The 287,086-nt window shown below is 44.8% G+C and overlaps 7 protein-coding genes, 1 long non-coding RNA gene and 2 other non-coding genes across 25 annotated transcripts; 4 read left to right on the top strand and 6 right to left on the bottom strand.

Annotated features, from left to right (window-relative positions):
* Positions 1–16,960: 16,960 nt before the first annotated feature.
* Positions 16,961–52,844, bottom strand: TRIM66 (tripartite motif containing 66). Of its 3 annotated transcripts, none has more exons than XM_033120097.1 (20): positions 52,823–52,844; positions 45,538–45,641; positions 44,223–44,370; positions 43,214–43,346; positions 42,768–42,884; positions 41,379–41,493; positions 40,648–40,794; positions 38,115–38,232; positions 35,710–36,623; positions 34,199–34,360; positions 24,124–24,642; positions 23,771–23,963; positions 22,214–22,274; positions 21,583–21,757; positions 21,005–21,294; positions 20,410–20,539; positions 20,042–20,116; positions 19,519–19,671; positions 18,876–19,094; positions 16,961–18,144 (listed from the first exon to the last, which is right to left on the bottom strand). In XM_033120097.1, exons 2-20 carry the CDS (start codon positions 45,544–45,546, stop codon positions 18,085–18,087), a joined length of 3,738 nt encoding a protein of 1,245 aa, XP_032975988.1. In that variant the 5' UTR covers positions 45,547–45,641; positions 52,823–52,844; the 3' UTR covers positions 16,961–18,084. The 3 variants fall into 3 exon arrangements, with proteins under 3 accessions (XP_032975988.1, XP_032975987.1, XP_032975986.1); XM_033120096.1 differs by lacking the exon at positions 52,823–52,844 and adding an exon at positions 52,111–52,648; XM_033120095.1 differs by lacking the exon at positions 52,823–52,844 and adding an exon at positions 51,953–52,025.
* Positions 52,845–58,203: 5,359 nt separating this feature from the next.
* On the bottom strand, positions 58,204–77,269 carry LOC117030219 (uncharacterized). Its single transcript, XR_004424340.1, has 3 exons — positions 75,968–77,269; positions 61,347–61,655; positions 58,204–58,315 (listed from the first exon to the last, which is right to left on the bottom strand). It is a non-coding gene; the product is annotated as an uncharacterized LOC117030219 (long non-coding RNA).
* On the top strand, positions 70,522–73,445 carry RPL27A (ribosomal protein L27a). The gene is made up of 5 exons (XM_033120098.1): positions 70,522–70,614; positions 70,998–71,061; positions 71,472–71,547; positions 72,213–72,387; positions 73,271–73,445. The coding sequence occupies exons 1-5, from the start codon at positions 70,612–70,614 to the stop codon at positions 73,397–73,399; spliced, it is 447 nt and encodes a 148-aa protein (XP_032975989.1). The 5' UTR covers positions 70,522–70,611; the 3' UTR covers positions 73,400–73,445.
* Positions 71,694–71,823, top strand: LOC117031438 (small nucleolar RNA SNORA3/SNORA45 family). The gene has a single exon (XR_004424573.1). It is a non-coding gene; the product is annotated as a small nucleolar RNA SNORA3/SNORA45 family (small nucleolar RNA).
* On the top strand, positions 73,034–73,162 carry LOC117031437 (small nucleolar RNA SNORA3/SNORA45 family). Its single transcript, XR_004424572.1, has one exon. It is a non-coding gene; the product is annotated as a small nucleolar RNA SNORA3/SNORA45 family (small nucleolar RNA).
* Positions 77,270–79,303: 2,034 nt separating the features above from the next.
* On the bottom strand, positions 79,304–220,809 carry DENND2B (DENN domain containing 2B). 5 transcript variants are annotated; one of them, XM_033120018.1, is made up of 22 exons: positions 220,692–220,809; positions 220,311–220,444; positions 178,646–178,734; positions 126,371–126,475; positions 112,008–113,282; positions 108,435–108,571; positions 101,222–101,373; positions 99,459–99,674; positions 98,444–98,540; positions 97,796–97,840; positions 96,589–96,773; positions 95,548–95,657; positions 95,263–95,332; positions 92,411–92,488; positions 91,692–91,832; positions 87,989–88,137; positions 84,052–84,229; positions 83,713–83,754; positions 82,609–82,720; positions 81,669–81,908; positions 80,717–80,803; positions 79,304–80,078 (listed from the first exon to the last, which is right to left on the bottom strand). In XM_033120018.1, exons 4-22 carry the CDS (start codon positions 126,448–126,450, stop codon positions 80,044–80,046), a joined length of 3,429 nt encoding a protein of 1,142 aa, XP_032975909.1. In that variant the 5' UTR covers positions 126,451–126,475; positions 178,646–178,734; positions 220,311–220,444; positions 220,692–220,809; the 3' UTR covers positions 79,304–80,043. The 5 variants fall into 5 exon arrangements, with proteins under 5 accessions (XP_032975909.1, XP_032975910.1, XP_032975911.1 ...); XM_033120019.1 differs by lacking the exons at positions 220,311–220,444; positions 220,692–220,809 and adding an exon at positions 185,557–185,657; XM_033120020.1 differs by lacking the exons at positions 178,646–178,734; positions 220,311–220,444; positions 220,692–220,809 and adding an exon at positions 178,317–178,341.
* Positions 220,810–244,267: 23,458 nt separating this feature from the next.
* AKIP1 (A-kinase interacting protein 1) lies at positions 244,268–251,249 on the top strand. Of its 6 annotated transcripts, none has more exons than XM_033120277.1 (6): positions 244,268–244,346; positions 244,570–244,785; positions 245,246–245,326; positions 247,475–247,579; positions 248,873–248,944; positions 250,914–251,231. In XM_033120277.1, exons 2-6 carry the CDS (start codon positions 244,576–244,578, stop codon positions 251,055–251,057), a joined length of 612 nt encoding a protein of 203 aa, XP_032976168.1. In that variant the 5' UTR covers positions 244,268–244,346; positions 244,570–244,575; the 3' UTR covers positions 251,058–251,231. The 6 variants fall into 6 exon arrangements, with proteins under 6 accessions (XP_032976168.1, XP_032976169.1, XP_032976170.1 ...); XM_033120278.1 differs by having other exon boundaries at positions 244,303–244,346; positions 244,567–244,785; XM_033120279.1 differs by lacking the exon at positions 244,268–244,346 and adding an exon at positions 244,353–244,458.
* A 260-nt stretch (positions 251,250–251,509) lies between these two features.
* C11H11orf16 (chromosome 11 C11orf16 homolog) lies at positions 251,510–272,544 on the bottom strand. Of its 4 annotated transcripts, none has more exons than XM_033120271.1 (7): positions 272,418–272,544; positions 260,089–260,264; positions 258,323–258,479; positions 256,502–256,733; positions 255,229–255,855; positions 252,245–252,465; positions 251,510–251,640 (listed from the first exon to the last, which is right to left on the bottom strand). In XM_033120271.1, the coding sequence occupies exons 2-6, from the start codon at positions 260,244–260,246 to the stop codon at positions 252,266–252,268; spliced, it is 1,374 nt and encodes a 457-aa protein (XP_032976162.1). In that variant the 5' UTR covers positions 260,247–260,264; positions 272,418–272,544; the 3' UTR covers positions 251,510–251,640; positions 252,245–252,265. The 4 variants fall into 4 exon arrangements, with proteins under 4 accessions (XP_032976162.1, XP_032976163.1, XP_032976161.1 ...); XM_033120272.1 differs by lacking the exon at positions 272,418–272,544 and adding an exon at positions 263,878–263,995; XM_033120270.1 differs by lacking the exon at positions 272,418–272,544 and adding an exon at positions 260,911–260,982.
* Positions 264,021–268,173, bottom strand: ASCL3 (achaete-scute family bHLH transcription factor 3). Its single transcript, XM_033120276.1, has 2 exons — positions 268,082–268,173; positions 264,021–264,759 (listed from the first exon to the last, which is right to left on the bottom strand). The coding sequence occupies exons 1-2, from the start codon at positions 268,148–268,150 to the stop codon at positions 264,202–264,204; spliced, it is 627 nt and encodes a 208-aa protein (XP_032976167.1). The 5' UTR covers positions 268,151–268,173; the 3' UTR covers positions 264,021–264,201.
* Positions 264,627–285,722, bottom strand: TMEM9B (TMEM9 domain family member B). 2 transcript variants are annotated; one of them, XM_033120274.1, is made up of 6 exons: positions 284,855–285,475; positions 282,363–282,454; positions 278,934–279,042; positions 276,950–277,084; positions 272,418–272,591; positions 264,627–264,759 (listed from the first exon to the last, which is right to left on the bottom strand). In XM_033120274.1, the coding sequence occupies exons 1-5, from the start codon at positions 285,440–285,442 to the stop codon at positions 272,436–272,438; spliced, it is 1,080 nt and encodes a 359-aa protein (XP_032976165.1). In that variant the 5' UTR covers positions 285,443–285,475; the 3' UTR covers positions 264,627–264,759; positions 272,418–272,435. The 2 variants fall into 2 exon arrangements, with proteins under 2 accessions (XP_032976165.1, XP_032976166.1); XM_033120275.1 differs by lacking the exons at positions 264,627–264,759; positions 284,855–285,475 and adding an exon at positions 285,571–285,722 and having other exon boundaries at positions 271,420–272,591.
* Positions 285,723–287,086: the final 1,364 nt, after the last annotated feature.

Raw genomic sequence — 287,086 nt, 5'->3', positions numbered from 1 at the left:
ACATTGCTGGTGAGAATCTTAAATGCAGCCACTCTGGAAAACAATTCAGCAGTCTTCAAACAGTTAAACATAGAGCTAAACCTGACCAGCAATTCCACTCCTAGGTATGCACTCAAGAGAAATGAAAACATATGTTCACACAAAAAACTTGTACACAAATATTTACAGCAGCATTCGTCATAATAGCCAAAAAAGGAAACAACCCAAATGGCCATGTACTGATGAATGGATAAACAAAATGTGGCATATCCATACCATGGAATTTTATTATACTTGATCATAAAAAGGAATGAAGTACTGGTACATGCTAAAACAGAAATGATTCTTGAAAACATCATGCTAAGTAAACAAAGCCAAATGCAAAAGGCCCCATATTGTATGATTCTATTTCTATGAAATGTCCATAATACCATAGGCAAATCCATAGAGAGAGAAAGTAGATTAGCGCTTGCCAGAGGCTGGGGGAGGGAAGAACGGGAATCGACTGTTAATGGATGTGGGATTTCTTTTCTGGGGTGATGAAGCATTCTGGAATTTGATAGCAGTAATTGTTACAAAACCTGTGATGTGCTAAAATTTTAATTACATACTTTAAAAGTGTGAATTTTATGATATGTTAATTATGTTTCAATTTAAAAAGTGAGGTGCAACTATAAAAAGGAGCTAAGCATACACATGTACCAAACAAGATATGACAGAAAAGTAATTAAGTTAACTTGCAAATCACTACTGGACACTGGTGTTTACTTTCATAATAACAAATATGAAAATCATTGAATTTTATTGCCATAAACTGAACACCAACATAAAAAAGATTGAGAGGAAAAATTAATTTGATTTCCATGAAAAACGTTCAAGGATAAATATTTGCTTTCTTCCCACTATCTCAGCTGGTTGGAAGCTGAGCTCCTGAGAGCAGATACAAGAGCTTCTATGTTAGATGTGCTAAAGGCAAACAGACTTGAAAGAATTCAAGTAAAAAAACCTGAGCCTCCCATCCAAGTACTAATACCAGGCCCACACTTGAAACCTATGTAAATTTACTAACAAATGTCACCCCAATGAACTTTAAAAAAAAAAAAAAAAGAACCTGAGCCTCATACTCGCTGCCTTTGGTAAATGGTAAGTGGATTCTCTCCCGACAAGCTGTCACTGCGGATGAGCAATCCAGCTTGATAACAAAGTCACAGGACAGAACTTTCAATTACCAGCGTCTCAACCTTAGAGGCTGGATGAACATTTTCTATAAGGCTTTTCTCAGATTCCCTAAATGAATATGTGTGAATCCAAACGACCAGTTTTTCCAAATAAGCACAACTCACCTTAATATTGAATCACAAGCAAACTTTGTACACATACAATATAAAAGTGAAAATACAACACAATATTCTAGAACTATGCCTGGAACATTTCAAGCACCCAATAAATATTTGTTGAATGAATGTTTATGATGGTTAATTATGTTTACTAACTAATTAACATAAAAAAATAAGGCAAATGCTAACAGTATTTCCAAATCAACTTATCTTCATCAATAGAATGTTTTGGGGTTTTTTTTGCTTTATTCCTAATGTAATACCATATCCTCACTGATATTCAAACTAACAAATCAATGGTTATTAAGAAAGATATTAATAATTAGTCCATTATAAGTAGAAAGGTTATTCTGGTTAATTATAAAAGTTACTGCCCCCCCCAACTCATAAATCTTTCTGAAATAAAACAACTTCAGGTCAATAAAAATGCCAGAATTTGAGGTGATTAGTTTCTCAAGCACCCTACAATTTATTTTAGTTCATAAACTAAGAAAAGATATGTTAATATAGTTAGTTTAACAATAAGTTGTCTTCTCTCCACATTCTGGAACATTAAGACGGATGGATCCAAGCAAAACACAATTTGCCTCACTGATCCATATTGGAGCTCAGTAGGAAGGGAAATTCTTTCTGAAGCACATCTTAAAGCATACTAATTTACTATTGCCAAGAAGGTCAGCGATTAATTTTACATTTTCCTTCTCTTAAGCCTCTTTTAAAAACAGGAAAATTATTTCTCAGTATCGAGCAACTACGGGTGTTTGAAATATACTATGTAGGATCATCAGACGAATAAAAGATGTAGAAAGCATCTTCAGAGATCACATCTCCTCTTTCAGGAGACTTCTAAAAGTCTCTAACGACAAGATTCTACAAGTTCACAACGTGTGATAGACAATTGCAGAAGTCCTCCTAAATATCTCTTACAGCAGTGTAAAAACTCCTTCCTTCTATCTTCAAAAAGAGACGAAGATGACATATGAGTATCACGCTTTGTATCATCATCTTTTAGGTTTTTATATTGGAAATCACGCTACTCAGCTCTCTTTTACTTTCATTAACTCTTCCTTGATTTACTGACATCACGAAACAACATTTTTAAAGGAAATACAGTTACTTGGCCTCTGCATGGAAAGGACTTTCTAAGCATAAAAGCAATGAATCAAAAAGAAAAAGATTAATAGGCAGACAACATAAAATTATTTTAAATTCTATAAATCAAAAGCCATCATAAATTAAATGAAAAGGTAATTGTGGGGGAAATGCCCCCATACGACAAGCAAGGGTTAATATCCTCACTCTATCAAGAGTTCACACAAATGGGTGTCTGGCCAAGACAGTGCATCCCCAACATTCCCCACCCCTTCCCTACAATAAATTGCAAAGTTCCTACAGAAAAAGAGGTTACAGCTTCTTTTCTCCCAGCTTTCAGGATCCCTCTTGCCTCTTCGGCCTTGGTCCTTTGCCTCCTACCTGGATGCCCTCTTTCCTCCAAGTCCTGTTAGACTGAAGATTCAGACACACAGTCAGCCTGGTCTCGATTTCAGATTTCCCCCAAGACCCAGCTGCTGAACACTGCTTTCTACATTGCTCTGTAGCCTTCAGGCAAGTTACAACTCGACCCAGGCTCCAGGGATACTTTATTCAACTAATTCCAGCCAAAGGCCAGCATACTGGCTCCTGCCTGGGCTGGGAGGGGCAGGAATCAGACAAACAATTGATAAGAAAAATCTGAGACTCCAATATAAAAACTATCATAGACTTTACGCAGGTAATTCACAGAAAATAAATCTCTAATAGCTAACAACAAGATGTTTTAATGCTTAAACACAATAATGAAAGATGTGTTAAAGAGGAACTATTTCTAATCTGATATTAACAAATTTGTTTTTAATTAATGCTAACACAGGTGTCATAAAACTGATGGCAGAAGAGTAAATGGGTATAATCTTTCTGAAGGTGGCAATATGTTTCAAGAGCATTCACAATGAGCCTGTCGGCCCTTTGACTCTGTAACCTCATTTTTAGGAAGTGATCTTCAATCATCAAAAATCTAGTCAAAAGATTTAAGTATGAAGACGTTCATCTCTACATTTTTGTACTTGAAATATAAATATCCAACAATACATAAACTGCAAATAAATTATGGTTCATCCACAATGTAGATTATTATGGAGCCAATAAAAATAACCACAAGAGCTGACCGTTCTATAGTACTAAGGACCATACACTGTTCTAAGCCGTTAACATCTATAAATTCATTTACTCGACACAGTAACAGGAATGGAACCTGTGAGCTGGTTAGGTGCTAGTACAGTATCATCTCCATTTTACAGCTGAGGAATCTGAAGCATAGAGAAGTTAAGTGATTGGCTCAAGATTACACTGGGATGGACTCACATGCCCTTATCCGAAAATCTAAAATCCAAAAGCTCTGAAAACCTAGTGTTCTCATAAACTTGTGGCAAACTCATTTGATGGCAAAAGCTGACCTGAATTGATGTGAAACTCTGCCTTGTAGAATGAAGTCATCTTACTAAAGAAAAATTAATGTGTTGGATTAGAGGTTGCTGCCCTAGACCCCACTAGAAGTGACACATGGTATATACACCACATTATTTTTGTATAATCTGAAAAATTCTGAAATTTGAAACACAACGAGCCCCATGGATTTCAGATCAAGAACTGCGGCAGAACTGAAATTCAAATCTAAGCATCAGACTGACTCTGGTATCTGTGCTCTTAACCACTATATGATGCTTTCAAAGGCCATTTAATGACACTGAAAAATGCTTAAAATTCAAACATTCAAGTATTTTTTAACTTCATACCATGTACCAGACACAGAGAAAGAAAACTGCAATAGTGACAGGTGCTACTAAGGAAAAATATCTGGTGTCATGAGAGTGTATACCCTAAGGAGGTTTGTTCTAGACAAAGAGGTCAGAGGAAATTAATAATCTTCACTTACAGATGAGGAAACTGAGGTAGAGTGCTTAAATTACCTGTCCACACATCCAGTGCGGGCTGTCCCTATGCCGTACTATCACTGCTATGTGCATCCACTGTGGGCAAGAGACATAGTAAGTGCTGTAAGAAAGAGCTACCACTTAATGAGGCCCTACTATGTCCCAGGCTCTAGGAGATTAAAAAAGAGAGAAAGGAAGGGAAAAAACCGCAATTTCAGAACTTTCTAGGATGGGTTACTTTCTCCAAATCACACTTAACCTATAGTAAGTTCGCTTTGAATATTCAAAAAGGTTCAGGTACCAAAATGGGGTGGGTGGAGGCGTGAGGTGTAAATGAACCAGGCAGCCAGGTACCACCCCAAACATCGGCTCCAGGAGGGGACATAAGGGCTGGCCTGCTCCCTCAGCAGCTGAGGCTGCCAGCCCACCCGCAGCAGGAGGCCAGCTGCCCGTTTGCCCGAGCGTTGCTGTAGCAACGGCCACGTCCAGCTGCAGCCCGGACCCCCGCCCACTCCCGTGGAGACCGCCCTGCGCCGCGACGCCGTGGCCACCTACCCTGGCCTCCGAAGGCGCGCACACCTGGCGCTGGTGGTCGCCGAGCCCGGAATGCAGCACCTGGAGAAACTTTTAGGTCGGCGGAGCAGCCGCAGGAAGGTGGACGGGGGCCGCGCGGGGACAAAGCACGGAGGCTGGAGCGAAGCTGCCCCTCCGCAGCGCGGCTGGAGAAGGGGAGCCCTCCGCACCAAGGGGCCCACGTGCTCCGGGTGCTCTCGAAGGCGTCCCGGAGAGAAACTCCTCTTAGGGACAGACTGAGAATCCTGTCCCAGGGACAGAGAAGCAGCTATGTTACACGAAATTAAAACTTCATAACAGTGATATTAAAGGGATGTCCACACCAATATCCTCCCTCCTCGTACTACCAATTGGAGCTGGGGCTGCAAGGCTTGCACTGCAGTGGGTTTCAGACCTGGATTAAAAATCGGAAAAATGACCTGGATGTCAGCGATGGGGGCAGACCTAGGAGAGTGCTTGTTCCCATAAAGGGGCTGAGAAGGCTCCTGACAAATGAACTGACAATTCTCAGAAATATATTTTATCCACAAACCTCTGGGGAGCCACCTGAATGCATGCACCACCACAACCACCACCACCACCCACCACCACCATCACCACCACCACCCACCACCACCACCCACCATCACCACCACCACGACCACCACCACCACCACCACCACCACCACCACCACCACCACCATCACCACCACCACCCACCACCACCACCCACCATCACCACCACCACGACCACCACCACCCACCACCACCACCCACCATCACCATCACCACCACCACCACCCACCACCACCACCCACCACCACCACCATCCACCACCACCACCCACCATCATCACCACCACCACCACCACCACCCACCACCACCACCACCACCACCCACCACCACCACCCACCACCACCACCCACCATCACCACCACCACGACCACCACCACCCACCACCACCACCCACCATCACCACCACCACCACCACCACCCACCACCACCACCACCACCCACCACCACCATCCACCACCACCACCACCCACCACCACCACCCACCATCATCACCATCACCATCATCACCACCACTACCACCACCAACCACCCCCACCCCCACACCCACCACCACCACCACCACCACCACCCCCCCCCCCACCCCCCACCACCACCACCTACCATCACCACCACCACCACCACCACCGCCCACCATCACCACCACCCACCACCACCACCCACCACCACCACCCACCATCACCACCACCACCACCACCACCTTAGAGGTTGGAATAGGGACTCCAGCTGTATGCTAATGTATCTGTAGACCTGAACTGAACTAGGAATCGCTTCTGTGGACATGGGTCCTGCTCTCTAGCAGCTGTGAAGAAGAAATTTAACCATCCTAATTATTTTAGGAGGATGTCCACTAAAATTTGATTGATAACCAATAACTTGGTACAGGAGGTCGATTCATTTTATTACGTGGAGGTAGGGGTACATTTGGCAACTGGGTTCATCCTGTCAGGCTCAATGGCCATGGTGGGCAACTGGTAACTTCACATTTTTGCAAATTTTCCAAGCACAAATCATCCCCACCATGTCCTGTAGAACTTTGGGGTCTTGGTCAGATTTTGTTTTGGAGAAATACAGAACTATTGTCTAATAAGGGTCTGGAATCGCTTACAAGAATTTTCTCTGTGCCCCTCCTCCTAACACTGTCCCCATTCCAACAGGAGTGTTAGTGCCACTCTGCCCAACGAGAGGAGATAAACTCTACCATCTGCTTCATTGAACTGTGAAGTATATGGATCTGCCTTTAAGCAGCAGCTGTGAAGCCTTACATTCCAGATCCTTACCAAGAAATAACTTTGAACTGTCTACTTCCTAAGATCTACCAAAAGCCTGGTTGAGAAAAACTGCAGTTATGGAGAATTGTTTGAAAGGCATGCAGATGACCCCTCCTTTACATAGTCTCTGGGTCAGTGAGGCCCAAACCTGGCTACAAATCAGAGGCATCTGGGGAGTTCTGTTTGGTTTTGCTTTATTTTGTCTTAAAATACAGCTACACAGGTTACACTTCCAAAAATTCTAATTAAATAAATCCTATCTGAAATGAAACCGTTTTAAAAAGGTTTTCAAGTGAGTTTGATACAAAGCCACGTTGGGTCTATGTATTATCCTGAATTAAGCCAAACCATCAAAAAAGCTGTGTGTTCGTGACACTTTGTCTTCACCATTGCAAAATCGTCTGTATTGTCATGCTTTACCCTTATGCCATCCACTTATTTTAAGAGATTGTTTTTTTAAAATATACCTCTGCATTTACTAAATGGATTATTTAAAGAATTATACTTATTGCATCTGTGTAGTAGAATCCTATCACATCACCCAGCCCAGTGTTTTTCCAACTTTTAGACCATAATCCACCAAAAGAAATATGTTTTATATCATGACCCAGTACATATGTACCTATACATTTAATAACAAGTTTTATAAAATATTATCCATACCATACCCTGATACTTGTTATCTCTTTTTAACGCTGGTTTCCCCCTTTTAAATCCTTTCTTAAGCCCTACATGAGTTACAAGTTACATTTAAAAAGCAGCAGTATAGTCAGAGGTGTTTTCTGGAAACTAGTCCTGGATCCTCAGACAAGGTATCTAGGCCACCTGGCTACAGTCCATTTCTCCAGTAGTAGGTAGGTGACTCGAGCCAAGCCAATCATATCCCTTTCCCAGGAATTTGCAATTAGGACTGAGAGATTTCCGTTTTTCTCTAGGTAGCTAACATAGAACATCATAACTTAGAAAGTCAGGAGCTGTCCACAGACATGCTTTCTCACCATGTGACCTGGAGAAATGCAGAAAGCCACGCTAGGCTGTGAGAAAAATGTGAAAAGAACAGGAAGGGTGGAAAAGATTCACAAAGACGGGAGAGAAGAGACCAAAAGAGTTCTGACAGCTTTCCATTCCTTATCATAGTATTTCCTGAAATGAGCTGCATTCCTGCCTGTGAATTCCATGTAATATTTCAAATCTTTATAATAAAGTGCCCTCTTTTGCTTAAGCTAGTTCAAGTGGCTGAGTTATTGTTACTGCAACCAAAATGAATCTAATTATATTGGTTTTATATGACTGTTGTAACAAATTACCATAAATTTGGTAACTAATACAATCACTCTATGTCCCTTAGAGGAAGGTCCATGCAAGAAATGTATTTCAATTCTGAGTGCCAGAAAAAAATCGTTTTCCTTTTGAAAAATTGACACCTCTTTTCCTTAAGAAAAAAAGCAAACCATGATATTGATTACATTTCCCTACTCTCCTCGGCTTTCGGGAAGAAAGGAACCAAATTTGCAGCTAAACTTTAACAACTTTGTCGAACTCTAAGCCTTGAATACAGGCCTTACAACTTTCTCCTGTTCTCTCTCTTCCATTTTCCCTCACTTCTACTTTTTTTCTTTTTGTAGTTTTTCATTGTATTGACTATTATTTTAGCTGCTTCAAATATTTTGCATTTACAGTTTCCCCCTGCCTGTAAGGCTCTACCACCACAAGGCTGGTTCTTTTTCATCATTCATATCTCAGCTCACTTGCTACCTCCTCATAGAAGCCTTCCTGGATCATGAATCTAAAGTAGTCCCTCCCCATAGTCTATCACATTACCCTACTTTGTTGTCTCAGAGCACTTCACACCAGTTAAAACAATCTTGTTTATTTCTTCCCTCACTTGAAGTCAAACTTCAAGTTGATAAAGACCCAATCTCTTTGTTTATTGCTTGTTGCCAGTGCCTGGGACAAAGCCTAGCCCTTAGAAGCTATTTCATAAAAATTGTGGCATTGGTAAATAGAAGGAAGGAAAGGAAGGAAGGAGGGAAGAAGATTTGTACATGGTGAGAGATACTCATAGATGGATAGAAAAATAGGTAGGTAGACTGATGAATGGACAAATACTCATTTCTTAGTGTGCAAATGTCACTAACATTTGTAGAGAGGAATCAGAGAAACTACACCAAGAAATAGAACAACTCCCTAAAATATATACATAGAGCTACTGGGTTTTCTTGGGAAATCCTTGATGTATAAGCCTTAGACAAAACAATTTTTTGAAGTTTTCAAGTGGCTCAAGACAGCTACATTAAATATTATGGCTAGTTACCATAGCTGAAGCCAGCAATTCTCAGTGAGATAACGGATTACATCACCATGACCACCAACATGACAAACACTTGATATCGCCAAGGGAACTCAATCTATTGCAGGGGTCATTACCACACAACAATCTGCTTTTATCCTATTCCCGTAGTTATTAATGTCACCATTGGCAACAAGTGTTATATGTTGTTGACTTAAACACGCTATGGTAACGTCGTGGTTATAATACATTACCGAGTTGCTTGACACTTAAGAAAGAGAGATCGGAATTGAAGTTTGTCAGCTTAGCAAAATATAGATGCAGTTAGTACAGTTTGTTCCAGGGTTTGTTGACCCTGTTGATAAAAATACCAAAGTTTGGCAGGGGAACAGATGGACCTCAGTTTTTTAAGTCAAAACGCAGTTGATTTATGCATTAATTAAAATGTATCTCTGTTATTCAAAAGATTTTTAGGAGATCCTACATCACACAAAACAACTCATAATTTTTCTGTTCCATAAGATAAATTCAGAGATGTTTAGATTATGTGTTATATTAAGATTTCTTAAATGGAGACATGTTTTTGAAAAGTGTATATTGCAAAATGTAACTTTTTCACAATAGATCTGTCTTTGATTACGGGTAGGCTCTACAAATTTATGCAAGTTCTCCCACTTTTTTCTTCTCCTACCTTACTTAACAAAAGTAAAACTATACCTTATCCCCACAGCTCAAAATAAAATAAAATCTGGCAATTAATTTAGTTTGTTTGATCAACTGTGGATGTTTGACCCAGGCTCCTTGTCTGATTAAGCTAATTAGAGGGCAGGTTAGTGCATACCTAAACTAAATTATTGTTTCATGGACTCAAAGTCTTGATATTAAAATGGCAATACCCCCCTAATTGGTCTACAAATTCAATTCAATCCTTATTTAAATAAATATACCATGATAAAAGTTAATATATATATATGTATATAAGTATTTGTATATAAGTATTTGTATAAGTATAAAAGTAGTATAACCTTTTTAAACACAAAGTTTGGAGAAAAGGCAGAAAAATTACCCATACTGCTACCACTCCCAATATAGAGCCACTGGCAATATCTTAATATATATGTATTCTTTCTTTCTTCTTTTATTTTACATGTAATTCCGTGGTGTTTTTTTTATTATTTAATATCATCTCCTAAGTATTTTCCATCTTGCTATTCTAAATGCAACATTGTGTGACTCATATTTCATTTGTTAAAATTATTTGCCCCTCCCCACAAGAATAATGCAATGAACACCTATATACACTTCATCTAGATTTAACAATTGTTCACTTTTTGCCACATTTGCTTTACTTCCTTCTAGTAATATAATCCACAGTTTTTCTGAATCCTTGAGAATTAAGAGCCCTCATCCCTAAATACTTTAGTATGTATCACCTAAAAACAAGGCTATTCTCCAATTTAGTTGTTCTTTTCTATATTATACACTTAAAGTTTCTTAGAAGGGAAATTTTGTCTTACAGTTAACTGATAGAATTTCAGTGCCCAGTCTTGAAAATTTAGGCCATTCTAACTGCTAGTGAAACCAACCCAGTCTAACTACCACTGAAGATTAAACAATCTTATCCTCCTATCCAGTGTGGAGATTGCATGAAAATTTATACTAACAAAAACCAGAGCAAGATTGTGCAATGAGTCTTAGAAATGCTACTCATACAAAAGTATCTTTTAAGAGGCCTGGGCTTCAAAGAGAGTTATGTTTTATGAAATGTAATCTAATGTGCAAATCTGTTCGCTGTCTTAATAATTTATTTCTCTTTTGATAATTATTAAAACTGGCATCTCTGTTTTTTGAAATACCTGAGGGTTTTCTCAAGTCAGAAGAAGAAGTCTGGAATTTTCTTCTCCCTTTATGCATCTCATGACTCTGTTGGATTCATAGTTCAAACAAAGACTTGGAGAGTCTTTGTTTCATTTAAAGTATGCCCTATAGACTCCTTAAATATCATTTTAAATTGTATTCTATTAATTACTTCACCATCTTCTACAGGCTCTTCATTATTTCTAGTATTCTATTACAAATCTTGATCACACCTAAAAAACATAAAAATAAAAAGATAACAAAAAATAATAAATTCTTAATATCAAATATCCTGTTCAGCTTTTCCCACTTGTCTCATGATATTTTTAGTTTGTTTAAACGAGGATGGAAATAAATTCTATACTTTGCAATTGGTTTATATGCTTTCTAAGTCTTTTTAACCTGTAGGTTTTCCCCCCATCTCACTTTTGTCCCCTTGCAATATATTTGTTGAAGATACCAGGTCATTGGTCCTTTGAGTTCTCAAAAACTGGATTTTCTGATTGGATCGTTGTGAAGTCATTTAAAGTGTTCCTCTAGTCTTGGCATTTCCTGTCAATTGCAAGCTACATCTGAAAATTGGTAGTTAGGTCTAGAGACTCGATTAGATTCAGACTCTATTTTGTTTGGAAACACTTCCTAGGTGATGTGTTCTTCAGCAGAGACATAATGTCTGGATGTTTTCTATTTTAAGTTTTTCTTTAGAAGTCAGTGTCTGTACTGCGTCCCGGTCACATATGCAGGAGGAGGAGTGTGCTGCAGACCTGCCTGCCACGGCAGGGCTTGCTCTGGAGGGTGGGCTTGCTCGAGCAGCTTGCCATGGAAACTGAGGAGTGCGGAGTGGGGAGTGGTGAGGGACCTAGAGAAGGACAATACTAATAAAATTAGTAAGGACCAAACACAGCAGAGAGAGCTCAGAGAAGGCGTGGGAAGGCTTTCACGAACCTGGGCCAGTCTGGAAATGTGTGAGGGATCAGGGATGATTTCTAGGTCTCATCTTAAGCATTGAAAGTAGTGCTCATCCTTTGCTGAAACACAAACTTCTCTGAGTGCCTTCCCACATCCCTGGTTTCTGAGACAGGGAGTATGTGTGAAAGAACACATTAAGAGTGCCAGGGAATGCCTCGTGTGTCAGGTGACATTGAGACACACAAAGCTGTCCAATAGACCAAAGGACTTGTGGATCTGGAGTTCAAAGAGTGGGTCCACGCCTTTATAGATTATCTGAGATTTCTGCATCAATTAGTATGCTCAGTTGCAAGAGAAGAAACTAATCATGGCTAATTTTAACAGAAAATGAGTTTATGAATACTTGTTAGGTAGTTCACAGAATTGCTGGAAAGGCCAGAAAATTAAGCTAAGAGCTAATTGGTCTGCTGAAGAAACTAACACTGCCATCAAGCACCACGTGCTTCAACTTGTTCTGCTGCTCCTGCTGCCATGGAAACCCCACCTCAGTGCAAACAACATCGTCACCACAGAAGTCTCTGTGGTCCCTGCTTTTTTTGTTTTAATTACCACCACTAGACCTGTACCCTGGCTGCAAGGGATGCTGGGAAGTCAAGATTTTAATATATCCAGCTTCTGTAGTGAGAAGTGAGCTCTGCCTCTCAAGACTCCTGAGGTAAGGCATTTCCCCCAAATAGGAAAGAGTTCAGATTCTACGTAGTCAAAATGAACGACAAATATCCTTTACATACGATGCCCTTGACTCTGAGAAACCACTGATGTAGAGTGGGCAGAGAGGACAGGTAAGGCCAGGCAACTGGGGAATATCACTATATAAAGAACATTCTGGAAATGCTTAGCACCTAGAAGTGGTAGGCATTCATAAGATGCTTTTCCCCTAACCCCACCTCAGTCTAGCTGCTGTGTTTGGAAGAACAGGCTGTGTTTGTGCAATGAGAGGCAGAGAGCTGAGTTCTTCCCTAGAAAGAAGGCTCCCCGGTCTATTCTTCCCTACCTTGTGTCCTCGATGATGCTGGGAGTCCGGGGGCAAGAAGACCATTAAGCAGGTTCGACCGTTGTCACTGAAAAAACACTCCAGGACACAATTATTGGTAAAGAAAAGTGCTATTTTTTAATTTGTTCTTGAATGTATAGGTCCTGTTCAGATCAGTGACACTTCCCCTTACAATATTCCTTCCTCATGCCCCCAACCCAAACTTTGGATTCCAATGGCAACTTCTAGAAGAGGCCTAGGAGGAACTCACCCTAGATATCCAAGAAAGGGGTGCAGCTTGAGGAATGGGCATATGGCTCAAGAAACAGCACCAGCTACCGCGGACTTTCCTGAAAGCAGCTCACTTTGGCCTGCGGGTCCCTTTGCCCTGCCTTGGCCAGGGTCCCCCAGCTGTCATCCTGCTCCCAGTGTTCCCTTGTTCCTTGTGTGGCCTGAGCTTTAGAGCTAGAATCACCATTACCATCGTCAGAGCTGGAGAACTTCTGAGAGTCACCGTTTTCAATAATCCCCACCCCCAATACACACACACAACTTTATAGATGGGGAAACTGTACCCAAGGTCACACAGCTCCTAATTGGCAGAGCCAAAATTTAGGTGTTCAGCATCTCAAATCAGATATCTGTCTATTATACCTTGCCACTTGCAAGAAAACGAGCCATATAAACCTTCAGCTCTAGGAACAACTGGAGCAAGCAGGTGGTGATGATCAGTACAGACGGGAAAGATCTGATGAAAGGAGGCCAGGCTGACCCCAGCTGAGGCCCCGGCAAGTGATAAATCACAGCATTTCTCAGTTTTCCTCTGTCAGAATGTTATCAGTGGCAGACGCCCACCCGGCCAAGATTCTTCTCCCGGCTAGCAGCACTAAAACGTGCATGGAAACATGTTTTACCATGATCCCCAGCTCCTCACCAACTGTGGCAAGCTCTAACTGGTATGGGGATCATGGTGAAGAGCTGCCTGCTAGCCTGCTAATCCTCTTTACCAAACTGCTTCTGGTAAGACCCAAGTCACACTCTTGGGTCCCCTTAGCAAACATGGCTAAAATCTGTCTCTGTGATGTGCTGGAAGAGACACGGGAGGACTCACAGATGCTGTCATCCCAGCACTGCTCGTAAACATACTTGGCATGGGACAACTGAGTTCAGGGGAGAAACGGACTCAAAGAAAATAGGCTGACACAGAGAATGGGGAGCAGGAGCAGCTGTGCTTCCTCTTGCCTACCCAACTCCGGAGGAGGAGAGACCACAGAAAGCCATAGATGTGTCCCCCTGTCAAGGTTTCAAGGAAGGGTCAGCCTGTGCGGCTGAGAGGCAAGAGGGACTTGTGGTATCATAAAAGCCAAGTGAAGAGGATGTTTCAAAAAGGAATAGGTGGATGGTGTGAAATGCTATAGAGAGCTCGAGACAGTTGAGAAGTGAAAGGTATTTGATTTGGCAACTGGGTGGTCACTGGTGACTTTTATGAAAACTATAGAGGGTTGAAGAGTGACTGAAAAGAATCAATGAAAAAGATTAGTTTTTAAAGAAACTTGGCTGACACGGGAAAAGTGTAAGGGGCAAAAGACTCTGAGAAATTTTGTTTTAATCCTGAAAAGACCTTTGCTTGTTTGTAGGCGATGTGGAGGTAACCAATGAAGAGGGAGGTTGAAGACCCCAGGAAGCGAGAGCAGTGGGACAGGTGATGGAGCAAAGTCTTGGAGGACATATAACAGGATTCAGGAGATAGAGCACCCAACAGGAACACAAGGAGGGTAGAGACAGAGAGATGGATGGAAAGGGGAGAGGAACAAGTGGGCAAGAAAGGTCTTGCTTTAGGGCCTCCCTTCTGTGGGGCAGGCAATGAGGTCAGTCATTTGCTGAGAACAAAGCTAAAGGGCATGGATGGAAATCAGAATAATAGCAAGTCAAAGATATACCAATCAACACTGAGAGACCAACTGAGGCTGTCAACTGAATCTGCCACACTTAGCAGCCCAGAAAGAGGGAGCGAAAAATAGGTTGAAGCAGAAAATGGAGAATGGTTAATAGTTTCAGCAAAAGTTGGAGGAGAAGAGAAAGTTCAGGATGCTGCTAAAAATGTCAGTGTGTGATGGGCCATGGGTTCAGGCTGGGGAGAGGAAGGCGGAGACTGGGAGAACAGCTGAGGTCGTGGCAACGAGCTACAGGAGCAGGCAGTTTAAATAAATAACAGTGAGGAAGTGGGAGCAGAGGAAGCACAGCAGTAGTGATACAGAAGGAGCAAAGTCTCGGCTCAGGAGTTTAGAAAAGAAGGCTATAGGTGATACTATGGACAGAGAGAGAGCGGGGAGCCGAGCCTAGGAACAAACAAGAAGGGGCCTTGGTCATAGGAGCAGGGCAAAGACCTGTTTCCAGAAATGGGTACAAGGATTCAAGAGTGCGCCAGGGTTGATGGCAGGGCCTTCATAGGACAGAGCCTACGGAGGGGCTGGTGGCTGCCACCAGGGAGGGGTACATGCAGAGGGTGTGTAGTTAGCAGCTGCACAAGTCAGGCGAGCTAACCTACCCACGTTCTGGAAGAGTGCTCTGCAAGTTCATCCTGCACAAAAGTTTGCACTAACATCCCCTTTGCATCAACTGAAGCCACTTCACGCTCCTGTTTCTCAATACACCCAAGAAGCCCAACTTCTCCTCTAGGATGGCAGAAGAATCCAGAACTTATAGTACCTCCATTTCCTGACTTTGTTAAGGGTCAAAGGACTGGACTGACTTCAAAATGGGGCCCTTATCAGACTAAGTCCAAAGCAGGATCAGCTCAAGTGTTTGCAAAGAGCCACTGAAGTCAATCAGTCAGCTAATAGCTTTAAAAAAATAATTTTTTTTCTAAAAAGTCATGATCTATTTTCTGCATGCAAAAACAAAACAAAACATAACCATGACTCAAAACATTGGTGCTAAGCATTCAGGAAAAACCAGAGAGAGGGCAGTGCTATAGGTAACCGGTGTATGGATGGTATGACGGGCCACGGCCTCGAACCCTTGGAGGAAAGGACACCCAACCTCCTGCCCCTCTCAAATGAGGTGTCTCAAGAGAACCTGTGACCGTGCAGGGTCTCTGTGATCGGAAGGGAATATGTGACTCTCTACCCCAGCACTGAGGTCCTCTGGCCCCGCACGCTGACTATACCCAACAGACTATACCCAAGCTGGAAGCTTCACTGATGAAGGGAAGCCAAGCATCTAACCAGGCATTTCGGATTCATATTTGTGGCCTCCAGCTAGTCCTAGGGAAGCATCTCAATCAAATTTGAGCCAGTCACAGCTTTCACCTGGCTGCCCAACACAAAGCACCATGGAGTTCACTCAGGGGAGGTGGGAATGTGGGCCACGCAAAGGAAAGATGACCAAGAGCAGGAGTTAGTGAGGTAATTAGAGAGGGAACCCAGCAAAGCCAACCAAACAGAGAAAAGGGTTCAAAAATGGAAAGGGGAGTGGCCGCAGCCCAAACCAGAAAGCCCCAAAGAACAGAGGGCTAAGTCCAAAGACTGTCCGGCTCCTGGAGTATAAGACATAGTTACCCCAAACTAGACTACGGGGTTATGGAAGCCCACCTGCTTAGGAGAGCTTGGCAAGTGCTGGTGAAAGAATGGCAAGTCACGGGGCACCGTTTGCTTAGAAGTGGAGATGACCTTCCAGCCCGGGTGGGGAAGGAGATGAGCAGTGCCATCTCCTCACAAGGAGAGAAGAAACGTTTCCTCTGATCACAGTGTTCTCATGAGCAAAGGCCCTGCAAACAAGAACTTCCTTAAACTGCAGCTCTAAGCAAAAATAAAGCCATGACCGACGATTCCCTTGAAATTAACTAGAGCATGACGGGACCAGGGATCGCTGTGTCGCCAGGCCACTGAAGTACCGAGTACACGGCATTAACAACAGTCTCTCTGTCAACCAAGCCTTTGCTGGCAAGGGGTGGACTTCCCGTGCCTGCCTATGTTTCTTCCTCCCAAACAGCCGGAACAGACCATGAGACCCATTCACAATGCAGCCTGGAGCTCGGTCCCTGTGCCCGTGGCTTCTAGAACATTTCTTCTGGTTTCTAGAAGTCAAGTCCTGAAGTTGCTTCAGAGTTACTGAAGGACACTGGCTTCTCGCCTCTGTCTTCCCCTTCTCCACCCAACACAGCGCTTCCCATGAACGCTTAGGTCACTCAGCTTTCTCCAACCTCCAACAAAAACAGGGCTACCAGTAGAGTCTTGGCTTTTTCTGGGTGTAGACAGCCTGAGGGCAGGCAAGTCGGAGGACTCACTCCTGATCTTTGGCTCTGTGAACATGGACAAGTGGAGGACTAGGATCTCTAAGCAAGAGGAGAGGCCCAGCAGGGTGAGCTGGTTGTGGGTCACTCTCCCTGCCCAGGAAACTGTCTGAAGCAGCTGCCTCACAATTTCCCAAGCGGAACTTGGGATCCAGACCCCTAAATGGACATAATGAAGGGGTGGCCCCCAAAAATCACTTCTAGGAAGGCAGGTTCTGACAAAAGAAGAGCTTCTATTAACCTAAAGAAAGTGGCATCGAGGGCTGGCTCTGAAGATGACATCTTCTTAAGCTCAGTGAAATCTGAGCTTGAAGATGTAAGTACTCTCTGTGCAGCCACCGAGCCCGCTCAAGAATGCCGTACTAACCAGAGCACTTTCACAACAGCCACCTAAGTCAACATCAGGAAAGGGGGCATGAGAAACAAATACCCTGAAAACCGTTAGAACCCATATAGGCACCAATTCGAGACTTCTCGCCTCTAGAAGCCTCCATTACCCTGCCCAGGGCAGGTGCCTCTGTCCCGGCAGGCAAGCAAAGGCAAACAGTGACAGTCTTTGGCTGTGCTGGACCAGGGATCACAGGCTGCCATGTGTCAGAACCTCGCTCCCTTCCTTTACCCTCTTCTGAGACCCTGAGGAGTTCAGATGTATACCTTGCTCCTGAGCCCTGCACACTAAAAGGTGTAAAAATTCTGCTTTCACAGCAGGAAGAATTCACCAAGGAAGTGAGGTGCCCCCGAGCCTGACCAGGCTTGGTCTTGTCAAGCGGACCCTACACATTTGATTTTTGTGGTAATAGAGAACACCTCCCTCTTTGCTGTTTATTACTGAAATCTCTGTAGTGGATGCACTATGGCTCCCAAATAAATGCTGGAAGATGCAAATGGCAAAGCAGGGCACTACACAGCTCGACGAGACTTGTCTCAAATCCACAATCTGAAGAGAATGAGCTGAAAGGTGGGGAGGAGTGGTCAACAGGACGGGGCACCATCTGCCAGTATTCGGGCTCCTTACAGCTCTCACACCTGGGAGATGCTGTTGGTGAGGCGGAATGACATTCTTTTTGTTCTTTCATTCTCCTGGAAGAAAAAATATATATTTTTGGAATTGAAACGGCCCAATGTAAGATTTATTAATGGGAAAAGGCTGCAAGTATCCAGATTGGGATTCCCCAGAGCCAAAGGGTTTTACTCTACCCCAGGAATGCAACAGCAAAACTCACTATACACTGTGTGGGAAGTATCGTAAACAACAGGGGGTGGCAGGTCAGACCCTGGCACCCAGTGGGCAGGCAATTCATTTCAGTGAAATTAAATAGCATTGAATTGATATTTCAGGTCTGCACAGGTGGGACCAGCCAAAAGGTCAGAGGAGCTCTCTTTGCTGCAAGCAATACCTCTCCTTCCTTCTCTGTCCCCAGGCGCTGAATAGTTCCCTTCCTTTCTCCCAAACCCCAGTTGAGATCAGGCACCGAGACCAGATGCTTCTCCTCTTATGGTCATCACAGTGTAGAATAACCAGCACTGAGCTGGGAGTCAGGAGCCCTCGATTGTCACCCCTGATTCTGCTGTTAATTTACTGAGTGACCCTGGGCAAGTACATCCACCTCTCGGAAGTTTTGAACCTTAGGGTAATTGGAGTTGAGAGCCCCACACTGCCCTGCCTTCCTCGTAGGGGTTGGAAGTAAGGATTCATTGCCACCACTCTCCTGTGCCACCTGAGCAGCTCCACTCTGGATTGCTCTCTACATGCTGCCGAGGTGCCCCCTGCCTACCCAGTCACCCACCCGCCCACCCGCCTGCCACTTTACCATGTGTCGCCGCCGCCTCTTGGGCTGGGTGCCCTCCTGCATGTACGGGGGCCACGGGAAGCCCTGGGGAGTGGAACACCCACTCTCGCTGGACACCTCCTCGGAGTCCGAGTCCTCCTGCCTTGGCTGCGCAAATTGTTTCTCCGGGTAGATCTCCTTCAACCAGCCCTCAAAGAACACTTCCAGGCAGCGGCCAGCTTCTGCAACCTCCGAATCAGGCTGAAGAGGGAGGAGAACAGTGATGGTCTGGCCCGTTTCCACCAGCCCGTCTCTTCCAGGCCCATCCAGAGCTATACAAAGAGCACAAAGCCTAGCTGGGTCTCCAGGAGGTCTGGAACTTGACATTTTTGTCCTCAGGACTCAGAGTAACCAGCTTGGCATTAGCTCTTAAAGCAGAAGTAACCCTGACAGGTACCCACAGATGGCCAGTTAATAGCACCCCAACCCCCACCATCTTCCTCCGGAGTCCATACTGAGGCCCCATGGGGGAGAAACCTTTTAAACACTCACTACTACAACAGGCCCCAGGGGTCTACTTCCAGGTCCTCATAAGCAGCCCGGGACCAAACCCAACATCCCATCCAGCCATGATAGTCTTCAGGTCACCAGGAAATAGGGGAGAGGCAAAACAGGCAAGACATACATAATTGAACTTAGCACAATTCCAGAACATGAGGCGCACGTCTGACACCACCTCCTCTGGAGTGGTGTAGTGAGCTGGGTCCTTCTTTTGCAGCTTCTTCCGAATGATTGACAGGTCCATAGGCCGTTTGATAATCTGGTAGTAATGCCGGGCCTGGGGGAGAAGGAGGCAAGCGGGAAGAGAGAAGAAGTAGAGGTATAGACAAGAAGGAAGAAGAGATGGAGATTGGGTTGGGATACACGTAAAGAACATAAGAAAGAAAGGCAGCAAGAAGGAAAAAAGCGTAGCGAAAGAAGACAAAGAGAAAGGGGAAAGGAGGCATGTTTACTTGTCAAGTCGGGTCAGATGCAGCAGTTGCGGGGTGGGGGGGGCTGTGGTGGCCATGCCCCCGGTCCACCCACAAATGACTGTACCTCCAGTGGCTGTGCTCGGGGCCACCTGAACCACCGTGGTCTGCCCCCAGGCCTAGGGCCCTCTAAGCGGGAAGCACAGGAGCAGGCAGAAACAGTGCGGTCTTCCTTACCAGAGGGCTGACGGGTTCATGGAAAGGCAGGCTGAGGCTGTTGCAGCACAAGGACAGTACCAGCTTCTCACACTTCTGCAGAAATCAGAATTGGCAATAGTGTTACGTTGTTCTGGCCCCGCCTCAGTAAGAACTAAGGATAGTCACCCTAACAACTCTAGAGGGGTGGGCTCTGTCCTACAGGGTAGGAGCCACTAGACTAAGGCACAGTTCTGCTGGCAGAAGGAAAGTCACAGCAAACTCCCAATGGGCCAAGCTGTCAGGCCCCTGGAGAAGCCCCTCGCCGCCTTGGAAAGGCCTCGGGGCTTTGGCACAGGGAGGCTGCCCCAAGCAGGGAACCTTATTTGTTCCCAGAGACTGCTCCCTACCTTCTGGTCGGATGTGCTCAGTCCAGGAGGGCCCCGTACCCCAGGCGGGTTATAGCGGACGTTCTCGCCATCGTCGTACTCCATCTCGGGCCGGGTCAGGCTGCGGCACAAGGTGCACACCCAGTCTCCCCTGCAGAGGTGGGTGGGGCCGAGTTAGGCCTCAGCACATCGCCCAGAGCTCCCTCTGCATCCCTGTGCCCCAAGATGGGCATGGGGGGCGGGGGGACATGGGAAACCAAGTCCCTACTTCTTCCTATGGGGAATGGCTTCCTAGCCACAAGTTTAAGAGAAATCAAGTAACTCAGGATTGAATGACTACGGAAAATAGGAGTTAGAAAAGAGCTAGGGCAGGACTATGGGGACAATCTGTGTGCAGGAGGACGCTGGGAACAGAGAAGGAAGGGAAGCTCCCTGAGTTTCAAACCCCGACCTTTCAGCGTGCAGAAGGAACACAGCTGTAGGACCACTAACTCAGACCTGCAATTCCTACAGGCCCAGGGAGGGCAGGAAGCCCATCCACGGGCCTGGCCTGCAATAACCATCCTTGGAAGGCCCTCTGCTGGCCAGGCGATGGCCCTGGATCGGCATGACTCACCCCGGGAAGCTGAGCAAAGCCGGCAAGTGGCAGGAAAGGTGGTACACTTTGGGGCAGCGGTCACAGCACAGCAACTCGCCCCCGTTGAGGCACACAGCACAGAAGTCCTCATTCTCTATTGGTGCTGGGGGCCCCTTCTTGGCTCCAGGGGCTCGAGGAATCAGTCTGGGCTCTTCCGGAGATGCCCCCTCCACCTCTGTTGACCGCTGCCCAGCCAGAGATGTGACAGTGACCTTTCTTCCTCCCAGACTTGGGGCCTGGATGGCATCGGGCGGGTTGTTCTGACCGACCTTGGGGAAGAAGTGAGCCTGAGCAGTCAGAGCACAACACCAGCAGGTTGCTGAGGGGAGGAGGCAGGGCGAGGAGGGACCAACTTATGCCAGGACCACAAGCCAGCCAAGCCCATGATTCCTGGCAGAATGCACATCTCACGGACCCCTTCAGCAGGGGACAAAGTCTGGCCAAGCTGCAGCACTACTCGGGACAAGACCAGAGCTGGAATTCTGGCAGTAGCAGAGAGAAAAGAGAGACTCCTGGGCGGGGTCAAGGTTCAAGGCCAAAGCAGAGCAAAGCGGTACCTTAATGGACATGCTGGAGGACTCAGTGCCACACTCGATGACCAGCAGAAAGCTGCCATCCTGCTCATTCTTCTGGGGCTTCAGTTTGAACACAGGCATCTCTCCCGAGGAGGCAGCACAGATCTTGAGCCGTTCCAGACGCACGTAGGGAATCTTGGACTCACTACTGAAAGGTCTGTGGCAAGAGCAACACCCCTGGGTCTCGGTGGGGGCCTTCTCTGGCCCCAACCTCTAAGGCAGGCTCATCCATGACCCCACCACTGAATTACTGCTGAAGAGTTCCTCAGCCCCGCCCTCGACAGCACCATAGTCCGCCCTCCTGCCCCTTCCGCCAGGCCAGGCCCTGTCAGCCTCTGGAAAGCCCTTTGGTCAAAGAAGGGGGATCCTGGAAGAGGGAGGACTGCACAGAGCGCGTGCCTCACAGTGCAGGAGCCAGGACATTCTCCTACAACCCTCCCAGACACCCAACCACACGCCCCACGCAAAGTCTGGGGGTTGAAGAAGACAGTGCAGGCTAACTTCTGCCTCTAGTTAAGTCATCAAGGATGCTTACTTCCTGTGTCAACCTCCCAGGACATGAAGAACAGGGCGGGGCGGGGAGGAGAAAAAGGTTGGACCAAGAGTCTGTTACCTGATGCTCTGGTTCTCTTTTGCGTCCAGCTCTAGGTCTCCTTGTTCCAAATTCTCATAGTCTGAGGCAAAAGACAAATAAATACTTGTGACATATATTTATGACAACACATCCCGTCACCCACACCTTCCACTCACATCTGCTATTCATACCTTTGGCCACACACCTGTCACACACCTGTTACGCACACTATAATCGTTCATAGTGGTGACAATCCTGCCATGGCTCTCCTTCCTGAGACGGGAAGAAGGCCAACTTCTTTTAAACAGACAAAAACAGTAATACTCAGATGCTGCCTACGGGTGAGTGTCGTTGGGTCAGGCGCGGCACGCCAGCTTCTCACCTTCAAAGTGAGCTCGGAAACCACTTGTTGCCCATACACTGGCGTTACGTGCTGTCAGGAGTCATTCTGTCCAGCCTCTGCCTTTTCCACCAAGCACTGGGTTTCTAGGACTGCCTGAGACCCCAGCTCACATTCCACGGGCAAGAGGCTCCCAGGAGCCCTGCTCTGAGTAGGCGGGCAGGAGGCAGTGCAGGAGAGAGGAGGAGACCAGCATTTACTGAGCTCACACTCAACACCAGGCACTGTCCTGGGTACTTCCCACAGGCCAGCAGGATCCAGAAAAATGTCCTGCTTAAGATGTAGGGTTATGTGATTGCGCGGTTAATAAGAACCAATAATCTTTCAGTTGCTCATTCAGTCAGTGTGAGAAAAAGAGGAGAAAACTGTTTCGTTATCATTTATGAAACGTGTAAATGAAAACATTTATACGTCTTCATCTGTATGTTACATTACAAACTACACACACATCATACGCTGCACTGAAAAAGTCCCGTATGATCACTAGGCAGCTGCTTCTGAACTTCCCAACTAGCCCTCCCCTTCCGCAGAAGAAGGGAACTTTAGCCTAGCCCCACTGAGAAGGGGCACAGGTAGCTGAGAAGAGGATTCGAGGCCATCTCCATTGGTCCAAATTCCCTTTACTATGAGGCACAACACAAATCCCTATTACTGCCAGGTGCAAGGCAAATTCTTATTACTACAGAGTAAGTCCCACGTGATTTTACTGCAGTGATTTGTTCCAGCAGCCTAAGATTAGCCCCATTCATAAAGAAACTAGCTCAGAAAGCTTAGGTGTCTTGCCCAGGATCAAACATAGAGACAGAACTGGTTTTCTAACTTAGATCTATCTGACTACAAAGTCAGATATGCCTTTTTTCCCCTAAATAGTTTGCCAAGGCTAGCCTTTCTGGGGTGAGTCCTTCCTGTTACCCACTACCTCTAACCCAGACCCCCAGAACTGTTTGCATGGAGAATGTTCCAAGGAGGCTAAGCCCTGGCCATGCCTGGATCAGCCATGGCCCCAGCAAGGGAAACAGAACAGGCAGCAGTGAGCCAGTTCTGGAGGGGAGAGTAAAGTTGGCCTGAGAGAGAAACGCTGCTTCCTCGGACTTAGAGCCTGTCTGCTGACCTCTCTCCGTCTTACCTGGAAATGCTGAGCTCATCTGCTCAATCTGTGGCCAGCGCGAAAGGAAGGCAGCTGACTTGAGTCTCACCTTTTGGGTCCTGGTACTGCTGCAGAGTCATGGATGTGTTGACCACTGGAACCAGTGGTGGTTTTTTCACAGAGAGGTTAATTGGCTCCTCCAGTTCTGAGGGGATAGCCAAGTCCTTGGAAACATCCAGACCAGGGGCTGTGGGGCCTTGTCCCAGAGAGTCAGTGAAACGGGTGGAATCCTCACTTTCCATCTGTCAAAAGTAAAAGGCCAACATGGATCAAGGCAATCAGACATTTTTGCCACGAGCAGTCACAGAGCTGCGAAGCTAAAGCCACAGTAAGGTATTCAGGGACCACCATTCTGCCCAGTGACGAGCAGAGAAAGTTGAATGGTGTTTTCCCAGGACTTACCTTACACAGGGCATTCCCCAGGGAGGGGTCAGCCCCATCACCAGGGCACAGGCTCCCTGCAGCTCGGCCAGAGCCAGGACTACAGCTGGATCCCGTTTCCGGCTGCATGTCCAAAGCCGGAGGCACGCTCTGCAGAGGACAAGCTGCCAGACTTGGCACGGCCTGGGTGGGACCAGACGTCAGGATGGGCTCAGCCTGTGAATGATCACTTGCCAGGCTGGTGACGGCCTGAGAGGAATCACTCATCAGGTTGGGCATGGACTGGGGTGTGCCACGCACGAGGGTGGGCACAGTCTGCAGGTGACTGACTGCCAGGCGGGGCATGGCCTGGTTTTGACCACTCATCAGGCTGGCGGTTGGTGTGGGGCCACTCAGCAGGCTCGGTCCTGTCTGGGGGGGTCCAGCTGTCAGACCGCTCACACTCTGGATCTGTGGCTCCAGGGCCCTTGCCAGTCTGGTAGATGACAGCTCCATCTCCAGAGTGTTGGAAAAGCCCAGAATGCTCACGGAAGTGGAGTGCTGCAGGAGCAAAGACAGGGCAGCGGCAGGCTGTTAGCTGGGGGTGGTGAGAGGGAGAGGGGAGATGCAGCCCACAAGAACTCCCCGCTTTGTGCTCTCATAACTCCTTAGACTTTATTCTCATAGCGCAATCTGTGACACCATCTCATTAATGGCTGCTTCCCCTACTAAACTGTAAATGCCACTAGGGCATGGATTTTGTCTATTCTGCTTACCCTCAGTATTCCTCAACCCAACAGCAGCGCCTGACTAAATAAATAAATCAATGAGCTATTTCAATTTTTTAAAAAAACAACAATAATGCATGACTGTATATTCTACAAATCTTAAGCCGAATGAATAGCAGCTTAGTTCTACGAGTAACAACTGAGTCTATGAGTCTCTCTAAAATAATGATTGTTTTTATATTGCTAATTTATTATATGCAAGGCAATTTACATACATTTCCCCATTTAATCCTCACAACAAACATTAAAGGGTTGCTGTGAAGGCTGAAATAAAGCATCCATGTGAACATTTAGAACAATGTCTGGCACACTGGAGATACTCAGTAAACCACAGCTGCTGCTGCTATTATTGTTGTTGTTGTTGTTGTGGCCCTAATTTTACACTGAGAAAAATGAGGTTCAGAATGGCATCGGAAGTTTTTTTGTTAGTGCTTTTGGGAACTTAATTTTGTAAATTTCTCTTTACTTGCACTCACATATAGAAATACAATTGATTTTCGTATGTTGACCTTCTACTCAGAGACCTTGCTAAAGTTACTTTGGGAGTTTTCTATGCACACAACCTTATGAATAGTAAGTTTTATTTCTTCCTTTCCTTACATTTGTTTTTCTTGTCTTACTCCACTAGCTCAGAACTCCAGTACGAAGTTGAATAGAAGTAGTTATAGTAGCCCCCCTAGTCTCATTCCTGATCTCAGGGGGAATCCTTTCAATATTTCACCACTAAGTAGGGTGAAATTCGATTTAGTAGATTCGATTTAGAATGTGCATCTCTGGCACCGAAGCCACACTCTGCATTCTGGCCCGTCTGTCTGTCTGTGCCTGGCTTCTCTGTGCTTGCTTCCTTCCCCTATCTCTCCTACACTCTCCCATCTCTCTGTCCTTCCCTCGCCTGCTGTTTCTCTCTCTTCACCTTGTTCTCTCTTCCTCTCCTCTGTTTTCCTTTTTTCTCATCATCTCTCTTCTCTCCCAACGCTTTTCCTTTATTATTTGTTTAACTGCTTTAGTGAAGCTTTTATTTTCTATTCTTAATTCTCAGTTTTAAAAGCAGATAAGTTTTCCAGAGAAAAGATTGCTTTTTATATGTTCCTTGGTAGTTCAATAGTCTTCAGCTAATAGGGTTCAATTTGTTCTATAGTCTACGTCCAAAGATAAGAAAGGTTGAGGAGAAGGATGGGGGGAATGAATGCTCAAACCAAATCGGACAGACTAGGCATGGAGCCCAGCTTAAAGGACTGTGGTCAGACTCCAAGGGCTATCTCAGGCATGGCCTCGGCTGCGTCTGTCGGCGTCCCCATGCTGTCCTGGTTATGCACTAGCATAGCTTTTTAATATTTTACATTTCCTTACCTATGGACAGGAATATCCAATGATTGTTGCCTTCCCTTTTGTAAAATAGGACAGTCTAATCCTTTGCGCTGGATTTTTTTTCACCTTTCCCCTATCTGACATGTATATTTAATGCAGTTCTGGTGTTCACTTTATCTACCAATGACAGATGGCTCTCAGTGAAATCCTCAGTGCAAAGCATTAAGAGCACCAAAAAACCATCTGGGACCATTCTAAGAAATAACGGTCAGGTACTGTATGTCACAACATATGCACAAGATTAAATTCCCAAAGACAAAACTTTCCAGATTAGGGGTAGAGATCACATTTGTCGGATATCACCTTCCCTAGAAGAATTATGAAAACTCTGTCACAGTTGATTTTAAGTCAAACCTGACAGACCTGCTCCCGTAAACACCTATAACAGTACCAGGTCAGCACCAGGTCCTAAGATACTGCAAACTAGGCTGGTCTCTTTGTCTCCGTGTCTACAGCCAATCTCAAGGAGGTCAGAGCTATCAGAAGGTGGGGTGAAGCTCTGGCAGTGGTAACAAGACCCTGGGAAACATCCATGGGGGAATTCTGAGAAGGGACTCAAAGCAAGTGCTATGAGGAAGCCAGCCCTGACTCCATTTCTGCAGGCTATGCAAACACAGTGACATTTCTGGAACTATGTATGCTGCTGTGTGTTTGTTATTTTTGATGCCTTATCTGTCTCTCTTGAGTGAAGGGCTATAAAACATGAAAACAAATTTCCATGTATAGAAATGAAGAGGGGCACTGAGAACCTCCGTCCTACTCTGCTGCCAGTGCTACAAGGTGAGTAGGGATAAGGGGGCGGTGGCGGGGGGTTGAGGGTGGCTACTTTCAGGGCCAGGAAAGCAGGCTGAGTCTCTGGGCCTACAAGGAAGGAAAGGGCTTCTCAAGCACATGCTAGGGTTGGAGAAGGGCTTGGGAATGTGGCCACCACTGACATTTGGTGCCTCACACACAGGAGGAGCTTGTCTGTCAATGGAGATGATGCTGCCTGCCTTCTCTAGCACCCAGGTCACATGATAAAAGGTGAAAGTGTATGGCCAGCTGCAAAGTCTATATAGGGCAATCACTGACACTTCCAAGCTGTCAGGTATGTAACTAATACCTTGATTTCATCTTTAATATACAAACATACAAAAGCCTTCAGATTTCATGAGGGAAAATATGTATTCAAGGTTAGCAAGTGAAAATAAACCATTTTCTAATTCAGGGAGGAAAAGAACAAAAACATTCACTCTGATAACCCATTCAGGTCCCTGTGGGGTAGGAGGGGAGACTGCTCTGAGACTTAGCGTCTCCTCACTTGCCCCTAATTTTCTCTCCTCCCAAATGATATGCCCTGTCCCTGTCCCTTTCCTCTTCTTGTCTCTTATTTCTTTACCTCTGTTTCCTTATCTCTGTTTGCCCCTTCCTGACCTGTGACTTGTCTGAATCACCTCACTAGAATCTACCTGTCTGAATATAATTTACCTGTCTGAACCACCTGCCTCCACAACTTGCCTGGCCTGTTACCTCCCAGATTTGTCTGACGCTCAACTACGAGTCACCTATGCAATCCTTCACCCATCTAACTTGTCTCCTGTTTGATCTGTGCTGTTACCTGCTGCCCTCCCTCTCCCCACCCTCACCGCCCAGATCTTTTTCTGGAGTTCAATGTGTTTATATTATTATTCTAATGATCACCACGTAGTGTTGTCAAAATTCAGAGGAAGCACTGTTCTTTCATTTTAACAGGAAGGGAAGTTGAGACACAGAGTGATTACCCAGATTTCCCAAGCTCCTATCGGCCCAAAACTAGGTATGTGAGTCCAGCTTTAAAAATCTGCTGGCTCGCCTTGATTTTGTACCATTAGCTAGAAAGCTAGTGCTCGAGTAAGCTGGGATTGAGAAGTCAATAAACAGACACTGAGTGCACATGCCCTGAGTTTAATATAAAGTTCAGGTTCTTACAAGCAAGACGATATTGCAAGGGATAAAGTAGCACAGATAGGGTGGTGTTCCACAGAAATTCATTTTCCAGATATCTGAAACATACCTCTTCCAATAACAAAATGTAATTGGTTTAAAAATATTTTGAAGGGGAGTACTTCTAAAACACTTTATACATTACCCTGTCTTATTAAACAGAGTACATGGAGCCTAATGAGACCATTTGTTAGTGATGCAAAGAAACTGATGAACTTCTGTTACTGGGGTGGGTTGTAGTTCAGTGGTGCTTCAGGGAACTTCTAAGACTGTAGGGCTTAGTTTGTCCTTTCAAGGTCCTCACATTGTGCCACTTCTCCAGGTGATGTTTCTTGCCTTCTCCCTTGTTGTTTATTAGCTGCCATTATCGAAGTCCTGACTCCCTGCTTCTAATCCGCTTACTGCTATATATAGGAAAACTAAAGCGTTCCATAGAAAACCATATCACTGAGCTTGCTAGATCAAGAACGCTGACTAGATAGATACCTGAGTACGGCCTGATAATCTCACACAGAATATGATGTGTGGAGTTTGTGACATCTGTTTTGTTGCTGCTCTGAAGCTTTGACTGGTCACTTCCAGTTTCAAGTTTTTGTCCCAGTCATTAAAATTGTCAAAGACTGACCACCGTGTAAATGTGCAATGGGAGAAGGGACCAATGACTTGGGAGTTGTGTCTTAGAGATGGATTGAAGGCCTGCACACACTTTGGCTGAAGGAAATAGATAAGGAGATGGCAGTAAATAGATGTGTGAATTAAATCCTTGGAATATTTGAGTGCTTCAACAGCTTCAGATTAGGTAGACTGTTTAACAGTATAGCAGATCTTGAAACAACTGAGTCAGATAGCAGAGGAAGGAACTAACTTACCCAGTAAGTGGTTTCACAGGCCAATTTTTAATAGTGAAATTATTGCTCTTGGTGACAGGTGAGCGCTCCTCCAGAGCAAGTGAAAAGCCCTGGTATGAATTAGGACCATGGCTGCGAATGTAACAATGCTGATTTGTGCTAACTGACCAAAGTCAAATGAGAAAAGTTCATGGGTGGTGAAGAGAGAAGAACTCAGTGCACAGTGCCTTGATGATCCCAGAAAGACAGAAAAAGCAGAAGATCCCAGAGTCTGAGGTACAAGGAAGAGGAAAGGAATAAGTGGATTCCAGTAAATCTGAATTGAAAGCCAGAATAAGTGGAAGCCTCAAAACATTTGGAGGGGTTCAAGCCTTGGAGACTAAGGAAAAGTAGGCCAGAGGTATTTTGGCTGGGCCAGGAAGGGAATTTAAGGCCCAGAAGCAAGGACCTATTTTCTCATGGACCAGGAGAACTAGACAAAGAGCTGGGGTTTAGTCTATGAACCATATCAGGCTAGAACAGGCTTCCTAAAGGGAGCTAAAGTCAGGGAACCAGACCTGGGGAGTGTTTGGCTTGATTCCTGAGTAGGACTGAGTGGATCTCTGTATAGCTCTGCACGTGCTAACACAGGCTATGCCCTAAGAGAGCCTCACCAGCTGCTTTGTTCAGGAACATTCTGAGCAAAAGCTGCTGTCAGGGCTGGGCTACAAGGAAAAGATCGTTCCCGAGATTGAGAACCCAGGATCTGGTCCAGAGCAATGGATCTGGAAACTCTGAAGGCAGGATGCTAAGTATTTCCACATTTATGCCGGGGTTTAGAGTATGAGTTAAAACCCATCTCTGGGCTTTAATTCCTTCCTTACAGGTTAATGTAAATCTCACTGAGTTGTAAGAATCAAATTTATAGCTCCGGTATCAAAGTGCTTTAATAATGGTAACAGTGCTATTTGTGTGAGTCATAACCCTTTATATTGTATCACTCTTAATACTGTGCTTCCCCAAAAATAAGACCTCACTGGACCACCAGCTCTAATGCATCTTTTAGAGCAAAAATTAATATAAGGCCGGATCTTATAATAATATAAAATATAATACTGAGTCTTCTTTTAATATAACATAAGATTGGATGTAATATGATATAATACAATACAATATAATATTGGGTCTTATATTAATTTTTTGCTCCAAAAGACGCATTAGAGCTGATGGTCTGGCTAGGTCTTATTTTCGGGGAAACACGGGAATCTGGATCACAGGCATGCCTACTGTTTCGGTAATATTTACTGAAAATACATCCCAGACTCCTCTCAAGCCACAAACAGCGTTCTGGTGGCCTTACAGTCCTCTGTGAAAGATCTACGGTCACATTACGAGCAGAAGAGAGATCCCTCTTGCAGGTGAGCTGGGGCTCAGAGGGGGCTCTCTGTGATGCGTCAGCCTTGACTCCAGGAGAGCTTCGAGAAAAGGGCTGTGTGTGTTTTTCAGCAGTCGACTAGTTCAGAAGTATGAAATGAAGCCATCAAATGTCTTCCAGTTTCACTTGGGATGTAAGAGGATTCTGTTGTAGAGTTGCAACCATGGCCTTTCTTCAGAGTGGCTAAATCAAGATTAGGAAGCTTAGGCAACAGCTAGTGTCAGACAAATGTCAAAATTCATTCAAAAGCAGCCTGCTGGATGCAGGGAAGGTAGAGGGATAAGATGCTCCTGAGACTGTGGAGCTCAAGCCACTAGAAACCCCATTCTAGAATTTTCACATCTCATTTTCGGCAGCAATCTGCTTTCACCAGCAGATCATTTAGTACCAGCTCCTAGGTACTTGTGCACAGCGGCTCTGCGGTAACAGAAATCTTCCTTGTGGTGATAAAAAGTCAGTGAGATGCTCAGAGCACGAACGAGTCCCTGTGGGACACATGGAGAGATGCCCGGGGCCACAGGTTCCTCTGACCTGTAACCTTCAGATAGACTTCTGACTCCCCTGGCACTCAGGCCGGTACAGGCTGAGGAGAGGGCAGAAGGCTAAAACACCTTTACCAGATCAAGATAAAATAGACCAAACGAGGCTGGCTCCTGAGACCTCTCCCCAGCCAGGCCTCAGGCTACTTCAGAGATTGTACAGACAGGAAAATCCAGTGGGTAAAAGGCCAAATGGAGCCCTACCTCTCCCACCGCAGTGCAAAAGAAGGGTACTCGAACTTAGTCACTGAACACAGGGTTGAGTCAAAAACCTGTGCTCTCGACCTAACCTTGCCAATAGTCAACAGGAGAACCCTTAGAACGGTCACTTAACCTCTGTGTCTCAGTTTCCACATCTTTCAAAGGGGCATAAGAAAGTGGCTTCCTCATATCATTTCTAGGATAAACAAAGACATAAAATGGAATAAACCATGTAAAAACCTATGGAAAAAAGTAGAAAATGCTATACAAAGTATTAACACTCCGTGAGAAGATACTTAAAATGTTATTTGGTATCTTCAAGCTTCATACCCTCCACCCTGCCCAATCCCAGGCTCAAAGTAATGAACTCCCTCAAAAAGAAAGCCCTTTTTCCTTATTTCAGCAGCTTTGTGTATAACCAGTGCCTCTCTCAGTCAAGTAGACACAAAGGATCCTCTGGGCCAGGATGGCAACCTTGAGGTTGCTTTTTCTGGGAGTCCAAGCCTTGAAGAAGCCTATATATAAAACTGAAAAATTCCAGGCCACCTGTCCTCCAAACCTCTGCATGAACTCAGGTTAACAAGGGCCAGGGCAGCTGAAACGGAGAAGTTCAAGTTCCTAGGACTTTCACTAACCCCACGGCCAACTTGCAGCCACACCCCCTGCTGCTCAGAGAGCCCTGTGGGCCACCCACCCAGGCAGCACACACACCATGCTTGCGCGTGGCTCACCTCCTTTCCTCCGTCCCATGTTTAGGAACAGAACCGAGGCTCGTTAAATGAGCAGGGCCTTTTCTGCATGGCTTCCACTACCACTCGAGCCCTGGCAATTCCTGTGCTTCCTTCCAACTACTGACGTCCACAGCTCGCTGCCTGCTGGTCATCTTCTAATGTAGCTTCCACAGGAGAACATCAACAATTCAAAATGTAACCTTTTCCTCCCCCCAAAGATGCCTTCTTCCTGTGCTCCTATCTCAGTGAATGGCAACCCAGGGGGCCAAAACAGACCTGGGTGCCACGCCAAAAGACTTTCTCTCCCTCATATCCCATTGCGGATCAGACTGAGTCCAAAGCTCCTGTGGTCTGATCCCCTGAAGTCCTTGCTTCGTCTGTATTCCCATTGTTACTCATTTCCTTTAACGACGCCTACTTCTCCTCTGTACTATTTTGGTCTCCCTTACTACAGCTAAAGTGACCTTGCTAAAATTTAATTCAAACCAGGTCCCTCCTTGCTAGAAATGCTTCATTTACTCCTCACAACCCACAGGACTGAATGCCAACTCTAGAGCATAATTTACAAGGCCTTCTAACCTCTGTGGTTTCACTCCCATTCCTCAGGATATCTCAGGTTCCCACCAGGCCAAATTGTCGGAAACCCCCTGAGTTCCCCTAAGGCACTTCTGGAGCTTCCTATTTTCATTCCCTTTGACTGTTCATTCTAGCCCCACCCCCATGGACCCCCTTCACTCGCCTAACACCTAACTTCTCGTCCTTCAAATCTCCGCTTAAAATCAAGTCCTCTAGGAAGACTTCTGTGAACAGATCCTCCTCCCAGGGTTAGGTGTCCCTTCTATACATCGCAAGGACTGTCACGGCACATCATCACACTTTATTGTTGTTGCTTGTTTAATTGTCTCTCCCTCTAGATTGCAAGCTCCAGTGTGAAACGACCTCATTCACCAATGTGTCCCTGACACCTAGCAAAATATTTGGCACATATTAGGAGATTAATATATATATTTTGAATATTGAGTGAATAAATAAATGTTTGGATGGATAGGCAGCTAGCCCACGTATTAGAATTTAAGGACCCATTATTAAACCCCTACGGAGCCACAAAGGGCCTATTTACAGCATTGCTGTGGCCTCTAGGCCAAAGCATTTTCAACAGGTAGGACAGGCCAGGAATAAACAAATACTCACTAATACCAGAGACCTACCTAGACTCCAAGAGTCAACAGGGGTTTCCAAGTTAACATTTCCTTTTTGCCATCCCTTACTTTTCTAAACTCTCTCCTCAAGTATCACCGAGATAGACTGATCTAAGACATACGGCACTGGTGCTGCCGGGGGAAACATGGTGAGGGGTAGGTACACAGAACAACGCACAAAGCTGAGGCTGTAGGTCCAGAGGGACGCCGCAGGGCTGAGGGTGCAGGCTGGGAGGGCACAGAATCGCTAACAGCGCTTCAGGTGCAGGGCTGAGTGTGGCACCAGGAGGGCTGAGCGCACCAGAGCAGAGAAGGCAACAGGTAAGAGGACCGGAGCCAAGGCACAAGGGAGGGTTAAGTGCAGGACCTGGCACAACACTAAGGGGCAGCCAGGAGGAGGACAGGGGCAGGGTAAAGAGCAGGGGTAAGAGGAGGGCCGCTAAGGAGTTGTGGGGTTCTGGGTAATCGCCAGAGTAAACAAGCACGCCAGCAAGCAGGGAGGTGGCTGGGCAGGAAGGCACCTCTGCAACCCACTCACCCAACAAATCCCATTGATTCCAATGCTAAGGCCAACCAGCTTAGAGGTATGAAGTCACATACAATCTTTTCCCCATTTTCATCGCAGAGAGGAAAAAGTTCAGGCTTTGGATTCTGACAGATCTCGTTTTAAGTAAACCTTATCCCTCTCATCTACTAGTTACGGGGCCCTGGACCTCAGTTTCCTCAGCTGTAAAATGGGGGTGCCCACCTCACAGAACTGTTGGAAGCACCACGCACAGTTCCAGGCACAGAGTAAGTGTTCAGTAAATTGGCTCTTTCCCTTTTCCCTTCCATCAAATGAACCTAAGCTGGTCCCATTTTAAGTGTGTGTGTGGGAGTGGAAATGGGGGTGGGAGAGGACCTATGGTGCTGACTCACTAGGACAGCAGGCATGAGTCAGGGCTGTGTAACATCCAGGGATGGAACAGGGACACCCCTCCCCCCGCCCAATCCTCCTCATCCGGCTCCCTGGGGTCTTGGCTGGCAGTGGGTCCCAGGTGGTCGGGGAAAGCAGGCTCCGTTAGTACCTTTCGCAGCACATTTGGAGAGGAGTGCGGGACAGCGCTGTCCAGTGAGGGGACACTGGGAGGGGTCTCTTCCCCAGAGGCCTGGGGCAAGTTAGCAGCAGTGTTCTTGTCAAGAGAGAGAGCTGGCTTTGGGACTTCCGATGCTGAGGGCTCATCTGTAGCCTGGAGAAGAAGATAAGAACGTGGGTGGGTTTCACGCAGAGGAGCAGCAGCAGCAGCAGCAGCAGCACTAAGAGTTAATGCCCACCCTGCATTCCCCATTGTCTCCACCTACACATTGTGAACTGCTTAACATTTTTTCAGAAACAAAGATACTCTTATCTAAACTCTTCCTAAGACTATATCCTAATGACAGTCTTAGGATAAAACCCAAACCAAGAATTCTGAACTCTGTCATATTCACCTTAGCAATCCTAACAGTTATGACTTACATTTAGCTTGTGGTCCTCTATGAACCCTAGACCCTTCTCTGCCATCATGAGGATTATTCCCCTCAAAGGAACTGAGACTCAGAGGAAGACATTGAAGCATGATCTGGAGTTGTCAGTACTAAGCATAAATGTGAGGCCTTACATTTTGTAATAAAGTCAAAGTCTATAGAGCTGCTTTGAAGATATCAATGTGATTACAAATTTAAAGGAGACATCGCTATGGGAAAAGTGAGAAGAAACAGAGGGAAGGGGCTGGAACAGGAAGCTCTGGAAAAAAAACACAAGAGTTAAGAATGAAGATGTAGAATGCAGCAAAGATCCTAGATGTACAAATTGTACCTCTTCAGTTGGCTGTTAGCTGAGAAAAGAGAAGAGCAACATTCATCATCCCCCCGGGGAAAGAACGAGAACTTCTGTGACATTAGTCTGCAGACCTGACCCTCAGTCTTGGCTCTACCACTCACTGTTTCACGATCTCTAGGCAGACTTCTTGCCCCCTTGACCCTGCACCTATCAAATACAGATGGTAAAGCCTGCCTAACAACACTGTTGATAGGATGAATGATACAGTGTACGTAAAACATACCTAGCTTAGTAGGCGTGAAATAAATTTTAATCTCTAGCTGTGCAGTTATAAAGCTGCTGCCCACTAGCATCTAATGCATACGTTCCCTTCACTCCCTAAGCTCTCCCTTCCCTCCCCCTCCCCCCGTCTGGGATTCATACATTCCCAGCAAGGACATGAGGAGGTTACAAAGAAAAGAGATGGCTTCCCTTCTGCCCTGGCACTGGCAGGAGTCTAGCACCGCCCAGAGGGTTCTTGTCATGGACAAGTTCCAGTGTCCCGAGGAGGACAGGGCTAAGCTAGGCCTCTCTGAAGAGCACTGAGCCCAGCTCTGCGCTGGGACTCGAGCTTCCCTGAAAAGGGAGGTAGCGAGCAGGGCAGACCTGAAATGTGAGGGCGGTGCTCAGGCCTCAGATGAAGACCTGGTCCCGGGCCAGCCTGGGACTGGGGAGGCTGTGTTCCCTGAGAAATGCGGGGACGCAGAGAATACACGCCCGAGCCACCCTGAGGCCCACCTGCACCGTGTCCTCCTGGCTCTGGGACTGGACAGGTGCTGGCTGCCTCACGATGTAATTGATCTGCCCCACAATGGTTTGCTGAAGATGCTGAGGTGATTTGGTCTGACTCAGCTGCAGGCTGGGCTGTTGAGCCTGAAGGAGAAGCTCCAGGTCCTTCTGCATTTCCTCCAGCTCAAACTTGTGGTGCATTATGTCCACATTCTGGGAACAGGCAGGCCCAGGAGTGCTCTCATGCTGACCGGAAGCCAGATGCTGGGATGGAGGGAGAGGTGGGGGTGGCTGCTGCTGGGGTGGAGGCGGCAGAGGCGGCAGAGGTGGCAGAGGAGGCAGCTGCTGCTGTGGCTGCTGCTGAAAGTGGCTGAGCTTCAGCTTCTGGTGGTGGCCAAACTGGACTTGGATAGAGGGTGTCTGTAAGGTGGGCTGGGCATGGGCTCCTTGCTGAACATCCTGTGGGGGTACGATGCACACTGGCTGGGAAGCCAGCTGATGCCCCAGCCTCTGGGGTGTGCTCTCCGGCTCCACAGCAGGCTGGGTTTCCAGCCAGGGCTGCAGCAGCTTTGGTGGATGAGGGGTGCAGGGAATTTCTTTCTCCCTGGGCAGCAGGGTGGAGCACTGCAATGAGCCCAGCTGTTGGGGCACCATCTCAGAGGGCTGCCTAAAGCTGTGGCCCGGGTGTATGCTGGGTGGGGGGACCTGGCCTTTGAGAGAGGGCGAGACTGGGGAGCAGTGGGAGCAGCACACAGACGAGGAACACAGCGCTGGAGACTGGAACTTGTGTGAGGGGTGGCTCAGAGTCTCTTGCTGAGCCACTGGGGACTGGTGGCCTTGATAAAAGGATGATGGTCCCTGTAAGCCTCCATAAGCAGGAGCATCTGCCCGGGACAGCTGTCCACCTTCAGTAGTTATGCAGCCTGCAAATTCAGAATGGAGAGTGTTTCCAAACATAATCTGCAGTTGTTCCCCACTTGCTACCTCGTGCTCCTGAGACCAACGGACCTCATTCAGCAAACCTGTCCCAGGCGCAGAGATTAAGCAATTCAACCCCTGATCTCTAAGACTCAGTCTAGAATGTGGCTGCAATAGAATCTGTGGGGACCAGCGCTGGGGGGCCTGGGACATTCGAGACATTGTTCTGCTTGGACCAGATGCTCAGTCCTGACTCCGTCTATAACCCGTCAGAGAAACCATAGTCTCCCTCAAAGAGCACCCACTCTTTTTATTAACAGAATGGCCCAACAGAGACTCAGACCAAAACAAACAAAAAAAAATTCAACACTGGGGGTTGAGAGGGAGTGTGCTGGAAGGCAGCGAAGGAGAGAGTGGCATCCCCAGTATAGATGAACAAGGCTTCACAGACAGAGCTGTGGAACTGTGTGTTGGGCAAACAGGGTGGAAGACGGAGGGAGTGCTCCAAAGCCGGCTGAAAGCCAGGCAGCGGCATTGTGCTCCCCGGCCCTGGGCGCTCGTGCATGCGTACATGGTGTCTACCGCTAGCCCAGCCGAATGGCTCCTTTGGCTCATTGTTTCAACGGGACTTACTTAGGACAAGACTGAGCAACTTGAGAGCAGGAGGTGTTTCATTCACTTTGGGCCACTCAGTGCCCAAGACAGGGCCTGACCTAGGGCAAGGGCCCACCCAAAGTCTGTGGAATTAAATCAAAGAGGAGATGGCAGCAAAATAAAACCGTAAATATCATTCATCATTCTTGTCAAGTTCAAAAAACTTTCAATGAGGTTAACAGCCCAGGTGAAGGCAGCATTTGGCCATTAGTTTACCACAGACCTACTATTAGGTTGTCAACATAAGCACAGCCACAAGTTGTCTGCATTCTGCCTAAAGATTGAATGTCAGCAAATAAGTTCAGCAGGGAAGAAAAATGCACATTCTCTCTCTCTCTCTCTTTCATTCTCTCTCTCTCTCCTTCCCTCTCTCCCTTCCTTCCTTCCTTCCCCTCCACCTCGCTGAGATACCCGTTGCGCCCACACCTATATATACCCTGCATGACCAGACCCAGGTTCACCTGCACGGCCACACAGCTCTCTGGAGAGCAGGGCCACTGTCTTGCCTCCTCTCCAGCAATGAGACCAGGGTAACGGGGACATTCGTGTAGAATGGGAAGCTCAGATTTCAACTGGTCCTGTTACAAAAGTCCTGTATAGCCATTGGTATTTAAGCTGTCCGTTCTCTCACACATACCCTAACCACCACCACCACCACCACCCCCCACCCCGCCGCTCTCCCCTCCCCCAAGAAAAGGTTTGCCGAATGACTCTATGACCTCTGGCAGTCTCAGTGAGTGCTTTCTCTCCGGCATATGCTGATCTATCCAGTAGGTTAAGCAGATGCTCTATAATCCTTTTTAAAAATTATGTAAAAGCCCACAGGGTGGGCCGGGACTCACCAAGGGAAGCCAGTTGCTTGGTCCAGAAGTTTGGCTCCCAAGTGAATCTGATACTCCAAGGGGAGCCAGGATCTGTGTTGCAATTTGACTCCAGCAATCGCTGCATCTGAAACACAATCTGACCACAGCACCAAAGGTCATCTCTTTGGGCATCTTGTGCCTGAATGACAGCTCTCTTTCCCTCACTCTTTGGACAGGTTGAAGGGCTCAAAGCCACGGCTCTTTAGCCTCGAGTCCTATGCCACACGCTCATTTCCTTGCTTTTTAGTATCTTCACGTCCTTCTCCTGCTCCCTCACCCCCCCACCCACCCTGTACTTCTCCCCATTGCCCACTGATCCCCTTCCTCTTATTGAGGCTTCTGGAACGCCTAAATTCTTATTTCTTCCAGGCCTCAACTGATTTGTAATTCTCCCTCAGGATTAGGGTTTCCAGGTGAGAATTCCTGCCTGTTCTCAGGAATTTTTGTCACTTTCCCATTCCCGAATCCCCAGAAAAGTTGGTCGGGAAATCGGGAAAATCGGCTCCTTGAACCCAGGTGGTTGGTAGTATAGGCCGTCACTTTGTGGAAATGATTCATCGTGGAAACAGAAAACAGTTTATATCTTGGGATTCGGGAATGGGAAAGCAGAAAAAATTCCTGAGAACGGGCGGGAATTCCCGCCTGGAAATGCCGCTCAGGATATCACTTGCCTGGCAGCCCTCTCAAGAGTGCTCCATTCATTCTACCATATCTCAATGTAAAAGCCTGAGGGGGAAGGCATCCTCTGAGCTCCCCACTGCTGTCCTTCCACCCACACATCAAACTCCCTTCCATCCTAATCAACTGCCCTCTCCCTCCCTCATCTCTTTCATATATTCACTATCACTAAGTCTCCCCTTGATTTAGGACTTTGGCAAATATCCAACTTATCCAGCCATCATCTAGTTGACTAATGTCCCAATCAACATCTTGACCACTTACTTCTTTGGCTTTTTAATGTCAATCAACTTTTCAGTTCAGTCAGCCTTTACCTCATGTAGAACCATTCTGCCTATGAGACCTTAAATGCCAACCAGCTACCACGTGGTCATAACCAGCTCTCAGTCTTTCAGAACATGCTCTTCAGCCTCGCCAGACCCCCTGAGCCTGCTCCGATCCACAGGACGCGCCGAGCTTCCCATCATTTCCAGAAGCACTGTCACTGGTGCCCTAATTCCCTCCCCACCACCGATGCCTAACGTTAGGTCAATGTAGCCATTCCAAAGCCATGTTACCTGGGGCTACTTCAGCGATCAGTAACCTCAGAGGCACGCTTCAGTCCTTTGTCTCCTTGCTTCCTGTCTTGTCAGCTTCCTCTTCCAGTGCCCTCGGTGACTATGTAAAATCTTTGCTTCTCTCCTCGATGCCACTTACCCAACGCCTAACCCTCTTGTTATCACCTTCGACTTCGCAAAGGACAAAAGAGACCATAGAGGGCAAACTCCCCCAAAGTTGTATCCCCTCTACCTCCAAACATAACTACATTATACTCATTATACTGATACTTCCCTGACCTTCCATCTCAGAGGAAATGAATGGCTCTTCTGTTTAAGGTCAACAGCTCACTCGAGATCCCACTTCTTTCTACCTTCTCAGCATGCTCACTCCACCACACAACTTCTTCTCCCAAATAAATGTGTGCAAATGTTTTCCACACCTGAAAAAAAGTCTGTCTCCCTTTTTCACTTCTGTCTTTACCTCTCATCCTCAGTCCCCTCATTTTAGCTTTCAGCCCTTCTACTTTGCTGGAATTTCTTTTCAAAGATCACCAGGGACCTCCTGATTCCCAGATCCCAGGGCTTCTCTTCCTTACTCATCCTCTTTCACCTGTGTGGCAATGATAACACTGACCACTTGGAATCTGAAACTGTTAATTTCTGTGTACCACACTCTCCTATTTCTCCTCTGGCCTTTGCTTCTCACTTTCCTTCACTCATCCTCTTCCTCTCTCTCTGCTGAAAATCGTGGTATTTCCCTGGATTCCAGATTTGTCCCCTCTTCTTCACATACTCTTCCAAGGAGATATTACAGTTATCCCAGCGACTCCCACATCTCTGTCCCCAACTCTGACGTTTCTTCTGACTTGCAGACCCGTCCATCAAAACAGACTGTAGACATCTCCTTTTAAATGCCCTACAAGCACCTTAGATTCAACACATCCAAATACAAACCTCACCAACTTCTTTCAGTGTCGTTGCTCCTTCTCCTGGACATCACCCCACCCCTTAAGCCCAACACTTCAACACAACCCTCAACCTCTCCTTTCCTCTTAGCCCCCCATTTAAACCCAAATAACTTTGTATGGGTGTCCAATCCATTGTTAATTTCTAGGATAATGTCTGAATCTGTGACCCAAGACAAGTCACTACAGAATTTCCCAGCTGAGTTGCCTAGTGGAAGACAGGACCATTTCAGCACCTAGGTCCTTTGCACTGTGGGGTTTGGTAAAAAATAAAATGGTACTAACTTACTAACTCAAAAGCAGTGATTTAGGAGTTGGAGTTCTTCTTACCAGCTCTTTGCTGAAAAGGAAAGGGACGCTGGTTTTGCTGCAGACAGCCCAGTTGATGAAATTCTGCACATGCTCGAACTGACGGTTGAGGACCATGATGCCCTGTAACTGCTGTTCCAGCTTCCGCTTTCTCTCATTAGTAATGCCCTGGGTACAGAGACAGAACACAGAGTCCATGATCCTGTTACTGGACTGGAGTCCACCTGCTTGGGAAGTCTGCGGGCCTGTGTGTATCAGTGTGAACACTGACGGATCAGATGAGACCGCACCCCTGACAGGGGACAGCAGAACAGAGTGCTGTCGTGGGCTGCTACGGCATGGAAGACAGGCCGGAGAAGGAGTGGGTAGATTTTGTGGTACAAATACGGAAGGAGTGATAAATGAATGGGAAAATGAATGAATGTCTACATCTCTTGCGTAACTTGATGACGAAGGTGGGTTGTTTCATGACTCTCTTCCAAGGCTATAACCCTGTATAGTTCAAGAAGGCAGTTGCCCTGGAGCCATAACATGGATGGGAGTTTGAACTAATTTTCCAGCCCTTAAGGAGCCACCCTCCCAAAGTTAGACTGGACATTTTAAGACATAGGAAGCAGGAGAGAGCAACGAAAACGATACATCGAAATTCCAGCCTAAGTGGTTTTGAGCTCTGGGACTAGTTTAAGATGTGCCTGGTTTCTGAGCCAGGGAGAGCCAGAACCCATCCGTCTGACCCATCTGCCCGCATTTACCTCCAACTCTTCTATAAGCCCATTGGCCTGTTTGTTCAGCTCATTCATCAGCACCATCTTGGCCATTTTGATCTGGTTTTCCACCTTCCTGTGCTGATGCTTCACCTCAAAAATTCTGTAAACAGGATGGGACATAGCACGGTGAGCCCTTCCCTCCAGGCCTGTGACAGCAAACATAAGATCCAACAACTTGGAGGCCGCCTGTTGAGATCAGGGCTCAGCAGGCATCAAATATAAAGAAACAAGAACCTTCTTCCACCACCCCACCCTTTGTATAACCCACTCGATCTAAGGGGGCCAATGGCCCAACGTTCAACCTGGTTTTCTCTAGGTAACCGCAGATCCACACCCCGGTCAACCCAGCAGCTCACCAGTTCACACGCACTAGAGGCACAACAGAGTGAATACGTATGGGTATAATTTCATGTAATTTGTTGTCTTAAAAAGGAGGATGCTCCACTAATCAGTGCCATGCAGTAAAAAGAGCATAAGCAGAAACAGAAAGTAGACTAGTGGCTGCCAAGAAATGGGGATGTTGGGAGAAGTGGGGAGTGACTGCTAATGTGTACGGGGTTTCTTTTTGGGATGATGAAAATGTTGTAAAAGTAGACAGTAATAATGGTTTTACAACTCTATGAATATACTACAAACCACTGAATTGTAAGTTTAAAAGGAAAATTTTATGGTACGTGAATTATATCTCAGTAAAGTTGTTGAGAGAGAGAGACAGAGACAGAGACAGAGAGAGAGAGAGAGAGAGAGAGAGAGAGAGAGAGAACGTGGGCTTTAAAGTCACACAGTCCTAGCTTCCAAATCCAGCTCAGTCACTGACAAGCTGTATGAACTCAGACAAGTCACCTAACCGCTCTGAACCTCAGTCTCCTCATCAGTAAAATGGAGGTAAACCCTGACCCAAAGAATTGTAATAATTGAACAAAATAATGCCTGTATTATGCCCAATCCAGTGCCTGCCACATGATAAGCTCTCAGTACTTACTAATTCCTCTTCCTAGATAAAATACCAATGATTTCATATCATGTGTAGATTTCTACAGAAAACACTGGGAAAGGAACACCGGAGGGCCGATTACCACTGACCTGTTGCACTCGCAGGATAAACAGCACTCTCTTCCCCAGTTATCTACTCCATGCCCTGTGCTCCAGCACCTACCTTGGCCTATTTCACAGCCAGTTTCAGAAGGCATGCACTTTGGCCCAGACGGACTCTGATCATCCTGACCTAGCTTGGTTCTCACACAGCAAGTGACGAGTGGAAGCACTTGCACCGGCCTGAGACCTCTAAGGGCAGACATATGCCTCCAAGTCACGTGCCCAATATGTGAGGGGACAGAGCATTTCCAGTGCGGACAAGGTGCTAGGCTGTGCTACCTGTCCTCAATTTGCTTTGCAGAAGTCTGCAGACTGGATTTCTTATGAGCCACCTGTGTAGTCACACTTTCCAGAAGCATCCTCTGGTTTTGTAGAACTTCTTCAAGATGTCTGCACCTAGAGGATGAGGCAGAGAAAAAGCTGAGGAGAGATGAGTCTTATTCTGAGCACGCCGGCCACCCCAGAATGCCACCAGTGCACGTCTCAGTCAGGCCGATGACGCCTGGGATTACCTCTAGGGAAAGTCAGAGATACTGCAAGCTCCTGGCCCCAAGAAGCTCTTGGCTTCTCCAGGGAAGCCCCACAACAGGAGCAGAGGAAACTTCAGCCCCGGGATGCAGGTTGGCTTGGGCAGGGAGAGGATTTTGCTGCACTGGGAGCCCAGCACTCTCACAGGAGGGAGTCCAGAGCCCGCCCAGCCCCGTGGGGCAGCCAGCCAGCCCCACCTGTGTTCCTTGTGTTCTACCATGAGGCAGCTGTGGCACGTGAGCACATCACAGGTCTCGCAGAATAGCTTGAGCACTTCCTGTGTGTGAAGAGGACAGTACAAGGCGAAGTCCGCAGAACCACCATTCACTCCTGCCAGACAAGATGGAGAAAGCGGGCTTCTCTCAGCTCAGGAAGACCTCTCAGGTATGCTCCGCGGAGCAGCCCTTGGCCCTCACCGTACACAGGGGAGACACAAAGCTTGGAGGAAAGGTGGTGTGAACAGGAGAGGCTTCTCTCCTGGCACTGAGGTTCCAGGAGCACGAGAAGCAATGTAGCCTTAGCCTGGCTGGATTTGCCCAGCTGTCCCGTCAAGCCCCGGGTGTCCCAGCACCCGCCAGACGCTGAGGAAGGTGCTTGCTACTGCAGCACACGATCTCTTGCAGAAGAATGAATCCTCTGAAACTTAACCTAAACCTCTTCAGTAACCAGGATTTTTGTATGGTGGGGCTGAAACCAGCTCCCCAGCCTTGCCAGGCTCCAGGCCAGACCACATGAATCATTAAATCTGGTTCCTGCGGGTGTGACAAAGGTAAAACCCCTCCCACAGTTCAAGGGCCTTGGAGAAAATCTTTCATAAAGATTGTCATTGAAAACAAAGGGCAATGGATGGACAAGTGGACAGCCCTGCTATAGGCTGTTTAAGTAAGTAACTAAATAGAAGCGAGGTGTGATTGTTCTACATAGAGGTGAAAGTAGGGAACTCATACAGCCTCCGTGATAACTCACAACTATTCCTCCCTGCACCAGCTCACCCACTCCCACCCCCAACAGGGAGAGCCTACAGTGACGTACGCTGTGACCGTGACTCTGGAGGAGTCTTCTTTCCTGTGAGAAAGGCTCTGAGACCACCCCTCCCTCACCTGCAGCTGGGAAACAAGGTCAGAGAGCTGTTCTGCAGGGATTGGACAGATCAGCACGGCTTCAGGGCATGTGAACTGGTGGGAAAAGCGGAGGGAGAACCGATACCTGGAGATCCCTTCTGGGCCCGGGGGAAGAGCGGCCCCCCAGGGACGGGGCCATGCCGGTGCTCCTCCGTGCACGAGCTGCACAGCCAGCGGTTGCAGTAGGTACAGAGGATGTGTGCTGCCCTCTTCTCCTTGCACTCAGAGCAGTTCTGGAAGCAGAGAGGTCTGGAGTTACTGCCAATACCCTTATTTGGGCCTGCCTCTATGAGTGGTAAATGCTCTGGGAACTGTGGCCCTGCAGGGCTGTTCCTCCACTGTTTGGCAGTGTAGTCAATTTTGGAGAGTTGCCTGGGAGTGACATGTGAGGGCTTGTGAAGGAAAGCACCCTTTGTGGCTAAAAGAACAGTGGCCTCAGGAGCTAGTAACACAAGTGCTGCGCTGAAGATGAGGACACCCTAATGAATAAGGCAAGGACCTGCTCTCAAGGCACACAGCCTCCACGAGGTGACAGACGTTCAATGAGTAATAAAGTGGAAGTGATAAAAGGAAGCAAAGGGAGCTTTCCAGGAGTTCAGTCTAGGAGAGGCCAGGGAAGGTTTCATAAAGAAGTGACATTTGAGTTGGATACGGAATGACAAGTAGAAGTTCACCGAGCAGACAAAGAGGAAAACGGGAGAGCACAGGCAGAAGCAGAAAGATCAACATGCCTGCAGAGAGGAGGAACCCACTGATGTGGGGTACACAGAAAGATGATGTGGGAAAAAGCAAGCACAGACCAACTCTCAGAGCCGTGTTTCCACCACTGGGGCTGGCTGGGCCCCAGAGCACCCAGTCTTCTCCTAGTCCAAATGCTCATTCATTTGGTCAGCAATTATCTTGCAGGGCTGGAGAAGAGGACATGTGGAAAAAATTAGCCTGTCTGTGCCTGAATAATACAGGCCACTAAACTGATGTGGATTCTGACAGCTTTCTCCTCACACTGGCATCTGGAAGACTTACGGCGGGGGGGGGGTGGGGGGGGGGGTGGGGAAAGGAGAAATGCAAGATTTACTAATTAAACTGTGAATGCCTGAGGGTAGAAAACATGGGACTCTGTCTCCCCGTCACCCAGCACAGGGCCTACCACATGCAAAGTACTCCATTTTCATTTCCCCAACTCAAGTATTTTGATTCTCTTCTGGAGAGAAGGAGGGAAGGGAAGGAGGGAAGGATGGAAAGAAGGAGGGATGGAGGGAGGGCGGGAGGGAGGATGATGAGGTAAATTGACAGAGGAGTAATAAGTTGGATGGAGTGATGAATAGAGAGACGGACTTACGGACAGGAGCACTACAAATCTGTGAAAAGGATCAACTGCTTCTTTGCTTGTTCTGACTTACCCTGGCCATCGTGGATTGCCCAGCAGAAAAGCAGTGCAGAAAGAAATGTTCAGTTACATCCCTGGCAAGGTATACTTGCTTACACCCCGGACAGGAGATGAACTCTAGGAGGGGGACAGAAAGATAGCAGAATCAGGGCAACATGGCAAAATGATACATAACGTAAGGTCCAGACACGAAGATTTCTAATACACAACACCAAGGTATGTGCCAATGCCACTTATGCCAAAATGAGCTATGTTTGATGCCATAGCCTGCACTTAACCATCCAGGTACTCTGAACGTGACCATCACATTAGGGGTCTGCTGCACAGACCTTTTCACATCCTGGTCTGTGCCTGATCCTACCTTCCTTCTCCGCCCCACAAGCCATGCTATTGCAGAGAGCCGTGCTCTCGTTCTGATAATCAGGTGCCTTCTTGTTGCTCCCAGTCCTCTATCCACAGCCCTGAAAACCCAGCTCTCACTATTGGCTAAGCTTCAGTGGGGCGCTTTAGGCCAGCGCACAGTTCCAGCCATGAAAGTTACCTCAGAGCAGAATTACTTTAAAGATCTCAAAGACTAGAGCTTCCAAAAGGCCCTAGCCAGAGAAAGGCAAGGCCTCCATGCCTGCTCATCTAGTAGGTAATTTTCTCTTGTTACAGCCAATGCCAATCGGTCTGCCCCTGGGGCTCAGAGAGCTTTCGTTGGGCCTCCTCACCCAGCCCATGCGGGGTGTATCACAAACATGTATGTTTCACCTGTGAACGTGAAATCTTGTCTTACCCTCTCTCCCTGGAGAAATCAACGGTCTCCAATACGTTCCTCTGCATGGGGGGCTCCTGAACAAAAGTGGCATCAGACTGCCACCCAGAGACTGTAGTGACCTTCAGGCCCACCCCAAGAGCCATCAGCCCGCTGGTGCAAGGAAATGAGCCTCCTGAGCAGGAATGGGTACCTGTGCCCAGGAATGAGAACGGCATGGAAAGGGGCTGCCGACGGCCGTGAGTGCTGCAGTCCCATCACAGGCTTCTCTGCCTTGTATCGTTGGAACGACACAGTAGCCATTGCTCTAGACTCGCGCTCAAACACCAGTTTACCACCCATGACCTTGACTGGACAAGTCCCTTCATCTCATTTTACTCCTCTGTGCCCCAGATTCTGCATATGTCAGAGAGAAAGGGCAAATAAGAGTTGCTGTGGGGATTAAATTAGATAATACTTGAGAAAGCACATGATCCTCCATGAATGTTGACTTTGAATTCAAAAGATTTTTCATATCCTATTCATGGTAATAACCTCAATTATCAACTCTCCCAGGTGATGAAAGTCAGATAGTCTGAGAGATAGACTGAAGAAACGGCCACAAATTCTTCCCCTCTGTGCATCCATGCCCTTGCAATCCTAACCATTAAAAGGTAGAGTCTGTTCTCCATCCTTTTTTTAAATTATTATTTCAGTTATAGTTGATGTTCAATATTATTTTATATTAGTTGCAGGTGCACAGCATAGTGGTCAGACATTTATATAATTTATGTGGTGATCCTCCAATTAGTCTAGTACCCACCTGGCACTCTATACAGTTGTTGCAACATTACTGACTATATTCTCTATGCTGTACTTTACTTCTCCAAGACTATTTTGTAACTACTAATTTGTATTTCTTAATCCCTTCACCTTTTTTCACCCAGCTACCCAAACTCTTCCCCTCCTGCCAGCCATCAGTTTGTTCTCTGTATCTATGCGTCTGTTTCTGTTTTGTTTGTTTATTTTGTTCTTTAGATTCCACATATAAGTGAGACCATATGGTATTTGTCTTTCTCAGCCTGACTTATTTCACTTAGCATAGTGAAGTAAGGTCCATCCATGTTGTCGCAAATGATAAGATTTCAATAGATGACTGGATAAAGAAGATGTGGCATACATATATACAATGGAATACTACTCGGCCATAAAAAAGAATGTTTTCCACCCTTTAAAGCTAGGCTGGCCTCATGACCTGCTTTGGCCAACAGAATGCAGCAAAAGTGACCCTGAACAAGTTCTAAGCCTAGACCTCAAGTGGCTTTGTATGATTGCTCTTGGAACGGTAAGACTGCCATGTGAATAAGCTCCGGTTAGATTGCTGGAAGGTGAGAGACCAGCAGAGAATGGCCTCAGGTGTGTCAGGTGTCCCACCTGAAGCCATCAGAAGCCAGTTAGCCCCAAGTGACCCACCAGCTGAACACAGACACAGGCGTCAGCACAGCTGAGATTGGCCAGCCCGGCCCAGAGGAACCCAGACCAACCTGCCGACCTGCAGAATCCTAAATGAAACCGTTCAGTTGTTGTTTTAACCACTAAGTGTTGGAGTGCTTTATTATGCAGCAAACGCTAACGGATAGATGCTGAGTAAATCAAAAGCCACAAATTATGCAGAATAATAGTTTAACACTCTTCCTCCCCTCACCCCCCTCCCCACCAAAACAAACCTCCCCCAACCTTCAAAGAGCCATGGACGTTAATGACAGAACTAGATCTGGAATCTCCTGGATACTCTCCTGCCTGTCAAGAACAGTGGCTACAGGTGGAGAAGGACGCTCTCCACAGGTGGCAGCATCCAGGGGAATCAGGTAACTGTTCCTCCCTTCCACTTGGCTCGCCCTGGGGAGACCCTCCTCATCTACCCCTAGGTCAGAAATGCTGCTCTAATGGTTGAAAATAACTTCCACAAGGCTCCCAACTCCCTGGTACCAGATGCCCACACATTAGTCATAGTAACACAGCCTCATCCGCATCATGAAAAAAGAGAAATAACTGACTAGGTCAGAGAAGGCCCCGTCACATCCTCTACCTCCCTTGGTCTTCAAGGCACAGATCCTCAGCTTGGTGCTCAAGGCCTTTTCACGCTCGCCTTACTTCTCTCCAGTCACATCCCTAGCTTCACCTGCCACACACCTATGTCCTTGCCACGCCAAATATCTCTGCTACCTGCCGAACACACCAAACCTTTGCATAACTCTGTGTGTGTGAAATGCTGCTCCCTCTCCCTGAAATACTCTTTCTTGTTCCCCTCCTTTTCAGATAAAAATTCCTATTCACCCTTTCAAACCTGTTCCAAATGTCTGCCTTTGAGAAGCAAGGTTCATTTCCCTCGGGATGAGTTAATTACCCCCTCTTCTGGTACCCCCACAGCACCCTGAACCTTCTTTTAATATAACAAATATCACATTGCATTTTAACTATCTGTTCATATGTCTGCCTACAAAAATGATCCACAATTGCTGTTAAAACATATTATTGCATGATTTTTAGACAATAATGTTTAGACAATAATGTTTCTTTTGGATTTGAGTATTCCATGTGTATTCCTTGCACTCATAGCCACTGAAAGTAACAAGAAGCCATCTGGAAGTTTTCAGGGTGATGGAAAACAAAAGCCAACCCAAGATGAGAAAGGAATCATCTCTGAGGAATCAGCAGAGGTGTGGGGCTCGGGAAAGGCTCTGAACTGGGAGATTTGGGTTCCAGGCCCAGGGCTGGCACTACCAACCACCTCACGTAAGTGACCCCCTTTGTCTGAACCTTACTTTCTACATCATTAAATTGAGGGGAAGGGAATAGCCGGGGAAGTATGGATTATCCAATCCTCTTCGTCTGCCTACTGCAGCCGGGCTTCAGACATATCCCCTGGGCAAGATGGGAAAGCACAGGCAGCCCAACAGGGACCTGGCCGTGACCCTTGTCAGAAAGTCAGGGGACAGGCTATGGCAAGGGGAGGCCTGGATCTGAAGGCTCGTCCTGTCTGAAGTGGGGCTGCTGCGGCTGACAGCAAAGACGCAGAACCATGGCCGGGGTGCGAGCAGGTCCCAGGGAGGCTCTGGGGCCCAGAATGGACAGAGAGGACATGTGATCTCTTTGTGTCACAACAACCTTGTTCTTATCCTCCCTCAGAAGGTCCCTAACCCCATCAAGCTGTGTCAACCTTGAGCTTTTTAAAGATAATTCCCCATTTTTCAACGAGGCTACCAAAACAACAAAAAATTTTTAAGACAGCTGGAATACATGAACTCTTAGGGCTGTGGAGGTATCTAAAATACCCAAACATCTACTTACAATATTTAACATCAATATACAGTTATAGTAGTTATTAATGTATATTTAAATCACATATTACATACATTATTTAGATATATTGCTTTTTTTCTATTTGAATTATTCAAGCAACAGCCTTGAGCTTTTATTTCATAGACAGGAACATCAATTCTGAGAAATGTAGAGCCAGGGCCCAAAGGCCACACAACCGTCCCTGGAGGAGGTGGGGCTTCTGCTTCCAGAATAAAGAAGTCACCGCCACGAGAGGTCATCCTGAGGACCTAGGGGCCTGGTAGAGGGGCTCTGAAAGCCAAGAATGTTCAGTCCGTCTGTCACAAGAGGGAGCATTTCTGGTCCCCAGGAGGCGTGGGGCAAATTTCTCTTCTACCACCACTTCCTGTACCAGGGACTTTACATGTATTCTCTCATTTAATCATCGAGCCATCTGTGAGAGGTAGGCATTGTCCCCACTTCACAGTTGTAGAAACTGAGGCTCCAAGGAGTTGTCACCCATCAAAGATCATACAAAGCAGGGGCAGAAGTACAATTGAAACCCAAGTCTGTCTGTCTTTAAAACCCAGCCCTTTCCACTTTGCTATATACTTCTTTAATTCAAGTGTAAATAAACAAGGTAATTTTAATTAACTAAATAATTTGACTTTATGAAAATATTCCATAATAATGATCAGACTCTAATGATGACAAAACTAGCTCTGGACCTGGAAATCCAGAAGGAACTGAAAGCCAACCCCTGCTGTACTTAAAGCTTTAAGAAATATCACCTTTGAGAAAAGGCAAGTGGGGCAGTTTTTCTGCTTGGAGAAAATAAATCTGGGGGCAGTTTCATTCTACAGACTGGTGGTTCCCAAACTTTGTTACATATCTGAATCATCAGGCACTGTTAAACATCCTGATGTCCAGTCCACATCCCATATCAATTAAATCAGAGTTTCAGGACATGGGATCCAGATATCAGTACTTTTAAAAATTCCCCAGATGATCACAATGTACAACCAAGTTTGAGGGCCAGTGCCTTAGAGAGAGCACCCCCCTGCCCTGTGTCTGAGCCTGATAGCTTTGTCCCCTGTATCATGCAGCTAAGAGAGGCGGGCTCACCCAGTTTTACAGAGCCTCCAAAAAGTTAAAGACTCTGAATGCCGCTCTGATATATTTCCCGTCTGGCAGAGGAGTGCAGATGCCCAACATACAGAAAGGTATCCTGATACCTAGGTACCCTGGGCGGGTGGTGGTGAGTTGGCAGACATATTTTGCCTCCCCTAACTCCCAGCTGTACCTCCCCTAACTCTCACTGCACTGAAGGACCCATGGGCAGGCTTAGGGTGCAGCCTGAGGTTTGGCCCCACAAGACTGCAGCTGGGGCCTGGACAGAGTGCTCACCCGGGATCAAGGAGGCAGCAAGGAAGGGGACCGAGACTGGGTAGTCCACCCTCAGACATAACCGGCAGAGACAAGGCAACCTGGGTACCTGGGGGCTGGGGTGGGAGAGAAATCCCAGAGTTCTCCGAAACTAGCATTGGGTCAGCTCAGCCCACCAGGAGGGATACATATCCCCCAGGCGCATAAGCCTGAGCTCAGTGCTAAGCAACCATCTGAGGGGAAGAAGCCCGTCGTTCTTCAGCTCCTGTCCAGGACTCCAGGAAACTTGGCAGCTGGGGCCCAAGCTCTGACTCCAACGGAGCAGTGGCACGCTCTGAAGCAGCCTCATGCTCTTCTGCCAGCTCTCACCTATAGAACCAAAGCTGGACAGACCTAGTTTTCAGACCTAGCTTTTCTCACTGCTCATCTAGCCAATCCCCTCACCATAAGGATGGTATCATGGAGACCCAGAGAGAGGGAGGCACTGAGCTAAAAACCACAGAGCCCTTATAAAGCACAGGTGGTACCCTGAACCACTGAGCAATTCTTGATTACCTCTAGAGTCACATGTGAGACATTCTACCTCCCTATGCCCATCAGACACTACATAAGGAGAAAAAGACATTCAGGGTGTATGCTCTGCTGGGCTGACCATCCTCACTAACGATTCCTGTCCTCCCAGCCAAGGGCAGCTCCCGGGTGCTGGGCATCAGCTCAGGTCCCTACCACACAAGCCCCTGAAGCCTTCCTCTAGCCTACAGCTCAGAGCAGCACCACCTTTGAGAAACACATTGTCCCCACTCCCCAGATACCCAGTCCCTTCTAGAAAGATAGATTTTGATCCTAAGCTGACTGCTGCTCCTGCCCCTGGCTGCCAGTAGGCTTACCTGTGGCCCCTGCTGCCCTGTGATTAGAGCAATACCTGGGAGAGAAGTCAGAAGAGCGACAGGTGAGACCAGCACAGGTCCCAGAGGATGGTGCTTACCAAGCGCCCAGGAACACCCACCCTGCATGCTGCAGCCAGCTGGGCCGCAGGCCTAAGCCTCGGGGACCTAGGTCCTGCGCAGGGTGGGGGGAGCAGCCTGGATCCTCTCCTCCTTTCTCTGATGCATCCTCAGCCAAGGCTGCATTTCTCCAGCTCACCTGAGATGCTGCTGCAAGAAAGGGCTTGGTTGACTCCTCCTGTTCCTGTTTATCTCGAAGGCTCTGCAGCAGTTTTCCCAAACTGAACAGCAAGAGGGAGACCTCAAAGAGGCGACTCTCTTCCTAGCTGCATCTCCTTCCTAATCCTCTGGGTGCCTTGGAATAGAAGCTCAGAAGGAAGAAAACGAGATTTTCAACTTTCAGGAACTAGCTCTGTCGCTCTCTGCTCAGCTCAGGAGGCCATCACTCTCAGCCTTTTAGGACTCGATCCAAAAAAAATCCTTCAGCCCTCCATGTTCCCCAAAATGACAATGCTCATGTGTGGCTGGAACCTGCCCGGATCCGGCAGCTCATTTAAATAGAGCTCATCAAAACAACAGTGTTGGTGGAGAAGTGAGTAGCTGCAGGGCCCTGGGGACCCCCTGTTTATACGTAGGAAGAATGATGCAATCTGTGTATCAAAATAGCAATCCAGAATGGAATAACAGGCTCACGCAGCAGCGGTGCCTGCACAGCCAGAGCTCAAGTTGACACACTCTGTCAGCCCCACACTGCTGCAGCACGCAGATGCCAGGCACACACTCTCACGGAATCATTCTGAAAATCAGCAGGAGCCCGAGCTATCCCTCCATGCCCCCGACACTGAAGGAGGGTGTTGGGGGGAGAGGGAGGACTTCAACAGACATTAAAAATCTGTCTCCTACACACTCACCTGCTCCTGCCACTTCACCTGAAGTCCTAATCCTGTGACGTCACAGTCAGTTGCCATAGTGACCAATTGTCCGTCACAAGTGGAGGATTAGGACTTCAGATGGAGAAGACACACATTTTATGATGCACAAAGGTCCTGGGAGGGATCCCTTGGCAGCTAACTCCACCCCCCAGGGAGATACAGTCATACACAAGCAGGGAGAAAAAAAGGGAAGGAGTAACAGGATCAAGAGCGAGGAAGGACATCAGGATGGGGCAAGACTACAAGTATAGGATAACTGCAAAAGTAGAAGACAGGAAAATTTCAAAAGCACAGAGAGGAAGTGGCAGGAAATGAGCCTAGAAAGATTGGCAGGAGAGTAAGCTCCTGAAGGACCCTGAATGCTAAGCTAAGGAGCTTGACCTTTATCCTAAAAAGCAAATGCAGCCCAAAAAGGTTCTGAAGAGAGACCTAGGTAGGTTTTATGATTGATTGGAGACGGGTGTCAGAGAAGAGGCTTGGGCAGTCGAGCATTTATGGGATCCCGAATCAGGGTAGAAATGGAAAGAAAAGGACAAAAGAGTCGTTTCAAAGAGAACAGACAGGATGTGACCAAAATAGAGTGTTGGGGGGAGTGGTGATGTGTCAAGAAAAAGGAGTCAAGGGGTGGCCGGATGGCTCAGTTGGGTAGAGCGAGCTCTTAACAACAAGGTTGCCGGTTCAATTCCTGCCTGGGATGGTGGGCTGCGCCCCCTGCAAAGATTGAGACAGTGACTGGACTCGGAGCTGAGCTGCACCCTCCACAATTAGATTGAAGGACAACAACTTGGAGCTGATGGGCCCTGGAGAAACACACTGTTCCCCAATTTTAAAAACTTACACACAAAAAAATAAATAAATAAAAGAAAGAAAAAAGAAAAAGGAGTCAAATGAATGGGTGGGCTGTCCTGAACAGAAAGGTAACAGGCGGAGGAAGAGGGCAGTTGCCAAATCCCATCTTATCTGTGTCCTCCTTTCTCTGGCATCCACAGCCTCTGAAGGTCAGGCTTTATCCTACCTTGCTGGACCAGGATTCACAAATCTGGAGGGTTTGTTAGAAATCCCAAATCGACCAAATCCACATCTCTCAGGTGTGGGTGTGGGACTAGGAATCTATGCTTCTATCAAGTTTCACAAATAATTCTTAGGCATCCAGACCAGCACTGGTTCAAGGACCAGTAATCTAGAACCAACTGCAGTAGCCTCCTAGCAGGTTTTCCTGCATCCAGTCTTGTCTCCTCCAAGGCAGAATGACTTTTTAACAATACAGATTCGATCATATTCCACTGACCAAAAACCTTCAGTGGTTCTCCACTGTCTACTGAATAGCTTACATTGATCGGGATCCTTCATAATCTGGCCCTAACTTTCCCTTCCAGAGTTCCCACTTCTCCCCTTCAAGCAATCCTATATTCCAGCCAAAATGGCCTCCCCTCCGTGTGCCTCCTTCCTAACACTCTTCCTGCAACTCCCTGACAGAGTTTTCTGGCCCTGCCTGGCTGCTGCACAGCTATTCCTACTTGATGCCACCCACAGGTTTAAATCCACCCAATTCCCCAGGCAGAGCCTAAGAAGGGGGTCAGAAAACTACAGTGCACCTGTTTTTGTAAATAAGTTTTATTGGAATAGTCATGCCTATTAATTTCCATATTGTTTATGGTTGTTTTTGTGCTGCAGTGGAAGAGTTCAGTAGTTGTAAGAGAGCCTGTATGACGCGCAAAACCAAAAGTATTTATTATGTAGCCCTTTACCGAAAAAGTTGGCTGACTCCTGGCCTAAAGCAACAGCTACTTAAATTATTCTAGCCTTGCCCTTTGGAGTTCAATTCTGGTAATGGGGATCCTGCTTCTTCCCAAATCATCCCACATCTCTATGTGCTCTAGTTCTGATAACTGGGTCCCATTTGAGCTGGGCCTTCAGTTGGGGGTAGGATGTTACTAACAAGGAAAGGGCATTTCAGGAGTAGGGGACATCATAAACAGAGGCTTACAGATGTCAAAATGTGAGGTCTCTTAGGGAAAGATTGGCAAAGCTAGATCACGTAGAGGAATGACAGGAGATGAGGCTCTGAAATTAGTTTGGGGTCAGATTGGGGAGAGCCTCGAAGACCATGCTAGGTTTCTGCTCTGAAGTGCGAGCAACTGGGATCCTTTTGGGTAGTTAGAAATGCAGGCCCAGAACAGGAGAGAGTGATCAGAATTGAAGCTAGAAGATTTGAGAAAATAACCCACAGAGGCAAAGGGTAAAGTGAGATCAGGCAGGAAGACCCAGAGCTGTGGAGCAGGGCCAGGCAGCACATCTGAGCCAAGAGTCAGAATCTGGGCACGAGGGCAGGTGCCAGGCTGACACAGGAGATGGAGGGTCCAAAGCCTTCAGAGCCCATGCTGCTAGGAACCACCCAACTGTGAAACAAGCTTTCTGTGCCAAGAAGTACCCATGGGGGAATGCAGAAGCCACAGGTAGGATGAATCTGGGCTCATCTCATTTCTTTATTCACTTCAAATCTCAAGAGATAATCCAGGGATTGATGCACTGACATACTCCATGGAAAGGCACTGTCCCCATTTTCACTGGGCCTGGACAGAGGGACGGTTGGGGAAGCAAGGGCAGTTTCCTACTCTAGGTCTGCAGTTCCTACTGGCCCTCAAGCCCAGGCAAGCCCTGGACTGGCAGGCAAGGGAGTTAGATTTTCTTTTTCTGATTCTGTAAGTGACATTCAGCAGGATTCTAGCCCTTTCTGGGGCCTCCTGATGCCCTGATGCAGTGAGGAGTTAGCGATAAGCTCTCTGGCCTCCACAGCACCTACTAGGATGGGTCCCCCTGAATGAGAGAATTCCGGCAAACAAGAGGTCCCTCCAAGACCTGTCCTTCGATGACAGCCACCTTGAACTCCCTCCCTCAGCAAATCCATTCTAGCTGTAGCCTTCCCAGCAGTGCTGGCAGCAGCAAGCACAGCCCCCTGCCTCCTCCCTATTACCAGGGGAAGTGCTCTCCCAGTAATGGGTACTGTTCTGAGGTGCACAGTGCTAGTCCCAGTTCCCTAGAGAGCCAATTAAGGTGAGGAAACTGTTCAGGAACTAAAACGCCATCCCGCTGGTCGGGCTCCGGAGCTCCAGCTTCTGCACCTGCTGCACGCCCCACTCAGCCCAGCTCAGCACCCGACCTCCACGTGGCAGAGCTGGGTCGCTGCCCACAACAGACCCCACAGTGGTAGGACACTGTCCAGCACCTGGAACAGGTAAATAGCAGTCCCCTTGCCTGCCAGGCTCCTGTAGCTGAGGCCTCACCCACGCCCCTGCCTCCCACACTCACCCAGGCCATTAGAGCCCCTCCAGCCGAGCTGCTCATTAAGGTCGGCGTCGTTGCCCTCTCTGACTCTCAGGTTGTAGCATCTTGCATCAGTCCCCTCTCTTTGGATCTTCCCAAAGCCCCAAGGCCTGTCCACTGAGGGACAGAGATTGCTCCCCCTTTCAGCATTTGTAATTTACAAAGGACATGCTGTCACCTGTCACTAGCTGCAGGAGGCATGAGGCAATGGTGGTTATTCGGTGTTCTTAGAGCTCTTCAAGTCCAGCCCTGAAAGCCAGAAAAGACCCAGAACTGCCCAGACAATTAGTACTAGAGTCCAGACCGAGTTCCAGGGGCTATAACTGCCCGATCAGGGCTCAGGCCACATCTCAACTGCATCGCCCACATTGATAACGGGAAAAGTAAAATTCCAAATTAAATTCCAAATTAATTCTGGAATTTAGATCTCAGAATCAAAGTGTCCCCACTAGGATTTGTCTTTTTGTAGATTTTAAGAGAAAGAATAGTATTCTTTTTACTTACGTGGGGAAGGAAATATCCAATTATTTGCCCTTTCTCCCCTAAAACAACACATAGAGCCATAGGAGCTCTGAGAATTTTGAAGACGGATCCAGCACATAGTAAATGTCAGTTTCAGGCATGCCTGCCCCCTCAGAGCTTGCTATAGTTATTTAAAGTATCACTTTGGGACTCAATGGCCAACTTTCCACATAGAATTTGATCTGGGACCTTTTCAATTAGGCTTAAAAGGAAATAGTCCCAAGTAGGCATCTGCATTGGCTGAGTAAATCCATTTCCAGTGTCAGCCTTTCTGCACAGAGCCCGCAGCTCCAGCCGTCCCACTCACTGCAGGGCTGAGCGACCGCATGTTCAGCACACTGCTGCCTCTGCTCTGTCCCATCACCAGCCTTCAAAGACCTTGCCCAGCGGTGTCCTCAGATCCTGAAACCTGACCTGGACCCATTTCCTAGATGATGGGGTTGCAGGGGAGAATCTCAGCTAGGCTGCCTTCATTAAAGATGGCTCAGCTTGCAGGGTTGGTTCTTTCCCCAAAGATTCTCCATGGAGTCTCCCCATGAGTTCAGTGATTCCGGGTGAGTGTGAAATCTCCCCTGAGCAAAGTGCAGATCACAAGCTTGGAAGACAGGCGAACTTGAGTTTGACTTGACCTGACACTTAGTAGTTGTTAAACCTTAGACCTTACATAATCACAAGCCCCAGCTTTTTCATCTGTAAAATGGGAATAAAACCTACCTTATAGGATGAAGTTTGGAAAAGATAACACACGTACAAGTACCCAGTATAGTGTCTGCCAACCAGTAGGTGCCTGATAAATGTGTTTTGCATATTGCAACTGAGGAACAGAAAGGGGCTGTGCCACAAATGAAAAAAATCTTCTTCTAGGCAAACGCTACAGGAGATCTTTGTGGATTCACAGGTTAAATCAATTGTTCAATAAACATTCACTTCAGGCCCCCCATCCTGTGGAGGTTCTGTTTTAGGCTGTGGGGTTGTAGAGAGGAAAGGCACAGTCTAGCTGAATGAGAAGATGCCCAGCTCATGCCCTCGCCCAGTGCTGAACCCCCCTATAGGCCTGCAGGCCTGGGGAGGCCCTATTGAGGGATCAGGACTGAAAGCTAGCTGGACAGACCCTGAGTCCAGGCACAGCCTCTCTTCCATTCCACACAGCAACTGCCTGGTGCTGCCCAACAACCAAGAGAAATCGATGTATGGAAATGGACTCATCTCTATGCAGTGGGGCCCCATCTGCCTGCAGGCATTGATGCTAGCACCTATGTTTTTTCAGCCTCCACCTGTCTCTCCTGCCACCTCTACCTGCTCCCACATTTTACTTTTGAAAACCTCAGATTGGCAGAAATCAGATAAGCCTTTTAGCAAGTCTGTGCTCTTCCTCTGCTGGATAAAAGCTCTTTCTGAAGAACCAGACTCCCAAAGCACGGCTTCTCAAATTATGGACCAGAAATCTAAGGTCAGGTATTGGGTAACTCACTAGACTTACCGGAGATAGACGACGACAGCTCTACTTCTCATAGGTCAGCTCATTTGGGCGCCATTCTTTTTCAGTCCTTCAGAAAACATTCAGTGAGAAACTGATATCACCAGTCCTGGTGCATGAAGAACCTCCCAGGGGTGCTGTTCCTTTGGCTGAAGGTGAAACAATCTTCTCTTCACATCCCTGCCGCACGGTAAGACTATCATCTGTTTAAGTGTCTGCCCTTCTATAGAATGAGTTCCCTGAAGGGAAGGACCCTGTCTTTTTATCTCTGTACCCTAAATGCCATAGAGTCTGGTACGCAAAAGTCAATAAATACCTGTGAATAAAACAGACAGACACACCAACAAATTCCATACAGCATAAAGTCCTAAAATTTCCAAGTGATACAGGAAGCTTATTCCACTCTTCACCTATAAATGCAAATATAGTAGGTAACAATGGCCTGGCCTGACCATAGGACTTACTAAAGGATATAAGATGCCACATATTCAAGAAATTGCCTCTCTGTTTCCAATATAAGGATATTCACATCTAACACATTTCTTTCTACTTCAGTTTCACAAGTTCTAAATAATAGTATTTTTCCCCCTTGCTTGGTCTTACTATATCCTAAGCATAACGCAGAATGTTCTATGTGTATATTCTCATTTAATCTTCCTAACAATCCAAGTTAATTACTACCATCATTAACCCCACTTTATAGGCAAGAAAACTTGCCCACGCTACTCGGCTCTTATGTGGCAGGCAGAGCAGGACTCACAGTCAGAGACCCAGATATGCTGACACCAAAGCTTATGTTTTGAGTCTCCATTGCACTTAGAAAACTCAGCAACAAACACGATGGTTCTGATAATTGTCATTAGTATGAATTTAGTTTTCTGACTTTAGAGTCAAAGTCTTGAGACATGCATATTACTTCATGTTAAAAATCTTAAAGGAGATCAAAGACCTGAACATAAGAGCTAAAACTGTAAAACTCTTAGAAGAAAACATAGGATAAATGCTTCACACAATGGATTTGGCAATGATTTCCTGGATATCACACCAAAAGCACAGGCAACAAAAGAAAAAATAGGTAAGTTGGATTTATCAAAATGAAAGCCTTTACACATTAAAGGACACTATCAACAGAATGAAAAGGCAACCCAAAGAATGGGAGAAAATATATGCAAATCATGTATCTAATAAGGATCTAGTATTCAGAATATATAAAGAACTCCAACAATTCAACAACAACAAAAACCTGATTTAAAAAATGGGCAAAGCTAAAACTATACCATTAAACAACAACTCCCCATTTCCCACCTCCCCGCCCCCCAGCCCTTAGCAACCACCATTCTACTTTCTGTCTCTGTGAATTTCACTGCTCTCGGTCAGTATTTGTCTGTTTGTGACAGGCTAATTTCATTTAGCATTATGTGCTCAAGATGCATTCATGTTGTAGTATGTGCCAGAATTTCCTTCCTCACTAAGGCTGAATAACATTCCATTGTATGTATATACCACATCTTGTTTATCCACTCACTTGGGTTGCTTCTACCTTTTGGCTATGGAAAATAATGCTGATATGAACATGGGTATACAAATATCTCTTTGAATCCCTACTTTTAATTCTTTTGTGTATATACCCAAAAGGGCAATTTCTGGATCATATCGTAATGCTATTTTTTAATTTTTTAAGGAAATACCATACCGGTTTCCACAGAGGTTGCACCATTTTATATTCCCACCAACAGTGCACAAGGATCCCAATTTCTCCACATCTCACCAACAATTATCATTTTCAGTTCTTTTTTTCTTTTTTTTTAATAGCAGCCATCCTAATGATCCTAATGAGATGGTATTTCATTGTGGCTTTGATTTGTATTTCCCTAAAGATTAGTGATATTAAGCATCTTTTCATGTGCTTATTTGGCTATTTGTATATCTTCTCTGGAGAAATGTCTATTCAAGTCCTTTGCCATTTTTTAACTGGGTTGTTTATTTTTTATTATTGAGATGTAGGAGTTCTTTATGTATTCTGGATATTAACCCAACAGTGCTGGAACTTTTAAGACATATTTAGGATTCACTATATTTATCAGTTAAATTTATTGGATTTCTAAGAGTTCTTTCAGTAATTGGGAATGCTTATTTGCTAGAAAATTGCATCACTTAAAAAGAAAATACATTTAATCGATAAAAACAAATATTAACTAAATTTGTAAATATGTTCAAATATTAATGAAAAGCCCTTAAAAATTATTGTTAAAATTTGCCACATTTATTAATAGTGTAATATCTGTAAGCTAAAATCAAAGCTCAAGGAAGAACAAAGTTTAAGTTATAAGCTTAAAAATCATATATTCATTTAAAAAATCAAAGTAGACCATATCTTCTGTGCTCCAAACTCTCAACAGAGACACAGAGAAGTTAGGTAGCTTGCCCAAGGGTTTAGAGGGCTCAAAATTCAGATCTAAAGACAGCTGCAATGTTATGCTGCCTCAAAGACAGCCTAGACTTGTTCTACAAGTCACTTTCAAAATACTGCAGACAATGAAACAAACCAAAAAGATAATCCTGCCAAATGCTGTCAACTTATTTGACTTTCACATCCTATAAGTTCATTCAATAGATACTCACTGCCCCTCCATAATGTGCCCTGAGCTACAATACTGAAATGAAGGAACCTGGTTCCTGTCTCTGAGGACTTCACAGTTTTCAAAGAGATTGTTTCCTAGGAAACCTGACATTCAGAAGCAAGACACAAGCTCCTCCCTGCTGGGCCACAGCTTAGACGGTGAATGGTTCACTAGTCAGCGTGTCTGTTCAAAATCTGTTCCTGACCAACCCTAGGAGCCCAGCCCATCTCCCCCTGCCTCGGAAGTTTAGTGAGCCAGGACACGTCCTTTCCACCTAGGGAGTCAGCCAAACCTTGGATCAAAACCTTCCCAGGTTTCTTAGTCTGCTACCAATTTAAGGAAATCCCAAACATGAAAAGTCCCAGCTTACAAAACAGATATATTAGGCATCAAGAGGATTTGTTTCGTCTCACAGATTCCCCAAAGAGTCGCTTTCAGCAACAAATGTCCCTTGGGCATTTAAACACTGATTCTTTCTATACCTGAAATTCAGTTCCTATGAAACAGGAAGAGACCTGTTACATAGAAAGAGGTGAACACGAGGGGCTTTTTTACTTACCGTCTGAGACAGTCCCATGAGCCTTGGCAACCTGCCCCAGCTCCTGGATCAAGCCCTGAAAGCAGTCCTTACAGTGCAAATGCTGGCAGGGTAGGAGCCGGGCACCCACGTACTGCAAGTCCTGCTGGCACAATGAGCAATTCAGTACCACGGCCTCCATCTGTCCACTCCTGTGTTTCTGGTCAACTGGTGGCAGCCCCATAAAGCTCACGCCCATATTCATGCCCATGCCTGTGCCTGGGACCGGGGCTTTTCCATTGATATCCTCACGCGTGAAGCAGCTAGTGGAGAGCGAGTAAGCTCCACTACCTGTAAGTGAAGCACAAAGCAGAGTGATTTATTTCTTTGGGGAGGAAGATGTTCCTGGACAGGCCAGAAAGGACTCAGAGAAGAAGGCTTCAGAAATGCAGGCCATATTCCTCCCAAGAACTAAAGTGCATGTCCCACAACAGGGCGCAGCCTCAACCTCTCGCTTGGGCCCAAAAGAGTCCAGCATGTCTGCTGTGGAAAACAAAGCCTGGCGGGGTCTGCTAGGTCGTGTGTTTCTTACAGGGTTTGTTTTTGTCTTCTAAAGGGTCCCCTATCTACCCATGTCTCTCTTTATTAGTGGACAAGCTGGACCTAAGATTCCATTTTGGAAAAGAGGAGAAAATGTATTAAATGTCAAGTTGATGCCAGGTGCTTTCTATACTTTATCTCAATCCTCACAACTACCCTTGGAGATAGGGATTATGATATTTTCACAAATTACATAAAACCATGAGGGACAGGCTGAGGAAACTGAGGCTCAGAGAGGTTGGGTAAATTGCACAAAGACAGAGTTCAAATTTAAACTCAAACCCAGTTCAGTCTGATTCAAGACTCCATGCTCTTAACTACTGAAATGTTTCTCAAGCTGAGGTTTACACACTTATGTTCATGAGTTCTCTCCAATATTTTTTGTTAATTACTGTTTCATTCAGGTAAGAGTTTTTTAAAAGTATAAATATGCTGGATCATCTACATATGCACAAAGACGAGATTTTTAAGGGCAGTGTTAAGGGTTTAGGATCTAGCTCACCCCGAGCAGTATTAGTTTGTCTCAGGCTAGTAAGAAGAAAAAGCGGTAGCCTTAACATGTAAGGATGGATTCTTGCCCATGAAGGATAAATGACATTGCAGCACACAATGAGGGATATTTCACAATATATACTTGAAATAAACGAAGGAGGTAGGGAAACTGGGCCTTATCATTGTGGGATAAGTCTGCTAAACTTAGCCCCGACAGGGAGCGCCACATTTCAGTTATACTGGCAATGTAGTTTAGCAACACATCATCTGCAGATGGAGTTAACATTGTTAATTTTTTTTATATGTGTAAACATAAGAGCAAAAAGAGTGTGCCTAGTTTTATATTTGTACTTATTTGAGAAACGAAACAAAAATCATTTAATTCAAATCTGGAGCTCCGCAATGATGCAAATTTGAGAGAACTTGCACTTCGGTCCACAGACTTTGGGAGCCAAGTCCATGGAGGACAAAAGGCGATGGGGCTGGGAGAGGCCAAGCTGCTTGGGGGCCCAGCAAGACGCCACTAAATAAAGTAATGGATGGGCCTTCACCTTGAATCCACTGCGGAGCTCTATGGGCAGTTATGTTCCAGAGAGCAGCCATAATGCCAGCTGCAGTGGACGGGAGGGCAGTCTCTCTTAGAAGTTTTAAGTGGCTAAGTTTATTTCATTAGACTTTGAGAATACCAAACTTTTTGGTCTTAGAACCCAGGTACATTTTTAAATTATTGAGTTACATCTAGTGCTATTTACCATATTATAAATTAAAACTGAGATCATTTAAAAATATTAATTTATTAAAAAACACTAAACCTATTACATGTCAACATGCATAACATACTTTTTAGAAAAAATAACTATTCATATGTTTCAAAAAAATAAATTGAGAAGAGTGACATTGTTTTCTCTTTTCGCAAACCTCGTTAATGTCTGGCTTAATAGAAGACAGCTGGATTCTCACACCTGCGTCTGCAGTCTGTTATATGTTTTGCTTATAGTATATGAAGAAAATCCAGTCTCTATACAAAATCCACAGCTATACATTTGAAAAAGATAAGAGTATTTCATAGCTTTATCAGGTAATTGTCAATATTCTTCTTTGATACTACACCAAAATTCAATTCAAGGGGCAGTTTCTTAAAGGTAAATTGTAATGTAGAACTGGAGACTACATTAATGAACATTTCTCATTCTATTATATTAAATTCCACTGATCTGTCTTGCACTTTGAGCTGCTCTTTTACCCGGGCATAATTTTATAACACAAGCATTGGTTATCTGGAAAATACTGGTTCAATAACTTATGCAGATGTTCCAAATTTTGACATGTTTTGTTATATAATGAGCAAAAAAAATCACTCTCTTTAATAGCACCTCTAATCTCACGGAAAATTCTTTAACTATTAGGAAATTGTCAAACATAGAGGCAGCTATAATTTTACCAGAATTCTATTTTTTACCTGAAAACTCCAATTTTATCAAATATTGTCCATTTTTTCTTTGAAATGACAGGCTCACTAAATTTTTGAGAAAATATCTGCCAAATTCACAAGCCTGAATAACCAGAGTTTGCCTGTCAGTTGTTCTTTCAAGTAAAACAGGAGTTCTAAAAAAAAAAAAAAAAAAAGAGAGAGAGAGAGAGAGAGAGAAGCTAGTTAGGTTGCAACTCAAATAGTAGCACAAGTGCTTTTTGCATACTTCCAATTTCTTCACACAGAATATCAGAAAGACATGTATTCAAGGATTGAAATTTAATACAATATTTACTGCTTCATCATGGACATTCTTAAGTGAAAATGGTTTATTTCTTTTCTTTTTATTACTGCAAATGCCTGGCAGTGTATGATGACTGGTACCAGCAGTTTTATACCATCTTTGACTTTGGCTTTGGCACCATCAGTGCAAATGTCAACGCAGTGAAAGGGGCAAATAACATCTTAGTATTATTATGAAAGTTGTTTTGATCTTGTAGCCCCCCTGAAAGGGTCTCTGGGACCCCCATAGGTCTATAGACCACACCCGGAAAACTGCTGGATTAAACTTTGAATTGTTATTCTGGGAATTCAAGGGGATGGCATGGCTTTCCAACATCAGTGGGCACCACCTAGTAAAAATATAAAGAAATAAGTAGTTCATCCCTGTCTTAGAAGAGCAATTGAAGTAACTCTATGGGGATAGAGATTAAATTGAAGGCAGAGCCAAGCAATGAGTCTCCGATTTGAGGATAAGGAGGGGGAGGTCAAAAGACATTTTCTAGGTCAAATGACCCCTTCTTCTGGCTGCTTTTCACTATCACTTAGTTCTTCCTATCTCCCCTGACCTAGGAAAGTGGATGGGGTAGAGTTTGGCAGAATGTACCTAAGCCAGGGGAAGCAATTCAAATGCCTACAAGGGCCAGGCATATAAACAGTGAAGTGCTCGACCTTAAAGAATGTGGGTCAGTGTTGCCGAACCTTAGTTTTTCAAAATACCAGAAATTCAGATTTTTATTTAAATTTTTAAAACTTTGGCAACTACTTAAATTAAAAAACAAGAAAACATCATGAATCGAATAAAATATACCAGCAATCAGATTGTGACCTCTGCTTTAAGTCACGGAAAAACCTGAACTATCGAGTTTGGAAGGACAGGAAACCTCGCATATAAGATTACCTTGCTCACAAACCACCTCCTTTTAATATTCCAAACTCAGGGATTTGAGAGAAGGGAAAAGTTTACCAGGTTTTTGTAACCTTGCCAAGGAATGACAGGGAAAGTCATTCCACAACACATTGGGAGTAAGAATTTCAATGATTGTTTGTATGGGTAGTACAGAAGAAATTATCATTAAAATGTATTTGTTTTAGGGAGAACATGAGAGAGAGAAAAACACTATGTAATGAGAGAGCACCTAGTCTATGCTAGACTGTGTTGAATGTGATATATTATTTGTTTGTTTACTTGTTTACTGTCTGTTTTAGACACAGTCAGAGAGCAGGACTTTTTCTTGTTCACCTTACCTTTGTATCTGCCCCTCTCTGCCTGGCACGTATATATATATATATATAGTGCCTAAACTTAGCACACATTCAATAAATATTTCTGAAGTGAATGAATGAATCTGTCATTTTTCATTATACAAACAAGAAATCTAAGACTCAAAGAGAATATGCTAGTTGTTCAATATCATTCAGTTAGTAAAAATAGAATTAGGAAATGAACCCAAGTTTCTGTGTCCTTTGCACTAATTTTATCATCTGAAATTAAATTAAAACTCAGATATTTAAGGCCCTCTTTGTTGTGCTATTGGATAAACTGCCTACAAAGATCCTATAATTTCTCTCTTCCCATTTTGCTATCTTGAGTTTAATGGCAGCAGGGTTTTCCAACCTAGATTCCAACACAGCTTCTAGGACTGCACTTGTGATGTAGTACAATGAAATTAAAAAAAAAAAAATATGTATCCAACACAGAAAAGAAAGATTCCTAGAAATTCCTAATCCTCAAATTAGACTATTTTTATTTGTGCTGATGAAAACCTTGTGGCCCTATGGATTTTCCCCCTAGATGCCATATTGCCATATATCAAAAACTACCGATAAAAGAAAAATAAAAACCCTGAGCCTGGTGTAGTTGAAATTGGAAATTATACATGCTGCTGATGCATAAATTGGTACAATTCATTTGGGAAAAAATATATAGCAATATAAAATGAATAATAAAAATGTTCATACCCTATAATCCAACAGTCCCACTCCTGTGAATTTATCCTAGACAAGTTATTTAATAGAAGAAAAAAAACTACATAAACACAAATGTCCACTGTACCAGTATCTCTAATAGCAAAGAACACAATAAGAAAAAAATGAAAACAAAATACACTTGAAAATGGCTTAGTAAGTTATAGTACATGCTAACAATAAATTACTCTTCAGGTGTTAAAAATAACAATCATTGGAATATTATGCAGTAATAAAAGGAATGAAATCTTGCCATTTGTGACATGGATGGATCTATGCTAAGTGAAATAAATTAGGCAGAGAAAAACAGATACCATATGGTTTCATTTATATGTGGAATCTAAAAACAAAACAAAAACACTCACAGAAACAGAGACCAAAGGGATGGTTACCAGAAAGGAGAGGGTAGGGGAATGAGTGAAAAGGGAAAGTGGAATATAGTCAATAATATAGAAATAAGTTTACATGGTGAAAAATTACTAGAATTAGCGGGGTGATTACATTGTAAGGTATAAAAATGTCAAGTCACTACATTGTACACCTGAAACTAATATAATTAATATAAGATTGTATACAAATTATAGTTAAATAAAAAAATAATTAAACAAAATAATAATCATGAAGACTGGGTAGTGATACAGATAAATATTGCATTAAACGAAAAGCAGAATACAAAGGAATTTGTATACTATGGTCATCAGCTTTGAAGACAGCTGTCTCCATGTAGATGAGAGCTGAAAGGTAATATTCAGACATGAAAACAGCATTGTATGGTGTTATGATTTGAGATATTTTTACTTATATTTTTTCTCAGAATTTTCTTTAATGTTTTACTGTCGTTTCTATTACATAAAAAAATGTTAAATTCTGAAATTAATTTGGATTTCAAGGTTTTCTCAAATTCTCACTTAGAACAGAAATCTGGCCCTTTCCATCTTAAATTAACAATCCTCTACTTGAAGAAGAAAAGCATATTTCCAAATGTCCAAATCTAAAGATGAAGAGCCAAAAAACAAGGCTGGATCCATCCATGCCATTGTTGCTGTCTGAAGGACTGTTAATGGACTCAGGAACCCCGAGAGGAGAGGAAGAGAGAGGAACCACCGGCCCTCTTCAGAGTGGCAATGTGCTCACAAGGCCACCTGGAAAGAGGTCTGGGACAGCAAACATGTCAGCACCGCCTTTACCGCTTTGCAAGGCTGCTGCCTGGCATCAACTCCCTTCTGCTCATTTCACAGGTTTATTTTCTGAGGCTGAGATTCTCTGAGAAAGCCCAGACGCCTGAGATGTCGCAATGCCATGCTCTACTTCAGAAGAGATGTCACAGAGAAGATGTCTCAGGCATCAATCACATCCAGGATCTGTGTGCCCTGATGGGGAGGGACAGGTGACCTAATGCCCAATATCTGGCTGCTGCTCAACTTTGCAGATCTAGAACTCAGCTTTGTTTGCTCTCTCAGAGCTGGCTGACCAGGGAAACTGACCCTCACTGACAAACCCCACATGAGCCTTGTGTTGAAGCTACATGATTACCTTGTGAAGGAGAGGGAGCTGGCTGGAAACCGGATCCAGACAACCACCCAGGGCTCTCCCTACCCTGGAGACCGTCAATGAGAAGAATGTTAGCACAGAAGCCAACGCAGGGGCTGCTCCACTCAGGGAGGCCTCCCATTCAGCTGGATGGCCTGACAGACAGGATGTAGCTCCTCTATAACCAAGGAACCTGGCAAAACTATCCAGAAGCCATGTACCATCACCCAGAACCCTCCCTCCAACCCCGAGGACAGTCTTAGTTCTTGCTCCAGGCCCTAGTTACAAGACACTTGATGGTTACCTTTCATTCCCAAAGCTCTGCCCAGCTTACCTCCTCCATTCACAGACCATCCTCCCAGGGTAGTTTCCAGGTAGCTCAGCTCATCCCTTGTACACTTACTGGCCAGTTTTAATGTCAAATAGAGTATGATCTCTTCTTAGACCTTGTCCTCCACCCACAAGGCCCCTTTCTGCTGGTCACAGGCAGGAAGTAATTAAGGATTGAAGGAGTGATGAAGACCACAATGCTGTGAGGTGAGAGGAAGTGGTCACTGAGGTAAAAGCAGGGGATGTGGAGAGAGAAGACTGAAGGTTAGGCCCAGTCTCTCTATCTTACCAGCTCTGTAGCCTCTGGCAAGTCACTCAAACTTCTGTGTATTGATTTTCTCATTCATAAAATGGGGTTGGTAATGTTGCCTTCTCTGGCAGACGCATTTTGACACTGCAAGGTGTATTTGGCTATTATCACTGTGGACTGGAGTGTTTTAGGAAGCAGATTATAAAGTGGGCTTTAAAGGTTAAGGATGATTCAGGCCATCTGGGCAGGAAGATGAGCACTTCAGGCTTGAGAAGTGGCTCGAGGGCAGCAGATGTACCAAGTTTGGCTGCAGTCGAAAGCTTGTGCAGGGGAGAAGCTGAGGTAAGGCTGTAAAGGCAAGCAGGCTGGATTTTGTTGGTAACAGGGAGAGATGGAACTTTTTGATCAAGTGAAAGAATGAGTCATGTTTTAGGAAGGTGAACCTGGTGGAGGTGTGATGGATGGAGGGATTGGAGGAGGGTCAGAATGCAGGCAGGATAATCACAGGAGGGCGTTGAACTCAAGAGATATGATGGCCTTAATGAAGTCAGTGGCAAGAGGGCTTAAGAGGAGGAAGATTTGACGGGTATAGAATAAAAGTATATAGTGACAGTGTATTAGAGAAAAAGAAGGCTTGGGGACAGTTTTCAGGTGTCCCTGACATCGCTCTGGGAGACAAAGGTGCTATTCACCAACATACAGAATAAAGGGGAAGGTACTGGTGAGCAGGGAAGATCGAAGTTTTTTGGTAAGTTTATCTAGTTTGTCTCTAGAATGTCCAAGGGATACTAGCCAGAAATTAAGTGAATATATGAGTGGAGCTCAGTAAGAGATGTGAATTGAAGCCACCCAAGATGAGTTCACCCAAGATTGCGTACCGTGAAGAGGGGGAGGACAGGAGGCTGAAGAACACCAACATTTAAAGGGTGGTCCAAGTTAGAAGAACCTGAAAGGAAGACTAAGAAGTAGCCAGAAAGATAGGAGGAAGGCGAGTTTCTTTAGAAAAAGAAGTTAAAGGGGTAAAGTGCAACAGAAAGAACAGTGGTATGAGGAATAGGAAGTCCATCCAATTTGGTGTTTAATTGATGACTTTGCTAAGAGCAATTTCATTGAAATAGTAGGGCTGAGAGGTAGGCTACAGTGGATTAAACAATGAATGGGAAGTGAGCAAATAGCATTTCAGACTCTTTTGGGGAAAAGAGTAAAGGAGCAAAGGTAGTAGATGAGACAGAGAATTTAAGATATTTTAGCTAAAATATATTTCAGCTGAAGAAAACAAAACAGAAAATACATACGCGCAGAATAATTGACGGAATAGGATCTTTAACACAGGTTGAGACTGTGAACTTTGGTTGACACTTAAGACAGGAGGGTTGCCTCTTCCACTATTAGTGAAGAAAGAGGCAAGGGTAGGTGCATTCATTCACTTAATCATTTGTTGAATATGTACAAGCCAGGAACTGGGGAAGGTGGTGCGTGGATAAAAGAAAATAATCCTCGAGCTCCTTAAAGATTTTGGTCTAGTAGGGAAGACAAATGTGGATTGACAATTATCTAAGAGCTATGTACTAGATTTTGTGGTGGCACAAACCGAGTAAGTGAACAACTCTGACTAAATGGGTCAGGGTCAGAGAAGTTTCATAAAACGCTTGTATTGGGGTCAGAAGTGGGGGCCACAGGTGTGTCGAGTTATTTAATATGGTGGTTAAAAAATTCACAATGTCTGGCAAAAAAGGACTCCAAAGCAACCAGGTGTACAGGCCCCCGAAGCAGAACAGGTTCACAGTGAATAGTCCTCGATGATAGCACCAAGGCAAAGGAGAAAGGCGCCCATTCAGGAGTGTGGGAAAGCAGGTTCCAGAGGGTGGTAGAGACATCTAGGGAAGGACTTCAAAGGCCCCGAGCGAGACACAAGGAGGGCAAGCTAAGGGTCAAATAGTGCCTCGTGGGTCCTCACCGCGGCCGGGGAACAAGCAAGCAACCGAAACCGGCGGGGCCGATTAGATCACTAAGAACAGAGCAGGGTGCGTGGAGTCGCTCGGGGCTGGGGCGTTTGCTGAGGAGCTGAGGGATACGGCGGCCTAAGAGGGTTCCTGGGCCAGAGCGCCAGGAAAAGGGCCCGGCCCACAGTGCCCCAAGTCCCACATTCCGCGACAGCTCTCGGCCTCCGAGCCTCTGCGCACCACGGACTGCGAGCAGGGACCCCAAACGCTACAACGAACAGAACCTGCAAGGAGAGGAAGCAATACAAGCCATAACCGCGCGAGACCCGAGACCTGCCTAAGGCCCGGCCTCCCGGGCCGGAAGTGAGGTATTAGTTCCGCCCCCCATGTTCCATATCTCGCGAGACTTCGCAAAGGCCTGCCTTTTTCGTCTCGGCTGTCGACATGGTAGGTTATTCGTTTCATGCCTCCTCTTCGTTGTTGGGGCAGGGCACGAGCTCTGCTCGCCTTGAACCCCAGGCACCTACCCTCGACCTTATTAGTCCGGTCTTCTGGGCCGCGCACAGCGGGCCGCAGGGTAGGGGGCCGGTGTGGGCCTGGGAGCCTTGGGGCCGCGTGTTCGGACCAGGGTTCGGATCTCTTGAGACGCGCGGGCCCTGGCACCGCCCAGATGAGGTCGCACGGCTCCGAGCCGGTCTGTAACCTCAGCTTTGCTACAAGGCAGATGCTTGATCTTAAGACCTCCGGGCCTCTCACAATCTGGCAAACTTCGCCCCCTGCCCCACCGCCCTTAGGCCTTATCACCAGCTTGGTGACCTTTTCCCACACAGCCATCCAGACTGAGGAAGACCCGGAAACTTAGGGGCCACGTGAGCCACGGCCACGGCCGCATCGGTAAGTGCTGGCTTTCCATCCTGGCTTGAGCTCCCCTGCCTGGTGCTTAAGCTAGTCAAGAGGTAGATAGCTTAGAAGTGAGTTACTAAGAGCTTTGTGCAGTCGGGTCGGATTGAATCTGACCTTTGGCTGTCGACCATTTTCTTTGAGAATCTTGTAGTGCTCAGTTACAGAGAGAGAGTTTAACATAAATTGGGGAGTGGATGGAAATTGAGCGGGGCACAGTATTGAACTGGTTGGCAGTGCTGGGAAGAGACGTTTAAGCTGGAGTCTTGAAGGAATAGCAATGCTGAAGTATTGCAGACTGGGAACAGCAGAAGCAAAGGCAGAGAGGTGGGTAAAAGCTTTTGCAAGAAGTATTGAGGGGCTGGAGAAGGCTGTGTTAGCCACGTAGCTTTGTTTTCCTGCAGGCAAGCACCGGAAGCACCCAGGAGGCCGCGGTAATGCTGGTGGCTTGCATCACCACAGGATCAACTTTGACAAATAGTGAGTGTTTCTTGGACCGCTTTTACTAACAGTTTTGGCGTTAGGGACAGAGGGCTGGCTCAGAACATCTTCAGTGGGAAACAAGCCTCTTACCTTTTGCTGGCTTTTACCAAGTTAACACTTGATGTGAACTGAGCAAATTTGTCATCGAGGCTAGAGTCACGCTTGGGTATCAACTATTGCCTTAGTGTGCTAGAGTCCTCGAAGAGTAACTGCTGACCTTATTCACTGGCTGTGGCCCCCATGGTATAGTCAGTCACCAGGTTAGTGACATGCATCAGGTTGACCTATACGACTGTTAGATTCACTTATGCCCACAAATTAGGGATGGTATTTTAACTATTTGTATTGAAGATCTCATATAGGAGTGGGTAGCATATCCATCAAATGCTGTCAAGTGACCTGAATTCTAGTCTTGTTACTGCCTCCAACTTCCTCAGTGACTTATCCTGGTTCCATAAAATAAGGCTAGTCTTTTTCCTCCTGAAAGTCTTTGGTGGGCTTTTTTAAAAGATTTGTTTCTTCAACAAATGGAGTACCAGTTATGTCCCCATTCTACACCAATGAACAATTTACACTAATGGGGTGGGGCTGGACTATAAAGATGACAAACATAGCTTCTTAATTGGAGTGCGGTTGTGAAAATGTTTGCCTAATCTTCCCAGTCACCCAGGTTACTTTGGGAAAGTTGGTATGAGGCATTACCACTTAAAGAGGAACCAGAGCTTCTGCCCAACTGTCAACCTTGATAAACTGTGGACCTTGGTCAGTGAGCAGACACGGGTAAATGCTGCCAAAAACAAGACTGGAGCTGCTCCTATCATTGATGTGGTGCGATCGGTGAGTGAATTAATATTTTTGCCGTTATACGGGTCCTTACCTCTGAAAACTCTGAATCTAATCTACTTAATCTCCACCTCAAGTCTATATCCAGTTACCTACTAGAGTTCCACCTTTTGGAAGAATTTCCAGAGGTAATTCACTGAATTGAATTCACTGTAGTTCAGAATTGAATTCTAGTTCAGTTGAAGAGTAATCCTTCCACTCTCGCTCTTTCAGGTATTTCATTTTCACTTGAATATTTTTCCAATCAGTAATCTCATTCCTTCTGTTATGCCCTGATTAAAGGTTTGCATTTCTCACCTGAGCTATTGGCAATATCTTAGCTCAACTAGTTTTGGTCTGTTTTACACAAGACTACAAGGCCCTACATTATCTGAAGAGGTTCCCCCAAAAAACAAACAAACAAGCATTTTATATATCATTTGGAGTTCTGGTCTTTGTGTCAATATTACCTTCCATGGGTACAGAAGTCGTCTGAACCCTGAGGGGGCTTTCAGTTAACATTTAAATTCCCCATCCTAGCCTGTTTAACATTCCCTGAGCAATTCTGATGGTCAAGACTTCGTGGAACACGCTGGGAACATGGTTTTCCCTTTTTGGTTATTAGATCATAACTGAGTGAGAGAGGGGAGTTTGTGTTTTGCCCGAGACTAGAGTCACATCCTGACAGCTCTTGTCCTGGTGTGCTACAGTTCTCGGAGAGAATTTGCTGGTCTTGATTCACTGGCGAGGGCATTCAGTGCCCCCGGTAGTGCCCAGATCAGAAACATGCCCTTCCTGGCTCCTAGATGGAGTGGGTTGATATGCATCTTTCCTCATACCCATCAAGGAGTTAGTACCCACCATGGTGTGCTATAAATCCTTTTCTCTGTTCTTTTAGGGCTACTACAAAGTTCTGGGGAAGGGAAAGCTCCCAAAGCAGCCTGTCATCGTGAAGGCCAAATTCTTCAGCAGAAGAGCTGAAGAGAAGATTAAGGGTGTTGGAGGGGCCTGTGTCCTGGTAGCTTGAAACCACACGGGAAGTTCATTAAAACTCCAATGTTTTTCTCTTCTGGTCTGAGTGTAGGTTCTTTGGCACCTCTACCTCTCCCTTATCTATATGTCAGAAACCTGCTTAACATGTTCTGGGAGTAAGGGTATGAGGGTCTGAGCTCCAGCCAACTCCCCTCAGAAAGTGTTCAAGAGATAGCACCAACACTTAGGAGGCCTTGGCCTGTTGTCTAACTTGAACCTTTTCATTTATCAAGTGATAATACCTGTTGGTGGGGTGTGAGTGTGTGTAAAATAGTTGAAAGGCCTGTTTTCATTGTATACTCTGAATTTACATTGAGGAGAAGAATTTGCCCTTAACTGTTCCATGGGGCTCAAAAGGGGACAGAGTGATAGGAAGGAGGCAGTTCTTCTGGACAATTACTGAACTTACTAAGGTTTTTCCACCTGGCTCCCTCATCTTGGACTAAACCATTCTAGTTTACAACCACAATCTTGAGATGGAGCCCAGCAATCTGAATTTTAAACACATCAGCGCTTTTACCTATCAAAGTGGTTTGGATTCTATGAGGCAATTGCCAGGATTTTTGGGTCCCTGAGCGTAGGAGTCTTAAATGTTCAAAGAAATACATCATGAAATACTAACAGTGTTTCTTCTAGTCTGAAATGTATCTAGTGGAGAAATTTGGGAAATCATAAAGGCCTGAAACTAGAATCAGGTTTTCCAGGGTTTGTATCTCCTGCAAAAATGATGACTAGTGCTTGCAGATAGGGCCCTCATAGTTCTCAGGGTAAGTTATAACTTGCTAGCTTTTATAGTTCCAAAGATTTTGAAATTTTTTCCACCAAAAATAAAATTCACAATCTAGAACCCTGGCCCAAGAAATAGTTAAGATGGCACTTAAACTTGAAACTCGGCTACTAGGTTAATTTGGTGGAGAGTTGTTTCCTTAGTGCTCTAAGGGATCATACATGGGCTAGGAACCATTACTTTCTATGGGACAAATCTGTCATGATAAGCTTTAGAGGATATGGGGGGCCATCAAATATTAGGTTAGTGCAAAAGTAATTGCGGTTTTTGCCATTTTCAACCCTTCAAACCGCAATTACTTTTGCACCAACCTAATATAAGGAAGCACGGGAAGAGACTTAAGTGAATTAAATAATGGGAGTTAAAAGGGGTCAGGAAGGCTTTCCTCAGACAAACGAATAACTGGATTGTTTGGATTTGCATCTTCCATAATGGTGCTGAGAGAAAGGTAAGATGATAGGTTTTCCCTTAGTGTCTTCTGGAGAACTTAACAGAAGCTAAGGGTATGGATCAAAGACAGATGGTCAGTAGTTGATAAAGAATTAGGTGACTTAATTTAACGTTGGAGTCCTACTAGACACTGAAGGTACAAAAATGTAAAGATAGGAAGATTCAGAGACAGGGTTTGAAGTCTATGAACCTAACAGGTGTGTGAGTTAGGCTTACTCCAGTTTGCTCATTAAAATGTAAGTGAAGGCATCTACTTGAGGATCGTGTAGATTAAGTAAAATGGAAAGAACTTATTAAAACTTTTTGACTCTTAGCAACCATTATGCAAGAGCTGTTGGGGGAGCAGACAAATCAACCTTGGTGTGATTCAGTTCATGGGAAAGGGGTCCAAGTGGAAGAGCAAACATACCTTTGGGGAACCAGTTTGGAAAGGTTAGGCAAGGTACTAGGTATGTGGAAGATGAACCTGGGGAGGCTCTAGTTTTGGGGCTGGGGTACAGGGTGAGGCTGGAGGCAGGGCCAAGAAAATGAGAATGGGAAAAGTTAAGATAAAATAAGCAGGACTCGGTGACTCACCTAATTGGGGTGGGGCTGACCACAAAATGGTTAGGCTTGAAAAGGTGGGGTTTAGGGGGAAGAAAGATGGGCACTAGTCCCTTAGTGTCCAGGTCTTACCCAGGAATTTGTTGGTACCCTGTGGTGGTAACTCCAGAAACAGGATGGGGTTGGATAGGATAATACTCATCCCAATCCTACATAGGGGAGGTGTCCTACTGTGTGTACCTGAAAATAAGACCTAGCCGGACAATCAGCTCTACTGCGTCTTTTGGAACAAAAATTAGTATAAGACCCGATCTTATATAGTAAAATAAGACTGGGTCTTACATTAATTTTTGCTCCAAAAAATGCATTCGCGCTGTCGGGCTAGGTCTTATTTTCGGGGAAACACGGTATTTTGAGTTGCCTTGTTCCAGCTTGGTCACTCACCAGTTTCTACAGCTAACACCTGGATAAATTCTCCCACTCCTCTCCAAGTAGTAATGTTGCCAGAGGAAGCTTGGGTAACTGGTGAAAAGCATCACCTAGCACATTAGGTTGACAGCTAAATTTTCTGTATGTTGCAACTGCTAAGGACATTTCTAGCCTAATAAGTGGGCTTTAAATGTATTTTCCACCAAAATCTCTGGGCTGCAGCTATAAGTTACAATTTATGGGAGATGTCTACCACATATTTTGCAAAATCAACTAGGTTGGATTTGTTTTCAAATAAACATTTCTACTCGATGACTAGCCCACGAGCAGTCTGCCCCAGGGACGCAAACAAACCTGCGGCGCGCAGCACCGGCGGAAGATGCACAGCGTCCGCCTACGCTGGAAGGCGGTAGGCTACGGGAGTTCGGGCGGCCGCAGCCCTACAGAGCTTAGCACTTCCGCAGCCTCGCTCGATTTACCCCGTCGGACCTCCGAAACGCCCTCACGACGAACCAAAGCTGAGTTCACTTCTCCCCCTTCCGCCCCTGAGCCACTTCCGGAGTGAGGTTGTGGTTCCGGGGTCACTGACCACCGCGTGACCGGAAGCACGGTCGGCGCCAGCTTCATCCCCTTCCGGCAGTGGACGGGGCCAGCCCGCCTTACGCGGCGTAGGTACTTTCACCCGGCGAGGCGGGAGGTTTCATTCCGGCCCCGGTCCTTGGACGGCGTGGGTCGCCTTCCGAGCGGCAGACTGCGTCACCGTTGGACACTACAAATCGCGCTTGCTGCGCTTAACAACAGGAGGCGTGGTCTTTGTGTACATTTTCAAGGTGCGAATTTCCAAACCTCAGGATTAACTTTCAGTTGTCAAAAAGGTAACGAGCGCCAGCTATGTTCAAAGCACCTTTGGCTTAAAAAAAAAAAATGCTTGTACAGATAGAAATGTTCTGGAGGAACTTAAAACAGAAGGGATTTCCTCAGTTTCGGAAGGTGAGGTAGATGTTTTGGTACAGTTTTGAGTTTCTTGCTTAACCAAATTCATACTATTTTCATATTAAAAAGCAATATAAACAAAAAATGCCAGTAATTTGCCAGTGCTGAAAATGAAAAGTAGTACTTTTTCTTGTTCTAGAGTTTTCATTTATACTCACTTTTACCCACCCCCCACCTCCGTAAATTTAAGATACCACCACGCACTCTGGCTGTAGAAACTACTTTTGTGTATCATCCCTAGTAAGAAGATAGGTTAAAAGTGTGTGTTTCATTTCTGGCTCTGTTTTACAGCCCACTTTTTGTTTTATTTCCATTTTTTTTAACCTTGTTTCTGTATCCTTTTAAATAAGTCATTTTGTGTACAAGGCAGGTTTCAAGTCCACATGTGAAATAAAAGGTATTATTTTAAACAAAAATTTAACAGTTGTGACCAATTAGAATGATTTTCTTGGAGCCCTAATTCAGACAATCTAATGTGAACCACATTTGGAATAATACTACTTTCCAAGGGCATTGCCTTCCAAATACTGCCTTTAAAAAGCCGACGCCTCATTTCTGCACTACAACTTACTACCAGGATGCGATTACTGAGAAGAGCATTTAGAAAGATATAATAGGGCAGCCTGCCCTGCTTTAAAAGTTACCAGACTGATTACAGGAGAAAACCCAGGGCCTTTAACTCCTGAATAGAAGAGGGCTGGCTGACACCACATAGGCACTGGGACCTCTAGCACAGGAGACAGCACTCTTGCCCCTGAGCAATTGCCCCAGGGCCAAAGTGCGGGGCTAGGGGAGGGTGGCATCCATAATCATGGAGGGGGAACAACCAGGGATGCTAGATGTTGATTCTTAACAACAAAGAAAAAATCTAGCTTAGAAGCGAATCCATTTACACAAAATAAGTTGGTTTTTTTCTTTCCTTTGCATATACTTCTCAGTTTTCCAGGATTCCAAATACTGTTTAAATCAGAGGAAGCTCATACTGTGTTTTGTTCAGAATATTACCAAAAATTGTTCATTTCAGAAAACTGCCAATGGTAACAACACCTACTTAACAGAATGTGAGTTCTGATGCAACACACTTTTCTCTGCATGTGTAGCTATTCCAGTCCCAGTAATTCTGTACAGGTAAAGACATGTTATTCTCTAATAAAATACTTTCCTTTTATTTGTCCCCTTTTATATTACAGTTAAGAGGTGTTTAGGTAGGTTATACTATCTATAAATTACATTTCAGGATAGTAAAGGGAGGAGTTACAGTATTGGCTGTAGAAAAAAGGCGAGTGTTAGACCTGACAGGGTTGACACGCAGCTGTTTAGGGGTCCAGAGATCATGTGAAAGCAGAATGTGGAAAGAAGCCCCGAACACTTGTCAACCCCAAACCAGGCCCCCTGGACACACCCACCTCTACCATCCCTATGAGACTTCTGTGCCTTGGCCAGAGCAGTCATTGTATGGACCCTTGCAGCCCATTCCAAAACATTACATGCCTCAGTTTTCTGAATTGGGGCAAGAGCTGTGGCCATAGAGGAAGAAATCCCTAGGGTTAGTCTTAGGTCTTAAAATTTGAAAGATACATAAAAGTTTCAAATTTTGCAAAAAAAACTTATAGCTATGTATCTTGTCATCTGATCACATATCTTAAGGATTCTTTGAAGCCACATTAAAAAAGGGGCAGGAAAGGAGAAAGCACCTTTTGGAAACTATTATTTTATTATTAAGGAATCCACTTCTGACTGTCATGAAGTCCAGGCTGGGTAAACAGTGACACATTCGGAAGGTAACTGAAAAACCAGACTCATGAGGCCTCAATCCCCGCCCTATTCCTGGAAGATGCCAAGGCCAGCTATGTAGGAGACATTTTCACAGAAGATGACTTTGTCTTCCCAGAAGACAGCCCTCTACTTTGCTTTATGAGGCAGAGCAACTGCAAACCACGGACAGGTTGGGACCTGCGCAGGTCTCAGTGGAGATGGAGAGGAGGAAAGGGAGCTCAGGATGGAATCGACTCCTAGTAGCTAGGATGGAACGACAGGAAAACTTGACTGCATGGCTCAAATCCTGCCAGACCCAAACCCAATACCAATGAAGAAAATTGCAGCTTAATGCCTCATCTTGGGAATTTCCAAGGTCTCTACTGTGGGAAGGCCTTGCGTGGGTAGAAAGCCTAAGTCACCCATATTCCCCATCCTGCTTATCTCTCTCCTTGCTCTTCCATGGAATGTAGCAGAACGTCTGTATTCAAACCTACAGTTCAAAACAGAAATGACTATTCACAGAGTAACAGGAAAGAGCCATATGCACAAGCTTGGTTGGCTTTAGCTGTGCTTCACTCCACCGATGTCAGGATACCCAGTGATGTCCTCGTGGCTTCATACTGAATAGGAAAATGTTAAGATTCACCTAATAGTGGAGCCAAAGGGCAATGAGCATTCTTTCCATCACTGGAAACACTGACACAGAATTAGAAACACTGAACTAGAACAATGATTAGGTAACTTCTAACTCTAAGACTAGTCATACAACCAGGCCAGAGAACCCGATATCAGGGGAGGTCAGTGACCCACACTGAAGTTAAATGCTTAATCAAGTATTCAGTTCCCAGCATAACGGTGTTTCACCCCTGAGTGGCCTTCTCAGCCCATCCCCCAGGAGAGAAAGTTCTGGATAATGAAGCCAAGGAACACATGGGACTCGGGCCCAAACAACTGTACACTGTTTATTGAGAACACCCGTAGATGGTGGGAAGGAGGGATGCCCTGTACCGCATCATGGCCACCACTGACGGAGCTGGGCCTGGAGAGCACTGGCAGAGCCAGGGGTGGGCTTCCCATGACTCACTGACCATCACCGAGGTGGGAGGAACAAGAGAAAGCCAGGCCCCAGAGCCTGGTACCATGCTGCAAATGGGGATCGATTGGCCTGTGCCCTTCAGAAACAGGGTTAGGGGAGGGGGACTACTAGAAAAAAATAGAAACTCTAAGATTTAAAAAAAATAGTCCTCCTATACATAACAAGATAGCATCTGCTCTCCAGGGCCCAAGACTGGCAGCAGGGGCCTCAGGCAGGCAGGCCAGGAGCCTCCAAAGGAAGATCAGTGGTTCGGCTGAGACAGTCAGCTGCACATAATTGGCCAGTCACCAGCACCCAGCAAAATTTATCCATGCTCGGGCAGGGCAGGAAAGCACCCGGCCCCTTGGGAATATACAAATATTTACCAGATTCTCTTTGCTTGTTACAAAAACAGATAAGAAAGCTTACAGCAGATTATTTACAAACAGTATCCTGGGATATTGTGAAGGCAGGGGTGGGCTGGCTTGGAGGGTGGGGTCTGTGGGAGCAGAGCAGCCACAGCAGCCCAGAAGGTCCCAGGCTGGGCCCGCCCCCCAGGCTCCAGGCTCTGCAAGGCACTGGACTCTGTTCCTGGGAAAGGAGCTTAATTCTTCTTGTGGAGGAACTTCATTTTGTTGCCTGTGGGCCAGAAAGCGCAAGAGTGAGAATGTTTCACTATCATCTCTTCCAACAGCCCTAACCCTTTCAGCGGGAGAGAAAGGATTAGAACGACTGGAGTATAGCTGTGATCCATCTGATCCAGGAAAGGGAAAGCACTCTGGAGCTCTAAGGAGGCCACTGGTATTAATCACTGTGTGGCTTTGGACAAGCCACTTCTTTGGCCCCAATTTCCCTTTAAACTGACACATGCTATGATTCTATGGTCCAACTGGCTGAGCTCTTTGAAAGGAGTGGAGGTTTTCAGAGAAGGGTGCTCTGGCATGGCTACTTTTGTAGACAGACCCCTTATGGCCTAGAAGAAAGCTCACTGGTCCTATGGCTTTCATATTCACTAAGGAAGGAGTGCACCCAGAAAGACCTGACTTAGGTGAGTTGCTGTGGTTTCTCTTGGTTCTACAGTTTCGTAAATAATGAGCAAACTGCCCTTGGAACACTGCACTGGGAACCTTCTCTTCACCAAGGGATTTCTTCCTGCTCTGTCTGTAGCCCCAGTGTAAATACCCATTGGCACTGGTTTAGAATAGTTTGGGGGTACAGATGCCCCAGACCCTCCCTTTTTGCTTAGTGTCTGTCTCATCTGTGACAAGGCTACTTACCCAAACCTCGAAGAAACTTATTCATTCCACTCTGCTCAGTATCTGGAAGTTCCTCTAAATACTGCTCTACTCGCTGCTCAAAGAGGCCTGGGGAAGAGGAGAGGCAGGCAGGGAAGAGAACAGTCATTGGCGGAAGGGAAAGGGCCTGCTGGAGGGGGGCCATGAGGCACAGATCCCCGAGAGGGAGAAACCAAGGATCTACAATTACAATTTGTAGGAGCATCTCAGAAGTCAGACTGGCTCATCAAAACTAGCATTAACGACATTGTACTGACATTCACTGCTGACAGCAAGAGGCCCTTGATACCTTGCTTCCCGGTATACGTTCCTGAGCTGCATTACGGCAAAGGTGCCACTCCTCGTTTCTAAGCTGCCTCTGAGTGGACACCTTCTCTACTTCTGATTAGACCACTCTACCAGGTTGTTACAAAAAGGTTTGTCAGACCAAATGGACAGTATTAGTGGACAGAATAATAACCCTGAGGTTAGACAGAAAGATCTTGATGAGATGGGAAAGCGCTGGTGATCAGAGCTGATGAAATAACTAGAGATAAGATGACCTGCTCTGAATGCAGACTGCCACCACCCCAAGACAGCTAGCTCAATTCTCTTCACGAGCCTTCCCAACCTGGATTCTCAGAACCCCCTACATTGCTCAGCGTGGTCCTTTTCTCTGGATAAGAATGGACTGGGCAACAAACGGCATGCAGCTCTTGGTGGAGATCACATGGCTCCAGCCTGTGAACAGCCTTGGGAAGGCATTTACTGGGACAGCAGGAGAGGAAAACTCCCTTGGAAGTTTCTGTCAGAAGAAAAGGGATGTTTGGAGGCCTGGCCCTAGACAACACCCACAAGCTTGCCATCACAGTGCTTAGCTATTCAGCCCTGCTGTTAGCAGAGAAGTTAGAGAAAAGGGCCCATTGCCCCCAACCCCAAGCTCTTCTAACCTTACCCTTTGCCCGACACTTCCTTAACTCCCTGTCTTGGATGAAGCCAGCAAACATCTGAGACTCCATAAAAACCTCGAGAAAACGGCGGATGCTCTTGGAGGCCACAGACTTGCGGAAGGCCTCTCGCTGAAAGGCCCTCTCCCCCTTCTCATTCTGGGTCAGGAAGAGGGAGTAGTGCCCAACAGTCTCCACAAAGAACCGGATAAACACCTCCGACACCAGCCCATTGAGGGTATTACATTCTGGAAGAGAAAAGAAAACCTTTGAGGTTCAGGTCAAGAGACTGCAGTCTCCAACCTACAACCCCAAATTCCAGCTGGTGTTGTCTGTCTCTCCCCAATAAAACTCCCATCCATAACCACTTATCTGTTCTTGCAGCTCTATCTCCTATGCTCCTGGTCTTGTACTAGCCCACAAGCCATGAGGCTGGCAAATACTTGCTGGATGAATGACAGTGGACCCCTTTCCCTACACCCTTCACCCTCGCTGGTTTTACTGCCTTCTCCCCACCCATAGTGTCGTACCCTCTGTCTCCTGCAGTGGCTCATGGAAAGGCCCAAGAGGGAAGAATAACTAGTTTCCTGTCAGCAAGAAGAGTCTGTAGTTGCCACATGTCTTTGGGTTTTCCTTCCCAAACCTCCACAGGTAGAGAAGAATTAGAGAGAAGAGGGTACTTTGTCGCCTGGGCCGCCCTAGAAGCAGCCCCAATGTGGTTTATGTTCCTGAGCTCCCCGACAAAATACCACAATACTTCCCTCTCCTCAGACCCAGGCCAGCCGTAACTCCCTGAACCCCACTGGTAGTGGGGCTAGAGAATTCGAGGCTAGAGTGAGACCAGGTCCTACATCTGGAGGCTCATCAGCCAGAAGGATCTGGACAGAAACAGGGTCCCGGCCCCACGACACCCAGACCCAGAGCTGACTGCGCGGCAACCTCACCCACCATCATCAGACTCGCTGTCAGAGTCCTGGGAGATCAGTTCGTTCTTCCTCTCTAGAGCCTGCTCTAGAGCCGCCTGTAACTTCCTAGGTAACAGCGTGTCCTCATCATCCATCTGCAGGAGAAGGAAAACACACAGTGATAATCATAGCTGACATGACTGAGCACTTACTATGTGCCAGGCCCTGGCGAAGAACTTGAATTATCCCAATAACCCTGATATTATTTATCAACCTCATTTTAAAATAATAAGCTGAGGCACAGAGAGAAGTTAAGAAACTTGTCCAAGGTCATACAGATGAAAACTGGTGGGGCGGGTGGCATTCACTGACCGGGACGAGCTAGGGGTTCCTACCCCAGCACCCTGATGAAGTCTCCCTAATTCCTCCATCTTCAGCGCCAGGTGAGAAGCACATCTGGCTCAGGATGGGGAGACTGTGGCCCAGCCTTTGTCTCAGGTGCGAGGTTAGGCTGTCATTCCTGTCTCTACGTTCTGGTTCAGTGTCGTACCTTGATGTCTTGTACCCAGGAGTCACAGCTCTGTCAGTGGTGTGTGACAGACTGTACGTTCTCTGAGGGTACGGCACTGGGCCGTGCTCCTTTGTGGAAAGCCAGGAGAATTTCTGTGACTAACAAAGGCTTTTTGAAATTGACAGCAATGATTGCAAACCTTTATATTCCATGGCATTCTATGCATCATGTGTAGTCTCCTAGCAGTTTTCCAAGGCAGGTGCTATCGCCATGCCTGGTGTAGAGATGAGAACTCTGGCTCACAGAAGTGCACGGATCTCTGTAAGATCATGTGGCTCAAAGGTGGCAGAGCGCAGGCGTCAAGTCTTTAGACTTCCAGGCCATGTTCCTCGCGCTCCCACACTGCCTTCCAGAAACTGATGATGCCAACCGGAAAGGCACATCCTGCTTGAGGACTAGATGTCTCAGATCAGCTTCTCCCCACCCATGTCTATTCATGAATATGGAACCCAGGGAGTTCAACCAATAGGCTGTGAGGGTTGAGCAGTGTATGTGACCGTGTTGGGTGCTCTGGAGTCTGCGTGGAATAAGCACCCACCCGAGAGCAGGCCACGTTCTGCGGTGTCCCACTCTTACCTGTCGGATGAATCGGTCAGATCCCAGATTCACCATCAGTGCCTGAGGAAGAGTCATTGGTAGCAGTGATTCAGGGTGCGAATCCCTGCAATGCCCTCCCCAGGTGTCCAGACCCCCAGATTCCCAGGGTCAGATGAGCGGAATAACTCTAGTGGGGACAGTGCTCCCAGGGAGAAAGGTTAAGAGCTGGGTAGAAAGACCCAGAGGTCACAAATGAGAGGACCCAGTGCCTTTCTTCCCTCCGCCCCCCACTCTGCCCTTCCTTCCTGGGGGTTTCTCTTCCTTCCATCCCTTCCTTCCTCCACCCGTTCTACCCAGCAGGTTCCCCAGGTGGCCCACCTCCTCCACTGGCAGCTCCTTCAGTTTGGGGAGGGAGCTGGAGAGCAGGCCAACCAGGAAGGGGGTGGGACAGCAGACGATGTCAATCATGGAGGCCGGGAGGACAGGAATGAAGGTGTGCTGCCAGGAGAAGGGGTAGAGCAAGGCCACCACCGCGTGGGAGCAGCTGGACAGGGTACTGGAGACAAACAGAGGCGAAGTACCTGAGCCCAGGCCCAGCCCCTTCAGGGAAGGGGAGTTAGAACCGACTGGGGGCTCAGGACATCCTTTTATGTTAAGCCTCCCAATGCAATAAAAATGCTAGTGGGGCTCAGGCCTGGGTCTGACCCCACAGATGGTGAAGTTGCCACATTCCCACCACTCAGGGCCCCGAGGACACTGGTACTACCCTCTGTGGTGACTCTACCTAGAAACAGCCAGGAAGGTATGTAGCAATACTTGAACACACAAAGGATTCACACACACCCCCAAAGGGCCACCCAGATGCACAGGCAGGCCTGACTCGGGCGGGAGCATCAGCTCAGGGAGTACACAGGTAAAATGTGTAAGAGTTGCTCACATATCCAGCGTGTAAGAGCTGGAGGGCCTTACAGAGGTCATCTTATCAATTCTACATTTTTCAGCTGGGGCCACCGACAGCCGGGGTCAGACTGGTCATAAGTGGAGACCTGGGACACAATCACATTTCCTGTCTCTCAGTCCGGCATTATTTCTACTGCTCTGTCTTCTACCCATTCCTGCCTCCCCACAGGACCACTGACAGGTGAGGGGGCTGGCACCATTCTTAGCACGCAGAAAAAGGTGCCCACTCCCACCTTTCCTTTCAGGCTTCCCAAAATAACCACAGGTCTCAGTGGGGCCATCCTTCTTTTGGTCTAAAGAGGAGTCTAGGCCTCTAGACCCAGGAACACAACAGGGCTGACTGTCCAAGCAGGATGACCACCGGGAGACGTAGGAAAATCTCTAGGATGCAAGCTAGAAGGTACAGAAGTGAGTGCACACTCCCCATGTATGTTGAGGGCTGGTGAAGGACCAGTAAACACAGGAGACACACCTGGCCTGAACTATCCATCTGTCAGGAGGAGAGTCAAAGACCCTCCCTTAGGGACCATATTACAGATGATGAGACAGAGGCCCACAGTCAAGTTCATTTTCAAGCTTGACTTTCCTAGGCTGTCCTTCCACATCTATTGGTCCCATCTATTAGCCATAAAACCCTGGTCTCTACTTGATCAGCTCTAGTAGGGACTCTCACCCTTTCATGACTAATGCCCCACCAGTCAGAGAACATGGATCTAATCCATGAGAGAAACAAACCCCCTCCCTTTTCTAGAAGGATCTCTGGATGTTCATAAGTGTTTTGTCTGCCAGTGCCTTGCTTGGCTGCCCTGCAACCCCATGGACACCTGAAATACTGCGGGGCCTTGAAGGAGAGACACAGGTATCCTGGCCCCCAACAGCCCATCCCCGGGGACCGCAGCTTCCCATACCTCAAGGAGAGCCATCTGAAAAAGATCCGGAAAAGCGCTGTCTCAGGGCCCAGGGACACACTGATTTCCATCGTCCCCTCCATTGGGCCTGAGAAGCAGACAGCTTTGTACACCTCCTAGGTCTGACCTGCAGAGCCTGTCTGTGTGCACATGCATACACACATAGCCACATTCACACACTGCCACATACAGATGTCAGAGCTAGGCCAGAGGGACAAAGGACTTACGGAAAACCTAAAACATGAGCAATGAAACATGAACTGGCTGCACGCCCTGAGCCCTGAGCCCAGTCCAGGCCTGTGTGCCATCCCTGGGCTGCCTACCCTGCCCGTCTCCAGTCAGAGGCAGACCCCAGATGGGAGGACATCTTCTCTAAGATCCAAGACTGGCAGAACTTGAATGCCGAGTCAGGCCAAGAACAGGGCCCTGGGGCATTTTCCTCCCAGAATGGCCCTGGAATGTGCTCAGAGGCAGCTGTAGCCACAGGGAACAATAGTAGTATTCACGGCCCTATTGGAGCTGGGCTGAGGGTGGGGGTGAGGCTCCGCCCCAAGTGAGGGAATGGAACCTTCAGGAAAAGCAGTCTCAGGGTCCTGGCTCTGTTAGGGGCACCAAGGTCTGGCCAGCCCAGAGCCTCACAGCTGGGCAGCAGGGGCTTTGCTGGAGGACAATGAACATGGATGGCAGAGTGGCGGCAGGGCAGGCAGGGGCCGTGTGGAGCTGCCGGACCTGGCTAGTGCTAGCTGTGGGCCCACGAAGTACATAGGACTGGGGGATACAGAAACACCAGGCTGTGACAGGAAGTGAGGCGACGTTTCCATTTCTAAACCTGAAATTTTCTAAAAAGTCAGCTTCGGTTTTTCCTCTTCTTCCTTCTCCTAGGCTGAGGGTAGGCCGTGGCTCTTGTCCCATGAGGGAGATCATTTATCCTGTTCCCCTCAAGACCCCCTCATACATACTGACAGAAATACCCTAGGGATCCTGAGTTTATCGGGAGACAAACCAGAAGATTTTTCTTTTCTGCCCCTCATATCAGCACCTGGCATATGGATGGTATGGCACACAGCAAGTAGCTTAATAAATATCTACATGACTGAATTAATTCTACCACATTAGGGAACCTCTGCTTCCTGTGGATTGACAAGAAGAAATAGGCAATGTGTTGCCAAGATCTCTTCTTCTCCCTGCCTGTCCCACCTCTCACATATACACTTTGCTATAGTCTAAATGTTTGTGTCCCCCCAAATTTATATGTTGAAATTCTAACCCCCAAAGATGATGGTATTAGGAGGTAGAACTTTGGAAGGTGCTGAGGTCATGAGTGGAACCCTCATAAATGAGGTTAGTGATCTTACAAAAGAGACCCTCCAGGTCCGCGCCCCTTCCACAGGTGAGCACACAGTGAGAAGGAGCTGGCTGTGGACCGGGAGGCAGGCCCTCAGCAGAATGCGACCCTGCTGGCACCTTCATCTTGGACTTCCAGCCTCCAGAACTGTGAGAAATACATTTCTGTTGTTTGTTAAGAGAAGCAGTCTGGAGTATTTTGTCAGCAGCCCAAAGAGACTAAGACACTCTGTTTTGTTAAAAACGTTGGCTGCCTAGAAGAGCTTGGCTTCTTCCAGTGACCTCATGTCCAGTGACACTTCTGGCACCCCTCCAATGGCCACAACCAGATCTTGGCATCTGGAACTCCTCTACCTCTAATACGCCTACACGTTGGAATAAGATTTGTGATCTACCCAGCTCTTTTCTTATTCCTCCTACACCCGCCTCCCTGCCTCATTGGCACCTCCAGTTCCCAGACATCTTGCTCCCTTTCCTAGTTTGACTGGCCAACCTTCCCGCACTCACCTCCCCAGCACCCTCAGTGCCTCATCCTTCTCCACAAATTCCCAAGTGCCTGGCCCTGAGTCCCTCCAATCAGTCACCTTCTCCAGGTGACACCCTCACCTGGCCCCCTCAGTGGATGGCTCCGTGCTCCCTGTGCCCTGGCCCTCTGCTCATGGTGGCTCTTCCTAAGGTTCATCATTCTCCTCAAACTCAGCGGCCCACAGACAAGGCCTTGCCTCTCCTTCCAGAGGAAATGTGGCCATCAACCAGAAGTCTCCTTACTTTCTTTTCTCTAAATATACTTGCATCTGCACAATATTGCCAAAGAAGTGTCCCTCGTCTTCCCTCTGGCCACATCGTCCATTGGGTTCTCAATTCTGCCAACTTGTGTGCTCCCAAGGGCTGCTCCCTCAATCATCCTCTCTTCCCAGGTTTGCTAACCTTTCCCTCTCCATTTAATCTTTATTTCAACACAGACACACACACACACACACACACACACACACACACACACACACACCAAGGGGCTGGCACATACTAGGGCTCATAAATACACATTGGATGAATTAGCGGATATGCCTCCCTCCTCTTCTTCACCTTGCCCTATTGGGCCCTACCTGAGCTTATCTGCCACAAAAATGACCCGGCGCTCCAGCAGCAGTGAGGCAAAGATTCGGATTAACTGGCGCACACTGAGGCAGGTAAAAAGGCACTCAAAGTCCACGTGCTCCAGCCGGGAATCCATGGGCCGCCGCAGCTCTAACACCTGCAGGGGAGCGATGGGGAAAGTGGTTCACGGTGGCCAGGTGGGTGCCACTCCCAGGTCCTTTGCAAAGTGACTGGAGGCTGGTTTCCCTTCCCACCCTCTCTTTTCCAGGGTCTTGAAACTACCCCACTATGCAATAAGTCCCCGTCTCCTTCTCCCCTCAGACCACAGCTCTGTTCCCCAACCTGAGGGCAGGAGGGCTAAGTCTGTGAATGTAGGGGAGGCGCCAAAAGGAAGGATCTGAGGGCCGTCCATCAGGCTCTCAGGAAAGGGAAGAGGACAGCTGACTGCGCTTACAGATAAGAAGGATGAAGGAACAACATAGCTTTATCTGGAGGTCCTCCCTGCCATCTTACCCATCTCCGCAAGCAAACATCTCGGCCCCCATGCTGACCAGAACCCACAACTGACGGCTGCTCCCCAGGCCAAAGGAAGCACAACATCTCTGTATCCCAGGACTCTATTCGCACCCATCTCTGGAAAGACAATGCTAGTGTCCTTGTTGCCATGTCCCCTCCCTTTCCGGCTAGAAAGAGTTTCCTTCCAGAGGCTATGTTTGTCCTGCCATCCTGGCCTCTATCTCTATCAGCCTCTCTAATCCCTGTGCCAGGGACAAGGAAAGGGCTGGCTATTCCACAAAGTCACCAGGAAGCCGGACTTTCTTTATCAGGGCCAGACCTAGCAATCCTTCCTCCAAAGGGTTTGCGAGGCCACTCCCAAGGTCAGTGCCATGGCACAGAGTCACCTCCCTGGGTACAGTTATGAGGATGGAGGGTAGCAGCTGACCCAGCAGTGCGAGCAGGAGGAACTGCTGACGCGCAGGCCACAGCAGACACTGTCCCTGGGGCTGCCCACTCTTGCCCTTGGTCCCTCAGCACATGATGCAGGCAGCACGGACGTGCAGAACTACAGCCCACTGGTGTCAGCTCTCCTTAAGGGGCTTTCCCCCCACATCATCTCATTTGTTCCCCAAGGTCTAAGCAAGTGAGGTTCTAACTCCAGGCTCAGTAATCATCTCTCTGGCCCCAGAGAAGCAGCAAAATGGGCACAAGTTGCCCTAATGATCGCTTTACACTGTGTCTCTCCCACCAGCTGGTGAACTCCCGAAAGCCCAGTGACTAGCACGGTGCTAGGTGCACCCCAAATGCTCAGTGAAGGTGGGCTAAGGGAATCCTCTATCACAGTTAGGCCAGAGGCCTTTGGACCCCTCCTGTCTTTCCCAGGAGAAGTCATAGTGAAGTCCCCCCGACCCCGCCTCCTGAGAGCCTGTGTGTGGCCCAAGGGGCCCCGCTCTGCAGCACACAGCCCCACGAGTGAGAATTCAGCCAGGCGACTACCCATGATCTGGGCCTCTTTTCAATCATCCTGCCCTCAGGAGATCACAAAAAGACTGGTGTCGGGACAGAGAAAACGGATGATTAACATCTGCAGAGGCAGCTGACAGGGCTTTGAGGAAGGGTGCCAACCCCAGGTGGGGCAGGGAGCGGTCGGGGCAGCAGCTCAAAACACAAGGTGTTAACTTGGTTGCCCCACGAGAGAAGGAAGGATCTTCCAGGGAAAAAGAAGCAAGGTTCAGGGACAGCAAGCAGTTAAGTCAGAGTGACGAGACATGAGGCTGAGGGGGCTGGGGCCACGTCCTGAAGAACCCCAGGCCCGCTGTTGGGCTCTCAGGGCAGAGTCTGCTGTCCCACCCCCAGACCACTCACGAAGCCTGAAGTCCCTCCAAACAAGAGTGGGCAGAAAGAGGCTAAGAGAAAGGCCTGGAATGGTATTCGCCAATGCCAGCAAACCCACTATTTCTCTAGTCAGTTCCTCTCACTCTCGGCAACAACTAATTGATTTCTTCTTCCCTCTCCTAGAACTCAACACCTACCTCTCACTCTCAGAGGATGATCTCCTTTTCTATTTTGAGAAAACCAAAGCCAGCAGATGAGAATCCAAGCTCTACAAGCCACAGCCCTACCCCGCCATTACATAAGGAAGTGCCCTTCTGGCCTAAAACCGAACAAAAGCCAGTCCCTGCCTGGCCCCCACCACCAGTGCCTCCTCAGTGACAGCCTGATTACCCCCTCCCTCCTGCTTCCTTCTTTAACCTCTTCCTGGAGGGCGATTCCCACCAGCAACCAAACAACTATCTTCAACAGACCCCCTTGGTCCACATTTCCTTTCAACCACTGCTTCCTTCCTATGTCTCTCCACAGCTAAACCTCTTGAAAAGATGCCTAGACAGGCTGTTTCCACCTTCTTACCCCCACTCAGTTCTCAACTCACTCCACTGAAGCTTCTGGGGCCCTTGCCCCCCACTCTTCTGAAATCCACTCTTCTGAAGGCATCTTGCCATCCTCATCCCGACCTCTTGGCAGTATCTGGTCTTCCTTCCTGAGATGTTCCCCCCGCCCCTTGGCTCCCAGCCCCCCCTCTCCTGGTGTCCTCCTATCCTCTCACTCTTCGGGCCGCTATTCCTCCACCGCAGGACCTCTCAAGTTAGATAGAGTCCCTCGGACTGGAAGGACTGAGGCCAGGGCTCTGTCCTCTTCCCTCGCTACACTCTGCTACTGAACACTTTCTCTCGGGTGTCTCCCAGGTAGAACATGTACAAAACCGAACTCTTCCTCTCCCTCCTTACAAACCTGCTCCTCCTTCGGGCATTCTATCAGCTACCTTGATGCTCAAGCCAGAAAGCAGTGAGTTAGTCTGAAAATCTCCCTAACACTTCTTCCTCACTGATCCTCATTCTGAAATACATCTCAAACCCATCTACCCCTCTTCATCTGTTCTACCTCACCTTAATCCAACCTCCTACCTTCCCTTACCTGCACAACTGCAACAGTAGCCTAGCTAGCATGCCTATTTTCACTCTAATCCATCATCTACATAACAGCCAGAGTGAAATTCTAAAAACTATCTCAGATCTTATAACCCTGCTTTAGATTCAAAATCCTTATCTTGGCCTAGCAGGCACATCGTGATTTGGCCCCTGCTGCCTCTTCACCCCTGCTCACCTCGCTTCCTACCATTTTGGCCTTTTTTTCAGTTATTTGATGAGTGTATACATTTCCCCAAATTTTACCTTTGCATGTGCTGTTCCCTCTGCCTGGGATAATCTTCTCCCATCTATACCCTTCTCTTTCAGTCTCCTTCCTCCCACTTCATTTAGTTGACTCTATCCATCTTAGGTCCCTGGTAAAATGTCACCTCCTCAGAGGAGGCTTTCCCTGCCGCTCTGACTTGATGACTCTGCCCCAAGGTGTGACACGATCCCTGACTATGAGCACACATACTCAGTAACTATCTGATAAACGAATCAAAGGAGTGCAGACGGTGTGCAGTTTAGTCCAAACAAGTCAGGGAAGGCCCCCAGGAGTTGCAGAGAGTTGGGCAGAGAGAATGGCAGTTCCGTCATTCACTTTTTCAGGCCCTATCGATTAGGTGTACAAGCATGGTGAGCAAGGAGGGCGCCGTGCTCTGCACCTCCCAGAGACTGCAAACTCGGCCAGGCGGCCTTGTTCCAATCCCAGTCCATAGTCTGAGAGAAGAGGCAGCAGAAAACCTACCTCATTGCCAGCCCCTGGCAGGAACGTCTTCACTTTGATGGTCTTCCCTGGAGCAGGGAAGGGCGACTCCATGAGACTTCTCATGAACGGATAGACCAACGCAGCGGAGATCCCACGCCGTCGTTCCACCTCATCTAGGACCTGTGCCCCCCGCCAGCAGCCCGGAGAGGAAGGGTATCAGGGTGCTGCCCTTCCTTAACTCCTGGGCAGAGAAGAGGGCAGCCTGGCATCTGACCAGCCTGGGACAAAAGCTGGGAGCAGGAGGGCTGTCTTGCCAGGAGCTTCACACCCTTCTTTTCCCACTTCCCTTGGCACTCACTGACTGCTCTGCTTCCTAACCCGTCCTTGCCTCAGACCCCAAGAGCTGAGTAGCTGCCCAAAGCAAATACCACTTGAGAGTCAGGTCCCTGGGCACTGGGCTTCCCCAGGATGGTCTCTGTCCCCAGTAACTCCGGCTCTGCCCATGGCCCAGGCTGTGACATTAGCAGACACTGCTGGTGCAGGAGCTGGGGACGTGCCAGCTGGTTAGGTGAGAACCACGCTTGGGCATCAGGAGGGAGTCAGAGAGCTTGCTTACACTTGCTCTTGCATTCTCTCTTTCTCTCGTCCGCTCACTCACTCCACACACAGGTGGTTTTCTCATCGAAGCTGGCTGAACATACTCATATGGGAGCTGTCAGCTGGGGGAGGAGGAGGGCAGGAAGCCAGAGCCCTCTTACCTTGGAAAACAGGCCGAAGCAGCCAAGGCGGCTGATGACACAGTATACCTCTGGCAACCGAGGTCCTTTCCCACTTGGCTGGGCCGGGACAGGAGGAGGAGGAAGATAAAGACACAGAGAGAATGCGTGATTACTATATCTGGCTCCTTTGCCCTGGGGCCTGAGGACTAAGGACTGCTCTTCTAGTAGAAGAAAGACTCCAAGACTCTTCGAAACCTCTACTCAACAAGGTCCCAAAGGAGAGGCTGGCACTCTTGGGGGGCAGGCTTCAACCTCTGGTGGGTCTTCCAGCCCAAGGCGCCAGACTCTTGCAAAGCTCCACACAAGCTCCCTTCTGCCCCCCAGGAGGACACTGATGGGGGCTGGCAAAGGACAGAGCAGTTTAGCAGAGGCTATAGCACGATTTGTGAATTTACATCCCTAAGGCTGAGACCCCCCCAGGGACACAGTGGGAATGAGAGGGACTTGTGTACATTCTTAGCAACAAGCCATGTAGTCTTCTGCCCCCGACAGGGGGCATTCTGCAAAACAATCCTTTTCCCCGTTGCTCTTTTCTCCCTTCCTTGACCCATCCCCTTCTAGGAAGGGTCACTGAAAATAGATTAAGAGAAACAAGCTACTATTTATTGAATGTTTATCGCATCTGAGTCTTGGGCTTGGTACTTTACAAAAAACTTACGAGACTGGCATTATTATCTTCATTTTATAGATGAGTAACCTGAGTTTAAAAACATTAAACCATTGCCCAAGGTCATGTATCTCGAAGTCCTGGGACCAGGAGTCTGTTTTGGCCTCTGACGTGCTGCTGTCTTACCTCTAAGGCATGCTGCTTTCTGACAAGACGAAAGAGACACAAAGACACAGGACAGAGGTATGCTACAGAGTAGAGGAGAACAAAGAGAAAAAGAGATTTAAAAGGTAGGCAGCTGGAGGAGATGTGCACCAAGAGCTCCCCACACCAGCAGCCCCGAAATGCAGGCTGAGGTGAGTCCACAGGAGTCTACTTCTCCAGCCAGGGGCTGGCAGGGCTCTGTGGCTGCCTCTGGCTCAGAGGCCTGGAGTGCCTGGCAAGGGTTAGTGCGGTGGGAGGAGAGCAGCAGGTGCTGGCCCCTCATGCAGGCAGCTAAGCAAATGCAGATGGGACTATTTCAGTCTCCAAACCTGCTGGCCACACGTCACAGATCTAAAGAGAAGGCAGAATCTGTTTTTGTCCATATTAGGCCTGAAACTCACTCCTCAATCTTTCCCTCTCCCCCGCCTCCCCTAAAGCCCCAAGTGATTAAATCAAGTATGTGGGATTTGGGTTAGAATCATTGTGTCCAATCTGCAGGAATGCCGAGTTAGTGCCAGCCCCCTTGGCAGGGACCCAGCCCAGGCCCTCTCTGAGCACGCCAGGACAAACATGCTCTTCCCTGGGGGCGGCAGGCCCATTGCAAAGGAGCAGCTCTGCTCCATCTCTGCTCCTGCAAAGGGAGCCTTCGGAATGCTCCCCTCCAGGCCCAGGTGAACCTGGGGCATGTCGGCCTCTGCCTGGCCCCCACTGCATCTGCACTGCTCCCCAGTCCCTTAGCCCCACTCACTGGGCAACCTATACCCATATATCACTTCTCCCCAGACCACCCTTTGGGGTGATCCAAGAGACTTGGTGTTAAATGGACTTGGGAGTCAATCCTAGCCTGTCCTTCACTGGCTGTGTGACCTTGGGCAAATCATTCCACTCTGAGTCTCGGTTTCTTAATCTATAGAATGGACACAATATTACCTCATAGGCTATTATGAGGATTAAAGAAAATGACATACTTAAATCACCTAGCCTGGAACATAATAGGTCCTAAGTAATAATGTATTCCCTTTGCCTTCCCTTCTACATTGAAAGTCCTCTGCTTGACTCTCTCAACTTCCTTGAGGGTAAGATTCATGTCTCATCTTTATGTGCCTTTAGCATGTTGCTTGACCCTCAATAGACATATGACACGTGTTTCTGAATGAATGAATGAATGCATGGCCCCAAATCCTTCAAATGGGATCCCTGCTATACATTACCCTTGTCAAGGAGCTCCCCTCCCCTGCCCCTAAACTGGCATCTCCTGGGGCCTTCTCCCACTAAGGCCTAGGAACCGTGACACACACTCGACAGCCCAAGCCAGCAGCATCCCTGGTGAGCTCCAGGACGGAGTGCCACAGGACTCTCTCTACTGTTACCTTGATCTATTTCCCAGGGATAATGGGAAGGAGATAGGGAAGGACTGGCTAATATTTTCAAAACCTTCCCTTTCCCCTGAGTTCAAGGCATCTCTCCCAGAATCCCATAGAAGGAGCTGCTCTGTTCCTGCTCAGTCTCCAGCCCCACCAGACCATGGATAGGACACCTCCCACATCAGCCTGGCCAGGTATGGAGGTGAGGAAAGCTGTCCTCCACCTCAATCTGATGCACACACACATCGTGCTGGGTGATATGATCCTGTGGTCCAGGACTAGCAATCAGAGCTCAGAAACCCGAGGCAAATGAATGATAAGAAAAAGTACAGGCAAGCTAAAAACATATGATGGCCCAGCAGAAGGCAATCTACTCTCTCCCCTTATTACAGATTATCTTAAATCCCAGGGCCCAGTCAGAGAGGCCACTCTGAGTCCTGCCATCCCAGGAGTGCCTCATCTGGGAGTGTGCGTGTGTGTGTATTTGTGTGTGTGTACGTGTGTGTGTGTTGTGTGTGTGTGTGTGTGTGTTGGGGTGGCCTCAGGGAGCATACAAGGGAGCAGAACACAGGATTTTATATAAGCTGAAGTTGAAGAAGGGCACACAAACAGAAACACGGGGGCCCAGTCCTTGAGGACTGAACGGCCCTACTCACCAGTAAGCGCCTACAGTAGCCAAAGCGTCTGCTGCCATCCTCCCCAGTCAGCATGAAAGAAAAAGTCTCACTGGAACAGGGAGAAGTCTGGCATCAGGGAAGCATCAGAGGACCCAGGAGACAGCCCCCAAGAAGAGTGACTGTCATCCCAGGGAGGGGGTGAAGGGCCAGGTTGCTGTAGGAGAGGAGGTTGGGACTGGGTGGGCCCCATTCAGTTGCTCACCGCTATGGGGGTACAGAGGCTTTCCCCCCTTCTCCCTCTCATCGGGCTGGGCTGGGCCTCACCTGGTGTACTCTGACACGGGCAGCCAGTCCTTGGCATCAGGGAAGCAAAACTGGGGGATGGCCTTGAGCCGCTCCTCCGCCTCCCGCATCTGCTTGGTGGGTCGGTCCAGCTGCAGGCAAGACGAATGTGGGGAGACAGAGACAAAGGAAGGCATGGAACCTGGGGTGGTGGGGGTGCTGAGAGGCGTCCTACCAACGGCACGCTTCTCAGCAGGCCCTGTCCCCACTCCCGGTTCTTACTGAAGGGTCTGGGGGTGGGTTAAATCATCATGTATTCATTCAACAAATGCCAAATGAGCACTTTCCACGTGGCAGCTGGCACTGTGCCATGTGCTGGGGCTACCAATGGAAACAAAGTGGACGAGGTCCTTGTCCCTGCACATCCTGGTCTGACACCAATTTCAGAGGGTGTCACACATGAAATAAATAGGGTGATATGACAGAGAGAACTGGGCAGGGGGAGGGATGACCTTAGGGTACCTGGAGCGATCTCCTGGGAGAGGTACTATTTGAGCAGAGAATGAAGAATGAGAAAGAGCCAGCAGCCATGTGAAGAGCTGGAGAAAGAACATTCCAGGCAGAAGCAATAGCAGAGAGAAAGGTGTGAGTATTAAAGGAAAAGAATGGAGGCCGGGTTGGAGGTGACGAGCAGGGAAGGATGGTGAGAGAGAAGATGAAGGGAAATGAAGAATGACTGCTACTGGGTACAGGGTTTCTTTCTGGGGTGATGAAAATGTCCTAAGATTGATTGTACAACTCTGTGAATATACTAAAAGCCATTGAATTGGACACTTTAAATAGGTGAATTATACAGTATGTGAATTATACCTCAATAAAGTAGTGAGAGAGAGTGTGTGTGTAAGCAGGAGAAGTAGCTGGGGACCCTCGTGGTCCTTGTAAACAATTTGGATTTTATTCTAAGAACCCAGGGTGGTGCTCTGTCCGCCTTCATCCTCAGCATAAGCACTGGCCCAAACCCACAGCCCCAGCCCTCTCTTCCCTCTGCGGGGGAGGCGGCGAGGGGAGGGGAGATGGCCTCACCTTGGGAAACTGGTAGGAGACTTCAGGGAGGTAGGTGTTTCGGGACGGCTTCTTCTTGAGGGACACCACCACAAAGTACTCGAAAAGCTCCCGCTCCTGCCACTCGAGCAGCTCCAGCTCCAGTGTCCGATAACTGGGCGCTCGCTTCAGCATCGACTGGATGTGGACTAGACGTTGCGTGTGGGCTGGGGGCGGGTCACACATCAGAGGACAAGTGGGCTTAGCCTCACAGACCCCCATCAGCCCCCTCCACACTAATGTCAGGGCTGGTCTCTGTGGATCAACTCTAAGTGCATGAGTCTAGTCTGACACCCTTACCCAGGTAGGTCTGGGGGAGAAGCGGTGGGCCGAGGTGTCTACAGCTGTACAAAGGCTCCACCCTGACAGAGGGAACTACTGGTCCGGCCTCTTGGAGCTTCTGGAGGCTGAGCTGGGCCAATAGGACTGCCCACACCAGGCAAACCCAGGGATGTATCACGGGCAGCCACCCACCCCTGCCCCTGCCCCTGCGTCAACAGAACTAGAAGATATGAACATCCAAGAAAGCTTCGTCCTTGGGCCCCTAGTCTTTGGACTTGAACCCTTTGTCCCTGTTCCCAGGCCCAAAGTCCACTTGCCTGGGGCCAGCAGAGGAGAGAAAGAGGGAGCTAGCTCCCACCTACTTAAATCATCCAGGAAGGTCTAGGCAGGGCTTCCCAGTAGAGAAAGAACAGAGATTTGTCCAGGCCCCTGGAATGTGAAGGTCCCAGAGGCTTTTCAGGGAGGTGGCAGTCCTCCACTACAGGGAAAGGGGAGATGAGTGGCCTCAAGACCCCTAAGGACCAGTTTCCTCAAACTATGACACATTTCTTATAACCAGAAGAGATACTTGTAATCTTCTGAAGCCATCTCTGACCCTCCAGATTCACAACATTTACCAGGCAAATCTGGCACCAATTCTCATGGGCGACGGCTTGGGCAAGTATGGCAAGGTCACTAGCCTACGACTGAGGCAAAAGATCTGAAGTTAACCTCCCAGGGCTGAGCTTGCAGGACCGCAGGGACACACTCCCCTACAGCTCCTTGCTCTGCTGGCCCGGTATCCTGCCGGCCTGTTGCCTCTGCAAATCAGGCCAATTTGGGACATGGGAACTATCCGTGCAGAGACACAAAGGAAGGGAAGGCTGACCCCCTACAGCCAGGGCTGGGGAAGGGCCCCACGCCTCACCTTTGAACCTGTCGTCAGAGTCGCTCTCGCTCTCACTATTCTCATCTGGAAAAGTAACAGCAGGAGTGCATGCTTGCTGAACCACTGCCACAGCAAAAATTTTCTGTCCCCCTCCCAACTCTCCTCACGAGGGATGAAGCTGTACCTAGTCTGGGCTCCTAGGGGCCCATGGCCAGGTGCTGAGTGGCCTGGGGCCAGGGTCCCTCAGAGCTCAGACTGCAGGTGCTCATCTATATACAAACCACCATCCATCTGGTCCAGATCTGGGGGAAGCTGAGGGCCCCAGTTGGAGGCTGAGCCAGCAGAGAGGCCTACGGGCCTGAAACACAAGGGCCCTGCCTCCAGGAGACCAACATTTGAAATGGGAACCAGACCACAGCGCTCAGTGAGTCTGAACTTTCCTTTTGCCAGAAGCAGATTCCCACACCCCCCTCCCTACTCAGGGCCTCACAGCCCAAGGCCTGAACCAGCCCATCCCGGGATTTTCTTCCCTCTTTGGTCCTCCCCTCCTATGTGGCCACTTCTTGGCAGGGCTCTACCTGCCTAGAAAGCCCACAGAAGGGTAAACTGAGGCTAGTCCATGCCTCTCCCCATTCCTAATGCCCAAGAGCCCCAGACCCGTGAACCAGTTCAGCCATCAAGGCCTACCTCTCAGTGACGCTGTCTCAATGCTGGACATAGACAGCTTTTTTAACCTCTTCTTTCCTCTCTTGGCATTGTAGATGGAGTTAATTCTTTGGACAAGCTGGGTGAGAAAAGCCGGAAGGATGAGATAACCTTAGCACCAGCTATGCCTACTTCCAAGAAGGTTGATTAGTACAGGCCGTGTGTTCCCTTATTGCTCCAAGCTTTCTGCCCCCCACCCCACCCGGCCCACTACTGGTCTCCCTGCTGCACTGACTCCAAGAGCTGTCTGGTAGCTCTGCATCTACCTAACCCCCCAAGTGGTCTTCTGCCCCATTAAACTTAGTTCCCCAGAGGAAGGAACTGTGATCAAACGGGACAGGATGGGAGCTTCTGGGTCCCAAGAGTCACTGAAGCAACTGAGACAAAGAGCTCCTCAGATGCAATAACAGGAACAGGGATTCAAGTCTTTCCCCTCTGGACTACAACCTGGAGCCCCGACAGGAAGAAGCTCAATTCCCATTATACCCAAGCATTGTTTGCAGGCTAAAAATACCAGTTGGCTAAATCCTGCTGCTTTGGGCTGAGGATTTGGGCCTGGCTGCCTATGTGTGCAAATCACTGCTGAAAACTCTCAATTCTGAGAGTTACAGAAAGGGAGACCCATGTTTGAGTCCAAGGTCTTTCAAAGCCTGGAAATGTTTATGTGTGCACAGAGACCTCAAAACACTCCCCCCACAGTCGTTAATGTGGAGCCTCCTGAGGACAGGTTTCCACCCACCCAGAGGCATGGAACGTTCCCTGGGTGCAGAGGCTGGCCTGTTCTCGGAACATCTGCCTACCATTTATCACTTAATGCATCTTAATTGATAAGAAAAGGGAATAATTGGCCAGATGAAAAAGAAAGGCCAGTGCATGGACCCAGAATATGTTCAAGAAGGAGTGAGGAAGCAGTCCCAGATTAGGGAAGAAAGGTAGGAAGGAGAGAAGAGCCACCCGCCCGCCTGCCCACCGGCCCAGACCTATCCGGGAAGGCTACCTTGGGGATGCGGCGGGCCCGGCGGCTAGAGAGCAGCTCACTCGTGGTACTGAGGCTGTCCTCGTTGAGGCTGGAGGGTGAAGACGGCAGACTCAGCTGAGCCAGCAGCAGCATGTCGTCATGGCTGTGCCTCTTGGGCAATCGTGGCAGCCGGTGGCTCTTCCTTTCCGACCAGTTCCCACTGCGCAGGGACTGGCTGCCGGGTTTCAGGGAGAGCTGGCATGGGGGAAGAGAACATGGGAGAGGAAATCACCACTGAAGCCTTGGCCGGCATCTGTCTGCTAGGGCCTGGACAGAGCAGCCACAGGTGGCATCCCTGGCTCCCCGAAACCTGAAATTTCCAGGGTTTCCTCTTTCAAGACCTCAGCTGCTAATCAGTAGGTCAGGGTTAGATTAGATACTAATCTTCCACAAAGGAAGTTTAACTACTTCTGCCAGAATAAAGACTGCAGAGGCTAAGAAAACTGGACTCTGAGTGGAAAGAGAAGGCCAACTGGGAATTCTGGGAACTCCTCCTGAGCTTTGGGACAAGGCTTAGACTTTGCTCATTACTAAGCCTGGCTGATGGAACCAGTCTTCCCGTCTCAGCCTGAGCCAGTCCTAAAAGGCTTCACTAGCAGAGGCCATAATCTACATGCCAGCCTGGTCCTGCGCACGTCTTCCAGGGGGCACACAAGGGTTTAGGGCTCTGACCACCAAAGGCCAGCAAGGAAGGCCTCATAGCCAGCTGGCTCCCTCCCCACACGGCTCTGGCCTGCCTCCATCCCCAGCCCTGATCTACTTCCTGCCTCCCTCCATCCAGACTGACATCCTATAGCACAGAGCACCTGTCTCTCAGCAGACCCAGCTCACTGCTAGGAAAGCAGCACCCTCTGCAAACTCAGCATGCAACCCGCCCATTGTCTGGATCTGGCATTTCCTCTCATCACTCTTCAGCAAGTCCTCCTTCCTCCCTGTCCCCCAATTTCCTCTTCCCACCCAATCAGTCTGGCAATACATATTCCATGGAAGCCTGTACGAACAGAGCACATTAGAAAAGTAAATCTTTTATAAACACAATCATACCATTCCAAAGCCAGAGGAAATAATTTTTATATTCTCTAGCCAATGTTATAAAATATCTGGGCCCCTCCATTTGCATAGAGAGTCAGAGTAGCCTGGGTAGATCCAGAAAGCATCTCAATTCTCCTGCCTCCTTTCGACCCTGGACAAGGACAGGAGTGGAAGGGCCTCCTTTGACCTTTCACCTGTCTTCTCATTCCGTCTTCTGTCAGTCCATTCCCCAGAGATTCATCCTTCCTCCCTCCCACACGAGTGGCTCCAGGTCTCGTGCACACCTGGCCAGCTCTCAGATCCGGTTTTTGGGCCTATGCCTGGCTCCCAAATGCTAGTACTGAGATCATTTCTGCCAGCGCTGCAGAATACCAAGACTCCAACCAGGGCCCTGTCTTCCTGTTTCCCACAGAGGAGGAATAATAAGACAGCAGACTGCAGGAGCTCCTGCTTTAGTTTGGCAGCTCAGAGCTCTCGTACTGAAAGGAAGATGATAGGACAGGATGCCCCTCAGAGTATGTCTCGATTGTCCACAAGGGCTTCAACACGGCGGAAGTGCAGGAGTGCAGCGCTCTTTCCTGAGGTCACCTCCTTTGCCAGCACTAGTGAGGGAAAAAGGCCGAGCGGAAGCTGGCCCAAGCCTTGGTAGAACAGGCCCCCACTGTGGCCCTCATGCTGACCCTACAGGCACAAGTAGGTGCCGCTGTTACCTGAGTGGGTGGGTTGTTGTACTTCCTGTCCTGAGGACTCCACATCCTGTGCAAAGAGTCCAAGGAATTCTCAGACAGCTGCTGGGATTTTCGTCCCGCTCTTCTGCTCTTCAAGTCCACATCCTCATATGGATTTTCCTTGGGCAGATCTCCTGCAGAGGAGGAAAAGTTAGAGTAGGGGGGGAAAGGAAGACGGAAACATATGCACACACACACACACACACACACACACACACACACACTCACACACCAGCAGAATTCCTGTGAACCAAAGAGAATGGCTTCTGCCTGGCTCTTCAGCTCATGAGTCATGCAGCTGCCCGTCTGCAGTGGGAGGCTGCAAACAGATCCTGGCTCCAAGTGCAGAAGCTGAACTCCCCCACCCCCGGTTCAGCTCAGCCTTGTCTGGCCTCTGCGTTATAAATTCAGGCATTGCACACGACTGGCTCAGCCACCCCTGCCTGTGCCCAGCCAGAGGACAAAGCCAACACCAGGCAGCCTTCCTTGGCTCCAGCCCCTCCGCTGTGAAACCCCCTGAGACATACAGTTCAAGGTGAAAAGGCTTTCAGAGGTTACACGGCTGTCCCGTTACCCTTTACTGACTGCTCCCTGAGGACCCACTGTTGGGGCGTGGGCATGGAGGAACTCTAAAGAACTCCAGGGAGCAGGGCTTTCGCAGGCCTCCCTCTCACCTATTACATGGCTCAGCAATGCTTCAGGGCGTCTTCTGCCTGGTCCACAGAGGGAACCCCGCAGCAGTGATTAGTAAGAAGTGAGTGAGTGTTCCGTCATTATTTGCTCAATGAGCGGCTCTTACCACTGTGTCACTCTATTTCCTCTACTGCTGAGCTCAGCAAAAAGAATGGTCCTCACTCCGCTTTTGGAATAAACTCTCCTGCTGTGACCCAGGGAGGTGTGAAAGGCTTGAAAGGAGTCTGGCCAGAGGGGCAGGGTTGGGGAGAGTTCTCGCTTCTCAAATCCCTGGCAGCAGGCACAGTAGTGGTAGGACCAGGAATGTCCGAGTCCAAAGCACAGCCCCTGCCCTAGATGAGCAGCCCCTTCCCGTAAAGCCTTCCCTCCAGTACATGCCCGTGTGCCTGGACTTTTCTAAAACACAACATTATGAGCCAGGCCCGTCCTGCCTCAGGCCCGCAGCAGCAGCACGGCGGTGACGAGGGCCATGGGGACTGTGAGTGTCTTGCCTTACCCACTCCTCCATGATTACCACCACTGTGTGGGACGTGGGACCTAGATACCAGTGAGGAGAATCAGGCTTCACTGGAGGGAGCACACATGCTGAGAGCTGGGCCCGTTCATCTCCCCTCTGTTCAGTAGCAGGACTGAACCTGGGTGACCACTGAGCCCCCGGGAAAAGGATCTGGGACTGGATCAAGTGGTTCCCAACACCAGCCGAGTCCCCAGCCACTGAGCAGCTGTTTTCCTGTAACACAGTCATGATATGAAAATGACTTGTCTCCATTCCAGAGCCCTGACTAAGCAGAGCTGGCCCAACAACCCTGCCTCAAGAAGCCAAATATTAAACCTGGCATCCCTGCATGTTCTCCCCAGCCTACCCTGCTGTGGGCACTCAGGAGGAGTTAGGACAGACTCTGTGCTTCTTGGCGCCCCTCCAACACGTATCTCGTAGCAGTGAGGTGGGGGATCAATGATTAGAGAATGAAAGGACGGTCTTCCTGATGCTGGGAAACAGGACCAGGGCATCACTGTGCAGATGGAGACGGGAAGAACATTTATTCCAAGCTCCAAAGTGAAATCCAAAGTGCCTTGGGCCAGATGATCAGCCAGAGACCTTATCATCATCCCCCAACCTTGTCTCAACTCCTTTAGACAAGGATGACCTTGTCTCAACTGCTTTCGATCAGACTTCCTCCAAACTACAGACATCTTGGGCTGGGTAATTCTTGTCATGGTGGACTGCCCTGTACATTTGTGGCATGTTTAGCAGCAATCGTGGCCGCAATCCACTAGAGGACAGTAGCAACCAAAAATGTCTCCAGACACTGTCAAATGTCCCCTGAGCAGATGGATGGATGGGTGCATGAATGGATGATAGACAGAAGGAAGGAAGGAATGGAGGGAGGGAGAGAGGTAGGGAGAGAAGGAAAAAGGGAGGGAGGGAAGTGAGAAGGAAAGAAGGAAGGAAGGAACGGAGGGAGGGAGGGAGAAAGGAATTGCTCTCCCTTAATTAAGAACCACTGCTTTAATAGTGAATATGGTAAATAATATTATAATAATTATGTATGGTGTCAGATGGGTACTAGACTTATGGGACTGATCACTTCATAAGGTATATAAACGTTGACTCACTACGTTGTACACCTGAAACTAATATAATATTGCATATCAACTGTAATTGAATAACAAATTTTTTAACAAAGAACCTCTGCTTTAGATAGATGTTTCTAAATTTCCTAATAGTTTGAACACCATGACGAGTCCCAAATCAAACCCTCTTTTTCTCCATTCTTCCCCCTCCCTCCCTTCTCTCTTTCCCCATAATCAGAGTTTTGAACATTGATACAAAATCCAAGTCTCCAAAAGAGAAACACAGATGCAGTAGGTTGAGGCCCAGGGCAGGAGCAGATGCACATCAGTGATAACCTGGGAGGAACCGGTTGGGAGCAACCAGGTTCTCAGCACTCGTCTTCTCTCTGGAAACTAAACTCAGAAAAGCCTCAAATGCCTGCTCCTCCTGCCTGCCCAGCCCTAACACCAGCCCCTTTCTTCTCTAACAATGTTTAACATCCTCTCTGACATGGCAGGACACTAATCCTTTGGGAAAAGACCGCTGCCCCCGCCCAAGTCCGTCCTCCCCATCTCAGCTTGGGCCCTTCACAGCCCTAGTCCACCTGCTACTCTCCACTTCCTAGACTGTTCCTGACTACGCTGTTGGAGCTGTCTCACAGAGACACTGCCAGTTATCCCTCCAGGTAGTAAGGGAGCCCAGGGGCTCGGCAAGTGCAGAGGCTAAGCAGGCCCCGAGTCCTGGAACCACTGCACGGAACCTGCTGAGACCAGGTCAATACCAAAGCAATGGCTTAGCGTTGGGCAAGGAGGAGGTCTGGGAAATAGGGCTCAGGACTTCCTCCAGGGGAGCAGAGCTACAGCAAGGCTGGAGAAACATGGTGAAGATTTAGGAGGGGCATGGATGGGAGACAGAAAGGCTGGCAGACCACAAGACTTTGATGTGCACATCTGCCCACACAGCTTCCCTGAGGACAGCCCACATGGCCCTGGGAGAGGGAGGAGAGGTAGGCCGTCTTCCCGGAGGCCTGGTCCTAAGCAACCCCATCTCATCTCACAATGCTCAGCTGGGGAAGCCAGAGGTCTCAACCCTTCCCAGCTTTGCTGATGAGATAAGGGACAAGGGCATGGCAAAGAATTTCTGCTCTGCACTCTTTTAAAGGGGCTTGTCACAGCCCAAACTTATCACACCGATTCTCTTGAAGGGAGAACCCAGACCCTCCCGCCCCTGCCCCCTCCCCTCCCCACAGCTCCTTTGGTCATTAACCACATGTGCCAACACGCCCCCTCCCCCCAACACACACCCAACTGGAAGAACCAGTTAGGGAAGGGGCGTGTGTGTGTGTGTGTGTGTGTGTGTGTGTGCGTGCGCGCGTGCTAGCGCATAGGCAGTAAGGATTTCTCCAAAAAGAATCCTAAGTTTCCTGGACCACACCCACGGCTAGGGCCCTGGGTCTGCAGCTTCCTTCCGCATCCCTTTCCGGGTTCCAATTAGCCTTTTCTCCAGGTTCTCAGCCTCTCCACCTCACCACAGCCGCCTCTTACCCACACATACACAGTAGAGACAGGGTCAGGATAAAGACCCCCCCACCGCCCCCCAATGCATAGCACATCAGATCGGGAGTTCTAAGGAGCCTCCAAGCCTGGACACCATTTCCCAACTGTCCGGGCACCGCTTCCTGGGCTGCAGCCTCTATGCTGTGAGGTGTCCACTGCTGCTTACTACTTCCCAGCCTGGGCACAAACAAGAGAAGAAGGCAGAGAGAGCAGAGGCTCAAGAAGCTTTGTAGTCAGGCTGACTGGCCCTGTCCCCAGCTCCCGTCCCACTCAAGTTCCTGGAAACTGTCCCTCAGCCCGAGCTAGCTGACAGGAGTGGGAATCTCTGGAGGAATGCAGTCCGGGCTCCTTGGTCAGGCGCCGAGACCACTCCACACAACTCCCTATCAAGCTGCTTCCTTGGATGTATTTTTTTAAGGGTCAGGCTCAGAACGTAAATGATTACAAGGCTTTGTAGAATAGCAGCATCTTCCAGGGGCAGATGTCAAGTTGGACAGGCAAGAATTAACAGCCCCAGGAAGCACCCCAAGGCAGTCATTTTATTTTTGAACCCCTCTATTGCAAATTAGCAGGATAAACCTCAGCCTGCTTTGGAGAATTGCACCCCAGTTCCGCAGGGTACAGGGCCAGCAAACTCCCAAGGCCCCTCGTTCAAGTCCACTGCTCAGAGAGAAGACATGTTGGTCTCTGGCCCCCAACCTATAACAGACCAGGACTCCAGTCCAATCGGTAGGTCCCCAAGATGGAGACTTAGCAAGGGTGCTGTCTACCCCTCTCTCTTCTCTACCCCCCCACCAATCCACCTAATTATCACACATCCCAAATAGAGCTCTGTCTTTCCCTCCGCAAGAGCCAGGTAATCCAAAAGGAACCAGAAATGCCCATACCCTCACAGCACACAGGCTGGGCCAAGAACAGAGAGGCTCCTGGGAAGTCCGGCACTGGTCAATCTGAGGCAAAAAGTAAACCTGACATTCAGAGTTCAGCAACAAGCCCCCACCCCCCAAGCCTCTGGGGGAGGGTCCAAATTCTTGACCCTCCCTTGGAGTTTCCCTCTCCCTTGTGTTCTCCCTTGTGTTTCCCTCTAGCCTCCATGGTCGGGTCTAGAAATCCAGATACAAAGAAGGAAAACATGCCCAGGACACCAAACTAACTAACGAAACCCACCCCAAAGCAAAACCCAGGTTCCTGGGTCACTCCCCTGCCCTCCCTCCTATACTGTCCCATGTATTCCCCCCCCCTACTTCTCTACACAAGGCACCAAAGATTCCAGAATCTCGTGAGCAGCTAAGGAACATGCCCCAAATCCGACCTCACCCCGACCCAGCCCTACTCCTGGCTCTAGCTCATCCATTCAAGAAGCATCCAGGCTGCTCCTGTATTTTCTCGCCTCCTCATGCAACATCCCAAAGTGGCAGAAAGTCCCCTCTACTGAGGGAGGAGGCTGACACTGCCCTCAAACAACCCCAAACAGACCCTGGACTCATGGAACTCTGGGCAGTTCAAATGGTTGAAGCATCCCTTTCTCTTACTGCAGTTCAGTTGATATGAGACTATTCCCCCACCTGAAGTTCCTGGGCAGCACAGAAGGGCTGCCAAAGCTTCTCAGAGAAGCGAGAATAGTGATGCCCACAGCGTTGGCAGTGCCTCCTCTGCCCACTGCAGCAGCTACCCGGGAGCTCCCAAGGGCCCTGGGCAGTAATGACATTACAACTCCTTTCAACTAGAGGAAGCAGGAATGTACTTGCAACAGGGTGGGAGGGAGATGGGGTTGTGCCTCCCTCCGATCCCCACAGCTCTTGACCTCGACTTTGGGTGACCTGTGCGTACAAAGCTTATTCCCAGTGGTCAGGGAACAGGCCTCCCTCCCCAAGCCCTTTTGCTGTGCTAGGGGATCTCACTCCCACATCTTCCTGTTATGACCTAATTTTGGATGGCATGCCGACTATACACTCCATTCCCGGGAAAGCAGTGCCTGTGTGGATCCGAGCACCGTGCTGTCGCCCCAGAGATGCTGGCCCAGCAAGTTCTAAGGAGCAAACTATGAACCTGATGGCTCAGATCAAATGAGGGAATCAATGATTCTCTTCCTAAGGTTTCACAGTCTTAGGAGAACCTAGAGGGCTCTCCACTAGGACACTCTTCTCTAAAGTGTTAACTAAAATTATGTTCTCAGTCTCAAGGCCTAACACAGAGATAAGACTGAGAGGGAGTGGGCAAGTGGACAAGCACACTGCTTCTTTCTTCAGCCACCCCACACTCGGACACACATTTCACGTGAGCAGAATTGAAGCCCCCACTAGGGAATGAGACCAGAATTAAAATGGACGCCAAAAAGAAACCCAACCCAACCTAGTATTGGTGTTTCATTGACCCTCGAACACAAGTTTACCAACACCAAGTTCTCCCAGTTGTTGGAGGACAATTCTCCACGGTATCTTACATTTCTGATCTTCTGAGCAAGAGGAATTAATGGTTCCAGACTATCTTTCCAAAGATGTTTATATAGCAAACAGCCTTGGAAGACAGAACTAGCATCTCCCTCCAGGGCAGGGGCACATGTGTTTCCTGACAGAGCAAGAAGGGTAATGTCTTCTCCTGGGCAGGTTTGCTGGCAGCCCCTTGAAAAGATGGGGGTTTCCTAAGCTGAGTGCAGCCTCTACCTGGACCTCCTCCTCACTGCCCCATGGGACGTGGGAGCCAGGTGAACCCATGTAAACACTACACTCATGCTGCCTGCTGTGCCACGAGTGATAAAGTCCCTTTTCTGTGATCCAGGATTCTTGTGTCTTCTGCCAGCATCTGTGACACTGGGGCAGGTTAAACTCGTTAACTTGCAAGCAGAGTAAAATCTCAGATGCTTTCACAGTTCTTAACATCACTTACTTTAAGGGAAGAATAAGGGAGATAAATATCAAGAAACTAGGTACTGGGCTAGATACTCTGATGTGCATTTTACCTCTTTTAATCCTAACAATAATCCTATGAAGTATTATTATTATTGTTGTTGTTGTTTTTGTTATCATAACATCATCAATTGAGAAAACAGAGGCCTCAGGAATGTTGAGTTGCCTAAGGACACACAGCTAAGGAAGGGCACCCACTGGACTCCAAAGCCTTCCGAAAATAAAAGAAAGGGAAGGATGTGGTTTTCTACCTTTTGTGGTCCCAGAAACCCTTTCGGTTTCAGTTCATTCAAAGCCAAGTTTTAATCTCTTAGCTGCTCAGTCTTTGCTAAGCTGCTCCCTCTGATGCCCCTTTCCTTGAGAAGTTCCAGAAGCTGGGCCATGGTTGCCCACAGTGAATGAACTGGAACCTGGGAGTGTTCCTCCTATTCCTGTTCTTCTGTAGCCCAGAGACAACCCAGCCCACCACCTCGGCCGTTGCTTACCCACAATATCTTCATAGGCATTCTCTTCTAAAGTGCTTTTGGATCCAAACTTGGGTTGGCTCTCAGTACCATTCTCAGTGGGAGAAGAGGGGTACAGGGACTGGAGACTGGATGCATCCTCAAACTCAAAGGATTTTCTGTGGATGACAAGAGCACGAGTCATTCCAGCGGAACCAGATTCCTGGGGCTTCTTGGGGAACGGCGATGGGCGAGAGCAAAGCTGAGAGGTCCTCCTCACAAGACCAGTCACTGAGCAAAGCACAAGTTGGATCCAAACTTACCACCCCAAGTAAAGAACTAGATGGTGTGAAAGGCCCCAGCCTGGGTGACTGCAAATAATACCAACAACAAGTACCCCCGCTGGAAAGGGTGCTGAGTGCCAGATGCCGTGTCAAGTGCTTTAGTGTGTTATTTCATGAGTCTTCACAAGGCCGCTGCTAGGTGTTGTGCCATTTTACCAATGAGGAGACAGGCTCAAGGGGATGACATGACAGAGGCAGGACTCGCCCGGGCTGTCTGACTCCAGGGTCCGAGCTTTTGACTGGGCCTCCGAGCCTTGAGAATATCCTCCTTGAGAAGTACCTGCCGTTGCCACAGGAACTGAGTGCCAGGCCTGCCTTCAGAGCCTTACAGCATGGCTGCATCCTGGCAAGGGCTCCTGCATGGAGCAGGCAGTAAGGGCTCAACACTGGACGGGTGATGGCCAGGGTTGTTTGGGGTCAGAGAAATAGTTGGTGGTGGGTGGTTTGTCGAAACAGGATGGGCTGAGTCTTCAGAACAAATCACACTTCTGAGGTGGAACTAGGAGGGTGATTTGCAGCCAGCAGCTGCTTCTAAGCTCCAGCTTCCCTTCAGTTAGTCACTGGCTCCTTTCCATCCCCCAGATAACCTTCCCCTCTACTGTAGAATTTCAAAAGCACAGTTTGTTAGCTCCTCAGACATCCTGAGCCCACAGCACTCTCTACGACTCTCCTTCATCATGGAGGCACTTCCCTCACCTAAGACTTGACCCAGCTGTGTCCTCTCCCTCTCTGAGGCAGGTCTGAGAGGCTACCAGGGAGGGAGAGAAAGAAAGGCAGGGACAGATCCCTCGTCTTACCCATTAACACCTCCCTCTTCTTTTGGGTACCATTAGACCTTTCAGCCAACGAAATCCTTTTTCTCTTATTTAATGAGCAACTCCTGCTAAGAGTCCTGGGGTGCGGGTCAAGGATTAGTGTTCTAAAGGCCACCTCTTGTTCTCAGCTTGCCTGGCTACTCTGTAGCACTTGACACAACCGAACATTCTACACTGGCACCCGCCTACTTTTGCCTCTATGACGCAGTTCCTCCTGGTTCTCAATGGCCTCTCTGGCAATTACTTTTCAGGCTCTTTTGAGGGATCTCCCTTTCCACTTGCCTTTCAAATGCCAGGGTCTCTCACAGTTCTGTTGTCAGGACTCTTTTGCTCACTGCACTTTCTGGGGGTCCAATATTGATGGCCATCACCATATCTACCATGCTGACTCCCAAGTCCCTGACTCTAGCCCAGACATCTCAACCAGTTAAATAGCCAATGACTGAGCACAACGGTTCTGGAATGTAGGCCCTCAGACCTCTACTGGTCCGAGACCAAGCTTTCACTGATGTATATATAGTGGAGCCAACATCTTACGCAGGTAGTTCTCAAGTCAGCACATAAGACACAAATTATGTTCAGCCAAATGATCCTTGAAAAGCCCTTAGGGAGGTACCATGTCGAAGATCAACATACTGTCTTTCATTAAGACTACTGTAGTCAGTTTCTCCCTCAGATTTCGTAACAGATTTCTTTTTCTTTGGTCCAATACCAGAAGAAATATTTGGCTTGTCTTTTTTTTTTTTTTAATTACCAAGTACATTAAATATAAGAATCATACCTGGCACAACACATACAAACTTACCATCTCGTGCTCCTCAGGGGAATATGCTCACTGTGTGGAGAGGCAAACGAAACAACCTGTACTTTTTGAACCATTTCTCTTTTTTCCCCAAGAGCACAGATTGAAATTTGCTAAGTTAATTCTTATAGGAAGTGAGTCCGCCATATATGGTATATGTGTGTGTACATATTCTATAAAAATGTGATGTGTGTGGGAGTATGTGTAAAATCTTCAGGCTGATACACTGTCGCCCCATCCCCCCCTTTCACCCAGCTGCTTTCTGCTGTTCTAAATTTAGCTCAGCAACTCCATGAGAAGGCTTCCCTCACTCCCCAGTCTAATTTAGACGCCTCTGCTCCCTCTGGGTCTCTGCAGGGCCCTGCACTGACATGGATCGGGGCACGTAGCACAGCATCTATGATTTATTTGTGCATCAATCTCCTACACCAGACCACGAACTCCTTGATGGAAGAACCATGTCTTATTTGCCCTTTTCTCCCCTTGAGCAACACAAGACCTGGTGTACAGCAGGCTCTAGATAGGTGTTTATAGAAATGGATGAATAGGGACAAAGCAAACATTCTCCGTAGGCTGTTAAAAACTTAAAGAGCCAGCGACCTTGTTGGGGTGGGACAAAACAAGGGATTGCCCTTCGCTAAGGGCTCTTGTGGCTCATGGCTCTAAACCTTTGTGACAGCTTCCTCTCTGTACATGACAGGAAAGTTTTTGTATGAGATGGTATGTGCTGGGTGAAGCTGGAAGTGTGGGGTCAGACTGAAGAATCCCAGGACTGAAACAAACCCGAATGCCCACCTGACTTTGGGTTAGAAGAGAAAGGCTTAGGGGTAGGAAGACGGGCGTCCCAAAGGAAGCCAGCTCCCAGCCTCCCCCAGTCCAGAGAACAAGATCCCTGTTAACTTTCCCCAACTGCGACAGCTCCAACTCCCAAGTCACTGTAATTGTGGAGATGGCCTGGGGAGTCAGGGGCAGGAATGCTGAGACTGACAGGAAAGCAATGCGAGTCTCAGAACAGGTCATCCTGGGACCCGGCCAAGATGTAGGTGAAATGTTCTTTCACTCCTGTCCCATCAGTCTCCCGCTGCAGGAGCCAAGGATCCCCTCTTCATACAGGCCCAGGCTCCTGTATGGCCAGGCAGCACTCAGGAAAGAGGCAATCATGTTCAATGTGTCAGGACTACTGTGTTCCTGATAGCAGCAGTATTCCGACATTGCCGCACTCAGAGAAATACATTTCTAATGCTGGCATTTCAGGCAGCCATGAGGCTAGGATCCTACTAGTCTTCTAGGCACTGCCTATTCTGTCTAAAAACAAGGAGGCCCTATCCTCCCACAGAGGACTGAGGAAGTTCCGGCAGGGCTCGGAACACAGCCTAACCCGACTCCAAAGGCTAAACCCAGCCGACATCTTCAGTAGCCTGCATTTGGAAGAAGCGCTGTTACCCTTCCTCTCATGTTTAAGTCCCTTATCCTGAAAGAGCAGAAGAACAATCTCTTTTTCACCTAAGTCATGTTACCACTAACAATTATCTGGGGCCTCAGAACTTACAAGGCACCACCGACTGGGACGCACGACTCCCATCAGCTTTTGCATCCTCCCCTGAAAAGAAGGCCACCGTGCCCAGCTACAAGACCCTGGAGAGGCATGCATTACCTGCTCTGGGACTTGCGGTGACCACGCATGTCCTTCTTAGGTCTCCGGGTGACTGGCGGGGCTGGGGTGGAGGGCAGGGGGGGTGGAGCAGCAGGCGTGGGCGAAGGAGGTAGACCATTGCTTGGCTTACTCTTGGGGTTCTTGTCAGCCTCATATTCAAAGGTGCGCTTGGGTTTGGGGACAGGATTCACAGCGGGATCAGGGGAGCTCTTCGATGGCAGCAGCTGGGAGCTCGAGCTATTTCCAGGGGTCCCTGTCTTAGTGGAGCCACTGCTTTCCCTTTCCAGGGGTGGGCCCGCCTCCCCCCCAACTCCAGCCACTCCTCCTGCCCGGATGGCAGCGCTCACACTCGCGCTTCCTGTTGGTTCCTCCAAGGTGCCCAAGGTCCCAGTCTTCCTTCTCCCTCGGTCTACACTGTAGCAGCTGCTGGGGAGCTGCGGAAGTCCCCGGCCTGGTTGCTCCTTCAAGGCCTGTTCAATTTTCTGGATGCGACTCAGCACTGCTGAGCTCTCTTTCCTGCTACCATGCGCCCTGAGGAAGGCACTGGGCTCACTCCGACCTGGCCGTTTCTCCAGCCGGTAGAAAGAGTCCCGGACAGGGAGTGCCTCTCCCTCCTCCTCGGTCTCAGGGTAGGAACACTCAGAGAAGGTCCTGCTCATCCTCCGGAGACCCTTGAAATCAAAGGTCTTTTCTGAGCTACAGGGGGATGGCACCACGCTGGGACAGCCCACGCTGGGACAGCCCACGCTGGGGCAGCCCTCACTGACCGCCCACTCGCCCCCAGAGCCCTCCCGTTTCTCTCCACACGTGCTCATCCTGGGCGAAGCCTCTTGGCGACCCTCCCATGCTGAAATCTTCTCCCGGATGCCCAGGCTGTGGGCACGGGGGCCAGTGCGGTTTTGAAAGATGCTCCGTGGGCCAGCTGCTGGTCCCAGGGACGGAGTACTGTGGGCAAGAGGGAGGCAAGCAGCTACCCCCTCTATATCCTGGGCTGCCCCTTGAACATTCTCCTTCTGGTCTTCTCTCTTGCACACTGTAGGGCTTCCGTCCAAATAACTGAAGCTGGTGGCCTTAAGGGGACAAATGGGTGGTGAAGTGTCTGGGGAGGAAGGTTGAGGATTCTGGGGTGAAGGATCACGGGGGTGCCAGTCCTTGAGGAGCAGCCGGGAGCTGGAGCGGCTTGAGTACCTGCAGGCTGACGTTTCACTATCACTGAGGGGGTAGATGGGACTCCTTGGTGGGGCGAGAACTGGAGGTGGAGAGACTGACTGAGACCTAGGAGCAAACAAAGAAAGGAAAAGAAGAGAAAATGGCAGTGAGTGAGTGGCCTGACAACTACAGGCATCGTGTTTTAATCTTAGAGAGCTCAGGACCTCCTTCCCATAAAACTCTCAAGCTAAAAGCATTCTATTGAAGTCATGCACCTGCAAAGCTGTCCTCAAGAAAAGAAATAGCTCCTTATGCACAGGAGTCCAAAGTCAACGGGTCTTTCTGCCCAACTCATCGCCAGAGACTCCACGTACTGTCTGGAACAGAAGACGTTTCCACGACAGGTGAGAGCATCCCAGGAGTCTACATCTGCCAATTAGACAACAGTAAGACCAGTGGTGTGCTGTTATATGTTTAACAATCAACTCTCTGGGGAGAAAACATAGATAAGTAGCATTTGCCAGGTTCCACGATATAAATGTTCCTACTAAGGCTGATTTCAAGCTATTGATGTGACGTCCTTGAATGTGGAGCTGGGGAGGGGTGCGAATGATCAGTTTTCATAAGCTGGTATAAAGCAGCTCCAGCAACCATTTCCCGAAGGAGCCCCCAAAATACATTCAAACCCTTTGATCTGTCTCCTTAACAAGAAGTCTATTTCCCCCTGAGACTTCTACCAGACACAAGCTACTGCTCCTCAGCTTGGGTCTTGATCAAAATTCAGATCCTTGAAGGTCTCAAAATGATCAAGAGGGCCCCTCAAGAAAGAGACCTTCCCAGGCGGACAGGTGGCTCAGTTGGGTAGAGCGCGAGCTCTGGGCAACGGGGCTGCCAGTTTGATTCCCACATGGGCCAATGAGCTGTGCCCTCTGCAACTAGAATGAAGTCAATGAGCTGCCGCTCAGCTCCCGGGTGGCCAGATGGCTCAGTTGGTTGGAGCGTGTCCTCTCAACCACAAGGTTGCCGGTTCGACTTCCGCAAGGGATGGTGGGCTGCGCCCCCTGCAACTAACAAGGGCAACTGGACCTGGAGCTGAGCTGCGCCCTCCACAACTAAAACTGAAAGGACCACAGATTGACTTGAAAAAGTCCTGGAAGTACACACTGTTCCCCAATACAGTCCTGTTTCCCTTTTAGCTCAGTGACAGCAGGACATTGCCAGCACTGCATGCTACAAAGGCCTACCTGACCCTAATGTCCCCAATTAAAATAAAAAATCTTTATAAAAAAAAGAGTCCTTCCCATTCTAACTGAGAAGGCTAATGGGAAGGGAGACCACCTCCTTATGCAGCTCTACCTTCCAGCAGGGGCATCCCATCAAACAAACAGCAGCCATTCCCAGCTCCAAATCCACATACAGATCTTAGCAAATATTGTAGCAAATATTGGGAATAGTTGTAAATAAATGTTTTTATATATATTAACTCATTTAATCGTCATCAAAACTCTATAGTGTTATCACTTATCTTCATATTATAAATGAAAAACACTAAGGCATAGAAAGATTAAATATCTCATCGAAGATCACTCAGCTGGTTAAGTGGTAAAGCCAAGACATGAACTTACACTATGTTGCCTCTCTAAAGGGGAAGCAGTGGCCTCTGCCATCTTTGTGAACGACGGGGGCGCCCAGACATAGCTCAGCAAAAACCCCCAGAGCACTAGGCACAGCCCTATCTTTTTTTTAAAAATTACAGTTTATTGGAGGTGACAATGGTTAGTAAAGTTACATAGGTTTCAGGTATACAATTCTGTAATATATCATCTAAATAGCACATTGTGTGTTCACCACTGAGAGTCAGTTTTCCTTCCATCACCATATACTTGATCCCTTTTACCCTCATCTCCCACGCCCGCCTGCCTCCCCACAGCCCTTCGTGAATGCAGCATCATTCAAGTGTCAGAGGACCTCTTGGTCTTCCCTGCTAGACCATGATTTCTCCTAGGTGGAGAGACACATACTCAGTCTCTGGAAGGTGCTCAGTGAATGATGAACAAATAAAGAAAAAAAAAAGATAAAGGTGAGCTTATTGCACAGAACTGTGATTATACTTCCTTTCCAGTACACTTTTCTCATTGTCTACTTGGTAATCACTGTCAACTTTCAGGGTTCTTCCTACTTTTAGCTCAGTGACAGCAGGACATTGCCAGCACTGCATGCTACAAAGGCCTACCTGACCCTAATGTCATGCATGGCCCTCGGAGCTGGGCAGTCCAGCCTTGCAGGCTCCAGAGTGCCATGCCATCCACAGGAAGGCAGCCAGCTGCCCCCGAGCCAGGCGGCTGTCACTGCTTGCTCACACACAGAAAACTGGAGATCGGGTGAGTCAGGGATTGGCCGACAATTCCCTGTTGGGTCATAGCCTCTGGCTGCCCCCGATCAACAGGAAACCTCAACATGCTTAAGTTGTTTTTAAAAGGGCAAGTCAAACAAGAGCCATCCCACGTGTACATGGGCACAGATGAGAGAAATTCGGTGCCTAGCCAAGCCAATGACCAAAGAGACTCTGCTCAGCGAGGAAGTGTGAACAGAATAAGCCTCAGCGCTCCCTAGGGTAGGCAGTGGCAGGGCACTACGCCAGGCTTGAGCCTGGGGAGATCCCAACCTCCTCACAATCAAGAGAGGCCTTAGGTCCCTCACTTATTTTACAGAACCATGGATGCGAAAGGTCATCAGTCTAGCCCTGAGAGCCAGTGACTGTCTGAGCTACACAAAGGACTCTACATTTCAGTTATTCTCAATTGGAAGTGGAGAAGATGCCCTTAATAAAGGATGACCTTATCAATTGTTTATTCATTCAACAAATACTGAGTAAGCACTCACCATGTGCTAGGCCCTGGACTAGATGCAAGATATAAGAATGAACAAAAGAGACAAAAATCATGTCCTTGTGAAGCTTTACTTCTAGTGGGAGATGACAGGCACTTAATGAGACTCAGAATCTCTTAGGAAGCCTTTTGCGACTACGTGTGTCTCATCGCTCCAGACATTTTGATACATGCCCCCCTAAGGATGTGTCTCCTCCACCCCCAAGGTGAGAATGTACCAGTCCATGAAGCCACTGTCACTTATGCAGATGTGGTAGTAGAGTGGGGTGGTGGGGGGCACGGCTCCCGTAGGTGGGACAGAAAAAATGTTGATGATCTCTGCTTTGTCTAATTCCAGCATGCTTTCAGAAAGAATAATTCTTAACTTCCCTTAGTAGTTCTAGCATGTAGAAATCCCAAGTTAAGAGATTCTCTCAATGCCTAGCCTGCTTTAACTGAGTTTTAGTTTATTTCCTCTTGTGAAGGAAAACACAGAGAAAAGACTATGTGTTTCCTTTAAAGGTCCTGGCTGTGATCTGAGGCCCAGAGCTGCAAGGGCTCCTTGCCCAGCCTCCCCACACAGGCCAGGCCCCAACGTGCTCCAGCAACTCAGGATGGAAAAGGGGCCCCACGCTGACCTGGGGCACAGGCACCCGTGGGCTCATCACAGAGAAGGCAGCAGTCACTCACTCCACGCTCCTAGGGGTGAATGTGTAAACAACTTCCCTTCCCTCATGGGGTGTGATTCTCACTTGGGGGTAGAACTCACTGCTATTTCTCCACGTTTTTGGGAATGTGACCAGGGGCAAGCCACTCACTCTCTCTGAGCTTCCGGCTTTAACTCCTCAAAATTGTGCTAGTAATACACCACAGGGTTGTCCTATTGGGCCAATGAGACTGTGGGTGTGAAATGCCGTCTTACACCGTAACTCACTGTGACTTAATTATCATTAGTATGGAGTTTTCCAGCAGCTTATTCCAGGCCAGTTGTTCTCAACAGAGAGGAAGAACACAATGGCCTTGGGGTTCGGGTTTCAGCACAGCCACGGAAAAGTTACCAACTTTGGGCAAAGAACCTTCTCCCTCTCAACTTCAATTTCCTTGTCTACAGCAATGGAGGTTAAAAGAACACGTATCTCGGAAGGTTGTTGTCAGGAGCAGAGACAGACAATACAAGTCAAGTGCTGAGCTCAGCGGCTAACACATAGTCTTCATTCTTAGCTTGGTAATTACTAGTATTAACAGGGAACTGACTCTGTTTTCACAGTCACTGCTTGGCAAACTTTTTCAAACAGCTAACTTCTCTGTCCCTGGATTCTCAACATTCGGGGCGGGAAGGGGAGGGAATAAATTAAATATGGCCATAAATGCTTTGCAGCTCATGCTATCAAAAGGTGGAATCTATTTTTCTGTCCCTTGAGTCTAGACTGATCTTGTGATTTGCTTTGACCAATAGAATGTCATGGAAATTAAGGTGTCAAAGTTCCAAACTTAAGGTCTCAAGAGGCCTTGCCGTTTCCCCCTGCACACATTTGGAATGCTGCCCTGCGACTGTCACATAAGGAAGCCAGTCTAGTCTTTTAGAGGATGAGAGTCCATGTGGAGCATAACCAAGGAACCTCAACCAAGAGCCAGCTACCACGTAAGCCTGACACGTGAGTGTGGTCACCTTGGAGCCAAATTAACCCAGCTAGATGAATGAGCCCAGGGGAAACGAGTAGAGGAACTGCCCAATGAATGCACAGAAACGTTGGGAAATAATAAACTGTTCTAAGCCATTACATTTTAGGGTGGTTTGCTACAATGCAATAGTAAAATGATGCAGGTGGGAAAAGCCAGACTTGTGTATAATTGCCCTGTCTCCTCCCACTGCAGAACCACTGCCCTGGGCCTTGTATCCCCATGCCTGTCTCTTTCAAGTCCCATCTTCAACTGGGCTGAGTGTCTTCTCACATGGTCTCATCCCTATGCTGCTTTATGCATCCTCAAACCCTGATTTTCACTGCTACATTTCCAACTCATTCCACAGAGGACAGAAAAGGTCCATATTTTTCTTTTTTCCCCCTTCCTTCAAGCATCTGGATCCAGCTCTATCCCCAAACACTGATCTACTTGATGACTAAGTCCTGTCAATTCCACATCCTTCACATCTCTCAGACCTGTCCCCCTCCTTGCTATTCCCACTGCTCCTGCTACTTCCTCAGTTCAGCTCTTATGTTTCACCATGACTATTAAAACGATCTCTTAACTTACCTCTCTGCCTTCGGTCTTAACCCAGTTCCAGTCCATCCTCTCATCTTCTGACATTTTTATAAAATACAAAACTCATCATGCTTGAAACTCCCCACTATCTATAGAACGAAGTGCAAATTCATTGGCACGGATGACAAGGCCCCCCATGATCTCGTCACTGGCTGTTTTCCTTTGTCATCTCATATTGTCTTTTCTTCAATACAAGCCTGCGTCCCACCCTCAGCCACATCCAGCTCCTTGCTTTTCACACCTCTAGGCCTTCACACATTTTCTTTCCTTTGCCTGGAATGCTGGCCTATCCACTTGCATATCTCTGTAGCTCCTCTACAGAATCTCTCTTGACTCTCCTCCTCTCACCCAGGTGGAGATGGCCAATTTCTGATGCCTACAATGTGCCTGGAAAAATGTCTATTATAGTACTTGTAACACTTCATTGGACTCTATTGTTCCTTCACCTACCTCCCTTACTAGACAATGAGTGGACCTACTTGAAGGTGGTGACAGTGTCTTGTTAATCTTGATATCCCCTGCTCTTTGCAATTTCGTAGGAATTAATATAGTATTTGTGTTGAATGATTAAATTAATGAGTAATAAATAAATGGTTAAAACCTTGGTGTCCTTATGCCTGCCCAGGGCATTGTTCACAGACTTCTTGACTCCTCCTTGTGCCATGTGGCCGGAAGAATAACACAGAAAGGGACACTTAGTACAGCCCAGAATGGCTGTGAGTCCCCACGTCCTTTCTCATGAGGCAAAAATCGTAGATTAGAACAAGAGTCTAGAGAACTGGGTTCTCCTCTGGTCCCTGTTCCATCACTTCCTGGGTGTGCTCATGGGCAAATCACCTAAAAATTCTCAGAGCCTATAAAACAGAGGGAAAAAACTTGCTATGAGTATCTTAACATACTAGCTGGGTGACTGAAATGATGTAAATTTTGAAAGCACACCATTATGAGCACCATAAATAGTTCCATGAAGGCAGAAGAAATATGAAAGAAGGGTAATTAATTATAAAGCGGCCAAAAGACACCTAAGACTCTGCTCTTCTCATCTTTCGCTCTTTATTCTAAAATCGCAGAGCTTGCCTCTAGGAAGACAAAACCTGTGAAAATGGGCACTCGTGCCATTGCCGTGTCAGCAGGCAGCCAGTTGTGCTGCTCAGCACAGACGTGGATGCCAACACTGCAGCACATGATGAGCCAAAACCAACATTTCAGGAGAGGGAGCAAGATAAACAGATAAAGGAGAACGGGGGGGGGGGGGGAATGTAAAGGAAATTCAAAAGCAATAGAGGAGCATAAACGCTCACACACAGACAAATACATAAGACAAATGGGTAGCATAGAAAGGGTATGAAATAAGGTATGATGGAAAGAGAAATTTAAAGAGAAAGCAATGTGTGTATGTGTGTATGTGTGTGTGTGTGTGTGTGTGTGGGTGTGTACATAAAGTGAGAGTTAAAGTACAAAATACTGCCCTCCCTTCTGGTATTGTTTCACAAGAACATGACCCAGCCCTTGGGTTAGTGACCTGGGCCACTGTCAAGTAACACAGCAGAAAATATTTGTGGCTAGGGATGCCTCGTATATTGTCAAGTGCACCCAGGGACTTTTTTTTGGAAGAAAGGCTATCTTTAGTCCTTAATGACAAGATAGTTCTGAACTCAGCATGTTCTGGCCACAGGGCTAGCAGGAAGAGGACCAAGTTGGGGCCCGCAGGGGAAGGTTTCTGAGAGTGCAGGAAATAGCTCAAGGGCACCGAGATGGGCTGCGGGTGCCTGTCTGCAGGTTAAGGTTATATGGGGCCCAGCTTCCAATATGCGTCCCTACTAAGCAGCTGTTTAGCCTGGGAAACGGCCATTCACCATTCCAGGTGGGCCTCACTGGCTCAGTGGGCAACCACATCCGCCCACTACGCAGCGACTGCCCCCACTCTGGACGTGGTATGCTCACTGTGCTCTCCCGAGGCCATCCTCTGCGGCACCCGGGAGGAGAAAAGGGAGAAAGGGTGCCTGAGTTCTCCATCAGCAAGTCCTCAAGTTTGTTCCCTAGGTCAGAGCAGAGGCTCAGCTCAACTCCCAGTGACACCCCGCTCTGGGACAGCTCTGATACAAAGCCAAAGGACAGGGTGACACTCACAACTTGGCCTTCCCGTTCCCAAATAACCTTATCTCGAGTGGGTGGGAGGCTGCATTAGAGTCTGGGACAGCCTCATCCTCCAGGTGGCGCTACATACAGGCCACCAACTACAGAGACTCCTGAGGTCAATCTCGGGGGTGCCGGCTAAGTAGAATGGTAGCTACCTAGAGTCAGGGCAGAAACGGAGCCACCTTTTTACCTCCAGAAAGCTCACCACAGCCTTACCTGCCTGCCCTCAAGCTGATTTCTAGGGAAGCACAAAGAGGATTGGTGAGCTCTTCTCTGGTTGGGAACCCCAAGTTCTTCTAAGAAGTAGCAGCAATGACCATAGAAAATTTACAAGATAGATGCCCTGTCCGGGGCAGGTAAAATACGATGCCTTATAGGAACATCCCTCATGCCCTAGTCGAGTAAAAATGGGACAGCTATACAAAGCAGAACCAGGCACTATGTAAAGCCCAGAGGGAGAGAAATGCGGGTCCAGGAAACCATGCTAAAGACACTGTGATGGTTTTGAAACATGGCCCCCAAATTCTTTGACATGTCTCCTTCTCTTGAATCTAGGTTCTGTGACTGCTTTACCACCAGAATACAGTGGAAATGAATGTGTGCTACTTTTCAGATCCAGACTTCAAGAAAGCAGCAGCTTCCTTTTCCTGTCTCCCACGCTGTGAGGAAACGCAGGCTGTGTGGAGAGGGCACCTGTGGGTGTCCTGACTGATGGCACCAGCCAGAGTCAACCCCAGACATGCACGATAAGACGCCCAAAGGTGATGCCAGTCCCTAGCCAGTGAGTCACCCTAGCCCCGAAGTCTTCCCAGACATTGTGGAATGGGGACCAGCCATCCCTGCGGTGCTCTGTAGAATTCCTAATTTATAGCCTAGAAGCACAACACAATGGTTGTTTTACACCATGCATTTTAGGGTAGTTAGGTAGCAGTAGATAGCGGTAACAGATTTGGGTACCTAGAACTGGAGTACTGTTGAAACAAAATCCTAAATAATGACTTTGGGATTGAGTGACAGGTGGTCAGGAGGAGCTGAAGGGAAAATAGAAAAATGTTCTTAGAAGCTAGAGGAAAGGAGACCGTGGTAATGTTGAAAAGTTTGGTAATTCTGTCAGCTGGGGTCACACAGTAAACAGGAAACATGCCTAATAAATAGATAAACTAGCTAAAGATATTTCCAAGCAGAGTGCTGAAGATGCTATCTGACTTATTCTAGCTACCTACAGTAAAAGAGAAAAGAGTCAAAAAGGGAACTGTTCAGTTTTCAAGCAAAATTTAAAGGAAACATAAATGGGCTTTCTGGATTAGAAAATAAAACTTGTTTCATTCTCAGTCTCTCTAGACCAGAAAAATTCTCAAATTAAGAAATGGCTTCCCGATTATGGTGATAATTTTATAATTTTATAGCATGTATGAATGCGCTTGTGTGTGTGAGTGTGTTTGTGTGTATGTGTGAAGTCATCAAACTGTACACTTTAAGTTGCAGTTTATTGTACTTCAATTATTCCTCAATAGTTTTTTTTTTAAATCTAGAGTAGGACTGAAAGATACTTTGTCAAGATGAGAGAGAGAGAGAGAGAGAGAGAGAGAGAGAGAGAGAGAGAGAAATAAGCATCAAGCATCCCACTGTCAGTTAGCTATGTGGGCTTTAGCTTCCTCATATGTGACATCAAGTAACTGAACCAAATGAATCCCAAGGTCCCCTCCAACTCTAACATTCCACAAGAGTATGTGCGACGCCTGCAAAGAGTTCCAACTGAGTAGTGAAATGAGCCTCACACAAATACCCATTCTATGAGGCGCTGTTTAAGTGTCATTTGGAGGCTCCAAACTGAGGGTTCTAAGAGTGAATACAGAGGAGAAGAGAATCCTTCCTAGCTGGGTGGTCAAGAAAAGTACTGGAACGGAAGTAACATTTGCATCCAGATTGGCAGAAATGTAAGGTGTGCGTTAGAGAGCAAAGGAAGATAAGGGTAGAAAGAAAGACTAGGGCTTTTTATGAAAGCTTTACAAGCCAGGCCAAGTTTGACTATATCATAGATGACAGTAGATTTTGAGGAGGGAGATCCCAGTAATGTTTGCAGGGAGGTGAATGTAGTAACACAATAAAACAACAGAAGGATCAAGAGAGCTAGGCTTGAGTTCTTCCTCCCATTAGCTTTGTGCCCTCAGGGAGTACCTCCTTTTCTCTCTGTTTTCCAAGCTGTAAGTGGGTTAGACTGAAGGAATTCTAGGGTTCCTTTTCGGCTCTGCCTTTCTAAGAGTTTCTGGACTGAATGCAAAGGGAGTCCAAAGTTAATAAGACCCAGGAGGAAGGTACACAGGACTCAGATGGCACAGTGGCCTATGCTCTAAGAAGCTGAGCTCCCAGCCATCTACTTAACTGGTCAACAAACAGTTACTGTTTTCTACATATTAGGTGTTGTTCTAGGCTCGGGGGAAATGGAAAGAAGTCAATCAAAGTCTTGACCTCAAGAAGTCTTCCCACACCTACATCCAGAGGCAAGGTTCCCAAACACAATATTGACAGCCTGTATTTCCAAGTTGCAATGACCCTGGTGCTGGGGTTTCATAGTGAAGAAGCTGTCAAGGAAATCAGCAGGCATGGCAACTCTTCTCACAACAGCCCCTGCTGCCTGCCAGGTCTTACAGCACAAGTGAAATCTACCGAGAGCAACAAGTGGCAAACTTCATTCCATCTCGGGGCTGAGTTAGCTCTAAACGTAACTCTTCCTTGTTTGCAAGTCACCAAGCTGCTTCCAGTCCCACCCCAGCTCATCAGCAGTGACATCAGAAAGCCTGACCGCTGGAATTCAAGGGAGCTCTGAGAATCTCACCTCCCATCCCCAGAATTGGATGCAGCCAAATCTTACGAGCTGGAGTAGCAACAGCCTGTGGGGAGCGTGGGTGAAGCTCCATCAACAAAGGGAAAGGGAAACTTCTCCAGGAGACCAAAACAGCAAAGAACAAAACTCTGTTGGTCAAATGAAAAGGTTTAGAGATCCTCCTCCTACATACATATCTTGCCAAATCAAGACTGGGCTACAAAGGAAAAAGAAGAATATAAATTAGCAAAACACCTGTAAAAACCTAATAATGGAAAGCAATTTATGATCCTTAACTCATACTGGCTTAGTGGTAACACCAGGTAAAGTCTTATTCAAATCAAAGATACAGCCTTGCAAATACTTATCCTGATAGTCCCACAGGGTCCCATCTGCCTTTCCTCACCAGTTTTCCATGCCCCAGAGTACACGCTGCCTCCAGAGCTTGATAGAAAGGCCTCTTAATACCACTGGGCTCCTCTGCCTCCATGTGGATGATGTGAAGATCCCCAAAGTAGCCAGCAGTCAAAGGCCCAGCTTTCCAAGCTCCCCGCACCCCAGCACCCCCCAACCAAAGTTCTAGTCACACCAGGGAGCCACTGGAACTCCTGGGCTGGCAATAATAAAAGGGCCCCAGTTCACTGCCAAACAGCTACTGAAAAGTCAGACTGAGAAATTCAGGTGCTAAGGTCATCAATCTAAGTTGTAAATGCCTTGAAGAAAGAGGAAGGACCATCCCTATCCCTCTTTGTCCCCTACAATCCACCCCAGAGCCTGGCTCCTGGGAGGAGAGCCCTCTGAGTTCACTGACAATGATTTCCTAACAACTAGTGATTTACCGCCCCACTCAGCACAAAGAACACACCCTAGATGTGGCTGGAGGGAAGGCAGCCACAGAAAGTACCGGACGACAATTTTGAAATGCCACCTGCAGTCCAATGGTAGCCTCTGAGAGAAGGGTGTAGTTAGCCCCAGAGGCCTATGAGTCCATGCAAAAAGTCCAGGAAAGGAGGGAGGGAGCGAAGGAGGGAAGTGGAAATGTGGCAGGAAGGAAGGGAAGACTTAGAAGGGAGGCTGGAAAAATGCTTTTTTTAGGCACCTCAGAGGCTCAGATATTTACAAACATCATCCATCATGTTATGATGGCAAGTATGCTGGGAAGCTAAAGAAAGAGCAACTTCTAAAAACGTTTAAAGCTTGTAGGTGTGTGTTCCAAATAGAAACTGGGAACCTGTCAGCAGTCCTCTCTTTGCTCTGTGACTGATGTAACCAGAGCATCTCCCACCCCACCCCCTACATAACGGAAATCAGAAGGAGAAAATGGCTTATGGTCATTTCTGGGTCAGGTTCTAAATATACTGTTTCTTTAAAATCAAGAATAAAACCACACAATCCCATAGAATGCTTCTTTGTCCCCTACAGTCTCACATAAACGAAACGGGAACCTTAATTCCCAGTCTCCATCGGCTACCAGCCGGGTGAGAGCCCCACAAAGTGGTTCCCCAGAAACAGACAATGGGAGACAAGGAATCTAAGATGGAGACCTGTTTCTGCCTTAGCCACCACATGCCCTGGGAGAGTTCAGTTTTTCTATTTTACCCAAGACGCTGGCAGTCCCTGCCATTCTCAGCCTCACCCAGGTCAGGGAAGCAAGCATGCGAGCAACTGCAGGCTAGGTTAGAGAGGGCGCGTGAGCAGCGGGCAGGGGTACTTATTGGTCTTGTTGTCACAGAGTGGATGTTCAGTTTGTCTAAGTACTTAACAAGTCAGAACCTACCAATCTCTGTTCGTTCGCTTGGCACAGTGCATCCAGACCATTTCCACTGGGACCAAACCCTGTACGTGTGGTGTAGGGAACTCCTCCTGCCTCATTCATGTCAGCCGCTCCTCAGGGGCTACGTCCTACATGCCATTCTACCAACCATATCTGGACTCCAGCTTTGAATGAATCAATCACCCACCACCGCCTCTGGCCAGACCTGAGTGTGCCACATCCCACTGCACTCAGCCTGTCACTGCACAGCCCAGACATCTAGGAAGGAACAGCCCACCCCAGCCCCGGCTGAGCATCCTTCTCGCAGCTATCCATTCTAGCGGCCGAGGTAACAAAAGCCGAATTTGTTCATCTGAGATTCAGCAGAAGGGGCTATGAAAGATATGTGGCTTTAATAAAAGAGTCTGGAGGTTCTTCTAGAAGATGCTTCAACATCCAGCCTTGGCCAGAGAAGAAGACCAGAGAAGCCCTGGTGAAAGCTATACGTCTACCTGCCGGCTCTGAAAGCTTTCATCCTCTCATGGGGAGGAGGCTAACATTTATTGAGTGGCTTTATGCCAGACACTATGCTAAGCACTGACATATATTATCTCATTTTATCCTCACAGCAACTCTGTGAGTTAAGTATTATTATTATTTTACAGATGAGTAACCAAGATTTTAAAGGGCATAAGAAAATGTCCTGAGATCTCACTATTTGGGAAGTAGTTAGAGCTTGGATTTGAAGTCAATTCTATATGATTCCAAAAATCCATGGTTTTTCTAAGGTCTTACATTCCCACTTTTAAAAAGAAGACAAAACCAGCAAAGTGGATTATAGGTTACACTGGCTAAACTTCTCCAAGCTGCTTTGCTTGCAGCTCAGCCTACATTCGTGTAGAACCTAGACTTCTGCTTGGAACTTGCGCTAATATGCATAACTGCTTCCCCACCTTTTCCCCCAGTGTCTCCCTCACTATAGCCTAGCTCAGAGGGTGACAGTCCCAAAGCTGTCCCCATCTTGGGAAAAAGACACAGTCAGAAGACCATCAGCTGCTTCTCGCTGGCTCCATTCTTGGAGCTCTAGGCTCCTCCAATAGTATAAAGCAAAGTTTGTTTTAGGGTCTCTGCGTGCTCTCTCCTGTGGAGACTGAAAGAACTGGAAAATGGTATATACTCGTATATTAGAGACGACTTAATTCATGGTCAGCACGAGCTGGGCCCAAACCGTTTACATGGATGACTGTCAGTCATGATGACAATCATTTATGTTTTGGCAGGGATCCTACCCAGGACCCAGGCCAGTTGGCTGTCCCTTGGTGCCACCCTCCAGTGAGCTCCATTCCCCCAACAGTGATCCCCTACTCACCTGCTCAGAGTCCCCCGAGGGGCCTTAGTGCCTCCAGCTCCGTGGGTGATGCTGGAATTCTTGTTGGCAGTCATGGTCATTTCGGCTCTCTGCAAACCCAGAGCCCTGCAAAGAAGAAAGGCCTATAAGCCAAGTTTCCACGGGCAGCCAAAAGCACCTCAAACATTTCCAGATGACCTCCAAAACTGCCAAGAGGGTGTCTGTGGCGGGGGGTAGGAACCACTTTCCCATATATATTTAATTCCACGTGTTACAGCTTAAGAGTCTCAAGGGCCCCCTGATCTGGTTTGGGAAAAAGAGTCTGTGAGCTAACAGATAATTTATCTGGTTATAGAAAATGATAAAAAACTCCATCTCCATCCCACCTCATCTCACTTAAGTTAGAGTTTCCCAAATTTCTAGCATGCCATCCAGCCTTTGTAAATTTTGCCATATTTGCATACTTACTGAACAACTATTTATTCAATATTTTTCTTGAATCAACTTGAAACTGACTTGCCTTTCTTAAAATATTTAACCTTGTCCTAAATAATCATTCATTCATTGAACAAATATTTACTGAACACCCTGTGTCCTAGGCACTGCCATCCAGCAAAGAGTGAAATAAAATGCCTGCTCTCACGGAGCGTACATCCTAGGGGGGAGAAACAGACAATAAGCATGCATGTGTCACACGTGTATGATACATACGTACATTTGTATATAATATGGATGGTGATGATAAGTGGTATGAAGAAAAAAGGAAGCAAGGTAGAGGGAGAGTGAAGAAGGTCTGTTACCTGAAATACTATGTTCAGGGAAGAACATCTTGATAAAGTGACATTTGAGCCAACACCATAAAATCATGAGCTGTCATATTTTTTCTAATACCCATTAGAATAAAATTAATATACATGAAGGTATTTATGTACTTACAAAGTGAAAAATGTCCATTCATGTGCCATATACAGTTAGCTAACATATCAACATTATTTAGGGAATATTATTTTATGCTAAAATAATGCAAGGAAGAAAAAATTTAAAACTTAAGGGTACATCCATATTGGAAAGGAAGAAGTACAATTATCTTTTATTTGCAGATGTTATGCTCTTGTATGGAGAAAATCTATGAAATACTATTCTGCCATAAGAAAAGATGAAATAGTACTATTTGCGACAACATGGATGGATCTTGAGATTATTACGCTGAGTGAAATAAGTCAGACATAAGTCGAGAACCATATGATTTCACTGATATGTGGTATATAAATCTGAAAACAAGAAAAGAACAAGACAAAAAAATGAAGACACAAAAACTCATAGACATAGACAACAGTTTAGTGGTTATCAGAGGGTAAGGGGGGAGGAGAATGGTAGATGAGGGTAAAGGGGATCAACTATATGGTGATGGAAGGAGAACTGACTCTGGGTGGTGAACACACAATGGGATTTATAGTTGATGTAATACAGAATTGTACACCTGAAACCTATGTAACTTTACTAACAATTGTCACCCCAATAAACTTTAATTGAAAAAAGAAAATCCTAAGGATTTCCCTAAAAACTCTTAAACTACCATATAAAATCAAGCAAGTTTGCAGAATATAGAGTAATATTTTTTAAAATCAATTTGATTTCTATAGACTAGCAGTGAACAATCGGACAATAAAATCAAGAAAAACATTTCCATTAACAATAGCAGCAAAAAGAATGAAATACTTAGGAATAAATTTAACAAAAGAAGTGTAAGACTTGTACACTACAAACTACAGAACATCACAGAAAGAAATTAAAGAACACAAACAAATAGAAAGACATCCTATGTTTATGGATCAGAAAACTCAAAATTGTTAAGATGGCAATATTCACCAAATTGATCTAAATACTGAACAGAATACCCATCAACTGCAGAAACTGACAAGGTGATCCTAAAATTTTATGGCAACGTAAGGGACCCAGAGCAGCCAAAACAAACTTGACAAAGCAGGATAAAGTTGGAGGACTCATTCAGACTTACCAATTTCAAAACGTACTTCAAAACCACACTAATTAAGACAGTGTACATAGGCACAGGAAGAGAAATGGAGATGAAAAGACTTAAGAGTCCAGATATAAACCCATACATTTATGGTCAACTGATTTTCAACAAGGATATCAAGATAATTCTATAGGGAAAGAAGAGTCTTCTCAACACATGGCACTAAGACAACTGGATATCCACATGTACAAGAAAAAAGTAGGACGCTTACCTCAGACCATACAAAAAAATTAAGTAAAAATGGATCATAGACTTATCTGTAAGAGTTAAAACTACAAAAGCAAAGCCTTTAAGAAAATATTGAGGCAAATCTTTGTAACACCGGGTTAAGCAACGATTTCTTAGCTATGACACCAAAAGCACAAGCAACAACAACAAAACAAAAAGATATAAACTGCATAATGTCAAAATAAATTTTTGTGCTGTTAAGAAAATACCATCAAGAAAATAAAAAGACACCCACAGAATAGGAGAAATTATTTGCAAATCATGTATCTGCTAAGAAACTTGTATCCAGAATAAAGAACCCTTACAACTAAGTAGTAGAAAGACAAATGACCCAATTAGAAAGCAGATAAAGGATTTGAATAGACATTTCTTCAAAGAAATAAAATTGGCCAAAAAGCACGTGAAACAATGTTCAACATCACTAGTCATTAGGGAACTATAAATCAAAACCACAAAGAGGTATCACTTCACACCCACTAGGATGACTATAATCAAAAAGACAGATGAAAACAAGTATTAATGAGAATGTGGAGAAACTGGAACCTTTATTCACTGCTAGTGGGAATATAAAAGGGTGCGGCCACTTTCCAAAACAGTTTGGCAGTTCCTCAAAAAGTTATACACAGAGTTACCATATGACCCACCATGATCCACTCTTAGGTATGTTACCCAGAAAATATTATGTCCACATAAATACCTGTACACATAAATGTTCATAACAGTATTATACATAATAGTCAAAAAGTGGAAACAATGCAAATGTCCACCAACAGATAAATGCATAAACAAAATGTGGTACGTCCATACAATGGACTATCATTCACACATAAAAAAGAATAGAGTACATCGATACATTATACATTCTACAACATGACCCTTATGACATTTTTTTTGAAATGTCCAGAATAGGGTAAATCTATAGATACAGAAATTAGCGGTTGCCAAGGGTTGGATTGAGGGTAGAAGAATGGGGAGTGAATGTAATCACAATGGGAGTTTCTTTTTGGGGTGAAAAAAGAGTTCTGGAATTAGGTAATGGTGATGGTTGCACAACTCTGTGAATATATTAAAAACAACTGAATTATATACTTTATACGGGTGAATTTTATGGTATGTGAATATCTCAATAGAGATGTTAAAATAAACTTAAGGGAATATCTCAATATAGATGTTAAAATAAACTTTTAAGTGCCTTGGAGAGTGGGTGTGAGAGCCTACCACGTGAATGTGCGCTCTGGCCTGGCTGACTCCACCTTCACAGAAGCTTAACAATTCAGGAACACTAGTTCTCTCACTCTGAATGGCATTCTCATCACGTTGACCGAAATGAAGTATTTGGATGTGAAAGTTAAACATATTTATTTATGGCCACTAATGACCTTAATCCTGGAGGCCGTCTATGTATTACCTTGGTGCACATAAGTGATCGGTCTCCATGATCAAAATAAGCCAAACCCTAATTCCTGATATCGTTTATAGTTCTTTCCTCATTCGAACATGAACTGCGCTACCTCTAATTTCTTTAACTTCATGGAAGCTCTCGGGGTTGTGCTTCTGGTGATGGCGGTAGTGGGCAGAGTTGGAGTTGGAAAGGGAAGACGCTGCCAGTAGACATAAAGGCGGTTATCTGATGGTGACAGCAATGAAACACCCCTCCCAGGTGAATGCGACAAATGCTCTGGGAAAACGGAAGCCAACCCTGAGCCCCATTTTTGTCCTTTCTAAAGTGGAGAAAAGCCGTCCTTACCTGTTGGGAAAAAGGTGTTTATAGACTTAAGTACCCAGTACAACATTAGTGAGGATGATGAGGAGGGAGAGGAGGAGGAGTCCATCCTGCCTCCAGAGCATCTGTGCACACCGGCTGTGGTGAGATGTTCGTTACCTGCACCAGCCTAGTGCCAAGTTAAGTGCTTAGTCTATGGCTGGGTGTGCGACAGAAAGAAGGGAGAGAAGAGGCAGCTTCTGGAAGCTTTCCCAGGCCCGTTCTCAGGCTCCTCCAGGAGCGCCATGCTACCAGGAATCAAGTCGCTAAGTATCAGCTTTCGGCTGTGCCCATGGTAACAGGGGTCGCAATAGCCATCCTGAGCCATGAAAACAGCACTGGACGTGATCTAGCAGCTCCAGGGCAGGCCCTCAGGGAAAGGGCAGAAGACTGGGGGAAGATCGGAAACTGAAATAATTAAAAGTGAGCAAGATGAAAAATATATTCTTTCTCTTCCTGAATTCCTGGCCTAAGGATGGTGAACCCACTGCTCTGAAATGCTATTATGTCGCTGAATATGAGAACAAGACAGCTTAGTAAGAAGGACAAATGTAGATGACTGACATTTGCTTGGGCCAAGAAGAAAAATCCTGTGAAGACGTAACCAAGAGAGGAGTGAATCAAAATTGTTCCCAGGCCCACGGCAGGGATCCTTGGCCACACTTCTGCAAGGGCATAGCTGTACTCGGAAGTGGCCTAGGAGTTACGGCGTCTTGGGCAGACACTGCCGCAAGCCCCAGAAGGACCCATTATGTCAGAAGAACAGATGAAACATATATCCTCCTCACTGCCCTCCTTCCCACCTGCTCTCTCTAGGCCAGGACTATCAGGGTCAGGGAATAATCTGGGGGCTTGAGGAACTGAGGGCCAGGCTAACCCTTTACACCTGAAGCTCGGACTTGAGCACTCTGCGTGGCTAGCGTCCTGTGGGACGCTGCTGCTCCCAGGGCCTGAAGAGCAACTCTAGGCTCTCACCTAGGCTTTCAGTCTGACCCCTTGGCTAGTCAGGCCGCAAGGAGAGAAAACAGTCCCAAGGAGAGGAAATGCCCACTGGGAATAGAGCAGAGAAGCAAGGGGCATGAGAGGCTGTTTCACTAGTTCCCAGGCCCATCGATGGCGAAGTCCAGGCAGAAACTGTATGTTTGGAAAATGAATCTGTTCAATTTGCATCTACCACCAATCACGAGTTGCTCAAAAACCCAGCTCTGACCAATTATCAACAGCTAGCTGAAGAGTTACAATCCAGAGAAAAGAACATAATAAAGTACCTCTAGAACTTTTCTACAAACTCTGCATTAAGACAAAGAGCCCACAGTCTGAGACACTTGAGGTGCAGTGGGAAGAATACCTGCCTTGGAGTCAGATAACAAAGTCCAGCCCTGCCTCTAGCAACTGCTAGTTAGGTGACACTGCAGGAGTTGAGTTTCAAAGACTCAACTTTCTCCCTGTAAGAGCAATAATAATAACATGACCTACCTCACATGATTGTTATGTCTGGCACATAAAAGCTTCATAGTAAATGGTTTTTCTTCCAGTTCATGCTTCTCTAGGTTTTGGAAGGCAACCTCTCCATTCACAAGCTTGAGTCATTTTTCAGACTCTCTGGCAGTGCCATTCAATCCATTTAACTCTGTGCGAGGCAGCACGCAAGGTATTAGGTATAAAAATGGGCTGACACAACACATTAGCTGGAGGAGCTAACTGGAAAGGGAAAAAAGTCAAGTAAAACATGGACTCCAGGAAGGCCTCATAGTGAGGTGAAATTTGAAGTAAGCCTTAACCTACTTGTTAGCCACAATAATTGGACCGAAGGAAAAGCAAGGGTACATTTATTATGAGACATGCTGCTAGATTCTTCCTGTAATTATAATAGCTAAAGTTATAAGCACTTCACATGTATTAAATTATTTAATCCTTGTAACAACCTTATGAAGTAGGTTCTATTATTATTTACACGTTACCAAGGAAACCAAAGTACAAAGCAATAAAACAGCTTGCCCCAGTCACACAGCTAGAAAGTGGCAAGGCAGGAATTTGAGCCCTGTACCAGGGTCCCAGCTCTGAGTGAGGACTCTGTCTGTATTGCCTCCAACCATCTTCTAATTCAGCTGTCACCGTTCCACAAGGCAGTAGGTAATACAGACCCATTTTTCCAATCAGGAAATTTAGATTCAGAGAGATTAAACGACTGGCCAAAAACCACTCACCTAGTGAAGGAACGGAGCAGGAATGTAGCCCCAGCTCTGTCGGACTCCAACATTCACTTGCTTTCCTTAACACTGAGGGGTGCTTGTTAAAAATGCAGAGTCCAGGTCCTTCCTCCATCTCCTGAATGGGAATCTGTGGGGATGGAGCCTAGGAATTTGCATTTTCAGAAAGCACTTTAGGCTAGTCTTATACACCCGTAAGTATGGAAACTTGGAAACTTATGTCCTACGCCTTGCTCTCCGAGGACTTAGAAAAGTATGAAGTATCACTCCTCACCATCTTCCCAAGAGTTTGCCCAGCTGTGGGCAAATAAAAATGGACACTTGGTGGCTTTTCCCCCTCCCACCCCTCAGCTTCTTCACCCCAGCACAGAACCACTGACCCTCAATGACAAAGGAGCAGCTACACCACTGGACCCAGGGAAAGCATTACCAATATCTCCTCTAAACAGTTTCCTCATTGCTTGGGTGTGCTCAGAGTTCTTGGATCTCAAAACAACCCTTCCTGCCACCCACCGCTTGTAGCTAACAATGGCTATCCTCACTTCCTCCTCATTTCCAAGCTCCTGAGGAAAAGAGTTTATACCCAAAGACACAAACAGGTTGGTTGTAAGAACAAACGTGTGTCTCCCCTTTATTTTTAAACACTTTGAATTAGTTATCAAACATTTTAAAAATTGGGTGTGTGCAAATAGAATACAAATAAAAACTCACACAGTGGCTTCTCTTGAAAAATCAGAAAATCGACCATCGCTATCTGCACTTCTACATGGCAACCATGGGCCAGCCCTGAATGGACGAGGCCCATGTAGATGCAACAAGCTCTCTCCCATTTACCACTGTCCCTTCCTGCCCGCTGCCTACAGCTGGCCAGCCTTCCACAGCTCTGGGGCCTGACTGGCTCAGGCAGCAGGGGAGTGGTACAGCCCCAGCCTGCATCCCAGCAGGAAAGGGTTCGGAGGTACTGCACTGGGAGCAGCCACACAGCCTCTGGAGGGCTGGGCGGGCTGGGCCTGAGCAATGCAGGGAAGAGCCTATTCTAGAGCAGGGCACCGCCTCTTGGCAGCTTGGGGGTCCCTCATCCCCATCCCATTTATTTCCCTCTCTCCCACTGGAGGAAAGAGCGTCTGAAGCCTCCCTGCTTTTCAGGCCAGCCTTCATTTGCAGCACTCTCTCTAGCTCCCTTCGTGCTCCCTCTCCCCACAATGCAATCTTATCACCCGATCCAGTTGCTCTCCCCAAGGTCCAAGAAGGGACCCGTTAGAGGTCAGGCTCTGAAGGGAGCGCCTTCTGAAGGGAGCCCAGCCTCTAAGAATGAATCTTCTTTTCCTAGAGCAAAACACTGTTTCCCCTTGATTAGGGGACATTTCTAAATGTCTGTTTGGTACTTTTCCAAGGCCTAACTGTGGACATGACAGTATGCTTTGCCCCCGAAGAAGGAGACATTTGAACCCCGAGAGTGATGAGGAGCAGACACAAGCATTTGGAGGGAAGCCTCCCATGCCCCTGGGGTTGAAGTTGCCATTGAGAGGAAACACAAACACTGCCAAGCATTCTGCTTTACTCGTTCAGGTAAGAAGCCGAGACACCCGACAAAGGAAACCTCGAAACCACATTAGAGAATTTCTGCCGACATCTACATTCCACCAATTTCTTAAGCAATCTCTCATGTGGAAGGAATAGCTTAGGAAGCAGTCCGAGAAAAGGAAAAGGTGGGAAAGGGAGCTGAGCTGTGTGTGCGCCCTGAGAACCTGGTTACAGCCCAGAGACTACAGCTCTGCACAGCTGTAGTCTGTCTAACCACACTGAGGTCAACCTGCCTACTCACCCAGCCCAGGGAGCACCTACTCAGACCCTCTCGACTTTCTCACTGACGCCGTCCTACAACCTTCCCTCATCTGGAGGCCCCGGTCAATGAGATAATGAACAAATTGGCAGCTCACCCACAGGAGGGCCTAACTCTTCAATTTCTTCCTCCAAGCGACTCAGCAACCAATACTGGCACTGCGAGCTTCAGGGAGCTTCGTCATTAGAAAGAGCTCCTTTTATTAATAAGTACCCAAACCACCATTCTCTAAAGTGTGAGTGTGTGATTCGTGCTTTCTCTCCTGCGGGCATCCCTCACTGGGCTAAGGTGGGAAGGGCTTTATCTTCCACAGCTCTGCCTGGACTAACAGTTCCAGGCCTTGCTGAGCAGCGTATCTGCACAGCCTCTCTGTTCTCCAGAATTCCTAGGAAGTTCAGCCATCCCACAGGCCTCCGACATCCTGGCCCCCTGGCCCCACGTGGCTGAGAAAGCTATAGGGCAGTGCTAGCTAGTTCTTCTCCAGTTTTTGAACAATCCTCTGTACTTAGCAGAGAGTTCTGCACTAAAAAAGGTGCTCAAATAAATGTTGACTGACTTGTTAACTAATGACAAAAGAGGGCCCCCAAGGGGTCACAGACAAGGATCACAAAGGACCCTAGAAATTCTAGCACTGGACACATCCTTTCAGGTGCACTCTTTCCCTTCCAAAAGTCACAGCTGCTATAAAACCGGTGAAAGGGTGTTTTCCAACTGCAGCCCCACCCAGTAGGGCTGTCTGGGGCAAGCCTTTTCCTCACATCCCTCAGCCAATCTTGTTCTAGCTCCGGACTTTCAATCTCACAAGCGTCCCTATTATCTTCCAGGACTCGGTGGCAGTAACAGGTTCTCAGCCAACACACCCAAGAGGAAAGGCTGTTGCCTCGTCTCATTCATGTTGGTTTTGTTGGTTTTTCTCCGCCCTCATCCCTTTATTCCTCCCCTCCTTTCCTGATTCATTTCTCACTGGTTTATCTGCCCACAACCTTGTCTTTGGCTCTACTGTGCCTAAAAAGAAGGGATTACAAGGGACAGGGGATAAAGCAGGCCCAGAGATTTGGGGGTGGACATCAAAAAGCCTCAGAAAGGGAGCCAGGAAGGGTTTTCTCAAGTCTATCCCGTCACCCCTTCCAGAATGCTGGACCCCTTTTCTCTGTCACTACTACATACCTCGTACCTCGGCTCTTTTTCATTCCAGCCCCAGGTTCCAGGATTTTAGGTTCAGGAAGCCCTTCAAGCAAAAAGACTGAGGAGATTATAAGCCCAGTCAAGTGGAGAGGAACCAAGACTTGTTTTGCTGGAAGGTCAAAAGAATGGCCGGGTGTTTTGACAGATCCCTCTGAGGCTGAAATCCTCCTCAAGTGGCCACAGGAAAAGACAATTTTGTTGTTGTTGTTGTATAAAATAAAATAAAAAAAGTTAAGTTCTCTTTCCATCTCTTCACTGTCCACTTATCACTCCCACATCCTCTTTCCCAACCCTCCTCCTCAAAGAGCCCTTTAGGTTTGGGGTTTAACCTCAACCATTTTCAATCCCTTTTCCTGCCAGATGGTCCTTCTCCACTTCAGTACAGATTCTGTAGAGGTTTGAAGCTGGTTTTAAACATTTCCTGAAAGCCTGGAATGGGGTGAGGGTTTGTTAGGCAATTCTAGGCCAAAGAAAATCTGGTTGCTTCCAAGATCGTTTTAAAAACCTAGACACAGCTGTTTCTGCCAGTCTGGAAACAGCCTCTCAGCAAGCAGCTTACTCCCTGCTCTGCCGGGATGAAGGAGCCCCCTCTGCCCGATGACTTGCCACCACTTGGGAAAAGAAGGTAGAATGAAGGTGTGCTCTGCTCCTGGGGGCTAACCACTGCCTTTGCACTTCGGCAGGGAGAACCGGTGGGTCCTGTAAGCTGATGATGATTCAGGGGCCGCACACCAGCAGATACAGACCAGCCAGCCGCAATAGCCTAGTTCCCGTTTCCGGCACATGCCAGGAATGTCCGGCCTCCAAGCTTTGGTTCAGCCAATTCCTTCTATCTTGACATCCTCCACACCCATTCTTTCTTAAATATCCAGTTCAAGTGTCAACTTTTTTCCGAAGCCTTTCCTGATCCTAAATCAACCTCATTCTCACCTCTCCCATGCTCTCTGACTGAGTTGCTCAACCTGATTGATGGCAAAATGCCTCCCCTGCTTGAGAAACACACCAGCCCTAAGCCTGCTTTCTCAGAAGAGAACTAGGAAATAATAAGAGTAAAGCGACTGGGTAAGTCTCAATACCTCCATTTTCCTGTCTGTAGCATAGGGAAAATACCCCACCACTATAATGAAGACGTGAAGATCAAGGAGAAGGCATCTATGAAAAAATAGAGGATACTCAGCCCCAACAGGGAATACACTTGAAGTCTCTGGGCCGGGGTTTAGATTTTCCCCAACTCGCAACTTAAGACCTCACTCTTTTTAGCTGACTTTGCTTCCCGCTTCACTGAGAAAACAGAAACAATCAGAAACAATAAGCTACCACCATCACATGTACCCGCCATTAGCATTGGAGCAGATCTTTTCATTTCTCTGCTCAAAACCTCTACAATCACTCAAATTAAAAGCCAAAATCTTTACAGTGACTTAAATCTAGGATATCTCTGGCCTCATTTCAACTACTCTTTCCTCTTACTCTTTCCACACCAGCCACACTGTCTCCGTATTTCCTCAGACACACCAGGCACATTCCGACCTCAGGGCCTTCACACCTGCTGGACCCTGTAACTGGAACAGACTCCCCTGAGAGGACCTGCCCCTCTTCTCCCACGTCTTGGTTCAGATGTCCTCTTCTCAGTGAGGTCTTCCCTAACTACACCATAAAAAAAATTAGGATTAAAAGAAAACCTTTTTCAACCTCACTATTTTAGTTTTTATTTTTCTCCATAGCATTCATCACCATCTAACATACTACTTTTCTTTTCCACTTATTTATTATGATTATAGAAGATCCACGAGGCTAGGGATTTTTGTGTTTTATTCACAGCTGTATCCTCAGTGCCTAGAACAGTCCCTGAGACGTACTACGCCCTCAATAAATATTTTTTGTATGAAAAAACACTTGCCACCTGCTCAGAGTGGCCTTCCCTGGACAGGGTGAGCAGCTTCAGGCTCCAATCTCCAGGCCCATCCTCCAACCCCACCAGTCTTCCCAGTTCAGAGTCTGACCTACCTGCAGCAATCAGACCCACTCAAAAAATTCAAACGGGGACCATGCCCTCTGAGCACCCAAAAGATTCAGGGAGGGATGGCTTTAGCCCAAGAACTCTACTGCAATTGCTCTCTGCAGAGATTACAGTCACTTTCCTATTGCAAAACGCAAATGTTTCTCTGGGGCTTAATGAATTACAAGGGCTTCCTTTCCTCATGCCGACCGCCTGGGACACTGCTGATCAGCCCTCTCTGAAGCACCGTAATGCAGTTAACTCTCAATCTGGAGCACACTCCCTGGGGTAGCATTGCACAGTCGGCCTGAGAGAGCTTCATGGTCATCAAACGGAAGCACAGGTTCAGGAAGGCTGGGAAAAGTAGAGAAAGAGAGCCAGGTGTGGGCACCTGAGGCTTTCATTTCTTATTTGAACCCTTTGAGGGCATCTTCCCCAAGCTACTGTGCTATACTCTGGACCTTGACCTTGAGCAGCTCCCTGCTTGAGAAAGAAAAGTAAAGATTCTGGTACAATGTACCAAGAGCTGTGATAGCAGTATGGACACAGCTCTGGGAGCGAGGAGAAAGATACCTAGTTAGGTGAGCAGGATGGACGTTGTGGAGGGCTGCTGCAGGAGACAGGAAGTAACATTGGGCTGTGTCTTTCAGACTTGGGGGAAATAAAGAAGGCAGAAGAACATTGTGAGCAGAATTAAAACCATGAGCAAAAGCCAAGCAGAGCTTGGAGGAAGCTGAGATTTTTTTCACTAGGACACAAAAAGCGATAATCATAATGGAAAACATTGATAAATGAGACTATATTAAATAAGAACTCTGTTCATTAAAAATGCTATTTAGAGAGTGAAAAGGGAACCGACAGAGTGGGTACATGGGTTACAGGGCTCAGTAGATTTGGGAACATAAAATACACAGAGCAAAGTTATCAAGACGTAGAGTAATCTTCAAACTGCAGAGCTAAGCCAGATCATTAGGGCTGAATGTCCCTTTGGAGAAAAGCCTCAGTTTTGGAAGGTAGTAGAAGAAAGTACACGAATACAGCCAGGCTCTGCTGGTTCCATCTGTGCATCTATCTCATTTAATCTAGCTGTTGTTATCTCTATTTTATGGATGAAGAAACCGAGGCTCAGGTTAAGTAATCTGCCCAGGGTTTCATAGCAAGTGGCAGACCCCAGAGTCTGTAGAGGTTGGCACTGAGCTCTATGGTGATCCCAGGGCACATTAGTCCTTTGGTCTCAGTCATATCTCGTGGCCGGATGCCATCCTCCATCCCAAGTGCACCCTTGCAGCCCAGCTCCATCTGGACAGAGTTGGAAAAGAATATCGGCAGAGGTCCATGTCTCACTTCAAAATTCTTGGTGTTAAAACCCCGTTGTCTTTTTTAAGCCATCGAGTTCAGAGGGCCCTGAATCAACACAAAATAAATACTAGACAAACTCCTCTCTTGCAGTTCTTCAGGCCTTTGGTCTTCATCATTCCCCGCCCCTCACCCCGGGATAGAGGCACTGGTCAAAGTAAGGCTTTCCCACAACAACGCAGTCCAGCTAGAGCTGAGACTACAGATAAGGGGAGTCTATCCATCTATCTGTCTAACTTCTTTAAAGATCACGATAGGGGCAGAATTTGCCTCTTTTTCTTCCTTTACACAAAGCAAGTGCTACTTGGCAATTGCAGGTCTGAGGTTCGCAGACTGTGTTTTGAGGTGCCCTAGAGCACTGACATGAACTCACAGGACTGCTGCAAGAGATTTTTGCACTTTTGAGGAAAACAGAGCAATACTCAACGTTTGTCAGATACCCCATGAGTTCAGTTTTAACATTAGATTACCCTATATTCTTTTCAATGATGTCATTTCTTTGTGAAACTGGGTTTTCAGCAGCTGCTGTGGTAAAAAGTTAAGTACCATGTGAAAAGCAACATGGAACAGGAAACAAGGATGGCAGTATTCGCTCTGACTCCAAGATGTGAGATGTGCAGTGCACAGTACATCCCATTAGTTAGAAATTAGTTAGTGGCTACTGAAGCAGGAAATAATATTTTTCCTTTCACTTTATGTGTATAATTTTTTCAAATGGCTACTAGTTGTTAGACTATAAGCACTCTTACTAAACTGTTTAGACCTAAGTACTTAATAAATGAAACTTAGGTTTCCTTTTGGCCTACGGGCACTGTGAAAAACCTACTGTAGCACTAAGGGCCTATGCACTGAAAAGGTCCGGGTGCCTCTGCAGCAGGGGTGTTCAAGTCTGCCTTCGGGAGCCAAGGAGGAGTTCCCAGGGCAGGCCCAAGCCTGTCCTAGAAGCAGGCGAACAGCGAGCCTCGGGACTATGGACGGACGGCACACTCAGGCCTCCCACAGCGGCTGACAGAACAGTGGCCCCTCTGCCTGAACAGAAGTGGCTGCACACCAGCTCCCTCTCAGCCCGGAGGCTGCGCACACCTGCTTCAGCTTCACCCCAGGCGCCCAGGCTCTCTTCAGAACTCCCTCCTTGAAAATCTCCACCTATCCAGCACCAACCGCATGAATAAAACCCAAAGCCAGCCCAGAAGCCAGCCAGCAGGGGACTTCCACACATGCTCAGACTTGAGCAATGTCCACATACCAAACCATTAATCCATAGACGGAGGGAGGGAGCGACGGGATCTGGCAGAGGGCATCTACTGACAGCCCAACCACGGAAAGGCCAGCAGGGCTTTGCGGGTGAAGATTTGCATGAAAATAACTCCTTTGTTCCCCAGGGGTTTCTTGCCAGATACACTCCCTTTCTCCATTCTTCCCTGAAGTCCTAATCCTCAATTGGTGACATCACAGCTGTTGATACAATAACCAACTGTTGTGATGTCACAAGACTCAACTTTGGTCGTTTTCAGTTTTGTGGGTGGAGGTAGAGAATGTGACAATGGGCTGGAATAGAATCAAGTTATAAAACTGGAATTTGCTTTTTCATGCTAATTTCCCTGGTAAGAAGGGCAGGGACTCAGAAAAGGAAAGGCCAGCTACTGGCAGCAAGGCTGTGTGTAGATTCATCTATACCAAGGGGAGAAGGGCAGGGAGGGCAGGCAAGGGCAGAAAGGGGACAAAAGGAAGGAGTTTTCAATTCCAGGATTAGCCAAATATGAAGGTCCTCTGGCCCAGGCCACATCTTTCTCTTTCCATCATCCATCATGTGAGCCCAGAGTAAGCGGAGAAAAGCTGAAACGTAGAAAAGGCTGAAACATTCCATGGAAATTGTTTGGGATATCGAGTTCTGGACTCCACACTGTCAGAGGAACAGGCTCAGACTGGACTGCATCGTGAGGAGAGTGACCGGGTGGAGAGGGCACTCAGAGGCCCAGCACAGGAGAAACGACTGGAGGACCGAGAATGTTCACCTTGGAGAAGAGAAGGCTATGGAGGCAGAGGCTGATAATTGCCTTGAGAATTCTGAAAGGCTGTCATGTGAAAAGGGGACTAGATGTATTTTCTATGGCCCCCCCCCCCAAAGATCTAGAATGGCCAAAATGAGGGAGAACTTTTTATTTTTAAACTCCAATTAGAGACTGCAATTTTTTTTTCATTCCTTCTCAATTGCAGGTTATACTCTTGAGGACAAGGATTATCTTGTTCACTACACTATATCACAAAACACAGAGTAAGTAGCACATAGTAGGAGCTTATTAGTATTTGTCAATTAAATGAACAAACGAAACAATGACAATGGCCTACTGAAGTTGTTGATGTTTACAGAGACTCCCTCATTTGACAAGTATTTTTTGAATCCTTACCAAAAGCCACTCAGTCCGTTAAGATACTGGGGATACAACGATGAAAGAGGCAGATAAGGTTAGACTATCTTGCCCCACCCCCCTCCTACTCCCTGCTTTGTAGGTGGTATGTAAGGTCCCTTCCAATGTTGAGATTCCTTGATTCTTAGAGGTGACTAAAAAATTTAAAACCCTGAGGAAAGATAATAAACCAATAAGATAAACCTTACCTATCTATCACCACTACTACTCACAATCTAAGGCTGCCTTTCCAGCTGAGGGGAGGCCTCATGCTAAGATAGCATTGTGCTGGAGTGCACCAGACCACAGCAACCAGGCTGGACATTTATCAAAGGACCACCACCACCACCACCACTACCACCAGACAGAGCAGCTCCAATATGAACCTGGGCTCCCTCAGCCCAGCAATAAATAAGCATGGTCTAGTTAGGTAACATGAGGTATTTCAGATACCCTCATTTCTCTCAAGGAACTGAAAAATTCCCCATCAGCCTCAAGCAATTATCCTCCTAGGGGCCATTTGAATGACAACATAGTTACTACTGAGCAATTTTCAAAGAAATAATTCGTAGATCTTCTTTATCTAGGTTGTACTAGGGCTATAGGCTTGATTCCAACTGCTGAGGGCATGAAAGTATAACTACAGGTAATGAAACAGATGGCTTAACAATAATAGTAAAGTAATCCCCCTTATTCATGGGAGGTACGTGCCAAGACCCCCAGTGGATACCTGAAACCACGGATAGTACCAAACCCTATATATATATATATTTTCCCCATGTGTATATATGATAAAGTTTATTTATAAATTAGATACAGTAAGACATTAACAATAACTAATAGTAAAACAGAACAATTATAACAATATACTGTAATAAGTTATGTGAACATGGTGTCTCCCCTCTCAAAATATTTTATTACACTGTACTCACCCTTCTTGTGACATGTGAGGTGATACAGTGCCTAAGTGATGAGATGAAGTGAGGTGAATGACGGAGACATTGTGACACAGCGTTAGGTTACCAGTGAACACAAGCGCTGTGATACCTAGACTATAAATCTGAAGACCAAGACAGCGACGGAGTGATTAATGGGCGGGGAGTGTACAGTTGACCCCTGTACCTGTGGATTCCACATTTGCAGATTCAACCTACTGTAGATCAAAATATTTTTCGTAAAGTTACATTGTTGTACTATGTAGTTATGTAGCTGGCGTGTCCTATGTAGTTATGCCCAAGACGGTTATGTCTGTACCAAACATGTACAGACTTTTTCTCTTGTCATTATTCCCTAAACAATACAGTATAACAACTATTTACATAGCATTCACATTGTATTAGGTATTATAAGTAATCTAGAGATGATTTTAAGTGTATGGGAGGATGTGCTTAGGTTATCTGCAAACACTACGTCATTTTATATAAGGGGCTTGAGCGTCATGGATTCTCGTATCCGCAGGAGGTCATGGAGTCAATTCCCTGGGGATACTGAGGAACAAGTGTATACAGTGTGAATACATTGGACAAACGGATGATTGTTCTGGGCAGGACAGAGCAGAATGGTGTGCGATTTCATCGCACTACTCAGAACAGTGCACAATTTAAAACTTATAAATTGTTGATTTCTGGCATTTTCCATTTAATATTTCCGGACTGCCGTTGACCACAGGTAACTGAAACCTCGGAAAGTGAAACTGCGGATCAAGGAAGACTACTGTACACAATATACCAGATGTTATCCTCTTCAAAGTAGTCCTTAGAGGCCTGCACTTTTATCTCAATATATTCTCAAAACATTTCTGAAATTCCTGTTTGGAAATTGCTCTCAAAGATTTGAAACATTATTTGAATTTTCTCTAATGGAAAATTTGCTTCTTTCAAGGATGCTAACTCATTCCGAGCCATATGACCAAAAAAATGGTACAAATTAGAGAAATCCATCTTAGGTCATCATAAGCAGTAACTGTCAAGTATACTGTAATGCCTTGGTATCAAGGGAATGCATATTGAGACTGTCCCCAATCTCTACTTTTTAGAGGGCAGCAGTTGTTATTCACTTGTTATTACAGAGCCCTGTAAGTAGTATCTATAAACCCCAGGAACTTCCACAGAAAATTCATACTCGTATATGCATAAATTTCTGTCTACCATTTTAGGGGGTTCACAAGCCCCCAAAGTTCCTTCATAGACTCATTTTCAGAATCCTTCTCCTAACCCATTTTACCTTCCTCATAAATGCACGATCATTCTGAATGGAGGTCTACAGAGCTGGGCGCTAAGGCGGGCATACTTGCAATAAGGCATCCTGCTTCCCTGAGTCCATGCAGCACTGTGTCAAACGTGGAAGTCAGTAATTTACAGACTACTATCCATCACAGGCTTTCAAGAGTTTTAGAAATAGCTGAGTCCAAAAACATTAGACTCACAAATGTCAAAGGTCCTGAGACTCAAATGTGACATTTTCTAATGTGGTTTGTAAAGTGGTAGTAGAGACAATTCCCAAAGAAAAGTCAAATCTGCCCTCAGGTAACCACATTCATTTAGCTGTGTAAGCGCAGGTATGAAGAGCAAGCTATGGTCACAACAGGTATTTGCTCCCCTTCCCCTAAGTCCCCAGTCTCCTTGTGCGAAGCATGGAGAAAATGCCTCCCCACTGCTGGGCCAGCCGGCATGCTCGCCAAGCAGCTCCCAACACACTAAAAGCCACCCAAGTCACTCTGACTCATGGCATTGCTCTTGGTAATGAGGTATGACATGTATCTAAGCTCTTGTATATTTTCATATTTGTAGCCTACAATTAGGCATTTTTGAGGGATGTAGCTGACTAGTGGTTCTGTTCAGTGACCTATAATTACTCACACAGGCATCCCGGCCAATCCAGGCAACGAGCAGGCTGGAGGCTCTCTGAGCTCAGAGCTCATGGAGGAAGCCCCGTGGCTCTGAGGAGCGCTAGAGAACACTGGTTAGAATGGGCCTCAGGAGACCGCCCTGCTCTTCCTTGGCTGCAGGCAGATACACTTCCCCTTCCCCCCCTACCTCATCCACTGCCTGGCTCAGCACAGCTCAGTCCCCCAGACCAAGTGTCGGCACATTCGAGGGCCCAATGCCCACAGAACTGGACTACGGGGCTGTGGGGGCGGACATGGCCCTCGTCGCTGAGCCAGCCTCTCTGCCACCAGTTGTGGTGGCCTCACTGCTCCCAAAGGCCCAATAGAGTAATTCTCCCCCATGCAAATGCCCATCACCCTGCTTCCTCACCACTCTCCTCACTGGGACAGAAAGTTAGCCCTAAAGATCTGTCCTTAGTGACATTTCCCATATACATTTGGCTCCAATGAAAACTGCTTTCTCCATTCTTTAATGGCAGCTCAAATCCTGATTCTAAATATAATCAAAGCTATGGCCACCAGCCCGCCAGCGAGGCTGTGAAGCACAACTGCAGCCCGTACTCCGAGCAGCATACGCATCAAGTATGAGCCCAATGTCTAATGCAAGATTCCCTTCTTCCCGGCTCCAGAGTACTTTCGAGCGCTTTATACTATTCAAAAACACTTTCACATGTTTCCTCATTTGCGTCTACCAAACAAGCCTGGGAGGTTAAATGCAATAGGTATTTTCTTCATTTTACAAAGGCGACTGAGGCTCAGGGAGGCCTTCTTGCCCCCAAGGTCACTCAACTACTAAGTGCAGAACCAGGTCTAGAACTACTCTGTAGCTGTGCGACCTCAGTTCTTCAGCTGTGCGACCTCAGTTCTTCATATGTAACAGTTAATAGTAGCTACCTCATAGGGCTTGTTGTAAGGATACATGGGCTAATATAAAAAATGTGCTTGGAAATGGCGATCATCAATAAATCAACAAACAACAAGTGCTGGCGCGGATGTGGAGAAAAGGGAACGCTTGTGCACTGTTGGTGGGATTGCAGATTGGTGCAGCCACTATGGAAAACAGTATGGAGGTATCTCAAAAATCTGAAAAGGGAAGTACCTTATGATCCAGCAATTCCACTCCTAGGTATCTATCCGGAGAAATCCAAAACTTCAATTCAAAAATCTTTATGCACCCCTATGTTTATTGCAGCACTATACACAATAGCTAAGACATGGAAACAACCGCAATGCCCATTGGTAGACGACTGGATTAAGAAACTGTGGTACATTTATACATGGAGTATTACACAGCCATAAAGAAGAAAGAAATCTTACCATTTGCAACAACATGGATGGACCTAGAGAACATTATGCTAAGTGAAATAAGTCAGACAGAGAAAGACAAATACAATATGATCTCACTTATATGTGGAATCTAAAGAAAAGAATAAATGAATGAACTAATCAGAAACAGTCTCAGAGACATAGAGGAAAAACTGAGGGTTGCTAGATGGGAGAGGGGGTGGGGATAAGGGGGAAGGTGAGGGGATTAGGGAAAAAAAATGTGCTTGGAATGATGTCTGGTCCATAGTAAGGACTACGTACGTTATTGTTGTTACTGTCATTGAGAGTATTACCGTGTTTCCCTGAAAATAAGACCTAGCCGGACAAACAGCTCCAATCCGTCTTCTGGAGCAAAAATTAAAATAAAACCAGGTTTTATACTATATTGTATTATATTATATTATATTATATTATATTATATTATATTATATTATACCTGGTATTATATTATATTATATTATATTATATTATATTATATTATATTATATTATATTATATTATATTATACCTGGTATTATATTATATTATATAATTTTTGCTCCAAAAGACGCATTAGAGCTGATAGTCCGGGTAGGTCTTATTTTCGGGGAAACACGGTATTGCCACCACCACTCAGAATCTCCAATCCCAAGTCTAGAGCTCTTTCCTCTCCATCCTGCTGCAGTTTTGCAAAGATTGCTCAGGAAGCAATTTCATCTCACCTTGAGTGAGTCCAGACTAACTCCCTGTAATTTGCCTGTGGAACCGAGAACTCATGGGGCTCTCTATCTTACCACTCCACCAACTTCTTCATACTTTTGTGCACACACGTATACATACACACATACATCACCTCTTCTGCAGGTTTGGCCTCTGATGTCACTTGTGCTACACGTATGTTAGCCACCATTCTGTGGCTTGCCCTGCCTGTAGTACCCAACTTGGCTTATATCCAACTCTTCTTTCATTCAGTTCTTTCCTTCAAGAACCATTTCATGAGCACCCACTCTTTACCAAACACTGTACTGGGTATCGGGGGACATACGGCTTGCCGTCCACATACACCAAATGAGAAGTGCCAGAAGAGTGTACAAGGGCAATGATGTACAGAGGTACCAGAAAACAACTGTCTGAGGTCAGCACAACAGATTTCAGAGAAGGCAGGCCTGAAATGAGTTTTAGAGTGACTAGAGGTTTCTAGGCAGACAAAGGGAGAGAAGGACATTCCGAGCTAAGGGAACAGCATTTCCATTATATACAGAGGATTATATACAGAGTATGATAATCTCATACTGCCAGCATGGGGGAGGGGGACGGGGGGACGGCACACACATCAGCAGAAAGAGACAGAGACAGGGAGACACAAACAAAGAGAAGACAGAAAAATTAGATGTGGGAGAGTAAGCCCATTACGCCTGGGGTGGCAGGCCACTCGGACAAACATCACGTCTGCCTTTCTATGAGCTTAGTGACAATTTGGACTCCTTGGCTATGCTTACACTGTACCAATTTTAAATTCAAAATCCTTTAACAATTGTTTTCTCTCTCCTTCTGTCTCCCCCTCCTTCTATATAAGAGCTGTTTATCCCTATTCTCATTTCTGCCCAGCTCTGAGCCCTGAGTTTTAGTGTCAATGCTTTAACACAAATCCAGCTTCACGTCCTGAGTGAAATATAATTTCATAGGAATGTAATTCTGGAATGATCTCATTGAAAAAGCACATCCAGCAAAGGCCATGAGCGAACTCTGGACCAGCCCATTCACACCCAGAGCCAAGGAGATTGCAGACCCCTTTCCCTTAAATGGAGAATGTGCCCGGGGCCCAGAGCCAAGCACACCAGCTGCCCACAGATATTATCCTGCCCACAGCAAGGCCGGGGCCCAGAGCAGCGACCACCACAATCCCCTTTGTGCTGCACAAGCACAGACTCCAGAGAGCATCCAGGCAGAGAGGCTTCACTACACAGATGCCTGGGCTCCGAGGAGCGTTCTGGCTCCAGGCCACGAAACACCCACTGAAACTATTAACACTCCCGCCACAGCCCCGTCAGACAGAAGCATGCCCAGAAGCCATGCTGCTCAGGATGCTCCCCACAGCTACCTGCCTTCCCTCATCTCTGAAACTCACTTGCTATCATCCAACTCTATGAAGAGAGTCCGAAAGTAGGGTATTTGAAACGAGATGTCAAAGCCAGGTCCAGCCCAGTCCAGCAGAGCTGAGACAGAGTGCAACTGGGGAAGAAATAATATACTCTGATGGACTCTGAAAAATCCTAGCTGAAAAATCACCGAGTTGGAATCGTTAGAAAAAATGTTCTCACTCCAAATCTGTACCCCACCCCCAATGAATCCTCATAAAATGGACCAGAGGAGGAGAAAGAAAAAATTAATGGCTTACAGGGTCTACAGGAACTCTCTGTACTATCCTCGTAACTTTTCTGTAAATCTAGAACTATTCTAAAATTTAAAAGTTTTCTAAAATGAATGGCTTGTCATAGTTTTTCCTCTATAAGGAATGATGGGAAAAGAGTGGTCTTGGGTATAAATTCCAGCTCTGCCCCCACTAGTTATAAAGCCATGCATGAGTTACCTAACCTATCTAAGCTTCAGTTTCCTCATCTATAAAATGGAGCTGACAGTTCCAACCACAAAATGCTGTTGTGCAGATTAAATAAGATATTGCACGCAGAGGACTTACCACTACCAAAGTGCTATCTTTCTGGGCAGTAGCAGTTTCTCGGTTCCCTCAGCCTTCACCCTGAGTTCTTGGCAGCTGTCGTTGGAGGCCCTACTCCTACTCCATAGCCCTACCTGTCTTTATGACTCACAGTCCCTTCCACACACGGCATTACACTTTAAGCCCACAGTAATCACCCAAAGGGCTGAAGGCCGCCTCACAGCAAGTTCCAACTAGTGAGAGCACACCTTTGTTGACAGAAACATATTCTTCTCCTTCCTGCTTTCTCTTCCATTAGGCTCCAATGTCACTGCCATGAGCTGAATTACTTTCCTGAGGTTTGCAGGGGCCAACCAGAAGGAAAGCCAAAGGCTGACAGACAAGAGTTGGGCTTCCGGTATGATTAGCTGTCCACGGTAGGGGGTGGGCAGGGCAAGTATGCGCTCAAAGTTGCCACAAAAGATTCCTTCCCCTCAGCAGCAGGACTACCACCCATCATCTCCACTCACACCCCTCCCTGCACCCACCTCGACCCCACATGCAGCCTCGCTGAAAAACTGCAAATCCACCAAGTCGACGGGCATAAGTTCCCCAAAGCCAAGAGACACGTCCCAAGGATGGCCACGAAGTCACCCCCCCAAAGCCTGGAGCCAGACTGTCAAGCCTCAGCCACCCTGACTCCTGGCTCCATGATGTGTTATCCATTTATCCCCAAGGAAGACGAGGTGAAGGGACAGGGCCCCATGCTGGTCTTACAAGTGGATGGGCTACGGGCCAAGGGAAGAATCAGGTGAAGAAAGGCAGGGCTCTGATGTCACATTATCTCTTTGAAAATCACTCACAAGGATCTCAAATCCTTAAAGCACTCTCCTAAACCAAAGGAGAAGTCCAATCTCACCCTGAAAATTTAGTGTCCAAATAAGGGAGCAGCCAGTGCTAGAAGTTAGCCTGTTCCAACTTTGAAAAGCCCTGTGAGAGAAGCAGTTCCCAGGCTCAGGATTCCACTGACAGGTTGTAACCCCTCGAAGCACTAATGGGCACATTCTAATGGCTAATTTCTCTGACCTTCCAGATGGCTGGATTGGGGACACACCCCAGCTGAGGCCCAAGGACATTAGTTCCTGGCAGGGAGTATGCAAAAGCTCAGCAGCCCAGCCAGGCCAGATAACAGCCTCAGTACAAGCGTCAAGGGCAAGTTTTGGGAAGCGGAGCTCAAAGAGATGTCCTTGGAGCCACTTCTTATTTAACCAAATAAGAGCCAAATATAGCCAGATATGAAGAACTATGTTGTCTTTCGTGCAATTTTTCTCCAGTTCATCGCCTCACACGCAGTTTTACTACAGTGATCTCTGATTACATGTAAAGCGCTGCCAGCCCATGGGAGGCACTAAATAAATGTGAAGTATTACTGGTCTCATTATTAGTCCCCTTTCCTCTTCCATCTCCAGTCCTCCCTGTCCATGAATGACGGACTTAACATCCTGGAACACCATCACGTCATGTGTCTGGGATCCTTAACTGCCAGTCACACTAGATCCAGATTCCTCCAGAACCCTATCAGATGCTACCCACCGATCTCTCTTCCCTCCTCTTCCTTCCTCCACCCTCCACCGTACCACCACACCCTGCATTCCCCTGCACACAAAGACACACACACACGCACGCACTTGTCTCTCTAGACAGGACACCCCTATGCTCAAAAAATGTCCATTTCTGCCTCCATGTTTTGTGTTCAAACAATTTCCAGCCTAGAGCACTCTCCTTCCTCTCTGCTTATCCGAATCCTATCTGTGCTCCAAGGCCAGTCTAAGGCACCTCTTAAACTCAGTTTGGGAAACCATTTGATCCACAAACAATGACCAAGCACTTCCTCTGTGCCAGGCACGGGGCAGACACTTGAGGACACAGGAAGGAAAACAACACAGCTATACAGGCTCCTAACTAGTGGGAGGGGCTTCAACATGATCCTCCCTGCTCACCTGAAACACAGGTAGGGAACTCAACCACCAGACCTCACAGATAGCTTGTTCTGCTATTGTGGGGGCTGAGGTGGGCGTGGGAGATGAAGTCCCGCTGGATGAAGTCCAGTTGCCTCTCCTTCAGCCTTTCCAAGAAGCCACCCAGGCCTGGTGGTTTAGAACACATTCTGTTACGAGAACGGCTGGTTATTCTCTGACCAACCTGAAGAGCAGTGCCTCCTGCCCTGCTTTGCAGTTTTATTAGCTTCAGAACTCGGCTGGGTCCAACCCCATTCAATAATAGCCCTAGTCAACCACTCCTCCTAAGGACCAGACACGGGCTAAGCCAGAGAACGGAGAGAAAATGACCAACACTTTCCTCAGGAGTTCCCAGACTTCATGCCACAATGAGTGCAAATGATAAAGGTCACCAGGGAGGGGACTCTCCAGAGCAATGTGCAATTCTCAGAGCCTCATGGTAACTCCGCTCCACTCTCTACTGTGCAAGAAAGGATATCAGACTATGAGTCAGGTTGATAGCATTACAGGGATAATCTTGCATACCTCTTCAATTATAAAAATAGATAACCCATTCACATACACCTTGGTGCTTTAACTCCTATAGTAAGTCACACATGTAGTAACTGTGACATATCATCTCGATGCAGCTCCTTTTCCCCCCTGCAGCAGAAACAGAAGAGGTGATCCAGATATAATCTTCGATGCCTTCTAGATCCAGGGAGGAAGGAAGAGAGAACACCCAGCCCGTCCCTATTTATATTCCAGCAATGCAGACTCAGTCTTCTTCATCACAATCTATCTGAATAAGCTCATCTCACGTGAGACACAACTGTTACTTCTCAGAGCACTAACTATCCAGCCTCCTGCTTAAGACCACCCTTCCCAGTGAGGCTGCAGCAGTTTCATAGAAGGAAGCTCACAATTTTGAGGCATTCACCCAAACCGCCAGTCACATGTTGAGGCGTACAGACCTCAGGAGGCTTTCATAGGTCAGGATCGCCAGGAAGGCCACAGTTGCTGCTGACCAACATACACCACACGTGAGCACTAAAAGGGATCAGTGAGCAAAGCCTTAAAGAAAGGGCAGGACAGAAGGCAAGAGGCTGCCATCAGGCCTCAGATCACCAGCATCCAGCTTGGAGGAGTGTCTGCCTGAGGAAAGCCTTGCATCCAACCGAAACAAGCACCTAGTCTTTGCAACCTGTGGCATCCAGATGCTATCATCTGCTACTCGGCTGCCCAGGCTCCGTGCACTCAGCTGCCCCTAACAGCAGGCCTATCTGTCTCCAAAGGCTGGAGGGGAGACCCAGGGCATACTAAGTATCCTCAGAGACTCAGCCACACATCTTCAGTCCCCTTCTACTTCAGCCCTTCCCTCCGCCCCTGACAACTCAAATTTTCAGTCTCCGCATATATGTCTATGTGCCTGTGTGTCTGTGTTTTATTTACACTACCCATGTCTGTTGTTAGCAACAGAAACAAAGTACTTTAAGGCAGAAAAGGCAAATCAGCCAACTGGCTTACGGCTCCCCATCCTGCTTCCAGCTCAGGGAAGAGGCTGGTAAAGGATGTGTCAAGCTCTGATATCTCATGTGTGCCTACAGCTCCATGTACTAGGGGGATGGACAGGGTCAGAGCCGTGGGGGCCCCAGCCACCAGCCTCCCCCCTTCCCTGGAGGCCATATCCTGAACACCTCATTCCCTCACCTGCCCGGGTGCTGGGTGCTGACTGCTATTCAAAGGCAGAACTCCAAAAGCCAGAATTCAGAAAGCCCACTCTCCTCCCTTTTACACTAGGAGACTGGAAAGATGAACGGGCATTGCCTCCCCACACCCAGACTCTGGAGAAGCAGCCCAAGGCTAAGTTTTACCTTCCTGTCCTTTCCCACCTTCAGTTATTCAGCTACTGATAATCTTCTGAGTTCTGCTATCAGGCTCCTCAATAAAATCAGTGGTCATTACTGATCACTGATTTGTTTTCAGCAGAGAGAACAAAACATGAGATGTGATTCTTGCACTCAAGCAGCTCACAGACTAACTTAGGGAAACAAGACGCCATAGGAAATAATCCACATGGGAGATACAGACTTAAAGCACTCTCAAGTTTAATGGGTGGGGGTGGAGGGGCTGGAGTAACTTGGGACAGGATTTCTGCGGGAGAGGAAATGTGAGACAGACCTTCAGGACAAACAGCAGTTGGACAGAATGAGACAGGAGGCTGTGTGAGATGAACAGTTAGACTATGACTCAAGGTCCCCAGGTAGGAATCATGGCAACTTTCATGTTGATGTGTTTTCCCATATCCAGCTGAGGCTCAGCCTGGGAGGTAAGGAGGAAAGAGGCTGGCCTGACATGATGAAAATAAAACCCTCATCCCAGGGTCACCACACTCTCCAGCCCCTCTGCTCCCACCTCTGCCAAGAGCTCTCTGTGTTTCCCATACGACTCTGAAATCCTCTCCTCTCCAGTGCCCGGAACGTAGACAGCCTAATGCCCTAAACCTGATGACACCCTGATGGAACTCTTGCTACTCAAGCTTCTCACTCCCACAGTAGAACAAGCTTCATGCTCTCCCAGTTACAATGTGGGTCAGGAGCTTGGTGTCTTTTGCTGGGCCAGGTGAAGCTAAGTTTGACTCTTAACTCACTAGTGCGGGAGACGAGGAATGAAATTGTAAATACAGTCTCTGATAAGTCAAGTCAACAGTCTAGTCTCTCCTCCGTCCTTTCACACGTACAATCATGCGTGCGTTCAACTAATACATACTGAACACCAACCACGTGTACGTGAACGTACTTAGTGCTGGTTGGGACACCAAAACGCATCAGGCAGGGGTCCATCCTCAAAGAGCTTACATTCTAGCAAGGTAGATATGACAGACACATAAACATAACAAATACCAGGAAGACTATTTGAAGTGTTATTAGAAAGAGGCCATGAGATTGCTGAAATGCTGTGGACTTAGGGAGAGGGGGATTACTTCCAACCGAACAAGCAGAAAGGGTTGCCCTCACTCTGGGCCTGGAAGAGCAAATGGCAAAAGAATCACGGGGCAATCCTGGGCAGATGGAAGTCCACGAGCAGAGTCTAGGACACAGAAAAGTAGAAGAAACAGGAAGAACAGCAAGATGTTCAGTCTGATGGTGGTTTAACTGGAAGTAGACCAGGGAGAAGGAGAATTGGAAGGACAGTGAAATGTCAGATTTTAGAGGCCTTTGAAAGCCAAATTAAGGATCTTATCTTTTCTCTGGGAAATCACAGAAATTTTCTGAGAAAGGAATGATAGGTCAGGAACTATGCTTCTGAAAGATAGAGCTTCTAAAAGATAAAGTAGTATTCACAAATTTGGGGCTACAGCAAAAAAAAATTTGATCATGTAGCCCTCCAGGACTGAAGACCATAGGAAGAATAAGAGAGGGAGGGAACTCAGGTAATCAAATACCTAACTGGAATTCTTTTGTCTTTGAGGTTCAAGCTGAATAAGAAAATAACTGGGCAGTCCCAAGGGCAGCTAAGAGGCTGTACAAGCAGGGAAAGCCAGAGAACCAGCTGTCCAGAGCAGGCAATGAAGGAGTAGGAGTCATAACATTCAAGAGACTGGAGAGAAAAGGCACTTTCAAAGTGTAGGATCCTGGAAATGGAATGGCTCCAAGTGATGAGGCCAAACTATGAGCACCTTAACAGGAATGAAGACGAAGTCTTTAGAGTTGAAAAGATTGAGGGACTGTGAGGCCAGAGCATTGAAGGATTCTCGGTATAAATTCTCAAGTCCTAGTTGGGCTACAAAGGGGATATATGAAGAAGGTTGTAAGCAATTAACATGGCAGTCAAGAGGGAGTCCGCATCAAGAATGAGAAGAGGAGGTGCATGTGAAGGGAGAGACTGCCTTCAAATGGGAAAGGCTGCCAGGCAAAGGCTAGAGACAAGGTCAGGGAATACTAAGCACAAGTCAGGGGGAGGAGGTGAAAGTGCTTCCTTAAGTGGGTCACAGGGAAGTGAGATCTTCATCGAAAAGCCAGGTTTCAGCTATAACAAAGAGGTAGGAATACTCAAGGAAAAGGTAGAAAACAAGGGAGAATACCACTTTTGTCTATCAGATCAGGCAAGACGATAAAACTATTCCCAGAGTCAGACGGCATGGTGAATGGGTTATTTTCATACACTGGTGGAAATACTATAAACTAGCACAACTTTTCTGGAGGACAATTTAGGAATATGTATATATATATATATATATATATATATATATATATATATGCACTTTTTCCCCCCAAAATGCTCTGAAAAATGCATGCTCACAATGATACCCTACACAAAGTCAAGCCACAGACAGGAAGAAAATAACCAACTGCAAAGCATATGACTGACAAATAATTTAAAGTCAGAATATATTGACAACTTTGAAAATAAATAGAAAACAGACAAATAATCCAACTGAAAAACAGGTAAAAGATAGGAACAGATGACTCAAAGACAAGGAAACCCAAATAATCAATCACATACGAAACAATCCTCAATCTCTCTAGTAAATCAGGAAAATGCAAATTAATGCAATGAAATATTATTTCATATTCATCAGACTGGAAAATACTGAGAAGTGTGGAATCTCCAAGTGTTAGCAAAAAATTGGGGAAATGAAAACCCGTACACAGGCAAATATACACAACCACTATAGAGAGCCATCTGGTATGACTTAGGAAAGCTGGAGAAGACGGGCCCCACTACAGGTACCCAGTGTACATAAACTCTTGCACATTCCTTGTACAAGGATGTTCATCACAGCATTGTTTGTAATACACAAAAAGGAGAACTACTTTAACCATCTTTCACTATCATACAGTGGTGCATCATATACCAATTAAATGGAATGATTTTACATCAGTAACAAGATGAAGGCAGCAAGAGGGAGGAGGTCAGCTGGAGATGGTTGTCCATGACTGACGGGCAGACAGTATGGGTCAGAGAAAACAATGTAGTTCCCAAATTCCACAGAAAATGTTAATAATAATTCATACTCCATCACACATTCTGAACCCCATAGAGACCAGCTTCTTTCGGTGTAGCTTGAGTGATCGAAAGGAGACCTTGGTTAAGCTTCCTGGTATAGAGTCTATCATAAGAACAGGCCCCAGGGGAGTGGATTTTTCAGCCCAAACTATCTTTCCTTTACTAGATGCTCCCCTCACCCTGCCACCCCACATACACCTCCAGAAACCCTAAGGAAATGCTAGGCATGACTGAAATATCTGCCATGAGGAGGGTGACTAAGGTAACCAAAGCCATGGCCTTGGTCTCATCTGCGCAACCAGCAATTCTGTTTCTCTAGAATTAGTGAGATTAAGGCTAGGGAAGCTCAAGGAACAGAGTGAGAAAAGAGGGCTGGCAAAGCAAGGTGGTAATCACAAGCTAGTCTTGCATTTAGGCAAATGTGAAACAGCAAACCTAAAACCCATGAAGAAAGTATTGGCTGTGTGGCATCTACGAAACAACACGGGTGTCCTCTTGGTTTATCTGTCTTCCTTCTGGGTATGGTATCCCCTATTATACAAGCCCGAGAGGGCTGAGTAGCTGTTAAGAAAGCATAAGAAGGTACACCATCTGAGAGTCCATGGGAACTTACGCCACTCTTTGTACTTTCGGATTATGGACCTCATCCAAGGAACCAGCTGCCTGCATTTCCATAAGCAGTCAGCTTCATCCCCAGACCTCAAAACCTGAATTCGCCCTACATCAGTGAAAAACCGCCATCAATTTTTCTTTACATTAACTGAAACATTGAGTGTGATCATAGCAGTTTTTCCTGTTTTCTAAGATCACTGCTGCAAAGAAGAAAAGGTACAGGGGGACAAAAGCACACACATGAAAATGCTTTGGTGGCTCCAATTCCTCATTCTACCTGCCTCTGACCAACAAGGATGACAGAGAGCAAGGGGCACTTCTGCATTTTGAAGACAGTCACCTGCCTGCCCTGTTGTTTTTCATCTTCTGGAAAAAGTCACCTACTCCCAACTAGGATCTCTCCCTGGTCACTATAATCCCATGATTTGTTTGTGATGTGAACAACATTCAGCAATTGCCCAGGGCAGGTGTTATCTAGAAGTGATGATGGTCATTTCCAGATCAGAAACAGTCACACAGATAAAGCAAAGGGCAGTCCCTGCCTGGCATTTATGACCCATGAGATGGAGGGGAAGAGAGAAGAGGAATGCAGTGGGCTTATTCACGGAATCTCTCAACAATGAGTCAGCCTCCCCTCTGTAAATGGAGGAAAAGTCCAATACTTGGTACTTCAGAGGGAATTCAACCTTTGATTAGTCCCCTTCCTACCAGGTCTATTATAAAGATTAAACAAAATATGTCGTGTTTTTAATATAGGCAAGAGCACAAGTTACACGGCTCTAACTTTCTAGTAGGAAGTCAACCTTTCCATTTTTGTTTTCCAAAGTCTGCTGATCTGTTCTCAGTTGGAAATACAGAGTAAAGAATATAGAACTCAGAATTTCTAAATTGATTGCTGTTGAACTCTCACAAAATTCCAACTGAAAAAAGTGATATTTAAAGAAGACCATCTAAGAGGTGTGATGAATAACCTGTTATTTTAAGCTCCATTTTTCTATCAGATCACTGGACAGCTATATAGATATACCAGTAGCTCAGCTCCTTATAGGGTGGTTTTCACTGAGTGGAATTTCATGTAATACATTTGTATTTTATGAGCAGTCACCAGAAGAGAGCTATAGGAAATCGAAACCATGTAAGCATTTGTTATAAAAAATGGTTAAAAAAAAAAAAGTCCTTGTGGTTGTAAAAACAAGAAAAAAATAAAACACAACTCTCGATTTAAAAAAATGGTAAAGATTACTATCTATCATTCAACATCTTCAACAAAGATATCCATATAAGTAATCTCATTAAAATACAAAAGTAAAAAACAAATTTTGTCTGTCTTGAGAAAATGGTGTTTCCTCTCTCCTAAAGGTAAGGTATCAGAAGGTCAGTCGATTTCCTCAACTACCAAGGAACTCAGAGTCTAAGTCGTAGGCCGTTCACAGAAACCATCTTAATAACTAGATTAGGACATTTGCATGCTCTTCTTTCCTTTAGTGGTGATGATCTGTTTCTATGTTATTAACATGATTAACGCCTCCCTTTACCAGTTACCTATTGTGTGCCAAACATTGTTCCCAAGTGTTAATTATGTTAATTCATCTAATACTCTCAACTATCCTATGAGGTAAATGTTATCAATTCTATTTTACAAAATAAGAAAACTGAAACCCAAGGTCATACAGCTAGTAAAAGAAGAAGCCAGAATTCAAACTAGGTCTCGCTTGGAAGTTCCTGACCTTCCGCTAAGTACAGTAAGGTGTTCTCTCTATTATGCCTTCGTAGCCAGCCACCTGAGTTCCACTTCTGAAAAGGTAGAATAGACAGCCAATGAAATAATGTGTGTAAACATATTTGATGTGTTGTAAGTTACTATTCATATGCAAATAACTATCATTATCCTCCATGAAGAGATGCATAAAGCAGAGCTGACATTTCTGCTTACACACACACACACACACACACACACACACACACACACATACACACCAGTGAAGTCAGCAGGAAATGAACTCCAAATACAGCCAAAGGAAACATTTTTTTCTCAACATGAAAACTAGGTAAGCATGAGGGTCAGTCACTCCCTTAAACATAGGTGTTCAGCAAAATAGTGAGAAATCATCCCACTTCCAGCCTGCACTGGGCATAGACTCTGTTTGCTTCAGAATCAAGGAGATGCTGGTATCAAGCCAGGTAAGGCCTTCTTTTCTCCCAATTTCCCCTTAATCTCTTCTCTTTCAGTGATGAACATCCTTAAAGTATTATTTCAAGAGATATCTTGGGAGAAGGAAATATCATTTCACATTTTCATTTCCGGTTCTTCCACAAGGCCATGACTTGAGCTCAAAATTCTTTAAAACATTGAAACCTACAATGTGCTTCTTTCCTGTAAGCAAAGGACTTCCCTGGTATTTTAGACTCAAAGTTCGGAATAGACAAGGTCAAAAAAGGGGACGACACGCCACCTCTAGTCCCAAGGCATCAATGGCTTTCTAGAAGTTTATAAGGCAAGTGGTCACTAGCGGCAAGAAAATGCTGGGAATTCTCTAGACCAGGCTTTATCCAAGGACAGGCACCCCCTCTACCTGCCCCCACCCAGACTGTTAGCGACGTGTAAAGAATGCAACACAAATCATCACAAAGATTGGCTATGAAAACAAACCTCAATCAAAAAGGCATCAGGGGCTACTGCAGTGAGCAGGGACTCACTGGCCAGTTCCTGTAACACTGGCACTGCTCAGGTGATCAAGGGTGTCTCCTCAACCCCACCCACATATCACACTTCTTTTCCTGTTCAGGATTAAACCCCTAGGCCATTAGTCTCCTCCCACCCCAACCAGTGGACAGCAATGTCCACTAGAGCACAACAGGCTTAAAAGCTGTTTAAAATGATGTTTTGTATTCTTTTCACCTTGCCGTCTCCCACCATTGACTGGGCTTCCAACCTATTCCGTAGAGCTACTGCTCTACCCTAAAACAACGAGCCTCTAGACTTTTCACAGGTGTATGCACCACCTCCGGCGCTAACTAACATGCACCAGGCTCTCCCTGCCGGCTCTCTCTTCACCCTCGCAACTTCAGTGCCTATGTGAATGGATCCACACCAAATCCTTGTCTCACGGCTGATTCCCTGGCTTCAGGTGACTTTAGTCATCCATACCTGTGGACAAACCTTGGACCTTGTCACTGCCTGAGATTACATACCTCAATCTTGTCCTCCAAAATCCTACTTCCTGATACATCCTCCCTTCCTGCCCGCCTCTTGGCCCTTTTACTACCCAATGGCTGCTCTTTGACTTTGGGGTAGGGTTCTCTTCCCTTGAGTCCTCCTCCTTCTTCCTAGTTTACATCAGCTCCTACCTTTTTTGTCCTTCCAGGCAAGAATCCACGATCCATCACTCCCTCAAATCCCTAGCTCCTTTCTCCTTCTGCTGGACCTCCTCGTAAAGCCCTAACTCTGGATCGATTCAATCATTAGTAAGCCCTGTTCCTTCATAAGGACGACTGAAAATTGCTGGTCAGAAACCAGTATGTCTAAAACATGTCTGAAAGGTCTTTTAGAGATACATTCTGAAGTATTGATGGATGAAATGGTATGATGCTTAGAATTTGCTTCCAAAAATACAGTAGAGAAGAAGGTAGGATAGTGAACAAGGATAGAGATAAAATAAGCTAGTCCACATGCTGATTATAGTTGAAGCTGTATGATGGATATATGGGTGTTCATCTTCTATTCTCTCTACTTTTGTGTGTGTTTGACATTTTCCATAATAAAGTTAAAAAAATAAAACCACTTAAGTGAAAGATTGATGGGGAACAGTGCCAAAAGTCACCCACAGAATATCTGGTAGTTATAAAATGAAAACTATAATTTTACAGTGGAAAAATTTGCCTGGCCCTACTGTAAGGAGTGACCAAAATTAACATCTATAGTCTTGGGAACACCAGACATTATGTGCCTCTGGTCTGCTGCATCATTTATAAAGGGTCCCCGCGCCCCCAAAAAATGCTTAACTTAAATCTAATCAAGCCTCTATATCTAATTTACAGTTTACAGAAAATACAAGGGAGAAAGAACCTAAGCAATAACCCATGGAACAATCAGACAAATCCATAAAGTGGCAAGTGAATTCATGTTTAAAAATTTAAGAAAAAGGAATGCCTAAAACTGAACTCATCATTTCGCACTCCACCCCTAATAAAACACTTTCCCCTCCTGTACTTTTTCCACAAAGTCACCCAATTTTCTACAACTCATCCCTGACTTTTCATTCTCTTTACTCTGGTTCAATTCATCACCAAGTCGTCCTGCAAGTTCTACCTCCTGAATGTCTCAGATTCACCTCCTCTATTCCCCTGCCGCTCTTTAACTCAGATTTCATTATCGATTGCTTGATTTACTGCAATAATCTCCTTGCTCCAACTTTTTACTTTCTTTAAATCTGCTCTCTACATGTCAGCCGAAGTGATCCTGCAAATTTATACCACTGCAGTGCTTCAATGCTTTCAGCAGCTCCACTGCCCATAGCAGTGCTTCCCAAAATGTGGTTAGGAAACTGCATGGCAGGCACTCAACATCGTATTACACAGCATTAAATGGCGTGAAATCACAAGGTGATCGAGTCATTCACTTTTTAATTCTTTAAACATTCTCACTAGATTAAGAAGAAAGTCTCCACTTGCTGCTGTCTTTATCTTACACTTGATAATCTCTTAAGAGATTAAGAATGTCATAGGCAGCATTATCTGGCTAAAATATTAAAACATTTTTTGTTTTCATTGTATTTACTTTAAAAGTCATCCTCTGTGTACAGCAAGTAGTATTGATTTTCCACTTTAAGACAGTGAGATAACATTTCCTTTTAAAATAAATTTAAGTTCGAAAGTTAGCTGATTTAAACATTAAGTCCAGGTACCTTATAAGAGGCTATGATAATATTGCGAAGATGGTAAGCAATGAATCAACTCTGGGAAAAACTGCCCTCCAGCATAAAATTCAAGCTTCTCTATAAGATTGTGGTGATTTCAGAACAAGTTTGCACATAGTTTGATATTCCTCTCCTTGAACCAGATGGCCCCTGTGACTACCTCAAGGGACGGAAGGTGGCCTACGTGAGGGCACTGGAGTTCCAAGATTAGGTTGGGAAAGGCCAGGCAACCTCTTTAGGGGCACTGGCTTTAGGGTCCTGAGCCACCTGATAAGAAATGCAGCTATCCCTGAGGCCACCAGGCTGCAGGGAGCACAGGAAGTAGTAATGCGGGTGGGGTGAGGGTGGAGTGAGGCTGATGGACTGAGGAGAATCAGGGACCCAGGGCTTGAGTTTTCCCAGCTCAGGTACCACACACGGGACAGAGCAAGTCTTCTGATGATTCCAGCCCCAGCCACCATCTGACTAAAACTACACGAGAAGACCCCGAGCCAGAACCCCCAAACCATGAGAGAGAATAATAAAATTATTGTTGTTTAAACGCCCACTACGTTTTGGGGTGATGTGGCACACAGAACAATGGTAGATCCAGCCTTGCAGGAGCTAGTCCCTGAGCCACGTCTCTGGTCTCATCTTGACCCTGATCACTCTGCGCTGCTATGTACAGTCAAACGACCAATGGGTAGTTACGTGCACATACCTCTGCACAGACTGCCTCACTTCTGTCTTTGTACGTGCTAATCCCTCTACCTGGAATGACCCTCCCTGCATGGTCCACTTAAAAAATAACTATTCGTAGTGGTCAAAAGGTACAAACTTAAAAAAAAATCGATTCCTCTTTCAAATTCTGAACAGGGGTCATTTCCCCTGTGAAACCTTGTGCTCATCTCCCTCATGCTCTTTCCTCCCAGTGCCACATGTATAGCGGCGTAAGTCACACTACAGTATGTTGACCTTTTGTATGTCTGGTCCACGAAAGCATTAAGTTCCTTAAGGGTATGGATTGTACGTGTGCAGCTGGTCTTACAAGGGGCCTAATGAATGTTTGCTGATGTGAAGTAGTTTCTCCTTCCGCTTCCTTATTTAGCCTATTTCTGTTAAAACCATTTCCTTCTAAACTCCTGGCTGACAAGAACAGAAATGTCGGATCAATGTTGCTCTCCTCAGTTTCTCAAACCCTAAATTTCGGTTCCAGGATTTTACTTACTCTGACCCTTGAAAAGGCTTTCTTTTCTGGGTTCACAATCCTTAGGAGCAGCAACCCTAAGTTGACCCAGCATTAAAAGCTGACTTTTCAAATACAATTAGGTGAGACCTACTAGTTTAATATCTGGGACATAAGTGGGTCCTCAAAAACATTATTCCTCCTCCTTCTCTCACTTCAGAAATCCTCCTTAATCTGTCTTCTAAACAGAATACGAAATTTCTTCACACATCTTCCCTGGTCCTCTCCCTCAGTCACGACTTCCTGAGTCTTAATATCCCTTCAGACTTTGGCCTTTCAATCTCCTCAGCACCAAACTATGCATCTTGCAATTGCCTCTCTGTTCGCACCGCAGCCAGACTGAGTTGATCAAATCAGGTATAATCTGAGAGGAAGGCTTTTATGTCACAATATCTAGGTCTAGTGTTTCACTACAATTGCATATAGGATTCACTGTGAAGTTTTTCACAAGGGGAGTGATGCAATTATCCCCAAACATTAAGAAAGGAATCTGGCTGTATCGTATAAGAACAACAGAAAACAAACAAAAAACAGGATTGGGAATCAAAAGACTTGGGTGCAATTTCTTGATCTGCCTCTCTCACTAAACGCTTTTTGGGTTTTTTTTGTTTTTTTGTCTTTGTAAACTGAGTCTAAGATGTTCCTCTATACATGCTACAGAAAATGTTTTTAATGGTTATGGTACAGACTAAATAAGAAATACAACAAGAATTTGAATGTAGATAGCCTCACTCACTAAAAACACTAAAGTGGACAGATGTTTACAAATTTTATATAAAGAGCAAATTAATAGAGAAAAATTATTTTTGGTTTTTATCAAATTACAAACTTACAGTTTAAATGTAAAAATCGGAACCATGAAAACATGAATAAATTATTTTTATAATTCTGATGAGTGAAGAACATTTTTCAAAGTATGACAAAATCCAACTCAAAAGCTATGAAGGGCGGGAAATGCTATGAAGGAAAATGTCATATATTTGCCTACATAAAAATTTAAAACATGTGAAAGGCAAATAATTAGCGTAAACAAAGTCAAAAATTAAAAAGAAACAAACTGGGGGAAAAAATAGGCAAAGAATTCTAATGCAATATTTGTATAAAAACTCTTACAAATCTACAAGAAAAAATAATGACCACACCGAAAAGTGAACAGAGTATTAAAACAGAAAATTCACATAAAAATAAGCACAACTACCAGTGAGCATAATGGGTGTTCAATTTCATTAATAATTAAAGAAATCCTAGGTAAAGTAACAATAAGAAATCCATTTTCATCTGTCAGATTGGCAAAGATTAGTAACACCTGCATTGCCAAGGGTGTGGTGGAAACAGGTACCTTTATACACCGCTGACAAGGACCAAACTGACGTAGTGTCTTTTTTTGAAAGCAGTTTGGCAATATTTATTAAAATTCTAAATAAGCATACTCTTTGATCAGCAGATCTTTCCTTTGAGGAATTGTGCCTCAGGTAATATAAGCACTAGAATACTTGGGCAAAGACAGCTTATCTACTGCTGTTTATTGCAGCATTGTTTATAAAAAATTGGAAACAACTCAAAAGTCCATCACTAGGGCTTGGTTAAAGTCTGATTCATCTACCTGAAGAAAGACAACGCTGCTGTTAAAAGTAATGCACCGACATGGAAAAATGGCCTAGGTAAATTATCAAGGCAGAAAATTTTCAGTAGAGTATAATCACTTTTTTCCCCATATTTTATGTGGTGAAAATATATATGAAATTTGCCATTTCAGCATTTTTAAGTTAACAATTCAGTGGCATTCATTACATTTACAATGTTGTGCAGCCATCAGCACTATGCATTTCCAAAACTTTTTCATCACCCCAAACAGACACTCTATAACCATTAAGCAATAAGTCCCCATTCTCCTCTCTCCCTAAGCTCCTGGTAACCTCTAATCAACTTTCTGTCTTTATCAATTTGCTCATTATACATGGTTCATTTAAGTGCAGTTGGTTGGAGCACGATGCTTGTAACACCAGGATTGCCGGTTTGATCCCTGCATGGGCCAGTGTGGGCTGTGCCCTCCACAACTGGATTGAAACAACTACTTGACTCGGAGCTGATGGGCCCTGGAAAAACACACTTAAAATAAGCAGAATCATACAATATTTACCCTTTTGTATATGGCTTATTTCACAGTGTTTTCAAGGTTCATCTGTGTTGTATGTAGCATGTATCAGAACTCCATCCTTTTTTAAGACTGAATAATCATTGTATATGCCACATTTTGTTTATTCATTCACCTATGAACACCGTTTTCACCTTTTGGCTACTGCAAATAATACTGCTATGAACATTGGCATACAAGGGGTCTGAGCCCCTGTTTTCAATTTTTAGGGATTTATACCTAGAAGTGGAATGGCTGAATCATACGGCAAGTTTTAGGTTTCTGAGGAACCAAAAGCATTCGGTTCCACAACAGTTGCACTATTCACATTTCCAACAGCAACATATGAGGGTTCTAATATGTCCACATTCTCACCAACACCTTTTATTTTCCATTTTCTTTTATTAGAGGGTAATCTCTTTTTCTAAAAAGAAAATAAATGTGTATATAAATCTATTGTAGAAAAAGCAATCCATTGTTATCCAATTGCTAACAATGATTGCATTTCTGGGGCAGGAGTTTGTAGGAGAGGCTCATATTCTGACATCTATTTTTCTATTTTGTAAATGTTTTTAGAAAAAATGTATTGCTTTTGTTATTAAAAATAACAGAAAGAAATTCTAAAACCAAGATTAGCCTGAGACAGTTTCGTGCATGTTTGCTAATCTGAAATTGTAACACGTTACAGTTCTTGCGTTATGCAAACAGCAAGGCCCTGAATCAGCAGAAGTGAAAGGACCTGACTGGGTCCCAGTCCTGGCTGAGCACCTTGGGTGCTCAGTTTCCTCACCTCTAAACTCTTGAGTTCCCAACAGCTATGCCAAGAATGGGTTACAGCTGTGCAGATATGGTGACTCCTTGGCCCCTGCGACAGCACTGGGACTCAGCACTACCAGTAGCCTCCTCCTTTTATCCCAGTGTGCCTTACAAAGATTATCACCTCCTTAAGGAAAATCCAAGTCACTGACCGTGAAGGAGTAATGAACATACGCTCCCCAAAAGAAGCATGCACAGACAGAGATTCAAGAAATGAGAACTCCGAGGAAGAGAGGGCGGCTTGTATTTACTAATTCAAGTGTGTCACCTGAAGCCACCGGTCCCGAAGTCAACAGTAGGGGGCAGAGCCTGGAGCCATGCTACTCTGGGAGAAGCTTCCCAGACCACCTGCTTGGGCAGCGGACAAGTAGAAAACCTGACCTCTGTGGGAAGAGGCAGTGAGGCCTGGCTAAGTGAAAGCCAAGTACAATCCTCTCTTCCAGGTGTTCTCAGCCTCTCCGCTGCCAACAGTGGACTTTGCCCTTGAAATTCAACTCTGGGGCTAAAGAGATAATCTCCCAGGCACTAATCAACAGGACACAATCAGTGCTGAGCCTGCCTGCAGTCCCTGCGAGTCTGCCAACCAGGAGGCTGTGCTGAAGGGCGGGGGCAGCTTATCTTGGCATACATGTCACCTATCCTGATAGAATCAAGTGGCCAGGATGGGCATGTCCCCAAAATCTGTCAAACTGCTGTTTAGAGACAAGCACACAGCTGGAAACCTCACTGTGGCGGGGTAGGGCTGGGGAGTTGGGGGGTGAAGGGCAGGCTCTGTTGATGCAAGCCCAGGAGATTCTAAAGTACAGACATGAAATTCTAGGTGAATGAAAGGAGGTTAACTTTTAGCATCTGGCCCTCACACTCGCAGTTGAATCTCAGCTGCTGAGCCTCTCAGGCAATGGTTCTCAGCCTACAGCAGCACTTAGAAGTTTGTTAAAAATGCAAATTCTCAGGCCGCACTTCAGAACTACGGGATGGGAAACAAGCTCTGCAGGTTCAGTTTGGGGCTCACTCAAGTCAGAAACCCACTGCTCTAAGGCTCCACAGAACTCTGCCACCTGGAGTTCAGCACCCCCTAGACTTTTCCTATATTCTGTTTTAAATGAATTTTGAGGGACTGGAATATCACCTCTTAGTTCCACCCAGTAAGATAAACAAATTTCCTCCCACACCAATTTTATCTTCTGCATGGTCACATAGGGTTCTTTGACCAACCAAACCCAATTGTGTTCCTTTGCTGCTTTCAGAAGAACGATTCCCCAGTTCCCAAGAGTTCAAGCCACTCAAGATCTGACCTTGATGGATCTTTTCAAACCTCATCCCCTAACTCATCTGTGTGTTCCTGCTCATGGTGCATGACCATTTATTGTCTGCCAAGTGAATCAGTGCTAAAGATAAAAACACCGTCTAAGGAATCTTCCCTAACCACTTATCTTTTCCCTCAGAAGCCAAGTAGTTACTAAAACAGGCAGGGATAAGGAAGATAGGAGAGGAGAATCCCATCACTTACAAAAGAAATTCCTGTGTGTGTCAGGAATCTATGCTAAATCTGAAATTCAATCTCACCCTGTTCTGCCTGTCACAAACTATTCATCTAAGCCGGCTGGCTAGGCCGAACACAGATCACATGAACACTGAGAAATGAGGGTTTATAAATACCCTACACATTTTCATTTCAGAATCCTGACCCTTGATTTACAGACTCCAAAGAGGGACCAGTCCCTTTAAAAAGAGGTGTCCACCAATAGAAACTACTCAGTGTTCAATTTCCAGCCAGTGAAAAGTTGTGGCCTGACAAACTTCTTTCCTCAAACATGTCCAACAAACTTGGAGACTCTAAGAGAGACCTGGTAAACCAGGAAATCAGAGTTTATTTACAAATGTTAGGTTACTGTCCTTTTTTTTTTTAATTTCCAAAAACAAATTCTATTTTCTTACTATCTAAAATAGGAGGAATCATAACCTCAGAAATCCAATTACTCATGGAGTATTAACAGAAAGACCACCACTCTTCCTACCCAGATAAAGAGCGGTGTTCGGACGATCTGTTCCCAGGTCCTGCCACACACACCCGCCCACCACAGTGTTTGATGGACTGGCATTCTCAATATTTTACCGGGTACTCCTTCCAGAGAAAGCTAACAAAACAAAACAACAACAAAAACACTCATTCAACTCCACAAATATCCTTGCTTCCAACATACGGAAAGGAGAACATGATAGTAAACAACTCATAACAATTCAGGAAAAAATGTTCCTTAAGTATTGCAGATAACTAAGAGGAAGTACGTGGGGCATACAATGACAGTGCTGGCATAGAAAGGGCACATCCTTTGGAATCATATTTGATTTTAAGCAAGTTGGCCACTTGGAGTTCCTTATCTATAGATATCAGAACATCAACAAATTCATTCATAGATTTTATTAAATTTACTAAAATCACAGATTTTACTAAATTCATAGATTTTATGAATTTACTAAAATAATGTAAGTGAAAATGCCCAGTATAACACAATGCCTGGAACAGAGTAAGCATTCTCCTAATGATATACCACAAACCTAAAATCTACAGAAATTTTTAAAACACATATTGTTTGCTCCGAAGAAATATGCAGAACTAAATTATATTTACTCAACTTCCTTTAGCTAATAAGCTATGTGCCTATCCCCACTCCAGATAACTTCTCTTTCCCCGTATTCTTTTTCTTGATTCTTCTCAATAGAATTCAATGTTCCTCTTAGCCCACCCTCTCTCTCAGATTCTGCAACCTTATCCCTAAATCATGCTTACAGACCTAGAATATATGCCCCTCATATTGTTCTCTAAAGCCCTTAACGCGGCCAAAAGGCTCTGCCTGAGCTAGCCTCCACCAACACCTCACACCCTCCAGCCAGGGGCTCCCTATGTTCTGACAACGAAGACTTCCTTCATGTTCTGTCAACATCCCAAGCTCTTTCCTACCTCAGGGGCTTTACCTTTGCTGTCACCTCTTCCAGGAATGAACTTCCCCCAAATTTGCACATTCACGGTGTCTTCTCGTCCTTGAACTTGCTGCTTCAATGTCACATTCTCGGAGAGGCCTTCTCTAGCTTCTCTTTTGAAAAGAGCTTTCAAGTTCCTGTTACTCTCTCTCTCTGACATCGCAGTGATTTCCTTCGTAGCTCATATGGCTATCTTGGCCTCATTTATTGATCCTGTTACTCATCTACTGACTGCTCCCCCACTACACTTGAAGCTCCGTGACATGAAGACTTTGCTGCCTCGGTTATCTCTACACCCCCAGCATTTAGTGCAGTGCCTTATACAGAATGGATGCTCAATAAATACGCATTGAATTAATAACTAAATTCAGACAGTTTCTAAACCAGAGAGGCAGAGCTAGACACCCCCCTTCTTTCTCTGACTAACAAGATAGGGATATGAGCTATGAAGGAAAGGCTAAGTTAAAAAGAGAAAAGCCTGAGGAGAAATAAACCCTTCTGGAACACAAGCTGAGAGTCACCCCAACTTCCCCACTGACAAAACATTAACATTAGGGGCTGAGAGGATGTCACAGGTGTTGCCACCTCCAGTGTTTTGTTTTGTTTTCTCCACCAATTTTTCTTACAATTTTTCAAAATACACATAACTCCACGGTTTTCTCCTTTAGTTTCTACAGCTTCCCAGGGCTCAACTGATTCGAGCAAAGCTATGTAGACATCAGCCCTTGGGTGTTTTTCAGGTAAAAAGAAGTCTGGATATCACTGCTTTTGAAACCCACCTGGCTTTACCAAACAGTTGTGGGTTTTGAGATTGAAAAAAAGCTTTTCTATTTCCATTTAAAGAGATTTAAATAAAACAAACATTTCCAGTTGTTCCTCGTTGTTTTCTTTTTAACTTGATCCCTGCCACTTCCCTTTGGGCACTTACTCAGAGTTAACAAAACCCACCGTCCTTACCACCAATATCCTCACTGCTGGCTCTCTGAGCACAGTTGAGTAGTAATTCCATCCTGAGCAGCAGTGATGACTCAAACTCAGAAAGACGGGAACTCAGAGAGGACAGTGATGCCCATTTCATTTCAAAACCACCAATTTCTCTGGCAGATTTTTTTGTGGGGTTTTTTTGGTTTGTTTTTTTTTTAAGTCTGAACCCAAAGGGGTGAGTGAATCAGGGGGTCAGAAGGAAGTAAAGAAAATAAGGAACTTCAGTGCTCTTTTTCCTTTCTAGATTACAAAGCCTCAATGCTCTCAACACAGCAGCTGAGTTAGTCAAGTCACAGACTGCAAACCAAGGTCACCACCATTGCCAAGTTCATCTCAGCTGTCTCAGGTATTTTCCTCTCGCACTCAAGTACTACCACACTTCTTTATAGTTGCCAGGGTCAGTCAAGTTCTTGAATTACCTTTCCCTGTTTGCACCCATTTTGCCAAGTGACAAAGTATATACCGTACACTCATGGGTCTGACCTTCTGATCCTCAGATCTTTACAAGTGAGTACAAGCCCCATGTGTGGTTTGTACAGCATGTGGTCTTCACCTCCTTTAAGCACTCCTTCAGAACACACGGTGGGTCAAAAATTGCTAATAAATTGAATAGGGTGAGGGATCCTGGCACAACTTTGTGCCAAGGAAACTTGCCTCCAATAAGGAGCGTCGGGCATAGTTTTGGTAGCTGTAAGTACCACCGAGCCCGAGCGTGTCCTGATTGTACAGGGAGCTACTATGGAGTCAGAGCTCCTGCCTGTGAGAGTCTACAGAAGTTACAACTGAAAAAGAAATAAAATGTTTGACCCTGATCTGCAGAGTTTGGTCTTCTAAAGGACAAGAAACCTTAAATTATAAGCAGCCTCTCTCAAAGGAAAAATTTGTGAAGCACCTACTCCCAAGAACTCCCCATCCTGCCCTAGGCCTGCCTGGGTTCAGCAGACCCATAAATTGGCACTGTTGATATGACCTTTCCAGGCTATATTTCAACAAGAGATAACAACAAAGCTGAGAGCTTTGGTAGCACTCAAAGGAGATTTGAGGGACTTAAAACACACTGCCAAGTTTGGCAGCAAAAGTTCCTGTTTCTTGCAGATGGAAAAGGAAATCTCTTTATAATTACACTTGTAGATAAGATGCACCAAGCGACTCATGCTACTCATTCTTGTTAGGAACAAATCAGAGCCATTTCTCCCAACGCACCACTGCTCTGAGAGCGGTCTGAGTGGTCACTGATGGGGAAAGTCTCACCTGGTGCTGGGACGTCAGCATGTCTCTTAGCAAGATAAAGTGCCACGAGCTGTATGGTGCCGCTTACTGTCTCACCCACAACCACTTGCCCAGATACATTCATCGGTCTTCATACCTAGCTCTCTCTGAGTATACACGCTCTTTTACCTAGGGTTCTGTCATGTCCCTCCCCCTGTGCCATACAACGTATATTACTTATCAGACAAGGTCCTTTCAACCTAGATATCCCTTTGGTTCCACCAGATCCCCCCTCTGGTTTATATATGTCTATCACAGCGAGGTACAACAGCTACGGCCTATGCACTGACCGGGAGACACTTAGTACTGCTCTGCTCATACTAGATATCTGCCCAAGACATAGAGGAAGGAGATAGCATTTCTCAGTAGAACAAACCCGACAGACTAACCACTCAGGAACAACTCTGCTTGGCTTACAATATAATAATGAATACAACAATTGTTCACATGTCATTCAGCACTAGAAACAAGGTAGTATTCTAAACACTTGACTTTTGGGCCTCACCACAACCCTGTGAAATACTACTGCCACCGCCTCCATTTTATAGAAGAGGAGCTGGGGTATGGACAGGCCAAGTAACTTACCCGAGGTTACAGAACTAGGAAGTGGCAGAGCCAGGATTTGAACCCAACGCTATGATGCCAGAGCCCAGGCTGTAAACGTTACTCTTCCTTGGAGGGCTCTAACTTACAGGTTTGTTTTTTAGCACGACTGGCTCACTCCAAAGTCTAAAGGGGAAAGGCGCTGTCAGAAAACTGCCATTTTTCTCCACCCAGAAAAGGAAACAGCAATGGAAGTTATTTATTCACAGAGTTGGTCTAAGTCTATACAGCAGAACAAACAAGTACCCCTCACATCTGTGGACCAAAATCTCCCCAGGGCCACCAAGTGGAACCCAGCTGCTTTCTGACTGACCTGGTGGGCTTTCTAGCTCACTATGGGCTGGAGCCTCTTTGCGAGTTGTTGCAGCCAAGCCCTATGCATCTGAGAACAAGTCGCCACTCTCCAAGCTATGAGAACTGAGTACAAATGCTTCCTAGAATCCAGGTGATGAGGTTCAAAAAAAGTTACTCAGATATTTTTTAAGCATAAACTTTATATGCTGGCCAACTAAGGAAAATAAAATGTATAAGATATTACATTTAACTTCATAGAACTTCAGGGAATCTAGTTGGAAAGATAAGTCTGCAAGTCGATGAAAAGAGTCCAAACCTCCCACTTTCTAGAAGTGGAAACTGAATCCTAGAGAAGCCAAGTTACTTCCCCAAGGTCATCCATAAAGTCACAGATAGAGCCAGGTCTGCTGACTACCTGGGCAGGGCTCTTTCTACTACTATAAATACAGGCAGAGAAACTCATAGGCGGAAGAGACCTGTAACACAGCTAAAATTTACTGAGCGCACTGGTGCCAAGAACTAAGTAAGCTAAGTGATTTACATAAATGAACTCATTTAACCCTTACAACAAACCTTTGAGATGGGTAACATTACTCCCAACTTATAGATGAAGACACTAACGTTTACAGAGGTTAACTCACCAGAGGTCACAGACAGTAAGAGGAAGAGCCAGACTAGGAACCTCCAGAGCCGGCTGCAAAGCCTGTGCTCTAAGCTGGGTCCTGGAGGACACACAAATAGGGTTCATGGAAGTGCTGGGGGGTGCTGGGGCAACCTGTGTGCAGAGCACGAAGAACGGCTTGTGAAGGGCCTCCCGTGCTGGCTTAAGGAGAACCTCAGGCCCTGCCCGGGCTGGCCCGCAGCAAAGGGGCAGGCGAGAGGCAGTTGTAGTCTCCCCCTGCCTGGAGGGTAAGCATCCTACAGGAAGATAAAGCTGAGCCTGTGAAGCTCGGGGGAGAAGGACCACCTCGGAGACTCTCCTGGGGTCTTACTGGGAAGATGAATAAAATACACAGTAGAAACTCCTACTGAAAGAAGAGTCTGGTTTGACTTTCCTAGCATAGTAACCTCAACCTACCTGAGAGATGCCAGTCTTACTCTCTTGGAAATGCTGCTTTAAGTGGATAATACTCATGGAAAGCACTGAACATTTACTATGTGCCAGGCACTGGGCTGAGAGCTTTACAGGTCATCTTTTCATTTTTCTTCTCACCATAATTCCAACAAGCTAAGTATTATTATTATATCCATTTTACAGATGCCTCACAGAGAACTGAGGCTCAGAAAAATTAAAAAGCTTGCCCAAGGTCACCCAGCCAGTAAACAGTAATAGTAATGTCAGGTTCTAAATGTAGGCTTCTCAGACCCCTGAGCTCCAGCACTTAATCACCACGCGACACTGAATGTAAAACAGTCATATTAAGTGCAAATGGCTCCATCAGAGGGGCTCTAAGGCAACACCATACACTCACTGAGTAATCATCAATGATAGTTAAACAAACACGTCACAGGTTGCTTCACTGAAAAGCAATCGATAAAACAGTTACCAGAACTCCGTAAGGGAGCACAAGTGAGCCCACCAAAATTGTTCCTCGAACAAAGCGAAAGAGTTCTAAAACCTAACTGACTTGATAGTTTTCTTTCCAATTTTCCCCGTTCCCTTTTCCTATTCCTCCTCCACACACCCCATCCTTTGACACTCTCAGAGAAGCTTCCACCTACGTCTAGAACCCTGGCCCTCCTCATATTGCCAGTCCTTCAGTTGGCTCTCGTCCATCATCCAATCAGTGCTTTAAACCAGTGTCTAAGCGTTGGACCCGCCCCATTTTTCCCAGCCTAAAGAATGAGATGGTCATTCACCCTACCATCAAAACCCACAACTTCAGGTCTATGTTCTTCTCTCTTAATCACACAGACAGAGGCTCATACTGAGGAGAAAATAACTATATCTAATAAAACATGTATGTGTTACGTCCCACCCTTAATACTTTTTTAGATCCTGCCCAGCTCTTCGCTCAGATCCTCCGTGTTCATCAACTAAATGGGTGAACAGACCAAGAGAGCACAGGGGCACCAGAGATGCTGCCAAACCCAAGAGCAAGTGAACAGGGGAACCAACCCCAATGCCAGCCCCCCAGCCCCCCAGCCCCTGTCTCCCTACCCCCACAGGGCTAGTTAGGAGCTACACACCACTGTCTCCTTGAGTCCCCTGGGGGCAAGCCAGCCTTCCGCTGGATTGTGAGGGCCTCCCAGGTACCACCTTCTATTGTATTTATCACCCCTGCTGCCTCTGAGAACTACCTTCTCCCCAGTCCTTTTGCCCAGGGACTCTCTCCTATTTCCATCTAGTCGTCTTCCTACCACTTCAGATCTTGTCTCCCATAACCTTCCATTTATCTCATTTTTCCCAAATAGTCGTTCATTCACTGTGCTACTTCCTATTAGTCAATCTCCAGCTCACATACAAACCCCTTCAGTGACAAGTCACACAGAAGAGTCTGGATCTTTGAAAAATGGGGGTGGTTTCATAACAAACCCTTAGGAACAGGTCAGTTTTGGTTAAGAAGGCTTCATACCCCAATTGTATATAATTCACCCTTTATAGGGAAAGTGCAATCAACATTCAGGCAGTTTTTAGATGAGACGAGTATTGTGATAATTTCAACAGCCTCTCAACAGAGCCGGGGAGAGAGGGACAGAGAGAGAGAGAGAGAGGGGGAGGGTGAGGGGGGGAGAGAGAGAGAGAGAGAGAGAGAGAGAGAGGATCTTTGGGAAAATCCTTCAACAATGTAGTCTAGACTCATTTAACATCTTCCTCTCCCCTCAACACACATACACACACATACACACTCACACACACGTTAAGTTTTCTAAGGCCTCTAACTAGAAACAGAGACCCCAGGTTTTGTCTGTCAGACACTATTGCGTGCCATGTTCCCCTAAGACAGATGCACCCAGCACGTCCCCCCACTCACCTCTTGAGACAGATGTATACTGTGCCCCTCCCCAGCATAAAATAGATGCACAGAGCCCCCCTCCCTGCCCCAAGAAGACACTCACTAAATTCAAGTTTTCCCACAGGCTTTAAACAGAAATCCCTGCAAACTATGCCAGATGGTCATTTTATTTTTTTTCTTTCATGCCCTCCTGGCCCCTTCTCCATTTTCCATGGTTCCTCTAACTCAAAGAACTCAATTATCTGCCCACAGATTCCCCTTCCTCGCCCTCCCCCAGCTTGTCCTCCACAGCCTGTCTTCCCAGGTCTTATAGCACACAGAACGGAGACCAAGCCAGAGCTCTGCAGGGCTGTTGCCTGGTCTCCTGCAGCCTGAGATACATGTTCCCTTTGCTTGGCTGCCTCAGAAAATTCTTTTGGCCCCGACTTTTTGGAAATCGGGAGCCTCTTAGGTAACAGCTAAGAGAAGCAAAAGGAAGACGTGCTTCCTTCAGTCTTTCAGCCCCACCAGCCTGCCCGGAAGGGCTGTGGAAGGCCTAGGACTCAGACCCTCCCCATTCCCACCTCCTCGGGGGGCCAGGCAGACCTCTCCAAAGCAGTCCTTAGAGTCAGATGAGGTGGGGAACGGAGCACAGTCTCTCTCTGCTCCGGGCCAGCAGGGTGGCCATGACACCTGGAGTCTGGGGGCCCCTCCTAGCTGTACACCAAGCCCTCAGCCCTAGGGCAGGAGCAGAGCCAGTGGAACGGAGGATGCTCTTGGCCTGTCCCCCAAGGTATTTCCAAGGTTCATCTCCTTGGGTAACTGATCATTCTCATTTTAGAGAGAGGGAGCCCAGGGGGGCTATGTAGGAAGGGGAGTAGAGGAAAGGGGAGACAGGGAGTGAGAACAGGAATGTTACTTTTTAATCCTTAAGGAACATGGCGAGATCCAATTTGTGACTCAGCTCTGGGACGCTGGATTGACAAGGAGTCGGGGAACAGCTGCAGCCCCAATCTAAGCTGTGGACAACTTCTCCTTCGGGCCTTAGAGGCTGCTGTGACATGATTCACCTGGAGAAAGGGCTCCGTTGTTTAAATGAAAAAAAAAAAAAAAAAATCTGCCTACTCTGGGTCTTTCCAGGGCTTCTTCCCAGACAGCACTCCAGGGCATGGCTGGCAGGTTTTCCCCTGTCTGACAGCAAAAGCTGAGGTGCCAGGTGGGTGCTCAGTCCCTCCCTGTGTCCCCACCTCGTACTCCATGAGACTGCAGAGTCCCTGAGGACAGATCTGGGATGCCCTTGCTGGAGTCTCCCCTCCCCTCCAGTTCTGTTCCTTGGCACTGTCCCATGGCATATCAAGTATCTCTGCCCTTGGAATTCCCACTTCCTCGTTTCTTTCTTTCTGTTTCCCTCTAAACTGTAGCCACAAAAGTTCCTGAAAGAGCTGCCCAGCCCCCAAGGAGCATTTCAGAGCAATAGCTCTGCCTGCCAGTTAGAACCTTGCCTTTCAAACTCCAAACAGAGGAGAAAGACCTCTCCGCGCTCTCAACAAGTTTCCCCAGCAGAACCGAGCAGGATGAGGCAACCAGCCCTGGCAAGGAGCAGCCTCTCTTCCAGCTACTAAAACTGATGACATCAAACCTTCCAGGTAGCTGTGGGACACTGGGAAAGCAAAGGGTCTTTTGGATTCCCTCTCCTCTATACTCAAACATATGAGTCAGGTGCCCTAAGGAAAGCACCGTCTCTGAGGGATCATTCCTGAGGCTCAAAGTCTATAGTGAACACAACTCACTAAACTTCCCAATCCAAAGAAAGCACTGTTTTTTCCTAACATCTTAAAGAAGTTTTTTAAGGTTTTTCTCATTTTTTTTTTAAATTTATAAATGCAAAAGAGAAGAGGTACTTTATAAATGGGGAAACAAGAATAGAGGCAAAGTGACTTTCCAGAATAGAGTTGGGCCATCCTTTAAGTTTCAATTCATCTTACATTATATAGGACTTGACTTGTTTAAAACTACTTCCATGGAAATTGTCCTATTTGCTCCTTTCAACAGTCCTGTGAAGCCCAGTTTTATCATTAACTTTACGTCTGAAGGTTACAGAGGTTAAAGGACTTGTCTATGGTTAAAGAACCTGGCCATGGACTCAAGTCTCCTAACCCCAAATCTACTATTCCTTCTGCAACGCCAAAAGAAAGGTCATCTGCTAGGCTCGTCCCACATGCAGGGAACGACAGAATGAGAGGGGCCCCAACCACATCCACACGAGTGGAGGAGAACTGAGATCCTGGGCGTGCATTGCCCACCGACGGGCCCACGGACTCAGAGAGGCCTCCTGCTCTCCTGCTCCCCTGCTGCCAGCAGGGTGGCCATGACACCTGGAGTCTGGGGGCCCCAGCTGACAGGGACTATGCCCTGCCAACTTTAATCCCAGCTGACAGGGCTATGCCCTGTCCCCCAGTAAAACGGCAGTTTCAACCCAGCAGAGGGCTGTAGAGTAGTAAAAAGAGGACTTATTTTAGAAGTGGCCTACCTGAGGTCCAGGGCCACCGCGTTCACCCTCATGGACCCTCAGGCCACCACATTCACGCATGCATGTCCACATTCAGAGAGCCCTAACTTGGGGGTGGCCAGTGCTTTCACTGGCAAGCTGACCCGAAGTTAATCAGAAGGCCCCCTCATTGTTTGCCAGAATACAAAAGCCATTCTGTTCAGAAAGTCCATGAAGAGAAACCTAAGAGCAAGGATAGCAGCTGTTCCTTCATCCCACAGAGAAACCAGCGGCATCCATAAAGTTGCCTGAGGTCCAAGAGTAAGTTAAGATATAACATGGCTGAGCAGAAGCCCAGCTACTGGGTCTCCATCACAGGGAGCGTCCCCTGCATTAACCCTCCTAAAATGATTACTGACAAGCTAGCTAGTTACCCTATCACCTATGAAAGCGCCTTTCTGGAAGGATCTCCTCTCCTAGGCCACACTGTGCTCACCACACACCACTCTGCTAGGTCAGAAAAAGTTTTACCCAAACACAGGACAGAGTAGGAATCCACAGCAAGCACACTGAGCACCCTGAGAGCTGGTTAAAATATTAACCCAGGGAATCCATCGGCACAACCCCAGCACCGCATGTCTCCTCAGGCAGCCTAGCTCTTAGTGGCTGCAGCTGAGAACTCACTGAGATACCTGGATACGTAACCTCTTTGCAGGGCCCCCAACCCCAAGACCCACCCCTCACTCACTTCCCCCCTATATATCTTTAAGAAAAGCCTATGATGGACCTTATTAATGGGGGAGGACAGTGTGCTTCTTACCAAGCTACCTGGGAGGGAGGGACACACACACACACACACACACACACACACACACCCCCCAGATATCCCTAAGATAGTCCCTCTGTCCTAATAACTGCTCCAGAGAGACTTGGAATTCACCACAGGCTCCTAGCTGAGTTCACTGGCTTTCTTTCTTTTTTTCATTACAGGTCAGACATAGCAGCACCAAGAGACAAAACAGACAGTGTTCACTAGAACAGACCGAGCCACTCAGAAGACACTGGAGTTTCCATGTAAGACCTACAAACACAAGGCTGGAGTGATGATAACTCGTTTTTTTACATATAAAAAAAACTCTTCTTATAAATATCCTAAGCCTTTGTTCTAAATAAAAGATGATGGTTTCTATAGTGAAGTCTGAACACTTCAGGTTCAGCAAGAGTGAGATCAACTAGATTTGCAAAGTCAAGAAAATTGGCTGTTTCCCTCCTCCTTGAGCTAATAGAATCCAACTGTTGGAGCATGACATCATTCCGGAGCCCCAAACCCTGAGCAGAGAGTACAGACACTCGCCTGCCTCCCACCAAACAGCCCAAGACTGTAGCCAGGAAAGGAGGAAAAACAATCGGAGTCCAGAGCTGACCTTACCTGAAAGTCCCGGTGCTTTCCTGCCCACTCCATTTTCTGCAGAGTTTGGCTCAAACCACAGTCCGTTAGGGAGCCCAGGGCCCCCAAACACACTCGCTTAAGCTCTGATACCTGCTGTGAGCTTCCCACAGCTCCTTCCTCTGACCTTTCGCGGTGCTCCTTCCAGCCAAATGAGCGGAGCACTGCTAGCTGGCCAGGCCAGTTGTCATGGAGACCCTGTTCTCACCAGCGTGCTAGCGCTGGCTCGCGCGCTCGCTCACTCTCTCTCTCTCTCTCTCTCCCCCCCCCTCGCTCTCTCGCTCTTCCCCCGCCCCCCCCTCAGTTCTGGGAGGCTTCCATGAAGCAGCACTGTCTTTTGATCAGCTCGGTTTTTGCACGCATTCCACTCCTCCTACCTCCCTTCCAGTCAAACAAGGGCTCTGGGCTGCTCCTGGGAACTTGATTGAACAGCTCAGAGGGAAGAAGAGAGAAGACAGTGAGTGGACTTGTTTTCCTCCCCTCCAGTGTCTCATTTTTTATAACTTGGAAGAATCCTGGCCAGGGGGAGGGAGCTAGCCGGAGTGCTTGGAGGGGAAGCAAGCCCTTCCTCTGGGTCCTCGAGCGGGTAGGAGGACCCAGAGGCATTGCCTTGACTTGTTTGTGCACTTGGGATTTTCCGGGCAGCAGCTGAGGCGGAAATGCACTCCCATCCCAGGCGCTCGCCTGGACTGGCCTCTCTGCTTACCTTGCTGCCTGCCCAGGTCGTGGCGATGGCTTTAACCAGTGCAGGGACTCGTGGTGCTAGTGCTGGTGCCCAAGCAGTCTCTCATCTTCCTGCAAATGGAGAGGAAAGACACTAGGTCAGGACCAGTGCGAGTCCTGGGCACATCCAGTCACAGCGCAAGCAACAAAGGTGACACAAATACAGACTCATCTCTCTGCCCTGCTCCGGGCCTGCAGCTGAAGCCCAGCCTTTCTGTGAGCTGCTGTCACAGCCAGTAAAATCACTCCTATCCAAGAGCTAGCCCTCAGGTTTACTCTCCCTATGCACACTTCTCTGCTTTGTAACATTCTTTACAGGCACTGTTTGGTTTGTCCTCAGAACCTTTTGAAATACACTGGACAGATATTATTGTCACCATTTTATAGATGGGAAAACTGAGGCTCAGAGAGATCAACAAACAACTAAGAGTGGAGACCAGACTACTGTTCCCTAGCCCAGTGCACTTTCCACTAAAGTACACTGCCATCTGATCTTACCAGCTAACAACTTTTCTGATAACCAGTCATGAAATACAAGGCTGGGTTCCCAGGGGAAGGAGGAGACTCTCTGAGTCATGGTGAGGTAGGCCTGATGACCATCATTCCAGCCTGAGGACTCTATGACAGCATCTACGAGATGCAGAAGTACTGGTGCCCAGTGTAAAGAAAGAAGTCCTACCCTATAGCTACAAATTCTGTTACACTTTTCCAAACTACTGTAACAAATCTTGGCCTGAAAGTTAGGACTGGCATTATCGGTACTCCTTTAAAAGATTGAAAAACTAATAATAATACATGAGAGAGGTCAAATGACTTGCTGCAGGTCACAGAACCAGAAAATAACAGGTCTAGAAATAGTCCCCATGCCTTTCGATGCTCTTCCATGTGTATTAAGCAGAGCAGTTGCAAGAACACCAGGCAGAGCGCGAATCAGGAGACCTTGGCAGTGCCTGGCTCCACCACTAGCCGTGTGCCCTTGGGCAAGTCATCTGACCTCCAGTTCTCACCTATAAAACCTAACACGACTGCTAGGGCTAGGAAGAGCAGACAGAGATCAGGTGTGTGAAGGCGCTCTTAAGTCAGGCACTAAGCTGAGAACTTCATTCATCTCAGCTGTTCTTCACCACAAACAAAAACCTGGGACTGTTGGTATCCTCCCGAGAAGACACTGAGGCTCAAGGAAGACGCTTTCCAATGCCGCTTCCTAACACGTGCTAGAGAAGCCCTGTTGGAATCTTGAATGCAGTGTCCCCTTGCAGAATCCTTGTGTTTTTAACCTCCAATACATCACAAAATTCTCAAAACAAGATTTTAAGTAACTTGAGTTTAAAAGGTAAATAAATACCTGCCAGGAGTGAAGGTAGGAAAAGTGTTGCATAGGCTATAACAGGATGGCACAAATCCTAAGTGGCGGGCACTGTTGCTTTAAAGAAGCAATCAGGGCTTCGAAGGGGCCACACCCAATCGCATACTGAAATGCCCTACCTGACCCGGTACCAGCTCAGGAATCCCTCACAGGCCCTCATGTGCCGAGTCTGCAAAGGAGGAACCAGCAAGTTCAGCACCATCACATCACTGAGCATCTCCCCCTTCCCATTCCCAGCCGGCATCCCTCTGCTCCTCCTGACCCGCAACACGCACATTCCACTTGCCCAGTCTCCATACTGAGAAGGAAGAGGTGATGCCCATCCATTTCTAAAGCACGATGTTATTCAGTTTTAATATTATCCCCAAGATTTATTGAGCCCCTACCATATGTCAGGCACTCCTCCAACAAGTATGAGGGGCTAGGGGCCAGGGCCAAGTACTGAAACTGATACAAGTCAGTCTCTAAAGCAACCTGAACTTAAAAAGCCCTCCAGACCAGACCCAGAATGCAGGCCATGCTCCCCCTAGTGGCATGCTGGAGTTACAGCGTTTCTCGGGGCCTGTCCTCGTTAGGGACCTAGGGAAGGGCCCGGTTCCTGGGAGCTGCTCTTGTGTCTGAGCTTCTTGTACTGGGCAAAGCCAGAGGACAGCTGAATCCCTTTGCTGCCTCTGCAAGACTGGATTTGGATCAAACCAACTTGTCCTGTCCTGAAGGATAGTGCTTTCACTGTCTTATTTGGTCTAGTATCTGGTAAGAAGCCCACATGCATGCTTGTGCCAGAAACCTGGGAGACATCCTTGCATCTCCCTACCTCTTTCTCCCCACATCCAATCCATTTAGCAATTCCAAATAATTCTACTTCCAAACTATATATTTTACCCATTTTTCTGCAACTCCATTGCCATCTCAGTCTCTCCCCGTAATTATTGCAAAATTGCTCCCATTTCTAGTCTCGGCCTCATTATTCCATTTTCTACGGAGCTGAATCACCTTTTACACCAGATCATGCCACTTCCTGCTTAACACACTTCAGTGGCTTCCCACTGCACTTAGGATCAAATCTAAAGTCTTATCAGGACCTAGAAGGCCCACATGATCCTTCTCCAGCGTCCTCTACGTATGTTTCCTGCCCTCACCCTCTCTGTGCGGGCTACACAGGCCTTCTTGTAGTTCCCTAAAACTGCCAGATGTTTTCCAGATGGTTACCCTCTGCCTGGGACATTCCCCCACACCCTAGTCTTTGCCTGGCTGATTCTCACTCACCTTGCCTCGACTTGCCTCTCACCTCCTGAGAGAACTCTTTCATCATCCTCTGATCTAAATGAGGATTTAAGCTTCATAGCATTCACCATCATCTGTTACTGCACATTTGTGCAGTTTTCTGCTCAGTGTCCGTCTCCCCCATGGTTCCTTATGAGTAAGAACCTAGACTGTTTTTGCTAACCACCCTATTCCCTGCATTTAGTAATAGGGCCCACCTCACAGCTGGCACTCAATAAATATCTGAATGAATGCATAAAAACCCATTTCTTCCTGTCCTATAGAAAGGAGAAACTTAGAACAGCTAGTTCATGCCATTCATTGTGTCTTTTCATAGACTAACAAACTATAATTACATCTCCTTTTCTCATGTGCCTTGCCTATGGGCTCCACCAAAAATTCCTGTAAAGTTTCCTTGTGCTTTGTTTCCCAGAACTTTCCTCGTAAGGTCACTCTCCGGGGGACGAGCTCCAGGGTTTTACAGCCTGTCCCATTACCAGAGTGCCCCTCAGAGGCACTCCATCACCAGTGTCACTGCCAAACCAAGCGGGATGCAGGGATGGCCCAACTCCCTTAGATGAGAAGGTTCAAAAACACTTACTCTCACTTCCACTTCCAGAAAATACAATTTTACTGGGGGGAAAAAAAGTCATTGTATGTTTTATAATTTGGAGGTGGGTGTAAAAATTGAAAACTATTGTCTGGGGGGTGAAATAATGCGACTTAAGCAACAGCAACAGCAGTGTGACTAAGTCCACCCCCGTCTCACAACAGACATTACCACCAACACCGGAAATCCTTTCTGGCTTCTTCTCTTGTCACTGCCACCCCACTGCAGGCACGACCGCACACACCACCTGGTGCTCTGAAGACTGCGTTTTCCCTCTCCCTGTAATGCTGTTGCTTCTATCTGAGTGCCTCTCCTTCTCCAACTAGCAAAATCTGGTTGCCTTCAAGGCCCAGCTCAGTTAACACTTCTCCATGAAATATTTCTTGATCTCCTGGCAGAATCCGTTTGTCTAATCTGCAAGCCCACAGCAGTTTGAAGATGCCTTTTTATGGTACTTGCATTATTTTAACACTGTTGCTTGCACCCCTATCTCCTTCAGTCGTGATCCCCTTGATTTCTATCTGCTTCAGTATTTCATTTAGAGTGAGCAATCAATCAATGTGTACAGGATAAATGAATCATTGAAAAAGACTCTTTGAAGAACAAAAACAGAAACAGTTGTCCCCTCCGTAAGATGATGGAATTTCAGTGGATAGATTTACACTGTACTAAGAGAATATATATATTAACATATGTATAGGATAATTAGATTCTAGACTTGATCACTCGAAGGGTTTATAGTATTTTCTTGTCTCTTTCAAAACAACTGAAATTCTGTACCTGAAAACACAGGAGCAGAGTAAATCTTTTGAAGTCACTCCTTCCTTTGAGATCAAAAGAAGATTCAAGGAAAGCAAGCTACTGTTTTGATATTACTCGTTGGATCCTAGAATGCCTAAGAGATGCACTGTAACTTCCGATGCCTCGGGGAGCCCAGCTCCCAATGCTCACCAGACTGGAGTCCAACAGCATCTCCCCTGAAGGCGTCCAGTTCTACCCAGGTAATTGGGAGTCAAGCATGTGTCCTGCCCAGTTCTCCTACCTTGGGCTCTGGCTGCCGTGAGAGCAAGCAGGTTAGCACAAGAGCCCTTTAGGGCTTTTCAATTTTCCTTTTCTACCTCTCAGAGGCAGTGCGGTTATGAAGGGAAAATTAAAAATTCAGGAGTGGACAAAGAGTCAGCAGACCGGACCCCAGATCTTGGTTTCTAGGATGGTGAGATCTTGGGCAAGTCCCTGTACACCTTAGGGCCTCAGCTTTTCACTGCATATAATGAGGACTATTAGAAAAGCTGTTCTCCAAGGGCCCTTCTAGCTTGAATGTTCTATTGTAGTCACCCAATCTTATTGTTATATCCTCGTCACTAGTCCCATTGCTTTTTGAATGAGTCCAAAGCAGCAGAAAGTCCTTGTTTCATGGGCTAGAGAGTCTCTGGCTAAGTCTTTCAGCAGAGCCCCTGCCCTGGAGTCAGCTGCCTGGGATCAGACACAAGACCCTCAGCAACAAAAGGCAGACCTTCCTGAAGGAAAAGATGGGAAACTCAGGCTTCCTGCCTAAGGAAGGCTGGAGAGAGAAGAAAGACGCCAAACACAGGCTGGGGACGTTAGGAAATGGCCTGGGAAGTGCCTGGAAGAGGACTAAGGCTCTGCCAGGGGCTCACTCCTAGCCATCAGTCTGAGACAAAGCCGCCTTTACAGAGCAGAAGAATTGGCAGTGTCTAAGTCCTCTTGGAAGACAATCTGCCTACTACAAACCAAGCAGTCTCTTCATGGGCTCTACTAGGGCCTTTGAATCAACAAAACAAAGGCCTCCCTCCAGATGGCAATCCCAGCCCTCCTCTTGCTGAGAGCCACATCTGGCCGGACCTCCAGTGCTACACAAACTTTGCTTGCACAGCCTTCCTGGGAAAACAGAAATACCCATTCTATGCTCAAGTCCTGGCATTTGTGGTAGGAAATTCTCCCAGGTCCTTACTCCTGCTCCAATCCCACCTCTTGCCACCCATTTACCACCCACCTCCCACACTCCCAAATACCCACCCCCACCAACCCTAATGCTCTGAAAGGTGTGGAAGTCAGCCTGTAATTATCCTAGATCTCACTGTCCTGCGGTGAGGCAGTTACTGGACACCTTCATGCTGGGTGGAACACGCTCTCCTTCGGTCTGCCAGGCTTCCAGCCCTAGTTAACCTCCACTCAGGTCACAACCCTCAACATGAAGCTCAAAGCTCAGATTCCCAGAGCACAGGATACTCAGTGGATACGTGATCCAGCCTCCTGGAGGATCTGTCATAAAGCTCATCTACGGGCTCATTTCCTGGAATCTCTCAAATGCACAGGCCCCCGATCACTGCTCCTTGTCAAGTCAAAACATTTTAACACCGGGCCACATAAATACAGTCTTGGGGCCGGGGAAGACTGGACTGAGGAGGCAATATCCCAGACCCTACCGCAAAGCGCCATTTACCTTCCTAGAATGGCCTTCTAATGCTTACTTCGCTTATAACTCCGATCTCAACCAAGATCTTAACCTGTCACAACTGAAGCTTCAGGACGGGGGAGGTAGAGTACAAAGTGGGGGGAAAAGAGACGAGGAATAAGAGGAATGTGGACTCAAATGGCTTTTCCATGATATAACCAAGAAAATACCGTAAGCCTGGGAAAGGAGTACCCGTCAGAATAAGATCTGGGCAAACTTATGAGAATGTGGGCCCAGACTGTGTCACTTCCTCCAGGCTGTCTCCCTTGATTTTCCATGGCTGGACTGGATTCTCTATCCCTACCCCCTACTCTTTGGAACAGTTTACTACTTCAGTGTCATCTGTGCTCACTGCCTTGCATTTTAGTGCACCAAGGTTTATATTCAGCTTAATTCTCCTTCTAGCCTGTAATACTCTTTAGGGCAAGAATTATGTCGTAACTCTGAATCCAAGTTTAGGGCTCTGTACCAAGTACAATTAATAAATATTAAATATATGAACTAATGAAACCAACCAACCAACTAACTAATCAATCTAATTAATATGGATCAACAATATCAGCATAGAACCTAAAGCATTTGGTGCTTAGTACCTCAGAGTGGTCCAGGGTTTCCACGGTGTAGTGGGTATACCAGATGACTATAAGTGGTATATGGACAAATATTTTTTAAATTTTCAATATTTTTATATTTATCTTAATATACATAAAAAAAACGGAGTGGGGGGAGGAGGCGGAAGAAAGAGGGAAAGAAAAAAAAGAAAAAAAAGATAACCAGCTACTAACCCCATTTTCACTGATCTCACTGATTAGAACAATGCTAAAGAAAGTATGTAACTTTTTTGTTTACTATTTGTTTTGTTTTGCTAAAATTAGTGAATAAAAGTTTAGAGAACCAGGACACTTGCACAGCCTCAGAGTATCTCTCCCAGAATATTAATTAATTACAGTGGCAGAAATAGTTGACAGTGGAGAAACCCGGCACACACTATCTTCCCCAACTGATCAAAGTCAACATTACTAGTAATTAAGACATATTGACATCATGTACCCCTCCCTGACATGACTCATTGGGATGGACAGTTCACCTCCGTGATGTTTTTCCCCCAAATCCATAAACTCAATCTAATTATTACAAAACATCAAACAAACCCAACTTAAGGGACATTATATTAAGTACCTGACCAGCACTGCTCGAAAGTGTCAAGGTCATGTAAGACAAAGACTGACTGAAGATCTGTCACAGACTGGAGAAGACTAAGAAGACACACCAACTAAATGTAACGGGTCCTGGGTTAGATCCTGGAAGAGAAAAAGGACCTTAGAGATAAAAGCAAATGAATCCCCAATTAAGTAAGTCTATAGTTTATATTATACCAATATTAATGTATCATGATGATTGTACCATAGTTATATAAGATTAGGGGAACTTGTACTGTCTTTGAAACTTTTCTACAAGTCTAAAATTATTTAAAAAGAAAGCTTTCAAAAAGCCAATTTAAAGATAAATAAATAAATAAAAGTATATATGGTACAAATCATAAAGGTGGATACGAATGACTCAAGTTTGAGAATTACTGGAGTAGTCACCCTTCACACCTACATTCAAAAAAAGCTGTCCCCAGAATGAGAATCATGGCTGTAAAAGAATATTTAATAAAATAGGGAAGTGTTCACTTTATATTACTTGGAAAAAAATAAATTATCCCATTTTGTTAAAAAAAAAATATGTATGGGGCGGCAGGTTGCTCAGTTGGTTAGAGCGTGGTGCTCTTAACAACAAGGTTGCCAGTTCAATCCCCGCATGGGCCACTGTGGGCTGTGCCCTCCACAACTATATTGAAATAACTACTTGACTTGGAGCTGGTGGGTCCTGGAAAAACAGACTTAAAATAAATAACAGTTTTAAAAAATATATCTATCATATATAATGCATAGAAAAAAATGTTAACTATAACCTATATTGAACAAAGAACAGATGGCACTTATTAAATAGTAAAAGAGACATAGCTTTTAGAAAGTAACTTGCCTAGATCAATTAAAATGCTCACACTCTTTGACTCAGTATCCTCACTTCTAGGAAGTTACACTAAGAGAAAATTCCAAAGTATGAGAAAAAACTGCATGTCCCAGCATTATTTATAATGAAAAGAAACAATCTACATGACAATCATTACTAGATTAGCAAATTTCAAGTGTTTTTTGATCATGACCCACAGTAAAAAATACATTTTATGTTGTAATGTAGTATGTGCATGTGTGAGAGAAACTGTGTGTGTGTTTGTGTGTGTATAAAATTGAAGCAAAAAGGTTTCTCAAAATAATACCTATCTTTACTGCATGTGATGCTCTCTGCTACTTTCTATCCTAAACTAATTGATTTACCAACCCATTAGTGATGACCTGCAATATGAAAAACATTGTACTAGATGGACTACTATGCAGCCATTAGTAGAGATGACTATAATCCACAAACCGGTAACAACGATTACCTCTAGCGAAAGAAAAGAGAAGGTGGAAAGAAGGCTTGCTTTTCACTGTATAGCTTTTTGTCTTTTTGAATTTACAACACATACATGTATTACTTATTTAGAAATTAACTTTAAGTTATGATTGTAAATTATGATTAAACAGCATCAGACTATGCTAATTATGCATAACTAAGCTATACTGCACTAAAATGGAAAAACATACAAGTGAAAGAGAAAATTATAATAAAACAATAATCACGTTAGCATTTTTTCCCTTTTTACAAAGTTCTAAATGCTCTACACTGTTACTGTTTTACTTCTACAATTTAACATATTTATTTGCTTAAATTAATGCAATTATTGAGGACACAGATTTCAAATCTAATGGTAGTGCTTTCTTTATTAAGCTGGGTGGTAGGTACATGAATATTCATATTTAAATTAAACATATAAAAACATATGTACTATGTATTTTTTATTTTTTTATTAGTTTCAGGTGTACAAAACAACATAATGATACTATATTTTTAATAATATTTTTTAAATGAAAGATTCCAGAAGTGGGCCCTCCTTCCGGGCCTGCCTCTCCCCACCCTCTAACTCAGGAAGACACACCAACCAAGTGTGGAGATAGAATTGAAAACCATCAGTCAATTGGATGCCTTCCATCTTTGTAAAGAGGTTCTAACATGGACCATACCACCACCATGGCTTCTGAAGATTTCCATTTAGAACTTCGTAGGTGAGCTAGTTTGGGCATTCCATTCACACTCAGGACTCTCGTTTTTGTCTTCTTTTGCTTTCCCTATTTCCCCCACCAAGACATTATTCATGCCTTCATACATTTAATCACATATTTTTAATCACATATGAGCTTTTCTCTGCAAAGGGACCATTTTTTATCTATCTTTAAATTTCTAACAGTAATTTCTTTACATACAGTAAGTGCTCAATAAGTATTTATTAAATAAGCAATCTCATAGGCAGAACTCCAGAACACAGTACATGAAATATGAAAAGTGTCAGGGACATAAAGCACTGATCACTGGAGACTAAGTATAAGTCATGCTTAAAATAATGTCATTACTTTTATCTAATGGAGTTAATACTGAATTATCGTAAAGAATAAAGGAGTAAAAGAATAAAAGAGTAAAACACTCAGCAACAAATAGCAAGTGGTCTATAAATAATAGTTTGGGAGTTTAAAAATAATATGCATACATATTTACATGATATATATTTGTATATGGTATATGTTAGCATCATATAAACACATATACATGCACACACATATATCAAAGAATGCAAGAATGCCAGGGACACAATTTGTCTGGATTTCAGAAAAATATCTCTTGATCTTGTGGATAAAACATACATATACTGGCTGCTGGATGGTCTGGTCACTCAGGACAGCGAGGCCCAAACAATGCTACAAAAAGGCTGAATCTGAACCAGGAAGAAGTACTCTGGAACTCTTCAAAGTCTGGACCCTCCCCATCTTTTTCAGATCCTAGCATGGTCACTCTTTTTATCAATGACTTGGGTAAAATATGCTTAACAAAAACGCGTATGACAAATTAATTGGGAGGGATAATTAATATACTAGAGATAATGACAATTAAAAAAATCAGGCCTCCACAAACTATTAGGTTGGTGCAAAAGTAATTGCGGTTTTTGCAATTATTTTTAACTTTTTAAATAGCAATTACTTTTGCACCAACCTAAGAGAACCATAGGTTAAATATAACAAAATGAAATTTTAAAAGGACCAAAGATATCATTTTACACTTAAGTTTAGGAAAAAAACTGCATGACAACAGGACGAAGACGGTATAAGTGAAGAGACTTGAGGGATGGCTTAATATGAGTCAACTGATGAGTCAGTTGATTTTGAGTTTCATTGACTGGAATACAGTGCACAGGTCAAACAAGGTCCATATCTTACTCCGATCCATTCTGGTTAGAACATTAGTGGATCCAGGGGACACACACTATTATTTGCAGACCCAGGGGTACACGGAGTCTTAAAAACATTTCAGGCAAGAATACTGAAAGAAAAAAGAAAATCAAGTCTGTGCAGTCCCTTAAACTGCGAAATAAGATAACATGTCTGATTCATGAGGCTCTTAAGTCCTCCTACAGAACAGGAAGATTTAAAAAAAAAAAAAAGCAACCACTTTTATTCCTCATGGAGTCATCTCTGGGGACTTGTGGCCAGAAAGCTGACAGAAGGAAGAGACAGCCAAGCTCTGCCTGACCCGCCCTTTGTCCCTCCCGCTACTCACACAAGAACTTCCCAATTGGGGCTCAGACCCTTCAAGCTCTAGCAAGGACACAGAGGAGCTCAGGAATCCAAACAATTCTTACCCATTATCTCCCCAAACCATGGTTCACCATGATCAGAATTACAAAGTGATATTTTTAACTAGCAGAGTGAATTCTTGTGGCTCTTTAACCTTCTATACTAAGCTGTCATCTGAGAGCTGTTTGTGAGCCAGGCTCGGGTTTGACTGTTGTAAGTGAAACGTTAGACTGCAGGAATGCAGCACGTCGGCTCCGGCAGGCATGGCTGGGATGTATACATACCAGTTTATCTCCCATAATGGGAAACGATGATGCTTCGTCTAAGGTCTGAGGAAGAACCAGGAAGAGAGACGAGCAGGGGCTCCTCAAAAATCCTGTTCTGATTCTAGGTACATGGAAGGTGGCCCTGGTACAGAGATGAGTGTCATGCTACATAAACATTAACATCCTATAGTAGAAGATGACATTTTTTTAAAACCATTCTCTCCCTCTTTTTCCCCAAGGACAGGAACCTAGAAATTTCTAATTTATGCAGTGATTAGCTCCTTCCTTAACAATACATGCACTAGAGGTATTCCATTTTTATGTAGACAAGAGCCAGTTTGCCTTTTGTATAAAAAGAGGTGCTTATAAACATTCATTCACTTAGAAACCAACATAGAGCAATCTATGCAATGGGGGTGGGGGGAGGAATAGACCCTAGGTTGCAAGGAAGGGAAGATGGGTGAAATGATGAGCAGAAAAACAAAGAAATGTGGAGGGAGAAGAGGAAGCAATTTAAAATCCTGAAAGAGAAACAGGAGGAAGCTTATTTGGAAATCTGAGAATAGCATATTTGGGGGAATTCCTGAGCATTTCTCCCAGGGATGTCAAGAAACATATTTGAGTACCACTTAGTCTTCTGAAGGAAAGAAAGAATTCCCTTAGTGTCGGGGTTCCTTACCCTGGGTTAACCCGATTGTCCACACCCCATGTCACTGGCTGCGCATGACTAGGAGGAGGGAGGCAGAGTGAAAAGAACAAAGGGTCAAGGACCACTGTCCCCAGCACAGCAGATGCCAGCAGAAATCTTCTTTCTCACAAGCCGTGGGACTCCAGAGGCTACACTGGCGCTCCTCAAACCTGAGCAAGCAAGGGAAGTCAACCATTTGAGAGTCCTCAAGGTGATGACGGATTGCAGCCACTCATAGTCAATGCAGACACCACATGCAGTCAGTAATAGGGACGCACTTCTTCCGAGGAAAATGCCTAAAGGAGCTGACGAGGGAAAGTCCACTTAGGGAGCATTCAGCAAGAAGATGAGGCTTGACTTTTGTCTGGTACTCCCAAGAGTTACCATTGCTTACTAAATTATTGTTCCTTTTCAGACTTAAGACCTCTCCAAATACAGCCAGCAGAAGCATAGCTACCAGACAATCACAGAGCATCAGAGACCCACAGAAAGGTGCAAGAGTTCTGAGAGGCAGAGATGGAGACTAAATTGGGGTTTGGCGGTTTGTAAATGTATTTGAGGACACAGGTAATCCTTATCTCTATTTTGCTTTCTGCAGCCATGATCTCTCTCCTGCTGTACGGGCAATGAGAATGGACACAAGGTGGGAAGATCAAGGGCTATTTTAATAGAAAACAAGAATCTGAAGATGATTGACTGTAGAGATGAGGGAGGGTCCAGAATGGCTGTCAGATTCTGGCTCGGATCACTGAGGGCCAGTCACCACACCAGGAAATGCAGACAAGATAGAAAGTTCCAAGGTGTTTCGCTGTAGTCATGTCTGAATTTAACCAAGAGGGGAGGTTGCTCCAACACAGGAAGTTGTTTAGACAAGACATACAAGAGTGGACAGGACAGAGATTGTGGAAGGGAAATGAGACAAAGAAAAACAGTGAAGAAAAAAGAATGAAAGAGGAAGAGAAGGAGGGAGAAAAAGGGGAACAGAGAAATGTGTGTGTGTGTGTGTGTGTGTGTGTGTGTGTGTGTGTGTGTGTGTTCTAAAAGGAGGTGGCAGAAGTGGGTACCACAAACAGAGCCATAAATGAAACTGCGAATACTGAGGTCTTGGCTGATTATCACTGGCCATAGCCTACTACCCGCAGAGTTGTATCCTCCCCTGTAGTTAGGTTCTGTGGTCAGCACACAAGGTGAAAACCACATGGAGTCACGATCACTCTTGAAATTCCCTTAGAAAGGCACCACATTGGAAACCAGCCACAGTCTCCCAGGAAACCCAATTCAATTACTTTTCATATACATTATTTTTGTGTACTCTTATGAATCTCAGAACTAGAAGAACCCAAGGAGTCCATCTTCCTTCCTAGTGGGTCTCAAAAAAAAAAAAAAGTCTTAGTAGTGGAACCACTGATCTGGTCTGAATAAGCTTCATTTTGCTCAGAGAGATTGGTAATCACCTACTGTCACCCAACTAGATAGGACTCTAGGACTCTTCTCTGACCCCACACTCCTCCGTGCTACTCTCATCTTAAAATTCCCCTAGGAGACAGAAGGCCAAGGTTGGAGGTCCCACTCTACCACTAAATAGCTATGTGAGTTGCAAATAGTACTTTCCCCTTTCTTGGCTCTAATCTCCCCATCTGGAAAATAAAGCCAGACTAGATGAACTCTAACAGCCCAGACAACTCTGAGATGTTTACTGAATGAAAATTGCTTTGAAAAGTGCAAAGCACTCTATAAACACAAGCTAACAGTAATGGAGTAATGGTCGACTCTCGCAGGGCAGACATCTTGGAATCCTCTGCCTTTCCCCTCTACTTCATCCTTAATAACCCATGTCTACGTCCAACCTATTCTACTTTGGAATATTCTCTAGGATTCACCCCCCTCCTCTCTATTCCAGCTGCCGATGGCCCATACTGTTGAGCAGGTCTCCTTACTGCCAGTCTCCGTCCTCTCCAAAATTACCCTACTTTCTTCTACAAGAGTGATTTCCACAAAATTCCACATTCACTGCATCATTTCCCCTCTCCTGTGCACCAAGGCAGAACATCCAGAGCTCAGATTTCCAGCTCTTTTCTTCCAGACCTACACTCCCAGGGCAGACCATCATGGTGACCCCAGAACACCACATTCTCTCTCTGTTCTGGCTGTTGTCCACATCCAGAACATTTCCCACCCCTCCTTTGCTTATATAAAGCCAATCTAACTTTCCAAGACCAGAAAAGATCCTGCCTCCTCCAGGAAAGTTTTTCTGCAGTTTTAAGATCCAACTTTCTTATTTCTGAACTACAAACATATTTAGTTACCATGTTTCCCCCAAAATAAGACCTAGCTGGACAATCAGCTCTAATGCGTCTTTTGGAGCAAAAAAGTAATATAAGACCCAGTATTATATTATATTATATTATATTATATTATATTATATTATATTATATTATATTATATTATATTATGTAAGACCTGATATGGTATGATATGATATATGATATTATACCCAGTCTTATAGTAAAATAAGACCAGGTCTTGTATTAATTTTTGCTCCAAAAGACGCATTAGAGCTGATTGTCCAGCTAGGTCTTATTTTCAGGGAAACACAGTAATAAATACAGTTAAGATCTTTAATATTCTCTAATTCTTTAACAAATTTTGTCTCTCCCAATATATTATAAATTTCCTCTATCAGAAAAGAAGCTTTATATAATATTTAAAGTACTATGTTGCGAAAGCTGAAAAAAATTCAGCAAGTACCTGTTGGATGCCTGATGGCTGAAAAGCAAGATCGTAGTTTTCTCTCCCGCCCTTCACAAGAAGTGTTGGGGGTGAAACCAATACCCTGCCAACTCCTGAAGTACCTCCCCACCTTTCCTCCCTGCTTTCACCCACTTTGTTTGGGGTGGAAAGGCCCGCTCTATCACAGGTTCAGATCAACCTCTTCTCTAAGGCTGCATCTGAGCACATCAGAGCAGACAGTTATATTTAGCTCCATTCTTAAAGTCCTGATCAGTCTGTGTGATAGCAGCGGCTGCTCCCAATCCCTGACAGCGATGGGAAGATAAAGGGAAGAGAGACGCAGAGAGAAGAGCCAAGACTAGCAGTAAGTTTGTAATATACATTTCAGATTTGGGCCTTTGACGTAGATCTGCTTCAAATCCAGCCTCCTCTGTTCTCAAGCCCTAAAGAGGCAGGGCATCCATGAAAAGGCTCTGTAACCTGCCAAGGCACAGACACCTCTGCCGGCTACACCAAGGAGGCTTGGAAGCTGCAAAATGCTTCTCATCCTTAGGGAGCCAGCAAACCGGGAGCTGGGGACTCTCAGACCCAGTGCCTCTAGCCCAGAACACTCTAGGCCAGGAACCCTGACAGGCAAGAGTCACAGATACAGTTGACCCTTGAATAACACAGGGGTTAGGGCTGCTAACCACCCGCACAGTCAACACTCTCCGTATAACTTCTGACTCCCCAAAACCTTAACTACTAATAGCTTACTGTTGACCAGAAGCATTACCAACAACGTAAACAGCTGATTAGCACATATTCTGTATATATATTATGTACTGTACTCTTATAATAAGGTTATAGAAAAGAAAATGTTACTAAGAAAATAAATCATAAGGAAAATACATTTACAGTACTTATTGAAAATAATCTGCATATAAGGGGACCTGTGCAGTTCAAACCCGTGTTGTGCAAGGGTGAGGGAGGCTGTTGAGGGACCAGCCCTCTCCCCCGAGAAAGGCACTCATGGCCATCATTCCCAGGGTACTCCGCAGTGCCAGCATAACGGGCATGCCCAAACTGCCTCCCGCCACATCTGGCCTCTAGCCATTCCACAACACATCGCTGCAAAAATTCCCACCTTCCATGCTCTCCACAGCCACCTTCCTCCATTCCCTTTCCAGATTTACTACCCTTGTTTGTTCATTAGAAGTGTTCGCTCCCAGCATCCACTTCCAGCCGTCATACACACACACACAAACGCACGCACGCACGCACGCACGCACGCACATGCACACGCACACACAAACACACACGGGATAGTATCTAGGACAAGGAGTCCCCTTTTCAGGTTCCTCTTCTGCTCAGTATGTTCATTCTTTATAATGTTCTCTGGGGCCTGTTCTACTTTACAGGAGCTGATCCTTTTGCCCCCTGTAAGATTTTAAACTAGGTAAAAGTGGTGCCCAACTTCAAGGGCTGGGGGTGCCAAGGTAAACCATTCAGAGTGTCAACACAGCAACCAGAAGACAGATTCTCTCACCTGCCTCTAAGCTCCTTCCTCACAAAAGGCATCCACTGCACCCATCTCCAGCGCCAAAGAAATACCACAGGAAACTGAGCACTAACCTCCGTACTTTCCAGAATGGGAAGGAAACAGGAAAGCAAATTGGAGACAGTTTTAAGAAGAATCAATACCACACTGCACGCTACGAAAAGCTAGCTCCTGGTTTCAGGACTCCAAGAAACAGCATTCCATCTTCAGACTCCTAGTTATCTCCAGTGGCTCCATTGGTCTCAGGGAAGCTGTCTTAGCATTCCTCGTCACAGAGGCATGAAGTAACCGCACCCCCACAGAGCCCCAGAGGCAGAGAGTTGGACAGAAAGGAATGCAGACAGCTTCCCAGAAGTGCCCGGCTGAGAAGGAAACCAGGAGCTTACCACAGCTTCCTGGGGCCACAGGGGAGGAACCAGGCTTTCAGAAGGACTTTGGCAGCTCAGAGACCTTGAAAGTCCCCATATCTAAAAGCTCAGAAGAAGGGAAAGCACAGTGGTTGGAAGACGCCCAGACAGAACAAGCCTGGGCTGGCCCCATTCGGCTTCAAGTCAGCAGTGGCTATACTGGAATGTAAGCAAGAGTCTTAGAGAAATGCTAAACTATTGATGGTCCCAAAGAAACCCAGGGCAGGCCTGGGATGGGGAGGTCGGAACCTTTTAGTGTACTTATAAGCTTTGTCTAAACTTGGTCCTGGTAGCTTCCCATGCAGAGGTTTCATTTCTTTTCCCCACGTCTTAGGGGAGGAGGGTGGAACCAGATTGGATGCCCAACATCTGACAGGAAAACAAAGATGGTAAGCAGATGGACTTCGCAGCTCCAGTGCTTCCCAGCTTTGTTCTCTCTGTCATGCTTTAGAGGTCATAAAGCTTTTCCTATTCCTACTGTGAGTTGTAGGCTTCCCACGAAGCCCCACCGCAATTTCCAGAATCCTGTCCATGAGGGAAGGCTGAGCAAAGAGGAAGGGCTTCCCTGAAGAAGTGCTTTCTCCAATTTGTCACATGTTATGGCTTTGTGAGGCTCTGTTCTAGGATAAGCATAGGGGAAAGAACAGAATATAGAAAGCAAGTCATTAGAAATACCTGCCAATTATATACTAGGTGTCCACATTAAGAGTATCAAAAGAAAATAATCAAATAATTTTAATAAAAAATGAGTTAAATCATAAACTGCTTTCCCTTCCCAGAAAAGGGCAACTCCCGATACAGATTCCAAAAAACCCAGACATCACTTCCTCTTCCATCTCATATCCAACTCCCAGTTTGGAAACCCTCATCAGTTGTTAGTATTAACAGAAAATACACACACACAGACACAGAGACACACATGTCTGTTCATTCCTCAAAGCTTTGTTCCCACAGCCAAAGCTGCAAGACCCTTTCCAATTTCACGTCCCTGTGGGGACAGCAGGAGGCAAGAATGAGATGTAAGCTTTTCCCAAGCAAAGGCCTTGGCTGCCAGTGGGACCGGGGGTGGCTTCAGACAGCCACACACGCAGGAGGAAGGCTGAGCACCTGGAATCTCCTCTTCCTACAGAGCACCAGCGAAATAGCTGACGTCATCTCTCTGGTAGCCACATGTCTGCCCCAGACCCTGGGATTTTGCCCATCTTTACCTCAAAATTGCACAATAAGTGTCTGTAGCTGGTTAGGTCAGTTACTTACCGCCTGGTACCACAGAAGTAAAGGGAAGAGGCTTACTACTTCAAAGAGCCGTGAGTTTCACTCTGCCCTGTGGCCACAGATTTCACTCCCAAACCTTGATCAAATGCAGGCTTCTTTTTTCAGACATGAGACCAAAGATGAGCTCAAACCATCTCTGGACACCATAGAAGGAAGGACAAAGAAAGAGGTAATCGGCTATTGACATACTCCTTTAGAACTTCATGATACACACAATTTCCAGGCAAAAACATATGGACAGGTTGTCCCACTCTGACAGGAAATTCTCAGTCACTTGGAACTTAGTAGAGCCTGGAATTTTATTCAAAAAATTGTTCCATTTTCCTGAATTGTTCATTCTACAAGGAGGTGCTGTAGTTCACACACGGAGCACAGGGACAGGTTCAGTTTTCATCAATTGGCAGCAGGTTTATCCCACCGGAAATATACAAAGCTTCAAACTATCGTAGAAGCTTTCCATTTAAGACCTGATACAGCATCACAATAAGAATGCATTATTTCCTATTCAAAAATAGGTTTAGATAATTCAATTATCTCCACTAAACAACATGTTTAAAGAATGTGGTTCTGTCATAATTAGATCAAGATTTTCAAAGTGGGAGAACTTCTTCAGAACTATTTCCCACATGACACACGGGGGTGCGGGGGGGGGGGGTCAGGGGTGGAGCTTAGGCACCCCTAACTACCAAGGGGAAAGGCAAAGGGAAGAACTGAACTCTCCTGATCTAGCTCCAGGCCTCCCTAGGAAGCACTCTCTCTTCCTCCTCTGCAGACCACAGGGACACAGGGACAGAAACAGGGTCAGCCCCTTCCATAGCGTCACCACCAGTAGGGGCCGGAGGATGAAGACTGTTTTCATTGAATGCTCCTTTATTAGTCAGTCACTTTTATAAGTTGAAGACATTTTCCCCAAGAAACTATATTAGACATGTTAGTTGGATGCCCAGATAAGCTCATTATTGAATAGAATGGCTAAAATATTGTTTATACATAAAATCAAGATACAAAAATTACCCGTGGAAATACTAGCAATAAAACAAAACACAGAGGAATAAGGTTAAATGATTTTTTTCATATCCCAAATTGTAGTCCTGGAAGAAGGACAGATTAATTAAAAGACGGGTATTTTTAGGGATTTCAAAAGGTTCTCACAAGGACAGGACTTGGAGCACTGATTCCTCACACCAACTAATTTCACTCCCAAATGTCTGACTATCGTTCAGAAGGATTCTTACGTCACGCTGATCGGCTTTGATTAGGGCTAGCTTTCACTCCACAGTCCACGAGGGAAAGGGACAAGGTGGGTATTTCCTGAGGTGTCGAAACAAAATAGATAAGAGAGCAGAAGAAGAGAAGAGGGTCAAAGAGGATGTAGGTAGCTTGAAGAATGCCTACCTGAGGGGAATCTGTGGAGCGAGGACTGGTAAGAGACAAAGAAACACGAGAGTTCATGATACCCAGAACTGGAGTGGCTGGGAGGACACGCTAGGCATTGTGTGACACACAGCTACCAGCTGGTCCATCTGCCTAGTACAACTTGGTTGAAGGCAAAAATGGGGTGAGGGGAAGTGCCAAATAACCAGACCTGGGCTCACAACTCTTATCAAGCCCCAAGTCAAACCATTACTCCGCCCCGATGATGTTGGCATTCACGATGAACACATTTACAGAGCCTACAGGAACTGCTTACAGCCTGTTGTCGTGGAGCTGGATGAACTGGAGTACCTAGCTTTCTAAAGAAAAGGCACCATCCCCGAGTTCCCCGTTATCTGGCTCTAGCAGTCCCAGGCAAGTAGAAGACGCCTTCAGTGGCAATGTAGAATCATGACATAATCAGGGCTTATGGAGTACAAAAGATATGGGATGCGCACTGTGGTTTATGTCACAGGGACTCAGTGATAAATAAAAGGACTGAAGAATAGCAAAGAAGGCTCACTTGAAAATATACAGTCAGTTACATAACTCTTCTTCCCGGAACTATTCTACTCAGTTCCTTGACTTTCTCTAGCAAGTTCTAGCAGCCCAAGAGCCTCCCGGGGTTGGGCATACGCAGGAATAGCGAGTGCACGTCCTTATCACTAACCCTGCAGAGACCGGTATTGCTCTGCACTCATTTAGAAAAGTTTCTGCTGACTGTGCCTGACAAAGGATTACAGGGAAGCAAAAGACTTTGGAGAGTGTCCTCATCCAACTCATTCTGTACTGGAGGAAACCAATGCAATGCTTTAACTGGAAAGAAAGAGTATAAACTAAGCAAGATCTGATTAAATCCCAGAATCATTTCAGAGGGGCAGGGAGGGATAAGGAAGAAATGCAGCTCTGCCTATCTGAGTATGTGTTTGCGGGGGCCATGGTTTCTTAGGCAGAAGTTAAACCACTTTGCTTCTTCTTCAAAGACCTGCTTCTCATGAACACCAAGGGGGAAATCTCTCAGTTCTTTTGTCTACTTGTGCTTCCTAGCTCCTAGTGTTGTAATCCCCCAAGTAATACCCCATTTCTTGCTGGAACCAAACCACGACACCTTCAGGGCACAAGAATTGGAACACAGCCATGCACAGGAGTGATCAACAAATACAGAAGTTGGACACGTTGGCCAACATTTAAGCTTTCTGGAAACTACAACTTCTAAGGACCATTCTCCACGTGATGGGGAAATCAAAGCCAGGTGAAGATCTGGGCTGAGTTTCAAATATTCCTTGGTTTACAATGGAGGTGGAAGGCGGGAGGCAGAATTATGGACCCGAACCCACAGAAGGCCAAGCCTCCCACATCCTGATGGTGACAGCAAACAGGGGTGGACCCAGAGCAAGCCCAGGGCTGGACACAGCAATTATCTCCTGAAGTCATCCTCGTCAGAGAAGTTCCACCATGTTGTTATCACATTTTATACTTTTTCAAAGTGACTATATATATAAACATTTTATCTGGATTTGAGTATCCTTCGGGTTCCATTAATGATACTCATGGTAATGGTTCTCTGCCTCAAACCTGTCAATTCTCTCCTCGATCCCCCAAGCTTACTCTCTGGGTTCCCATCTCATATCCATAGATTCCTATCTTCTTGATCATAAGGTCTCTTTTGACAAAAGGAAATTGAGACATAGAAATGTGCTTTGGGCAAGATCACACCACCAATTTGTGGCGCAGCAGGGATTAGAATCCAATTCTCCAAACTCTAGTCCAGCACTCTTTCCAACTGACCACAATACCTCTGTTATAGGAGAAACATCTGCCCTAGAGCAGCAAGACCAAGAATCAAAACAGTTTATCTGCATGTCTTCTTAAGCAAAACAACACAGCCAAAATGTTTGGCAGAGACTAACTAAATATTTCATCTGTCATCTACGCCGGAGGGGAAGACTGTGGGAATGACGTCAGCATAGCACACGGGAATACTGAAGACCACTGCAACGGCCAGCCGAGGGATGTCCAAGAGGAAAAATGCAGTTTTAACGTAAGAACAAGCTAGGAGCAAAGGAATCAGATTTTTTATGTTAATTGTTGAGATTTAAAAAGAGGATTCTGGATCTAAATGTTAATGTGAACGGACTGTCATCTGAGAGCTGACCAAAGAGATGCCAGAAGAAAACATCACACTATCAAGTAATGGAGACAGGGATCCATGAATGTGAGGTGCAAATGCCTAGGAAATCAAGGAGAGGGCAGACAGGCTACAGGCAGAGAACCGCCAGCACACAGCACCATGAGTGCACTGGAAGGGAATGCAAGGGGCCCAAATAAGGGTCTTCTGAAAGGAGAAAAAGCACCAAGATCAATTAGCTGGAGGAAGGCTGGGGGAACAGAAGTCACTATACAGAACTAGGTCCACTGGTTAAAAAAAATAAATCCCGCCAATTATCCCAGAGAAAAACTCTCCAAAGAGCATGAAAGCTATGAAGAGAGCGAAAAAGTTATTACCACCAAGTAAAAGTCACCTGAGCTTCCCAGTGACCTCTGACAACGAAAAGGCTTCACAGGGCAGACATTACCTCTCGATTTCATCAGAGGCTCTGATATCAGGACTGTTCAAATAGACAGGAAGAACAAAGGAGTCTGACACAGGCCTCCAACCACTTCCCGAGGGGCAAGGCGTTTTCTCTTGTACAGAGAGCGAGCCAGTCCTAGAAGGCTTCCAGAGAAGTCAGCCTCAGAGAGGGTTGGAGCTGTGCCTACGCTCTAGGTGGGCAGAGGGACACTGAGAGCAAGGACGAAGTGACCTCACCAGGGAACTCAGCCAGTGGCGGTCACCCTCCTCCCGACAGGGTCCACCTCTCCTCTCCCATGCCATACTTACTACTGGCTGCGGGAAAGGGACAGAAAGAACCTGGAGCTTTTAACCTCAAAGGGTGTACATGCTACTTGAGCAGCTAGGACACACATTCCAAAGCACTAGGAAATCCTGCATCAACACTTGAGCTGCACAAGCACCAATAAGCAGTCCAGCCCCTGGGCTTGGAAGACGATACTCTTTCTTAGGGAAGAGTACTGACAACTAAGGCAGTGACGGGCAAATGAGAAAAGTCTAATAGTCACAGAACTCAGCAAAAGGGAATTTTCAGAGGCAGATGAATTGTTTCCCGATTGTGAACTGATTCACTCACTAGGCAAAATCTCCGAGACAAGTAGTTAAGCCAAGGAAAGTATTTTTAAAAAAAGAAAAGAAAAAGGGAGCTCTTCCCCAGGTAGAAAGGTTGAGAAAGCCAACAAAAGGCAGGAGTGACCTCCATGGAAGTAGGGAAATCCTCCACCCAAGTCATTTGTAATCAAAGGCAGAAAGGACTAAACTAATGTAAACAGGCCAGGAAAGCTAATGTGCCCTTCTCCAGAGAGGCCAAAACACACACTTCCCCAGCCTGGCCCTGCAAATGCAGACGTGTGTGTTCCCTTATACAAGAGAGGCAGGCTAGGACAGTTGGGGAATTCCCCAGCCGCTTCTAGGCATTTTTTTCCTGCACCCAGGCAGTCAGAGCACTCACAAAAACTCCAGGACACCCAGACCAAATGGAAGGTGAAGCTAAGACTTTGCTGCTTGGAGGAAAATGTAGTTTGCCCTAAATTCCCATAAAAGAGACTCCGAACAATCAGGCAGCTGGACCACCCCCAAGTCTGAGCACCTAGGCCACAATCCTGCAGGCTTCCCCACCCCTCCTTAGCACCAATGCAATAAACAGCTGCCCGGGAGAAAACAATGGGCCTTTGTCTGCACCTATGCCTTTAGATTATCTTAGAGAACCAAACAGGATAATTCCTTTAGAGGAGTGGTTCTCTTAAATACTTGTCCAGGCCATGATGAAAGTTTTGTTGTTTTTTTACCATCTACAGCATCCCTTTCAAATCAATTCCTCCCAGTTCCCTACTGGGCAGTAAGGGTCCTGTACAGCCCTCGCCCCCACCAGCATATGACTCAGCGGCAGACAGGTCCTTGCAGCCCTCTTCCTGGAGCCTTCACCAGTCACACACCAGAGCTTCTACTTCTGCTTTCTTCTGGCCTGGCCACAAAACTGAAAGCCTATGAAGTTTTCTTACTCCCCTTCTCTCCATGCACCAAAATATCCCAGATTGAGTAAATTACGTCGATTGTTGATACTGTTTTCATCCATATACCTGTCAATATGGACTGTTAACAGTAACTGTGATTAAAAAAAAAAATTATCAAACAAGCTGGACCATCGAGCTTCTCCTAATGTTGCACTACCAAATAAAAGTTCCCAAACTGACAAACGCATCAATAAATTTTCTGTTGTAATTTTTCGTGATTCACAATATTTTAAATCTAACCTAATTTTGTAATAGAGGAGTATACGGTGCTTTCTTGGAAAGGGCTGTCCTATTATACTATTTATTTGTTTCTTTGTTTTTAATTTATTATTCTGGTTTTCAAATTTCCTTTATGTGATGTGAAGATAACATAGGTGTGGGATTCTTGTTTATTTTTAGTCTCTTTTCCTGGAAAAAAATTTTCAAATCTGGGAATGCTATGTGGTCTGAAAAAACAAACCAACAAAGAAAAACTGTGTTTTGTGAAATCCCATATCCCTATAGTATGCTAGGCTTCTCCCATTTTCCTTCACAGAGATAACTGGCAGCAAATGAATTCAGGAGCCACTTCCTCCAAACCACCAGCCAAGGACGAGATGCGACAGCACAAAATCCCTTCCATGAAACACAGTCCGAAGAACTCCCAAGACTCTTCTCCTCAATTCCTCCCTCCTAACCAGCATCACTCCTCTCCCCAAATGCCTCCAAAAATTCTGTACTCAGAGTTTTTCAGAACAATTAGCTGGATACCATGAGTTCCCTAATTCAATCCATATCATTCATTTTCCATGATTTCAGCACAAGGAGGCCTCACAATGTAGTGGAAAGGGCTTTGGAAACCTGGGTTCCAATTCTGGATCTCGGGCAAGTTACTTGATTTCTCTGAGTTATGACTTCCTCTTCTTTGAGACAATTAGTGAGATTTATGAAAGCAACAAGTAGTGAATGGCACATAGTAGGTCTCCTGTACTGACTCAGTACTTCCTTGACAACATTCTTTCCTTTTGTCCCCCAAGAGGTAGGCTTTTTTGAAACACTTTTGAAAAGAGAGCTGGAAATAATGAAAAACACAACATTTTCCCACAAGAAATCAGCGTTAATGCAGCTTTCCTTACCTTTCCTTGCTGGTCGCATTCCCACGGCTGTCCTCAATTCCTTTCCAGGCTCTCCTAGGAAAGGCCCAGTGCATCTATTTAACGATGTAAATCTCCCATTTCTCCCTCTCAAGAGCCTGCAAGAATGAATTATTAGGTGGCTCAGGGTTCTCTAAGGGCAAGGCTTTCGGTGTCATCCCGGAAAATATTAAAATGTGGAAAAACCACTCATCTCACCACCTCGTGTTTCTGTGTAGAGTTTGTTCAATCTGTTCTACGCAAATACTGAATCACGTCTCTATCACTTTGCTGAACAAATGTTCCAAACAGGCAAGAAAAAGTAATCAGTTTTTCAGGACTACGCGGTCTCATTTCACAGCACTCCTATTTGATCCCTATTAATGGAAGCCTCTCTACCATGAAAGCAAAAGACTCCCCAGTACCAGATGGACCAGAAGAGTAACCTTATGTGCTAACTTTTCTGGGACCACTGACATTTTATACAGTTGAATTCTGTACAGTAGGATGATTTAGTAAACGTATATGTTAAGTTTTATCTAATTTGCAGAAGTTTGTAAAAGTTTTTCACGTAAACAAATTCACAAACTGGGGAGAGGGGGGAATTCTTTATTGGCCCAGGATATCAAATTTTGACCCCAAAGTTGTAGTCAACCTTTGTAATGACAGCTGAGAGCCTCAAACAAGCAATGACCAATGTGTTTAGAACCCATGGAGTCCAGCATTAGTCTCAGTCTGGCCACTGCTACTATGGTACAAAATCTGTGAGAGGAACAGACCCTTGCTGGGCCTCCTTCTTCTGCCACAGCAGAATGTAAATAGAATATCTACATTTGTAAGAATGTCCAGAAGATTATTAATATGAAAAACATCACTGAGGAGGAAGCACCATTAATGGATCGCTCTCATTCTCACCCATCTCATGCCTGACCCTTGGCAAGGGCTCCCTTCACAGACATCTACCACCACTGCTTCTCCTTTCCCGGACACCGAAGTACACTGTCAGGCTGGCTGTAAATCGCCACCCTGCTCATGCGACTCCTGCCATTTCCCCCAAAGTTTTCATGTTCTGTTACACCTGTAGGCTTTTGCATATACTGTTCCCTCTCAATTTTGCTCAGCCAACTCCAACAGTCCCTCAAGAGTCAGCTCCCACAGCATCTCCTCTGGTTGCTTTCCCTGACCCTGGGGCTTCCTGTGTGTGTCTTCTCCTTATAATTCTTCCCTTTTCTCTAGGCAAGCACCTGTATTATATTCTGCTGTAAATGTTAGTTTATCGTTTAAGTGCCCTAAATAAATTTGAAGTACTCCTCCCCATATAGTTAACATTTAAAATTTTGTATCATAAACAGTAGTAGAGATACACTTTCTGGCATATGATGAATATTGGCATTTTATAAATACTGACATTTTAAAATAAAATTACTACATTATTCTATTAAATGAATCCAATCTAAATACCACAGTGATTAAAAATACATCATCCATTTACAAAAACATAAAATTTTATACCATTCCTTTTTATCATTGAACTCTAATTTCCTTTTTACTTCCTCCTCAGAATTGTATCCTAATATTTATGCTTGAAAAATCTGTTACTGATCAACCTATGATACTTCTCTGCAGTAAAACTATTATACATAAATATATATACACATAAATTTTTAAATTTTCCTACGACTATAAGCTCTAACTGTTAAAAAAAATTTTCTTCTGGATTGCTTTCATTAACTTTACTATTAATATGCAATTAATCAAAACATAATTATAGTACAAATTTGTATTACTAAAGTAAAATTTTATTATAAATGGATTAATTTTCCATTTTTATAGTTGTAAGCAGCAACAAACTTCATTCACATAAATCACTAGATAGGACTGAAAGAAATTTTGTTATAGCACTATCAGTCTTTGCAGTTGTTCTGAAGTATATCCCAAAATTACATGCACACAATGATCTAGCATCAAAAATTATTTTTAATTATCTACCTACCAGCTGACAACTCTTTCAATTTTATTGAAAATTCTATTTTTATAGCAAAAATAGAAACCATCTAATTTGGAAAAGGATTCGTTACTCAGAGACATTCATTTTCTTAAAAATATTTCTAATTGTTCCTGTGTTTGCTAACCTGGAAGTTTTCACACACCAGGCACACAAACAGCAAGATTCAGAATGAATCATGGCTATGCCTTCTTTTTGTAAAGTGGGGGAAGAGTGATTTAGAAAGGGGACACCTTGAGTCCAACTGTATTCATGGACAGATCAGCTTTGGGAAAGACGACAGATGGAGGACAAGGGTCTTCAAATCTTCCCAGTCTGAAGGCCAGTGGCTTATATGCCTCTCTCACCAAAACAGGAGCATTATCAAAATTAACAAATTAATATTGTGTTTATTCATGGATAATAACTGTTACATTTCAACAGACAGAGACTGAAAATGAGCTTCAATAAAATTTTGATCAAATAAATCATGGAGCACTCCAAAACAAAAACCATACTATATGGTTCCCCTGGGGGACTGAATTGAGTTCCCCCAAAATCAGGGCCCACACCTCTAATCCCAGCCTTTGCTCCTACTATTCCTTCTATACAGTCCCCGTGGTACCATTCTCCGCTATACATGCGAGTTTCTAGACTCCAGTATGCGAGTCCATAGCCCATAGAGTAACAGACTAGGAAGTTCCAGAGCACCGAAGGGTAACAACGCTTGCTGTGAACGTTTACGGAACGGCAACCTGGAAGCCTAAGTCCAGAGAACGTGGGAAGTTTCTAAGCTGAGAAGGCAAGCAGCAAGGACCCACAGAGTATGAGGGAATCCAGTGCTTAAGAAGAGGTTAGTGGTGTTGACAGGGAGGTTTCTCCCCAAGTTGCTGGCCCCGGAGGTCAGGGCTCTGTCCTTAGAAGGCAAGTGGAGGACAGAGCAATCAGAACCATAGCAGCACCTGAACTGGAGGGCTCTGGGGGCAAAACACTGTTCCTTGAGAAGGCGCCCCCCGCTCATCACTGTGGGGAGGAGGAAAAAGGAGGAGTGAGCAGGAGTGAGTCACGGCTCAGCAACTTGGTGACGGGGGCAGTGCCTACAGATGGGAGCAAATGAACCTGGTTTTATAAAACATTTTCCTACCTTTGTGCCTCAGGATATTCTTCCCAGCTAAAGTCCACCTCCTTCTTCACCAAGTCAAATCCTGCCAACCCTCCAAAGGCCAAGCTCATGCCCCATGTTCTCTCCATGCAACCTCCTCAAACCCTCCTCCTGCAAGTTCTTGTGCCTCTAAACCCTGTCATACCAGATGCTTGCCAATGACTTCTAATTTGTTTCATGAATCCATTTATAGTTTGGTATTAACCTTTAGCTCTTTATTGTAGGTGTTTTATGCCTCTTGGAGGGTAGGCTCTGTGACCCCTTAATCTTCTAAGTCTGTGTCTTTCCCACCCCACAGAATCGGCCCCCAGTGCGTTTACCATGCAGGATACCTGCTTGCTTACAGTTTCAATGGACACACTGTCTCCCGTGCCTCGTCCCAAATAGACACCTCTTTTATAGACACAAATAGACACAAATCTTTCATTTGAACTCTGCTTGGCCCCTTCATTATCTCCCTCTTAGGGTTTCACATTTGCTAAGCACTCAGTGACACTTTGCCCCATCACTAAGGTACCTGGAGATTGTAATACCAATCAGCCTCTCCAGAAATGCACCCAAATGGTATGTCTTCCAGGTACAAACCACATCCTATGAAAGTATAATCAACAAGTAAACTTGAAGAATAAATAAACAGAAAAAGATATAAGCAGTCCAAAAAAAAAACAACAACAAAAAAAAAGTGTATGGTAGAAAACAACAAAGCAAACCCCAGGAATGGAATGCCTTCCTTTCAGTAAATACTTACTTAATAAATAAGTAAATAAATAAAATTGACAGAATTGCTGATAATGATTCTCAAGGAGATGAAACAGACGATCATAATGACTATGCAAGGACAGGTTGCAAAAGAAACATTAAAAACATCAGGTTCATACTGAATCAATGAACAGATAAATGGAAGTCAATTTACAACAATACTAGCAGAGGATAGAACAGTGTCTACACCACAGGTTTGTTGAAAGTGTTAGAGTCAGTACATGTAAAACATGTGTCTGGCATAACAGTATGCAATCAAAAATATTAGCTTTTATCATTATCATTATTATTATTATTATTATTTCAAAACAGAATAAATTCCAGATTGAGTAAAGATTTAAATGTAAAAAAAATGATATCAAAAAAAGAGGTAGAAGACTAAATGATGGGTATTTATCTTAATCTTACTGAGGGAAGATCGTTCTAAGAATGACACCACAGGTAAAAAGAGAATGTTAAAGACTAATAAATTTCACTACATTAAGTTATTAAAAATGTTTATATGTGGAAAACACTAAAGTAAAAAGATAAATGACAAACTGAAGGAAATATATGCAGTATATGCCATGAGTTAGCATCCTTAATATTAAAAGAATTGCTAAAAATCAGTAAAAATAAAACATAAAAATACATGAACATGTAAATCACAAAAGAAATATAAATGGCATTAAACATATGAGAAAATATTCAACCTAAGCAGCAAACAAAGAAATACAAATTAAAACAGCAATGCAATACCATTTTTATCTTACCAGATTTGCAAATATTATTTTCATTCTTTTTAGTTTGGCAAGGATGGCTAAAATCAGGCACTCTCACTCACCCTAGCTGAAGTGGATGCAGGTTAAAGACTTTCTGGAGGGCAATTTGACGAAGCGCATCAAAAGCCCTTGAAAGTGTTCATATCTTTCATCTATCTATTTTACTTCTACAAACGTATCCTCCAAAAACAATCAGGTAACTGCACTAAAATATAGGCATAAGGATGTTCATCAGAGTATTTTTATAATAGCAAAAAGGGGAAAAACTAAACATAAATAATATTAAGTAGATACATGTTTAGTATTTTCGTGACATGTTTGTTTTACAGTGTTCCTACATATTTTAGTATATATGTAAAAAATGGCTATCTGTGTATAGTGGGACTGCGGGGGTTGTTTGTTTGTTTGTTTCTATTTTCTAATTTTTCTAGAAAGAACATGAATTACTTGTGCAAAGTTCAACTACCTAATTAGGAGAGAACTGCGCCATCCATGGGCTCTTGAAAGTGATAAGTAGGGGAGAAAGACAAATAACTAACTACCTATAATAATCATGCATCCAGAGTGCACAGAAGGGCTTGATTCAGCCGGGAGCTGAGACCTGAAGGATGAATTTGCCAGGGAATGAAGTCAGAAGGCCAAGAGAACATCAGCTGCAAAAAAAAAAGAAAGAAAGGGAAAAGAGCCTATTGTGTTGGTAAACTGCATGCGATTTCGGCATGGCAGGAAGGGCAGGCTCTGCGTGAAGGACTTGAAGTAAAAAGCCAGATGACAAGATTTTTGAATGTCATGTTATAAATAAATTTGGACTTATCCTGTCTAAGGAGATTCAATAAAGAGCTTTTGTGATTCACTTATAAGAAGATCAAGAAAAGGCAGAACAAAAGGTACAGGAAAAGTGGGTCGAGACAGGAGTATGGATACTATGTGGGAAGAGGCAGAAGGCAAGCTTCCGGGTGCTGGAAATTTCTTCACCTTGATCTGAGTGCTGGCTATGCAGGTGAATACAAAGGTTGAAATCCCTTAAGATATACGCTTAATATTTGTTGCACTTCACTGTATGTTATTCCTCATAAAAAGGAAGTAAGTCTGATCACTAAGCTGTTATGTTAGAAAGCTCCCTGTTGGGAGCAGCCTCGGAGATTGACTGAAGAACATCCAGGGGCAGGCATTCTGACACATTCAAGCTGCATTCCAGGAAAAAGATGGTCAAGGCTTTAAGAGGACTGGAGGCAGCAACAGTAAGGAGGACTTTTGGGAAATGGAACTGACAAGACTTTATTAGTGTGATTACTGAGAAAGGAGGAATCAGAGATGAATCATTAAAGGAGCTGGTGAATACAAGAGAAGAAAGAGCAGCTTTACAGAGATAAGTACTGCACAGGGAAAGGTTGAGGTGCCTGTGGATCAGCCAGCTGTCCAACAGCAATAACTATATACACTAACTATATGCCAGGCTGTCTCCTAAGTCCTTTACATATATTAGTCCATTTAACCTCGCCAAGACCTTAGAAGGGAGGCACTGTTATTATCCCATTTTACTTATGAAGAAACTGAGGCACAGAGAAGTTAAGTGACTTGTCCAGGAAAACATACAATAAGTGGTAGATGAAGGATCTGAACCCAGGCCATCTGGTTCAAGAGCTCATGCTCTTAAGGTGACTGTTGAGATACAGGTGATGTATCTCTGACATAAAGGAAATAGTTGAAGGTCTGGGGATACCTGAGATCCCACAGGAAAAGGATAGACAAAAATGAAGAACATTAAAACATGCTTCTCTGTGTTGTTCCAAGGATTAAATAAAATGACACTTATAAACCCCTTAGCAGGACAGGTCAGAGTTAGTACTCAATTAAAGACACCCACTAGGGATAATTTTTCAACAAAACAGTATCATTCAAAACTGTATCATAGATGAAAAGAAATTTAAGGGACATAACATCCAGATATAATATATGGTTGTAGGTTCAATGCTGGTATGGAAAAAACAACGATAAGGACAGTTGGGGTCAGTGGAGAAATCTGAAATATGGTCTGGGTATTAGTTAAAATAAAAATTTAATGAACTGGAAAAGTGGAAAATTAGATTGAAAAACAGTAATATATAGTATGCTCTTGCTTTGGTAAATAAAAGAATACATACATGTACCTATATGCGCCTAAAAAAAAGATCTAGAACAGGGTACACACTAAGATATGAACAGTGGTGATCTGGGTGTCGGGAAAGGGGAGCTTTTTATTTTTTATAATGTACTACAACGCATAAATTACATTTTTTAAAGAACCAATTTAAAGTGGAAAATAAAGACAATTTTATATTTTACAGTTTTCTATTAAAGGAACTCACAGATACAAAGAAAGCAGAGCAAACTTCAAACAGTGTACAAGGTGGCTCTTGGATGCCAAGCAAAGGAAAGGAAAGCAGCCTCACTCCTGTCGGCAACCCAAAGGCTCAATGAAACACACTTCTGTATCCACCTTCTTTTGCCTCTTTTGCTCTGAGCAGCTGCCTTTCCAAATGATGGGAGATTTTAGCCTGATTGCCTCCCTCCCTCTCGTTGTGTTACTCAGTCTCAGAAAACAAGACACCGTACCCCTCCCTGCTTCCCCGAAAGAGCCAAGGAAGCAGGCAGAAATGAAGAGCCTGAGAAACAGGGAATACTGCATGCCCTGTACTCACACTGTAGGCAAAGGAACTTTCAGAGGAAGGAAGAAGGAGCTCACAGAGAAGCCTCTTCTTTGGGATTACACAGGCAAGAGAGATTCTCCTGGAAAAGATTCAAACTTAAAGGTTTCAGCAGGGAAGTGCTGCCCTCAATGGAACTTCCCAAACTGACGGGAAAGGAGCTAATTTTCATTTCTCTTAAATTTAAAGATAGAGATGCTGGGCAGGGGTGAGGGGGAGAGGGCAGGGCTCCGTGTGGGCAAAATAAGAAAAGGAATATACATTACTGCTGCCTACACTCTCCTCTTGGCTGGGATCCCAGCAAAGTGGAAAGCTGCCAGGTCTACCTGGTAAATCCCAGTCAACCAGTTGAGGACCCTCACCAGTTCTTATTCATCTTCAAAACTGCCTCAGCATTCAGCATACTGCCTGTTACGCAATGAACGGGCTACAAGTGAATGCAAACGTAAGTCAACAAGTCTGAACGAATTGAGGGTTTAAGGACCGAGCTATGTAATCTTTGGGGCTAGAAAACTTTAACGTGGAATAGACTAGAACTAAATGATAATAATCTATTAATAACATGTGATGCAATATGATCAAAAGATGAAAGTGCCAATGCTCAGCACAGCAGCTGGCGGTCAGCAGGTCCTGCTTGGTATTTGTTGGATGCTCCAGGCTTTTTTCCGCGACTCAAACTTTCAGATCCAGTATGAGATATTATTTACAGGTCTGTGTTCTCACTTTCATGCTGACCTTTAAAGATTTTCTTTAGAGACAGAAAAAGATTCCTGAGGATGGAAAACACTTTGAAAGCAGCACAGCCTGTGCCAGTTCACTGGCCTGGTAAGGGCTGCCGATCTATTCTCATCAGCGCTGGCTGAAAACGTACGTGGACCACATCAGTGGGCCTGGGCTTCAGTACAACCCATCTGTCCAAAGTATTTGTGGGCTCAGGAGGCAGGTCTTATTTCCACAGGCCTCTTGTGTCATAAAAAAAAAAAAAAACAGTGTAAGGTTGGGGTCGTGGACGCCTGACTCCCCAGCCACCATGCAGCTCCTCTGACAGAGAGGTCCACGCCCTCTCTTGGAAGCTGCTCCCTTCATTGTCCATCTGCTCGTCTGCCCCTCCCCAACCCGTCCACCACGATCTTCACACTACTGTGGTGTTATCTTCTATCCCTACTTTCCTTACCTGGCCCAGGTTAGGGAAACCCAGGAATTGTCATTTCGATACTAAACTGTCATTTATAGCCATATGCAGAATTAAGGCAAAATACCAGTTCTTCAGCTTCATACTTCAGAACGCTCTTAGAAATCTGGGTACACACCAGAGAATTAGGTCACTTTCAAAAACAAAAAACAACAGAAAAACCCAAAACAAACAAATGCTACTAGGCCCCTAACTACACTAGTACCTGGATTGTTATAAGGGTCTCCTAACTCCTCCAAGGCTCCTGTTTCTTCCTCAATCCCAATCCATTTTCCATATTATCAATTATATATCACCTTCACTGGAGAGAAAAGATAGAACAATATTTCAAGCGCTTTCCATGCCTCTCTGTCTTTCCAAATTTAAATTCTTCAAGATAACATTCAAGATCCTTCCTGGTCTTCGCCTGATGCAGCCCACTGTATCTCCCATGGGTCTCCCGTAAACCTGCTGATCCAATTAGGACAGCCTAGTTCCCATCCAAATTTCTGTCCCACACAAGCCAACATCTTTTCTGCCTCTGGGCCTTTGCTCATGCTATTCCTAGTTACTTTTCATCCCCCAAGTGTCCTCCTCGATTCTGAAGGCAGCATTGTATGGAGGCAGGAGAACTGACCTAGGAATCAAAATATCTGGATTCTAGACATGGTTCTGACAGAAACTAGTTGTGTACCTTTGGGCAAATCCTTTGCCTCTCTAGGCTCAGTCTCCCCATCTATAAATGGAAAAATTGACCTAGATCAGCTTAATAGTCCATCCAGTTTTAAAAAATTACTCCGTGATTCCTACACGCCCAACAAATCCAATCTCCTTCAAAGTCTGCAAGTCCTCCATGAATTCTCTCTAAGCACTCCAGCCCACATTATCCTAACCCTTCTCTGAACTACTATGCCTGGAACCCAAAACAAATCACATGGCACATTTATTCAGCTAAGATTTTCTGAGCATTTTCTTGGCCAGATATTATGGCAAAGCGTTGGTAATAAACATAAAGCCAAGTAAGACCCAGACCTGTATATATCACCTGCATATCCCTTTCCTCTCCACTACTTCTATCCAAGTGAACTCATGTTAAACACGAACATCAGATGCAAATGATATCATTTATTCATTCAACACATATTTAAAGAAAACTTACCATGTACTATTCTAAAAAGTAAAGATACCAGTAAACAGATGGACCAACTCCCTAACCTCATGGAGTTTATTTGCATGGGAAAGCAGACAGGAAAAACGCACAACTATGTATATCACTTTAGTGAGAAAAACAAAGCAAGGATTAAAGATTGATGAATAGCAGTAGCTTCACATAGAATGGTCAGGGAAAGGCTTCCTGAGGAGCTGCATTTGAGCTGCTACCTGAATGAAGTGAGGGTACAAACTAGCATCCCAGGTGTAGCAGAAAGGCTGTGAGACAGAAGAGATGGGGAGGAAGAAAGGTGGAGGGCAGGTGGGAGGGCTAGAGGTTAGCGTACTTAAGGGCTTGGTAGTAAATGTGATTCTGTTTCTAAGTATGATGGGTGGAATTCTATGTGAGGGGTACAGCAGGGGACACACGGAGTCCTTTGGTTGCCATGTGGAGGAGACTCTGTGAAGCGACAGGAGTAGAGGACTCAGGACCAGTTAGAAGGCTGCACAGAACCGTTACGAGCTTGGCATCCAGTCTTCAACTGTCTTCAGCATAGGCTCACATCCTGACTCTTCGGCTTATAAACTGTGTGATCTCACCAAAGTTCATTTCATTGTACATCAGTTTCCACATCTTTGAGTGAGGATAACAGTACCTAAATCATAAATTTGTCGGGAAGATTAAACTAGTGCACTAAAGCCTTTAGAACACGGTCTGGCACAGAGTAAATACTCCATGAATGCTAGTACTTTAAAACCACGAGATCATCCACGTACGCATAAAGTGCAGACAGAGAAAAGAAGGGGGCTGAAGCCTGAGCCCTGGACACTCCAACAGCTCCAAAGGCCTCCATTCAGCCCAAGATTTCACCATAAGCCTGCATGTCCTAAGCTTTGTCTGGGGCCCTACAGCCCCTGCATGTGACTCACAACTGAAAGCTTGATAACGTAATACTTTATATAGTTCCTTGGGCAACAATTACATGTTCTAAGTTCAGGTTCTTTTTTTTGTTTTGTTTTCTTCACATGCTTGTCTTGTATATACACTATGCTGCTTGGCATAGAGTTAAACACATACTCAGGTATTCACAAATACTCACATGTAAATATCAAAAAAAAATAAGTAAATCAATGTAATGCACTATGCATTCTCTTAAGAAGAAAAAAGTCTTCTTCAGGAAATGATGTGGATTATAAGATATTCTTAGTACCACCCGACCATCCAACCATCAGGCCCATCTTAGCAGACAGTCACACTGACCAAAGCCGTTACACTACCTGCTGTGCCATTTTTCCTCTGACTTCCCAATCCTTATGCTTTGTATATAAACTTTTCTGTCTCTTCTTTCCTGGAGATTTGTCTAAGTGCAAAAGTCTCTCATTTCTGGCAACACATCACAATCAGTCCCTTGGCCCCCAGCATGCATAGCCCTGAAAGAATCTGGACAATGAAGCCATAATATTCCTAAAAACAAACACACAAAAAACAAAAACAAAAAAACATCAAAACTTGGGAAATAAGGGAAACAATATGGGGAAAGCCCAAATACCTATGTAGAGAATCATCCAGGAGACTTCTCACCAATGTACAGAAGTCTCAGTGCCGTCAGCTAGTTACTGCAAGTATTTATAAAATGACCTCGAGTGATAAGTGTTTCCAGCAGAAAAAAGGTCCAAGTCAGTGAGGGGAAAAAAGTGCTAACTTTTTCATTCCTTACTCAATCTCCACAGAATTCTATGCCCTTCTATTTTTTCTCCCCAGACTCTCCCATCCATCTCCCCACACGCCGGTCCTGGTGATGATAAACCTCAGAAAACAACGCTGACCTTCCAGGACAAGCTCTTGATGTGGCTTCAACCAGAGCCTCATATCCTGAAATCTGCCCCTAGCCCTCCAGAGACCAGTAACAGTGACAAATACATGGGAACTATGTAGGCGACGTGAATGTGGGCAGAACTGGGCACATGACACTGCTCCCAAATTGGCTTTCTCACTCAGATCCAATCCTGCAATAGACAAAGGCTGCTCGATGTTACTCTACCAGTACCTTTCAGCAAAGCTATTTCTAACTAATTCTGACCACTGGTCTACTTATGGTGTTTTTTTTAAATGGTCCATCTGAAGTAAGATATAAAATAGCTTCTGCTCATCTGCCATGATTCCGCCATCACTTTCTGTATAAACACTTTGGTCCTAAATACTATTCTAGTTCAATGCAGTGACCTGTCAAAACAAAGACATAGGGGGAAAAATAATAAAACAGAATCCTCACAACTGATATCTATAATTAACTGAACATTGAGGATTCAAATAAACACTTTGATCTCAAATCCCATTTTTCTACGCGCTCCTTAACTCCACAGCACTAAATATGCATTTAAAATTGGGTTTTCTTCATATCCAAGTATCTGTGTGCAGATTCCAGTGTCCACCGAAAAGCAAAAAGCCTGATTCCCGTCTAGGACACAATTTTCAAAAGAACTTGCATTTCCCTTGGACTTGGTCCCAGTGTTAGGATCACTCTGGTTTACACAGAAGCTCTTTGGGTCTAAGCACCTAGAATCCATCCATCTCTGGCTCAAGTGGCGAGACCAGACTTTCAGGAAAGCTTCTCCAGGCAGTCCTTAAGACTAACCACTGGGCGCTTTCTAATGCAGGGGATATTATGCTAAGTGGAGTTCGTAGAACAGTAAGGGTAATCTAGCACAACTAATAGGAAAAAAAACTGATTGTGCCCTGTTTACTCTCTAGACAATATACCCCCACATGTTGAGCCTTCTTATAAGGAGTCGTGTCAGCCCTTAGAGCAAAAGCCAGAGTGATGTATTAATAGCCATTTCCCAATAGCAATATGTGAATCAGGAGGTATCCCACATACAAAAAACTTTTCCATCTAATTTCTTAACATTACCCACTCGTTAGTTCGTCAGACACCTAATATTAAGCATGTTCATAAAGAAAAGTAATAAGAGAACAAACAGATGCTTCAAAGCACTAGCCCAGTGCTTTTTCCAATAGTAGATATTCAATAAATGTTGAACACAGGAAAGAGTGTAAGAATAATAGTAATGCAGAGCTCTTCCTTGAAGACTAGTGTCTGACAGAACGTTCCAGGACACAGACTCCTAGATTAGAGGTTCCTTCTACCCCACTCCAGTGAGTCTTGGGGAAGAGGAAGAATCGGGAGAATGGGAAAAAATACCCACAAATATCTAGGTACAAACTTGTCCTTAGCTAAATTAATATCCAAGATCCCAATTTCACATCAAAGAGAGACAAAAAGCCACCAATATTAACACTTGCCCATTCAAAGTAGTTTCCAGAACACTGACAACCAGGGTTCCCATCATAATCACTATTGCCCTTTATCACAAGAAATACGTAAAAAAGGGTATTATTTCTTATGCTATTAATAAGGGTTAAGCAGTTTATTTCTCTAATATTTGCCTGAGGATCCTAACTTCCAGTTTAAGCAAATGATTCTCACACTTCTAGAAAGGCTTTAATTGGGCTGGGCTGTTACTTTTAGTGCAATCTTACAACGGCTGGATTATTTTTAAGCCCTTAAAGGACTTGAACAAAATTCTTTCGATGATAATTTTTTTAAAAATCATCTCCAGAGTTTACAAATGTTCCATAATTACTCATGCTGGTGTCGGGGGGAAGGGGCACATTTTATTTCCAAAAGGCTCCCTTCAATCTGAAAGCTCTAATTGCCAACATATCTGATACTGACTTCCTGCATAAAACAAAACACAACGAGTATAATCATGGGTCTAAACAATGAGACTTAGAAAGAAAAACAGAGAAAGCTCTGCTCTTTTAGCCAGAGGAAGGCAAGGAAAGGATGGGTACAGAAGGGACAATATATACATTTGGTACAGCCACTGGGATCCAGAAAAGACAATTTGTTCACTCTGTGAATATCTGTGCATTGAAGAAGGGTGGGAAAACAGTAAAAGAAACACTAAAAGAAAACTTAGGCAAACTACAAGGAGATAATCTGTGCTCATCTGAGTCTGGAAAGCTCAGAAAACATTTCTTAGGGAGGTTGTGTAATCTCTTGAGAGAGATTTAAGGATATTTGGGGGTGGAGTAGGTTAAAATAGTCAAATGGTTCTACTGTACTAGGAGATTACATCTGAGTATCAAAAGGCTATTCCAGTTTTATTTTTCTAAGCTTTTAGCTAGCTTAGAAAATCTAAATTACTCCTTATTATAAAAATGACAAATGCTTACCAAATATAAAACATTAACAACTATATGAGTAAGCAACGAACCAAAATACAACCCAACATCTCTGACATTTAAATAAGAGAATTGTGAAAGTCTCCTTTTGAGACCTCCCCCATGCCCAACTTTCAAAACTAACTTCAAGAGCATTCTCACAGGAACTCATACCAAAAGATCACCAATGGACTAACAACAAGCTTTGCCATTCTCGGGAGGAAATCCTACGTAGATGGTTTTCCTTTCTGATCTATAACTAGAGGCTACAGATAAAACAAAATGGCTTTCAGGTGATACCACATTCAAACTGGGAGAAAGAATAATTGGGGGCATGAACTCTGTCTGGTTCTAGGGGATTACCCTGATCCAGACGAACCAGAAAAACAGCTAAGAGATTCCTCCAACATCAAACTCCAGAAACTTCTAAAGAAATGGCAACGCCGGAACTTTAACCCATATCTTTGGACTCTAAATCACCTACACTAAGAGGTTACATTTCTCAGAGATCCAAAACCCAAACTGAGTCATCCTGACACATTTAGAGGTGCTGGTGAGAATTTCACATATCAAAGTGTCCTTCAATAGGGCAAGCTCTCTGGTTAGAGGCTCTTAAAGGTAAAAATTGGTATAAAACACTGAGGCCATATTTTGGTTTTGCAACCATGTTGACGCTAACATTAATTAATATAAAACTTCTCTAGTTGACAAAAATTGACTTTTCTGCCTTGCCAGCTGCCCTTTTTGTGTGCAACTTTATGCTACCTGACATTCCTTAGACTAAGAACCAAGTCTTCAAAACACTAACAAGTTCAGAGGAAAAGGCCTAGAGGTTGCACAAAGAAGAGCAAGAAATCTAGATTGTACACAAAGTGCAAGACAATTCTAGTAAAATGGCTCCACCCACTGCTGCCCTTCCTGAGCCCATTATCTGCAGAGAATCAAAGGGCTTGGCTATAAACTTGGGTATTCAATGGTCCTGTAAGCTCCCTAGCTGTATATATGAACAACACAATTAACTGGTAAGAAATGTGGAGGGGTAGGAAGAGCTTTGTGCATCTCTAAATCCTGGCTTTCATATCCCTTCCAAACTCTCCAAAAGCATCCTATTGCTTCTCCATAACAGAAAGTTTAAGAAATGTACATTTTATCTTAATTGTCTTATTATTAAGAAAGGTAATCTCAATTCATTTCTAGTTGCCAGTACCAAGTTTCTGTTAATTTAGCATTTCTAAGAAACAAGAAAATGTGGAGGGGAAGGGACCCCACAACTTAAATCAAAACATTAGGGCAGAGGCCCTGGTTTAGAGCTCAACTTTGCCACTTAGTAAAGGCTCTTCAACAAATTACAACATTTATCTATGTTCCAGGGGTCCCAGGGTAGTCCTAAAAGAGAAAAACTCACCACAGCATTGCAAACCACGTGGGGAACATGAAGGACAAACCACCAGTTGTTGCTCCACAGACACATTCCATTTCAGTGTCCGCCTGGTCATATCCAGCTCTCTTCTGATCCCCAGTAACCCTGTGGTCAGTGCAGCTAGTTCTTACCCAGTGAACCCAGCTATTGAAGGGTAAATCGGGCAGAATTTCAACACCCAGATATCTTGGCAACATTTACTTTTTTAACCTCCTAATTAAGAACTATATCTTGCACATGACCTGTGATGAGAGTGTCACATTCCTGAACACAGATGTCACATTAATCTTCCAAAAACATTGCTTTGCCCATCGCTCCTTTTTTCAAAAATCTTTAAAAGTTAGACAATGTATGTAGGATAAAGTTCCAGTTCCTGAGCCAGAATTCAAGCTGACCACAGTCTGCTTCAACTGAACCTCCCACTGCCCCGTTGGGGAAGGCAGCTGTGGAGTCAGACAACAGGGACTTAGAATTCCAGCTTTCCCACTTACTACTTGTGGAACTTGAGCAGGATACTTATATTTCTGATCTCTCTTTAAAATAAGAATAACAATGCCTACTTCACAACACTAGAGGATGAAAGAGAAAGCAGGGCATGTGGAAGAGCAGCTCACTAAGCATTACTTTTCTCCCTAGCTCAACCCAAATGGTCTACTCTCTCTTCTCTTGAAAACCCTCCCCAGCAACTCTCCACTAGTTTCAGAACCACACTGTGTTTCAAGGCCTAAGTGAAATCCCTTCTCTTCTATGAAGCCATCCTGGCTCATAATTGTTTTCTCCTCTGACCTTCTATCATCTGAAATGGTTGTAAAGTCTCATTCCTCTTTCCCCAGTAAGTTCACAAATCCAAGAGCAAAATTCTTTCTAATTACCAAGCCAATCACAATCTAAGTGTTCAGTAAGAAATACTTTGAGAATAGAGTTGCCTCAGAGTTGTCCATCAAGGGTTCAGGAAGCCTTTGCTTCACTCCATGCATTCAACCTGCTACTCTTGAGCTCTTGCTTTGCGCTGTCTTAATTCAGCATGGAAGACAGACTGTGAGCGATTTGGTGTCTATCGCCGATCAGCTTTCTGGGACCTAGACTATTTCTGACCCTTTAGAAATCCGTATTTCTGAAAAAAAATCCCATCAATGAAGGGATTTACCTTCTGAGAATATAACTTGGAGAAAAAAATAGTAATAGTCACTTGGGTTTTAAACTGTGTGACTCTATCCTAAAATGGCCAGCTAAAGTATGTGCATATGAGATAGCTCAAAACAGTCCTAGAGATGAGATAATGACCTCTTCACCCTTCCCAAGACCCCGCTGTCCAAATGGCAGAAACACCTGCATAGGGATACCAGCAAGAACTGGACTGAGGCAGCATCCAAGCAAATTCTCTCACTCACTTGATGAAGAAGTTGTTTTATTCACATTCAAGTAATTATAAACCACGTTCACATAAAGATCCCAGGAAAATGCAATAATCTCTCTTTGGAAACACTTGAAAATGTTCAGTCTCTTGAACTCTACTAAATTACTAAATTCTTGGATAAGGTAGCATAAACGTTAGCTAAAGTGTGTTCCTTTAGTCTTGGGCCACTTCAAAAAACATATCTTTAATACTTAGTACACTTCAGCCGAAAGGCAAAAAAGGAAAGGTAATCATTCCCGATAAATACAGTTTAATTTGTTAAAGTGATAGAATACAAAGTTAATTTTCCTTTGTTTGAGTTCTGTGTGTGTGTGCGTGTGTGTGTGTTCTTTAAGGAGCCTGCACACAAGCTACCACAGCTCCAGGTAAGAGCTCAACAGCCGTTGCAGAGCAGCTTGGGCATGTCCAGGGGACAAGGAGACTTGCAGAGCTCACTCCCAGGGCCGCCCGGACTTCGCACACCACAGCTCTGCACTCCCGCAGACCCCCATCTCGCTGTTCCCCACCCCCAACCGCACAGCCCCAGCCAGGCGGAAAGCAGAGCCTGCCCCGGCAGTCCAGAGGGCAGTCCCCTCCAGCCGGGTGAAGCTGCCCTGTCGCCCTGCTCCTCTGCGCCTTCCGAGGCCCCCCAGAGTCCGGGCGCCAGGATGCAAATACTCACAGAGCTGGAACGCTGCCGGAGGGAAGGAGTGGAGAATAGCGGGAAAATGGCTAGGGCTGCAGCGGCAGGCAGGGCGCGGCACAGCTGGAACTGTAACCCTCCTGCCCGCCACCCGGCCCAGAGCAAAAGCACTGAGGCAAGCAGGCAGCCACCCGGCCCGCGGGAAGGCGGGCAGGGAAAGCAGGGCGGCGGCTGGCTGCACTTACCTCTGCGCTGCCCAGCCAGGCTGGACGCTCACACCGATGGGAGGCTGGCCTGGAGCTGTGCAACCCCGAGGAGGAGCGGCTCCGGGGAGAGGGCGGGCGGCGGGCAGGCATCCGCACCCGGGGCTGCGGCCGGGCTGGAGGGACAGAGAAAGGAGGGAGCGCAGATTTGAGTGGAGGGGGCGTGGAGGAGGTGTGCCTCCACCCGAGACAGAGAGGGTGGGCTGCTGGAGCCTGGCGGAGGGGTGTGCTCAGAGGCAACAAGAAAACCCGCGCTGAGAGTGTGCGAGGGGCGGGGTGGGGTAGGAAGGAAAGACACAGGGGTAGGGGAGATTGGGGGTGGGGACAGGATGAGGAGTTGGCCCTCAAACTGAATGGTCTCACCTCCGCACCATCCGACCAACACTCGTCTGGGTCTGGAGCAAAGCACAAGGGGGTCTAAAACTTTATGTCATTTTCTCATACACACGTGACCCCCGTTCAGTCCAGATGGTTTCAATCACTGGAGGAAAAAAGCGGCTCTGCTGGTATGCATGAAAAGCCGGAGCTGGGAAAGTCTGGGAAAAAGCTGCCTGGACAGCCTGCCTGCCTTCAAACAAACCGATGAGCCTTTCAGTTCTCCCAGCCCTCAGCCTAGGGAAGCCCTGCAAAACACAAACAGACTTTAAAAGAAGCAGCTACATTTGGTACCGCAGCAGTAGTAGCAGCGGAACTCTGAAAGCACTGGGGTTCCAAAGAGTCTGGTCTGAACCAAAAGTTCCAAAGGCATTCTGATAATTTGTGTTAAATACTTCATTAGCTTGCAAAACTAAAAGCTGGAAAAGGGTGTCATTAAACAAAAGCAATGGAATACCCAGTAGCAGTGGAATCTAAGATTTATTAGCGGAATACTGAAAGAAATTCTTAACCCAGCATGACAATCCACTTGGAAAAGAATAATACAAATCACTTAAAATCTAAACCCATGCATACATGGTGGGATATTAGGAAGCCATGTAACCCAATTTCTCCTCCCATAAATCACTATAAACAGACCTTGATACTGAAATACACTAATTTGACTTTCACAAACCTAGTTGAAGGAACAAATGTGTATGAATGAGCATAAACCAGCTCCAACGCCAAGGTATGTTTCAAAGCCCAAGCCAATTCAATTGTCACATATCCTAAGAAGCATTTACTCAGCTGCAGGGCAAACATAAAAAATACTGGAGAATTTAAGATACATTCTGAAAATAATTTAACTTGTTCATGATCGAAGAAAAATAGCGTCAAGAACCAAACTGATGAACTCTATTGTTCCTTTGCCAAAAAAGGATATTGACATGAATTACCAGTATGAACTTTTTATCTCAATAATATAGATGCCAGAGGATATGTTTGGCCTTTCTAGAACAAGGCCACAGTGTGACACAGTGGTCTGTGTGAGAAAAATAAATCTTGGTAAAATGAATTGGTCTACATTCGCAAAACCCAAGATTTCAGTTGCTATTGAGGCACTGTGGGAAACCCAGGAGACTACTTGAAACGAGGCAAATCAGAACACATTTTACTTCAAACTCGAAATCCAGCAGCGAGTTTCTACTTTAGTTCGTTAAAGTGCTTAAACCTTTAAGGAGACCTCGGCCATATTTGAATGGACTTAGCCTTTTCCAATTGTCTCCAGTCTCAACTTAGGGTGGTTCTACCCTCCGCATGCAACAAAAGAACACATGTTCAAAAATCCTCAGGGGACAGGAGCCACAGAATTTAACAATGCTCCAGGCAAATTCCACCTGCAGCTCCCTAAACTCTGGAAGGAGGTTCTTCAGTGTCCCATTTCCAAACCTGTTAAAATCTGTACTTTTAAAGTCTTGTTTTTCTTGTGAGTGACATCTGTAAAGAAAGTCAACTCAACAGAAAACATCAAGATTTTTCTCTGTTCTGACCCAGGACAGTAATTGTCTTCATCTCTGGCAGCTGCTGCTGCTGCCTCTTCTGTGTGCAATGTAAGAGGGCAATCATGAGATACAAATAGTTGCTCTTTTTGTTTGCCAATTCCATTGCAAATTATGCATGGGACTTTTTTAGTTCCCAAGAAAAACCTTAATTCTTAATTAGATCTGCTCTTTCAGAAAGCAAATTAAAATCCCCTACGTTTCTGAAACATAGTCTTGAGTCTAAACTCCACTGATGTCAAGATTAATGTTAATACAAGCCAAAGATTTATTAGGGACACGACATCTCAAATGTTTTTAAAACTATTTTAAATGGTGCTAATTTAGTACTGTGCATTAACCTAATGTTCACATCACTCGACAAAAAAAGCCAACCACGTATAAAGTGCTACAGGAGATATAAGCTCTATGAAGAGAGGGACCCGGTCTCTCTTGCTATTAATTACATCTTACGCACCCAGCCCAGTGCCCAGCATGAAATAGGTGCACAGTAAATATATGCTGTCTGAGTAAATGAAAGAAAAATAAAAACACTCCGCATGAGGTAACAATCCTGTGGAGGCATGTGACTTGTAAACAACAGGATGAACTAACAGCTTTAGGAAGGATACTAGCAACAAAAAAAGAGGAAGGAGTAATTAACATTAGCGGTCTTTGGCCTTTAATCACAATATATATTCAAAAATGTGCAGAGATTGCTGCAAATAAGAAGCACTTACAGAAGGAATTTGGTATATTTAGTGCCGAATTTAGGGATCTCAGATATACTTTCCCATGTTCCCATTATTCAGTCCCCTCAACACAGAGCCAAGACAAGATTTGAGCATAAACATCCTGGCTCTAATTTGGATAGTATGAATACTGTTCCTTTCATCCTTTCTAGTACATCTCCTCCACCCCCAAGCCATTTCCTCTGTACTGTCTTCTGTCAGTCTAATGAAAGTTTCCTAATCTTTAGAAGCAGTAGCTTTGGTTCTTTGTGTGGAGAAGTACAATACACTCTGATTACATGGTTATATTCCATACAGATGCCTGGCAACACATCTTATAGCTAAGGGTCTGTTTAATATTTTAACTGTGAGGGACTTATAATTCAACTATTTTGTTATATACCAAAATAGTACTTGACATCAGATGGGCTTTACTTCCTTTTGCTATTTTAAATCCTGCACTTAAGCATGAGTAGTTTGGGTTTTCTGGTTCATGGATTTGCTTTGGTGTGTTTTTTTTCTTTGAGGGACAAAGGGATTAAGATTTTCAAGGAAGTCTCTCGGGCTTTTGCAGGTCTAGAACTCATGAAGCAGTTATATCCTCCTAAGGACTCTGCCTATAATATTATACGTGGTCATTAAAGGGGATTATTTATGCCTCATGATCCAAATAACAAGGTTTCTCTAAAGTAGGCAATTGGGAAAGATGGTTGGCCTAGAAGACCCTTAAGTTTTCTAGGTCGTGCTTTTTCAGATGTCAATTCTTTCTTTTTTTAAAAAAAATTTTTTAGTTTTAATAAAACCAGTGTGTTTTGTTTAAACAGTGAAACATAAATGCTAAAGGTTGAAATCGCTCTAAAACATTTTTTAAAGAAAATAATTATTAATCACTAATCTATAACTCCAACAAGTACTATTTAATCCAATCCTGTTTTCCATTCTCCCTAGATTTGAGTAGAACATCATTTCTAAAGCACGCCATGTTCACCCTCGAAGTTTTTTCATGAGCTTTAAAACTTTGGGCTGGTTTTAATATAAAACACCTTTGATCTATAATCTCCAGGAGCCCAGTATATCCTGACAAGGTTATCCCTTTACTCCTAAAAGGCAAAGGGATGACTGTGTCACTCCTTTTGGCTTTTTACTTTCCTCTTTTCCAAGCCCCTCAAAAGGCTAACGGGGCTTACATTCACAAAGATGCAACTAAGTGAACCCTCGTGACTCGTTTTTGTAGTCAGTAAAACATGATGGTGTGTACTCCATCACTAGTTCCTAAATCTGATAGCTCTTCCGAATCATCTAAGAAGCTTGTCAGAAATACAAATTCTGGCCCCAGTCCCAGACCCACTGAATTAGAATCTCCAAGTTTAAGACACACTAGACTAAATAAATTATATGATCTTTACTTTGTCAGTTCTACATGTGGCAATTTTCCCTTAGAGGAAAGCCCCGCTAGCAACACACACACACAGACTTCCCAATAAGAATCAAGAAGACATATGAATTGAAATATAATGTAGTTCTTTCCTTTACAATAACCAATTTACTTGGGCATAACCACCTCTACAACCTACCTCTGAAATTAAAATATCCTTAAATGGAATGTTTAAAAAAACGTATTCCTAATAAATGAAGTTTAAACAAAGTTTAATAAGATATTAAAATAGATCATTGAGGAATCAGCAATTTTGTTATACAAACATAATAGCATAATAGGTTACTGAAACTACTGATTAAATTTCTATCTTTTGTAATCAAGTGAAATAATCCATAATAACTGCCGAGTTGTTAGAGCCTATGATTCCTGTATCCTATTAAAATATCCTATACTCTGTTAAAAGCTACTTAATTTTAAAAATTGTAAGGGGTAAAAGCATAGAACCCAAAATTGTATGCAAAAATTTTTGACATTGTGACTTATAAAAAACAACCATATATATTATATCTACATAATATATGTTTTATATATATGTTTATAAAAACTTCAAAAATACTATAGAAATAAATTGAAAAAAAGAAGTCTTCCCACTCTTGCCCTCCAGTTCCCTTCTCTTCAGGCAATCACCGTAGTTGCTTGTATTATTCTTCTAGAGATATTCAAAGAGAATGCAAAATTACTTATGTGTGCACAATGCATTTTGTGGAGGAGAAGTCCAAAGCCTGTAACAAACTCTCAAAAAGGTTCATGATCTCAAAAAAGGTAAGCATCATCATTCCAGAGCAGGGCGAAGGGCTCACGCTCTACCCCAGTCCATTGGTAGGATTAGAAGAACTGCAACCTTCAGTTTGCCTATGAGTATTACTATGCACAATTCCAGATTACAAAATAGCTTCAGTAAGCAACGTTGGTTAACATGCAGATGTAGTTATGAAATACTACATCTGTTTGTAAATGACTTTCTAATTTTTATGTTTTTCTCAAACAATCCCTCCAGTAAATAGTTCCTTCGGTGACTGTCTCGACTGACCGACAATGAAAATCTGTAGGAAATTTCTGGCATATACATATATATATACACACACACACACACACACACACACACACACACACACAAAGATAACAGATGTGTTTCTCTCACAACCTGAACATTCTCTATTAGAATAAAAAAAAAAGGTTTTATTTATATCTACACAGAATTTTAGGGGCAAAATTAACTTAATACTCCCGGTAGATATAACTAACATAAGTTATAGGGTTATTAATAAGATCTTAAGGACCATATTCTTTAAGATGTACATTACTTTTATCAAGATGGTCATTCTCATTTGGACTTCAGGGATTATTACTTTCTTAAGTGTTATAATTGGAATTTTAACAAAATTAAAAATATGCTATCAGTTTGTTAAAGTATTTAAGGGATCACCAAACTAAACCGCTTCACATATCCCCTTTTTCATAGTAGAATCGATTCCCCTGCCTGAATACCATGTGGTACCTTTCACTCTCTCCTTCCAAAGTTCCTGAAAACTATAATACATAAAATAAAGGTTGTTTTTCTATAATCAGCTTACAAAAAGGTTCAGTCTGACTTAGGTCTATTTATTTTGGGGTTTTATTCCAAATATGAGGCTATTTATTATTTATTTAAAGAAAGTATTAGGCTAGCTTGACTGATGATGCTGGTTGGGCTGGACCTGGGAGACAGTGAGATTCGGTGCTCTTTAGATAGATAGAAGACAAGAACAGGTTCAGGAAGGTTCACTAGACCTGGAAGGTCTCCTCACTCGTCCATCTTGCTGAATGGTCCTTTTTCCTTCTCTCCTGGGCTTGAAGATAATTTTTGATTGGGACAAATCAGAGTCTAAAAATTTACTGATTTGAAACACTAGTTACCAATCATTGTTCCAATGGTATTAGTCTTCGATCTAATCAAACATCTCTAGATTAAAGATTTATCCTTATCACTAAGTTCACTGAATTTTGCCCAACAAGCATTCCTAAAATAAGAATTGTGAGAATGTAATATCTTCTAGTCATTTTCCAGGTTACTTCCAAAAAAAGAAAAGAAGGAAGGAAGAAGAAAGAGACGATAGTGAATAAGAAAAAAAGATTATATTTCTGTAGCTATTAATTTATTTGTTTATTCACGCAATAAGCATTTTACAAACATTTGCAAAAAATCTGGTTTTGACATGGGAAATAAAAGAGAAATAAGTTGTATAAGCAAATTAAAACCTAGTGAGAAAAATATATATAAACAATAAGTCAGAATAAAATAAGTGGTATGAAAGATAAAGAGAAGGATATACAGGAATTCACAGAAGTAGTAGAGATTCCTACTGAGAATTGAGGAAAAGAGGGTTGGCAGTGAACTTTAAATGATTGTTAGAATTTCTGTTTCAATGAACAGAAAACAAGGGGAAACAATTCAAAACCAAAGGAACCTGCTGAGCTGTGAAAGTGAAATACTAGCTTTAAGAATAATGGCTGGTCCTCATTTGACTAGAGTAAAAGGCTAAAAAGGTAGATTAGGTGGAAAACAGTTTGGCTGTTCCTCAAAAAGTTAAATGTAGAATTACCATATAACCTAGCAATTCTTCTCCCAGGTTTATACCCCAAAGATTGAAAACAAGGGCTCAAATAAATACTTGTACATGAATGTTCATTGCTGCACTATTCACAATAACCAAAAGGTAGAAACAACCCAGTGTCCATCAATAGATGAATGGATAAACAAAATGTAGTATATTCATGGAATATTATCTAGCCACAAAAAAGAATGAAGTATTGTTACTTGTGGATGAACAATGAAAACATCATAGACGTAAAAGAAGCCAGACACAAAAGCTCACATATTGTATAATTTCATTTACATGAAATGTCCAAAATAGGTGAATCCATAGAGAAAGATGAGCAGTTGCCAGGGGAAGGGAGAAGTGGCACTTTGGAGGTGGTGAAAAAGTACTGGCACTAGACAGAAGTCATGGTTGCACAACATTTTGAATGTAATGAATGCCACTGAATTGTATGTTTTAAAATGATTAATGAGTTAATTTCACCTCCATTTTTTTTAAAGGTAGATCACAGATCTGTGGTAGATACTACTAGCGCTAATTAACATCCTTCCCAGTCCCCAGAAGTTTATGTGTTCTGGTCACCCTGCACTTAGGCAGGGCCATATCACCGTTACAGCCAACAGGCTGTGAGCAGAAAGGATACACATACATGTCACTTGCTGGTCAAAGTATTAAGGAACAGTGAGAGATGTCTATACCTCTCTCCTCTGCCACATGGATCCCAAGCCACGGGAGACAATGGAGCAGACTGGGTCCCTAGATAAATTAGCACCTCCCTACTGACCCATGCTGAACATATTGTACGAGTAAGAAATAGGCTTTTGTTGGGTGGCCGGTTAGCTCAGTTGGTTAGAGCATAGTGCTAATAATACCAAGGTTGCCAGGTTCGATCCCCACATGGCCCACTGTCAGCTGCGCCCTCCTTAAAAAACAAACAAAACAAACTTTTGTTATCTTAAGCCACTGACATTTTAAGGATTGTAATTGCAGCATAAGCTAAGCCTACTCTGATACAGGGTCAGCTCTGAAAAGGATGTTTTCGGGGAAGAAAGTGACATGATGTGTCCTTTAGGAAACTAATTCTGGATGCAATGTGCAGAGTAAATTAGAAACAAAGGTAGTCTTCAACCTTTGGTGGAATCAGAAATCACCTGAGGAGAACTTAGTCATCTTCCAATTCCTTTATATTTCTGTAAAGAATAAAATATTTGTCCTCTGGGAAAAAAACTCATCTGAAGAGCTTTTCAAAATGCAATGCTCTTGTCCAGGTTATCTGTAGAGATTCTGAACGAGAATCTCGAGAGGTAGCATCTAGGCACCTATAATTGAAAAAAACTCTATGGGAAATTCTAGACTATACATTAAAGTCAAAGAGATGTCTAGTTCAGCGATGACCAAATTTATGCTTAACAGAGTCAAATAAATAGCATAATCAAACAACTATTTTATTGACAAATGGAATCCTAAATGCTTAGAGAGTCATTAAAATATTAAGTATGAAAAGCTTACTCATCTTAACATGTGTATGGTCATAGTAATGACTTTGAAAATGTAAACACCAGTGTGGGTGGCAGTTTGCATGCATCTACTCCGTTGCTAAGTGGCAGCCGACCCTAACATTTCTGTCACGCTAGAAGACATGGTTGACACAGTAGAGTCAGAGGACAGAGCCGTTCTCAGTGTCCTGGAAGGCCAGGCTCTTCCCAGCCGTTCCAGTCATCTTATTTCCTCTTTTCTTTCCTCTTTTCTTTTAGGGTACTAGCATTTCCTTTGGGCCTTAGTTCCTTCCTCCTGAGTATCTAACTCATCAGCCAACTTTCAATGCATCAAGGCTTGAAATACCAAGATTTAAGGGCTCAAAAAGTCTAGGTTACAAATACATTGGAAGCTGTCACTCTAAACTTCGTGTGTGTGTGTGTGTGTGTGTGTGTGTGTGTGTGTGTGTGTGGCTTTTACTACCAAAGGCGATTTATTACATGTAATTGCTAAGAGACTCAGCTTTCCAGCATAGAGATTCTAATACTGTAAAGAAATAGATCCTTTGCAGACCATAATTCATTTGTGTTGCAAAAACAAATCTTCAGAGTATCTCAAGAAAAAGTATTTTTTATCTCTGATGAATAGCATTGAAATTGACTGAGAGAAAAAAAATAGCTCTATCATTTCTGAAACCTCAATGTGCAAAAGAAACTGACAGGCTTCCCTACAAATCTCCTCCCACCACTGAATACTGATCAACAATCGTTTTACTTATTCTAGTGATTTAGATCCTTTTCTTGCTCCCTTCAGCAACTGTTCCAAGCCTGTCTATTTTCAAAACTTCTAACTACTGACTGTCAGCAGGTAACCACTGAGAAAACAGGTATGGCTCCCTCAACATTGCTCTTCTGTGTCAGAATGCACCTTCCTTCCTCCCTATCTCCTGTCCCAGGAGAATGCCTGCCTATTCCTTCGGAAGAATAACCTCTACTATGTTGGATCACCTCCATTTCATGTCTTCCTCTTTCTTTTGCTACCCTTCATTTTAGTAAGTACTTCCTCCAATAGTTTCCTGAGAAAGCGTACATAGGAAGTGAATTTTCTTTGATGCTTTGCAAGGCTCAAAATGATTTCAAACTATTCTCCCACTGAATTGACAGCTTCTAGGTGAAGAATTCTAGGTAAAAAATATTTTTGATGCAGATTTTAGAAGGCATTGCTCCACTGGTCGTATACTTTCTAATACTGCAGCTGAGGAATATGATGCTTATTTTTTGTCTCCGGAAGCTTGTTGGATGTTTTCTACCTGAAATTTCATGACAATATGCCTTGGTATGGGTATTTGTCAAACATTGTTCTAAGGCACATGGTGGGCCCTTTAATCTGAAGGCTCGTGTCTTTTAGCTCCAATAAACGCTCCTGTATTATTTTAAAAATAAATTTCCTTCCCCATTTTTTTTTAAAAGATTGTATTGGGGAAGCGGAACAGGACTTTATTGGGGAACAGTGTATACTTCCAGGACTTTTTTATTTTCCAAGTCAAGTAACATGTTGTCCTTTCAATCCTAGTTGTGGAAGGTGCCGTTCAGCAACCTTGTGGTTGAGAGGACACCCTCCAACCAACTGAGCCATCTGAGAGCTCAGCGGCAGCTCAGCTCAAGGTGCTGTGTTCAATCTTAGTTGCAGGGGGCAGAGCCCACCATCCCTTGCGGGACTTGAGGAGTTGAACCAGCAACTTTGTGGTTGAGAGCCCACTGGCCCATGTGGGAATCGAACCAGCAGCCTTCGGAGTTAGGAGCACGGAGCTCTAACCTCCTGAGCCACCGGGCCGCACTCTACCCACCCACATTTTCTTTACTTTCTCTTTCCAGAACTCCTATTATTTATGTGTTGGACTGCCAAGATTAATCTCCTAGTTGTCCATCTTACTGTCTTTTTGTTCTACTGTATGGTAAATTTTGTAAAAATTTTCCTTCTAACTCTTCTTATCAAATTTTTTTTTTTAATTTCAACTATTATATTTTTACTTTCCAAATGGTCTTTCTTGTTCTGATTGTTCCTTTTTTCTACAGCATCTTGAGCTTCCTTCTTGACATTCTCTATAGTTCCAGCATTACTATCAACTCCTTCTCCTATCTCTAGAACCACTATTTTCCAGTGTCTTTCATTACTACCTCTTCTTCTGCATACCCTTCAATTGGAAGATTTTCTTCAGCTCTTTTCTACATATAGTCTCTCCCTAAGGCATCTTATCTGTTTGCATCGTTTCAATGAAATATGCTGACATTTCCAAACTATTATCCCTAACTCCAACCTTTTCACTTGAGTTCTAGACCTGAACTTCCAACTACCTAGTGGATATTTGCACCTGGATGTACCAAAGACACCCTAAACTTTACATCTTATTACTGGCTCCTGGCCAATCTTTATGGCCCAATCTCATAAATAACTTGGCATTCCCAGAAAAGATCAAGGAAGTTCACACCTTTGATAGACCCGAGTAAAATGACACCTCTTCAATAAAGCCTCTTATGACTTCTTCCTATCCCAAGCAGAATGAATTACTCCCTCTCTTTGCACCCTAAGCACAGTTCATAGCCCATAACGCCTGTTCACAAGTATTGTTCACCAGGACCCAATCTGTTGACTCTGCTAGAATGTGCATCTCTTGAATTTGCAACCATCTTCAACATATAGCAAATGGCAATTACTCAATAAATAGTTGTTGAACTACAGTACTTTCAAAGGAATATAAAGTATAAATACTTGACTATGTAATTAAATAAGCAAGGAATGTAACCAGAAACGTAGCTCACTAGAAAAAAAAATTACATGACTTTAAAAATGCACCTATGGATATTTTTCATCTTAAAAGATTATTATTTTTCAACCAAACATTTCCAATCTTATCCAAAGGCACATTCTTCACAGTCATTTACACATGTGCAAATTCAGAATGTAAAAAGCTAATCACTTTTAAATCATCTGCTCACCTAAACAGGCACCTGAACAGTTTCCTTAGAATACTGAACACATTTTTGTTGTTGTCGTTTGGAATAATCAAAAAAGGTGGTAAAAAAAAAAAAAAAAAGATTTCTTTAGAATGTATCACCCATATAAAAATGTTAGTAATAGGTAGCCAACCCACTGGCAATTTTTTCCAGAAATGTTAAGTTTTCAAAGAGTAAGGAAGAGACAGTGTAAACCCTAACTAGAGCAGCTGCTAAGGGCGTTATAAGGCTGAGTCGAGAATGTTGATTCGTATGCAGGGATATAAGTGTTGTTGTTTTTTCTGTGGGCTTTTTGTTTACTTTAGTTTGGGTTTGATTTTCTTTTAAAACAATGCCCTAATGCCAAATCTTACATTTTTTTCCTTTTTCCTGTTGAACTGATGCTATGTTAAGATATAAGTACAAATATCTCCTAAGTGTTTTAAATCCATCCAATTGTTTGAGAAGGCATACGTGTTGGGCCAATGAAGCCAAAACATTAGAGCTAGGAATTTTGATGAAGATAATAATTGCTTACAGACCAGCTTGTTTTAACTTGCTGAACAAAGAACACAATTTTATACCACATTTTCATCACAGGCTTTTTCTCTGTATAATCACTACTATAATGAGCACTTTAAAAAAGGAGATTATCCACAGGTTAAAGAGTAAGGAAGTTATCAATTAGATTCCATCATCTTCAAAATTTCACTTACTCAAACTTCATATTAATTTTTAAAAATTACTGACCTAAGCACTATTTTAAATCTTTATAAACCATTTGTTTAGTGTGCATAGCATAAATCTAGGAATGAAGACATGGTTAATTTCCAGTGCTGCCCTGAATGGTTCTATAGCCTTGGATAGGTCAATTATTTCTTTGTGCCTTAGTTTATTTCTAGGACATTCCTGTCTAGCAATATGCTTCCATCTTTCTCACATCTGAAAGCTGCATTCAGGCTCTGTGCCTATATCAGGAATTACTCCCTCCCTTTGTGGCCCACTCAGTTACTTCCATCACTTGCAGACTCCATAATTCAATATTCAACCAGTATTTATTCCGGGCCTACTCCATGACAGACAATGCAGTGAGTGCAGGGATGAGCTCGGTCCCTAAGAGGACAGCAATACTCGTTTCCGAACAGAAAGAAGTGTCTCAGTTATTCTGTTTGTTTCACTCTGACTCTGGATTTCCTATTCTTTACTTCCTCTGGAATATACAGCTAGAAGCCTTAAAATTCAGGTGGTGTAGATTCACAGGATTGTCATTTAGTGATCAGATGATTACAGAGCCAGGCAGTCCACGAGTCAACATGGTTTCAAGACAGAGATAAGAAGTCATGGAAGGCACCAAAATAACAAGACCAAGATCACTCTGTGCAAAGTACCAGCAGTGGACCCTAGGTTTGCTGCATCTTTTTGCCCTTACCCCTCCACCTCTAAGACAGAACTCTCAAGACCTCAGCAAGCTATAGTGACTATCTGGTTCCCTTACAGCAGGGAGTCATTCACCTCAGTGCACAAGCCTTCAGTATCAATGTGTGAAAGCATGGCCACAACTTCCATCTAAGTCTGAAACCTTGCAAATTACAGAGAGGGTGGGAAGTGAGAGACTGACGTTGTACAGAAGTATTAAGGGGCCAGCTTCTACTGGCAGACTCTAAATTTGAGACTCCGAACTCTGTACATGTCTCATCATTCCCTGTCTACCCATCCTACTGGTGTTTGTACACCCATCTCCTGTACTCTTTGTCTCTGATCTGTTGCTTAGCCTGATCCTTGCCATTCAGATGTATTTGGGGTCTGTTCCACAGTCTGGTTCTGATGTTGGATCATGGATATGCTCCCAATCTGAAACACTTATCTGGCTCAAGATCCCTGGCCCAGACCTGATCACAAACTTTATTCTCTTTCTACTTGTTCCCATGCCATTCATTCAGTCTCATCACAGCTTCTGGTCCTGCTTCCCCATCCATTGCTGTACGTTTCTAGTGCTGGCTAGAATTTTAGAAGCTTTTTAAGCTCATTCTGGCAGGACAAAGGAGGTGAGTAATAATTAGTTTTTTTAACAACAGTATTCAGAAAAGATCTAACTTTGTTCATGTTTACCTATAGTATGTACATCAAGTTACTGTATCTTTCTGTACCTCCAGTTTCTCATCTTTAAATTAATACATTTGCCACCACATTCCCTCAAAGATATATTTATACTTAATTAAAATAACATACATTCTGGGATTGCAATAAAGCTATACTATGTTCCTTCATTCCTAATTTTTAATGAGTTTTAATGAGTATTAAAAACATTTAGAAACAAATTGGCTCCCCAAAAGGAATAAATATTTTGAGTAATTTATTTTTTAGATACAGTATCTATCTCACTTCACAAAAAATTTCTGAAATGTTATGCAAAAAAGAAAAATATTATAAATGAATTAAGTAGAACATACTCTTCAGAAGAAACTCAATGGTGGGTCTTTTTTCTTAGGATTTTGGAAATATTAACAATTATCCCATAATAAGTTTTATATATTCACATATAACTTCACTGGGTTTTCTGAAAGAGACTTATCTTAACAATCTTATGGGAAAAGAATATTCTAAATACATTTTATTGGGTTAATTCACTGTAGGGCTTTGACTTTTCTACTAGTGAATTATAGTACTAAAATAGATGCATTTTTAAAGACATAAGAATTTTCATTGTGCTAGAATAATGAATAGATTCTAAAGTGTTATAAAGTATGCTTCTAAAATGTAAAAGAGTTCAAGGAGATTCCTCATCTCAATTCCTGGGAGATGCTGTATGGAAAGGGTCAACAGAAACAAACAGTTTCCTGAAATTGTGCCAAGGCTACATGTCAACTGCCTGGCAGGAAATGCTTTTGGAGGGCCTAGATAAACAGACTATCATCTTTTTTTTGGAAAAAAATCTTTCTCTCTGGCTTCTTACAAAGCAAATGTACTGAGTTTAGCATCATAAACACAATAAGGAGAAAGGGCACAAAAGATTCTTGAATAATGGCATCTGTAGGGGCTATATGACAATCACGTGATCTGTCCTTCACTTTTAACACACACGAACCTCACTGCTCAACAAGCATATACTCCATACATGCTTGTTGAAATTTTGTGTAAATGAAATCTTATTTTTCCATTCATTTTCATCATGATTTTGGTGAAGATTTATCTTATGAGAAATTTTCATTTAGCAGCAGCTTTTAATATGTTAACATCATACAATGATAATATTTTCTTGCATTTATATAGCAATGAATCTTTCAAAATAGCTTACATCCATTGACTTAATTTTTGTATTAATATCTCATTTGATAATGAATTTATAATAAAAAATGAGATGTTAGTACAAAACTTAGGTCAAAGATTAAGTTAGTCAGAAGATCAGACCTAAAACCAATTAGTCTGAAACACTGTCTAATATATTTCCCTCTGTCCCCACTATGTTATTAGATAATGGACCCCAAAATCCAACTACCATAATTACTAAAATAATCCTTTGACCTCATCTCACTTTTACTTTCTTATTAAACTGCGAAAGGGATAATGAGGATCTAGGTGTTGTCTCAGAACACCCACTTACAGCCAGAGAAACCTGCCTCGCGTGAAGCCTGGGCAGCCGTTTTGCACATCCTCTCCCCACCAGCCTATCTGTTCAGTTCGGCGACAGTCCAATCACCCATCTTTGCTTCCTCCTTTCTCACACCGGAAGCATCCTCTGCCGCACTCACCTTATGCCCAATCTTGCCCAGTCCTGAGGAGCAGCATTTCCCTGGCCCAAGAAACAAGTAACACAAAAGGGAGCATACCTCTCTAACTTGCCATACCTCCTCCTAGCGTCAAGTCTCCTCAGGTAAAAATTTGAGCCATCTCAACTTTGGGGTCCTTCTCCATATTCCACTAGCCATTACTTACAATATCCACCCAATCTGCTCCCTTCCTTCCAAACAGGATAGCTTTGCCTTAGTTACTATTGGGCCTCACGGGGGAAAAAAAATAAAGAAACTTTGTGTGTGGACCATTTTATGTTCTCTCCAAAAAAATGTGAAGGGGATGGTGTGTGACTAGAAGAAAGTAACAAAACTGAAGGTTACAAACATTAGAACGTAAACAGTATATTTTAAATAATATAATTCCCTTATTCATTGTTAATTTTTAAATTTATTTCTATTACTTCTTCAAATGGGGTACACCTATAACTATAATTAGGTAAATTTAGTACAGACCAGGAGATACAACCAAAGTTTTTTCTAGAACTGGTATAAATCTAACCCTAGAAATCTGGCTTTCTACTTTACTCGTTAGAGCTTCTTGGAATGGAAATGCATTCCAACATCAATATAGAACAGAAGCTTAATAAATGACCACTGAATAAATACAGAAATGTTGATGGAAGGAATAAATATAAATTTCATCCAAAAAGAATATATAAAAGTGAACCTTAAAAGAGTCAGGAGTTATGTTTTAAAAGGTTAGGAGGAATATAAAATTGGAAGGGAACAGGATGATTAACATATTCATTGTTTAAAAGCTGCTAGATCTGTCAGGATATCTTGTGCTTGTTTTTAGACATTAAAACTCTACATAGGGAATATTTCCAGAATGACCGAGTGAGGAGGATGGCAAATCATCCAAAAGTGCCTAAACAATCATTTCAGGATTTTTTTTTTTTTTTTGGAACTTGACCAGAGCTACACAACAAATTGAAAAGCATTTATTTAAAAAACAAACACCCAATCTATTCAACTTCTGTGAGAAAAGTGGGAACCTGAGGCATCAGAGACTGTAATTCTATCAGGACAGGACAAGCCATGAAAACCAGCAGTTCTGCTGCTGGAAGGTCACGACTTGATTTGGTGCCAGGGTATTGACAGAAACACGTGATCTTAGCAGATAAGTGGTAAACAATCAGGGAAAAGTCGACATCACATATGGCTGAGACTACAGTACTGGTAGGGGCAAGCAATAGACCAGCCAAAAATTTAACAGTGGATTCAACAAAAGTGGACAAACCAAAGACAACCAAAGTGGACTTTAACAATCACTCACATATCTTTGGTGGTCTGGAAGGTGTGCATTGTCCAAGGTTATGCACTGGCTGAATGTGAGGCCTCACACACCCAGAAAATAAAAATCAGAGCAGACATGACTGAACTTTAAATGTGCTTCCCAACCCATACACAGACCAATTGGCAAAGGGTAAAAGCCCTACTAGACTCAAGATATTTAACTACAACCTCTTACCAATTATTAGCTGACAACTAAGCTATGCTAACAATTCCTAGGAAGTCAGGCTTAAAAATAAAAACAAGAATTAAAAGAAAAAAAACCGAGGAGAGACATGATGACCACACACTGCAAGGGAGACAGACTCTACAGAATTAGTCCAGGCAAGTCATTAAACAAATAAACTAACAAACAATAGCAGCAGCAACAACCCCCGGAAGCGGGGGCAGATCAGAATCCAGAGTTGCTACATTATCCAACAGAGGTCAGCAAACTATAACCCACGGCCCAGTTATGATTCATGTCCTATTTTTTTTTTACATAAAGTTTTACTGGAAGACATCTATACTCATTTGTTTACATATTGTCTATGTCTGTTTTCACACTATGACAGCACAGTTAAGTAGTTATAACAGAGACAAAGCCTAAAATATTTACTATCTAGTCCTTTATAGAAAAAGTTTGTTGGCCCCTGATCTAAAAACGTTGTTTTCAAAAAAAAAAAAATATATATGAGCCATACAAATAAACAGGAAAGTGGGACCAATACACAGAAAAAGACGCAGTTAATAGAAACTACATCTGAGGGGCCTAAATGTTAGACTTAGCAAACAAAGACTTCAAGGCAGCTGTTATAAATATGTTCAAAGAAATGAAAAAAATTTTTTTTTAATTTAAGGGAAGTATGACGACAACAACACAATACAGAATATCAACAAAAAGATAGAGATTATTAAACACACACACACACACACACACACAGAAATGCCAGTTTAAAAGTACAATAACTGAAATGAAAATTCACTAGATGGGTTAGGCAGCAGATTTAAGATTGCAGAAAAAAGAATCAGTGATCATGAAGATAGAACAATAGAGGAAAGAAAGGAAAAAGAATGAAGAAAAATGCACAAGCTTCAGAAACCTATGGGACACCACCAAGTATACTAACAGATGTATAAATGTATAAGGGGAGTCCCAGAAGGAAAAGAGAGAGAGAGAAAAGGGGAGAAAAATATATTTAAAGAAAAAAATGGCTAAAAAGTTCCCCAAAACATTAATCCACACATATAAGAAGCACAAGAAACACAAAAATGTACCAAAAAACCTACTAGCAACTAGTAAATGAGTTTAGAAAGGTCACAGGTCACAATATCAATATGCAAAAATCAGCTACATTTCTATATACTAGTACATAATCTGAAAATAAAATCGAGAAAACAATTCCAAAATAAATTACACAATAGATCTGTCAAAAGAAGTACAAGATATACACTAATAACTATATAACACTGCTGAGAGAAACTAACAAGATAGATAGATAGATAGATAGATAGACATTCCACGTTCATGAATTCAAAAACTAAATGTTGTTAAGATTACAATTCTACCCAAATTGATTCAGTACAATTCCTATCAAAAATCCTAATAATTTATGTATAAGTTGACAAGTTGAATTTAAATTTTGTGAAAATGAAAATGACCTAGAATACCAAAACAATTTTGAAAATTAACAACAGAGTTGGTAGACTTATACTTCCCAATTTCCACACTTAGTAGAAAGCTATAATAATCAAAACAGTATGATGCTGGCATAAGGATAAACATATAGATCAATGAAACGATTGAAAGTCCAAAAATACCCTTATATTTACAGTCAATCGAATTTGTAACAAAAGTGCCAAGGCAACTTAATGGGAAAAGGATAGTCTTTTTGACAAATGATACCAAGACAATTGGACATCTGCATGTAAAGAGATGAATTAAGACCCTTACCTCTTAACACACACACACACACACACACACACAAACACACAAATGCAAAAATGGCATAAATCTTAGATATGACACCAAAAGCAAAAGATAAATAAATATATAGAAAATATATGTAAAAATAAATAGATAGAAAGATACATACATACATACATACATAAACAAATAAACTGGACTTCATTAAAATTTAAGATGTTTGTGCTTCAAAAGACACCATTAAGAAAATGAAAGACATGACACAGACTGGGAGGAAATACTTATGAATTATACATGTGATAAAGAATTCTTGTTCAGAGTAAGAGCTCATAATTCAGTAATTAAAAAAATAAGCCAATTTAAAAATGAGCAAAAGATTTGAGTAGACATTTCACAAAAGAAGAAATAGGAATGGCTAATAATAGGAGAAGTGCTCGACATCATTAGTCATTAGGGAAATGCAAATTAAAACCACTATGAGCTATTACCTCACTGTCACTATAATGACTATGATCAAAAAGACAAGAAAAAGTATTGGGGAGGATGTAGAAAAACTGGAATCCTCATACATCGCTTGTGAAAATGTAAAATTGTACAGCCACTTTGGAAAACAGTTTGGCAGTTTCTTAAAACTAAGTTAAACATAAATTTACCATACCACCCAGCATTTCCACTCCTAAGTATCTCCTCTAGAGAAAGCAAAACATATATCCACAAAAAGTCTTGTATGCAATCTTTCATAGCAGCATTATTCATAATAGCCCCAAAGTGGAAACAATTAAAATGGCCATCAACTAGTATATGGATAAACAAAATGTAGTAGATTCATATAATGGACTATTATTCAGCCATAAAAAGGAATGAAGTACTGATACAACATGGATAAGCCTCAAAAACATTATGTTAAGTGATAGAAGCCAAACAAAAAAAAGTTACATATTTATTCATGACACATTTATATGAATTATCCAGAAAAGACAAATTTATAGAGACAGCAAGCATAATAGTGGTTGCCTGGGTCTAGAGGTAGGGGCTGACACTGACTGCTTAAGGTGGGCACTAGGGATCCTTTTCAGCTTATGAAAATGTTCCAAAACTGGATTATGGTGATGTTTGAACAATTATGTAAATTTTAAAATTATTGAATTGTATACTTAAAACAGGTGAACTTTATGATATGTAAATTACACCTTAGTAAGGTAGGTTTTTTAAAACTCTACATAGATTACAACTATTTATATCTTTCAAAAATTACTATTCTTTTAATCTCTGATAGTTTTCAAAATGACAAAACCTGTCCCTAATCAACCCTGTTCTGCAACCAATTTTTTAACTTCCAGTCAATTTTTAACAGGTTGTGAAAGCTAATTCTCAGAAGTTTGATTCATTTTCTTTAATCTATATAATCAAGATGACAAGCTTGATAATGACTTTCATTCATTCCCCAATAACCCAATGAGTTGATGTAATCAGGCAAAATGAATGATCTAATGACTGAGACAGTAATACTACTTTACAAAGCTGTAATAATCCTAAAGCTCCTAAGTCTGCTGAAGAAATAAAAATACCACCTGTCAAATGAAATGATTTATACATTCTCTGGTATGTACAGTATAAACCATTGTCTAACTCTAGTATTATACTCACTTTTGCATCCTAAGTTTTTAACCCTTTTGTGCCCCATTCACATAGAGAAAAATAATTTACATTGTTCTTCACTAGACTTGTTTTTTTCCTCCTCAAAATGTTCCCCCAAAATACAGAACCAATTGCTTTCCCTAGATCTCAGGAATAAAGACTTCCTCCAACTTATCTATTCCCCCAACCATACAACCTAGACAAATAATTTCTGTGTTCTGTGTAATAAATTTACCTCACGAAGAGAGAAATCATGAGACATACCAACAGTTGCTCTCTCTAATGGTGACCAGGCACATGCCTGAGTTGCCCTCCTTCCACCTGCTGTTCCAAGTCTCACTGGTGGCTTTCACGAGTACCTGGCTTAGGCTGTGTTGAATCCACAAGGGCCCTAATGGTAGGTCATGCTCCATCATTATTTTTATTCTATCTTAAAAAAGAGAAGAAGGATTCTCTCAATCTGTGGTTTATAGTACAAACCTTGAGATGATAAAAATGTGAGTGTGTGTGTGTGTGTGTGTGTGTGTATAGTGTGATCAAAAAATACGGTGAACGTTTAAACTTTAAAAACTTATTACAGCAAAAGACACATTGTCATTAATCCCCTCAAAATGTTCCCCCTTGCTTTAAATACACCTATCCCATCGTTCTTGCCACTTTCTGAAGCAGTTCTGGAAGTCCTCTTCTGTGAGTGTCTTTAGTTGTGTTATGGTGGCTGTCATGATGTCCTGGATCATTTTGACTTTGAAGAAGAGCCAAAAGTTGCATGGTGCCAGATCCGGGGAATAAGGTGGATGAGGACACACCTGTGTTTTTATTTGATGGAAATTGCCATATACCATAAGCAATGTGTGACAGAGGGTTGTCATGATGGAGGACAATTTACGGCACCTTTAAAACACACCTTCTCTCAACCACAGCTCACACCCGACTGACTGCATTGAACAAGTTGGAACTTGTCACACACTGTTACTAAGGTTCGATGCGCTGCTTCCCGTACTGAAGATCCCTGCCTTTCCATTGGATGGCACTCGGCAGCAGCATTCACCATATGTTGTGATCATAACAGAAAGGCTCCATGTCACACATCGCTCCTGGTATGGCAATTTCTATCAAACAAAAAGATTATGGCATGTTCTAATCCACTGTATTCACCGGATCTGGCGGTGTGCGACTTCTGGCTCTTCCCCAAAGTCAAAATGACCATGAAAGGTAAACATTTTAAATCGATTCAGGACATCGAGGCAGCCATGACAGCGCAACTAAAGATACCCACAAAAGAGGACTTCCAGAACTGCTTCAGAAAGTGGCAAGAATGATGAGATAAGTGTATTTGAAGCAAAGGGGGAGTATTTTCAAGGGGATTAATGGCAATGTGTCTTCTACTGTAATAAATTTTTTTTATTTAAACATTCACCGTATTGTTTGATCACAAGTCATATACGTATACCAGGGGTGCCAAAAAAATGTATACAAGTGGACACATTGGTGAACGTTGCTCAAGCAGTAATTCGCTGTAATCAGAAGTGTCTGGAAGCTGATGGTAACCACTTTGAGCACCTCTTGTAATTGCTGAAGTCAAACGTGACTTGTATTCATCTTTTGTTATTGGTATATAAAGATATTGAGTATCACAATTTCAATAATTTTTTTCCTTTCTTAAAATCTGTATACATTTTTTTTGGCACCCTCTGCGTGCCATATATATTTATTTATTTATAAATATAAAAATAAATGCAAAGATTTTAGTGTCAGTCTTTAGGCTTCAGCTTCATTCCAAGCATCATCTTTCCAATATATTTTTAAATGTTAAATTCTGGGAAAATAAGTTATAACTGAATACTCATTACATTCTTTAAAGTGCATATAGGTAAATTTCTTTTTTTAAAATGAACCCTATCTGGACTAATGGGTCTATTTAAATTAAAAATTAAATCAGAGTAAATTCAAGAATGTCTATTGAATATCCACTAATTAACAGGCCCTGGATATTTAGGAACAACTAAGGACCAGTTTCTGCCTTCAAGGAGTTCATAAGCCATTGAGAGAGAACAAACCACAACTACATACAGTTTCAATCAGATTGACATAAGTATCACAATATTTTTAAAAACCTATGGAAACAGAGGTTGCAACTGGATATAGCTGAAGATTTCAAAGAGTTGACTAGACAAAAAGAAAGTAATGCTTCATTTGAACCAAAATGGGGGGTTGGAGGTAGTAATAGAATCCTGGGGAAGAGTCTAGTGAGGTGAGATGTGGCGGTAGCATTAGGTGAGACATATTGAGAGACCAGACTGCTGTCTGATTAAGATAATAATACTCTCTAATATTTATTGAGCCGTTACTATGTGCCAAATACTATTCAAAGCACTATACATTTGATAACTTATTTGATCCTCACAACAACCCTACGAGGAATGTACTATTATTGCCATTTTATAGATGATGACAACACTGAGTTATAGAATAGTTAAGTAACCTGGTCATGGTTACACAGATACAGCTAAAATTGTGGAGCCAGTATCTTTAAATCCAAAAACAATAAAAGAAGACCAAATTGTCTTACCACTCACCACACTCATTACAAAAGCAGTTAACATATCTTAACTACCCCTTCTCTCAATTCCTAGGCCATCCATCAAGGTCTAGCTCAAATAATTCCTTCTCTACAAAGTCTTCTTTGATTCCCCCCACAACTAAACATAATCTCTTTTTCCTCTAAGCTTCATAGCACTTTATCTGTTTCAATCTTATTGCAAGTCATGTTTTGTTCTTGACATTACAGATTTTATGTGTGTCATTCTTTCTTTTTTATTCTTTAGTCTGATCCACTTTCCGTTCTCCCAGAACAGTGCTTGACACATAAGAGCACTTATGTGGAGCACTTATTGGAGCACTTATTCTTTGCAAGGCATTGTGCTAAGCATTTTACAGGAATTATTTCACCAAATCCTTACAGCAACCCAATTCACAATAGTTATGTTTAGCCTCTCTGTGGCAGATAAAATACTAGATGCACCTTAAACTCAGTAAACAAGACAGATGTGTTCCCTGCAAGAAGCTTACAGTCTAGGGAGGTTGGTACTATTGGTATCCTCAAGTATAGAGATGAAGAAAAGTGAGGCTCAAAGAAGTTAAGTCATTTGCTTGCCCAGAATCACACAGCAAAATAGTGACAGAGCCAGAATTCAAACCCAGCACTCCAGCTGAGATTTTTACTCATGAGTAAAAGTGCATATGGAAGTTGCAGCTAGTACATGTCTGGTAGGTCAGACCCATCTGATGGGGAGCCTAGGTAAGCATCTGATTTCCCTGTGTCCCTTAAAGTGACCCCCACTGTGCAGTGTCCCTTATAGTGGTCCCTCCTGAGCATCAATGCTTTCCTGCACACAGGGTGGTGTAGAGGAGTCACTAATTTGCAGCGAGAATTTGGACTACATCTCCTATCCTATAACTGAATGGGGTGTTAGGTAACAATGCACAATTCCTTTAAACACAGTGCAACTATTCTTGAAAGGTGGGCTCAATCCCTCAGAAAAGATATGTGTGAGTCCCTACTTTCCACTGGAGGGGTGAGGAAGCTGCCACTAGAGGAGTACGAGAGACTCCACAAACAACTCAGGCTCTCCTCTAACCCTCTGGGCCAGAAATACCTGCCTTCTGGCTGAGGGCTGCGCGTTCCTGCTGCTGGCCACACAGACTCCCTTCAACAAGCGCCACCTTGGCAGCCTATGTTGGCGGCAATGTTTGGCCTATCCTAGCCATCTCCTCAAGTAAACGTAGCGATATCCCAAAATATCGACCTGGCAGAAAGAGGCGCCTGGACGCACGTGTCTTATTCCCCACAATTTCTTAGCCCAACAGACCACCTGACTTTACACCAGGTTCATCACGTTAAGCGGCAGAGACACTCTCCACCAGCCAGGACCCAGGGCCAGGGGATCTTCCGACTAAGCTGATTGGCGGCCTCCGCTGCGGAGTTAATTGGCCCAGTGCCCCAAACGCCACCAGACCTCGACGAGCCCCCTGCGCGCCGCCTTTTGCCTGACAACCAGCACGTGGGAGCGGTGACCCGGGCGAAGGAGCCGTGTCCGGCGCAGAATGTGCGCCCCGCCTCAGAATGTGCGCCCCGCCTCCTGCCACCCGCCAATGGCCTGCGCCCTGTCGTCACGCTCCGCCTCCTGTCCCGCCTACTGCGCCTGCGTCTGGTGCCCTAGGTCCCGCCCTCCCTCTCCGACGGACCGCTGAGCGCATGCTCCTTGAGAGGCTGGCTGGGTGAGGGCTCCCTACGGAGGGCAAGGGGAGGCGGAAATGGAAGGGTTTAACGCGCACCTGCTCGCCCCTGACCCAGCGGCCGCTGGAGAAGGCGTTGAGGACGGAGTTGAGGGCAGTGCTTGTTGGGGAGGTTGAGAGCCGGGCTCCGACCTGGAGGTGAAGCGGGGTCGCGGCGGCCGGCTGACCCGCCTCTGTGTGTGTGTGTGTGTGTGTGTCCAAGCAGGGAGGTATGGAGAACTGTTTGGCGGCTGCGGCGCTGAACGGGGTAGACCGACGTTCCCTGCAGCGCTCCGCTAGGCTGGGTCAAGAAGTGCTGGAGCGGGCCAAGAGGAGGGCGGTGGACTGGCATTCGCTGGAGCTTCCCAGAGGCAGCGTGGGGTTCATTTCCCGGGAGCGGCCCCAGCGAGAAAAACGGCCCCAGCGCCTTCTCCCAGCAGAGGTGAGGGCCCCTGTGCAAAGAGACCAGCCCATTCATTCTCTCAGCGGTGGCCTGCTGGACACCAGGGCATGCAACACAGAAGCACTTGAGGGATCCTGTCCTTTGGCGGAAGCTGTGAAGTACCAGGACAGGGAACGGAAAAGCACTTTGGAAACTCGTGATATGTGATAGATTGTTTTTGGGTAGCTTTAGGATGCCGCTAGTGCTCGGCCCTGGTTGGTTACTTTTAAAGAAACTCTTACATGCTACCATCTGATATTAGAGGAAAGCCCGCAAACCTATCTTTGTCCTGGACAAATTGCATGTCAGTGTATTCCTTTCAGAGTTGGAATAATTTTTCAGTAAGATCCTTCTTAAACTTAGCCTTTAGAAAAGTAAAAAGGAATCTATTCCCAAAATGACTTCATTCTCCAGTAGGGAGTACCAGATCTCACCTGTGATTCGCTCTTTCTTCTAATAGAGAGAAGAAAGACCCCCAACCCTCAGTGCTTCCTTCAGAACAATGGCTGAATTCATGGGCTATACTTCAAGTCAGTGTGGGGTAAGTTGGTGTAAGCCAAAGCCATGCCCCTGCTCCGCCTGCTGATGGATCACAAAGTGGATCTTTGTAGAATTTAGGGAGAAGGGAGACTACCGACTTACCTTGCCCTGCCTTCGTGGGCAGATTTAAAGCAGATAATAAACCCAAGTTAGAATTCATTTAACACTGTGTGGGTGATATGGAGGATGATACTTCAGTGAACAAGTCAGAAAAGGTCTCTGCTCTCACGGTTGTTTTTCAGACTAGTGGGGGGAGTGGGGGAGGGGGGCAGGCTTAGTGCTGAATTCCAAAACAATCATGTCCAGATATTAGCAGTTTTTAAAACTTTGAAATGAAGTTAAGTTTTTTAAAAAATCAGGGTCACTAAACTGGAACCGAGCCTCTGAGCCTGTTTTCAAAATGTACTGAAAGAAAAACAAAATCCCTACATTAGACCTTAACCTGTTTCAAGTCCCTGGTACTGCAGGTTTAAGTATGTCCCTGTGGGTTCCTATGGCTTGTTGGCCACAAACGTGGTTGTGTGGAACAGGCAGCGCCCTCATGGGAAGTGGTGTGGCTTAATGGCAGTATTAGCCTTCCCGGAATCAGACCCACGTTCAGCCACTTACTGGCTGTAATGCCTTAGGCCAGTTAGTCTCTCAGCCTTTCCTTCCCCAAATGAAGATCCCTAAAGTTCTTTCCAGCCTTTACAGTCTGTTTCTTTGGTTTCCACTGAGAGATGAACACCAGAAAATTGTCATAAACTATAGCATAAACTATATGCTATATAGTTTATGAGGGACTTATGATTTTTGGTACCATTCATTGAAACGGCTGAACAAAGGTTTTAAAGACCCTCTTCTCAAAACCATATACTAAGGTCATCTTGAATGCTGACCTTACAGTGAAGGCAGGCCCGCCAACTCTGAAGGAAATCACCTGCATGGGAGGTACTCTGGCTCTTCTAGGAATTACAACAGACTCTGGTCTCTTCCAGTCTTACATTTTGTGATTCTTACATGGTTCTAAGGATGCTGGTCTACAAGAGAGAAAGAAGAGAATAACTGTTTCTGTCCTGCTTTTCAATTTTATATATTAAGATTCAAAAAAAATCTCTAATCTTTCTACATCTTTTACAAAATCCCTGTGACTCCAAGAATAGGATTCCAACCAGTGAGGTACAGTTCAGAGAATAGTTTTATGTTCTCATTCTGTTAAATGGTTTTAGAAAAATTCATAACTTTGACTCTACTGTAAAGTGATCAACTTAAACATTTTGGTTCATGGGACAGTAAAAGAAATAATATTTGTCTTCGGTTTGAGGTTTAGCAAATTGGTATTCTTCATTTTGTTTTCAGTTCACGTCTCCATTATGGAGTGGAGCCTCAGAACCCCTTTCCGAGATAGAATTAAGAACAGTGTTCTGAGTTTGCCTTCACGATTTTGAAGCAGCCCCTAAAATGCATCATTAGGTCCATGTCCTGAAGTGCTTTCTCCAGCTTCTCATTCTTTTGAACACTGTCCCTACACCACGTTTAGAACAAAAAGGCTTGTGGTGTCCTCATCATTAGTCATAATCAAGAGCAAGTCTAAGGTTAACTTCCAGGGGGAGGAAGGAAGTAGACAAGAAAAATGTAACTGCTCTCTGATCCTTTGGATTATTCTCCTTAGACTGGAGACTTCTCCTTCCCCTCCTCTGCAGGGGAAAATGGCTGCATGCTATCGGTTTATGCTAATTTCCTGTTGTACGTCTTGCTCTCAAGGAGATGCAGCCCTCTCTTCCCTTGTCCCTGTCTGAGACTAACAATAAACGTGGAACTGTTCACCAGAACTTGTCATGAGAGGAGATGAAAGGGCATGTGTACTTGACTTTGGGGTGCAGGTACAGAAGTTATTTAACCTGGCAGAGAGCGTGGTCCTGCTGAGCTTTAGTTGGCCAGAGTTCTTGCCCTACAGAGGCAGCAGATGGCAGCAAAGTAATGCCAAATGAAGTTTCCTCCTCTGCAGACACTTGACATGGGCTAAGATTTGTTACATGACTTCAGAGGCCTGTCAAGAGGGCAGGTGATTTACCTTTCCTCTTTTGCCTCCCTTTTTAACCATACTAAGTGTTTTGAAAATTGAACCAAACTATTTGGTTACCAAACATCTTTCATATTACTTCTCTAGAAATATTATTCATCTGTGCTAGAGGAAGGAGGGGCAACCCACGTCTATCGTTATCACAGAGGGAAGTCGCAGCTGCACTTGTGCCCGGACGTAGGGACTGGTCAGGTATGTATGCTCAAGTGTCCTGTGCTCTGCCCTCAGCCTCAACCCCAATGTCCAGGAGCTCCTGCTGGATCTATGTTATTGAATGCCTGCATGACTTAGCAATACAATGCTCAACGGAAACGTATCAGCCCCCAGCCTCAGAGAATTTACAGCAGTGAACATGAAATAGGAGCTTGTCCAAAATAGGACTGATGCCCCTGTACATGGCTCTTGGGCAGGCTTAAAGAACACAGCTTCAAATATCCTATTCTACAGCTAGGGAGAGGAAAGAGATTTTTCATAATCACGCATTCTACTCTAAGGTAGTGATACTTATCATGTCTTTGGTAATCTTAAAGAAAGTGCAAGGAGAGGGTCTCTTTTCCTAAAGATAGTAACAATTACAGGCCTCTCATTACAAATTTACCTGTCTTTACCACATGTCATTCCGGGGAAGACAAAGATTCTGTTTCTTGAACTAATTCAACAGAAATCCTTTATTGTTGTTTTTGAGGAAAGTTTTGTTTTGTTTTTCTTTTTAAACTCCCCCAGTTGTACTCAAAGATAACAAATTTAAGTCCAGAGTCTGATCCACAAGTTGAATTTCTGACTTCTCTGGCCTGTGGGGTTAGAGAAAGGATGGAAGAGGGGCCGCAGGGCTACGAGTGAGGGCTGGCTGCCACTGGAAGGCCCCCTTGTTTCCCGGCCTTGGAGATGCTGAGTAACACCAGAGCCCACAGCCGGGGTCCCCTTTTTCTGGCCTGGGACTCTTTTAAGTGAGGCTGACCCTAAGGGGGTGACATGTGGGCAAGAGTCATTGCTATCCCTCCCATTTCTTCCTGTAAAATGTAAGCTGGTGCCTCTAAAGAAAATGGCCTTTATCAATTCAGTCTGTTCCCCTCTAGTACTTCCATTCCTGGGTGAGCACAGAAGAGAGTTCCGTTTCCTGAGAGCCTGTGAAGTAGTAGTCACTTTTGCACTTTCAATCTTCCCTACAATCGAGTATCCCCATGTTCTAGATGAGGAAACCAAGGCTTAGAGAAATTAATCTGTCTCTCTCAGTGAATAGCAGAGATAGGATTCAAACGCAGGTCTGTCTGACTCCAGAGCCCATGTAGGATAAAAAGTAATCATGGTAAACATCTGACTAAAAATACCTCACAGAATTCACTAAAAGCCTTAATAGCTTAGGTAACAACTTAGAAAAAACTGACAGAACAATAGTTAGTTCCCAATAAAGTGGGAGCAAATTTCTCTTGACAAGCCAGAAGTCGGAGCTTGGGCACTAAGCAATGCTTGTACTCGTCTCTTCAGAGAACAGAAACATCCCTTGGTCTTGGAGGCATCTGTCAAGCCGCAGAGTGTGCTCTAGAGGCGTCCCGTCCTGTGAGTACAGAGTTCCGAGGGTCCCTGCACTGGCCTTCACCACCACTGTAATTCCATGAACCAGTTGACCTGGTTATTATAGGGTTCTTTGTACTGGATCTGTAGTATTTTTAAGTTGGGATGTTTTTATCCCTGGGGGGAGCATACAACATTTTGGTTCAGTGTAAAATTATGTTTTCTTGGTATCCTTCCTTCACTTTAGTATCAGGGATGCTCTGTGCCTGAACTCATAGTTGTGGTTGGAAAGAATGTGAAATATTCACATCTCTGTTCCTACAGCTCAGCTGGGCTGGCGCTGGGTCCTGCTGAAATTCCACCATCTGTTCAAGCAGCAAAGGGGCCTGACCTTTGTGATTACAAAGTGAAAACCATTACTGAAATTCTGAAACACATACATTTGGTTAGATTGGGTTCCAAAACATTTTAAGGGATTTGTTCCCATTTTCTACAAATGTCTCTCTTGTCAAAACATATAGGGATGAGTTTTTAGGATCAAGTACTCATTAGTTAGTTCATAAACTCAGGAAAATCCTCTGGAACTTGGAAGGGCTGCAATTCTGAGGAAAGGAACTCCAGCATGTTGTTGCAATCATTTACTTAATTTGTTTGTATACAGTGTGCTACTCGCTAGAACATACTGAAGCTAATAGCAACCAAGAATATTCTGCTTCTAGTACAAATGTTACTGGCTTAGCTGCCTCCGCAGTTGCTGGATTTTGGTAATGCTCATCTCCCTGAAGCTCATGGTGTGGGAATCACGCGTGCCAGTCTTCCCCGTGTTTCCTTGTATTCACACAAATGAAGCATCCTTCGCTTTCTGTAATTCTGATATAGCTGTATTTTCTGAAACCTTTTATTTATTTACATAGTTGATGACCAATAAATAGTTGTGGCATTGTCACATCCATTCACATCAGTTCACTGATAATAGACCTCCAATATTGCAGTAACAGAATGTGAACGGATATAGTATAAAGCATCTTTGGAAAAAAATTGGCTTCAAATCTGGAACATGGAGAGGGGAGGTTTCATAAATATTATCATTTATCCTCCTAGTGGACTTTGCTGGCCAGTGGTTTAGTTTCTTCCCCCCTGGGGGTGGTGGTAGAAATGACAACTTCTGCCTGTGGCTCCTTCTGAGCATTGAGTGAGCATGAGCGGTGTCCTAGCTGTGGGATACGAGCCTAGACCCTTAGGAACAGCTCTTCTCTGGTTTGCAACTTTGCTCTTTTGCCATTTGAACTGAAACCCCTCCTCTGCTGCACGCCTTTCATGACCCACTTCCCTGCCACGCCTGAAGTCTATCCTTGGAGATAGATGGTTTGTGCTCAGTTCTAAGCATAAATCTTTCCATTAACTCCAGCTTCCAGTGTTTTGCACTATAGGAGAACCCGGCCTCCAAGGGAGGGCTTTTGCTAGCCAGCTGACGTGCTGCATGACAAAATGGAATCTACTCATAGTGTCAGCTTTAGGAGAAAAGAAATGTTTCATTGCCCTACTAGTGAATGTAGCAAAGCAATTCAGTGGAAAAGAATGATTCTCATCACTCCAAGGTGCCTTGCCATTACTGCTAATCTGTGCTAGCAAGTGTCACTGTCTGCTTTTGATCCCTAAATAATGTCATTGCCCTTCCTTCTACCTAATTCTCATCTTTCTACTCCAGCTAAAGTGTTCTTTTATGATCCTTCATGTTCCTATAACACTTAAATGTTTACAGTGTTTTTACACACACGCTTATTTGTGAGGTAGGTATTATCACAGTCTTAGAAATAAGGAAATGAGCATAAGGAGAGGCTGAGACTTACCTAAAGGATAGTGCTGTTCTGTAGCCGACACTTGAAAGCAGGACCTGCATCTCCGACACTAGTGCTTCATTCCATCTGGCCTCTGGTGCACAAGTGGCCTGGTGGAGGCGCCCTGGGCATTGGGATATCAAATCTCTAACTGCTAATCCCTGCTTTCCTTCCAGGCTGAGAATATCTCTACAGACCTATACATAGAAGTATATCCAGGGACCTATTCCGTCACGGTGGGTGCAAATGACTTAACCAAGAAGACTCAAGTGGTGGCAGTTGATTCAGGACAAAGTGTGGACTTGGTTTTTCCCATATGATGTTGACCATCACAGTACCTTTTTTAAAGTAGCAAGGAGAATAAAGCCACCATATGAGCCTCTTAATATTTGCACATTAATCCTGCTTTTAGGGTTACCCTCTTGCTGAAATGATGATGCTGTCTAAATACTTTTTACTGCTTGCTTTCCAAGTAAAGGTTAATTATTATAATAAAAGGAACGATTTGGAAATAAAAAGAATTTCTTTTTATTGGTATTAAGAACAATAAAATGTCATTCATGGACAACTGTAGGCTTTATGAAAAGATGGCAGAGAGGCTGTGGACGTGTTGGCCCAAAGCAGGCCGACCACGACCTGTGGCTTCTGTGGAAAAGGCATCCTCAAGCTGATCTCACCAGGCCCTTGGCAGGGAGCGCTGACCAGGGCCACCACACACCTGTGATCCTTCGCACAGGTGCCTTCCTGCTGCCTACCTGCAGGGAAGTCTTAATGGGTTGAAGATGCTGCTGCTTATTTGACTATCATCTATGGCCTGCACTCTACCTCCTTCCACTGAAGAAGGCTTTGGCAGCCACTTTGTAACTCCTCCTCAGGTATTTCCCACCACTACGCTTCAGCTTCCTGTAAGAGAAAAAATCTCCTGCGAGTCTTGTGCTGACTGTAGTAAGGATTGAAAGGCACTGATTTTAAGTCATTGATGTGTCCCAAACTTTAAGCTAGCACACCAACAGTAGTGTTGCATCTCAATTTAGTTGCCTGGTCATTCAGCTCATTTTGAACATAAGTCTTCCCTCAGGATAAAAGCCAGTGTTTCACATGATGAAAATGAAGTTTTAAGTAGAGCAGTATTAGCATTCCTAGCGAGGCACAGACTCCCACGGACATAGGGCCTAGTGAAGCAGACCCATTCCCATCACCATAGGGCAGAGGGTCGTGGAATTGGGGATCCCTTCTGAAATTGGATGCAAAATTGTGGATGTGTGCATTTTTCTGGGAGAAGGAGCTATGGGTTTTATTTTCAAGGGGTGTGACTCCAAAAGGTGGAAGAACCATGAAAGGAGTCCTTACAAAGCCCTTTCCCAGGGTGGCCACTTAGCTCTGTTGGTTCGAGTGTGGCGCTGATAGCACCAAGGTTGCCAGTTCGATCCCCGCATGGGCCATTGGGAGCTACACCCTCCTTAAAAAAACAAACCAAACCAAACCCTTCCCAGCCATGCTGCGTTACCTAGATCCTTAGGCTGTTCATCTAAGAGGAATTCTGGTCCCTCTGACATGTCGTAGCACGCTGACTCGGTTTTCTCTGTTCAGTTTCCTCTGGCAGGATCTGCAGTGGCTTCATGTTGGTTGCCTCCAGCACCAGTTCCTTGGTATTCCCCACTACTACAGTGTGTTGTCTCTGCCGTTTGTTGCCCGTCTCTTCTTTCTGAATATTGCAACATCTTGTTCCTAAACCCAGAATTCAATTAGGTATGTTGAATAGGCCACCATTTTGATGCGATTAATCTTGATGACTTAAGTACAACAAACATATCAAGGATCAGAGAATCTCTTCACTACCTGTAAGCTCCTAGCACTATTCTCTATTTTTAAAGAAGAAATAAAGTTGGTTAATAATTTCTGGCTATTATGCTTTTGAGAAAGATTATATCTGATCACCAGACTTGGGATTGGGTGGGAGAAGTTATCAGACATATTTTTCAAAACAGCCAGCAGGGGAAACAAAGGTAACCAACCACCCCCAGTTGATGGTGTTAATAAAACAGAGGAGATAGTAAGCTGGTGGAAAAATAAGTTTTCAGAGGTTGAATGAGGCAAAACAAAAATAATGGGAGATGTGACTTCCTGAGGAACAGGACAATATCAAAAAAGGAAGGACTACTTTAAAAGAAATCCATCCCCTCCCTGACTTTTAAAACTACAGCTTGACTCCTATTTCAGTATAAGGGTGGAGAGCAACGTGGCTGCTGGCAGCCACCAATCTGGCCTGTCCACGATGGTGAGGTTAGGATCAAACAGTAACCTCATGGCCTGTAACTGAAAGGAACAAGAGTGTGGAGGGAGGGACTCATACAAGAGGATTGTTAAGAGGCAGAGCCTGACCTGAGTGTCAAGCCCCAGCACTTGATGGCTACCAAGCACAAGTAGGAGAAGCAAAGCAACACATTTCCTTTAAAGGATACAAAATCTGGAGGGGAGAAAGAAAAGCCCTGGGCACATGCGGGTTTATGCGTGTCATCATGACGGGTTGTGGGATGAAATACCCCACCTGTGACAAGGGCTGGGGGTGGCCCCTTTCTCCACACCCCATCTCGGGAATATTCCCCATAGCTTTGGGTACAGGGTTGGGACCTGGCAGAGGGCAGGTCCACTAATTCTCATGGTTCAGCTCCAAGAATTAACCTTTGCCTGGAGCATAACAAATGATCCAGTACCTAAAGGAGAGCCAGGCCAAGTACCTGAAGATCTTACTCATATATTTCTCTTCATAGCCAATTATTTGAATTTATTCTGGGGGGGCAAAAAAAAGAAAAGACCTTTGCACTGGATCTGTTGAAATTTGGTGGTGGTGGGGGGAGACTGAATGGACATGTAAGTGGCTGGGCAGTTTCAAGCAGTGTGTGCTTAGGGCCAGGGACTTAATCGGGTTTGGAACCGGTCTGTGAAGCAAGCCACAGCAGTGTGACTGTCCTGGTACCTGGGGCATGTCTGACCACCAAGTACCCTCGGGGTACCCCACTGGCCTTCCTCTCCCTGAGGCTGGGCCTGGGGCTATCAGAGTTGCTCCCCACAGACTCCTCTGTAGGTACAGCTTTTCTTTCTCCAGGCTGTGCTAAAGCAGGAGACAGCAGAAGCATGAAAACTCTAGATTTGGGCACCATTTTCTTTATATTATCACTTGTTGGGAGGGTAGGTCTAGTGGAAACAGCTGTTTCCAAGTAGTTTCGCTAAGGCTTCCCAAGGCATCCCTCTGTACCATTGGACTGACCCATTGCATAACCGCCTGGAAACTTCCCCAGCCTTTATATTTCCAATACAGAATTTCCTCTCAGAGAGGGGAGGACGAGCTTAGTGGGTCATGGCTGGATTCTTGTCCCTTTAGTTATTTCCCTGTCAGAGGTGGGGGAAATATCCCATACCTTGAAAGCCAAGGAAGGCCTGGAACCCTCATATACAACAGCAGCCGACTTACATGCATCCCTGCCCGCCCCAAAGCAACCTAGAAAGGTTCTCATTGTAGAAACAGTTTCTCAACTTTCTGGAACTGAAGACTAATATGGACCTTACCCCTGGGGCAAGATTGAAATCCTCATGAGCTGAGAGGTCCTTCTGGTCAGGCAGTGTCCTGGAAATAGGGCCCTGGCTTCAAACAGGGACCCACGTGGGTCCCAAAGTGGGTGGTACCTAGAGATCCTTAAGCCCTTAGCAGTGGTTTTCTTTAATGCTCATAACATCGCTGCCTCAGATTGAATGTTTATTTAGTTCACTGAATGTTACATTAGTGACTTCAGGACCTCAAGAAGCTAGTCTAGGGCTGGGCTGATCCAAGCCACCTCCATCACATAGCTCTGCCAGGTGACAAGCTATTGCTCTTTCTGGGCTCCTCTGGGAATTTCGATAGGGTGCGCAGGAGGCATATCAGTGATATAGTGCCCCTAAACCTACAAGGGCATGTCACACGGTTCTTAGCTCAAGATAAAGAAGTGTGGGGATGGCAGCAGGGTGCCAACAATAACACTGCCTCCCCTCTGCACTGGAAAGAGTGAGCAACGTAATGCAGCGCCCCGCTTCCTCCTGCTCTAACTAAGGGGCCCGTCTGAAGAGTAGGGCCTGATGACCAATGTTTAAAAACCAGTTTCTGTGCTTCTCAGGGCACTGAAGACTCTAATCAATACCTGGAGGTATTATGACTATTCATCCGGAGAAAAATCAAGGCCCCCGAGACAAAAGGGGGGGAGGGGCAGGTAAACAGACAATGGCAGTTAACTCTGGAGAGACTACTGAAGAAAGAAAGGATAGTTGTTAAATAGGGAGGCAAACCCTCGGCCCATCCTTTCTTGCTGGACCTTAAAGATTACGTGGAAACCTACCATTTCCCTCTTCTCACAGACTCCCTACGTGTTATTTCTAATCCCAGCTTCGCAGTCATGTGGCTCAGATTCTTTAGAGTGACAGGAGGGAAGGGAGCAGGGGCCTTAGAAGAAGGTATACCTGACTTCCCCGGATGTGGCTCAGGCCCGGTTCTCCTCCAGTACCTCCACTCGGGCTGGCAGAGGCCGCCCTGCCTCCTCAGGGACTTCCCAGGGAGGGTGGCGTCCCCCGTCAGCCTCTGCCGGAAGCCCATCTCCAGATCCTTCTCCAAAGCTTCTTCTTTAGAAGAGGACGACGACGGAAAAACAGCCATGGGAGCTTGCACCGCTACTTCCTCCTCTTTAGGACCCTCTAGGGGCAAAAGCTGTGCCGTGGGGTTCAGCTCCGTCTCTGGGTGTCCTCTGGCTGTGACCCCTGAGCTTCTGGGGACAGGCCACCAGGTGGATCCAGCCAAGGGGCAGCAGCAGAGGCCGCCCTGGCACAGCAGCTGGCAGCAGATGGGGTGGCAGGGAGGACACAGGAACGGGGTGCCCAGTGGAAGCCCATAGGTGACACATCCAGTGACCGGCCCCAGTAGAGAGCAGCAAGGGGCCCAGAGGAGAGGACTGGGGTGCTCCCTGACGAAAGGATTGTTTAGCCTCTCCACAGCCTTCTTCCAGACAGCTGGGGACACCCACCTGACCCCACCTAGAGGCACTGTAGCTGTCTTGCCATTCCAGAAGTGAACTGTAATTTCTTCTTTGGAGGCTACATAACAGAAAGGGGCAACATTTGTTACAACTACCTCTTCATATCCTATCCCCAAAAGCAAAACCTCAGCGCAGCCCCTCTGCTCTGCCTACTGCATGCATACTTCTCCCTGGAGAACCTGCCAGAAACAGCCCCTCACCTGGCTCCTTATTTACCACCACTGCCCTTGCCCTTGCACTTGCACACGACTCCCTGTCTCAATTTTCATGTCAAAACCAAAACACATCCTCAGGTGGTGGAAGAGAAGAGGAGCTTCCTTCTGTCCTTCTTTGAACTACAATGATGCTAACTAGTTGGCCCTGCAGAAGGGGAGGGTCCCGGTCCCTGGACTTGGTGGGGACAGGTCATGAGTACTGTGTGACTGCCCCCAGGACAGCACCACCACAACATAGGCGAGCTAACCAACATGGATATAGTAGGAGCAGGCTATTTTACCCTGATGAAAAATATTTTATAGTCTGAAAAATATGATTTGTATATCTGTTGCCACCCTAGGACTAAGCTGCAAGTGAGGGGGGAAGGTGGTTTTTCTTAATGCCTCTAGGACCCCTGAGCTGTAGAGATGCCCCTTTGCTCTCTCCTCTGGCCTCATCAGCAGCCTGACTCCTTCTGGAGCCTGACAGGTCAGAGCAGCTTCCCTTACCTCTCTGGGGCTCTCTTGCCTCCAAGCCTAAGACAGTGGCGGGGCCATACCGCTGTTGGTCTGGCTCCCAGGGTGCCAGCACCTTGTCTCCAGGTTGCAGTGAATAGTCCGTGAACGGTGAGAACTGAATGACATCTTCTCCTAAGACCACGCTCTGCCATGGGGCTGGCAGCTTTGGGCCTGTGGCAAAGGGAGCATCAAACTCCACAAGAAGGGCCCCCTGCCTCTCCAGCTGTGGGAAAGAGAACACTCAGAATAAGATCTGGCATCAGGAAGGAAGTATCGCCGGGAGCACCACCGAGCCCTAGAACCAGGCCCAGGGTCTTCCTTACAAACACTGAGAAAGGACAGGCACAGGTACCACGTAGAGCCGGCAGCAGCAGGGCCGCCAGGTGGAGCAGACGGATGCCCTTTCCCTCTGCCTCTTCTTGCCGTGGTTGACTCTCGTTTACCACTCCCTGCCTTTCCCTTCCCATTCGCTTCCTTTTCATGCTTTTCTTTTCTGCTGTCTCTATGTTTGGCCTATAATCCCTGAGTCTTTCTCTGGATCTTTCCCCAATGCACTCCCCCTCCTCCGAGCACTTCCAACACGTATTGTCCCCAGGTCCAGGGCCAGGGACAATCTATCTACAGGCCCACAAGGCCGAGGCGTGGCTGTGGCATTAGGGCAGCCCTCTGTACTGCCCCTCCATCAGTGATGAGAGGTTTGGCTGAGAAACTGGAATGGCATGAGAGAGCAGAAGAAGTACTAAAGCTAATTCAAAGTACAAGCATTTTAGAGAACTTAGGATGATTTTGAAGAGAAATAAAGTCTGGTTACCAATTACTTTCATCGAAACACTACGCAGACCCTATATTTGAGCAAAACTGCGATTTCCTTTGAATTCACATATCAGTTACTTGAAAATGACAAAATGACTTGACTGGAAATTCCATAATACATTTATTTTTTAGAATTCACACTAGTCTTCTCTCCATGGGTCCACATTCACAAAGTCTGACTCTGAAAAGAGAAAACTTGTGAAGTAAGCCGCCACTGAAGTAAAGGCGGGGCACCCAACATGCAGGGGACTGAGCTTGTGTGTGTACAGGCACACAGGTGTGTACGGGCACACACATTCTGCTCCTCTTACCCTTAGGCTGGTGTCCATAATTCTACACATTGAATTTTCCTGAATAAAGTACTTTAACTGTACATTTTCTTTACTGTTATGGGTTCAATTGTGTCCCCAAAAATTCATATGTTGGAGTCCTAGCCTCTAGTACCTCAGAATGTGACCTTATTTGGGAATAGGTTCGTTGCAGATGTAATTAGTCAAGATGAGGTCACACTGAGTATGACTGAGTAGAATGGGCCCCTAATCCAATGCCTGATCTTATAAAAAGTGGAAATTTGAACATAGACACGCACACAGAGAGAACACCATGTAAAGATGAGGCAGAAATCAGATTGATGCATGTACAAGCCAAGTAACACCCAAGGTTGCCAGCAAAGCCCCAGAAGTTAGGAAAGGCCCATGGAACAGGTCCACCCTCACAAAAACCAATCCTGCCAACACTTGGACTTCCAGTCTCCAGAACTGAGTGACAATACATTTCTGTTGTTATTTAAGCCATTCTATTTGTGCTACTTTGTTACACAGCTGTGTCTCCACAAACTAATACACTCACTGACATTACATTTTCACCTGTACGGCCTGGCCATGGAAGATCTGTGCTTCTCCAAGAAACTGAACTGCTGGGCACACACAGCTGAGGCATATCAGGTATGACAGGGCCACCCAGGGTGTGCCAGGGAGATGTGCGGAGTTAGAGACTTGCCTCTGGCACCGCCTTTATCCGAGCCCAGTAATAAAAGCCATCTGGTTCCCTTCTTGCCAAGACCCATGTGTCAGCGGCATCTCTAACTCTTCCCAGCCAGCCAGGTCCCTGCCACGCTGGGTCTGCAATGTGGAGATTTGGGTGATAACATGAACATCTGGAAAAAAGCAAATGGAATTAGGGACTGGAGGAGATCTAGCCCTAAAAACATCAAGAAACACGTTTCACAGTTAGATCTGAGCAGCACCACGGCACGGGTATGCCGTACAAGGTGTCGTGCAAGGCGGCCTGCGGGGTCTCTGCTCCTGCTCCCCACATAAGAATGCAGGACATGGCTAGTCCAAAAAGGAACACCCACGGAGCCATACGTAGGGGAGTCACACCACTGTAGTCTCACTGATGGCACTATACTCTCACTAGAGGCTCCTTTGCCCACCAACCAACCAACCAACTGACCAACCAATGCAGCCGCGGCAGCAGTTATATCAGTGGCTAATTGGCTAACTAGTTACAGCTGATGGTCAATTAGCCACAGCTGACAGCCATCTGCTACCCAATCCAGCACCTTTCCACATGAGACCGAGAGCCTGGAAACTGCTCTCTGGGACTCTGTCCCCACACAAGGCTATGTGGAACAGAAATCCACGTACAAAGTGGCAATCTGTGATTCCGGTAAGATAAGGGAAACTGTGGGAAGGGGCAGGAGGAGAGGACAGTGAAGGGAACCATCATTTGAGGATTGGGAGTTGTTTCAAAGTCATCAAAAAGTGATTAGCCTTGATAGAGTCAAGTTAATTAATGCTGGGTCTGAGACTAGACAGCAGACCAGGAAAGAGAACCGGGAAGGTAAAGCCGAAGGGGGTGTGTGAGACTCCAGGCTGAGGCATGGAGGCTTGGATGGGAATGCTGAAAGAGCAAAACTGTAAGGCCACTTGGTGCCTGGGGTCAAAAGAGAGAAGGAAATGCTTGAGCAGGGGAAGCACAGAGGGACTGAATGAAGGACTATAGGGACAGGAAAAAAGGAGAAGCTAATTCTGGGAACTTTGTGGGCAGAGCTGAGCAGGGTGGGGGCGGAATTGTTGAGTCAGGATTGGCGTTTTGAAAATACTGTTTACTTTGTGGGTAAGCCTGGATACAGGGATGCTTAACTCTGGCTTTGAGTGAGACGGTCCATGTAGGTGAATCAAGAAAGGGGGTTATTAAGGGTTCAAGCTGGCATGTCCCTAACCTGGGCAGACTGAATTGGGTAGCACAGACACGAATCCCTGAGACTTGCTTACCGGCCTCTCCCCTCTTGTATGCACACTTTAGACAGCCGACTGGGGATACTATTCAGGAAAAGCCAGGGCAACTGAGGGACGCTGAGAGAACCTCAGGAGAGACTCAGAGACCTCACCTTAGCTGTTGGCTGCTGAAACCCTAATTTCTCATGTAGTGCCAGAGCAAGTCTCAGTTGATGGTAAAATGAGCTAGAAGCTTTATAACTGGTGATGCCTAACTGCCTTCTCTCACACGTGCCAACTCTGACATCTGCCACCCTGCTACCAGGTAGGATGAAAGCCAGGTCAACACTTGAGGTCACTGGGAGTACAGTTTAGACAGGGGTCATATAAATACCTTAAGCAAATCTTAGCCCACACACTAAAGAACCCTTTCGGCCTTCCCAGGAAGCAAGTTCTCTCCCTCATGGGACACCATCTAGAGCTGAGAACAGAGAGGAAAAAGGAAAGTGCACACCACTTCCTGAGAGGGGCAGAGACCAGTACCTGGTGAGAGGTTTGTGCCAGGGTGCTCGGAGGGCAAAGGGGCAGGTAAAGGAGAGGTCCCAGGGAGGAGCAGTGCTGGCCCAGGCAGGGGCCTCCAGGGCTGTGGCCACGCTGCAGTATTTGGGCAAAGGCATCCCAGGCTCTGCGGATGATTCCATGGCCTTCGGAGAAACCACCTGAGAACAAGCACCATTAGCTGAGTTACAGCCCACAGCCCAGCAAAAGGCGCCTGGCTGGGGCAGAACTCAGCTCTGCGGTTAACCATCTCTCTGGGGCCCCACCCGCTCCCACAGTCGCTCAGGGTGTCCTCTGAACCAACTGCCTCAGACACTTCAGCTCAGTAAATAGGGGAGGGGTTGAAAGAGTAAGAGCTGTGATTTTAGGGAAACCAGCTTTCAATGCTTCACAGCCTACCGGCTGAGTGCTCACTTGACCTCCGCACTTCAGTTACCATGCAGGAGATCATATATGGAAAGCACCTGGCATACAAGTAACTCAGTATTCGTTAGCTTTTTCCTCCTTCCTCCTCCCTAGTTGTAGGGACTCCTGGGGATAAGACCATACTTCCCTTTACAAATACCCTCATGACAAACAGAACCCTAGCCCAAGGCTCAGACTCCCCTCCTAATCCAGTCTTTCAGGACTAACTAACTCTAGCCCCAGGCCCACCTGGGACCCCAGGGCTGTGGCCTCCATGGACCTGTTCAGAGGCAACAGCTGCGACCCAGGACCCAAGGTCACACTCCACTGCCCCAGCCCACCAGAGCCCTGTTAGGGTCTGCCCCTGCCCAAGTCCACAGGTCTGACCCCAGGGGGACTTACCCCACAGCCCCAGATGTCTCCCCCTCGGCCTCCACCCTTTCTGACAGTTGGGGCTCAGGGCCTCAGCCTAACTGACTCCTGGTTGCCAAGCAGGTTGCCATGGATGCAAGCCAGCAGGAATGCTGTGGGCTGAGTAAGTGTACTGAGCATGTGCAGAGGGGTGACAGGGGGCCTTGGGAGGCATGGGCAGGGTGAGGGGGCAGAGGGTTATTCTCCATCTTTCTCTTTGAAGAGGGGGAGAGGGGATGTTAGACAGAAAGGTCATTGTAGCTTCAATTCGCAAAAGCTCAGGCTTCTTCATTGCCGGGAGAGTAAGTCCTGATGGGAAGCCCTCACAAATCCCAGGGGAGTCCTGTGAGGGAGGAGCTGACCCTATAGAGACTCAGCGCTATTGATCTGCCTCCTCTCCGAGCATGAGCTGAGTACACAGGAGGCTGGGGTAGTGGGGGCCACCAGCTGCACTAGGGAGGGACTATAACATAGAATTTGTCCATAGTTTAAAACCAAATAACCAAAGGTGTGGGCATGTTTGTCTGTAACAAACAGAACTCTACTGAGAAACAGAGGTGTAGTGACCACTTGGGGGAGTGGGAGTGGACACTGGGGTCCAAAGGAACAAAAGTCTAGTTTCCGCTCTAATTCGAATACCCATGGAAAAGGCTGGTATTTTGAGGCATCTGACAGTCATTGTACAGTTGTGTGCCTGGCACTTGTGTTTAGTGGAAAATACCGAAACAGTATATAGGGACATTTGTGGGTGTCTCTCCCACATCCACCAGTTGCAGTTTCTGTTTGAGGATCCATGTGATGAGGAGGCTGATGGTACCCCCAGCTCCACAGGTGGAACATGTGTCAATCAGCACATCCCATCCTCCCCTGGCCCCAGGAACTGGTTATGCACGGACATGTTCCTGAGCCTCTCCAATCAGAATATATCTTGAGAATATGTTGGGAATCCTGGATTATAGACTTCTTCTTTCCTCCTATACATAAATAAGAAAGTATGTAGTTCTGGGAGCTTCTGGTAGCCTTTTTGGGACACTGAAGCTATTCCCAAAGAAAGACAGAGAAGAGAGACCTAAAGAAAACCGGGTTTTGGTAACAATGTTGAGCCCAGCCTGAAGGCAGCCGTACTGCTGGATGCTTCAGTTTACATGAGCCTTTGCTGATTATACCGATTCAGACTGGATTTTCGCTTACTTGTACCCAAAAGCATCTTGACTGATGCTGCTTTCACAGAGCATAACTTTATAGTCAGGAGAATGCTGCCCAGGACTAGACACCTAAAGGCTGAGTTACTCGGTGCGCAAAGTTAGAGTCCAAGAAAAACCAATGACATCTCTGGCAGTGAGAGAAGGATTCCTGCATAAGACAGGTGGGATTTCCGTGATGGGAGGAAAAAGGAGACTATTCCAATTTAGGTAGGAAGCAAGAGCCAAGAGAGAAGGATTTATCTGCAAGACTTCTTTTCTTTTAGTGGGGGAATGGGATGTCACGGGAAAATCAAGGTGTAGATATTTGGGAAGGGGCCAGATTGGTAGGAGCTATGAAAACCAAGCAGATAAGTATAAACAATATGATGGTCAAAAGGAGGTCATCATAGGGTTTGAGCAAGGAAGAGATGTGACATGCTTTAAGAAAGAACATCGGGGCCGGCCCGGTAGCTCAGGCTGTTGGAGCTCCGTGCTCCTAACACCGAAAGCTGCCAGTTCGATTCCCACATGGGTCAGTGCCAGATGGCTCAGTTGGTTGGAGCGCATCCTCTCAACCATAAGGTTGCCGGTTTCACTCCCGCAAGGGATGGTGGGCTGCGCCCCCTGCAACTAAGATTGAAAGGACCACAGCTTGACTTGGAAAAAGTCCTGGAAATACACACTGTTCCCCAATAAAAGGCCTGTTCCCCTCCCCACCCCCCAAAAAAAGGAACATCGAAGTGAGGATGGAGCCAGTTGAGAACAGAGCCCAGGAGGCCAGGGAGGAGACTGCGTGACAGGGTTGGAATCGGAAAATAGTAACACCAAATATTTACCGGTAACAGCCACCTGACTTGAGGCTCTTTGCGGCTCTTTGCTTGGTGCTAAGAATAAAGGATAACTAAGATTGGTCCCTATCTTAAGGATCTTACAGTCTACTGAAAAAGGCAGAGAAAGGTGTGTAATATGGTATGTAAAGACAGCAGGATAGGAACTGCAAGGAAATATGTACACAAAATAAAGAAACAAATAATGGCCAGGATGGGAAGACTTCACAGAGGGCTGACAGTGTACAGAAAGTTCTGACTGAGCTTGGTGACAGATGGGACCTGGGAATTAAGGCAGAGAAAGAGCTGAAGCTAATTATGGGAACAGACATAAAGACATTTTGAAGGCAGTCTCCAAGATACAGGGCAGTGATTGTCCTTCCCGTGGGTGAAGGAAAAGCGCTGGCAGCTGTGCGTTTTCTGGCCACGAGAACCTGGAGAAGGTGATGCTGTGGACAAAATAAGGGAAGGATGATGGTAACACTAACAATAAAGGTAATGAATCCTTGGAATGTGCCCGGCACTGTGCATCTGTTAATCGTCACAAACATAGGGGGTAGTTGTTGTTATTCTCATTCTGTGGATGAAGAACTGAGACATGGAGAGGAAGTGGCATTCATAGTGTAAACGCAGGCACTTTGATTCCATAGGCACTTTCATTCCATAGCCTGCCCTCTTACCTTCTACCCTCAGCTGCCTAAGGAGTCTTCTGCATGCAGGAAAAAGATAAATGAAATCATCACAAATGACAACAAGGTTTTGGTAACTACTATTGCTTCGGCTCTGAGACACTTTCCCATCATGATGTGGGTAAGGTATAGATTTCTTGTTAACCCCAAAAAGTAAAAACCACTAAATTTTGTCAGATCAAGAGCGTTCATTTTGATTGCTCGGCATGAGGCATCTCCAAAGTGCATTTACAAGCATTCAGTAATCATTAGTCATACTTTACAATACTTTTGTGAGAGTTTCTCACAGCTGAGACTCTGGCCAAGTGTGTGAGAAGGGCAAGGTGAGAGGTGTAGAGAATCCTGGGGACTCCTGCTCTGCTAAAGTTCTTGAAAGAAATCACCAAAGCTTCAGCAGCATCTTCTCAATCTACATAAGACAATGTTTAGTACATCTGAGACCCAGGTAAGAGATATCCAGCATAGGTTGGCATCCGAGTTATTAACTGCCCGCACAGAAATTACATGTAGGAAAAACTATTGCACGATGCTGTTAGAGACCCCTTTTTGTGATATTATTTGTTTCTATTTGGAAACACTGACTCAAATGATTCTAAAAATGGGGTCAGTGTGGTGGCTGGTGGTTGCCCTTAGGGAGGAAACTTTCCCAGGGTTATTCTTCGTCTCAGCCTTATCTGGGTACAGAAGAGACTGCAGGTAACTAATGTACTTGATTGCAGCTCTGAGGGTTTCCACTTTGCTGAGTCGTTTCTCCAGGTACTCCTCCGGCAGATGATGTCGGAGCTGGGCGTAGCCTTCGTTCACACACTTCACCCGCTGCCTTTCCCGCTCATTTCTTTTCCGGATAAAGGCCGGCCCATAGGAGTAGTTGCACCTTCTGTAATTTGGATAAGGCATTGGGAAGGAGAAGGGGCAGGGTTCACCATAATTCTCCATGATCAGGGAATCACTGGAAAAAGGCAGCAAGGATAGGTCTTCAGAGTAAGGGGAGGGCGCCGGGGCCTCCGGGTACAGGTGGAAAGTGACCATGGGATCCAGATAGAAGGACCTGGTCAGTGGCAAGTGGGCAGAGTCAGAGAAGACCGGCAGTTTTTCTGGCAGATTAGAGTAGCTCCTATTGTCCATCACTTCCTTGTTAGCCTGGAAACATAATGAAGTTTATTAATTTGGCCAAATCAGAAGAGAGCAGATATCAACTTTCTCGGAGATCAATGTTTTAAAGACTTTTCTGCTTTGATGTGCAGTTTCTGAGTTCATTCTGAAAACAATAGTCTGTGGGGGGTAAGAGAGATTTTTGATGGTACAGGAAACAGCGTTAAATAACATTGACTCAACTTGTGAAAAAGGTATTCCCTTTCAATTCTCTTTCAATCCTTATGATTACAAAGATACAGCTTTAGTCTAGTGAGAATACATCTTCTAAACTAGAATGCTTCCTAATCCTTCTCTGGTGGGAGCCTTCAACAAGCAATAGCATCTCGCTAGAATTTAATAATGTTTCACTCTTAATTTCTATTTATTGTGAGTTATACGCTTTCACATTTACAGCAGTGATACAAACTTTCTTTTAAAAATAAAATCTACTTGAGTAAAGAGTATGAATTTGAAGAAAAATAAGTACATAACAATAGAGGTGGAACACAGATAATGCTGACTGTGAAGGTGAAATGCCATAATATTCAAATACACATTGGAAAAAATATGAACTAGTTAATGATCATGCAACCTCACAGGAAGAGTCTCCTGAAATAATGCCTGATATGACAGTTGCAAAACCAAAAATACAAATAAGAAAGGATTTTCTCTTAAAAAGTCACTATAAGATTCCTTTAAATAAGAAACTCCCCTAACACATTTAAAACATAGTCAATTTACGTGTTATTACTTACACAGAACTTTAAGCATATTGAGTGAAGTGCATCTGTATTTGGGTGTTTTTTTTTAATGGAATATAAAGATATTATATCCCAAGTATTATACCACATTCCCTCTTTCTGAATAGAAATGCATCCATTGCATTCATTAAACCACCATTACTTTTTGCCTTTGACTATAATAATGTAGCCATAGCCAATTTTATAGGGATACTGCTGTTTCACCAGTTACCTGGGAGGCAGGATAGTGCTGTGTGCAAAAAGCATTTTTCTTTCAGTTTGATCACCCTTGAGTTTCAATCTTGGCTTTGCCTCTTCCTAGCTGTGTGTCCTTAGGCGAGATTCTTAATCTCTCTGAGCTTCAGTTTTTTCCTATGACCAACTGAGATATTAACTATTCTGTAGAGTGGTTGTGACAATTAAATTAAAATATGTATATATAGAGATAGGTAAACCTATCTATATTTATCTATAGGTCTATCTATCTATATCTATCTACATCTATCTATATGTATATATAGTACCAGGCACTGGTTCTTTTCCTCTTTCCTTTCTTAACAGATGAATACTTGTGCAGCATCCCTTTCTAAATTGTACCTTACAGAAAACCTGGCTTATAATTTCCCTAACACTGGAAAATCAAACACTGATCTATCCAAAGCATATTTCTTGAGAGATGAAGAACATACCTACAGTTGAAAAGGAAAAGCCTCATGAAATCTAATTGTGGGCCTCCAGAAAAGAAGGAAAGATGGCTTTGTTAATTTTTCAGGGGTGTGATTTTTTCAACATCATTAGGAGAGAGGGATTGTTCTCTATGTTTGGCATATGTAAAGAAAAAGAGGGACCCCCCCCCCAAATCAGCCCCAATGTTTATGGGCAAGATTAGATAACATTGTCACTTGCTTCTCTACCTGAGCGCAGCAAAAACTCTGCAGGCTGCCCTATGTAATGGGTGGAGCAGCCCCTAAGCACCAGAATTCAAGTGCAATAAAGTGTATTACAATTCCTGTGGAAAAGCCTATCCTACCTAGTATGGCTACTGAAAGACAAATGACTGTGGAAACAAAAAGGACAATAGGGGATGGGGAATAGGAGATGAGGGGTGGGAAACGTGAGGGGTACAGAGGGTTACAATAAGTCATGGTGAAACCATCTGGAAAAGGAGTAAATGCCAGGAGAAATTCTTGAGCATGGGGGAATGAGATTAAGTGTGATAGGTCCAATTAAACAAAAATCAAAACAAAGGAACAGGAAATGAAAGATTCCAAATTACTGACCAAATGACCTAAAATAACTAACATAAAACAAAAATGTCTGGAAGATTAAAAACTAGCCAAGATTTTTTCAAAGAGAAAAGGTTGCTGAGAGAAAAAGTTTAGGAAATTTTTGGAAAATTTTAGGAAATTCCCAAGCCAGGAATTCTGGAGGGTAAGAGATAAAGAACATGTATGGTCAGAAGCTACAAAATGATGTCACCATCGGTATGGAGCCCGTATTTCTACATTTCTAAAAACAGCAGAGCCTTCTTTCTGCCCATGGCTGACAAGTCAGAAGTGATACAACAGGTACCAAACATATGGCAGATGTCAGCAAAGCCAATTACACACAAGAATTCTTTGGGTATGGTTTTACCCTGACAAAGCATTTTAATACGGTCTTAAACCTTGACCCAGATGAAATCTGAGTAATTTATACATGCCACCGGGAATTAGAAGTTTCTAGGCTTTAATAAGACTTTGCATAATTCTTGGAAAAAGAGCCTGGGTCTCTGGAGACACACTGATGAGAAGCCTTTTCCATTAAGCATTTCCAAAAAGTTCAGTTCACTAAGCAATGTAGTAGCATTTAAATATGATCATCTTTCATTCAAAGAAGAAAATATAACCACAACACAAGAGCATGACAGAATAAAAAATGCAGTAACAAAGGGGATCAAGCCAGGACTCCTAGTGAGGCTGGACATGTTTGTAGAAACTGAGTACAAGTTTTTAAAAGAAAGCAATGTAGACTCTTAGTGCTGGGCTCCACACTGCCAGATACAGGCACAACTCACAACAAATGCACTGACCCTGGGAAAATCTCAGGTTTCTTGTCCTAGAGCTCTTCTGGAAAATAAAGGATGAGGTCTTACTGATAAAATCCTAATCAGATCCTGGATACTCTGCTGAGCATAAAAGCTTCAACTCTCAGCGCTATCAAAAATATCTAGCATGTAAAAAAGCAAAAAGCTGCAACTGCACATATAATTGACTTACGGAATGTTAGGGATGCAAGGAACCTTAGAAATTCTCTTAGCCAATCCCTCTTAGCTCGTGACTCAGCTAAGGCTGCAGCGCCAGTTAGCAGAGCAGGGAGCACAAACTAGGCCTCCTGACTTACAGGCCAAAACGTTTTCCACTTCTCCAGGTGACGTACCCACCAGAAAAATCTGAATCTTTCCACACGTAGGCATAGCTGATAATTTAAGATAATGGAATAAGCAGGTAGCTGACAAAATTCTTCACTGATCAGCTGTGCCTGGGGATTTTCCTAAGCATCATGTTCTTATTCTCTCCCATGGGCCACTCTGGGGAAGAGTCTCTTACCTGAGGTTTGTCACCAAGATGCTGTATTTTGGCCTCAGTCAGACTTAAACCTGATTTATAGGTGATCATTTAGTAACATTATGCAAAGTAGCTTACAGTTAAACAGGACTGCTCAGTTCTGGTTTAGCTGTTTTTTCTACCTAACGTGTAGATATGACAACACATAACAATACTAAGTAGAAAGGTTTGCTTACAAAACTGACTCTTGTAACAAATTGTTTTGTAAAAAGAATGCTTCCCCATTCATCTGGGTTATATGCTCTTATATCAAAATTATTCATGGAAAGTACTTTTAAGTAATAGTCTCATAATGTGCAAATATTGGTCAATGTTCTTTTAGAGATTAAGGCCACAACCAGGAAGGTCAATATGAACCCACAGTTTATTAAAATACCTGTTAATTTTTTTTTCCTTCTAAATAAACTATATTTTTTAGAGTAATTTTAGATGCACAGCAAAATTGAGCAGAAAGTACAGAGAGTTCCCGTATACCTCCTCCTGCCCCTACGTACACGTACCCTCCCTCACGACCAACATCCTACCCCAAATACACTTATTACAACTGATAAACCGATATTGACACATCATTATCACTCAAAATCCAGTTTATATTAGGTTTCATTCTTGGTGTTGTACATCGTATGAGTTTTGACAAATATATAATGACATGTGCCAGCACTATCGTATCATACAGAATAGTTTTACTGCTCTAAAAAGCCTCTGTGTTCCACTTATATATCCCTCCCTGTCCCCAATACCTGACAATCACTGATTTCTTTCTTTTTTTTTTTTACTGCTTCCACAGTTTTGCCTTTTCCAGAATGTCATATTGTTGGAATCATACAGTATAGAGTCTTTTCAGATTGGCTTCTTCACTTAGTAATATGCATTTAAGGTTCCTCCATGTATTTTCATGGCTTGATAGCTCATTTCGAGTGCTGAATAATATTCCATTGTCTGGATGTACCACAGTTTACTTATTCATTCACCTACTGAAGGACGTCATGGTTGCTTCCAAGTCTTGGCAGTTATGAATAAAGCTGCTATAAGTATCCACATGGAGATTTGTGTGTGGAAATAAGATTTCAACTCATTTAGGTAAGTAACAAGGAGTATGATTGCTGATTTTATAGTAAGGATATGTTCAGTTTTGTAAGAAACTGCCAGACTGTCTTCCAAAGTGGCTGTGCCGTTTGCATTCCCACCAACAATGAACGAGAGTTCCTGTTGTTCCAGGAAATCTTTGTTCCCAATCTGTGTACCTTTTATTTCATTCTTATTGTATTAGCACTTATTGTCAGTGTTCCAGATTTTGATTCTTCTAATAGCTGTGTAGTGGTATCTTGTTGTTTTAATTGGTATTTCCCTGATGACATATGATGTGGAGCATCTTTTCATATGCTTATTTGCCACTTGTATATCTTCTTTGGTGAGGTGTCTATTCAGGTATTTGGCCCTTTTGTTAATCAGACTATTGGTCTTACTATTGAGTTTTAAGAGTTCTTTGTATATTTTGGACCATATTACTTTATTTGATGTATCTTTTACAAATATTTTCTCCCAATCTGTAGCTTGTCTTGTTCTCTTGACAATGTCTTTCAGAGCAGATGTTTTTAATTTTAATGAAGTCCAACTTATCAATTCTTTCTTTCATGATTCGCGCTTTTGGTGTGGTCTCTCATAAGTCATCACCAAACTAACAGTAATCTAGATTTTTCTCCTATGTCATCATCTAGGAGTTTTATGGTTTTATGTTTTACATTTAGCTCTGTAATCCATTTTAATTTTTTGAAGGGTGTTAAGGTCTGTGCCTAGCTTCATTTTATTTTACAAGGATGTAGTTGTTCCAGCACCATTTTGAAAACATTTTTCTCCCTTGTATTCCCTTTGTTCCTTTGTCAAAGGTCTGTTGTCTATATTTGTGTGGGTCTATTTCTGCGCTCTCTCGTCTGTTCTATTGATCTGTCTGTTCTTCTGCCAGTACCATGCTGACACCGACTCGATTACTGTAGCTTTATAGTTAAGTCTTGAAGTCAGTGTCAGTCCTCTAGAGGACTTTGTTCTTTTCCATTAATATTGTGTAGGCTTTTCTGGGTCTTTTGTCTCTTGATATAAGCTTTAGAATCAGTTTGTTGATATCCACAAAATAACTTGCTGGGATTTTGTTTGGGACTGTGTTGACTCTATAGATCAAGTTGAGAACTGACATCTTGACAATATTGAGTCTTCCTATTCAGGGACATGGACTATCACTCATGTAGTTCTTCTTTGATTTCTCTCATCAGTTTTGTAGTTTTTTTCATATATGTTTTATACATATTTTGTTAGATTTATACCTATTTCAGTTGGAGGGTACTAATGTAAATAGTATTGTTTTTAATTTCAGTTGTTTACTGTTGATACATAGGAAAGCAATTAATTTCTGTATATTAACCTTCTATCCTGCAACCTTGCTATAATCATTATTAGTTCCAGGAGGTTTTTTGTTCTGTTTGCTTTATTTTGCAATTCTTTTGGATCTTCTACATAGATGATCATGTCATCTGTAAACAAAGATTTTATTTCTTTGTTCCCAATCTGTATACCTTTTATTTCACTGTCTTATTGTATTAGCTAGGATTTGCAGTATGATGGTGAGAGAAGACATCCTTGCCTTGGTTCTCAGCAATAAAGTTCCTGGTTTTTTACCATTAAGTATGATGTTAACTGTGGGTTTTTGTAGATGTTCTTCATCAAGTTGAGGAACGTCCCCATTCCTAGTTTACTGAGAATTTCTTTTTTATCATAAATGGGTATTGAATTTTGCATCTATTGATAAGATCATGTCATTTTTCTTCTTTAGCCTGTTGATGTGATGGGTTTTATTAAGTGCTCTTTGAATATTCAACCAGCCTAGTGTATCCGGCAAAAATTTCACTTGGTTGTAGTTGAAACTTACAACTTTTAGTACTAACAATAAAATCAATAATTTTAGGGGTTTAAAAAAATTGTTTTTCACTAACCAAAATATCCATTAACAGTTCCTAAAACCTCATACTTATAAATTTAATTTAATTCTAATATAATTTTTGCCAGGAATTTCTTAGCTCCTTCATGCATTTTAATCTCTCAATTTATCAAACTATTTGTATACTTTCAGAGACTCACCTTAGTACCTATACATTCTCTCTCTCTCTACACACAATGTGCACACATATGATTTAGTACCAATATTTTATGATTATACTGGTATAAAACAGTAGTCTTGCAACAGGATACAGAATGCCTTTGCATCTTCAAGTTCATCATACAGCAAAAAAGGGAGGAGAGAAAAGTTAGGAGACACAGATACATTGGTAGGTGTTTCAAAAATTATTTTTATTGTTACATTCCAAAGAGGACATAGGAAGAAAAAAGCCAGTTATCCAATAACTATTACACCTATCAGAAGGAGGCACCCCGAACTCCAGTCCTCGTGCAAAGCTGCACATACTAGAGCTCAAACAGCTGCCTCTCAACCTGACCAGAAATACTGACAAATATGTGTATGTCATCAATCCAGGGAGGCTTGGGTTTAAAAGAAAATTTCTTTATTGCAAGTATCCAAGTCCGTAGCATTCGTCCTTAAAGATATTAGAAGATGGGAAAGACCACATACAATAGGACTATGTTTAGTCATTACAGTAAACTAGCAAATGGCCAGTTTATTCTCGGATGCATTGCATCAGACATCACAGGACTTGAAGAAAATCTGTATTTGTAGAAGAGCCATCAGGCATTTCCGATCTAGTTTACCATGAAGTACAGCCACAGGCCTACCAGATACCTAGATAATATAGTCAGTGCAAAATTCAAAAGGGATAAGTTGGGGCTTGGATGAGGATGGCTGCACTGCAAAATACAAATGAAACTTGAAAACAGAAGGTAAATCTATTTACAAAAGTTTGTTTAGTAAAGTGACTTGAGAAAAGTTATGTTAGGCAGTTTCCACGCATCCCTCCCCTTCCCTGCCAAAGAAAAAACACCTGAAAATTATCTTGAAAATTAAGTTAAAACTGTGTGGTGAAAAAGAGAGTGCTTGTTCCAGGTAAGGGACTTCAAGATATTTGCAGGCAGACTTGTTTTTATTTGTAAAAGTCACAAATAGGAAAAGGTTTAATGTCTGACTTTGAGGCGTGTGCTTTTAAAAAGGTCTCTATTAATATGTTAACAAGAAAAGGAAATACCAAGCCTGTTTTTTGTTTCAGGTTTTGAATTTTTCCAGGAAGAGTTGGCAAAATCAACAGAATATTAAAACAAAACCCATGAAAACTCAGTCAATTTTTTCCAGTTGTCTGCCTCGTTCCTTTCTAGTTACCTTGAATTTGATTCCCAATTAGCTGAGGACAACATGACGGTCAAAGACGGATTTTCGCTGCTCTTGAACTTGAAGTTTCCAACGCTGTTGCGCATACTCTACCTTATTCAGCACATTGGCTCGACTGCGGGAGCGGGCCAGCACGTCGTGCGCATTTGCAAAAGGCTGGTGATCCTGAAAGCCCAGGAATGGAGAACATCAGAGATGGCATGATCAGTCTAAAACACACACACACAAAGTAGTGGCTATCCAGCCACAGAGATAGAAGCAGCTGGATTTTTCAAAGAACAGACCCAAACAGACCATCTATTTGGCCAAGCACTCCTAGGCAGTCAACTGCCAGAAGTAGGATAAACTCAATCACAGAACAGGTGGTTCAAGTCGCATAAGTGATGAGGAGTTATCTGTGAAATGTCCCCCAAGTCACCATTTCCAAAGGCATTTCCCTTAAGAAGCAGGGACCAAGCCAAACAGTGGTCATTTGTGTTAAAGAAAAGTTTCCCTAGAGAGTAAGGGAAACAAATCTATTTTCATATTAATATCTGCATGCTACAAATATGGAAAGTACGACTTTTCCTTGCTTTAGTCAATGCTATACAGCTAATCTGTGGCAGAGGAAAAACCTGTCTTTTAATTTCCTGACTCCCATTATATTAGAATTGTTGGTTGACAGCCTGGGGCCACATTCCCCAGGGAACATGAGTGGACAGGAGCTTATCTCGGTTGGTTTTAATCTCTCCCTATCCCCTCAACACATACACTAAATGAACTTGTTTCCAAAAGCTTCCTCATTTCCCCCTTCCCCACTCTGAAATGAAAAGAGACATAGCTCAAGTGCTACACTACCCTCTATTACCAAGGACAGTGGGGAATTATTACTTCAGCATTTCTATTCGATGAAGACTTGAATATTTCATTGCAGAACACTTAGCAGCCTCTCTGCTGGTTGCTGCCTTAGGAAAGGGGCTGCTGAAGGCTTACCCAGGGACCTGAAGAAAACCAACCTGGTCAAAGTAAACCAGTCCACTGATGTTTGTAGTCATTACACAGGAAACCACGGAGCTAATCTATCTATGAATGAGATGTAAACACAGCTGCCTAAATGACAAAGCATTCAATACTAATTTATTGCTTTTGTTTGCCTTTTCCTTGATCTCTTTTTCTGAAATCTCATTTAGCAAAGCTTCTAAAGGTTCCAACATAGGATCTAAGTCACAAGTAGTACTTCTTAAACTAAACTATACCTCTAGGAAAGAAACAATATTGTTTTGCTATACATGTTTGCAAAAGCTCTATTATACATTCAGGGCAGGAGTCAGCATGTCTATGGAAAGCTATACACAACCACATAACTATATATACAACTGTACCTATGTGGTGTTATACCACTCGGTCTTCTTTATATACCAAGACATTTACACAATGACTACATCTCAAAGAGATCAAAGAGTTTTCTACAAAGGATCTTTCCCTGCCTTCTTTACCAAAATTCCCTCAACTTTTCACTTAATTTAGGAAACAGCTGTGCAAACCCCATTATTTTTTTATTTTTAACCTTCAAATGAAAATAATAAGAACAACTTCATAAAGTTAACTTTTCAAAGATGTAAGAAACAAGGTAACAAAAAAGGAAGGCTAAAGTTGTTGGATTACTCGATTTCCCACAAGGAAATAACCAATTCAAGGTCATCTAACAAATTAGCACAAACACCAAAACTTAGCTCACCTAACCTTGACTTGGTACCATATTGTCTAAACATACTGATTTTGTTCAGGTAGAGTAAAATGACACTATAGGAATATCATGATGGACTTGTATATAAAATATTATCACCATTGGTGTGTTTTGACATAAACAAGACTAGGAAGAAGGATGTACTTGGTCAGCAGAGCACCTCTCAATTTCATAGTCCTGTTATCTACTCTTCAAGGTAGGGGGAGAAAAGTCTTAAGGAGCAAATTTAAAGGATTAAACAAACCAGTAATCCTTTTGGTCTGTTCTCCACCTATCAGAACAAGATTGAACTAGTTGCTCACGGTCATGGATGCAGGGAGAATGCAAATAGAGATTTACCCTTTTTATATGTTTGTTCTTTTTACACTTGATAAAATTACAACAAATACAAAACATGTTTTAATGTAATGCTTTGATAATAGCAATGATGTGTCATGGATATATGATACAGTAAATATTGCGACAACTTGCAGTGAGCTTAACTATTTGTACTAACTCTCACTTGATTTAAAATGCTCTACCCTGAACAAAAATGAAAACAATTTAACTGAGAAGTTAACAAAAACATTTTAAAAAGCACATATATATGTGTGTGTGTGTGTGTGTGTGTGTGTATATATATATATATATATATATATATATATATATGAGAGAACTCTCATCTTGGATAAGCAACAATTGTAGGAATTTAAATTTAACTTCGTTTTATGCAGTTGTTACCATAAATTCACAGCTATGATGAGAAAACCTCCTCTTCCCACAATCAGTTTAACAGACAGCCAAGAGTCAGCCAGAGGTCTCAGAAACAATGTTCTCAAATGGTCAACTTACACAAAGAATCAGTCACTGGTGAACAAAAAGGTTACTAAGCACATGACCCCACCAATCCCATGCCTTTCCTACATGTTTTTGTCTACACATTTGTGCATCCATTTCTTTTATGTTCTTTGTGTATGACATTGATATTGTCTATTCCTAAAATCAGGAACCAGATATTTCATGCGGTAAGTATAGAAGGAAAGGATGTGGTTTAAATCAGACTTTCTATGTATGTGCCTTATAATAAAATGGTTTAATAAGGCCTTTGACACATAACATCTTCATATGTTAGTTGTTCTCAACTGGGGATGATTTTGCTCCCCAAGGACGTATGACCGTGTCTGTGGACATTTTTAATTGTCTGTTTGGGATGGAGGATGCTATTGGCATCTAGGCAGTAGAGGTCAAGAACGCTCCTAAATATCTTACAATGCACAGCACAGACCCTACGACTAAGAATCATCCAACTCAAAATGTCAGTAGTGCAGAGGCTGAGAAAACCTGTCGTGTGGGTACGATATCTGAGAGTCTACTCCTTCTGGTTCACAGCCTCCCGTCCTTCTAGCTCTCTTACCCCATCAGCCCCACTACGCCTGGTGTCCGACCACATCAGAGCTCAGTCTTGACCTTTATACCCCAGCCTATCAGTCCCCTCCTGGAATGCTTCAAAAATAAATAAGCAATTCTTATATGATTAAAAGTAAAAGGGGGAAAAACACTATTATTAGTCATTTTTTTTACATACCCATTTCTGTTTCATCTCTTTACTGCTAGTATTCAGCACAGTATTTGATAATAAAAAGTTACTCATGTATTATTTGAATTCATAAAAGCAGCAAGGGAAAAATAGAAGTATTTCTATGAAAGCTCTTGACAAAACAAAAAATGAAATCTTTCCCAAACAAGTTGAGTATTCATAATTGATATTCACGAGACACCAATGTATTGATCAAAAAGCAGGCTCGGTCTGTAGTTATAACTCAAGCCATCCAGTCAGGATCCCCTTTGCCATCTCTCACCAACAGATCCACAATCCATTCCAGAGTAAAACGACTTGTGACTGTGGTTGGCAAGGGCTCACCCTGGCTTTAGCTTTTGGAATTGGTTCTTGAAACTCTACTGAATTTGATCCACTTTAAGGAACATAGTCCAATAAAGTAATCCAAAATCAAAAGTAATTTCTAAAAAAATTATATATATATATATATATATATATATATATATATATATAAAATAATGAAAAATAGCTGAAAATTTGGAAACAAGCCCAAACAGGATAATGACAAAACAAGTAATATAATTCTCTAAGCTATATCGAATAACAAGTTTGTGGACTATGTCAATTTCTGGACATTTCTGAATGAAGTAATGTTAACACAAAAAGGAGAGCACAAAATAATTGATGCACTAATTATACCAACTATATGTGCAAATATAAATGTGTTTGAAAGATAGGGAGAGAATCTGGAGTGATGGTTTTATTTTTCTCTAGAGTTAAAGGCCACAGATTTTTTTAAAGAAGGAGAACAGGAAACATAAAACATCAGCAGATTATCCAGCTTCACTTCATTAAGGTAAGAACATCCCCTTCACTAAAGCCTCCTTTCCTTCTGTGATATTTGGTGATGCTGACAGGAAAGGTGTTCAGGCAGGAGCTTGGGAGAAAACTATCTCAGATGCTTTCCTCAATGTAACCAGGGAAGGCACTGAAAATTGAGCCCTTGGTACTGATGGGCAAGGCCTCGTATAGCACCAAGGTTCATCAGTTTAAACCACCATACTTATGGCTCTAAGAGCAGTTTCCTCATAAAGAGACATATACGAAAATGATAAGTGTCTTTAGCTTCTCTAGTTGGGCATCTGCTCCAGCACATGAACGTCTCTATGCGACAGTTTGCACTCTATGCGACCACTTGCACTTTCCACCAGACGATGGCAGAGACTGGCAGCGAATAGCTAGGGCCTGCGGAGAACTTACCCCAACATCGTCATCGCTCTGTATTAGTTGTGAGTGTCCGAATAGGCGTCTCTTCAATATGGGCTCAACCAGAGTCAGGTACACCATGTACAGAAGCAGAAGGCCCAAAATGGACAGATAAATTATAATGGTAACCTAAAGGAAATTGAAAATAAGTTACATCTCTGTTCAAGCCAAGCAATCAGAATTTTGTATAATAGTAAAGCCACAGTGAGGACTGATCTATCTGCTAAGCATAAAGAATTTCTATATAAACCAGATTCCAACATTAAGAAACAAACTCAACTCTTCACCAAGGTATTACTTAAAGAAGGAAGAAAGCATTTTGTCTTTGGGATTTTTTTATGAGTTTTCAAAACTCCATCTTCACCTACTGCTAATCATTTGTCACCACCTGGCCCAGCAGTTCTCTTTTTCACCTGAAGCTAGTGTCCTAGATTTAGCAGTACTGCTGCCAAGACAAATTAAAGGAGCCCTAATAGAAAATGTAATTCAGATGAATTTCAACAGAATACCCTTTTAGATCAACTTAGGTATACAAAAACATGTTTTAAGCCAGTGATTTTCTTGAACTCTAATTTGTGTGCTAACACCACCCACCAGTATGGCTATAATTAAACACAGACAATACGAAATATTAGCGAGGATGTGGAGAAACTGAACACTCATATGTTTTTGGTGGGACTGTAAAATGGTACAACCAATTTGGAAAACAACCTGGCAGTCTTTTAAAAGTAAACATAAATTACCTCTCTAAGGAATCTACCCAAGAGAAATGAAAGACATGTATGCAGATATTCATGACAGCATTATTCATAACAGTAAAAATCTGGAAATAATCCAAATGTCCATCAACTGATGAACGGATAAATAAAATGTGGTATATTCATATAATAGAATGCTATTTAGTAATAAAAAGGAATTAAGTACTGACATGCTACAACATGGATAAACCCTCAAAACATTATGCTAAGTGAAAGAAACCTGTCCCAGAAGACCACGTATTGTATGATTCCATTTATATGAAATGTCCAGACCCATAGAGACACAAAACAGAATAGTAATTGTCTAGGGCTGGGGGTAGGAATGTGATTAGCTATAAATGGGCATGAGCGATCTTTTTGGGGTGATGGGAATGTTCTAAAACTGGATTTTAAAAAATTGTTTTAAATTTGCTAAAACTTATAGAATTATACACTTACAATTCTATACAATGAGTGAGTGACTTTTAGGGTATGGAAAGCATACATCAAAATTTTTGTTTAAAATAAAAAAGTACAGTGAGGGTTTCTCTAAAGGACAGCACCCTGCTGGAGCAGGAGCTCTGCCACTCACAACGGAAATCTTTGTAACTGTTACAGCTGACCAGCCCAGATTCATCGTGAGGCCTCTTTTTGAGAAAGGAATGGGAAGCTCAAAATAAATAAGTAAATAAATAAATAAATAAATAAAAAATGTTAGCCACCACAATAAAGTAACTGAACTCAGTAAACGTCCAAATGGTATTGAGAGTAATCTACATTGCATTTCCTATAGCAAATAAAGAAAATAAATCTTAAAATCCAGAAGTGATGTTTCTAGAATAGTCACTATGTAATTTTTTTTTAACAGTTTGAGCAGGCAGGAAGAAGAGGACCTACTCATGCTGTTCTTTCATTAGCCTTTGGCACACATGACCCACAGAGAAGCTGGGATATTTTTCTGGGACGTGCTAATTACACATAGGGCATCTTTTGCCACTTCACACATCATACCTATGTAACTATCCTAATTAAGCCACAAAGCATCTCAATGCGGCAAGCTGAGAGCAGGCCCATTGTTCCTTTCGGGGTGGGAGTTGGAGATAAGGAAGAAGGAGGTAAAGGGGCTGGTGTGGGAGAGCAGTAGTTTATGTAACTAAAATAGAATTCAGATGTCCAAAATTCTTTCTTATTTTGATACCATCAAGAATTATTCCAGAAGCAGAACAGATCTTTTCTTTTACCTTGATGGTTACAGAGCTTCTTTCCTCATATTTGCATTCGCAGCGTAGACAGTACGCTTCTACATCAGGCCCCCGCACAGGCATGGGGTCCACAACATGAAGGCAATCACTGAAAAACGAAGATATAATATTGCTTAAAGCCAGCTGGATTTTCTACTCACACCGGTCAAAACTTTGCTGAGATCCTGAGTAATCTCTGAACTTATCCAACGAAAGAAGATAAGGAACAAATAATCAGTAAGGGAAGTGAAACCATTTCCTCTCTTAATATCATCAATTGGTAAGATTTAAGCGTCTACAAAATCATAAAGACACATATGTAGTAACTATTTTGAAAAGTGCTACTGTTAGTTAAAAATGCACCTGAAAAATCCCAAATGGGATCAAAAACGGCTTAGCAGGTCAAGTCATATTCAGACTTGTTCAGTTACCAAGCAAAACTGCTTTAAATGATTTAAAGTAACTGGGGCTTTGTTCAAATATGAGATTATCTCTTTTATGAATTAACTAACATCATTCTTAACAGCCAGTGTGGTATATGAATAGCTAATCACACTTAACAGTTGATAAATTCTGAAACTCTGAAACCTGAACACTCAAAACTATAGTAAGAAACAATTACTTTTATTAACGAGCAAAAATCTATTGAAAAAAGCATGGAAAAGGAGGATTAGGACAATGAAAATATTTTAAAAAGAAAAATGATTACTTGGGAGAAGTATATCAAAAATAATAAAAGGCTGAATGTTTTTATTGTTGGATGTTGCCTGTTTATTTTTCTTTACTTTCTAGGCTATTTATTTATGGCTTATGAAAACGCTATTATATCAAAAAAAAATTTTCCCAGAAATCTGCCAATTCTTGAAATAATTAAATTATCACTCTCCCCAGCTATTAAGAGCCTATACTACTCTGATCGTCTTCAGCAAAAATAGGTAAGGCTTTCCTGCCTCCAGCCAGCTCCTGGGCAATTTTCTTCCCTTTTGTCATCTCTTTATTAGGTATTTCTGGCTGCCACAAGAATTCTGCCATAGCTTCCTGTCTCATCCCACCCATTCTACGCGGGACCACCCAATGCTCTAAGCTGATTCTTTCCCTTCGCCCTATCAAAACATACTTTTTTGTGTTCCATCCCTCTGAGCTATGGCATAAGAAGAAAACCCAAAATGGCATAAATGATAAATGTTCAATCAGTTATACTTAACAGGTAATTTTAACCAAGGTAGTATGTAATGAAAAAAATTCTTTACTGGTAGAATTTCAAATCAGATAAGGTCCCACAACATATAAATGTGTGACATGTGTTCCAGACATATAGACGAGCAGGACTGTATGAAGCTGGATGCAGGCATACAATTGGCAGAGGAAGCTAAATCCCATTACAGGGGTAGCTGTCTCAGAATCACAGAGCCCATCCAGTCCAGCATTCTCAGTTCAGTTGGTCACTTGTTCAGTTACCAACTCAGTCATCTTGTACAGTCATCTGTACAAGATCATAGAGTAAACTAGTAGCTAAAAGGACCAGAATCCAGGGCTCCTGCCTCCTAGATCAGGGCCCCCTGTATCTCTCTGAACCTCAAGAAAATGAGATTTATCTCCTATTTAATTTCTTATTTCAGCTTCAGAAGCTTCAGTAAAAACACGTAAGAATTACTTGGGAATCTAAGTGCTGAGTATTGAGTGTTCTTTCTGAAGTACAAATCCAGTTTAATAACGAATAAATACTGAGTGCTGTGCAGAAGTTGTGCAGGGTTGGAGAGGAAGCAGGAAGATTGGTTCTCACTGGTCACTGTAAACACAAAACCCTATCCGCTTCAGGAACCAGGCAACACCTCCCCCTAGTGCCCAAAAGAAGAATCATTGGCTTTAAATCACAGACCAAACACAAAATAGAGAACTCAAACTTTTCTTAAGTCACACAGAGGGAGTCAATGAAGAATTAAAGCTAACAACTGGATAAAATGGAGGCCAGAAGGTGAAACTATATCTAGGGCCAGACAGATATTGGAGGCCTCGTAAAGCCATGACACCGTGATTAATCAAAGCTTGCCTGCCCTTCTGCCAGTTAAAAACTTTCAGTGACAGCTGGGAACCCATCCTCAGTAAAAGGCTCAGCTGCAAAACGGAAGCAAGGAAAAGAGGGAAGAAAAAATCCTAAACAAGCTTTGTTTTCAACTGTTTATTTTCAAAGCTCCTTCTTTTGACCAATAACCAGGGATAAATGATATGATTCTGTCTGAACCTAGAGTAACAAAAAGTCAGTGAAAAGATTAGTGCTAAACACTTAAATAGTGAGTTTACTTGCCATTGAGATAATAGGCATCATATTCTATTACTGATTACAGAATAAACTGTAAGTGCTCAATATATTTGGAAAATTTATAGGAATAACTTAAAAACTTATTGTATCATGTAAAGTAACTTGCTGATATAAAACCTATAAAAATGTAGTTAAATTACTTTGTAATATGAGACAATTTAAGTGAACATGGAAGTTCACAGAAAATTATCAGGAACATAATTATCAAATATCAGATTGAACCAAAATGAGAAGAATAAATAATAATATCAGAAAAACTAAACATGTTCAAAGGCTGCCTTTTCTTTTTCAAAGTCAGCTTGGAATATTGTAACCGAATGAATTTAATTTTGCTTTCAAACTTTTGCTGTTTGAAGTCAAGTACACATGAAAGTATGTAGCATTTGGAGCTATTTTTTTTCTCTGCGTATCCTGGTAATCTTCTACTCTGTCCTGCTACAAACCATGAAACATCACAATTCCATGGGAAGAAGCCCATCCATCCTGCCACAAAACAACTACTTGCCAACTATTTTACGGCACACATACAAAAAGCTATCATTTGTAAGGTCCACTGCGATAAACAGAGAAGGCAGCCGGTGGCTAGCCAGGCAGGATGCCAGTCATCACAGGCCTGCCTGATTACGCCAAGGCTGAATGGATCAACATCTTAGCACATCTGTAACCTATTCATGGCTCATCAATTAGGAAACTCTGATATACATGGCTCATTCCCATTCCTTCCTGAGCTTTCTCCTCTATTTGGTAATATATCTTCAAAACCTGCAAATTGTAACCATTTTAACACAGGTAAATGAGGCTTACCTTCCACTGAAAAGCAAGAGGGAGGACCAAAATTTAAGGGGTGCAGGAAGGTAGATATCGGTAGTTTAGGTGGCACAAACTCAGCCCCATCCCCACAGAAAACCCTCCCTACCTGGGGCTTAGTGTTTTGCTATTAATATATTCCTTTAGGCTTACATAATGTACTCACGCCTTACTCTCACTTTTTCATTTGACACTTTTGCTTAAAAAAATACTTAAAACAATAAATTGGATGAACATTCTGGGCTAACAGTGATAACCACGAAAGCAATTTGACAGGTAATTCAGTAATCCAGAATACTTACCAATCCTTTTGGGATATATTCTTATTATAAATATGTCCAGGATTATCTTTATAGGGAGGACAAATACATTTACATCGAACATCCTCGAAATCCTGTAACCAAAATAGAACTTAGTATAGCTTATTGATAATTTATCATCAATATTTTTAAAAACTGCACCATATCCATTTTGCTAAGCATCCCTGACAAATATCCTAAAACTATTCACTTAAAACTTTAAATAACTTTGAGAGATCCAAGTCTTTAAAAGCCAACAGTTCTTTTTGTTAAAGCTAATGAATCATTGTAGACCCTCTTTCCCTGAAAATAAGACCTAGCTGGACAATCAGCTCTAATGCGTCTTTTGGATCAAAAATTAGTAGATATTTATTATATTTTATGTTATGTTATATTATATTATATATTATATTATATTGTATTACATTACATAACATTACATTACATTACATTACATTACATTACATTATATTATAAGACCCGGTAGACCGGGTCTTATATTAATTTTTGCTCCAAAAGACACATTAGAGCTGATTGTCCGGCTAGGTCATATTTTCGGGGAAATACAGTAGTATATAAAATCATTCTGAAATAATACCTACTATGTGATCTGTGACTTATTAATCACATTTATGGGTCAGATGACAATCAAATTGTGCCACCATTATCGCCATCTACCTGGCAGCAGAAAGACATAGTAAACGGATAGCTGTGCCTGCAAATAAGAATGCTGATTATAAAAGGATGCGGAAGAATCAAATTAAAAAATACTCAAAAAAACAAGTCACAATTCTTCTATGCACCATCCTTCCACCCTTTGATAGAAAGGCATTAATATGGATAAAAGGGGTTGGGCCAGATTCCTATAGAAGGGATGAGGTTTTCAAAGCACCCAGCTACAATTATAAAGAAAGTACATAAGAGAAGTAGCTTGAGTCTAGCTGAGATGAGTTTGGTCTACCCTTTACAGGAAACCCTCTTTCTAATCCCTGGTAGACAGAGAAGACAACTACCGATAAAGCACCTTTCAAGAGGTGGAGGAAGAGGTGACTAATATATGAGTAGAGGGATTAGGAGACCGCTCCTCAACAAAGGGGAATCTATCTGAGAAGGCAGCGGCTGATTGGTCCCCAAAGGACCAGGTGCACTGCTCCTATACATGTATATATATAGTGGTATGTCTGGCAGAGCTGTTGACAATTCAGTCAGCATTTGCTTGGTGCTGGAATTTGTGCTCAATGAGGTGGATTCAGCTAAGTGTAAGACATGGTTTCTGTGGGCATCAGGACACGCCCTAGTAAAGGAGACTGACAAATAAGTCCATGATTACACTACAGTACCTAAAGTGATGACAGGAGATATGTAGAGAGTGCCTGCAATGTTTTGAAAGTCAGGAAACTTGCTGCTGTTCCTCTTTCTGGTGGGAGGTAGGGAAGATATCAAAAAGAATCCCTGATCAAGAACCCCTGATCAACCCCGCCACCCATCTTTCTGCCTGTAATACGTCTTTCCCAGCCCCTATAAAGATATTACAGATTAAAGCTTCTATTTTTTAAAAAATGCAAATATCATTCTGTTTTCCCATCACATTAATGTGAATCCCTTCTGTTTTCCCCAGTAAATGAACTAGCTCATCAAGGAGGAAGCACACGTGTGAAGGGCAGGTCTGGAGAGTAGGGACATAAAGGTCAGAAAGCAGAATGACGGGACTAGAAGGGCCAAGATGAGATGGATCAGAGGAGAAGGCCAAAACCTCACCCACCTCTCCTGTAGTTTGGATCCTAAGAGAAGGCAAGAAAGGGGCCAAGAGAGCCTGGAGGGAGTTAGATGAGGATATTAGGTCTGCGAGAGGGACTCTGTAGGTCCTATTGGGAAGGAAGGCTGCCAGGAGTGGCAAGTTCCCACAAGGAGAAGGGACGCTGCTCAGGAATGAGTTGAGATGAGTTCATTCCTAAGAAGGAAGACTTCTGTGAGGTGAGGGCTTTCTGTCATTTTGGATTGTGCAATGGGGGCAGGATAATAGTCTGCGAGGCTGGTGGAGGGTGATGGTGGACTGTTACAGCTTAAGGGTGGAAAGTTGAAGTTCAAGTCTCCCAGAGACGGAAAGGTAAAATTTGAGGCGGGTGCTGTCGGGGCTGGGAAGGGAAACCCCAAGGAGGGGAGGAGTTCCAGTCCAGGCTGTGGGCACTATCAGGACTGGGTGGCGCTGGGGGCCCGGGCGGGGTACCAGGGAGGGAAAGAAGAGAGCACAGTCAGGGCTGGTGCTGGGAGCGGAGGCGACGGCGGTCAGACTGTCAGGGCAGGGGGGCGAGAGTGCCATCGGGCAGGCGGGAGGGTGGCGGGTGGCGGGAGGAGGGGGGTTGCCAGGACTGAAGCTAGGGGTCGAGCTGTCAGGGCTGGGAAAGGAATGGGGTGGGGAGCAGGTTGACAGACCCCCGCCAGGCGGGAGGCAGGGGAGGAGCTCCTGTCTGGAGCGCAGGCTGGGCGGGACTCACCTTGGCGGCGTCTGACAGCTGCACCAGCAGCAGCACCGACAGCGCCAGGCAGGACAGGCTGAGCAAGGAGCCAAGACGAAGGAGGCCTCCCCACTGGGTTGCCATCGCTGCGAGACCCAGCAGCCCCCACAGCCCGGAGCCCCCCGAGACCTGCTCCCGGCTCGGGCTCAGGCTCGGGCTCCTCCGCCAGCACTTCCGTCTGGGCCTTCGCGTCACCGGCCGCGCCGGGTCAACTGCAAAAAGCATCCGCCCCGGAAACGGTTCCCGGTGCGAAGGGTCCGAGGCTGCGCGGTGCTGGCGCCGGCCAGGCCTAGGCTCGGGCCCGGGAGCCGAAAGGGGCCTCTGTGGGGGATCAGCCTTGGCCCTGCAGAGCTTTGGGGGACTAGGATATCTTTCCCTGGCGCCGAAGCAGTGGGAGTTGTGGACCGCCGGTGCGCTGGGAAGTCCTCCCAGCCAGGGAGACCCCCAGCCAGGCCGGTGTGTCAGATGTAGACCTCCCGCGACCCCTGCGAGACCGGAGCCATTGGTTGCAAGACACCGAGGCCGGAGTGAGCCTAAGCCGCAGGAATTAATGAGACGGCGGCCCATCCTTGCTAACGCAGGCAGGGCGGGTGCTAGGCGTGGAGACGGGTATGGGACTGGCCGAGCCATCCCTTCCCGGGAAGCCCACCCCTGTCAGAGAGTCCGGGATCTTCTCCAGCACTTTGGGTACTAACCTGCCGCTCAGGCGCCTCCCGGACGCCATTCCCCGCCGGGTTTCTAAAAATCTCTTTGAGCTGCCTTCGCGGGTGTAGTCTCCTCTTGGGAGTCCTTGCTTGCCTCCCGCTGGGGGCTGGCCACCTAGGTCCAGCCTGCCCGCTGGAACCGCTACAGTGGCGGGCTGGGCTGGGCTGGGCTGGGCTGGGCCAAGTCGGGCTCCGGAAGGTGTGGAGTTGGCGAAAGTACCGCCCTAGTAGCCACCTCAGCCCAGGACTTCAGAAGGTGGGTGATGGAGGCGCTACAATCCTATTCAGGGCGGCTAGCCCGTAAATTGCGGGGTAGCGCTAACCCATCATTCTCCAGTGCGGGTCATCCAACGCAGGTAATTTAGGAGAAGCGGGGACATGGCGCATTGCCTCCAATTAAAATATTTTTCAGTTAGTGGAGACAGAAGGGGTTGGGGTAGTGAAAAGGCTGCAGAGCTCATCACACCACTGCGGACTTGCTCAGTGACCTTGGCAACACTTGCTTTTTCTGGGCCTCTGGTTCTTGGCTCAATATGACGAGATTAAAGTCTTTATGTATGGATTTCAAGTTCTCCCGTAGAATACCCGTGTTTCTTTGATAAACATTTTTTTAAAGGTGGTCTAGTTTGTGGGAGTGTTTTAATTAACAGTATTTTTTTCCCCATGTTTCTTGTTTAAGCTGGAATCTAATACAAGAAGGTGTCTGATATTGCACCAAATGTATTTAGCCCCTTTCAGTCCCAAGTGGCAAGTAATACCCAGTCCCAACCAGAACCAGAGGGGCAGGACTAGATGACCCTTCACCAAGACCCCTGCAAGCTGCCCTAGGAAGATGCCACCCCATCACATTAGTGAAATATCAAGTCTTTGTAGTGGGTGTTCTGCTGGCCAAAGGACAATCTGGAGATGCTTGGGGTCAAATCTTGATCTGTGATTGCTAAAAGCCTGCTGATCAGCTAGTTTGGGGTCCTCTTAGGGTTAATTGTCTAGGTCTGTCATCTAAAGGGAGTGCTTACTCTGGCTGAAACCTCATAGGCCTTCCTTCCTTCTTCAAAATTGTTCTCAGGGCCTTGATGGGGGTACAGAGGCTTAGAGGAGATAAACAGTACTGCCTCGGTCTGACCGGCCTCATCTGTTCAATGGAGAAACACCAAGTACACTCGGTCTAGGAAGAATTTCAGAGTTATACTGTTAATACAGTAGTCAGTCCCTAGCCACATGTGGCAACTGAGCACTCGAAATATGGCTCTGAATTGAGATATGCTGTAAGTGTAAAATATACACAGATTCTAAAGATTTAGTACAAAAAAACCTCGATGTTTTTATATTAAGGTTACATATTTTGGATATATTGGGTTAAATAAAATACATTAAAATAATTTCACTTGTTTCTTTTTTACTTCTTAAATGTGGCTATTAGAAATTTTAATGTTTACATTAGGCATCGCTGTTCTAGAATATAGAATGTGGCTGCCATGCGTGGAGTGTGACTGTAAGATGGTTGCCT

Source organism: Rhinolophus ferrumequinum, chromosome 11, assembly GCF_004115265.2.
Source record: "Rhinolophus ferrumequinum isolate MPI-CBG mRhiFer1 chromosome 11, mRhiFer1_v1.p, whole genome shotgun sequence".
NCBI classification, from domain to species: domain Eukaryota; kingdom Metazoa; phylum Chordata; class Mammalia; order Chiroptera; family Rhinolophidae; genus Rhinolophus; species Rhinolophus ferrumequinum.
This window is presented reverse-complemented; position numbering and strand designations above follow the sequence as displayed.

What these genes read in the sequence shown, in the direction of transcription:
- TRIM66 (XM_033120095.1), bottom strand. Translation starts at nt 51,980, where the DNA reads ATGCAGGGTGGGTGTTCCTGGGCGCTTG. An exon ending in GGCTTATAGAAGAGTTGGAG is followed by an intron (nt 40,795 to 41,378) that starts GTAAATGCGGGC and finishes CTCTGTACCCAG; the next exon opens with GGCATTACTAATGAGAGAAA. An exon ending in CAAGCAACTGGCTTCCCTTG is followed by an intron (nt 36,624 to 38,114) that starts GTGAGTCCCGGC and finishes CTGAATTTGCAG; the next exon opens with GCTGCATAACTACTGAAGGT.
- RPL27A (XM_033120098.1), top strand. An exon ending in CCACGGCCACGGCCGCATCG is followed by an intron (nt 71,062 to 71,471) that starts GTAAGTGCTGGC and finishes GTTTTCCTGCAG; the next exon opens with GCAAGCACCGGAAGCACCCA. An exon ending in TCATTGATGTGGTGCGATCG is followed by an intron (nt 72,388 to 73,270) that starts GTGAGTGAATTA and finishes CTGTTCTTTTAG; the next exon opens with GGCTACTACAAAGTTCTGGG.
- DENND2B (XM_033120018.1), bottom strand. Translation starts at nt 126,450, where the DNA reads ATGACCATGACTGCCAACAAGAATTCCAGCATCACCCACGGAGCTGGA. An exon ending in AGGAGCTGCCAGTGGAGGAG is followed by an intron (nt 83,755 to 84,051) that starts GTGGGCCACCTG and finishes ACTCTTCCTCAG; the next exon opens with GCACTGATGGTGAATCTGGG. An exon ending in TGACAGCGAGTCTGATGATG is followed by an intron (nt 81,909 to 82,608) that starts GTGGGTGAGGTT and finishes TTTCTCTTCCAG; the next exon opens with AATGTAATACCCTCAATGGG.
- AKIP1 (XM_033120277.1), top strand. Translation starts at nt 244,576, where the DNA reads ATGGAGAACTGTTTGGCGGCTGCGGCGCTGAACGGGGTAGACCGACGT. An exon ending in AGCGCCTTCTCCCAGCAGAG is followed by an intron (nt 244,786 to 245,245) that starts GTGAGGGCCCCT and finishes TTCTTCTAATAG; the next exon opens with AGAGAAGAAAGACCCCCAAC. An exon ending in ATACTTCAAGTCAGTGTGGG is followed by an intron (nt 245,327 to 247,474) that starts GTAAGTTGGTGT and finishes TTACTTCTCTAG; the next exon opens with AAATATTATTCATCTGTGCT.
- C11H11orf16 (XM_033120271.1), bottom strand. Translation starts at nt 260,246, where the DNA reads ATGGAATCATCCGCAGAGCCTGGGATGCCTTTGCCCAAATACTGCAGC. An exon ending in GGATAAAGGCGGTGCCAGAG is followed by an intron (nt 256,734 to 258,322) that starts GCAAGTCTCTAA and finishes TCTTTCCCACAG; the next exon opens with CTGGAGAGGCAGGGGGCCCT. An exon ending in GGCAAGAGAGCCCCAGAGAG is followed by an intron (nt 255,856 to 256,501) that starts GTAAGGGAAGCT and finishes TCTGTTATGTAG; the next exon opens with CCTCCAAAGAAGAAATTACA.
- ASCL3 (XM_033120276.1), bottom strand. Translation starts at nt 268,150, where the DNA reads ATGATCACCTATAAATCAGGTTTAAGTCTGACTGAGGCCAAAATACAG. An exon ending in ATCTTGGTGACAAACCTCAG is followed by an intron (nt 264,760 to 268,081) that starts GTAAGAGACTCT and finishes TTATGTTTCCAG; the next exon opens with GCTAACAAGGAAGTGATGGA.
- TMEM9B (XM_033120274.1), bottom strand. Translation starts at nt 285,442, where the DNA reads ATGGGCCGCCGTCTCATTAATTCCTGCGGCTTAGGCTCACTCCGGCCT. An exon ending in AGCTGTCAGACGCCGCCAAG is followed by an intron (nt 282,455 to 284,854) that starts GTGAGTCCCGCC and finishes TTTTGGTTACAG; the next exon opens with GATTTCGAGGATGTTCGATG. An exon ending in AATATATCCCAAAAGGATTG is followed by an intron (nt 279,043 to 282,362) that starts GTAAGTATTCTG and finishes TTCGTTTTTCAG; the next exon opens with TGATTGCCTTCATGTTGTGG.